Source organism: Petromyzon marinus, chromosome 48 (genome assembly GCF_048934315.1).
Source record: "Petromyzon marinus isolate PM22_M1 ecotype Great Lakes invasive population chromosome 48, UKy_Petmar_22M1.pri1.0, whole genome shotgun sequence".
NCBI lineage: Eukaryota > Metazoa > Chordata > Hyperoartia > Petromyzontiformes > Petromyzontidae > Petromyzon > Petromyzon marinus.
The window spans coordinates 4335228-4545794 of NC_133714.1; the positions used below are offsets into that span (position 1 = coordinate 4335228).

At 46.4% G+C, this 210567-nt stretch overlaps 2 protein-coding genes across 5 annotated transcripts; both read left to right on the forward strand.

Moving 5' to 3' along the window:
* Window positions 1–42557: 42557 nt before the first annotated feature.
* LOC116952684 (membrane-associated guanylate kinase, WW and PDZ domain-containing protein 2-like) lies at window positions 42558–179902 on the forward strand. Of its 4 annotated transcripts, XM_032972268.2 has the most exons (26): window positions 42583–43365; window positions 45729–45830; window positions 48653–48981; window positions 95806–95922; window positions 110706–110825; window positions 111947–112126; window positions 112556–112805; window positions 130214–130293; window positions 138047–138104; window positions 138916–138986; window positions 140581–140709; window positions 141279–141461; window positions 145298–145693; window positions 148423–148638; window positions 153442–153479; window positions 154569–154779; window positions 156832–156923; window positions 158752–158941; window positions 159844–160122; window positions 160437–160604; window positions 161603–161684; window positions 164058–164112; window positions 164657–164800; window positions 164987–165125; window positions 167580–167614; window positions 171672–171807. In XM_032972268.2, the coding sequence occupies exons 3-25, from the start codon at window positions 48678–48680 to the stop codon at window positions 167597–167599; spliced, it is 3522 nt and encodes a 1173-aa protein (XP_032828159.2). In that variant the 5' UTR covers window positions 42583–43365; window positions 45729–45830; window positions 48653–48677; the 3' UTR covers window positions 167600–167614; window positions 171672–171807. The 4 variants fall into 4 exon arrangements, with proteins under 4 accessions (XP_032828157.2, XP_032828159.2, XP_032828156.2 ...); XM_032972266.2 differs by lacking the exon at window positions 167580–167614 and having other exon boundaries at window positions 42558–42696; window positions 171672–179902; XM_032972265.2 differs by lacking the exon at window positions 167580–167614 and having other exon boundaries at window positions 171672–179902.
* Window positions 179903–182783: 2881 nt separating this feature from the next.
* Window positions 182784–204051, forward strand: LOC116952680 (protein SET-like). Its single transcript, XM_032972260.2, has 11 exons — window positions 182784–183183; window positions 187743–187895; window positions 188385–188564; window positions 189873–189950; window positions 192381–192492; window positions 193591–193751; window positions 195381–195466; window positions 195876–195979; window positions 196311–196364; window positions 197783–197964; window positions 202042–204051. The coding sequence occupies exons 1-10, from the start codon at window positions 183088–183090 to the stop codon at window positions 197941–197943; spliced, it is 1185 nt and encodes a 394-aa protein (XP_032828151.2). The 5' UTR covers window positions 182784–183087; the 3' UTR covers window positions 197944–197964; window positions 202042–204051.
* The last annotated feature ends 6516 nt before the right edge of the window (window positions 204052–210567 follow it).

Genomic DNA, 210567 nt, shown 5'->3' on the forward strand with positions numbered 1-210567 from the left:
ACTATCAGCATCTCCCATCAGGGCATCGATTATAATGCAGAGAGTTCTTGGTTGGGCACATCAAAAATAGATATTTTCTATTTTTTTTAAAACCTAAGAGATGTAGTGGTATAGCGCCACCTGCTGGCGGAAAAGGGGAACTGCGGTGTACGGCAGTACTCGCGGCGGCAGGCCACGATACATACGATAGGGGGACATTAGGGGAAAGGTCACAGAAGGGTCCCATCGGGGAGCGCCGGGAACCCGCTCGTAGCTTCCAGAAGGGGGGCATAGCCGAAGCAGAACAAGGCCACGCTGGCAGGATAAGAGGGGGCCCTGAGTGGGAGCGCCGGGAACCCGCTCGTAGGCTCCAGAAGGGGGGCGTGGCCGGGGCGGAGCAAAGCCACGCTGGGAGTATAAAAGGGGGCCCTGAGCGGGAGCTCGGGGCTGTTGCTGGAAGTGGAATCCCCATCGTGCTGTTCCAAGATCATCGTCGTCGGGTACGCCTTCACAATCCCGGGGCGCTGCTAGTCAGACAGCCTACCAACCGTTCTAACCAAGTAGTGCCGTCGACAATAAGACGGTCTTAATAATAATAACAATAGTGTGCACCCACGTGGGGTGTTGTGTGCGTTATCCCGATGGTGCTTGTTTAATAAAATAAGTGCCTCCAAGTATTACCATCTCCGATCTGCGTCACTACACCCGTGTGTGTGTATATATCTGTGTGTATGCACATAGTGATTTGAAGCTTTCGTGACTGCAGGAATCCATACTCTTTGGTTCTTTCGGTAAAGTCACGTAGGTAAAAATAAAATAAAACACGACGTTTCGGGCGCAACACATTCGTCCGTCATCAGGTGGGATAACCACAGCGAGAAACAATTGCTGAAGTGGGGAAAAAGGCTGCTGTAACAAGAGGCTATATAGGTAAGAGAGGGGGGGGAGGAGCCAGGGACGACACGTCGTTATTTATTTTATTTCTACCTACGTGACTTTACAGAAATAACCAAAGTGTATGCACATAGTGTTATGTCACTCTCCGAAATGCCAACAACTTTGTACAGCATTTCATTTTGACGTGTAACCATGGCAACACCTGTCCATGCACCTCAAAGCTTAACCACTGCACAATGTATGGCTGACTGCTTTGACCCCCCCACCACCCCAAGTAATCTCATAAGCCAGGAACTATTGACATCTTTAGACCATCATCCTTTAAAAACATTCAATCTTACGACATTCTTGAGATGAGAGTAAAAAAAAATTTTCATTTAAAAATCAATATCCCGTGCTGGAGTCACACAGGTTCAAGGGAGTTGACACGTGACTCGTATTTGTGGCGGCACCTTGTGCGTTAAAAGACAAGTATCCCCCCCAATATACCTGTAAACAGACTGTTGGGGCAAGTGTTAGCGAGCACCCATTAAGGCCGGCACGGCACACGAGGGGTGGATGGCCAGCGCCACGGCCAGCACCACGGCCAGCCGCCTTTGTCTCACCATTGCTGATGTTTGCACCACACCAGGTAATAATTTTACTCTTTTTGAGTTGAGGTTGGGGAGGCCCCGGGACCGGTTGGCTCTGAGCAAGAATCGAACTTGGGTCACCGGATTCGTAGTGAAGTAAAAGTCACCACTATGCCGGTGCTCCCAACAGGGCCCTTTGAGAACCTGCATCTTGCGTTCAGGAGAAACGTATCAACCCACACGTTCGCAGGCTGAGATTTATTCTTTCTAGAAGTTTCAGCTGAAAATGTACACGTGTGTGTGTGTGTGTACAGCTCTTTTGTCAATCCACTGCTAGATGATGACCTCCCCAACGCCACGTCGGTCGTGAGGATTACTGACCATACTTCACCACGCTGGTCTGTGTTGGTCATTGTATGTGGGTGACACGGAAGTACAATGCAATAAATGCATCTGCACACTGTCTCTACTGCCCACCATGTAGCTCTGCAAACCCTATGCTGTACTGGCTCTTTCAGGTACAACATTGCAAGGCAAGTGGGTGTCTGCAATGCATTGGTACCTCAATTTTATTTGTCAATCACTGAGTTGCCAACTTGACTTCACAAAGTCACTCCACCCGTCTTTTGCTCCAATTCTATCCCAACTGCTATGGGCGTTTTTTGACGATTTTGCCATCCAGATGCCTCGCAGTGCAGTGTCGCCTTTTGCGTTGCAAAATAACCCACGGGAGTCGATTAAGCAGAGCTATCTCAGAAATCCTTTCAAGCAGCCTCTACGAGTCGACAGTGTGGAGCGGCGGGGCTTTCCCACTTGCTCTGCCACAGAAAGGGATGATTGTGGGGTGATGTTTTTTTGTCCGTTGCAAATCCAGTTTTTTTACAAGCAACTGCGGTTTATTAGAGGCAACAGGCGACCGCGCCTGGATATGAACCTAGGACTAAACCATTTTTTTTGCTATTTTTTTGCTAATTTTTTTTACCACAAATTATAGCTCAGCAAAGTGGCTTATCACGTGGAATTTTATAGCAGCCAAATACTCTAAACGCATGTTTCTAAACGTAGATAGAAAAACAGGAGGACCCGGAAAAAATCCACACGACCACGGGGAGAGAGACACGCAAACTCCAAATATACAGCAGGCGTCAGGGTCGGGATCGGACCCCACGACCTCCTGCATACCAGGCGAAGGAGTTAACATCTCGCCAATGTGGCGCCCCAGGACCTCAGCAGTGACAGCTCAGCGCTTTGACCTGAGCCACCCTGCACCCTCAGCATCTCACCACCACCCCTGCCCTGACTTTAATGAAACACATTATTCCCACTTTTTTTTATGTCAGCCACAATAGGTGACAATAATGTATAACTACGAACGTCCATCCTTAGCTAGAAAAAAAATATTACGAGAGCAATCGCCCACATTTTACTTTTCAATAACGATGGTCACTTTCGTGCAGGTTTTTTTTTCCATATTAAAAATTCTACTTGTGGGCCAAATTGTGCCACATTAATGGGCACTGGCTGGAGTGTTTGAGCAGATTGAATGAGTTTTTAATTAATTTTATTGGACCATAAAATTCCATTATGGTAGAAGAGGCATTGCTGTAAGAACCCTGAATTAAGCGATTATTGCAAATGTGCATGGCCATGACAAGATTACATTAAGCGGCAAATTTTGCCAAAAGCATTTGCGCAAAAATACACAATTTCAATATATTTTGGTCTAATTACAAAGAAAATCGAACTTTCATAGTTTTTATTTCAATGTAATATGTTGGCAGGCTTATATAACCTGGCAATTTTATGTGATATCAGACCACAGTGACATGATTATGCCAGCTCCAGTATTTTTTTACTTGATTCCTACAGAACATCGTGCCGAAATTATTCAGCAATTAGCTAATAAAAATGGCATTTTCAACAGAAATCCTTACAACATTTTATTGATATTCTTAGCTCTTTCGGTAAAGTCACGTTGAAGGGAAACAATAAAATAATAAAATGTATATAAAACAATAAAAAAAATTATCACGTCGTTTCGACCATAACACAAACGGTCGTCATCAGGTGTGTCGGTTTGCATAAATGTATTTATTTTTAGACGGTGTATTTATTTATTTATAAAAACCGTCAGCGCCACGCGCAGCGATTTGTCAGTTTATTTAGAAGGACTAGTCCATCTATGTTCTGAAAAGAGGAGGGGGGAGGCGAAAAATTAATGTATGCTGTCTGAAAGCCACTGTAAGCGTGAACAATCAATTAAGACCTGAAATGGTTTATCAAATCTTTCCAATGATTGCTAAGCCAGAATCCATCTTCTCGGTTGAAATTGTCTCTGTGCTTGTATATGTGGATAGCCTCATAAACGAATCTCTCATGGTAGCCAGATGGCTTACAAAGAACCTCTGTCTTGGAAAAGTCAATGTCATGTGAGCCTACTGAATTATAACAATGATCTGCCACGGCCGAGGTGTTGGTCCTACCGTGTTTAAGGTCTGCTTTGTGTTCACAAATGCGGTCCGAGACATGGCGTTTGGTTTCTCCAATGTAACTACTACCAGAGAGGCAACTTAGTTTGTAGACACCAGGGTACTGTATGTCCGGAATCACATCTTTTACAGACGGAACCAGATCACGGATTTTATGTAATGTGTTGAAACGGACCTGAATCTTGTGTTTATTCAAGATTTTGGAGATCTTTTTTGTGATTCCCGCAACGTAGGGTAAAGTTATGGTTTTGAAAGGCTCCTCAAGAGGGTCCTTCTTCATGGTTTGAGTGATAGCTTTGCGGATTGTATAGTCGGAGTAACCATTAGCCTTAAGAGCTTGGTGTATGTGCTTGAGTTCACTGCCTATGTGTTCCTGGTCGGATATGCATTGGGCTCTATGATACAGAGTCTTGATGAGAGAATTCTTCTGTGATGGATGGTGGTGGGAATCCGGTTTCAGATAAGCATCCGTATGGGTAACTTTCCTGTAGACAGAGTGGCTCATTGAACCATCAGGTCTCTTTTTAATTAGGACATCCAAAAAAGGTAGCTTGCCATCTTTTTCGACTTCCATGGTAAATCTGATGGCTGGGTGTATGGAATTGATGTGGTCGAAGAATTGGTCTAGAGCAGGCCGGCCATGTGGCCAGATGACAAAGGTGTCATCCACGTACCTCTTCCATAAGGTTGGGCGCAGAGTGGCAGTCTGGATGGCGTCTGTCTCAAATTTCTCCATGAAAATGTTAGCTATAACCGGAGATAGGGGGGAGCCCATTGGGGTGCCCTCAGTTTGTTTGTAGAAAGTTCCATTCCAAGTGAAGTATGTATTGGTTAAACAGTGTCTCACCAGGGGGGTACCTCAGTGTTTAGTCCTTGATGAACCAAGTCTTCAATGACTGCGATGGTGTCAGGTACAGGAACCTTGGTGAATAAGGAAACTACATCAAAACTGACAAGCAGGTCGTCTGGGGACAGGGAACTACCCTTGATTGTCGATACCAGGTGAGTAGAATTTTTTACCGCAGAGGTGGTTTTTCCAGTGAAAGGACGCAGGATTTCAGACAAAAAACGAGCCAGTTTGTAGGTGGGGGAGTTGATAGTAGAGACGATGGGACGAAGGGGTGTATCTACTTTATGTATTTTTGGTAAGCCGTATAATCTTGGTGGCCTGGCAGCAGAAGGTTTCAACGAAAACTGTTTAGATTGATCAATTAATGCGGTTGAATCAGAAATTATTTTGTTGGTTTGTGTGACGAGGCTGTTGGTGGGATCTCTTTTTATTTTTGTATAACTACCATCGTCGAGTAATTCTTTAATTTTGTTGTTGTATTCTATTTTATCCATGATGACAGTAGCATTGCCCTTGTCAGCTGAGAGGACTACAATATCATCCCTCTTTTTTAATTTATATAAAAAAGCTGCTACTATGTCGACCAAATGTAAGGACAACCTGATTTCCAAATTTAACCTCCTCTTCAACAAAAGACCGGACCCACACACCAAAAAGTTAGACGTTAACAAAGTCGTAAGTAATCGCAGTAACAGTTCTATTTCCGATGGTCTGAAATCCGTTTTAGCTAAAGGTCTAAACTTTGCAGTCACACCTAAACACATACCAGTTAATGATATAATTGCCCAAGTAGACGTTGCTCTCACGAGCCTGGGTCACATCGCGCAGACGTAGCAAGATCTGAAATTGCCGCAACCCTCAAAAACGCTAAGATGCCAGCTAGCAACCTCAGCAAAGATTAGTGTTTTGAATTATATAAATTAAAAGAGGGATGATATTGTAGTCCACTCAGCTGACAAGGGCAATGCTACTGTCATCATGGATAAAATAGAATACAACAACAAAATTAAAGAATTACTCGACGATGGTAGTTATACAAAAATAAAAAGAGATCCCACCAACAGCCTCGTCACACAAACCAACAAAATAATTTCTGATTCAACCGCATTAATTGATCAATCTAAACAGTTTTCATTGAAATCTTCTGCTGCCAGGCCACCAAGATTATACGGCTTACCAAAAATACATAAAGTAGATACACCCCTTCGTCCCATCGTCTCTACTATCAACTCCCCCACCTACAAACTGGCTCGTTTTTTGTCTGAAATCCTGCGTCCTTTCACTGGAAAAACCACCTCTGCGGTAAAAAATTCTACTCACCTGGTATCGACAATCAAGGGTATTTCCCTGTCCCCAGACGACCTGCTTGTCAGTTTTGATGTAGTTTCCTTATTCACCAAGGTTCCTGTACCTGACACCATCGCAATCATTGAAGACTTGGTTCATCAAGGACTAAACACTGAGGTACCCCCCCTGGTGAGACACTGTTTAACCAATACATACTTCACTTGGAATGGAACTTTCTACAAACAAACTGAGGGCACCCCAATGGGCTCCCCCCCCCTATCTCCGGTTATAGCTAACATTTTCATGGAGAAATTTGAGACAGACGCCATCCAGACTGCCACTCTGCGCCCAAACTTATGGAAGAGGTATGTGGATGACACCTTTGTCATCTGGCCACATGGCCGGCCTGCTCTAGACCAATTCTTCGACCACATCAATTCCATACACCCAGCCATCAGATTTACCATGGAAGTCGAAAAAGATGGCAAGCTACCTTTTTTGGATGTCCTAATTAAAAAGAGACCTGATGGTTCAATGAGCCACTCTGTCTACAGGAAAGCTACCCATACGGATGCTTATCTGAAACCGGATTCCCACCACCATCCATCACAGAAGAATTATCTCATCAAAACTCTGTATCATAGAGCCCAATGAATATCCGACCAGGAACACATAGGCAGTGAACTCAAGCACGTACACCAAGCTCTTAAGGCTAATGGTTACTCCGACTATACAATCCGCAAAGCTATCACTCAAACCATGAAGAAGGACCCTCTTGAGGAGCCTTTCAAAACCATCACTTTACCCTACGTTGCGGGAATCACAAAAAAGATCTCCAAAATCTTTAATAAACACAAGATCCAGGTCCGTTTCAACACATTACATAAAATCCGTCATCTGGTTCCGTCTGTAAAAGATGTGATTCCGGACATACAGTACCCTGGTGTCTACAAACTAAGTTGCCTCTGTGGTAGTAGTTACATTGGAGAAACCAAACGCCATGTCTCGGACCGCATTCGTGAACACAAAGCAGACCTTAAACACGGTAGGACCAGCACCTCGGCCGTGGCAGATCATTGTTATAATTCAGTAGGCTCCCATGACATTGACTTTTCCAAGACAGAGGTTCTTTGTAAGCCATCTGGCTACCATGAGAGATTCGTTCATGAGGCTATCCACATATACAAGCACAGAGACAATTTCAACCGAGAAGATGGATTCTGGCTTAGCAATCATTGGAAAGATTTGATAAACCATTTCAGGTCTTAATTGATTGTGCACGCTTACAGTGGCTTTCAGACAGCATACATTAATTTTTCGTCTCCCCCCTCCTCTTTTCAGAACATAGATGGACTAGTCCTTCTAAATAAACTGACAAATCGCTGCGCGTGGCGCTGACGGTTTTTATAAATAAATAAATAAATGCACCGTTTAAAAATACATACATTTATGCAAACCGGCACACCTGATGACGACCGTTTGTGTTATGGTCGAAACGTCGTGAGAATTTGTTTTTATTGTTTTATATACATTTTATTATTTTATTGTTTCCCTTCAACGTGACTTTACCGAAAGAGCTAAGAATATGAATTACTGCAGTCACGAAAGCTTTAAATCAAAATTTAACATTTTATTGGTTCCCCAAAGGGTAAGAGCTAGTGGGTACCTGTTCAGCCACAGATCAAATGAAACCAGAGCTTTTCTATGTTCTCTCTCGTGATTAAAGAAGGGTTGTTTTATCACTGTGTAGGCTTTTTGCAATTTCAGCAGCAGTTATCAGTGTGTGTGGCGAAACGTCGGACTTTGTGCCCGACCAAAACACACAAATGGAACCCGGAAACACATCGGAGAAAAGGCTACGATTAATTTCGAGTATTTGTTTGCTCAAATATTTATTTTGCAGAACTCTGTTGACTCCTTGGACAAAAGCCATGTGATAGTCTGAGCACAGTCGGTGTGGGAATACTGTCTCGTGTATGGGGCTCGTAATCTGGGTTTTCTAGTCCTTATTGTTGATCCATAAATCATGTTTGTTTGTTGGTTAAGCCACGTGATAATTCACGTCAACATCTTCGTTGTCAATCACCCTCCACCACCTGACCAAGAATGTCACATTGGCACAGATATTATACTGGTAGGAACCTCCTGGTTACACCAGCCCACGGGGGATTATTGTGTCCGTCCATCCGTCGTGCATCAAAAAATGGGAGGGGTGGAGCTGAGTGGAGAGGGGAGGGTGGGGAGGGGCTGGGTGGGGAGGGAGGGGAGGGTAGGGAGGGTGGGGAGGGGAGGGTGGGGAGGGAGGGGAGGGAGGGGAGGGTGGGGAGGGAGAGGAAGGTGGGGAGGGGAGGGTGGGGAGGGGCTGGGTGAGGAGAGAGGGGAGGGTGGGGAGGGAGGGGAAAGTGGGGAGGGGAAGGTGGGGAGGGTGGGGAGGGGAGGGTGGGGAGGGGCTGGGTGGGGAGGGGCTGGGTGGGGAGGGTGGGGCTGGGTGGGGTGGGGCTGGGTGGGGAGGGGCTGGTCACCCCGTGGTGCCCTTATAAAACTCAACGTTTAACCTACTCACGCTGGCTTGTGCCCGCCCTCACAGTCGGGCATATTTGCGGAATACACCACGTGGTGCCGTTGACCCTGGCCATTGACCGAGCAACCCAACGTTCCTACCAGCTCCCTCCACAGGAATGTGTTTTAAACGTGCTGTGGTGATCAGATTCTGACCGATAAAGCTCCTACCCCCAGCGGTGGCTAGAGACTTTTCATGGCTGAATTTATCATCAACGTAGGATGTGGCTTTACTCAAACTGCTTTGAGCTTAAGCAGCTAGTAAGCTCAGAAACCAGGTACGATTGTGTACTTATGTTCTGAGAGCATGCATTCGGGGTGAGTTTTTTTTTATTTAAACGGGTCATATTTCACGGACTTTTAAGGACAGCCTGAGATATTTTTGGGAATCACTTACCTGATGTAATAACTTTAAATGTCTTTGTGCTAACAGTAGTGACCTCAGACCCGATGCCACGCGACATAACTTTTGGCGGGAAAAGCGTGCAACTCACATCATCGCAGTGACGTCACTTCCTGTAACGTCCCGTTTTCGGATTAATCCGAAATGAACGACCATTTCGCATCGTCTGAAATTTCGTACATGGGCTCGAATTTTCGAATTCTGTTCAATGGCCTGAAAACCTTGAACGCGAGCGTAGAAACACGTTCCAAGAGAGAGCCGCGTCGCTAAACTGTCCCCACGAACGGCCCGTGCACCAAAATTATCCACGACCAACCAGCGCGCCCGGAATGCACGCGATTGCATTGGATCCACCTTGCAGGAAGAAGCAGAGGTTTCCTTGACGGTGTTCAGCCATCGCATTTTCCAGGTACAACCGCGTTACGGGCAGGCGTTCGAGAGCAGCGGGGTGGGGGGGTGGGAGGATTCCCAACCTATGGTCCACGGACCCCTGGCGGTCCCGGCGAGGCTACTAAGGGGAGTCCCGCGGAAAAGCCAAATAATAAACATCCTCAACCAAGGAACTGTACAATTTCACACACCTGAAGACGACCGTTTGTGTTATGGTCGAAACGTCGTGAGAATTTTTATTGTTTTATATATATTTCCCTTCAACGTGACTTTACCGAAAGAACTAAGAATATGAATTACTGCAGTCACGAAAGCTTTAAATCAAAATTTCATATAACTCGCGCGGTCGGCTACGTACGGTGCGCACACAAGTTCGACATACATGTATGCATGTCGAAAAGGCGTCCGCACACTCGAAAAAGTTGGGAACCGCTGATCTGGAGCAAGCCGACTTTTTGTTGTTGTTCAAATATGGATCAACACTGCCTTCTGGTGTCTCAATATCGCCACTGCCGAAATTGACTAAATGAAGTGTTAGAATTGGTAATAACTGTTTACACCACTGTAGTCAAGTGCCTAAATGTTTTTGATGAAAATACTGCATTAACAGGAAAAACAGATGTTGTGTTTTATTACTGTGTAGGTTTTAAAAAAAAAATCTCCCAGCATTGTGCAGCAAAACGCTGGATTTTGTGCAATGTTGATGTTGATTTCAGTCAAGAAAAGTCTAAAGACTCCCATAAGGAGCTTTATCAGTCAATAGGTTCAGGTGAAAACAGCCGTTGCCATCAAAGGCACCGCTTGTCACAATATCTTCCCGCATCCTCCTGGCCGATCCCTCCTAAGGAGTCACAAAGTCGATACCGACCTTCACGTCTCGCCCTTCCAGAAGGCATCCCACCGTCTAGCTCAAGGGTGGGCAAATTTTTTTGACTCGCGGGCCACAATGGGTTCTAAAATTTGACAGAGGGGCCGGGCCAGGAACAGATGGATGGAGTGCTTGTGTGAACTAATATAAATGACATGTAAAAATAATTACATGAAAGGATTTGGCCTTTAACAGGTAGCAAAGCATTTATTTGCAAGGCAATTTAACAAATTGCACGAACATGAATACAAAAACATGTCGCAACTCCCGGTCAAAGTGCGCCATCTAATGGGGAAATGGGGGCATTACAGGAGAAAGGTAAAATTTAATTTAATAATAAGAATAATATTTGGACAAGTTCGGCAGGCCAGATTAAAAAGCCCAACGGGCCGTACTTTACCCGTGTCTGGTCTAGCTGGAGGTCTTCCCTTTGGGTGACCGACCTCAGGGTGCCACTATCCATGCATGTGTGAGTAACCCACTCTCTTCCACCCTGCACCCGAGCCACAGCCATCGCAACCGCCTCTTCATGGTTGCGTCTGAAACATTCGATGGCCGTTCTCTCAGGTGAAATTCCAAGTCGTTTGCGTGCTCCTACTATAAAGTATTATTACTCTAAACGCGAGTTTAGAAACACGCGTTCAGAAACGTGCGTTGAGAGCATTTGGCTGCTATAAATTTACACGCGATAAGCCGCTTCGTTGAGCTGTCATTTGTGGCCAGGTCGCGTCTGAAAAAAGAGCTACATGGCTCAGTGAGCCTTGCCTGGTAAAATAAAAAAAAATGTTGTTTAAATAGTTAGGATAAAATTGCTATTATCCTCTACATGCAATGTACCTGCATGGTTCGGATGCTTTATTCAGGTCCAATTCTCTCTGAACTGTACATTAAGAGAGACATTACTCCTGACCTCCCCACTTTCTTCCAGTGGTTTGGCAGTCCATTAAAATCCTCCATTGCTAACAATGCAATGTTATTCTGGCCCTCCTTCTCACAACCCTCGTATTAATGGGCGGCAGGGTGGCGGAATGGTATCATTCATTCCTCACAGCGAGATGGACCTGGGTTCAATTCTCGACTCGGGTGCCATTCTGTGTTCTCTCCCCTTTTCCGCATGGGTTTCCTCCGGGTATTGCAGTTTCCTCCCATAGCTAAAAAAGACTCATGCAATGCCACTGGTATTGGCCAAACATCCGGACGAACAGAACATTCAAAGTGATTTCCTGCTCAAATTGGGCATTGAGAGCATGCAGCCCAACTGGGAAAACCGCAATAAAAAGTTCACACTAAGGCGTCAAGAGTTTAGTTTCACCACCGGAAACTTCCAAACTCCACTATAACGATCGTGATAATGATTTATTTTTGACATTGCTCTATAGGGCAGGGCACCTCATCACATCTCTGCGCTTTACATCACACATCTCATCAGCTGTCACTGTGTGGCGCAAGGCGACTCCTAGCGTGGAAACGGGCATTAGCCTGCCAATGAGAGGGCGATCACTGCGATGTGTTATCCCAAATGAGTAGTTTGTGGTTCACATATTTCTGTATTTTGCAAATTTGGACCCGAGCTCCGGTATTATTATGCTTAATACCACAGTGATAATCAGGGCGACTGCTGTATTCCAACTATGAACCTCTGCAACAAGCAACAAACATCTCGCCACGGTGGCAAAATGTTAACTACCTCTCCTGGTATACAGGAGGTCGAGGGTTTGATCCCAAACCTGGCGCCTATATATTTGGAGTTTGCATGTTCTCCCCGTGGTCGCATGGATATTTCTCCGGGTCCTCCGGTTTTTTCCCTCCACATTTAGAAACAACATGCGTTTTAGAGTATTTGGCTGCTATAAATTGTCACATGATGATAAGCCGCTTCCTTGAGCTATCAGTTGTGGCCAGGTCGCTTCCGAAAAAGAGCTATATAGTTCAGTGGGCCACCTACCTGGGAAACTAAAAATAGTTTAAATATTTTGGCCATGGAATTCGTCACTCATGTTTGCAGGAATGATGAGAATAACATGGGTTGATGTAATTCGTCTCTGAGACTCCACCATCCTCCTCAGAAAAAAAACGGATCTTAAAATTGAAGTGCAGTATGCCCTATTACGTTCTTTGGCGGTTCTGTCCACAGGGTTAACGTCATCGTCCCCTATAACATTCATTGTGCTCTCATATTTTAAACTCATCGAACCAGCACAGACTTCGTGACTTCCAATATCTTAAGACGTCACATTAAGCACCGTCACCGTTTTAATTTGGACAGTAATTAAGTCTGGCCAAGCCTTAAAGCTAATAATGGCTCTAACCTTGACCCCGACTCTAATCCCATTAGAAAGCCTGTTTGTGCGTTGCCTAAGCTTAGTTAATGCTCAATTAGTGGCCGTTTAATACGGCAGAACCCTCGACGCTGATAAAGGACAATTTGCGATGAAATTGGGCTCAACAAGGAGTGATTTTTCCCTGCCAATTTACCCAGCTGGTGGCCAACTGCAGGGCGGTTGGGGAAGTGCTGCCCCCTACTGCGTCAACATGAGGTCACATGGAAGTGGTATCAAGAGGCAGCTCTATGATATTGCTGTTTGTTGCTGGCCTGCTTGACATTTCAGGCCTTTGGGAACTATGCAGGGCAACCTGTATATATATAAAAAATATATATTGATGGATGTATATTCATACGCTCACAATAGTGGAGTTGAAAAATTCGCAAACAAAACTTTCAGAGTTAATGCATCGCTGTGAATCGCCCTGCAGCAAGGTTTCGCTACTCAGCCGAGGCAGGCGCACTTTTTTCCCCGTTCATTCTGTCACAGTTTGTTTTCAACGTTTTTATGTCATCATCATGAAGGGAACCGTGTGCAGCCCAGGGCTGTCGTACCTTGCCATCATGCATCAGCATCGCAATTACAAGCGGTGATAACAGTCTTGCAGCTAGACACAGGAGGAGCGGGTCTTGCAACAAGGTGGCAGTGGCTCCAGTTAATGGCACAAGTTAGAGGATAATACTTCACAACCATTTTCTTCTTTCCACTGCTGGATTAATACTCATTCTAAAATGTCATCTCGTAACGTGCCACACTGGATTCACTCGCTCTTGAAGAGAGAACGGCGCAAGAGGTGATAGAAGGAACCACGTACAGTAAAACCTTGGATTGCGAGTAACTTGGTCTGCGAGTGTTTTGCAAGACGAGCAAATGTTTTGTTAAATAAATATTAACTTGAGAAAGGAGCGAGGGCTCTTGCAATAACGAGTAGTACGTGTACGCTTTGTCTGCCGAGCGTCACGTGATCACAACTGATATACGAGTGCTTTGATATACGAGTGCTTTGGATTGCAATCCAAGGTTTTACTGTCCAAGCGGGAAAGGCAGCCAGGCGGTAAGCCGGCACCAACAATTGCCAAAGCTCTGCAGTGCTCGATATCTTAAGTTGCTGTCGGTCAATTAATGCGTGTTTATACATGTGGGAGGAAACAGGAACACCCAGAGAGAAAACCCACACATGTGAGGGAGCAACACTCTAACGCCGTACCGATGGAACAGGTGGAGTCCACATTTTGCTGTATCACATTCTTCTGGCGAGCCAGGATATGGTGGCCTCGTTGCCCATGGGAAGGGAGTTTTGCTACATTTGCTCGATCCACGAACACTCGCTGCCTCCAGTGCTGGATCGCAGGCGGCACGCATAGAAGTGTTACGGGAGGGTGACACGCGGTTGTAGGGCGGTGGCCACACACACGTCCGCTACGGCCACCACCCTCAGTGAGGGACAGTATAAAAGGGGGAACCCGGAGAGCTGAGGGTTCAGTTCGACTCAAGCAAGATGAAGAGCCAGTGAAGAAAGAAGACCGACTAGCCAGACCCTGGAACTCCTTTGGCCCGCTGTCCTTTTGAGGGCCGGGCAAAGCAAGCCAGGGTGTGCGACACCAGAGCCACGAGGCCCCATGTCCTTCTGAGGGCCGGACTCGTGTGGCTGGTGCTCGGGACCTGCGCCGAAGCTGGGCCAGGTCAGATAGCCTCCTGAGAGAGGACCAGGATAGAGGGAACCAGGGAGCTTGCGTGGGCTGAGGCTCGGGGAACGTTCCCTCTATAGAGTACGGGTGAAGAGACCGTAACCTCTTCAAGTATCAGATTAGCCACTGTAGAGTGAAGTGTCTGTAATAAATACGTGTTGCCTCCAAAGAATAAGTCTCAGTCGTCAATAAGGCCACTACAACTGGTGACAGAAGTGTTTATTTTTTACCTGCACGAGCCACCACTGGCCGGCTAGGCCTTACCACGGATGTTGTTTGACCGTACATCAACCCGCTGGTCAGTGCAGGTCGGTGTAGAAGTGTGGAGCAGTGCCAGTTCAGATCTTAACTTTTTGGCGACTTGCTTACCTTTCCTATACTTTGCACTGCTATCGTTTTTTGTATTGATGTTGTAATTTTCTGAACCGCCCCGACTGGACATCTGTAGCTCATCAGATTCTTCTAATCTGGGTAAAGATTATGATTCCGAGATATTCTTTGCCACCCATGTTGTTTGTGGCCGGGAGTCAAACTCTGGTCGCTGGGATTCGTAGCGTGTGCCATGAACGACCGTCCCACATTAGCCTTTCGCTAAACATTCACTTTTGCGCATAGAGTTAATATATTAGAGGCAAGAGACTCTCTAACTTATTTGAAAAGGGGGACACGTATACACCTATTATTCCACTAGCACATCCGAGGCGAGCCAGCATTGGCACCTTCCCGGCACGGGTGGTTTTCCACTGATTCCATTCCGTGCCGAGCCGTGGCAAAACCATTAAACTCCGGCTTCACAAGACACCACAATCAGGCTCGGGGCAAAGCAGGGCCTGGGGAAGAGGGAGCTGTAAAATGACAAGTTCATTGCACGTGACGACATCACACCTAAAGAGGATTAACCTCGCGGTGCTAGATGGCAACACTGCGATGTGCAGTGTTGCCATCGATGTGCAGTGTTGCCATCTGGGTGGGTGGGTGGGGGGGACAGCTCACGTGAGTTAGTCGCTTACCCTCGTGACGGCGTGCTCATAGACACCACAGTAGCTGAAGGGGGCCGGCGCTAGGGGCTAGTAACCTCTTCGACCTTAAAAGGTGTTAACAACAACAAAAACATTGATAAAGCGTCCAATTAAGCTTGTGCCGGAGGGACTGGGGAGCCATTTTTTGCATGAATATTTAATCTCTAACTACGATCTTCTTTTTCACAGGAAAAGCCAAAGTGAGTCTGAAAATATTTTTTTCAGGATTGTCTTGCATTGCAATGTTTGGCTATGCGAGGAAGACTGGAGAACGTGGAACACACTCATGCAGAACCGGGGGAGAACATGCAAACTCCACATATAGGAGGCACCTACGTCAAGAATAAAACATGTGCACCTGCTTGCTGTGAGACAGACATTGTTTCTACTGCATCACCCCTGCTGTCCACTTTTACATCCAGTGCGTGTTTTAGACGGTTATGGGTAATGGTATTAAAATTCATTTGCAATGTCGCAACGTCAAAAGACTACGAATAAACATTGTCCGGAATTGTTTATTGTGTTCATGCTTACGGTGACTCTCAGACCGCATTCCATTCTCTTTCTATCTCCCCCCTCCTCAGTTCCCAGCATAGATGGACTCGTCCGTCTGAACAACCGCCAGTTGCTGTCCGTGGTGCTATAACGTTAAGAAAGAACCGCCACTTTTTAAAAAATATATTTTGCTTTAGTTTTCACACCTGATGATGATTGCTTGTGTTGCAATCGAAACGTCGTGAGAATTGTTTTTGTTGTATTTGTATTCTTTTATTATTTCCCTTCTACGTGACTTTACCGAAAGAACCAAGAATATATCGTCCGTAATGTAATGTGCAGCCAATGAAATGAGATAGCGTTAAAATAAGAGCCGCCGAGATGAAACCAATTACAATAAACAGGGCAGGCAAACTCTCAACTGCATTGCTACCTGGGAAAACATTCTTCTGAGTGGGCCCCGTCGTCAGCAGCCGACACCAACACGCGTGGATTATCACTCGCGTTAAACGAGTCCAGGAATCCCACAATTATGCCTCCTGCACTGTCGTTTAAAAAAAACAACACACATTTGCAGAGGAGGGCAATGTTCTAAAATGCTGCTGCACATCATGTACCTAAGGTTTGTTGAGTTCTCGTCTCTCATCTTCTTGTTGTATTTGCCTCCGTGCAGTTTACCGTTCGCTCTGTGCTCTGTGCGTGATGTCCCCCCCCCCCCCTATGTGTTCCCTCGCTATGCGTTTTACCCCATTTCCACCTGATGACGATCGCTTGTGTTGCGTTCGAAACGTCGCGATTTATTTTATTTTATTTCTACATACGCGACTTTACCAAAATAAACAAATGAGCAGAGTAATTTCTGCAGTCACGAAAGCTTCAATTCTGTATTAATGCTGCTGCAGTTGGTGAGGATCCCGCCAGGCGAGAACAATTTTAATTCTGTGTGGGTCATTTATTTAGTTGGTTTTTGCCGACTCACCGATTTATAAAAAATTATATATATAGTATAGCTATATAGTCCAGTCGAAATGCTGTTCTCTTCACAACATCATCCTCTCGCTCTCGGTCACACAACTTTCTGGGATAACGAACCACGGCGTTACTTTTTTTTCCATCAAATACCCCCCCCCCCCCCTTAATGCTCCACTTCCACCGTTTCTCCCTTCGCTCATAATAAAAAAAAAATTCTGCTATTCAAGAAGCCAACTCATTTATCAAAACCATCGTCAGGAAAATCTTGGGGTCAAATCCTTGTTCCATGAATAAAGAGTTAAATTGGCTTCTCGGCAGAGCCCTTCAAAACGAAGGACGTGGGGCATCAAGAGGGCTTTGGGCCTTGACGGACAAACTCTCTCAGCCAGCTACGAGCTAAGAGCATGACGATAAAGCAGAACAGCCCTGGGGGTAGGGGGGGGGGGGAGAAAAAAAGGGTCTGCTACCACTGAGCGTTCGTCGCTCGGAATACAAAAAAAGATACTCCCGTGTAGGGAGCGAAACCGAGAAAGGGTAGCATTTTTACAAGTTGTCAATCAAAATCAATTGTATGTACTGCATGTTGAACTTCTTTCGCACAGTACGTAGCGAACCGTGCTAATCGGAGGTGCTATTTCCCTGTGTATTTTTAAACAAAACTTGGATAAGCGTCTAATAATGGGGCAACTGCGTATGTGTGTCTGAGACCAAATTTGTATAACTTCAATGACACCTGGCAGAAATGTAAAATGTGTCTTACTTTTCGGAGTGTTTTATAATCTAAAAGAATACAGTATTGAGTTGTAAATAATTATATTCCATTCAGATATATAGTTGAACTCCTCTTACATGAATGTTCTGTAACCGCTGGCACCAAGCCGGAAGGCAAAACCTCGTAAGAGAGAAGTTGTCCAGAATTGGTCGCGATGCCTCACTAAATTAGTCCGAGTACTGCGAATACGTTGCAAGAAAAGAGTTTCAGAAACTTCTGTTTGCTTTCCTCCAACTTGCAATGCACTGTGTTAAGTGCACGACCTCCCAATGAACGTTAGTTAATTCACCATGTAAATTTGGTGGCATTCATTCAATCCACATTCCCATCCATGGCAACATCATTAACACTAATTTCAGTATGAATAGCGGGCCAACCGCAATCACATTCTCAAGACTACTTATTAGCACGAGAGTAAATAACTACGCGAGGTATGAAAGAGCGAGTTGGGGATGGGGTGGGGAGGGGTCTGGGCTGTGGGGCCCAGCACCTACAGGGAGCCTCAGGGACAGCTGGGGCAGCCAGGACAGTCAGGGCAGCCTCAAGGGCATCCATGGGGGATGGGGCAGTGCAAGGTGGGCAGTGACATGGCTTTGTCACAGCATGGTTCGCCACTTGTTGAACAGGCTCACGGTTTGAATCCTGCGGCCGCCCTGAATATTAACGCAGATGTGTTAACCACAATAACACAACGTGCCGTATCTTCTTCCACAGTGGCCGTTAAGGGTAACCCTGGAGTCACGTGTCGGTGTCAGCGTCCAGATTTGCCACACACACACAATAAAATCACACCGCAAATTACTCACTTGGGATTCCACACAGCAATCATCGCCCCCTACCGGCAGGCTGATTGCCCGGGCCACTGTTGAAAATGAGACTCATCCTGGTCTGGACTCTTGAGTTCGCACCCGATTAAACCAAATCAGCTTAAAAGCCCGTGTTACCAACCCTGCGGGAATGATGGACGGAGTTAACCCCCAAACCGGGAGTTGAACTCAAAAACATTTTGATTTGCTGGGTTTGAGCTCTCTAACCACAGTGCCCACTCGACCGGATGAATAGCAATTACTGTAACAAATTAAAGATGGTCATGTACGTGGGATTGCATTTTAAATGCAACGATATTTTAAGATATTCACCTGCAATGCATTTAACCTATGCTGGCTGGAGCTCAGTGGATGTGAAAATACAAGTACGGCCCCCTTTTCGTTAATCCACAGCTGGATGAAGGCCTCCAGATGTTGGAATGGTCAAGTGGGGTTGTTTTAAGAGGGGACGTTAGCCCATGACGTGGCCTTGACCTCAGGTCCGCGGGGTTCATAATCATACCGGTGCGACAACTACTGCACCACCGCTCCACGCACTCTCGGCGAAATTGTTTTTAATTTAAAAGAGAGAGTAAAATCCATTTTAATTTAGAGCCCAGTGACGCTTGTGTGTGCTACAGAGCGGCGATGCCTGAACAGCCACTCACAAATACACGTCGCCATTCATCTTCGTGAGCTGATAATGTGTTATGTACTAGGCCTGTCCGGAAAAAAGGAGTCGTCCCGAAGCGGTTGTGTTCGCAGCGTCCGGTAAACTACATGACAAATAGTCGCTGCTTACGAGCCAGAGAGCAAGCTCGTAAACCGGTGTAAGTTCACACGGGGACTAATTACGGGTAATTTTAACAAATGAAGGGGCTGTTGTGCATGATGCTGTCTGTGCCATATTGCTTTCAATTTTCTCAAACGTTTTTATTGAAAAACAAATAAAATCATTTCAAACACCTGCACCTTCCGATGCGTATGGTTGGCTACGTACGGTGTGAGTGAAGTTCAACATACATAAATAACGTATGTATGTATGTATTCGCATGCAATTTTACGTCGAAAAATAATAATGATCAATTCACCTTGTAACGCAAAAATCAACGCGAACACGGGGAGAGGACATGCAAACTCCAAATACACAGACATAAGAGTTGAGATCAAACCCACGACCTCCTACATACCAGGCGAGGGAGTTAACACCTCGATGCCCACGGGAAGTTCACAATTGTGTGCTCCACCGACCGAGGGAGAATGTGAGAGCCGCTCATTTCAGGTCCTCCAGAAGCTCCCAGCCAGTGGAGTGAAACGTGGGGACATCATAATGCCAAACAGCACGTGGCACAGTGGGAAGAGCTATAACCTCACTGCCTCCACTCAAACCGACTTTGATGAGGGCGGAGAGATGAATGCATTTTTCTGATGCCTGCAGATATAGGCAACAGCCAATGGCAGAACAGCTTGGAATATATAATGTGTTCTCTTGCCAAACCCCAGTGCCATGTTCATTTTTCACTGCACCTGTTGCCTTTGGCAAATGCGCGATCAGAGGAACAATCTGTTACCATTACCGGTGGCTGGCTAATTAAAATGAATAGTCATTTCCCGCAGTTAATGTTGAAGATGTTTAAATAAGTCGTAATTTATGCATGAGAAATTAAGAATGCATTTAACGTGAATAACCTTGAACTTTTGCCAATGTATTTGATTGAAGCGTAACTTTATACACTGCCAAAAATAAGAATGCCCTGTTTACTGGCAGTGCTATAATGGGTAAAAGAAAAAGGTGCAGCCCTGCAATTACATCTATCAATAACCCTTTGTTTAGACAAGAAAGCCAAGCCTGGCCACTTTAAATTACAATGCATTTAGTTAAGACTCAAGGGGCAGTCTCGTAATGTTTTTCTCATATCAATGCTGGCGGAAAAGCCTCCACTGGATGGAGTTCTTAGAGGGGCACTCTGAAAGTTACTTTGGCCTCCTCTTCCACAATGGCCTTGGAAGAGGTGGGAGTACACACACTTTATACCCCACCAGAGGCGACCTGCTCATCGACTGTGGTGAACCCATTTACACTGCTGGGTGGGGGAATTAAAAACGTTTGCGCCACTGTTCCAAATGCCATGCCGGGAGATCGATCTCGTGTCCTCCTCTGGCTCTGAAATCCAGCATGCTAACCAGCTGAACATTGCACCAGTGATCTAATGGGTATATCTACGTGAAAAGACGGGCAAGATTATTTCCTTTCTGCATGAAAATCAAATACAATAACATTCGTATTTTCTGCAGATTTTTTATTTCCCGCACCTCCGATTAGCACGGTTAGCTATGTACGGTGCAAAATAAGTTCAACGCACGTACAGCTTTTAGACCGTGAAAGATGACGACAGCTGAGAGAGGCCATCATCCAGCAGTGGAATGATCATGGAAATTATGAACATTTCCATGATCATAGCAAATCCACTCTCCAAATGATTTTGCATTAACACTTAAAGTGGACTCAAATTAGGTTGGTGAGAACTTTTTTGTGGTGCAATTCTGCCATCTGCTGACAAATACTTTGTCTCATACATGTGGCAAGGCAAGTGTGGTTAGTGCAGGGTACTACAATCTCAAACAGTCGTTTAACCAAATGACTTTGAACAGAAGCACGTTCATGTGAAACGTCCGAGGTGTTCTTGTAATCAGACGAATGATCAGTTATAATAACACTGTCAACTTGTAACGTGGTGCTGCACGGTACTCGCTCACTCTCGAAGAGGACGACTTAGAGAGGCGCAAGGACAAACCACAGACAAGCGGCGATGCAGCAGCCACGGCGTAGGCCGGCGCCAAATCACCCCCCCCACCTCCATTGCTTTAGGACTGCTGTTCGTGTTTCGTTTGTTGTCCTTCCCCCGCACCTACGATTAGCACTGTTGGTTACGTACGGTGCGAAAAAAGTTCAACATACATAATAATTCTACTCTGTCAAATGTAACACTGACCTGAACTCCTATTTTTACGTGAGATATTCCTGGCAAAATGATCGACGTGAAACCTCTTATCCATTTAAAACTACAAATATATAAGGGAGTTTCATAAATGGGCTCGGTAGGTCAGGGATCGGAGTACTGAGCCCGCAACAACTGAGGTTCTGGGTTCAAATCTGGTTTTCAGCTGCCTGCGACGAAGTTGGGCTCTCGAGTTGACGGGCTCACCAGTGACTAAAGAAACAACATCACTCATGCTAAATTGTATTTTTCGATCAACTTAACGTTCCAGCTCTGAGTTAAAAATATTGTTTTGACTGCCATGTGACAAGCATTTCCATTGCAGGGTATGTGGGAATTTGTGCTGGTTTGAGGTCACTTGAAGGAATCTCGGAAGTAGTTCCATGATATCTCCTTCTGCAGGCTATTTCTCTAACGCGCATTGTGATGCACTGCTTTTTTAAGCGCTCCGGATGGACGAGTCGCCCATAGTGCACCTGAAGTGCGGCAATCTTGGACACAGAAACAACATAGGAAAAATTAAGTACCAAACAGATTCGGATATTTTTCCCATTTTTCACTTTGTCGACAAATGTGCAATGAACCCCAATGAACCAGGGCCATTCTGCACGTCCATTTGCATTGAATTGTAATGGTCTGTGAAAAGTGCAGTGTGTACAATTGTGATATTGCACACGCTGCAAATGTTGTCCGCCGACGTACGCACACGTGTGCACACTCCGCGTCAAGTTTGTTTTTCATTGCACGCAGGAGAGGGCATCGCAGTCAAATCTGTTGCTGTACTTCACTTATATGCTCCCACATCTATGGCTCCCCACCGTCACCAACCCACACTGGATAGTAAAGTATGGTCAAATACCCCCCACAACCAGCACTGTGTGGGCAAGCCCCTCCCCTCCAGCAGTGGACTGGCAATGAACATGTATACAAATGATCAGCCGTTGAATATATCATCGCTAACAAATATGCATTTTTCACGAAACTCCTTTTTATCTGTTAAAAAAAAACAGGACAATGGGTCGAACTTCCAGGTATCTAGCCAAACCATACAATTTCCATTCACATCCACTGATTATTATGGAACAATGTAGAGAGAAAATGATACTGCACAACACCTTTATGCGATGATGCGTTCATCACCGTTCAAGCATTGTTCTATCGAGACGCAGCTATTTTAGCTCTTCTCAACATACATTATCTATTATTTTTTTACCAGGTAAGTCCCACTGGGCTATGCAGCTCTTTTACAGAAGTGACCTGGCCACAAATGATAGCTCAACGAAGTGGCTTATCGTGTGGACATTTATAGCAGCCAAATACTCTAAACAAGTGATGTTGATTATAAATGTGGAGGGAAAAAAACGGAGGACCTGGAAAAAAAATCCACGCGACCACGGGGAGGACGTGCAAACTCCAAATATGCAGGCGTAAGGGTCGGGATCAAAACCCACGACCTCCTGAATACCAGGCGAGGTAGTTAACATCTCACCACCGTCGAGCCCATTTATTTGAAACAGGAATAAAACCTGCGCAAGCGGGAGTGGCCTAGGGCACTCGCTCTTAGCAGATATGAGTACTCGTGTGGTACTCCGGCAGATTTTTTTTTTATTAAAAACTCCACAGCCATCCAACATGACCAGCCGACATTACCCACCCGGGCATCTTGTGGCTCTGGGCGATAAGAATATTTTGGGTTTGTGGCTTTTAGGGTCAGGAAGATTGGTCACCCCTGCTATATGTTGTCAAGGGCCAACATATCTCACACAGTGACCATTGATATTGCAACCTATTCATCTGACTAAAGGGCATTGCTTTGCAGTGCAAGCATGTCGCTGTATACAGTATTAAACTAATTATTTTGTGATGCTACTGATGCGCTGGCAGTGTTGCACAAGCACAATTAACATTTATTTATTTATTGTGCTACAAAGAAGGGCAATTGACTTAAACGTCACCAATTATATACAAAATTTTATTTTTAAGGCCACACGGTGTTCAATGAGTTTTCTTGGAGGATGTATATCATTATGAGACCTCCTTTGCCAGTAACAAGATATAGTAATAGGTTTTACCCTTTTAACTGGCACAAAAACTGACACCTTTATTCAAAGCATCATGTTTGCAATAACCACAACACAAGCAGTCAAAATGCAAACAAAAAAGACAACTCTGATAATAATATGCACTGTCCTTGAATTTGATTGGTCCACACCCGAGACGACTTTTCTTAGATCCTAGTCTCCACTGGTGTGGAGACTAGGCCAGTTAAAAGGGTAAAACCTATTACTAGATGTATATCATTATTTTATTCTACACCTGCGCTTTAGCTCGTGTGGAGCCTCACTCTAAGTTTCCCTCTAGGGGGCACCGGAGGCACGCGCATTAAATTGAGGCTTGTGGCACTACATTATGGAAGTCAAATAAAAAAAACAATTGTTCAATACAGCAGCGCGGTCCAAAAACATACTTAGAAAAAGTTTTAGTGGACCTAAAACTATGGCGCCTTCTTGGAATTGGTTACCGCACTTTGATGGCTATGTTGTTATACCTGATTTTCATTCAGTTGTTTACCAAAAAAACACGTGTTTTCTCAGAATCAGTTCATGGAAAGAGGCTTCAAAAGGAAGGTCTAAATGTCCCGAAATAGGTATGTTGAGAAGATCAAGATGTCATCATGACCCAAAGCCATATATATCACCACCACACCTTGCCAATGCTTTCCATCATCTGCCAGATCCTCTGGAGGCACACAGTGACGTCCAAGATCTGCCCGAAGAGTTTCCCGTAGGGCTATCCCTTGGTTACCAGATTAGTGGAAACCACTTCAATGCCCGTCTTGGCAGCTTGGCCCTCTTTCACACTGCAAACATTCCACCCAGTACAACTCTTTTTTTGCGTAAACATATCTACAACTCCGACCTACCCATGTTCTCCTTTGTACTTCTGCATTGAATATTCTGTCTTGTCACCTAAATTTCACAGCATCCGTTATTGGACACCAGAGCTCAAAGGCCAGCATCTTATTTTACAGCCGCTTTAGTTAGTCCAGCTGTTTGATCCACAGTCGAATACGGCACAATTTCCGCCTCAAATATGCTGCTCTTGGATGAATACTTTAGAAAAGTAAGAAATCATAAATAATCTCAAGTGCTGGCAGACATTCCACACACCCACATGCCTCAGGTGCAGCTGATTACAAAGGCAGAGCATTTGTGGGTGTGCTCTTAAAAAGTTCTAAGTTTAAGATACACGCAGGAAAATGGGAAGACAGCCAGAAACCGTGCCAACAAATGGCCCTAAATTTAATCGATGTTTGGCCAATTCAATTAACCAGTGATTAAGCATGTAGGATGAAATAGGAGTATTCTGAGAAAATCCACATGCCAGGAGGCCAATAACTCTGTCCCTGTACAGATAGAAATGGATGGAGATTAATCTACCCGATATACAGCCATCTCCTGGTAAGCCAGGGTATGGCAATCTCGAGGCGCACTGGGAAGAGGGTTTTGTGACATTTGTGTGATCCACCAAAGCTCAGTACCTCGACAGTGCTGGGTTACAGACGTGCAATCACCACCGCCCGTATTCATCTGCCTAGTGTCGATCAAGGTCTTTGACAGGAGGAAAAGTTGGTCTGTAACTCGTCGCGAGTTTTGTCTACTTTGTAATAGAATGATTGATGCACGATTCCACGATTTAAATATTTCGATTCTGTGTAAAGTATTAAAGAAACACGTCTCCTAATTGTCTTTTCAACTGGTGCCACTTCTTTGACGATGTCCACAGTTTATGCCATCTGGTTAAGGAGCATTCTCCAATACATCCTGCGAATTCTCCGAGTGTCACATCTGGAACTTCCTCCTGTTCATCTGAGAAACGTTCCGATTCCTAGAATTCCTCCACTGTCTCTATCGCGTGCTTTGGTACCATATTTCTGTCTAAAGGCTACCTATTTGTGAATTACAGTTTCAATAATGAGCCGTATACTTACTGCTGACATGCTCCAATTGCTTTGCACAAATTATAAAATACATGTAAAAGACTTGCAGCGTATCGTAGATAACAGCGGTAACCGCAGGTGGACAAGCGAATCGATAACCACGTACAATGGACACATTCACATCTCCATGTATAAAAGGCAATGCATGAATAGATGAATGTTTGTAGGTTTACCCAGGCGTACACGCACACATTCAGATGCAACAGATATGAGAATAAAAGACTGACCTTGGCATAACCTAACCTGCTCGTGCAAATGCTGTCCCTGAATGTGACTACACGGCAATGTGTGCAACAATACGCTTCTGGGAAGGAATTCAGTGTGCTTTATCATTACACAATTGCTATACCTTATGGCTTTGCCTGCGTTAAGGGACACAAGAAAAATGCGTAACTTCTGAGCGTTTTAGTTAGTTAGTCTAACCCAGGAATCGTTAACCTGCAGCTCCGAAGCAGCATGCGGCTCTTCAAGGACTGCTTTGCGGCTCTGAAAATAGAGTTTTGTTTTTTGTTTAAAGAGAATTCGAAAAAAATGGCTCCGCTTGTTATTTTCGGTTGCCAACCCCTGACCATAGGAGTCCAGTTCACCATGGGAGACCAGTTTACCGTGGGCAGGAGTCGGCAACCGGCACCTCTTTAAGGACCGCTTCGTGACGTTGTTTATCAAGGCCCACAGTTTCGTATTCACCTGCATTGCGCCTCGTGAAATGTTGAGTGTTATGCCGATTTTTTTTTAAAAAAGGGCTCTTCTTGTTGTTTTGGTTGCCGACCACTGGTTTAACCTGTACCAGTGAAATGGAAATATTACAGTAATCTAACCAGAATAGTGATAGTATAAAGGTGCAACCCAGCAATTACTTGCTCACACCACTGCGGGTAGATGGGCCTCTACTAGAGGGAGCTATTAAGAGACCTCCCTTTGGAGGATAATTTGGCCAACTCTTTCACACTCGTCAAGACGTCGATCGACTAACTGTGTCACCGTACACCATTAATACTGCTGGGTGATGGACGGTGTACTATTACACACCATGGTAGAATACACCATTATGGTAGTCACGAAGCAACAAAGTGAGAAATAATTATTAAATAATGTTTCATTCACGATTCACCAAATGAAACCAGAATTTCGTGAGCTGCACCACGCGCGCCTCGCCATCGGTTTTATCACGGGTAATCTGATTTGTGCAATACGCACAACGGTAGCGGTGATGTAGACGATGCAGACCTCGTGCAAGAAAGCACGTTGCGTGGGTAGGCGAGGCAAACGTTGGCGCAAGAAGCCAAAGAGATCGTGAAAAACCTGCCATTGGCCTGATAAGAGGTCCTGACAAATGGGTGGCAAGACACGTGTGGAATGTACACAGCTGGGGGCTTGTGCCATCAAGAGTGGCATGCGGAGGGACCATCGATTCCCGACACCAGTGAACCCTTGTGCCGCGTTAAGTACCGTGGGGCGTCGTGACCACGACGAGCACGTTGTGTTTTCTCTCGGCTCGTGTCGCCTAACAGGAATATACAACGCGTGCGTGCGTGCGTGCAAAATGTGTACAGGCTGGTACACCGTGGACGCATCTTGTACATCGTGAACACGTACGTACTACGTTCAACTTCTTTCGCACCTTACGTGGCCAATCGTGCTAATCAAAAAAGGTGCGCGGGGGAAAGATGCCAAGCTAAACACAAAAAGCAGTTATGAACAAATGCTCTTGAGTGATGTGGTTATAGTCGTGACAGGGACAATGCAAATATTATCAAGGGAAACAGAATGACTGACAGACTTAGGGAGAGTCAGCCACAAAAAAAACATTTAGGCAATTACAAAGGCAGAGAAAGAAAGTGACGCTGCTCATACCTCCCATAACAATTCATTCACCCCTCCACAATTTAATCAAGTGACACAAGTCCGGTATACAATTCCATTCATACATTGATTTTTTTTTTAACCTCATGGTACAATTAGAATATAATAAAGTCAGGTCACGTTAAAGCGATTACGTAATTAAATTAGCATTTTAGGCAGCGCTCATTTTCTGTTAAATAGCCTCGAGCTAACGGTGGAAATTCCATGTTCCATTGGCAGAAGCGAGTCTCTACTCGGGCCAACCACTATTGACTTCTTATTGTATCGGTCCCAGAGGGACGATGGGCTGGTTTTAACTTGCAGCTTTACGATTGCTCAACTCCTCAGCCACCCGGCAGGTTCTGAAGGTGATCTAAATTATCTGATATTGAGAAGTTTAGGACCAAATTAATGTTCGTATTTTCAGAATGAAATGTATTAATTAAAATAGCTTTCGTTGCTTTTTAATGTAATCATTGTAATAATTGAAACATTGATTCAATTAAAATACTCTACATACATTTTAATCGGTAAAAAATATATTTTTATTCCATGGAAGGTACGACATTTCCAGTGACATCACATTTTCAGATAATGTCAAAGCAAAAATGCTTGGAGCAGAAATTTCATATCAAGGCCCAATGTTTGGATGTTTTGGTTAAGTCGATTAGCTATGAACACATCCCTAGAATTAATTTGTAAAATGTATCTGGAGTGTAAAACTATGACCGTACATTAATTATATTCTTGGTTCTTTCGGTAAAGTCACGTAGAAGGGAAACAATAAAATAATAAAAATATAAAAAATAAAATTCTCATGACGTTTCAACTGCAACACAAGCAATCATCATCAGGTGTGAAACCCACAGAAAAAAATTCAAAAAATATTTATATCCTTATTCTTTTATTGTTTCCCTTCTACGTGACTTTACCGAAAGAACCAAGCATATGAATCCCTGCAGTCACGAAAGCTTTAAATTGTACATTAATTGGCAATAATGCATTCTTACACCCACAAATGAAATCCCATTTCGAGCACAAAAGTAGATTTTAATTGATGAATGAATGGTTACATCCTTATAAACAATCAAGCCTAGATGAAATAATTTACCCAACCACAGGAAAGAAGATGGATGTAAGGCCTGTTTAATAATATAGCTAAATGTCTCAAGCAAGAACCTCTTGAAAAATCTCACAACTCTTTAAATGGCAGCTGCTATTAACTAATATTGCATAGGCCTATGGAAATTATGCAATGGTATAACGGTGAGCACACAAAACTAAACTTTACAGCTAGAGTTCACTGGTTCGATCTCCCGGTACGGCAGTTTGACGCAATGGGTAAGTTTATTAAATACCCCTCACTCCCCGCCTCTGTCCATCCAGCAATGTATAGTAAATGGGTACACTGCAGTTAGTCTATCGGATCGCATGCTGTAGTGATGTAAATTGTGGGTAATGCCATCTCTGCTAATTAGTCTGACCAGCTTGTAAGAAGAATAGGCCACAAGATCCTCTCCAGTAAGCTCTCTCGAGTGCAGGCCTCTTCCTCCAGTAGCGTTGTGAGCAAAATAAATTGTGGGACTGCATCTTTACCTGAATGCCTTATAATGCAAAGTGGCCAGGCTTGGCTTTCTTGTGTAAACAAAGAGTTACAAAAATATAACATGCGTTTGCATCACTGTAGAAAGTGTGGGACATCTCCGAGTGCATGCAGTTCAGATGGAACTATCGATAAGTGGATGATTAACGATAAGCGAGCACATAATTGGCCTTTGACCAGCATTGCGGGGGGTGACGTAGATCTTTATGATTAAAACTTCTAGCCCAGGAGATCCGTTTGTGGAGGCAATTATATTTGCCATGCGTTTCATCACGCTGAATGATTGCATTCGGTGTGTTCAGCAGCCACACTCGGCAACGCATGAAGATAACATAACAACACGGGCGTCAATGTCTCCTCAAACCGAACTTGTGTTGCTCCATTCAATCACCGTCATCACCATCATCGTGTAAGCACCCATTTCACTATGAAGTACAACGATATGCCCCAAGGGAGACCTGAGTTTTAACAAAATACACGTACAGGCAGTCCCCGACTTAAGATGGAGATGCGTTAAGACGACCCCGATCGTAAGTCGAAAACGGCCTAGCCCTACCCAGGAGTGTTAATTAAAGAATGATGATAATTTAGCAAAACAGAGCAATTTACAGTACCGTACTGTATAAACTATATACTGTATGTATGTATTAATTACAATACTGTATTGCACAGTAAAATTAAAAGTAAAAAAACAAGGTAAACTCTTAGCCTACCTATATGAACTGCAATTTCATAGAAAGTTTTTTTTCAGGAAACAATCCTATCTGTTATAAAAAAAAAACTTTTAACATGCATTGAACGTATGTATCGTATCGTGGTAACCCTAAAATGAAATCGCTAAAGCTATGTATCATACATGCATTTAACGTATCGTAACGTATCATATTCTACTATTACTCATCAAGATTCTGTCCGTCGCCTGCATACTTGAACGATGTTAGGTTGCTGATGGCTACATTAACTTAGTTGTCGAAAGAGGAGGATGGCGATGATGAAGTTACAATATCGTACCTCGTACACTGCTGCGTTTACCTGCCGCGCGAAATAAAAAAATATTTTACAATTTTGTCGTATCGCCATCGTAAGATCGAAATATCGTAAGATCGAAATATCGTAAGTCGGACCATCGTAAGTCGGGGACCATCGTAAGTCGGGGGACTACCTGTACAGGTACATCAGAAACATCACGAAACAGAGCAAAATATTAAAAAAGTCATCCATAAATTAAGGAATTTGAAAAAAAATTGAAAATATTTAGTAAAGAATGTATTGCAAAAGGTTATTGGAGTCTAAGACAGAATAGTTTCTAAATTTAACAGCAGCATAATTTTGGTCCGTGTATCAAGGGCATGCCTCCAACCAAATCAGCAGGAATGCGCCCCATCATGTAGCGCTTGCACGGGTGACCACAGTGCACAAAACTCAACCCACTCGTCAATAACACCGTGTGGCCTTAAATTGGAAAATATATAAAAAGGTGACGTTTCAGACAATAGCCCTTATTTATGGCGCGTAAATAGCGAGGCCAGAGAGACAGGGTGGATGATTAAAGTTGGAGCCTGCACTTTACATCGTGGGGCCTGATGAGAATCAAAATGCATCAGACAGGCTGTGGTACGCTACTGTGGGCCGATGTCGTTGGCCGTAGAGAGCAAAGTAGCAAAATCCATGGTTGTACAGTGCTGTGCTTCTATTCTTCAGAGTCTATGTTCCCCGCAAACATAAAGTATGATCATATTATCCCGATGATCTGCACTGCAGCAGGGAGGTCCTCATCCAGCCGTGGATTTACAAAGGGCTGTAATGTGTGTATTAGGGGCATGCAAGTCTGCAAGGGAATAAGAATTTAGACGCACATCTTAAGTTGTGGCATTTGCAAATGAACCAACTGTAGCTGTGAAGCATCAGGGAATACCTTAAAGAAGAGTACTTGGACCGAAGCAGATTTATTCTTGTCAATGGTGTGACTTCAAACTTAGCGCGATCACCGTCTGGTGAATAGGGATATCTTCCCAACAGGTTTTCTACCACAATACAGCATAGATTTGCATTTAATTAAATTCTGCAAAGCAATGACATAAAAAAATCATGAACACATAAACAATCATAAACATCTAATCTTATTTTCATATAGCCCCTTATATCCAAGGCAGAATATTTCTTGAATTTATCTAAAATGTGTAAAATAGTTGGTATGATTATAGGTTTTGATAATGCAAGAGTGCATTTCATGACCAATAACATTCTCTATTCATATTATAATCATCAATTATAAATCTACTGCTGGATGAAGGCCACCCTAAGCCATCACTATCTCTTACGGTCCTGCGATGCAGCAATCGATCCAGCACCAGCACAGGGTCTGATTTCATCGATCCATCTCTGTGACAGACGTGTCCCTGCACCTCCAATTAGAACGGTTGGCTACGTACGGTGCGAAAGAAGTTCAAAACACATATGCCACTGAGGAAATAGGAAAAAGCAACATACAACATGTTTCTCAACAATTAAAGATACCTGTTAGAGGTATACCTATAATCACATAGCGTACGTGCAGTATACCTAGACCAGTTATGGTAGGACCTGGATCAAAATAAATAAATAGATATGTTGAACTCCTTTCGCACCGCACATAGCCAACCGTGCTTACCAGAGGTGCGGCGGAAGGAAAACGAACTAAACACGTAAAGCAGTTACGAAGAAATTAGTTTGTCAATCTAGATTTTAAAGTACATAAGCTCCAGTGGCTTCCTAATAATGGAAGATCGTTCCAGACGGCCACAGAAGCGGTGGCCGTCTTTGTTCGATGTTTTGCCAAAAGCTTTCGCGAGGATGACCAGAGTCCGCGTGATTGGTGTGTGCTCGTTGACGAGATCAGTGAGGTATTGTGGTTCAATAATATGTGGATGAGAGCAAGTTGGGAGTGTTTTTGGTGAAACTGAAGTTAATAAAAAACATTCCAACGTACCTAAAGAAACATCCCAACTTGCCAAAAGCAACATACCAGTGAAATTTTAAAATACTGTGTATATGTAAAAAAGTACCACATATATTCGAACGAATAAAGCAATAAAACACATGGGAATGTTGAAGTTCCTTAATTGTCAGTGGTTTCATATTTATATTTTAATTAAAAGGAAATATGCTGCCTGCTTTACGCAAGTTTGACTGTCCAATAAGACTGGAATGTGTGCGGCAATGACACCTCCACAACGTTTTTTTTCTGTGACGCAATTCTCCGTGCGTCATTCCCCAATATTACTTTATGCCCTCCTTTGCTCACCCAATGACACTTGCAAAAGATGCAAGTATTTCTTGAAATTCGGGTAAGAAAATGCTTGCCTGAAAGTGTGGAATGTCAACAATTCCACTGGCCACCCACACACTGCCTCGGCTTAAAAAAAACAGTTTAAATATAACGTCATATCGAACGATCGAACGTTAAAATAGTACCTCGTGATATTGAGGAACTATGAACTGCAACACACAAGAGTTAACAGATGCAGAGACACTACCATCCAGATGGGTATAATTAAATTATTCGTTATTGTAGTAATACAAAATCACATAGCTGGGACGATGTGTTCATTAATTTAATTGACAGGCAACTTTTTGTTGTGATTCATTACTTGGGCAGACTTTTTCAACCCCGAAAGGTCGGTAAACCACCATCCAAGCCATGCCCAGCGTGATGCTGCGATGGTGAGATGTTAATTTCCTCGCCTGGTATACAGTAGGTCGTGGGTTCGATCCCGACCCTGACGCCTGCTGCAAATTTGGAGTTGGCATGTTCTTACCGTGGTGGCGTGGATTTTTCTCCAGGTCCTCCGGTTTTTCCCCACCACATTTAGAAACATGGCTTTAGGAGTATGACTACTATAAATTTCCACATGATAAGCCACTTCGGTGAGCTATCATTTGTGGCCAGGTCACGTCTGAAAGACAGCTAAATACAGCTTAGAGGGCCTTACCTTGTAAAACATGTTTTTTATTGTTTGATGCGGCTGATGATTCTGATGGTGCCTCATCCTGCCCATCACCTCCCATCAAGCGCCACATGTGAGGTGAATTGTTTTTTTCCCAACGATCTGTTTTATCCAATTATTCAAGTAATTAAAACCGATAATTGTAAATCAGTTACTTTAAAAGTATGGCAAAACCAGCTCTACAAAATAATTCCCACTCAAATTTAACTTGGTCATGATTTATTGGATGTAAGAAACAGTAACATATTATCAAGCAAAAATAAATGCAAGGCTTTAACTTGATAGGGTATCCTCAACATTTATTTTCATTGTAGTTGGCCAGAGACTCTTTGGCAGTTTATACATCTTGGTCATGGACACGTGACCAATTTTGATGGTAATGGCCAGGGGCGAGGCCACAGGGGGGTGGGGGGAAAGTCGGTAATCGGGATAACCGGATATCCGGCTGCTGCAAAATGCTGCAGACTGCCACCTTGTGTGCTGCCCTGCAGGCTGCCACCTTGTGTGCTGCCCTGCAGGCTGCCACCTTTTGTGCTGCCCTGCAGGCTGCTTGAGCGGCAGCCTTTCGAACTTATTAGCCACATCAGCGGCTCCGACCTATTAATAAACTCTGCGTTCAAATCCAATAAAATTTGTTTTATACATTTGTGGCGCCCATTGGAAACCATTACACTGGACATCTCAGAATATTGAAGTCAGACCCGCCCCAAAGTCAAAATCCTGGCTCCGTCCCTGGTAATGGCTGATGTTTCATTGGCCGTGACTTCTTCTGTCACCTCATAGTCTGTAGTTTAGTTTTTTTCATAGTTTCATTTATTTGGTATAGCCCTGTGAGCCATTCGGCTCTTGAATCGGGTGCAACCGCAACAAACAAAAAATCTAAAACATGAACAAGAACACATCTTAAAGTAACTTTGTGCATGTGCAAACAGAAAATCCAGGAAAAAACATCTAAATATTCCTGAAATAGCACCGTACACCAACGCTGTGTGCAAAAATCCCAGTGGGATGCAAGTCAAACAACAACAAGAAGAAAACTTAGATTAAGGCCATCAGTCTAACTCCGTACTACAATAAACAAAAACATGGCCAAACCAAAAAACTTTTAGAAATCACCAAAATAAAGCCATAAATGCAACGTAACGGTGATCATAGGCTTTGCTTGATCGAAGTTGTGAGGCCGTATTTCGGATGGTTAATGGCAGAAATGATGTCATATCCGTTGATTCTATATTTCACGAGTCGGTTATCTTCGGCGTGGGTTTCCTGGAGTGCTACAACGTCGAATGCGTTCTTGATGTAAACACTTGGCAAGCACCACACACCAGGCTCATGAAAGGATTTTCACGTTTAATTGCTACACTCGTGATGCAGGTCCCACTCTTCTCTGGCTGATCATTTGGCCCTTAAAAGGACCGTTTTTTCAGACCCCCGATTTACACATTTCAAATCGAAAATACACGATTTACAAAGAGGCCGAAGTGATGGCATTAGTCGATTGCTATGCAACGGCGTTGACCTGCCAAGAAAACTACGGTGCTCCATCAACCGGTTCAGAACAGCAACAGGTCGCCGCGGACACCTCCACCTCCTCCTCAAGTGGAGAATTAAAGACAACCCCGCAGTGTGTGACTGCGGCCACACGAACCACACGATGGACCACATTGCGAACAACCGCATCCTACGCCCGCTCTCCGGCGGACTGAGCAGTTTTAGTCGCGCTACTCCCGAAGCTATCGCATGGCTCACAGGCTTAAACATTGGACGTGTGATTTGCGCATACTTGCCATACGCTCGAGATAGAGAGAACGTTTATTTTTTAAAATAATAATCAGACTTTAATTTTCCAATTCATATATATTTAAGGTCACTGGTAATGTAGTCTGGAGTAGGCACGTGACTAGAGTATCAAGAGGTATACTGGATGGGTGTGCCGGGCACAAAAAATATTTTCCGAATCGTCGGCCAGGACAGACGCAGCTGAAATTAATCCCTGCTTATAACATGAAAACATTGTACTTTATATTTATAAATAATGAAGTGGGATAATGTTAAGATCAATAACCACCTCTGCTCTAAAGAATGTTGATCACCTATATACTTTCTCTGTAACACAGCATATGCAACTTGATATGTCATTAGTACACTGATTAGTAATCCAGTAGAAACCCCTCTTAACGACGGTTAATTGGTTCCACGTAACCGCTCGTTAAGTGATTTGGTCCTTAAGCGAGTCTAGGAAATGCATGTTAAAGGTTTTATTCGTTCCGATAGCATCGAAAGTTACAAATTTTCACTAAAAAACCGTACTTTATATTTTAATAAAGGATATTAATACATAAATATACGAATAACATAAACACATAATAGTAGTAAAATAAACATGGTTAATTAATGCATTAATTACTACTTACTGTACCTACAAACAGCCTGTCGTTAACAGGGGAATGGTCGGTACGCAAACACATTGAGCTCTATGGAGGCACTATACTACACTACATTATACACTACTATACACTATACACTACATTATACACTACACTATACACTACACACTACACTACATTATACACTCTACACTACACTACTATACAATACACTACACTACATTATACACTACACTACTATACACTACACTATACACTATACTACATTATACACTACACTACTATACACTACATTATACACTACACTATGCACTACTACATACTACACTACTATACACTACACATTGGGCTCTATGGAGGCACTACACTACTATACACTACACTACATTATACACTACACTACTATACACTACATTATACACTACACTACTATACACAACACTATACACTACTATACACTATACACTACTATACACTACACTATGGGCTCTATGGAGGCCCGTTATTAAGCGAAGAGTCGTTAACAGGGGTGGTCGTTAAGAGGGGTTATACTGTACACTACTATACACTACACTAATATACAATGCACTACACACTACACCATACACTACACTGCACCATACACTACTATACACTACACAACATTATACACTACAGTACTATACACTACACTACTATACACGACACTATTATACCATACACTACTAAATACCACTACTATACACTACACTATTATACACACTACTATACACGACACTATTATACCCTATACTACTAAATACCACTACTATACACTACACTATTATACACAACACTATACACTACACTATACACTACTATACACTCCACTACATTATACACTACACACTACTATACCGTACACTATACACTACTATACACGACACTATTATACCCTACACTATACACTACACTACTATACCGTACACTATTACACTACTATACAGTACACTACTATACACTACACTACTATACCTTACACTATACACTACACTACTATACACTACATATTGGGCTCTATGGAGGCCCGTCGTTAAGCAATTAGTCGACAACAAGGGTGGTCATTAAGAGGTGTTCTACTGTAAAGGTAAATTCTGCATAGGCATGGTTATAACAAAAAGCGATGATGGCCAATGGTTGGGACTAATGATGGAATTGCAAGCCAAGGGAGGGAACGCACACGAGATGAAGCAATTAACCCTGCTTGCATGCAGGAGCGAAAGGTATATGGATTGTTGTTGCATGTCAGAACCAAGAGAGATGGTGGAGACCTCGGGGAGGACTTCATGATAGATCGCGGCTGACAAGAATAAGGCACCATTATATATGGGTTGTATTTTACGAACGTTTTTTCCGTGTTACTCCTTCAGAATTGTTTGGTTTTTAGAATGTAGCACAGCAGCATTACATAACAAATAGCTACCATACCTACGTATTGTGTTATTCAGTGTGGGGAAAAGTACTAATTTAAAGGCCTCTAAAATGACAGGTGGTTTGAGATAATCATAAGCATTAGTCCATTTGAAGAGGTGATACTATAATTTGTCTTGGTAACCAGCAGACTTATCGGTTGATTCTCACTCGCCTCCAGCAGTTAAAAGGTAAAGCCGTGGATTAACTTTCTTAACCCCACTACTGGCGGAAGGGCATCTACCAAAGGGAGCTCTAGACACAGCCCCTGTATCGGTCAATGTGGCCTACCCTTTTTGGAAGATGTGTGAGAAACCACAATTTACTCACACCGCATGCGACCTGCCAATTCAACTGCAAATGATGGTTGTGAAAGAGGTGGGGGAGGGATTTAAGAAACAAGCCTATTATTATTTACACACTGCCACGCCGGGAGATGGAATTGAACCGACGATCATCTGAATCACAAGTTCTGTGTGGTTACCATTACACCACAACACCAAGTACACCACTTGGTCGCGGGTACATAGATTTATAGTGTCAAAAAAAACCGTAGGAGTGGTTCATTTAAAAAATAAACCCCAGCAGCATTGTGAAGACCATGTTAGCTAGAAAAAAAATTCAACAATAAGCATAAAGGGAACCGGTTTTGTGTGGAACAAGGAAAGATTATAAGGGGAGTCACATAATAACGCTGAAAAACCGGTTTGTGAGGTCCGTGAATGACTAAGTGTGTCACGACCACACAAGATATTTAAACACTGCAAATGGGGCGAAGCTGTTGCCAAAATGAGGTAGGTTACAGCCACAGCCCATCTTTATAAAAAGGTCATTGTCTTCATACTCAAATGAGTGTTGGGCACTGTTTGTTACCCTTTACCGGCAGTCCTAAGCTCCTTTAGGGAATCCCAAACAGTATATGCCTTTGGCATTGGCCAGTTATTCCACAGGGAAACCATTTCACTTCCAACGAAGTGGAACATTTTCTTGTAAACATGGACGTTACTTTGACCTTGAAAGTGCAGGCCATGCTGTTCTGGAAAACAATAGGAGACAGAACCGTTGATCTACCTTAGATTTGTACCAATAATTATTCACAACAATGCATAGTTTGCCAATTTGTACATTGGTGTGATTGTCATCAACCATCTTTATGTAAAAAATGACCCAATTAGTATCGGAGGGGTAATGGGAATGTTTCACCAGTTGGCAGTCTAGAGCCAGTGGTGTCAACTCCATATTTCCATGACAGGGGCGAACAATCGCTGTTGATTTTTCTCAAGGTGGTACCAATTTTAATAACCTTGCAGGGATGCTTAACTTAGTTGAGTCAGTGCCACATAACCATATGTAAACAGATATACAGTATAAGCAGAATTCCATTGTCTCCACAATTAAATAATGTCGATCAGCCAGTTGGCTTTCGAGACTAATGTTATCCAGTTGCATTTAAGTGAGCAAACCTTGCACGAGTTTCAACCTCTTGGTTGTCATCAAGCAGTCAAGCTCAATGCTATATACCGTAGTGACATGTTTTGGGATTATGTCATTTTGCGTCACACTAGGACCCATATCCCTGAAGAGATGTTTTTTTTGTTGTTTGCATATTAACCTCAGGCAATTGACCAGCATTGATTGACTCAAAGAAGCCTGGCACTGCTGATGAGAGTGTGTTAAACAGGTACAGTGTATTTAAACCGGTCTGTACACTTGTACTGAAGTAATGCTGCTGAAAAATATGCATTACCCAGTCTATTGGGAAAATAGGCAAATAAATACGTGTTTTTCTCATGTGGACAGGAAATTTATTGTCTGCTTTTCTCCAATATTTTGTTGCTATATTCTGTACAATTCTTACCTGGTAAAAAAATATTGTAATTAACAAAACTCTATATACAGTAGCCAAAGCATTATATTAGTTAGGCTTAAACATTTTCGGCTTCATAAAGATGCCTTCATCCAGCAGCGGTTTGACAAAGAGTTCCATACTTTATAACAAATGCCATTTAACTGCATTGACCTGTGGCATCATGTACATGAGCCACGTATCAACTTGGCCTGTTCGGCCCTGACGTCATCACGCACGGAGATCCGCGCGTTGGGATTGGGGAACGCTCAAACGACGTCGCCACGCGTTTGCTACGCGCGGCCGCTCAGGTACGTGCCTCCACGTCATCACGCACGGGGTTCTGCGACGTCATCACGCAAGCACTGCACCCGATGATGTAACCGTAGTGCACGATTCCCCCTCCACCCACCCCAACGTTGAACTTTAGAAATGTCATACAGTGTATACAATTTGTGCATAAAATGGTTATTTTGTACGAATAACAATTCATGGATGCGTGTTTACATGAGGTTAAATTAAACAAATGTTTAGCTGAGAGTATAGTTAGGGAGTAAAATATACAACTTTTACTGCCAAAAAGACCAAACATTCCATGCACTCCTTCAGCCTAATTGAGTTTACCGTATTAGACGTAATAGCCTGCGAAGGCAGTTAGAAAAATTAAATAAAAAACAACTCTTCTTGGTTCTTTCGGTAAAGTCACGTAGAAGGGAAGTAATAAAATAATACAAATAAAACATAATAAAATTATCACGACGTTTCGACCACAACGCAAGCAGCCGTCCTCAGGTGAGGACGGTGAGGACGGCTGCTTGCGTTGTGGCCGAAACGTCGTGAGAATTTTATTTTATTATGTTTTATTTTTATTATTTTATTATTTCCCTTCTACGCGACTTTACCGAAAGAACCAAGAACATGAATCCCTGCAGTCACCAAAGCTTTAAATCGAAAAATAAAAACTGTTAGTAAATTAACACTGTGCCCCCAAATGGGAATCCATAAATATTGATATCTATATAGTACTGTAATGGATGATGTCTCACCCCCCATGGTCCTCCATAGCACAAAGATTGTCTATTGCCATGAGCGCCACTGCCAACACACAGTGTCAAAGAGAATTTCAATGGCATTTCACAAAGGTGGAAATTAAATGTGCTGGATGAAAAAAAACCAGGACATCCAAGCCAGCTAAAAACTCTGCAGTCATGCTGCACGTGTTACCAACGGTGGTTATGCTACGGACACACTTGAACCCCACAACAGGAATATGGAATTGCCACCGATGTCACAACACCAATGTAGGCGAATACCCCACGTAACTTGGGTGTTAGGACGCTGGGTTTCGTTTAACAGCGACATGAGCGGATTGAGAAGGCTTCTCGAAGCTTCCCGAAGGAACGATGGCAGGGCCTGTAGAACAAGCTTCCACGAGTGTAATGTTGCGGGGTTGTAACAACACACATGTTCCCTTACCTTTCACGCACATCGTTGGACGTGGAGGCTTCTTTCTACAGGTAGGTTGCGTTTGATTCTCAACCCTCCCAACTTGAAACCTGTGGACAAGGGGAGTTGGTCACACGAGGTCTTCATGTCCACACGGTTCCTTCACGACTCCACGCCGAGTGAACAATGGTTCCTCTAGGCGCTACCGGTGGTCGTAGTTCATTCATTCAATATCCATTCTTACCGCTAAAATACAACTTAACCCTTTGTTTTACACAGTCCCATATTTACCCACTCTACAGGCACAACGATACGATGTTGTTGACGTCAACAACGTTTAAGCGCATTCGACATTATCTAGCTAGCTCTCGTGGCAATAACTCGTAACAAAGAATACCGCCCTTGCGAATTCGATTAACTTTTTAACAATAACTGTTAATTAGTCCATCAACTAACGATCAAATAGAGTAGCATGAATCCTTATACTGTACCGTACATTCTCAAGCAATATGTATTGTGCTGTTCTTGGCGTTAATCATTCAAACGAATCCAAGTCACCTTGAACCGAGTAAATGTTTCCAAAATCCTTGCGTGTCTGGTTCCATGTCTTCGACATAATGGTGCTTTATATTTGTCAATGTATAATTGTGAAACCACAATCATTTCCCGCCTTAACAGGGCATTATTGAGAAATACAACCGCATTATTTTTTATATAACCAAAAGTACATGGAATTATTTGGCTTCTATAAATGTCCACGTAAGCTAGTTGTGGCCCAGGTTCGCTTTTGAAAACGAACTATACAGCTCAAGTGGGCCTTACCTGGGTAAAATAAAGTTTATTTTTAAATACGGCATTAGTAAAATTATATGCAACGCATTTTAAATTTCAAAATATGTCTGTGGGTCTGGGCCTAATCTCATAAGGGTATTGTATAATATCACTATAATTATGAAACCAATGTAATTCACGGCAACAGTTTATACAACATTAACGGCGCGTTATTTCAATCACAGTAACGTTGTGATTTTGATCATAACCGTACTTACAAATGAGTCTTGACAATAATCCAAGCTCTGCAGTTGCGTTATTCTGAACACGGAAAACATGTACACGCATGAAATAGGTTCATTTACTAAAGCACAGCCAACATGTGTGGGCTACATGGTCAGCTTCCGTTCAATTCAGCTTCCGTTCGTCCCATTTCGTTCAACCCAGCTTCTGTTCCTCCAAGTTCGTTCCTCCAATTTCGTTTCCCCCTGAAGAGCCCCGCGTCCTCTCCCGAGCCCATCCCTCCTCTCCTGCTCCTCCCAGCTACGGCCAGCCCGACCCCAACATGAACCACCCCCACCTGTTCTCCTGCCACCATCACGAACTTACACCACCACCACTTCTAATAATAACCCCCCCCACACACACACTCGTTATCTCAACCACTATCATCCCAAGTACAATTATTGCTGTAAACGGCGCGAGACAAATCTGTAGAAGATAAGACGTTAACTTGTTAACCACCTCACTCCGTATCGGACTCTTAAACATTATGCCACTGTTCCATACATCACGGTGTCTTTGGCCCCGTGGCGTTTGTCCGGTTGTGGTTGAGACGATTGATAGAGTGGCGGCCAAAGGAAACAATCCGGCACTTGTAGCAGAGATGTGGCGATTATATCATCCAGATCGTGTGCATGTCGCTTACATGGATTGCTATACACGTACTTATCGCAGTATCGTGAGAGGTGGTGGCAGCTTTCATCCAGCAGTGGAATGATCATAACTGATGATGATGAATATATCAGTGGAAGACAACATTCAAAATATTCAGTTTTCAAATACTCCACTATCTGTAATGTGCCCAATTTCAGCTTTTCTCACCCTTTCTTGAACATCGTTTAACATCAATACGACAGATACACAGCGGAAGGAACGTCTCGTCGTCAATTAAAATGTCATCGTTATAACCCTTCGTGAGCATAAGTTAACATTTACACCGATGACAATAATAAGAGACACTGCAGTAGGCCATGTAAAGTTGCAGTGTGAAATCTTGTATTGCAATGCAAGCTTGTTATCGCTATACTATTGTATCGTCGAGTCAAACTGTGGCTTTCTAATCCTTACAGAACATCATTTAGAATTTACACCAGTGGCACCTAATACTGTACATAATTGTTTTTAATAATTTATTCCTCAATTGTGCATTGAGGCGGTGATGGTTTCGTGTTCACAGCCCCTGGGGGCCCAGTGGCGTAAATTCCACATTCCTATGGCGGGGGAGCGAGACTTTAAATGGGGGCCAAACCAATCACTGTTTGACTTCCACACAAAGTGGCGACTTATCTTACCTCGGAGAGACAATGGCCTGAGTCAAGGTCCCAAAAAAGAATGAATTTAAACTCGCAAACTTCACAGTTTTCGTTGACGTGGCACGATGCAGAAGAACCACTGTCCGCAACGTCGCTTCTTACACGCACACACACACGTACGTACGTTCCCCCTTAGAACCACGAAATATGTAAAGTACGTACAGTTTTTTTCTGTTATTTGGTGGGCTTTTAAAGTTTAAAACGTGGTGGCTCGATTTGATTTTACGGTGCCGCGTTTACGCGGAGCATTACGGTAAATGGGGGTGGGGTGGGGGGTTGCGCGTTTAAAGGGCCCAGTACCACGTGTGCGTCCGGGCGAATGCAGTGGCGTCCAGACAGCAGCAGCAGCATCATCATCATCATCCCCATTGTATGGGCTACACAGTGCGTGCAGTAGTAACAGTGTTGTGATACAGCACAGAGGTATTCCTTACACCGGCTTACTTACGTGCGAGTGTGTGTGTTATCTTTGTGTGCGCGTGCGTGCGTGTGTGTGTTACACACGTTACACAGCGAGGCTGTCTTTTACCATTTTATAAAACAGCTCGCACAATACTGTTGACACCTAGCAGCAGCAGCAGCAGCAACCAGCCTGCTGTGCTGTATTGTATGGTGCATTTGATGGCGTTGTGTTGGATATTTATATATAAGAAGACGCTTGCCGTGCTGATATGGCAACAGTAGTCCCCGGATAGGGCTTATTTATCCGTGGCTTGTTGATGCCACCATCATCGCTTCACTGAATGACGATGATGACGGTGGTGGTGGTGGTGAGAAGCCACCGTCCACTGTCATTCATTGCGTTAGCTTGGTGAGTCTTAAGAGAGGGTTGGGTGCTGGGTGGCGGTGTTTTTTTTGTGGTGTTGTGGGGAAGGGGGTGCTGGGGAGGTGGGAGGAGAGGTTGTGGAGGTGGGGGAAGGGTTATAGAGGCAGCTGGACTCCAACAGAATGGCACTATAAACTAGTTTTCACCTCGACTGCGGCGGTACTTGCTGAAGAACACATGGCGATTGGTGGAATGGCATTCCATCCTTGATCTCAAACTGCACAAAGTTTGAAGGAAGGATCCCTTATCCACTTTGGCTGCCCCAGGTAAGGCACGCTTCTCATTTTGCCCACTATACTCGTTTAATGACACGCACGCGCACAAGTACTGTATCGTGATGAACATTGGGTTTATTGGGTAATAAGTGTGGTGATTTGTTTGTCATCATAATCAAGTGTACGTGGGATTTTTATTTATTTAAGCAACGTGTTTTAAGATGGCCTAGAAATGTTAAGATTGCAGTCATATGCTGTTATGTCAACTTGATTGTGTGGTTGTGTGTGGATAGGTTGTGTTACAAGTTGTGCTACTGTGGACGATGCTTATTAGAAATGTATTGATTGAAGGAAGTGCCGTGCGTGTGTGCGCTTCAAAAACGGTCAGTTCTTGTAATACTTCGTCTACCTCTTAGATTTCAAACGGGCTAGTCCATTAAAACACAAATGGCTGTCATTTAAATAATGCAAAATCCAAATAATTAATTGGTGCTTTCAAAAAAATCCCTCGAAAGGACCAGCCCAAATAACAAACAAAAAACTCAATTCATCAATAACACTGTGGTGACGTTTCGGGCAACGACCCTGCTTTTAAGCACATCATGGTATTATATGTACATCAGCTGTATTGGCCTTCATAGCACATTATATTACATGCACATCAGCTAGCTGTATTAGCACCCCTATTGTGGGTTATCGGTGCAACATCGTACTGTACCGCAGTTGTGGCTTCAGTACCAATCCTACTGTTGAAGTGTTCTGCAATCGACACATTTATCTGCCTCCCTAAGAAAGGAATGGTTAGTAACATGGCAAATTGTGTGTGCATTTGTGAACGCGCGTGAGAATTGCAGCCTAGTACACAGCACCATAGTTGTATATTATGCAAGGTAAATCAATTATTTCAGTTATACAGCAATTGGAGTGTTGAGTCTTGGAAGGGAAATGAGTGGAATAATGTGGCCATTGTAATGTATTGTGTGCTTTGTCAGGCAATTTTATGAGTTTTGTGTGTCTATGGTGAGGGTCATATGACCACAATACGTGTTCTTATAAATTTCTGTACAATTAAATGATGGGCCTGTCCGGTATATACTTGGAATTTGTATGTCATTACACGTGTTTATTACATAAGGCACCGGGGAGTTCCGTATAGTGATGTCGTAAAACGATGTACAACTTAAGAACTACTGTATGGCTGCGTTTTTAATAACTTTCTATATCATCTCGGCATGGTTTATAAAAAAAAAAACAATTGTAACCACTGTGGAAAGGATAAGTGTGGCGATCAGTTGTATGGATAAACTCTGTCGCTGTCCATGGGGTTGTGGAATTTACACAGTTGGCCTCTGGGCCACCAACAGAGAATGATGAGCAGCAACACTTCAGATTTGTTGTTTGAGCTTACCGATTATTTGAACTGGACTCGTATAAATGTTGTTGGGGGTTTTTTATCGGTGAAGTTGTGGGTTATCAAGTTCTGGCAGAGTGTATCAGACCGTGACATGAAAAGCAATGGAAGCAACAGCCACGTGTCTTTTTTTTGGTATCTGCCACTTGGCAGATATGAAATGGTCAGTATTGAGAGTGGCGGCATTGTGTCCATACTAAAGGTTGTAAATACAAACTGAACTTTTAATCATCAAAAGCAATGCGGTATTCGTTGTTGTTCCTGTATTCGGTGCAGATTACATTTTTTTTCAACGACTTGCACATCCGAAACATTGTTTTAATGATTTTTTTTAAATATGTTGTCCAGGCTATTAAATCCCTTGAGATGGAACTTCTCGTTTGCCAGGGTGTCCAGGGTTTTCGAGTGATGCGTACATAGCAAACCACGTGATTTTATACGGCGTCAATAACGGGAACAAGAAACGGCGGACAGTGACTCAGAAACTGGAACAAAAGCTGCAAAGTATGCAAACGAGCATAAGCAGAGAGACGTATGAATGAAATTGCACCGAGGGACATGACGGGGAACGCGTGGGTTCGTGAACGTGTACACAAGTTAGGAAAAAGAATTGGACTTGGGCAGGACACGCCTCTCTATGGGATGATGGCCCCAATGGGCGAGACTTAACGATGGAGTGACAGCCAAAGAAAAGAACGTTCCCAAAGAGGAGGACGTTCACCGTGGGGACGGAGTCACCAAGTCGGCTCACGGGAGGTGCTAGGCTTGGATGGATTGTAAACATCGCGTGAGCGCGAGAGATTGACAACGGCTGGAGGCAAGCCTTCCTCCAGCAGTGAATCGATCGTGGACGAGTGGTTGGTGGTGGTGATAATGAAGAAGTTATAAATGAAATGGTCAGCATGTCGGGAACTCCAGATTCTTGTCTGTCCATGGCAAGATATGGTGACAAAATGCCCAACGTTGGGACTGTTTACCAATGCTGTGCTTCTCTCTAATGCAGGCGATGAATTTGGGGTTGGTGGCAAGAGATATGTGGACAAGATTTTGCGCCAACGTCTGCCACCCTCAGCTCAGCACCAGGATGAAATGAAATCATGTAAAGGTGAGCTAATGCTTCTCCGCGGTTATGCTGGGGGAAAAAAACTCTCCCAGTTTTACAGTCCCCTGTGCAAGTCGTTATTGAGTAACCACGGACAACGGCAATAGCAATACGGTTCCGTACCTTGGACCCAGGAGATAATTTTTAATTTTCTTTTAATGGGAATGATCTCTACCTTGTGTGGTGTCATTGTGCAATGGATTTCTGTATCGGCACCACACTCTTTACACAACTGTAGCCATCCAAAAGATAAAACTGGCTCTTGCCATGGTAATGTGGAATTGTCACCTGCCTCTGGGCCGTCGTTTCAGCTGAGTGTCCCTCACTAATGCTTGTGTTAGTGGAGGAAGCCTTTTTATTTAAATACTTTTTTTTATTATTGTAGTACAATTATATAAATGCTATATTTGCAAAGGTTGTTACTAACACAATTATCTTGTGGAGCAAATGGCAGTCCATGTGCCTGAGCTCGTCACATCTCCGAAGCTAAGCGGGTTTTGAGCCTGCGGATGGTGCTTGTACGGATGCCAAGCTTGCATAACAAGCGTTGTAGGCAGCCCGCGGTGGCCTGTGGTAGGCAGCAAAGGATGGTTCGGAAGCATCCACAGTTGCACTGCACTTCTATGCTCCCACATCTATGCGCCATTCCTTTTGCCAGCCTGCACTGACCGGCGTGGTGAAGTATGGTAAAAAAAAATGACTTGGCGATACCGGCATTCAGCATTGGATTTCCAAAGGGGCTGTAGCTGTGTACAGTAAAACCTTGGATTGCGAGTAACTTGGTCTGCGAGTGTTTTGCAAGACGAGCAAAAAAATATAAAATATTAATTTGATAAACGAGCGAGGTCTTGCAATACGAGTAGTACGTGTACGCTTTGTCTGCCGAGCATCACGTGATCACAACTGACATACGAGTGCTTTGATATACGAGTGCTTTGGATTACAAACACGTTTCCGGAACGAATTATGCTCGCAATCCAAGCTTTTCCTGTACGTTTAAAAATACACCGCGATTTTATGCCTCTGCAAAGCCTTCGGCGAGGAGGACGGAAGCGCTGGAGAAGCCTGAAGCTTTCCTGGCAGGACTTGCCGGCGGTCAAAACTGCTGATGGTTTAGAATTGGAACCGAGTGGTGGGAACATCGAGCAGCCTTCAGAGCATGCCCCCCCCCCCCCCCCCCCCCCCGTAATCTTCCTCATCACCAATCAATCATCACGGACATCGTAATCATCACTGCGGGTCTCCACACATCCACCGCTAATATCTGAACTGGAATGAATTATTTGTTTGTGCACGGCCCTCTTGTTTGGCCCACTGCTGGACGAGAGCCTCTCGGCAAGCACGGAGGTCGTGGTCCACGGTCATACTTCACCTGGTTGGGTCGGTGAGAGTCTGAAGGTGGTGAGAGTGGGAGCGTAGTAAAGTACAACAACCATATTTAGCAGCGCCGTTCTCTGCTGCGCGCAGCATAGCGCCTGCGACACCTGGTTTATGCAAATTGGTGGCCCTCAAAAGCAGCACGATTTGGGCTCAACCCACCTCGGCTTCCAAGATCTGACGAGATCGGGCACATTCCGGGCGATTTTGTCATAGGTAAAAAAAATGTCATAGACACAATCGTCAACATCCTCTTCATCATCATCGTCGTCATCGTAATCGCCGTAGTTGTTATTGGTTTCGTCATTGTCTCCGAGTCACGCTCTCTCTGTGCTGGTTACTGGAATGGCAGGGTAGGTGGGTGAGGCAGTGGGTGGGTGGGGCCCTCATCTGAGGCTCTCCGTGTTTTTCTTAGCTGTCCCAGACGTGTCACAGCAGATGGCCTGCAATCACAACTTCCACGGAGAGGTTTTGGGAGAGACGCATCCCACCCCCACCGTCAAATCCCCGCTCGCACCAAACGAGGAGGAGACTGAGCAAAACAAAAATCTTGCCTCTCACGGATGCCTCTAGACGCTGCCACCAAGCAAGCGTTGCTCAAGTGCAAGTTTTGTTTAATTTTATTTGCTTTAGTGACGAGACGAGTTCCATTGCAATCTTTGTCCGTACTCCGGTCCGTTCGCGTATGTCATTGTTCGTCGCTCTCGTGATCTTCCCCACGATCTCTGCCCAGGTGTATTAGGAAGCCAATGGAGCCATGAACTTTAAAATCTAGATTGAAAACTAATTTCTTCAGAACTCCTTTTTGGTGTTTGAGTTTGTCCTTCCCCCCCCACCGCACCGGCATCTCCGAGTAGCATGGTTCGCTACGTACGTTGCAAAATAAGTTCAACATACACACAGGTGTACATAAGTTCAACATACACACAGGTGTACATAAGTTCAACATACACACAGGTGTACATAAGTTCAACATACACACAGGCGTACATAAGTTCAACATACACACAGGCGTACATCCTTCCTGTCATTACCTTTTCCAAGCACCCTCTAGATTTTTTTTGCGAATGAGGTGTCCACAAAATAATAATTCCCCGCCATCGTACGCATTCGTGCGGGTGCAGGGCAGGGGGGGGGGGGGTCACTTTCTCACAAACACCCGGCCGTTTATATTCTTAGTTTTTTCGGTATATATTATTATTATTTTGTTATTTTTGTTGTTATTTTGTTGTTATTTTGTTGTTTTTATTTTGTTGTTTCTCTTCAACGTGACTTTACCGAAAAAACTAAATATGAATTACTGCAGTCACGAAAGCTTTAAATCAAAATTTACCCGGCCGTTTGTTCGGCGATCCGCCCATGTGGTGCGAGCCTCCCCGCGAGCCCGCGCCTCCCCGCCCCCCCCCCCGCCCTCCCCGTGCCCTCACCTTTCTCCGTCGGCGTTGCAGGGGCCGACGAGCAGCTGCCTTAGCAATGTCCAAGGTGCTCAAGAAGCGCGCGCACTGGAGCGCCAAGGTGCGCGAGGTGGTGGCGTCGCGCGGCAGCGACGGCTCGCTGGGCTTCGCGGTGTGCGGTGGCGCGGACGCCGGCCAGTTCCCCCACCTGGGCGACGCGGTGGACCACGAGCGTGTCGTCTACCACCACGCGGCGCGCCTCCAGGGAGGCCACGTGCTGCTCGAGGTGAACGGCACGCCCGTGGCGGGCCTCACACGGCGCGACACGCTCGCCGTCATCGCCAACTGCAAGGACCCGCTGCGGCTCAAGACCGTCAAGCCAGGTGCGGTTGCAAGCAGGTTGCCTCGTGCAGTTTGTACCTTATTTAGATTTCGTTGACTTGCTTTAGCTTTGCTATACCATGCACTTCTTGTCGTGTGTGTGTTTTTTTTGTTGTTGTTGTTGTTGTTGTTGTCGTCGTCGTGTCGTTTTGTTGTAACTTTCTGACCCGCGCTGCTCCCGGACATCCTGTGAAAAAGAGCTTTAGTAGCTGATCGGATTCTTCCAGTATGAATAAAGATTCTGATTCTGTGGCCGGGCTGGCAGTTGTGCGTACGTACGTTGGTCTGGGTTTGCACCGTACGTAGCCAGCAGTGGCAATCGGAGGTGTGTGTGTGTGTGTGACGCTCATGCCACAGTAGAATGTATTTTTAAGATTGTTCAGCATTCCACAGCACCCGGGATAGCTGAGTGGAGTGCGCTTGCTCCTCCAGAGTACGCGCGTGTTGTTTTGGGCAGTCCATCGGTTGTGTGTGCGCATGATGGTTTGCGCCTAAAGTCATTCACACTCTGGCGAGCCCCTTGACCTTCCGTTCATGTTCGGGACAGAGGGAGAAACCAGGCTGTTCCTTTGTCGAGCCTTCAATAAGGATATTATATTTCTTCAGAACTGTACTTATCGGACAGAAAAATCAGAATGTATAAAGCGGTACAAACAGGACGGATATTAATTGGATGGTAGCGATTAGACGGAACAAGGGAGAGATTCTGCACATACAAGACGAGAGAATGAGCACGAAAGATGGTACAAACAAGACAGCCGCCCTCGTGTGTGTGTGTGTGGCTGGATGAATCGCAACCTCGAAGTCTATATCTAGGATAATGCGCCTGGATATGGCTTCATTTGATGTGTGGTGAAATGCTACATGCCTCCTGAAGTTTACATTGGTGCACTACTGTGCGGTCTCTCTCAGTCACTCGTAGACTCGTATAGGGACCCACATCCTCGAACGCAAGTTCAGTAGTTCGCTTTGTGGTCGATCGTGGTTTGGTCTGTTTCCACAATTACATGCTGGGCTTGTTCTGAATTTCCGCTCGTGACGGACGAGGGCGGATAGGCCGTGATACGTGTTACCGGTGCAGTTTATCGCTGACGATGGTCTTCGCGGGCGAGATTAAGCGCCGGAGGTTCTTTTCGTGGGTTCGGCAATCCAGTGCTTGTTCTGGGATATTGATGTTCTGCCAACACCTGTCGCTAAATTCTCCGAGGCGTTGAATTTTGAATTTTCGACCGCAATCGGACGGTGCAAACTAGACGGATCAAACGAGTCGCTAAAAACCGAGTCGGAACGCAGAAGGCCAAATAACCTCGTCATAAGCTCCTCCAGTTGTGACGATCCATTGCATTGTAAAATTATAGGGGGGAGGGAATCGTTAAATCGTTGCACGTTTAAAAGCAATGGTGGCGTTAATTTCTTGAGGCGCGCCACGTGCGTGATTTACGGTATTTTTCATTAGTTTCTCCTTTGGCCTTGATTTGGAGAACGATGCCTTTATATCTGGCCAAGTGTGTCCATGGGATGCTGAGAGTTGCAGTTCAGCCAGCCTCTCCGGCACGCAGAGTGCGTCGAACTCGGTGCAATAAAACAAATTTTTTTGTCAGTATTGAGCACTCTTGAGGGAAGAGGGAAGCGAGTTACACCTGTAATGCTATCATGTTCTGCACATTTAAAATGGTCATGCCGTAGGGATGAGTTCCCAAATGTTGTATTCGTTCTAAAAGGTAAAAACAAAATCTCTTTCGGAGTGGTCCGAAATATAACGTATCTGGAAATTCCGTCACTAGCATTGCATCACTTCTGTGCTTTTCCCGCCAAAAGTGGTGTCACTTGGCATCGAGTTCAGTTGCTACGTCATGTAAATGATCTGAAAAAGTTATAAACTTGTCCTTTAAAATGCAAATGGCTGAAATCTGAAAAAAACACATTTGCTCAATATATTCGCTGTATTGTAAATAAGTTATGTGATTTGAGTAACTTTGGCAATGAAAATGAAATGCCATGCCACTTATTCAAACTGAGAGCCACATTCGTTATTGGCATCTCATGGCTCCATTTCTGATAGTTGCAGCGTTTGATGTTCGGTCTCCTTGACCATATTCACATGTGGGAGAAAGTCAGGATGCCTATAAAACCTGGCAGGACCCTCCCGAAAAAGAGTTCAGACTCGGTGAAGCGTTGCTGGGTAATAAGCATAATAATAGTAATGATATAAGCTCCTGCCCACCTCACCCTTGTGGGTGGGGTATATCAAGGACGTTGTTGTTTGTACAATCTACTTTGCAAACACGTGCCGCTAAACCCAAATATTAGTCTTCTTTTAATCATGTATCTCCTTGTTCAAACAAGCGATAAGGAAGCTACGCAGCTGCTTGCCGCAGTTCTCTGCCAGTTGTGGAAATTCCACATTCATATGACTGGAGCCTAGTCACTGCAATGGACGACTGCTGTTGGCTTCCCACAAAGGGGTCTGCTACTTATTTTATTGACCACAGGAAATGTCAGGCTGCGTTCACCCCAAACCAGGAATTGAACTCGTAACTCTGGAATATGCAACGGCACAGTGTCTCGACAAGGCATGCGTACCTTTAACTTGCACGGGCGGTAACATGGCCCAGCGGTTCGCGCGTTCGCCGCTTGTTGCGGATGCTCGCGGTTTGCATCCAGCTGGACGCCCTGGTTAATACTGCGCGGTGTGTATTCGACCACAAAGTGGACGTTAAAGATCCCCGTGACGTCGTTCGAGAAGAGCAAGCCATTTGTTTGCCGGCGTCGTAGTCCGAATTAGCCCAGTGTGAAAAATGTCCCTGCATATAACTCTGTTGGTATTACACGTAGCAACATCGTGTCACCCCCCCCATACTATACAACTTCTACAGACTGTGAAATATAGCACCTTTGTGACAGCCTTGCATTATAAGAATGGCACGAATACCAAACGTACTACATTATTAATTGCATATTGCATTTCAATTAACCGTTTGTTTCCATCTTGATTTGAAGCCCTGGCCATTGCATGCACCTTCGAACTGACGATGCCATTAATTTTCCGCGAAATCTACCTCTCATCCAGATGCACACCTCCGTTTAATTGGATGAAAGGGGTGTCAAATGGCGGTGTCGTTATAGGCGCCACAAAAACCTTGTCCTGTGGTGAGCCGCCTTTTTGTGTGCACATTGGTAGGAGCGTACGCTTACATCGCACAATCTTCTACTGTATTTACACGCGCTCTTTACACAAGGTTATTACAGCACTGTAAATATTTATTTATTTAGCAGAAGCCACCTTGCCCATGTTGGCTCTACAGTGATCTGAGAATGGCACTTTTTCAAGGTGGCCTTATTTACTCGATTCAACCTCTGCATGTTGAACTTCTTTTCGCAGCATGCGTAGCCAACCGTGCTAACCGGCGGTGCAGGGAGCGGGGGGGGGGGGGATGACGAACTCGACGCAAAAAAATCCGTTCCAAAGAAACGAGTTTTCAATACAGGTTCAAAAAGCGCGCACAGCTCCATCCCGTTCGGCAGCGCTTTCGCGTCGGGCCGCCCATGTGCGCATCCGGAGGCCTGCGTTTCCCAAAGCTGCAAGTTCGCCTCCCGGTCGGGGGTTTGACGCAACCCATCGTCCCTCCCCGGGGTCGATTTAAAAAACGAGCGTCGGTTTGGGGTGGAATTTGCGAGACGCCGGCCTCCGCGATGGGAATGTGGAATTTCCACTGGGGGGGCTGCTTACTGACAGGAAGCTGTGTCCGTTCCATTGCCAGTTTCATGAGCTGCAGGGAATTTTTGACCTTTGGGTTTCCATTTGAGCGCTGCCTCTGCGACGGTTCGTGCCACGTTCATTTTTTTTTAATTTAATGCAGCCTGCCCACGGTCTGGGTCGTTTCATCTCGCCTGCATATACGGCTCACTTTTTTTAAGGAGATGCGAGATGAATTGTTACGGGTTTAAGACGGGGGAGGGAGGCGGGGGGAGAGGCAGCGTCTGAACAGTGAATGGTTCATGGTTGTTATTGGGTAGATTACAGATAGGATCCCTGAAGTTTTCCGCCCCCTTCCCCCACCAACTGCCTTCACGCCTGAAGGGGGAGTTTTTACTAAACTATATAATTAGATTACATCTTCACGACTCGTGGCTGCTACTGACTCTGTACTGGGCCATTGTGCTCCTGTGTAGTTATTTAAAGGTTCCGTTATCGGCACAAATCAGCATTTCTGTCGCCTTGCTGAAGAGAGAAAGGCGGCCTCAAAAATACAGTACTGCGATATGTTGTATTTGACAGTGTTGCGCGTGTGTGTGTGTGCGTCTCTTAGCTGCATCTAAACATTGGGGGTGTCCCGGATACGATGCCCACGGTATCCACAGTGGCTGCCCCCCTGAATTGCAATCGCCATTCAATTCGACAAATCGTTCAGAGTATTAATCTCCTAGCATCTCGACGCTGTGGTTGTGTCGTGCGCCGTCTTGTTCATTCCACAGCAAAGTAATACGTAATAGACAACTCTTGGTCAATCCACAGCTGGATGAAGGCCTACCCATGCCGTAGCAGTCATGGGAGTTGTTTTTGACCATACTTCACCTTCATGGTCTGTACTGGTTGGTGATTTGCGTAAGGCCCCGGATCGGTTTGAATATCGCTCTCCACCGATGGCGGCCGGGAAACGAACTCTGTTCGCCAGGTTCATTTGTGCAGTCCGCTAACCGCTGTGCCCACAGGGTATGCTGCGCTTCGAAAAATAACAATACCCCTGCATTGCCAAAAAGCCAAGGATGCTACCCTATGATGGGTCATCCCAGTGGACTGCCATTCCAGAAGTGGCTGGTTTAGACGGTGAGCAATTATTTTCAATCCACCTGCCTCTATCCACCCAGTGGAAGTTAAATAGGTACAGCACAGTCGATCTGCAGGTAGCATGTGGTGGGGTAGAGTGTGGGCACTACCTCTTCCAGGTCGTCCTTTAAATAAGCTACGTTTATACGTAAGTATGCATGTTGAACTTATTTCGCACCGTACATAACCAACCTTGCTAATTAGAGTGTGGGGGAGGGACAACAAACTAAACACTAAAAGCAGTTCAAAAGAAATGAATTTTCAATCTCGATTTAAAAGCGCATAGCTCCAGTGGCTTCCTAATATCGGAAGGAAGAGCATTCCAGACGGCCGCAGAAGCGCATCTGAAAGCGCGCGATGCGGTGACCGTCTTTGTTCGATGGCTTAGACCAAAAGCCGCTGCGAGGATGACTGGAGTTCGTGTGATGGTTTATGTTCCTTGACGAGATCCGCAAGGTATTGTGGTTCATTCGTGGCAAGCACTTTGCGTGCAATGAGTGCGACCTTCTAAAGGGGTTTATTAAATCTCCAGGTTAAGGGTTTCGGAGACCGACCGACTCTTTCCGAGTCATCTGGCCAGCAATGGAAGAGTAGGCCAAATGCCCTCGAGGGGCTCTCCAGTGCTAACGCTAATGGAGTCAACACGGTGGCACGCGCGCAAGCAAATAGGAGGGCTTTTTTTTAACCGACAACCTTTTCGCCAATAACTGTTGCAACGTAGTGCAGCTTCTGCTCGTGGAGGTTTTTTGCTGGGCGTGCCGACGATTCGTCACTTATTGATGGAGGCACAACATCGGTGGCAACATGAGCTCGACGAGAGTGGCTGGCGTGAGCTCTGACGGTGTTGGTCGGGGGGGGGGGGATGCGTTGAATGCAAAGAAAACAAAAGTGGTGCCGGCTGCCAAAGAAGAGAAGGGCAATGAGGGTGAGACAGGAGACCATGGAACAAGTGTGGGCAAAGGTGCAGCACCTGCAGTTAATTGCTAATTCCGCTGCTGGCAGAAGGGCCTGCGCTAAAGGAAGCTCTAGAAGTAGGGGTACCAATACTTTACGAATAGCCCAGTATCAATACTGGACATCCTGTGAAAAAGGGCTTCATAGCTCATCGGATTTTTCCAGTCTAAATGAATGTAAAGATAAACGATTCGGACTGCCCTACCATGAGCCCTGCCAATTGACCAACTGGGGTGATATCCATTTATTCTGCTGGGTGGACAGCAGTATAAATGGGTATACAAGTACATTTTTATTTAAAGCTTTCGTGACTGCAGTAATTCATATTCTTAGCTCTTTCGGTGAAGTCACGTTGCAGGGAAACAATAAAATAATAAAATATCTTTTATTATTTTAACGTGACTTTACCGAAAGAGTTAAGAATATAAGTATACAAGTAATCATTATAATTGTTATTTTGTGTTTTGTATTATGTTATTTAGTAGCGAACTTGGACGCGTAGCTAAAGGAAACAATCCTTGCCTATATATATTAAAAAAACACCTGGTAATTCACCAGCATTAGTTCAACCTGGCCCTGACTCTGCTGACGGGACACTTTTGTCAAAAAACCGGTCCGGGAGTTTTCTTGCATCAAAACGCAAACGCGCAACATCTGCTTATTGTCGCTACCTAATCGGAGACGCGTACCCAGGACACGACGCTGGCGGCTGTTCGTACCGCGAGCTCGCTTGAAAGCTCGAGGTGCCGGTGGGGGCCTCCTTTAGTTAGCGTGGGGAAAAGGAGGCGCTGTGCGCGCACGTGAAGCGTTACATGCAAATGGCACGACAAAGCAAATTGCCCGCAGTGGGTTATCGCTTGAATTTCATTACACGTGTCGGACGTCCAAGGTCGTTCCGTCACTAACACGAGCACTTGCAGGCACGTGCGATGTATTTGAAGATAAATCCTTACGCCGCTGTTTTGTTTTTTGGGGGGGGCGGGGGGGGGGTGGTGCCAGATCTTAACGGAAAGGTTGTTGTCGGAAGTGCCTGTGGCGGACTCGCTCGTTGAATACCTGGGCGACTCGTCTGCAAATGAATGATTTCTCTCGGCCGTGTTTTCTGTGGATAATGTAGGGGAATGTTCCACCGCTTCCGATGGACTTCTGTTACAGTATCCATGAGAGAATCGACAACAAAAACTCTGCTAATAAGTTCCTCTTTGCTCAAATAAGCAGTGGTGGAAATTCCAAAGTATTACTTGTGGTGTAGGGTTGGTCTTTCCACGGGTCAAATACTGTTGATTTCCCATGAAGCAATTGGCACCGAATTTTGATCTGCCCCCCCCAAGCGATGATGGACCGGGATTCCAACCCTCGAACTTTTAACTGTCACTCATGCACTCTGTACCACATGCCCCCCCCCCCCACCAAACCGACTGCGTTCAATAGACCATGATAACATAGTAGAGGGGATATAATACATTACTGGAAAACCATAAAATCTCAATTGATCATTTTTAGCTATATTACAGCTGGTCAGTCTGCAGGAAGCATGTGGTGGGGGGAAATGTGGCTACCACCTCTTCCAGGCCGGCCTTTAAAAATAACAACTTTTATGCGTCCTACGTAGCCCACCATCGTAATCAGAGGTACGTGGGAAGGACGGAAAACTCCACACAACAAGCAGTTCTAAATGAATCAATTTTCAATCTACAATTAAAAGTGCAAGGCTCCAGCCCCTTACTAATATCGGAAGGAAGAGCATTCCAGACGGCCCTGTGTTTATAATTATTACAGTCATTGTATTATTGTGTCCGCTGCAGTTGAACTCCTCTCATGCGTGACTGCTGTCATCCACAGGAGCTGTAGAGTCCGAAAAACTCCTCTTATCCGCGCCCCTATTATTCCCAATTTACAAGATTATTTGCCGATTTTCTCGTTCTTCCCCCGCACCTCCAGTTATCACGGTTGGCTGCGTACGGTGCAAAAGAAGTGTAACATGCGTACGTACATTGCAGAACTGCTCTCTATTAGCTGCAAACCTTTTGAGGTTAAGTGAGGTAAGTTTGCGCATAATAGGATGCGTGGTGTCCATCTCCCCCACATCACCACGGATCAGTGGAGTTCCACTGTATTATGAATATATGAGACCTTGTAGCTTTCTGAACTCGCTGTGGCCTCGTTGCCATCCAGCCCTGTGAAGCCTGTAGGAAATGGCATAGAGGATTGGAGGTGGCATCGTTCTTTGGTATTTGTTGTAATTCTGCTGACCCGACCCTCCTGGACATCTGTGAAAAAGATAATGATTCTGATTCTAGGGGGCTAGTAGACCCGCTGAGAAGCCTGGATTTGAATCTGGGTTTCGGCCAGCTGATTTAAACCTTATTTCCAATTAGATGTGGACGAACGGCTGCACACAATCATCGCCACTATCAGCCGTGGTCAATCCACTGCTGGATGTAATCCTGCGATCAAAGAATCCACCTCCCCCTCTGCACATGAGCTGATTTCATCGCCGCTCCATCTCCGTGGTGGAAAGAGTCCCTCTTTGTGAATGTGTTCCATCGCTCGGCTGCCTCTCCAAAACAAGTACAGTATTTACTGTGTGTAAGTTTCTAAAAGTTATTTATCCGTTTGCGGTACCTTTTTTTCAAAGCGATGAATCCACAGTAAATCCCCCTGGGGGTTCATCAAGGTCAAGGAACTCGATTTTTGCGTTCCGAATTCCTACGTCAATCGGTGCGGAAATGTTTTTGCTTATCAGCATTTCCATCGATCAAATGAGGGCCCATGATTGTTTGTTTTCTCTCAAAACAAACCACTGCCAGCTCTTAAAACACACTTTGTTTATATGCAATTTACTGCTGGCCCACATTTTTGTTAATTTGGCCTTCACTTTGCTTCGGCCAAGACGACGATGTTGAAAGCGGCAAACTTTTAATAATCTTCAAAAGGGGGCGTTGAATGAAAATAATACCCCCCCCACTCCATGTATTTATTTTATGAGAATGACCGAGTGTGTGCAAATACTGTGGTGGAATTAGCCTGCTTTGCACATCAAACTGAAGCTAGTATATTTTATGATTTAAAAAAAACACAGACACGTGTACGTTGAACTTCTTTTGCACTGTACGTAGCTAACCGTGCTAATCAGAGGTGATATTATCATTGGTAGAACTATGTATGTGTACGGTCGATAGCAGAAAAAACATTCCTAAATGGTATTTAAAAAAATACATCCCTTAAACTGACTTGCTCATTCTCAGTTCTTCGCTTCCCAGTGATCTTTGTGAACAGTTAATAAACATCAGATATGAGCCTAATGGGTCTATAATTTTTCAAGCCAGTTATGACCTCTTTTAAAAATAATATGAAAATTGAGGCATTTCTTCATTGAGTTATTTCATCTCTTGAGTAAACGTTTGGTGGACAATTCCGCTAAATTTGTTCCAGTAGCTGGTCCCACTGCTTTGATGTCCACAGTTATTCCACTTGGTTAACAACCTTTCTCCTTTTTCGTCCTGCGAAAGGCAGCGTATATACATATTTAAATGTCACTTCTTGAACTTCCTCCTGTTCATCCGAGAGAAAGATGGCCCGATTCCTGGACTGTGTGCATGTAATGTGTTATCATGATCCGTTTAAAATTCCTCCACTAACTCGAAGATGATATCTCTATCATGTGTTATGGTTCCCTCTTTCCCCGAGGGCTACAATTTGTGAATTACAGTCGCAATAATCAGCCTCCTATTTCTATTTCCCTGCTCTCATTGCTTTCCGCGAGATCTTCAATGATTTTTTTTTGCTCTGCTATCGGATTTATTTCACAGTTGTGTACCTCGTCGTTTTTCAGAGTTCTGCGTGCGTTCAATCGAATGCAATCATACGTTAGGCCATCTAGCCTTTGTCGTTAAAAAAAAAACAACGGCAAAAAAAATAACCGAGGCGATTTCCTGCTTAAATGACCAACTGCCATTTGCTCATCTGTAAAATACAGCCACGAGCCGATGGTGAAATATCCACGTTCCGATGGTGGCTGGGGGATGCGCCAAGGACATCTATCGGCCACTGTTGACCTCCCCCTCCCTCCAACCTCAATAGCAGTAATCTGACTGTTATGGATGCGAGACTATAAATGGTGGCAAAAAGGATTAGGATGGCTTTCATCCACCAGTGGATAGATCATGGCTGATGATGATGATAATTTCTACTTCACCGTATCTTTGTTTTTGCTCGTAGTTAATCTCCTGTTAATTGCCTTCCTCTTGAATTTTTTGACGTTTTCCTTTTAATTCTGCGCCATTGCGTGCTTTCCCGTGTTTTGTGTTCGTTATTAAAGAAAGCAAACGAGCATGTGGGGGCAAGTGGCAACTTGATTAAGTCCAGCAAAACCCCCCTTGGGAGTCTCTATACTAATATTGCCATAAAGTGTACTGCCTTTAATGAGCTTTTATCAATCCCTGTTGCTTGCTTTGGCTGCCCTTTGCCGACTGTTGCTGGGATTTAGTCACGCTGTTCGATTTTATTGATGTATTTTAGAAACTCGTTTACGCGTTTTGATGTTTGTGGGACTGTCTATAGGGCCGCCGCGGTGGTGAGATTTTTATTGCCTGGTACGAAAAGAGGGCATCGGTTCGATCCTGGACCCTGACAATGCCTTGTTCTATATTTGGAGTCTGCGTGTTCCCTTTCACCCGTGGTGGTCACGTGGTTTTTTTTTTCTCCGTATTCCTCCGGTTTTTCCCTCCACATTTTAGAAGAATGCGTTTTTAGGTTATTTGGTTGGTATTATAAATGACTACATGTGGTGATATAAGCCACTTTGATGAGCTGTCATGTCTGGCCAGGTTGCCTCTGAAAAAGAGCTAATAGCTCATTCGCTTTTCCTGACAAATACAATTGTTTCGTTTAGGTTAATATAGAATGAAATTCAAATCGTCCTGAATGTGCCCAATCTTGTCAGATTCAAGCAAGGCAAGTGGATCTGAGCCTGGGCCGTATTGTAATTGTATAGAAAGACGGACTCGGAATAGCACGTATCGTAGGCTTAAGTTGCAAGGTGGATGCCAGGAGATTGGGAGTACGGCGGTCGATTCTTTATTTCGTCCTGTATGGAGCTTGGCAGCGTTCATCGTCATTATCATCATCATCATCCGTGAACAATCTTCTGCTGAATAAAAGCCTTCGCAAACCACTGCATCTGCTAAAAATCTTGGGTTGCAACCAGCAATCCAGTACCTGCACGCGAAGCTATTTCATCCCTCCACCTCCTCGGTGTACATGGACTCAAATACAACCGTTCCTTGGTTGTCGCGTTTATTATTCTTGTTTTAGCACCCAGACGACGCCAAGGCACCAAGTACTGTAATGAAATTGTGCCAAACATCCCAATGTAGCAGGACCCTTTTCAATAAAGAGCATGGAAACTCGGTGAGGCCTGCCTGGGTAAATATACAAGGGTGCATTACAGGCTTATTAGTGGTGGTATTGTTCACATACTCCAGGTACATGCTTTGCATATGCGCTTTTAGAGAACCGTGCTGCACAGTTGTTATAATGCACCGTGGTACGATCAGTTTGTATGTACATCAAACTTCTTTTGCACCACCGTACGTAGCCAACTGTGCTTATTGGAGGTGTGGGACAGGACAATGAACTAAACACGCATAAAGGTGCCTCACTTCTCCCAACCAGCTTAAAAGTCGCTACGAATCTTAACACCGTTCATTGAAGCTCTGTCGTCCTGATAGTTCTGTACCTTTCACCTGAAGACGGCCGCTTGCGTTGTGGCCGAAACGTCGTGAGAATTTTATTGTGTTGTTTTATTATTTTATTCTCATTCTACGTGACTTTACCGAAAGAACCAAAGAAGACACATAAAGCAGTTCCAAAGATATGAATTTTCAATCCTAGAATGTCTGGCCCTGATGCGGAGCTACCTCCCGAGTCAATTCCCATCTGAATCTCTTCTGGCCCACCTCGGGGTCAACTTGACCTAAAGTGAGGTGCGGTCGAGGTTCTTCTTGTGGATTGTGCGTCAGCGCAAGCGCGGTGGCAACACGGAGGGACGTAAACGAGGCCGGGGTGTGCCTGGTGCTGACCCACGCCACCAGCCTCTCTCTCGTGTGTCATTCCAGCTTTGATGGGCACCGGATTTACAGCGGCGGAGCTTTCCTCTCCAGTAGCCCCCGTGCCCTCTTTCAGCGCCGCATTCAAGCGAGGCGGCCGAGGAAACCGCCAGCGCTACAAAAAAAAGGCTTGGGACGTAATCGTGGAAAGAAGAGCATCTCGCAAATCGCGGCAGACGGAACCAGCTGTGCGGCCGTGATTTGTTTTAGTAATAAAGGACTTTAGCATTTTTTTTTCCCTTGTGCCAACGGTGATTGCAACAATATTATTTAGCTTAGCATCGACCACATGGCAGATTTGTGCCATTTTTGGTCTGGAAGCGGGGGGGGGGCGTGGGGTGGTAAAGATCGTAACCCCCTCGTAATCTGCTAATTTATCGCGATTTAAGTTGGCCGCGAGTAAGTTGCGCGCACTTTCTCTGCCACGCGCACGCTTTCTCCGGATTAGGTGGGAATCGCGTGGCTCCCATAATCTGCGGCGCACCACGTGGGCGCGACATTTCCACGGATTTACAAGCAAGTCGGCCCTCCACGGTGGGGCGCGGTGGATTACAGGGTCCGTGATCCGGTCCCCTGCCATATCAACACGGGCGATCGGGTTTCTGCTGTACATTGGTTTCATTTGGGCTTTGTAACATCGTTCAAAAGTAAATTTGGTTCGTTCAGTTGTTTCACGTCGAGCTTATAAATTCGCTCCTGGTTTGATTTGTTTTTGCATACTTCATTGAAGTTTTCTTCACCCCTATTTATACCCACTGTGCACATCGGTGACATGTCACAAGACAAAGAATCCATTCGGAAAGCTCACAGAGCAGAGTCTGCCCCGTGTGTCAGAGAGAACGGCCGCTGAGCAGACTCTTTTTTTGTACAGTTTTTTTTCTCTCACTCTCGGCCACATCTGTTTTGGGCCGTAATGCTCGGTCCAATGAAGCACGAAGTGGAGTGTATGTAGCGTCTGTGTGCATTCGCATCCCAGGGTGCTTTCCGAAGGGGCGGTGGTGCAGGGAGTTGGGGCAACATGGGAAGCAGCCAGCACCAACAACAACGATGATAACAACACAACCACAGAGACAACCGGCGCAGCACCAATGCACCCCAGGGCATCCATGGGCCCAAAGCCTGGGCCCAACCACACTGAACAACAACTTGTGTGACGTCGCTTACCCTTTATGGGGTGCTCGCTATTGCAGCACTTGCGCCAACAATCCGTGTAGCTTCTTTGGGGGAATCGTTTATGGGGGAATCGTTTAACTGGGTTAATCCCGATTAATATTTAGTTTTGTGCTCTTACCTGCCACCAGGAAAACTTTGGCGCTTCACAGGCTTGACTTAAAGCTTTCGTGGCTGCAGGAATTCATATTTTTTGTTGTCGTTTTGGTAAAGTCACGTAGATGGGTTAAAAGAAAATAACGAAATCTACGACGTTTCGATCGCAACACAAGCAATCCTGATGACGACCGCTTGTGTTGCGATCGAAACGTCGTGGATTTTTTTTTGTTCTTTTCTTCGAACCTATCTGCGTGACTTTACCAAAAGACCCAGGGAATGCTTCACAGGCTCTCAAAGTGCACCTGGGCACGATCACTGTCGTTATGTCGCCGCCACTTCGTGGCAATTTGGCAGCTGATGTTGATGTGCAAGGTGTGCGAATTCACTTCTGGCAAATCGCCTAAATTTGAAGCTGGTTATAAATCACCGACGAAACGTCGTACTCCGTTGTAAATGTTGTGGGTTTACTCGCCATCACAGCGACGTGCTCAAGTAATAGCTAATTGGCACGTTTTGTTCACAAGTGACAAACCTTGTTAATCGGCTGTATCGGGTGTTGGTGGTGGTGGTGGTGGTGAGTTAACGACACATATTTACGCTTTCTTACCCAAAAACCCTTCTTTTGAATGATATTAGTTGCGGTTGTTCGCCCCCCGCCGCGTTCAGAGTCCCGGCAATGCCGTGTGCGTTCTTTACAGCCATGGACGTCGGTTACGGGGAAGGCCTGGAACATGTCTATGGGTCGTCCCCTAGGTCATCTCGGCCTTCATGGAGTGCCTCTGTAAACATCAGCGCCGGGGGAGACAAAGGCAGCCAGCCACGGCCCACTGGCTTAAGCCACACCGTGCCAGCCTAAGTGGGTGTTTGCTAACAGCACTTGCCCCTTTCGGGCTGTAAGAATTAACCGGTGGGGAGAGAGGGGGGGGGGGTATCTTCATCTTGTTTTGTTGTAAGAGCCAGCATTGCATGTGCCCGACGAATCAACTCGCTTTGTCTTCTACCCACGGGGGTGTCTTATCACTCGAAGAGGACAGTTTGAGTACGCGTTTTTTCACAATCGCACTGCCACGCTTTTTTCTGTCACGATGCCGATTTATCCGGGATGTTTCTGTTGCGCGTCGTCGCTTTAAGATGTTTCTCCGTTTCATATTTTGTTTGTTTTGGTTGCACCCGACTCGAGAGCCACATGGCTCGCAGGGCTATGCCTAATAAATTAAACTTGCAGTACAGTACAATAGTATTCGTTGTATTCATTGTAGGCAGTGGAATACAACAATAACAAATCCAGCCAACACAATTTGGCCGCAGGAAGACTTTTTTTTATTCCGTTAAAATCATCGCCGTGCGTTCTGTTATTTTTAAGGCGAGGGAGTTGCGTCCTCCCCCAAAGTCTGACGATTTCAAAATTACTCGAACGTGCACAGTAAGTTTTCCCAACCACGGTGTGACGGGCGGGCGGGGGGGAGGCCTGGGGATTTATTGTTCGACAGAGTTGCCAAGCAGTTTTTTTTTTCAGTTTTCAATTTAATTTATTAGGTATAGCCCTGTGAGCCATTCGGCTCTTGAATTGGGTGCAACCGCAACAAACAAAAAAACAAAAACATGAACAAGAAAAACATCTTAAAGTGACTTTGTGTGACTGTGCAAACAGAAAATCCAGGAAAAAAACATCCAAATATTCCTGAGCATAACACAGCCACCCCCCCCCCAACCAGAGACCCGAAAACGCCAAGCGGCCAGCAACAAGACGCCACTGGCAAAGTCGGCGGCCGATAAAGCGCGCAGCAACGCGTTTCTGTAACAACAAAATAATATTTTTTTATTTTTTTTTAAAACACGTAAGGGACCGGTGTGGCCAATTCCAGCCAACGTCAGTTGAGCGTGGACAATTAGACCCAAGCCGAAACATTACATATAAAAAATAATGTTTAAAAAAAATTATATATATTTTATGATAGAATATAGTATTGTCATCAGCATGACATAAGTATACCAAGTGTGCAGTCGATACCACATTGGAAAGTGGGTTAAAATTGAGTTACAAGATTTGAGGATACAACAACAACAGACAGAGTGAATTAAATGAGAAAGCGTGTTAAAAAAACGAGCAAGTTTTTTAAAAGGGAGGTGTTAGTTGCGAGTCATTTCACTTTTTGCTTGCTCTGCCCGCAAGGGAGTTTGTGAAGTTGCTGCGGCTACTCCTCCCCCGTCAATTTAACATCCAGAAGCGATGTTGTCCGTGATTTGAGGAGTTTTCCTCGCCGCTGATTGTTGCGATTTGTTTGATAGGTGTGGTTTCCTCCAAATTTTGCAAGGACTTCTTATTTGCCCGCATGATTGCGGCTTGCCAGCTCGGATACTCGTTAATGCACCCCGGACGCCCCCTTTCTCTCTCTCTCTCTGTGTGTGTGTCTCTCTCTCTCATCATGGCTTTAACAACAAACCCCGTAGCTACAGCAATAGTTGCCAGGCAACAGGCTGAGCAGACATTACATCATCAGCTTTAGAGGAGAAAAGGGTGTGCATGCTGTGTGTGTGTGGAGCGTGTGCTTGGAGGGATGCTTTCCCTTTTTAATGGATCGCGCTTATCTGCTGTGCGCACGTGCGTGTGAAAAAAAAAACATCAGTGCTGGGGAGACGAAGGCGGCCGGGCATGGTGCTGGGCAACCACCCACTCTCACGTGCTGTGTCGAGGTGCTCGCTCACAGAGCACTTGCCCCCAAGAGCCTGTGAAGGCTGTTGTAGGGAGGGATGTTTGTCTTTGGAGCGGTGGCACCATTGACGATTATCTGAATTGGATGGTCCCCCTAGGTTGAGTCTGATTCAAATGAGTACCTGGTGAGATGGGGAAACAAAGGCGGCCGGGCGTGGCGCTGACCACCCACCCCCTCGTGCACCGTGCCAGCCTTCGTAGGTGCTCGCTAACTGGACTCAACAGCGGTCGGTTAAGGCTACTTGGGGGATCATTTACTTTGAGCGGTGCCATGGTGATTATTACAGCTCTGTAGTTAGCACTTTGTGCACACTACACTCCAATCAATACCAGTGACCTTGTGGTTCGATTCCCGGCCTTCCACACCATTTGCAGGTGGTGTCTGATCCCGTCGTCGGCTTCATTTGTAAATGAGCACAGTGTTTCACGCAGTGTGTAAACATCAGTGCCAAGGAGACAGACGTGCGGGCATTGTGATGGGTCATCATCGTCATAGTTTATTTACCGTGTTCCCTCGTTATCCGCGAGCGATTTATTATGGAGATGCTCGTGAATATCAAATCTCGCGGATGATATTGGCCCACGAAATCTCTTTAATGAATTAAAATTACTTTACATAGATACGTAAATAAGCTGTTAAATACATGAACATTATCCCATCACTTCATCTCTGATCACTTTATCTCTCGAGTTCCAGATAAGATTTGCAGAGCCAAAATCGCAGATGGCAAGTCCGTGAAGAACGAGGGAAAGTGTACACTGTGCGTCAAATGCGGTATGTCTTGAGGTGGCAGATCCAAGGGACATTTGGGATACTAAATTTACCTGGTAATGAAGCGATTGCAGACCAAATCGTCGTTCAAAAACAATTCGGTATCGACAATATGCACAACAATTTAGAATTCACCAAATTGAACGTTGACTCGCGATTGATTTTTTTTTTTGGGTCGAGTCACAGGAAACATCTCGCAAATTTACGTCCGCTAAGACCCGCCACCATTGATTATTATTTGGGCCTCACCAGAAAGTTGAAGAGCAGTTCTTACAATGAAATTTAGCGATTTGATACATTTTCACTTGAAAACTACGTCAATAATCACCGGGACAAGCTCCAAGTAGTCAGAATAAAGCGCCGGACGTGTTGTTTGAAACGCTTGTGCGCCGCGTGACGAGTTCATTTGTTTGTCCGAGGGTCGGGTGGCAAAGGATCTTAACAACGTCAACCTGGCCAGATCGTTACACTTCGCCTAACCCAAAAAGAGAATTGCGCATAGTAAACATGTCAAGTTTTTTTTTATTTTATTGAGATACTGTAGCAGCGGCTCACGTTACCCTCGGTTATATCCTGTGAGACGAGCTGATCCTAGAAGAAGGATGGGTGGACGTGGGCCTCAAGTTGCCGGTCCCTTCTTATTTTGTTCACTAACTCTGTCATTCCCCCCCCCATCCCTCGCCTTTGTTAGAAAATGAACCTCGTGCAGCAATCCCTCGGTTAGCGGCGACGTCGGTTTTTCGGTTGATGTTTCCTCCTCCCGAAGGGACCCGCCATGATTTCGACTAACGTTAAAATGTTGACTAACGGTACGTTCACGTGATGCACACGGGCCCCAATTTGCCAATTTCGGCCGATCCTAGCGCCCGTAAGGTGTGAGGCTGAGCCATGCTCTCCGCCAACTAGTGACGTCCCGTCCCGGGAGCGTTTTTTACACTTCGCCCGGCTTTGTTTACATTGCGTCTTTCTTTTTTGGCAGCGGAAACTGCTGTCTTGCAGACTAAGTGATAATTTTTTTTGTTTACCTGTTTGTGCAACTTTATAAGTGAATTCGATTCGCAGTTATTTCGGTTGACAGTAGTTTTCGTGGAACGGATTAAAAACGTTAACCGAGGAACGACTGTATACGCCTTAACAAGCTCTTGTTTAGGTAAAAAAAAGGCCTAGCCAGAGGGTGCAATCCCGAGACAATTTGACCTTAATTGCATGTGTACGTGTCCTCTGTTGTCACTGATGATATGGGTTCAATAAAATATAAAAATTAATTCACCACCGTGCAGTTGATCTGTGCTTGACTTGTATATACCTGTCAACCCAAACGGTTTACCCGTATTCTTGTACACAGAAATTGAGTTTTCACTTCCATACGGCGTACAGCCGTTTCAATACGGGCAAACATTTTTTTGTCTATTTGTTTGTGTTTCTCCCTTGTGATGAGACTTTGTAGGATGAACGTTGAGGTTTATAAGGGGCACGGGGGTTACCAATAAGATGTGAATCGGTCTAATAAGGTAGGGCACTGATAAATGGTTGACAGGTATGAGACTACGGTGCGAGTACTGTCTGCTTTGTCCGCTCGTGTGTAATGTTAGCTGTAATAGGTGCTCTCTGTACAGAACTTGCCTCTGGACTATAAAGCCAAACAGGGGATCGTTGACGCATGTGTGCGCGCGCTTCTATAATATGTAGAGTTCTTGAGCGGTAGTTGGAGTGGTCATCGCGCCGCACTACAAACCCCGTTGACCCGAGAGCTCGGTACCCACTGTGACGGCCACCGTCATCGGTGACGAACATCTCTACCGGTCCCGGGTCCTACCCCTTGCTCGACTCCACCTTCAACAAGTATTACCCCGGTGTGGCGTGCTAACATCACGACGAGGGAAACGAAGGCGGACGGCCAACACCAGCGACGATCATCTCACCCGGTCCTGGGACGCCACTCGATCGACTCTGCCTCAAATGAGTAGCTGGTGCGGTGTGTAAACATTTTGCCGCCGGGGAGGCAAAGGCGGGCCCCGGGCGTGGTGCTGGCCACCCACCCAGTCTAGCTCCGTGCCGCCCTTAATTGGTGCTGGCTAACAGCACTTGCCCCAAACAATCTGTGAAGGCCTACACGGGGGCGGTGGTCGGGGGTCTTTCTCTTTGTACTGTAATGACGGAATGGGACGTGCGGTTGAGGGCAGTAGCTGCTGAAAAATAAATGAGCGGATGGATTCGTTGTGCTCCTTTTGCGTGACATGCGCTCCCGGGTGTGTGCTTATGGAGCTGCGATTTGACTTGAGTCTTTCATGGTTTACTTATGAGCGCCTGAGCAGTCGCGGAACCTTAACGCTGTTGAAAACGTCTGAGAATGTATTGCGGGACTCTTGCTTATATTTATTCACTCGGTGGTGCACAGGAGGCCCGGTGTAGTTGTCGCCACCTGCTTGCTGATAGCTATGCCGCTGGAAACCCTGGCCTAACACAGATTATCCCATTTTCGGTTGCGCTTGCGCTGACGATGTCGTGTCTTGAGACGGTCGTGCGCAGCAACCCTGTGTAATAGAGGAACAGGTCCCTGCAGGGTGGGCTGGTAGGAACATTGGAATTTTGCGCAATTTTATGACATTGTTATGCTTCCAAATGTTGGGTGCAATAAGGCATATCAAGTCTCTGCGCCGTCTATTGCTGATTTTACACCCAACAGCACGAGATTTCACTTCGTTAAAGTATTGAAAGGGGACGGACGGACGGACACATTAATCTATTGCAGGCTGGTACACTCGGTTTACAACTTCGTTTCTACCAGTATAACCCATGAAATGAGATGAGGTATCAAAAAAACTACTTTGAGATAACGTCAAGTGACCCTTTAAACTACAACAACCGCCGACCGTTCAATTTCCGGTCGGGGCCACAAGCTAAGGACTGGCCAGCGCGCGGCACCACCACCTGTGTGTTAGCTTGCTGTAACTTTTTACTCCTTGCACGCAGTGACGCGCGTCGGTGCATACACGCTCTGCCGCTGGGAGAAACGTTGGAGGTAAATTTAGTTTAGCAAAGTTAGGTGAAACTTGTTGTGATTTAAAAAAAAAAGAAATTCCGCGTTCAGTCATTGGGGAGCCCGGCTCGGAACAATGAACTCCGCTAGACTCGAGGACCTGTTTTAATTGTGGATGGGTGGCAGAGATATGGACCTAGGCTCTGATCTGACCCCCCTGAGCCACTTGGCCACCTCCGTTCCATCCCCTTATCAAGTAGCCAAGAGAGCCCATTAAACCCACGGTATTACGGTTGGGGATCACTATTGGCTTTGCCATCCCAATTTAAAGTTATTTGAGGAGGATGCCAGGCATTTGCCCTCCCACCGCTGTGCCCATGCTGTGTATGACTTTCTACAGATTGCAATATAATTTTCAGCCTCTGCATTATTGAATGCCACACGGGGCCACTTGCCATTCGATAATCTCTGTGTTTTGAGTTAATAATTCCGGGCACGTGCCCGGATTCATAACTGTCAACCCTTATCAGTTCCTACCTTTATTTACAGACCAATTCAGACCTTATTGGTCGCCCCCGTGCCCGTATAAATCTCAACGTTCGTCCTACAAAGTCTCATCACAAAGGAGAAACACAAATGGACACGTTATTTTTTTTTTGCCTGTATTGAAACTGCTTTACGCCGTATGGACCTGAAAACTCAATTTCCCTGTACATGAATACGGGTTAAACCGTGTGGGTTTACAGCGATGGGGATTCCGTGCTCGTCCAGCCGGGCGTCTCCGTCACGCGCCCGGCGCGCAGTGGCGACCCTCGTCTTCTTACTTGGCACAAGCGTCCCGTCACTTATGGCGAATCGAGTATCCCGAAAACGTTGGTCTCCCGTGCGTGCGCAAAACTCCTTGTGCGATCGCAGACCGCAGGCGGGCGCCGTGCACCTTGTTGAGCAAAACGCGGCCGTCGCTCGGGGCTGCCTTTGCCATGCGCAGGCCGGGAGCGGCAGGTGTTGAGTCGAAGCTCGGCGGCTCCCCGACTGGTTCAAACCACCATCAGGACTTGTTGCCGGAGTTATTCGTCGAACGCGAATGTCTTTTTGTCGTAGCTTAACGCTGTTGTCCTCTTGTCAAGGGGCCGCCGTGGTGGCGAAATGTTAACTACCTCGTCTGGTATGGACGAGGTCGTGGGTTTGATCCAGACTTTTTGATGCCTGCTGTAAATTTTGAATTTGTGTGCGTCTCCCTCCCTCTCTCTCTCGCTGTGGTGGCGTGGATTTTTCCCTGAGTCCTCTGCTTTTTTCCCTCTGCATTTTAGAATCAACATGCGTTTTAGAGTAATTCGCTGCTAAAATTTCCACAGGATGATAAACAGCTTTGTTGAGCTATCATATTTAGCCAGGTGGCTTCTGAAAAAGAGCTACATAACTTAGTGGGCCTTACCTGGTAAAAAAAAATAAACTGTATAGTTTAGTATTCAAGTATATAGCGATCACCTATTATGGCTAGCATGACCTTCCTGTACACCAGGAAGGTCTGGTGTGCAGTGTTTGTGTGATTTATTGAGTTTGTTTTTTTATAATCGTGGTTGCTGGGCATAAAATTCTGAGCGGCTGGTAACACACAGTATTATTGGAGGTGTAACGGATGAGCGTTTACACGTTTCTTGAATTGTGCAAGGTTACAAGGATATCTCTACATTATGGGACCTCCTTTGCCAGCACCAAAATATGAGAATAGGTTTTCCCCCTTTTTTTCTGGCAACAAAACAGGTGTTAAGATGTTAAAACACCAAACTGAAACCTTTTACAAGGAATCATCATCGGTGTTTTTTTGTTGTTTGTGTTGCGGTGTTAAAGACGACACGAAGGCAGAACGTTGTCGGGGCTGACGCCAAATGGTTTATTAAGGGTTTTCGCCTAGCTTTTGGGGAAGGGCTAACACAAGTCACAGGATAAGCTAAATCTCCCCAGGGGAAAGGGTACTGGTGATCCCTACGCCTTCCAGGCTAACGGGCTCTTCCCACAGCGCTGACCGACGGTTCATCCAACTCGGCCGGCCGGGTAAAGTGGCCCCCCCTAGCCTGGTGCTACTTCTCCCCTACCCTGGGTCCCCACTTCCCTACCGCTCGCGTTCCCGGTTCCCGGCGAAGACCCCGTCCACGTCACGGGTCCCCCCTCAAATACCCCGAGGGGACATGACGTCACTCCTCCCGAGGCGAGTGTGACATCCCGTCATCACTCTACTCCTCAACATTTGCATTCGGACCACAAGTATTGTGGTTAATGCAGACACGATTCCTCGTAAAAGGTTTCAGTTTGGTGTTTAATCATCTTAACACCTGTTTTGTTGCCACAAAAAAAATTCTCACGTTCCAAGGAGAACTTGGGATGAGAAGACCAGCGTTGAGGGCTGCAGTGTAGTGGTTGAACGTGGTGCGGCGAAGGTGAAACCGGTCAGTCGGGTAGTCGACAATGGTTGACTTGATCAAAAAATTAAAAGTGCACAAAGAAGTCGAATCAATTATTATGACTGCAGGAAGAATCCAATGAGCTAAGAAGCTTCTTTTTTTTTCACAGATGTCCAGTCGGGGCACGGGGTCAGAACCGTTACAACAACACACGTGGGGATAGAGATGCATGCTTGGAATTAATTGAGAGAGAGAGAGAGAAAAAAAAGAGTGTACGCGGATGAGAGAACGTATCCAGGGTTGGCAACATTATTCTAAACCGTGAAGAAAGTAAGCGGGTTTTGTTGCGGTACGTGTCAAGTCAAGGAGGTGATGGATAATAAAGGTTTTTGGGTTAGATCGCGTTATTTATAAATGTGTCGTAACCCTCCACCACCCGACACGGCCAATCAGCAAAAAAAAGTGTCACGTTGACAAAAGACAAATAATTCACTACTTTAGCCCACCGGTGTGTTGAAGAGTGAATCCACAACATTTACAGTTTGAGTAACGCGATCTAACCCAAAAACCTTTATTATGAATAATATTGGTCGCGAAAGCCTACGTGTTAGAGGTTATGGACTCTGGTCTCGAAATAATAACCGAGCGATTGCCGAGGGACTAAACTCGTCGGAGAGGACGTTAACACAGAGGAGATGGAGTAATGAAATCGGCTTGCGTTGAGTTTGCCGGGGTGGATTGTTGCATCGCAGCTTCATGAGAGATGGTTAACACCTTGGGGAGGGGGGGGGGAAAGACTTTAATCCAGCAGTGTATTATGGCTGATGACTCGAAGGCCTAATGCCACACACACTAACATGAATACAAGTTCGAATGGATTTGGCGTTCACGTCTGCACCGTCGCTTGAGCTGGAAATTCAGCCGAGCTCTGTGTTTTGCTGAAATAATAACACAAAGTAAAATAATGGCAAACGAGTAATTATTTGAAACGCAATTTTTTTTAAGCATTTCATTAAATATCGGTAAGGGAAGAGAAATTTACGGGAATCGATGTTAGCCAGGGCAGTACAGTGTGCCCCCTTTGGTAATGGGTGTCCAGGAGGGCGATTAAATGCAGATGGAGGGCTCCCGGCTGATTTCTCAGCGAGCGTCCGTTTGTTTGTTTTTTGCGCGACACCGCGAACGGCCACGTCTTTAACACTGTTTCTGCGGACGTGTCTCCCGAATTTATCTCCCCCGATGACTCGCTAATGAAATGGAAGCGCTGAACGGTATTTACAAGGTACCATGAGAGCAGACTCCGTAGCGCAGGATTTTCCCCAAAGACAATCCCTCCCGACTCGCCCACGCCTCTGTCTTTGCGCGTGTTTTACCAAATTTGCTCCACTCATTCAAATGTAAATTAACTCGTTCCACGCTGCACGCGCCCTCTGATTGTTAAACACGTCCCACGTGAAGCGCTGAGCAGTTAACGTCGCCTGCCTCGATAGAGCCGATTACAATTAAGATTGAGATCTGTGCAATGTGGTCTGGCGTGGTGTCGACCTTGTGAGGTGGGATTGGTGAATCACGCAACGAAAGAAGACCTTGTTGTGCTCTCTGTCCACCCGAATGGAAATATGGAAACTGCAGTATAGGAGGCAGTTCAGCAAGTAGGTATGGGAAATATCCTTGGAAGGGATTCAGTTTTGTGGGGATGCAATGATTCGGCGGTTCCTTTTATTAAAATTAATTCTTACACCCATGGCGAAAAACCATCCGTTTATTTTTTTACAATTGATGCAAATTACACGCAAAATGTTTCTATTTGTTGTTTGAATAATCTTAACACCTGTTTTATTGCCATAAAGGGTAAAGCCTATTCTTGTGTTTTTCATTCGTGCAGATGGTTAGCTCGTTTTGAAGCTCCACCCAATCCAGCGGACAGAGAAGGGGGGGGGGCAAGTGATAGCGACTAACGAGAGAGAAACAACAGCACGAGGCAGAACAAAGCAGACGATATAACCCAGCCTCAACTCGGGAAGGTTCATCAAACGTCGAACGGGTGCCGTTCGGCCTTAAAATTGGCAGAACATTTGCAGACGACAACAAAAACAACCCCTCCAAAATCGATGCCTCACTCGGCGCGCCGCTTGTCCCCCCCTCCCCCAGCCGAGTACATCCCGTTCCCTGTTCCCTGGTTAATTAACGAGGGCATGGTGAGTAGGGCTGAACGATTAATCGATTTAAAATCTAAATGTGTAACAATGCGATTAGCAAATCGCAGCAAAGCCTGCGCTTTTTCGCGATTTGAAAAGTCCTATTACTTTCTTATTGGAATGTTTTATTTATTATTATAACTGTATTGATTTAACTTAACAATTGTTTTATGTTAGTTCTATTTCAATTACAAATTTTTAATAGATGCATGTTGGAAGCAATTAATATATTTTAAGTTATCATCCTTGCATTAGAATATATAGGGCAGTTCATATTGTGATGGTATGACGTGGTAATGCTCCATCACGTGTTGTAAATCTATTACGCAGTGAATATTGAATTGAAGCTTGACTTTAAAAAAAAAAATTGTAATCGCAAATAAAATCTCAATATCTGTCGGATATTTTTCCCCAAATTGTTCAGCCCTAATGGTGACCCGTGAAGCGTAACAACGAGGCATGGTGGGTGGGGGGGGGTGATCTCGTCTGACTCGTTTTACTCCTCCTTTATTTATTTATTTTGCCGGAGGGGGTTTGGGGGTGGGCGGGGGCCCCCTGGGAGCCCTTGAAAGGTGGGGGGGGGGGGGGTCAAACAATGGCACGGTTTTTGTTGCAGGCGGTGGCCATAGTGGGTTGGTGGCGTGGTGGCGGGGGCGGGGGGGGAGTAATCGGAACCGGTTGTCAAAATGACATTGACACCGGATAGGAGTGGGGGTAGGGCGGTGCGTGGGATAGCCACAATGACGGTGCTTCATGGGGGCGAGTGGTTAACTACCTCGCTTGGTATGCAGGAGGTCGTGGGTTCGATCCCGACACGTGACGACCGCTGCTGCTGTATATTTGGAGTATGCGTGTGTCTCTCTCATCATCATCATCGGCACGGTGGCTAGGAGATGTTAACTAACTCGCCTGGTATACAGGAGGTCGTGGGTTCGATCCAGACCCTGACGACGACTGCTGCTGTATATTTGGAGTATGTGTGTCTCTCTATCATCATCATCATCATCATCGGCACGGTGGCTAGGAGATGTTAACTACCTCGCCTGGTATACAGGAGGTCGTGGGTTCGATCCAGACCCTGACGACGACTGCTGCTGTATATTTGAAGTATGTGTGTCTCTCTCATCATCATCACGTAGCTCTGCAGATGTTAACTACCACGTCTGGTATACAGGAGGTCGTGGATTCGATACCGACCCTGTCATGCCGAGGGTAAATTCTCCCCGTGGGTAGCGTGAATTTTTCTCTGGGTCCTCCCGTTTTTCCCCTCCACATTTAGAATCAACATGACGCGTTTTATGGCGTATTTGGCTGATATAAATGTCCACGTGATGATAAGGCAGCTTCGTTGAGCTTTCATTTGTGATAGCCAGGTCGCTTTTGAAAAAAAAAAATCAATATAGCTCGGTGAGCCTTAACCTGGTAAAATAAAAAAAAAGTTGCAATAGTTTCTCCTGGAAAGCCGAGTAATACGAGTTCAGGTTGATCTTCTTTCTTATCCCTGTTAGAGTGCAAGTCGCAATGCGTGTCGTGACCCCCCACCCCACCCACGTCCTCCCCCACCACCACCTCCAGCACTGTTGGGATTCCCACAAAGGCAAAAAAAAACCGCGTTCCGTCGGAGCAACGGCGCAGTGACTGAGCCATTGAACTCGCCCGATGTTTGTTTGTTACACGCGAACCCAGGTGGTCGAACGCCTCGTTCACACCACCCCCCCCGCCCCTTCGCACGCATGACCCGAACACACAAATGCACGGTGAAGTGTGTGTGTGTGTTTATGAGGGTCCGGTCCGTATAAAACGTTTACTCTGTGGTGGCTTAGTTAAAATAACCTTTTTGGGGTTGTTGTTTTTTTCTCTAAAAGGAAAGTCAGCGCCGCCCCCAGTAAATGTAAAATGTAAATACGACTGGTTCACCCCAAATGCCCCCAGATTAGATCATGGAAGCGAAGGGGAAGGGGGGGGTCAGCCTTATTAATGCGTGGACAGATCACCACCCAGGGCTTGCCAGGAGGTGTAGTTTGCGTACTTCCGTGAGATGCCAGGAGATGGCAGCATAGCAGTGGATGCGGCCCCCTCAATAGGTTTGGTCCATATCCTTAGCTCTTTCGGTAAAGTCACGTTGAAGGGAATGAGCTCGTGTGTTGGATGTCGCCTGTGAGCAACCTTCAGGTGGTATCTCCACATACACGTTGGGGTTTTTCCTTTGCTATTCCACTTTCCTCCCACAATGCTTGCTGTTCATCGATGGAATCGGCCAAATATCCCAGTGTTCAGGATTCTCCTGAAAAATAATTTTAAAGGCTCCACTGAGGCTTTCTCGGGTAAATAAAAGAATCGTATAATTTACAGTCATGCCCGCTGCTACGTAAATATATCGTATTCTCTGGATTACAAGACACACTTTTACCGGCAGTACAGGTTTCCCCTCGTTTTACATGCGTTCCATTACTGCGATGTTGCGCTGTGTACGAAGCTAACCTCTCTCGGAGTTGTTTTATGCGGTTTGAATTCACTCCAATTGCGGCTGTGCGATCGGACTTGGGATGACGTGTGTGTGTGGTGTGTGTACTCTAGGTCCTCGTCGGCAGGCAGCTTTTGCGTGCGGTGTCACTTTGTGCGCTCTTTTTTTTTTGGAACGCATCTTCGACCGTGAGCGATGCCTGCGTTTTCGAAGCAAAAAAATTGGGCAGTCCGTCTTGTAATCCGGTAAGTTAACTAAACTATAACTAAACCATCTTCTTTGGTTCTTTCGGTAAAGTCATGTAGAATGAGAATAAAATAATAAAATTAAATAACACAATAATATTCTCTCTGTGAGAATATTATTGTGTTATTTTATTTTTCATTGCAGTCACGAAAGCTTTAAATCGAAATATAACTAAACCATTTTTAATTTACCAGGTAAGGCCCCCACTGAGCTATTATAGCTCTCTTTCAGAAGCGACGTGGCCACAAATGATTGCCCAATGAAGTGGCTTATCACCATGTAGAAATTTACAGCAGCCAGACACTCTAGCCGCATGTTTCTAAATGCGGAGGGGAAAAACCGGAGGACCCGGAGGAAAAAAAACTACGCGACCACGGGGGTAGAGGGACATGCAAACTCCAAATATACAGGTATCAAGGTTGGGGTCGAACCCTCAACCTCCTGTATACCAGGCAAGGGAGTTTATCTCTCGCCACTCCCAGCACCCTTGTGTGTGTATGTGCGAGTCCTGATTTGTGTGCGTTTATTTACTCCGGGCACATGTTTAGGGTGAGTCTTACTCTCTGCAGCAGCGGCTTGTAATCCATTTATTATCATTAAAGGGACACGGGCTGGCTTGACGAACGTTTCATTTTAGTCACAATGTTTACGAAAACCTGCCCATGTTTCCGTTACGCACCGTGCAGCAAGGCTTTGTGCTGAGGCCGATTTTTTTTTTGTTGCCAAGATGCGGATGTGGGCCTGTAGTTTGTCGTCATGTGTTTGCAGGATTATTACAGTGTTATAACTATGACTGCATTGTTGCCTTTAGTCATTTCCAAACAGGAGGATCTCGAACCTTCCCAAGGGAGGAAGGAGGGCCCAAAATGTCTTACTCTTTAAATAGGGCCATAGATTAATAAACAACGAACGCTGTGGTACAAGAGAACTGCTGTTCACCGTCTTTACGTGGGGGACAGTTATCAGGTGAATCCTATTACCCACGGGGTTATTCTGGACTTCACGGATAATGAGGGTCGCGGATAATAGGGCCGATGATAAAAGGAGTTTTGTCTTTTTCTCTGGCAAATATCAATTACAAATATTTTTTTTGCGAGGTGGGATGGGCGGGGGGTCTGTAGGGCTATCCACGTGGAGCCCCGGAGGCACAAAGCAGCAGTGGCCGGCAGTGATGGCTTGTTGCGTTTGCTGACGCTTCCTAACAGGGACGAAACTTCCATTCGTTGCCCTGCCGCTGCCGCAAATGAGCATGGCCGGAATTGCGACTCTCTCTCGAGGAGTCGGTCGCCTCAAACAAGGCCCCGTGAGCGTTTTATGCACGCGGTTCGGCTATGTCGTTACCGAAGTGTTCTTAGTGTCTAGATAATGCTCGCCACTGACTGCTCGGTTAACATAGCCTCGGTAAAACCCTGCGCACCCGGCTACTGCTGTATGCGCTTACAGTACTTCTGTATATGTGTAGGCTGGAGTCCGCGCGCGTGTGTGTGTGTGTGCGCGCAAGATCGTCATTTATTCATGAGCTGCGCTAATTGTATGCAAATGCTGAGATTCTAGACGAGGTGACATATCGGTAGGCGATGTCGAACCAGAGGGTGAAAATGTTCACGGACAATAATCGCTGTATAATCCCACTGCGGTGGTGCTGTGTGGTCATGCCACCGCCTGACTCCCGAACCACAGGGTCACGCGTTCAACCGCCAGTTGCAGGTCAGCGCCTGCCAATCAACATTTCCGTGATTTGTAAATGAAGTGCGCGCAAACTGGCCCCCGCCATGGGAACGTGGAAATTCGGCAGGGGAGACTCCGCGACTTGAGATGCACGCGTGCTTAAATACCATGGGGCTCATGGACGGCTGTCACGACGCGCACGGTGACTTGAATGCGGGGTGGTGGCGGCGAAACGCGCACAGATGGCGCCGCTCTTAAGCGCGAGACTTTTACTACCCGATGAACAGAGAGGCACCGGTAGGAGGTGGTGCAGGATACGGATGTCGACCCATGTGCGAGTTTTTTGTTTTTTTTACGTGGCGCTTGCCGCATCATCCGATTTTTAGCACGGTTGGCTACGTACGGTGCGAAAGAAGTTCTACGTGCGGGAAAAACCTTGGATTGCGAGTAACTTGGTCTGTGAGTGTTTTGCAAGACGAGAAAAAATGTTAAATATATATTAATTTGATAAACGGGCGAGGTCTTGCAATACGAGTAGTGTACGTGTACGCCTTGTCTGCCGAGCATCACGTGATCACAACTGATATACGAGTGCTTTGATATACGAGTGCTTTGGATTACAAACACGTTTCCGGAACGAATTATGCTCGCAATCCAAGTTTTTACTGTACGTACATTCATACTCGGCTCTTTGGTTTTATGCCCAGCAGGAAGAGGTGTTCTAAAAGGAATTGGCCAATTATAACACGTGGGATTTTCCTAAAAAAAACCGCATGATTAAGACTCGGCGCGGCCTCCCGGTGTATTGGAAGATGCATCTCCGTCTGTATCCCGATACAAGTTTTCATCGTATCGGGTTGGAGGTCACGTGGGTTTTGTGTGGTGCAATACAATTTAGATTGCGGCATAATTTATGGGTTTGATTTAGGTTGCGTAATGTGTGCATGTTGAACTTCTTTCGCACTGTACAGAGCCAATCGTGCTGATCGGAGGTGTGGTGGAGGGGACAACAAGCTAAATACTAAAAGCAGTTCTAAAGTAATAATAATAATGACCAAATTTGCGTCGTCACCCTTAACGAAACTTTATTTGAACAATTTTTATTTTCCAGGTAAGGCCCACTGAGCTATTTAGGTCTTTTTCAGAAGCAACCTGGCCACAAACGATCGCTCAACGAAATTTATAGCAGCCAAATGCTCTAAACGCACGTTGATTCTAAATGTGGAGGGAAAAACCGGAGGACCCGAATAAATATACACGTGACCACGGGGAAGAGAGACATGCAAGCTCCACGTATACAACAGGCGTCCAGGTCGATCATCTCGCTGCCACAGCACCCGACGCAGCATGTTACACGTGTGTGTTTTTTAGCACGCCGGTTATTTTCATTTCGGTTTTGCCATCGCCCGAAATGACCTTGAGCCATCATTGATCCACTGCTGGATGAAGCTTTCCCAGAGCCGCCGCCGCCACCTCTCGCGATCCTGCGATGCGAGGATTGTTTATTTCTGCGCTGCAGTGTAGGGGCGTCCGGATGAGACTCCACTTCCAGATGCTATTGCTGTGCTGTACAGCACGTTAGGATATTTCTGAACGTAATCCGCTGATATTTTCACAGCCGCCCACTGACATTTACGATCCAGTTCTCCGATACGCTTGGCACGGTCTCGCCCGCTCTATCCCCCCCCCCCCCCCACCAAGACTGACTTCCCACACGGCAAGGTAAAAGCATCCAAACACCTTGCCCAAGTGTTCGACTCCTCAGCGGACGCATTGGCAGCATTGATTTCGCCTGCACGTTTACGACCTTTTGTGCTGGATGAGGCCCCCCCCCCCCCCCCATGCCATGCGGGTCATGGATGTCAATTGACCGGCCGCACTTGGGGTTTGATGACGGCAGGGTTTTCATAGACGTGGCAACGTAGAAGTACGGTACGACCGTCTAATTTTGCTTCCTAACGTGAACTCGCGAAAGCCTCAGCTCTTTGCCTGGTGGTCAACCAAATCGGAGCACGATCAAGGCTCCAAAATCCTGCTTGGCTTCTGTGATCCGAGGAGACTGGGTGCATTCCATACGATTTTAGGTCGGTACGCTCTTACATTGATTGTACTTGCACGCTGTTACATTCTGCATGTTTGGCAGCTATTCGCTCCAAACACTCGATCGTCGTGCCCGAGGTTGACGTTGGCCGTGCGGCTGGCATGACCGATGTCGTTGCTTGGGGTCCTCTGCTCTCCCAAACACTCCTCTCTCTCTCTCTCCCTCTCTCTCTTTCTCATGGCAATTTGCGTCGCCAGTAAAGGCGGGGAGCGTGCCACCATGCATAACGAGTGGCAACCCTGCGTGGAATGATTAAACAACAAGGACGTGCGTGCCACCATCGGCGGAAGACGACAGTGGCGCGTTAGAAGCCGTGCCAAGCCACTCGCAGCGCCGGCGGAGGGCTGCTGAATAATGATGATGATGATGATGTTGTTATGTCAGGCCTCGGACTCTTGGACCATTTGCTCGTGTGTCTCCGTACGAAGACTTTCATCGTCTCCCAGAAACCACCCCACTGAGCTCCGTTGCTCCACGGCGCTCTTTCACCTTGGCTCTATTCTCCGGTCGTCACCTTCCACTCGACCAAAATCTTCTCCCCCCGCTTTTTGCACGAAACTTTCGCACCTGACGCTCGAGCATATTGACCCACAACAACCCCCACCCCCACTCCCCACCCAGAACCCCCCACCCACACCCCCCACCCACACCCTACTGCCACCACACACCCCCAACCACACCCCATCCACACCCCCACTTCCACACCCCCACTTCCACACCCCACACCCACACCCCACACCCTACTCCCACCCCATCCACACCTCCCCACCCACACACCCCACCCACCCACACACCCCACCACACCCCCTCAACCACACCCCACCCACCCCCATCCACACCCCACCCACACACTCCACCACACCCCCTCGACCACACCCCACCCACCACCATCCACACCTCCCCACCCACACACCCCCACACACCCCACCCACCCACACACCCCACCACACCCCCTCAACCACACCCCACCCACCCCCATCCACACCTCCCCACCCCCACTCGCTGGGAATGCCACTGCTGTTCAACGGGGATTCCTGCGAAGCGTAACAAGGGAGAGAATACCCTGTCACGTGTTCGTGATTTTTGCAGCAAACTAATAACTTCACTTTTTTGGTGTGTCGGTGCTCTCCGCTATCTCCCCCCCCCCCCCCCCCATCGTAAAACACGAGTGTAAAAGAACACTCGCACAAGGTTGTAAAAAGCCTGATGGTACCTCGTGTCCAAAGCCTGATGGGTACCCCGCTGTGATAAGTCAATGGACTTGCAATCCCGAGTTTGGCAGTTCGATTCCGCTTCTTTGCCGCGGCAGTTGAAACAACGGTGCAAGTTTCTTAAGCGACACTCGCCCCAGTCCATCCAGCAGGAGAAATGGTTTCCCTCATAGTCGACTGGCAGGGTCACGTGTGGTGGGGGAGGGGTAAAGTGTGGGTACCTGTACATCTCTTCCAAGACGTCTGGCCAACTTGGGCTCCCTAGGGAATCCCCTCTTTCCCACCAGCAGCGGTGTGGGCGAGCGATTTGCAGGGCTGCACCCGTCCCTTCCTTCACGCTGCTGGTTGCAGTGTGTGTGCAGTTGCTTGTGGTGTCATGCGCCACCAATCTAACAGAGCCGAGGGAAAACCCTGCGGATTTGATGTTTGGCCATGCCAGCAGTTGCAGCGCTGACCACAGCGGGGATGGCACTGCGAGAGAACATGACCAAGCGTGCCACTGAATCATCGATCACAGCCCTGACGCCTGTGTATTTGGAGTTTGCGTGTTCTTCTCCCCGCGGTCGCGTGGATTCCCCCGGTGTTAGAATCGACGTGCGTTTCGAGAATTTGGCTTGTAGACATGTCCACGTGATGAGCCACTTCGTTGAGCTCTCATTTATGGCCAGGTCGCTTCTGAAAAAGAGCTACATAGCTCAGTGGGTCTTACCCGGTAAAATAAATGTCGATACAAAATATCGTTTTATTCTGAAAACGCCGTTTGTTTTGAGGAGCCAACAGAGTCGAGAGACTTTGGACGGCATGGTGGCACAGTGTTAACAATTCTGCCTCGTAGCAGGAAGGGCCTGGGTTCTACTCCTGTTCTTCATAGGTTTTCTCCATACTTCTCAAGTTTCCTCGCCTAAAAAAAGAAACGGTGTACAATGTAACTGGTGTGGGCCAAACATTCCGATGCTGGCTTGTTAGAGGGTTTGCTGCCTTGAGGAGGCAGTATGTGGGGGCGGCCGTGATTATTAAAGTGGCCCGAGAATTACACCACAAAAAAGTAGTTGATTATGATTTTAGTCTGTGTGTATACATGTTGAACTTCTTTCTCACTGTACATAGCCAACCATTCTAATCGGAAGCGTGGGATGGACAACAAACTAAACACAAAAATAAATGACTTTGAAATCTATATTTAAAAGTGCATAGATCCCAGTGGCTTCCTAATATCGGAAGGAAGAGCATTCCAGACGGCCACAGAAGCGCATCCATACCTGTCAACCCATACGGTTCACCCGTGTTCTTGTACAGGGAAATTGAGTTGTCAGGCACACGTGGCGTACAGCCGTTTCAATACGAGAAAAAAAATTGTCTTTGTTTCTCCCTTGTTATGGGACTTTGTAGGATGAACATTGAGATTTATAAGGGCACGGGGTGACCAATAAGGTGTGAATTGGTCTGTAATAAGGTAGGGCACTGATAGGGGGTTGACAGGTAATCGCATCTTTGCTCGATGGCCAGCCAAAAGCCTCCGCGAGGATACCCTGGAGTTTGCGTGATGGGTTATGCCCCTTGACGAGGCCGGCAAGGTTTTGTGGTTCATTTGTGGCAAGTACTTGTTGTGTGTGTGTGATGAGTGCGACCTAAAAATGTACTTGTTCGGCAAACAGAAGCCAATGCACCTCGGCGAGCACCAGACGGACAAGGTCGGAGTGGCCGACATGCGTCGCATTGCGAGCCACGTCCGCAAAGGGCTTCATGTTGTGAGGAGAGTGCCCTTTTGTAGCAGAGAGAGAGATGTGGGGAATAGTAATGCATGTGTCCCTATCCAGGGCTCACGTGTAGACAAAGGATGACTTCTGGCTTTCCTGGCTGTGTTAATTTGCAATAGGGCCTCGTGGCCGTTTCGGAGAGATTTATAATTGGGCCCTAATCAATGGAATGTTCTCAGGATGCGATAGTGGAACCGTTACACCGTCATAGGCGGGCAGACAAATTGGCTGTATTAGTCGTTCTATCGTAATTGTGATCTTAGCTCATCAGACATTGGCCGTATTTCCAGCCATATCTTTAGCGTTTCACATTAGGTTAAGCCCTCGGATCGTGTTCTCAAGGGTTGCACGCTTTGTAATGGACAGAAAAAAAAGTGTATCACAGAGTGGATTGAAATAATATGCAACTCGTGAATAGATAACCGTTATCTAAGCTCAGCTGTGTTAATACATTAACGTTGCGAGCTATCTACAACAAATTAATTGCTTCATTAGTCAAGAATAAGACTTTAAATCAGGATCAAGTGATAATTTATGGATTTCTGGCCCATGAGCCAAGGGCGTTGATCTGTATCACCTGGGATGGCAAATGCCACCAGTGTCTACCATGAGGAATGGGCAATGCCCACCGTGGGCAGAAAGTGTGTTGTATAAGCCGTATGTTTTGTGACGTAGAATATGCCTGTGCTGCACATGGTATACATATATACCGATTCCATTCAAGGATCGCATCTCCGTGGTCCGGTTTGTTGCTGTTGTTCATCTCGTACGTTCACGCCTGCTTGGTTTTGTTTTGTTCTTTTAGCCTCGGGGCACATTAATCAGAAGTTCTGCATACACACGTACAGGTCATACACACGTATGGGTCACACACACGTATGGGTCACGCACACGTATGGGTCACGCACACGTATGGGTCACGCACACGTATGGGTCACGCACACGTATGGGTCACACACACACGTATGGGTCACACACACACACACGTATGGGTCACGCACACGTATGGGTCACACACACACACGTATGGGTCACACACACGTATGGGTCACACACACACGTATGGGTCACACACACGTATGGGTCACACACACGTGTGGGTCACACACACGTGTGGGTCACACACACACGTATGGGTCACGCACACGTATGGGTCACGCACACGTATGGGTCACGCACACGTATGGGTCACGCACACGTATGGGTCACACACACGTATGGGTCATCCATCGGCGATTCTTAAACACGAGACCCGATGGGAAGCCTGAGCGATCAGATCTCAGGAGCTAAGCAGGCTATGAGCTAAGCTATGAGCCTGGATAGTGCTTGGATGTGGGACGGTGACCATCCCTCACAGGGCACGTGTAGTAGACGCAGTGGGCAGTAGAGGACAGTGCAGCAAAATCCATTGTTCCGTACTCTTCCCCACCTTCGCCAAACCCGCACTGACCAGCAAGGTGAAGTATGGTCAAGTAACCCCCCCCCCCCCGCGACACGCAGGCTCTTGTCCAGCAGTGGATTTTGACAAACGGGCTGCTGGTGTGCGTGTGCACCCTGAGCGTAAAAGGATCACTGGGCCCATGGTAGCACTCTGCAATAACTAAACTACAATTTTTTTTAAACTGAACCTTTTTATTTTGCAAAGTAAAGGCCCTACTGAGCTATGCTGCTCTTTTTCGGAAACGACCCGGCCACAAATGACAGCTCAACAAAGTGGCCTATCGTCACGTGGAAATTTGTAGCTGTAGCCAAACGCTCCGAACGGTTGCCGATTCTAAATGCGGAGGGAAAAACTGCAGGACCCAGAGAAAAATACACGTAACCATGGAGAGAGAGAACACGCAAACTCCAAATATACAGGCATCGTCAGGGTCGGGATTGAACCCACGACCTCCTGTATACCAGGCAAAATAATTTAACATCTCGCCGCCGTGGCGCCCAGGGTGCAACCAATCTCCCTTTATGATTGGATATAAAAAAAAAAACTTCCCCTGTATAACACAAATTGATGACTCAGAGATGCGAGAACATGCGTGGGTTAAGGGCATCGTTCTGTTTTGTTAAGGGTCGCGGCTGGGCTTGGGCAGGACACGTCATTCGGGGGGATTATCGCCCATGGTCACGAATCGCGATGGAGTGACAGCCCAGGGATGGAAACTGCGTCCACTGCAGAGGATGGAACAACGATATCGGCTCGTGTGCAGGATGCGTGGCGTATTACTACATCGCAGGATCATGAGAAGGATGGGGGGGGGGCGGCGGCGGATTGTGAAGGCCTCGATCCAACAGTGGATTGACCATGGCTGTTGGTTATGAGTGACTCGCAGGCTTGCATAAAGCCAAGACGTCATGTTACGATCCATCCTTGTCGTGTTTATTTCCCCCCCAAGGGCATTGTTCCTCGTATACTTCTTCAAAACAAGTCGAATTTATTTTTGTTAGGAAACACGCTGCAAGGTAGCATCCAGCCGTTTTCAATGAAAAAGAAAAACATCCCAAAAGGTTCAATTCACCGTCGCTTACATTCACCGTCACATTCACCGTCGCAATTACCAACGTTGGATTGAAACATTGCCCTCGAGGGCCTGTAACAACTCGTCGTTGGACAATCGCAATGTTCTTTCGGCCACAAATTTATAGCACCTTTTTTTCATGATTATCTGGAGACTCCGTTGTGGGTTTGTACGGCTTTCCTCTGGGTTTTGTTTAATTTGTTTGCGTTTTTATAGGCGGCAAGGTGGCGCAGTGGTAAGACTTGTGCCTCATGGCAAAAAAAAGGCTGTGGGGCACTGATTGATATATTGCTTACCACTAAAGTTTTGCCACGGCCGTGAATCAAATTCGGGCCGCTGGGTTCATAATGCAGCACGCCAACTACTGGCTCCACCGCTCTCTGTCCCTGTTCTTCTACGCTATGGGAATGTGGAATTTCCACTACCAACTCCAGATCGCCAACGCTTACTGCTACCCCATTCCTCATTGGAGCGGTAAGACACTTTGACTTGAATTGTGTAACTACTCATTAATTTTGATTTAAAGCTTTCGTGACTGCAGGGATTCATATTCTTGGTTCTTTCGGTAAAGTCGCGTAGAAGGGAAACAATAAAATAATAAAAATATAAAACAATAAAATTCTCACGACGTTTCGACTGCAACACAAGCAATCATCATCAGGTGTGAAAACCACAGCAAGAAATTTTTCTAGCTGTGGTTTTCACACGGCAAGAAAATTTTCTTGCTGTGGTTTTCACACCTGCTGATGATTGCTTGTGTTGCAGTCGAAACGTCGTGAGAATTTTATTGTTTTATATTTTTATTATTTTATTGTTTCCCTTCTACGTGACTTTACCGAAAGAACCAAGAATACTCATTAATTGCGTTGGCAACACATTTTAATGTTGGACCACAGATCTTGATCAACTATTGGCGTCGGTTGTGGCTGCTTTCCAGCTTGTCTGGGGTTTCTTGCGCCTCCTGAATAATTCCATCACTCTGTGAGAGTGATCGAAAGCTGTGCACTTTTCGAATTCTGAATTCTTCCTCATTATTATTGTAGTAAGGGTACAAATTGTTCAGACTCTCTTTAAAAAACTTCCCTTGCTAAATAATGAGCAACTGTGGTTCAAGTGTTCATGACCAATTTAAGTCAGCCGGGTCAAGTGACACGGTAATTGTGGTTCCCACGTTTTTAAAATCGTCACTTCCCGGATCTTGTCCCGATGATGTTTGACGTAGTTTCACATTTGGGGAATTGTACTTGACCTTCCCAGTGAGCCGAGAACAATAATTATAATCGCCACTTTCAACGCGTTGCAATATAACTTGTTGTGCAATGTCACGTGGTGGAGTGTCTTGCGACACCGTAACACTTTTATTTTCTAGGTAAGGCCCACGGAGCTTTACAGCTCTCTTTTTTTTTCGAATGACAGCTCAACGACGTGGCTTATCATGTGGACATTGATAGCGGCCACATACTTTAAACACACATGTTGTTTCTAAGTGTGGAGCAGAAAAAGTGGAGGACACGGCCCAAAATCCACACGACCCACGGGGAGAACATGCAAACTCTAAATATACAGGCATCGTCAGGGTCGGGATTGAACCCACACAACCTCCTGTATACCAGGCGAAGAAGTTAACATCTCGCCACTTACACGATTTTTTTGTCTGCTCAAATTAATTTCTTTAGAACTGCTTTTTGTATTTAGTTTGTTGTCCTTCCGCCCCCCCCCCCCCGCGCCTCCGATTTTAGTACGGTGAGAGAAAAGTTGAACATACGCACGTGGCCTTGCACCTAAAATCTCTGAATTCTGGAGTTGTTGCGCAAGGCGTCTTGGACTCGGAGGAATCGTGGGCGGAGGAAACCCCGCAATAACATCTTGCCGGCCGGCGAGGGGTTAACTCGGTGGCCCCGTGCCGTCTCTGTATTGCGATTCCTATGCTCGCCTGCACCGCTGTTGCCATAGCCACAGTGACGACAGCGGGTGCTTTAGGCATCGGTACGCCGCGAAGACATCGTGGCCTCTCGCTGTCAGACAAAACATGAGCACGCCTCCTTAGCCCACGAGCCAAACGGTGGGGGGGGTGGGGGGGGGTGAGAGAGGTGGGGGGGGGCCTGCTGTGCCACCGTGGGTGACAAATACTGTTAGCGTCAACTGTGGACAGAAAGCTTGCCCGAACACACGGTCCGTTTTATTCGGGAAACTCTTTGCTGTTTATTTACGTGTTTTTTTTTTTATTGAAACGTAGATGGTTACTGCCGCTTGAAACAATATATCCGTGTTCTCTCGAGCGAACGCACGCGATGGAAACCTCGTTGAACGAAACCTTTTTTTTCGTAAACTCCTACCACGGTGTCCCTGCTGTCATCATACAGACTATCACCGGTAGCATTTCCCACCCTCGGTGGTGTCGGTAAGCCATTTTTTGTGTCTGTTCGGCTTCGGGGGAAAAGCTATCGTCGCGTGGCACGCAGTGATGCGATGAAAAGGTTGACACCGCACGCCAATATGTTTCTGACTGTTCTACGGGCAGAGATTGGGTCCATTCGCCACGCGTCGTGGCACTTGAATCGGAATCTATATTTGTACTCGTGGAATCCTGAGGAGCCAAAAAAAGCTCTCTTTTTTTTTTTGTCACAGATGTCACCCAGTAGGGGCGGGTCCAGAAAGTTAAAACGACAACCGATACAAAAAGACGAGTGCAAAGTTATAGGAAAGGCAACAAGTCGCCAAAGAAATTTAAAAAAACTAACTTTTTATAAAAGTAAACTATTTTTTGATTTAAAGCTTTCGTGACTGCAGTAATTCATATTCTTAGTTTTTTCGGTAAAGTCACGTTGAAGAGAAACAACAAAAATAATAAAATATATATAACAATTTTTTATTGTTAAAACTAATAAAATATATATCAAACAATTTTTTATTGTTTTATATATATTTTATTATTTTTGTTGTTTCTCTTCAACGTGACTTTACCGAAAAAACTAAGAATATAAACTATTTTTGTTTAATCGCACCAGGGTAAAACCCGCCGAGCTATTTGCTTCTTTTTCACAAGCGACCTGTCCGCAAAATGATCGCTCAACAAAGTGGCTCATCGCGTGGACATTGACCGCAGCAGCCAAATCCTCCGCAAAAACCACGCGTTCTTAAAACGTGGAGGGGAAAAACCGGAGGACCCCGAGATAAATACACACGACCACGGTGAGAAAGACGCGCAAACTCCAAATAAACAGTAGGCGTCAGGGACGGGATCGAACCCCGCGACCTCCTGTATGCCCACGACCCATATCTTTGAAAGCACGTGTTTTGGTTGTGACTTTTTTTTTCAAAGTTAAAGGTGCAGCCCTGAAATTGCTTTAGCTCGCACCGGCGATGGAGATTAGCGCTGCTGCTGCAGGCAAGACAAAGGCATCTCCAAGCCGCCGCCATCTCTCACGGCCCGACGATACAGCAATCCACCTGGCTCCTGTATGTGCGCTGAATTCACCACTCCATCTCCGCAGCGTGCGACCTTCACGGGGGAGAGGGGGGGGGGGCGTGGTGCGGTCGCCCCATTGGCTGCCGCTCCGAACGTCGGCGTTGGCCGACGTGCTATCTGGGTAGCGCAAACGCCACGCATCCCACCGCCACACGCGTCCGCCCTGACCGATTAGCCACTCGCACCCAGCGCAGTAATTGTTGGTGGTGTAACCGTCAATTTCCGTTCACGTTTTACAAACCTGACCTTTTCGTGCGCGCCCACGCTCACGCGGTAATGCGCTAGATTAGCAATCTCGAGCGCGCTCACCTTAATTCAAAAGCACAGTCACGCATTTCCCCCCACGTTTAAAGCAGTTGTCGCTTCGCGTTTGGCCAAAAACCCCAATTCCGCACGGCCGTGTCAACTGCCGCCTTTCTTTTAAATGTTCACGTATACCGACCTCGCCACACATCCGACCTTTACCAACTACCCGACATGGCCACGTATCATCTTCCAGCGAGCTCGGATATGCGACGATGCGCCGCACTTGTCTTAACAGTCCATCCCCCCCCGCCCAACCCCGCCATGTCCACCCAGTGGGCAGGGGTTTCAAAATCAGGCGGCCTCCTGTCGTTAAAATTCGTGGAGAAAATTCATTATCGCGTCTGGAGCGTTCGTGTCAAGTCCCGTCAATCTGCCGCTAAATCCAATTTCTACTTTGGCTCAATTGCCCGCGGATTGTACAGCTGTGTGTGTGCGGATTTGTACAGCTGTGTGTGTACGTGCGGTAGGTAGCACGCCGTTTTTGACTATCGCTATATAAGGCCGGTTTGGGTGAAACGCATGTGCGCAAAATATACCCCCGTTGTCACAAGGCTGCTGCTGCCACAGCGGCGGTGTAACGATCCGCGCGCTCGACTTTCCATGCAGAGGTCTTCGGTACGATTTGATATCCCGGCGCGGCAGTTTTAAACAACGGTGCAAGTGTTTTTTTATTTTATTTTGGTCAACAGGAAAGAGAGGAGAGAGAGAGAATGGGAATTAACGGGAGCAGAGAGGGTCAGGAAGTGTATGTATGTTGAACTTCTATTGCACCGTACATAGCCAACCGTGCTGGTCAGAGGTGCGGGGAAGGACAATAAACTAAGCACACGGATGAGGATAGGGTAGAAGAGGCTGCATAAGGGCCTAGACGCTTCTGCTGCTGCTTCACGGAGCAGTGTCTGTTTTCACGGTGGGCGTGGCGGGGGAGAGGGGTGGGATTGAAAAGTGGGGGAGTGGCCACGCTGGAGTCGCGTGAGCGAGGCTTCAGCTGATTTAGATACATCGATAGATGAATGCAGCTCTTATGTTCACGTTCCGTCTCGGTGAGTTGCCAGGTCATTCTCAGCAGCGGCCTTGAAGGCGAGACAAATGGCGGATGAGTTGGACCGTTAAGGAATTGGCCCGGTTACGTAACGCCGTACACATCGGTTAACTTTAATTGCCTCTCCGACCTAAATAGGCGGATCGCGTTCATAGGTTTCTGTAATGCCTAACTTGGCCTGTTCTTAAAACCACTGGGAATTATTTGGCACGAACGTGACTTGCGATAGACAAATATGCCATGTTCCGGGGCGAATTGCAAATTAATCCTTTTTAATTTTGCCAGGTATGGCTCACTGAGCTATGTCGCTCTTTTTCAAAAGTGACTTGGCCACATGATAGCTCAACGGAGTGGCTCATCACGTGGACATTTATAGCAGCAAAAGACTCCAAACGCGTCACGCCGATTCTAAATGTGGAGGGGAGAAACCTGGAGGATCCGGAGAGAAATCCTCACCACCACGGGAAGAGTGAGAACACGCAAACTCCAAATATCCAGGTGTCAGGGTAGGAATCAAGCCCACGACCTCCTGCATACCGGGCGAGGTGTAGTTAACATTTCGCCACCGCGGTGCAAGTGAACTATTTCTTGAATTGGCCATGAGGGCACCCGAGGGTTGGCGTGTATCCGAGAGCGTACGTCGTTCACCCAGACTTAATGAGCAAAGGCCGAATTGGGAACAAAAATTCCGCTTGATTATTTTTCTCGCAGCGGCCTAAGCGCCATACAACGGATATGCTTAATTTGCGTAATCGTCTTCTCCTGGAATTCGGTATAATAATAATAATAAGGCGCCGGCGTATGTGTGTGTGTGTATATATATATAACAAAAACCTCCATTCAGTCGCATTATGTCGCATTTCAAACTGTTAGCAGGGACCGAGAGCACGGGCTTTTATTTGATTCCACAGATTTGTGAACACTTAAGTGTGAGCATGGAGAGGAGCATGTCTCCCCATTATGGCCCTCATCTTCTTGTGAAATCGCCACATTCCTCTAGAGCAGGAGCAGGTCTGTCTGCTGGACATTACTCAGGTGTTGTTCGTCGTATTTAAGGGTTGAGTTTACCCACTGCCTGGGATTGGTTGAGTTTACCCGCTGCCTGGGATTGGTTGAGTTTACCCACTGCCTGGGATTGGTTGAGTTTACCCACTGCCTGGGATTGGTTGAGTTTACCCGCTGCCTGGGATTGGTTGAGTTTACCCGCTGCCTGGGATTGGTTGAGTTTACCCACTGCCTGGGATTGGTTGAGTTTACCCACTGCCTGGGATTGGTTGAGTTTACCCGCTGCCTGGGATTGGTTGAGTTTACCCGCTGCCTGGGATTGGTTGAGTTTACCCACTGCCTGGGATTGGTTGAGTTTACGCGCTGCCTGCGATTGGTTGAGTTTACCCACTGCCTGGGATTGGTTGAGTTTACCCACTGCCTGGGATTGGTTGAGTTTACCCGCTGCCTGGGATTGGTTAAGTTTACCCACTGCCTGGGATTGGTTAAGTTTACCCACTGCCTGGGATTGGTTGAGTTTACCCACTGCCTGGGATTGGTTGAGTTTACCCGCTGCCTGGGATTGGTTGAGTTTACCCGCTGCCTGGGATTGGTTGAGTTTACCCACTGCCTGGGATTGGTTGAGTTTACCCACTGCCTGGGATTGGTTGAGTTTACCCACTGCCTGGGATTGGTTGAGTTTACCCGCTGCCTGGGATTGGTTGAGTTTACCCACTGCCTGGGATTGGTTGAGTTTACCCGCTGCCTGGGATTGGTTGAGTTTACCTGCTGCCTGGGATTGGTTGAGTTTACCCGCTGCCTGTGATGGGTTGAGTTTACCCGCTGCCTGTGATGGGTTGAGTTTACCCGCTGCCTGGGATTGGAACCCGCCAAGCAGTGGATTGGCACAACGGGCTGTACATGTATGTACGTGCATGTACATACATGTACGTGCATGTATGTACATGCATACTTGGTGGCAGGAAATTAAAGGTGCAGCTATGTCACTGTTGGCTGAAGGACGTTCACTAGAGAGAGCTCAAAAGAGTCTGTCTGTCGGTTCTTTGGCCTACTCTTCCTCGCGAACGTAGTTGACGCATTAGCTGGCGATGCTGCGTTCGTAGTGGTGCATTAGCCGTGGGGAGCGGTGTGGTGCGGTGGTTAGCGCTACACTGCGCTACGAACCCCGGGACCCAAGGTTCGATTCCCACTCGCGGCCCACACCAGTGACGATCACCTGAATCGGTCGTGGGCCTCCCCTAGGTCGACGCGGCCTCATGTGAGAAACCTGGTTGCGGTGTGTAAACAACATCGCCACTGTGGAGACACAGGCAGTCCAGCGTGGTGCAGGCCACCCACCCCCTCGTGTGCCGTGCCAAACTTCATCGGTGCTGCTCACTAACAGCACTTGCCCTGACAGGCTATTAAGGCTATGGGGGGGGGGGGGGATCCATGTGTTTTTCAGCGGTTCACGAGCACAAATACTGCACGCAAAAACATCTCAACAATTTGACGACAACACTGTGTTCTTAGAAAGGAAAAAACCCCATCATAGGCCATGTTTGAGGCAATCGCCATTGCCCAAAACGTCGCCTCTTGCAGCGTCCACCTTTTTGTCATGGCGCAGAAAGTAAACGGTGCTGTGAAAAAGGGCCGTTGCCCAAAAAATGATGGTCAGTTTTATACTTCACCGTTCCCACGGCGTTGTTGACGGACGCGGGTTTGTTGTTTTGGCATAGCTGACGTGTACCGACAGACGTCGCTTGTTTCTAGAAGATAGGGGTGTAAAGAGGGGGGGGGGCCTTACTTTCATCACTGCCTTTTCCAAAGGTGACTCGAAGCCATCTTTTCCCGGTCACTGCGGCGTCAAGGAGGAAATAGAAAAAAACGAACCTTATCTCAACGAGCATTTGGTAAAGGTTGTGCTCTTCCCATTGTGCGTATCTGCTCTTTCGTCCACCCGACAGACCGTTAAAAACTCCGATTAATCCCAACACGTTGCTTTGTCATTAGGAGGAAAAGGGGGGGGCTGGAGGGGTGACCGATAAGATTACTCGCATTCCTTTCTGTAACGTGCCACATGCGCCGTCGTGAGCATGGTGTGCTGTTGGTCTCCTCCTGGTGAAGGGCAAAGCAGAGGCGGTGTGCAGTGACCTGATGGTTGCCGGGCACGGTTAAACGTGCCGTTGTACGTGGTGGACGGAACAGTTTTTTTTGCTTCCGTGGTTTTGTTTACATATTTGTTTGCATACTTATTTTTCATCCCACGGCGTTCCACGATGTATGTATGTCTATCATGGGACCTTTATTTTGCCATTATCAAAGTATGAAAAATAAGAATAGGTTTTTACCCTCTCTGGCAATAAAACGGCAGGTGTTAAGATTTTCGAACGCCAAATAGATCATTTTTGTATTGAATCAAGACTGCATTAATCGTGTACTTGTGGTGAACATGCGAACAAACATGCTTTGATAATTCACTGTGTAACAAAAGATATATATTTTTTTGTCCATGGGCAGTAAGTGTTGTTTCCTAATTGCTTATGCCTCAAAAGTACAGAAAATGGCTATTATTCCCCACGAACTTTGCTTTTGTGACCACGACAGTAATATTTTGAAATGTACCTATTTTCAATGAGAAAACGTGGTGTGCATTTGTGCCATTCCTTCACGTAAACACCTGGTCACAAAAGCAAAATTTGTGGGGAATTATTGCCATTTTCAATACTTTTTAGGCATAAGCAATTAAAAAATAACACTTACTACCCAGGGACAAAAAAATCGTTGTTACGTATTGTATAATATATGGCATTGTCTTTGAAACTGATTGGCCTACACCAGAGACGGCCTTCTCTATGGCCGAGTCTCACCAGTGTCACACCAGGGGGATGCCAAAAGACGAACAGCACAAAGACGATGCACATATGGGAGCGTTTATAAGCTGTCGGTGAGCAGCACAAAGGTTCCCATGATATAGCTGCTCGGAAAGGGTGAAAACCTATTCGTTTTTTTTTTCGCATGAATGTTGAACTTCTTTGGCGCCGTCCGTAGCCAAGCTGCGCTTATCGGAGTTGCGGGGGAAGGACGGCAAGCTATACGCAAAAAGCTGTTCTGAAGAAATTGGTTTTCAGTCTCGGATATAAAAGCGGCAGGCTCCCAGCGGCCAACTAATATCGGAAGGGGAGAGCGTTCCAGACGGCCGCAGAAGCGCACCTGAAAGCACGCGATGCAGTGTGACCGTTTTTGTTCGATGGCGAGCCCAAAGCCGCTGCGAGGATGACCGCAGTTCACGGTGATGGTTTATCCTCCATGATGACAACGCATTATGAGTTTGCGTATGGAATAGCTTATTTTTTTTTTGCATTGAACTGGGTACGCTATATTATTGCTCCTGCCGATAATATCTTGTCATCTAGAGCGCATTTTGTTTAACAAGGCCTGACTGCTGATGAGGCCCCAGAAGATTGGAACCGGTCCAAAGTTTGTTTGCTTTAACTGCTGCTACTTAGTGATATTGGGCTGAACATATAATTTATTTATTTTGTGGAGAGAGACTACATTCTTCTTATTGTACTGTACTCCCTTGTGCGCACCTTCAGTGTGTTTTATGTCTCGTGGGAGTGTATGCTGCGTACGATAAATGTGGCTGTTAAAATGCCTGGCATTGCATCAGATATTTTTCATCAATTTAATGCCTTCTCGTTGTCCTAAAACATTGGCAAATTTTTCTATATTTTTGGCTTGACATGTTAAACCCATCACGGAAATAATGTGTAAGTGCCAGGCGGTTGGGGCTTTGTAAGTAATTTGCGTTTAACTACAGGTGGCTTGAAAAAAAAAATCAAAAGACTTCTTTTTTTACATCGCATTTATTGCAACTGAATCTATTTAAGTCCTGAAAAAAAATTATTCACCGCACATGATTTCCAAGTCGTTATACTGTACCGTGCGCGTGTGTGTGGTTTCTGTAGTTTGAGAGGGCTACTGTTGCTTAGAAAATGAAATTTGTGTTTTTTTTTAAGTTGCAATATCCTTGTGCAAGCTACATGTAACGCCTCTGCTGAAATTTAATTTCCTGGGTGCGGTGACGTACTGGAGTCCAGGCCCAGCGTGTCTGCTGCTTGTTGCTGGGCTTCGTGATTTAAAACCAGCAGGCCGCCCTGGTTAATATTCAGGTGCGTCAACAATAAAATCTGAATTGTCACGATTCGGGGTCCTTAAGGGGGTTGCATGAATTGGATTCTTGCATCGCAGGATCATGAGAGTTTGCATCCATGGCTTGGGGAGGCCTTCATCTAGCAGTGGATTAACCATGGCTGATGATGAACCTAGACTCTTTAGAATGTATTTTAAAGCAACTCACTGAATTACGGTGTCAAAATCAGAGACTTCCTCTCTCGCCGCGCCCCTGCTTTAACATTCATTCGAACACCGCTTGTTTGGCTCAGCTGCCGTCCCCTCTCCGCGCTCTTATTTTTTGTAGCCGAATCCGGGCTGACCTTTCGAACGCGCGCCTCTCTCTCGGCAGCCCGTCCCTTACCCCGCGAGTGAACCGAGAGAAAGGTTGCGTTGGCGATAAAAACACGGCACGGATTCCCGGTCGCTCGACCCGGAATGCAGAACCCGCCCCCTTCATTCATCACTCACTCCACACTGTGGCGGAGTGGGGGGGGGGGGTGGCGCTACCGCGTGCCGACTTTGGGGCTGCGTCTGGCTGCCAAGTGTTTACGGGACTGGGCGCCGCCTGGCCTAGGGGAGCGGTGGTGGTGGTGGTGGTGGTGGATTCGACCGCTCGCCCCTGACTCCGAGTGTCGCTGTTCGTGTGCTCTCCACTTCCAGGCAGCCTGATTAACAAGGACCTGCGGCACTACCTGAACCAGCGGTTCGCCAAGGGCTCGCTGGACCATGAGTTCCAGCAGACGATACGGGACAACCTCTATCTGAGGACGACGCCATGTGAGTGCGATGCCGCTGTGTCTGTGTGTGTGTGTGTGGGAAGCGGCGGTGTAGCAGTTGGCTCCGCCGCGCTACGAACCTGGCGATCCGAGTCTGATCCGATTCCCACTCGCAGCCGACGCCGGTGGCGGTTCTCTAAACCGGTGACGGGCCTCCCCTAGGTCGACTCGGCATCAAATGAGTACCCCGGTGCCGTGCGTAAACATCGCCACTCGGGAGACGAAGGCGGTCGGGCGTGGTGTTGGCCACCCCCGCCCCCTGGTGAGCCGTGCCGGCCTTCGTGGGTGCTGCTCGCGAACAGCGCTTGCCCCTATAGTCTGAGGCTTTTCAGGGGCTCTTTGTTGTCAGTGTGGTCCTGCTGTGTCTGTGCGTGATGGTCAGCTGTGTGTGTATGCATACGTGTGCTGTGTCAGACTGGTTCTACTGTGTGTGTGTGTAAGTGGTTCTACAGTGTGTATGTTTAGGTCAACTGTCTGTGTGTGTGTGTAAGTGGTTTTACTGTGTGTATGTGTAGGTCAACTGTCTGTGTGTGTGTGTGTGTAAGTGGTTCTACAGTGTGTATGTGTAGGTCAACTGTCTGTGTGTGTGTGTGTAAGTGGTTTTACTGTGTGTATGTGTAGGTCAACTGTCTGTGTGTGTGTGTAAGTGGTTTTACTGTGTGTGTGTGTAGGTCAACTGTCTGTGTGTGTGTGTAAGTGGTTTTACTGTGTGTGTGTGTAGGTCAACTGTCTGTGTGTGTGTGTAAGTGGTTTTACTGTGTGTATGTGTAGGTCAACTGTCTGTGTGTGTGTGTGTGTGTTCTACAGTGTGTATGTGCAGGTCAACTGTCTGTGTGTGTAAGTGTGTAAGTAGTTTTACTGTGTCGGCTCTAATAGGTGGTGTGCTCACTAACAGCATTTAGGCTACAGAGGAGATCTGTGCATTTCTTGTGCTCATTATTTGTATTCCTACAGCCAATGTAGGCTTAATGGGGGGGGTCTTTATCGTTATTGTTTGCACATGAATGCAAACCTGGAATTGGACCACCTTTAGGTTGACTCAGCCTAAAATAAGTAATGCACTTGGAGGTTGAGCTGAGCACCAGCACTGTTAAAATGGAGGTAGTTAATACGTATGTACAGTGAGGAAAAAAAGTATTTGATCCCCTGCTTATTTTGTATGTTTGCCCACTGACAAAGAAATGATTAGTCGATAATTTTAATGGTAGGTTTATTTGAACAGTGAGAGACAGAATAACAACAACAAAATCCAGAAAAACGCATGTCAAAAATGTTATAAATTGATTTGCATTTTAATGAGGGAAATAAGTATTTGACCCTCTCTCAATAAGATGTCTGGCTCCCAGGTGTCTTTTATAAAGGTAATGAGCTGAGATTATGAGCACACTCTTAAGGGGAGTGCTCCTAATCTCAGCTTGTTACCTGTATAAAAGACACCTGTCCACAGAAGTAATCAATCAATCAAATTCCAAACTCTCCACCATGGCCAAGACCCAAAGAGCTCTCCAAGGATGTCAGGGACAAGATTGTAGACCTACACAAGGCTGGAATGGGCTACAAGACCATTGCCAAGCAGCTTGGTGAGAAGGTGACAACAGTTGGTGCGATTATTCGCAAACGGAAGAAACACAAAAGAACTGTCAATTTCCCTCGGCCTGGGGCTCCATGCAAGATCTCACCTAGTGGAGTTGCGATGATCATGAGAACGGTGAGGAATCAGCCCAGAACTACACGGGAGGATCTTGGCAATGATCTCAAGGCAGCTGGGATCATAGTCGCCAAGAAAACAATTGGTAACACACTACGCCGTGAAGGACTGAAATCCTGCAGCGCCCGCAAGGTCCCCCTGCTCAAGAAAGTACATATACATGCCCGTTTGAAGTTTGCCATTGCACATCTGGATGATTCAGAGGACAACTGGGTGAAAGTGTTGTGGTCAGATGAGACCAAAATGGAGCTCTTTGGCATCAACTCAACTCGCTGTGTTTGGAGGAGGAGGAATGCTGCCTATGACCGCAAGAACGCCATCCCCACCGTCAGACATGGAGGTGGAAACATTATGCTTTGGGGGTGTTTTTCTGCTAAGGAGACAGGACAACTTCACCGCATCAAAGGGACGATAGACGGGGCCATGTACCATCAAATCTTGGGTGAGAACCTCTTTCCCTCAGCCAGGGCATTGAAAATGGGTTTTGGATGGGTATTCCAGCATGACAGTGACCCAAAACACACGGCCAAGGCAACAAAGGAGTGGCTCAAGAAGAAGCACATTAAGGTCCTGGAGTGGCCTAGCCAGTCTCCAGACCTTAATCCCATAGAAAATCTGTGGAGGGAGCTGAAGGTTCGAGTTGCCAAACGTCAGCCTCAACCTTAATGACTTGGAGAAGATCTGCAAAGAGGAGTGGAACAAAATCCCTCCTGAAATGTGTGCAAACCTGGTGGCCAACTACAAGAAACGTCTGACCTCTGTGATTGCCAACAATGGCTTTGCCACCAAGTACTAAGTCATGTTTTGCAGAGGGGTCAAATACTTATTTCCCTCATTAAAATGCAAATCAATTTATAACATTTTGACATGCGTTTTCCTGGATTTTTTTGTGTTATTCTGTCTCTCACTGTTAAAATAAACCTACCATTAAAATTATAGACTGAACATGTTTTTTGTCAGTGGGCAAACGTACAAAATCAGCAGGGGATCAAATATTTTTTTCTCTCACTGTATGTGTGTATTGTGTTTTTGTGGACGAATGTGTGATGCAATGGCAAGTGCGCTGCCCTACGATTACAGCCACTTGGGTTCAATTCCCAGCCATAACTATCATCAGCGGGGAGTGACATCTGAACTGGTCCTATGCCCTCCTGTGGGTCAACCCACACTTAAATTGGCATCTGTGTGGTGTGTAAATATTATCACCGTGGAGACAAAGGCGGTCGATAGTGTTGTTGGCCAAGCACCCCCCCCCCCCTCGTGTGCCATGCTGGCCTTAACAGGTGCTCAGTAACAGCACTTGCCCCAACAGTCTTACGTAGGCTGTATGGGGGATTTTTGTGAATATTTGCGGGTAGTAAATGTGCCACACACAACTGAAAGTGACTGGGCATGTTTCTGACTTCACCACTCTCTTGTGCGTTGCTGTACGAGATTTAAAACCTGACCAACTTGCCCATAAAATTGCACAAGACATGCTAACGGACTCACTAGCCAACCAATTCAGCCAGCCCAGCAGCCAGATCATTTACCAATCATCACCTCGCCCGTTCACACGGTACAGTGGGATGACCACACTTGATTACGAGACGGGGGAGCTCAAGACTCAAGATGTGAATGTGATAGAGGGGGTGGGCTGGGTGGCTCTGGGAGTTGATGTGTCAGTGAGAAATGAGTTGGCACTTTTGATAGACCCTGGGTTTGAATCCGTGTCAGCCATCTGCGATTTACAACTGGAGTATCACGTCTGATATGAGTTCATGGTCTGGAGCCTGGCAACCAATCAATACACACACGAAAAACCCATCGCGCTAAATTTGTTTTTGCACTTAAGTTGGCTAAAATCCATCTCCTGAGAAACAAAGCATCAGTTTTTGACTCCTTTGATGAACCTCACTTTCATCATCAGCAGAGCAAGTGGGAATGTACTGCCCTCTCCAGCGTATGTGGACCAGAGGTCACATGGCGTGTTCTCAGAGGTAACTCTTTGGTAACCATGTCAACGAGCTGTTGCGTGGCTCTGTGAGAAATATGAAAGGATCAAAGTGTGGATGAATGACAGTAAAATTATGACAGTCCAGAGGGGATATATACCCACCCATACATGTTCATGGTTTGGCAGTTAAAACATTAATTAGGGATCGCACATTAACTCTCAAGGCCTCATAGAGGCCTCAGAAAAATGTACTTAATTTGGCTCATTCCACCTCTTGACGCTTTGCATGGCATATCACAGAGAGGGCCGTCCGTCTATAGTAAGTCTGCCACTTATTACAGATTTGAAGAAATTTGAAGTTACAGCAGTCGCATTTCTCGAGCACAGTGTCACACGTGTCACTGCTCGCTGTGCAATTCCTCCGTCGCGTGGCGTTGCGCCAGTGTCAAAATATGAATGTGATTTGAGCACAGTTGACGGAGAAAAAAACCCCGTTATGACCATTTCAGTGAAGGCACACTTATATTTGGCTTTTTTTTATGAACTCAAACTGATTTTTTTCTTTACATATAAACGACGAGTTTTAAATCGTCTCATTCAGCAGACGCCACAGGCCTCTTGACCTCGCGTATCCAAGTTCTGATCCCCACGTATTTTGACATTGCCCAGAGCCGGGCTCGTTCCTATCAGACCTTGGAAGCTAAGCAGAGTTTTTTTTTTTTACCCTGGATAGTGCTTTGATGGGTGCCCACCGTGCCCCCCCCCCCTTCAAAAAGCCTCCGGTCCAGCAGGCATTGTGGGCAATAGAGGGCAGTGCGGCAAAACTCGTTGTTCTGCAGTCCGCCCCCACCTTTACCAACCTGTACTGACCAGAGGCAGTGATGTACGGTCAAATAGCCCTCACAACCCACACAGATGGCGGGGCGGGGTGGGGGTAACGGGGCCTTCGTCCAGCAGTTGATTTGATGACTGGACTTTAGCTCCCCACGATCCCACACATTCACATATGCGCCTGAGATAAAGGAGCACGGGGCCATGTCGTTTGTGGTATGTTGCCGGGCATGGTATGTATGTTGGACTTCTTACACACTGTCCGTAGCCAGCCGTGCTAATCTGAGCGTGGCACATCGTGTGGCATATGCCCGGTTTATCCAGCAACCCGTGGCAAGGGTTGGCAGATCACACCGAGATGAAGCCATCACGCATGAGGGCACCCGCCTGGATTACGATGTTGCCCACTGGATGGCAGAGTACGTCAAGTCGGCTTGCCGATCATGGTGGCATTTTTTTGCGTTTCATCCCTTGCTAGAGTGGCATTTATCTGCGCTGTTGTGTTTCCCCGCGCATGCTACAGTGAGGGAAAAAAGTATTTGATCCCATGCTGATTTTGTACGTTTGCCCACTGACAAAGAAATGATCAGTCTATAATTTTAATGGTAGGTTTATGTGAACAGGGAGAGACAGAATAACAACAACAAATTCCAGAAAAACGCATGTCAAAAATGTTGTAAATTGATTTGCATTTTAATGAGGGAAATAAGTATTTGACCCCTCTGCAAAACATGACTTCGTACTTGTTGGCAAAACCCTTGTTGGCAATCACACAGAGGTCAGACGTTTTTTTTAGTTGGCCACCAGGTTTGCACACATTTCAGGAGGGATTTTGTCCCACTCCTCTTTGCAGATCTTCTCCAAGTCATTAAGGTTTCGAGGCTGACGTTTGGCAACTCGAACCTTCAGCTCCCTCCACAGATTTTCTATGGGATTAAGGTCTGGAGACTGGCTAGGCCACTCCAGGACCTTAATGTGCTTCTTCTTGAGCCACTACTTTGTTGACTTGGCCGTGTGTTTTCGGTCATTGTCATGCTGGAATACCCATCCACGACCCATTTTCAATGCCCTGGCTGAGGGAAGGAGGTTCTCACCCAAGATTTGACGGTACATGGCCCCGTCCATCGTCCCTTTGATGCGGTGAAATTGTTTTGTCCCCTTAGCAGAAAAACACCCCCAAAGCATAATGTTTCCACCTCCATGTTTGATGGTGGGGATGGTGTTCTTGGGGTCATAGGCAGCATTCCTCCTCCTCCAAACACGGCGAGTTGAGTTGATGCCAAAGAGCTCCATTTTGGTCTCATCTGACCACAACACTTTCACCCAGTTGTCCTCTGAATCATTCAGATGTTCATTGGTAAACTTCAGACGGGCATGTATATGTGGTTTCTTGAGCAGGGGGACCTTGCGGGCGCTGCAGGATTTCAGCCCTTCATGGCGTAATGTGTTACCAATTGTTTTCTTGGTGACTATGGTCCCAGCTGCTTTGAGATCATTGACAAGATCCTCCCGTGTAGTTCTGGGCTGATTCCTCACTGTTCTCATGATCATTGCAACTCCACGAGGTGAGATCTTGCATGAAGCCCCAGGCCGAGGGAGATTGACAGTTCTTTTGTGTTTCTTCCATTTGCGAATAATCGCAGAAACTGTTGTCACCTTCTCACCAAGCTGCTTGGCAATGGTCATGTAGCCCATTCCAGCCTTGTGTAGGTCTACAATCTTGTCCCTGACATCCTTGGAGAGCTCTTTGGTCTTGGCCATGGTGGAGAGTTTGGAATCTTGATTGATTGCTTCTGTGGACAGGTGTCTTTTATACAGGTAACAAGCTGAGATTAGGAGCACTCCTTTAAGAGTGTTCCTAATCTCAGCTCGTTACCGGTATAAAAGACACCTGGGATCCAGAAATCTTTCTGATTGAGAGGAGGTCAAATACTTATTTCCCTCATTAAAATGCAAATCAATTTATAAAATTTTTGACATGTGTTTTTCTGTATTTTGTTGTTATTCTGTCTCTCACTGTTCAAATAAACCTTCCATTAAAATTATAGACTGATCATTTCTTTGTCAGTGGGCAAACGTACAAAATCAACGGGGGATCAAATACTTTTTTTCCCTCACTGTAAGTACATACTCGACTAATTGACCAGTATTTTATTACAGTTCTTAAGAGCTCAATTTTCATGAAACACATTCACGTGTGCGGTTGCACGTGTCCTGATATTTGATAAACGATGAAAGATTCCGCATGAAAATCAGACGAGCGTGAAGTCACTGCAGCATTACCATAATTTGACGTAACCAAAACAATCTGTTCTGCTTCTTTACGCATTGCTTTATGCAGCACCATCGGGTCACACCGACAGAGAGGCATTCCGTATATCCGTAGTGGCGTAGTGTGGTTGGCATGGGGCCCTTGTCCAAGGAATTAAATGGGACCCCATATCCAATTTCCCCTTACCCCCCCTCCCCACCTTCTTTATAGCCTGGTCCCTGGGACCCTCTGGCCCCTGCGACCCTCTGGCCCCTGCGACCCTCTGGCCCCTGCGACCCTCTGGCCCCTGAGACCCTCTGGCCCCTGAGCCCCTCTGGCCCCTGAGACCCTCTGAGACCCTCCGGCCCCTTCGACCCTCTGGCCCCCGAGACCCTCTGGCCCCTGAGATCCCCGGGCCCCTCTGGCCCCTGAGACCCTCTGGCCCCTGAGATCCCCGGGCCCCTCTGGCCCCTGAGACCCTCTGGCCCCTGAGATCCCCGGGCCCCTCTGGCCCCTGAGACCCTCTGGTCCCTGAGCCCCTCTGGCCCCTGGGACCCTCTGGCCCCTGAGCCCCTCTGGCCCCTGGGACCTTCTGGCCCCTGAGCCCCTCTGCCCCCTGGGACCTCCTGGCCCCTGAGCCCCTCTGGCCCCTGAGCCCCTCTGGCCCCTGGGACCCTCTGGCCCCTGAGCCCCTCTGGCCCCTGGGACCCTCTGGCCCCTGAGACCCTCTGAGACCCTCTGGCCCCTTCGACCCTCTGGCCCCTGCGACCCTCTGGCCCCTGCGACCCTCTGCGACCCTCTGGCCCCTGCGACCCTCTGGCCCCTGCGACCCTCTGGCCCCTGCGACCCTCTGGCTCCTGCGACCCTCTGAGACCCTCTGGCCCCTGCGACCCTCTGGCCCCTGGGACCCTCTGGCCCCTGAGCCCCTCTGGCCCCTGGGACCCTCTGGCCCCTTCGACCCTCTGGCCCCTGCGACCGTCTGCGACCCTCTGACCCCTGCGACCCTCTGACCCCTGCGACCCTCTGGCCCCTGCGACCCTCTGGCCCCTGCGACCCTCTGGCCCTTGCGACCCTCTGGCCCCTGCGACCCTCCCACCCCTCTGGCCCCTGCGACCCTCTGGCCCCTGCGACCCTCTGGTTCCTGCGACCCTCTGAGACCCTCTGGCCCCTGCGACCCTCTGGCCCCTGAGACCCTCTGGCCCCTGAGACCCTCTGGCTCCTGATACCCTCTGGCCCCTGAGACCCTCTAACCCATAGGACCCTCCGGCACCTGAGACCCTCTGGCCCCTGAGACCCTCTGGCCCCTGAGACCCTCTAACCCATAGGACCCTCCGGCACCTGAGACCATCCGGCCTCTAGGACCCTCCAGCTCCTCCAGCTCCTCTGGCCCTTTTGGCCCCTTTGGCCCCTCCGGCCCTTGAAATCCTCTAATCCCTAGGACGCTCTGGCCCTTGGGACCCTACAGCCCCCCTAGCACCTTGGTGCAGTCGCACCGCCTGCACACTAGGCCAGCCACGTTAGGTTTTGTGTCCTAATTTAAACATCGGCGCCCATTACTTTCCTACCAAACGCAGCAAAGTACACAATGGACACGCCGCTGTACTTGTAAGAAACATAGGAGGCGATTGTGTTGCCCGGGCCTGCCGTGCGCGCCTGAGCGCCCACATTGTCACGTGCCTGAATAATTTAATGTCGTGCCTTTGTTCGCTCGTTGGCCCATTAGCCCCTTTGCTATCGCTGCGACTAGCAATGCTAATGCATGGCCTGAGACAGCTTCCGTTTTTTGTGGCCATCAGCCGTTTGGGAAAGCGTTGGAGGTGGCAGTTGGGGGGGGGGGGGGTGTGAGAGAGAGGAGGAGCCTGCAAACAGAGAGAGAGAGTTTGCCAACGTTGATGCCATTGTTGGATTGGTGTCCGTTCAACATTGGCACGACGGGGCGTGGTCGTTAGGCAAGACGTGGGAGCGTAATTCGACCATTTCTGTCAATGTTATGATGGGGGCAGGCGGGGCGGGGGGTGGTGGGGGGGTGGCGTGGGGTGGAGGTATACAAAAATAGTTCAGCTAGTTTTTATTTTACACTGTGTTGGGTGAGGCCTTCATCCAGAAGTGGATTAACAGTGCTGTTAATGAATTACATTTATTTTGCATTAATTGTGGCAAGCCTGGCCCTGCTGGTCCCCCGAGACAGATGCACTTGTCGTGATGTGAGACTGGCGTAGCACAGTTTAGATCCAGTTTGACAAGGCCAAATAACCAGAGGAAAGCCTCCCTTACCGTGAGGGTCACGCGCTGGCTGGCCCTGCTGCCCCCGGAAGTGCCAGTAGAAAGAGTGCCATAGTAATTGGTATAGTTTATCAAGCGAGAGTTCATTGGCGCACAGTGAGATCCTTGAGAGAAGCCTCTCTGGCGATTGCGACAGTGATAGGTTGCCGCCATTTCATAATCAAGGTTTTTTTTATGGGTTAGATCGTTTAAATATAAATGTGTCGTTAGCCAACCCGCCACCCAACACAGCCATTTAGTAAGATTTGTAAAGTGAACAAAACGTGCCAGTTAGCTACTACTTCACCACACCGGTGTTACGGAGAGTAAACCCACAACATTTACAATTTGAGTACAACGTTTCATTGGCGATTACAACCAGCTTCATCAAGCGATTTTTCCAGAATTGGAGGGTTTGTGGATCACGCAAAGATTGCTGTGGGATGTGAAACTCACAAACCTGCTGGGCTGTGCACAGGCCAGGAGGATTGTGTTGCAGTAAGCAGCTTCACGAACCCATCTGTGCAGACCTATGAATCTCTTCTTGAGAGCCTGGGTTTTCTCCAGGTGCTCCTAATTTTCTCCCGCATTCAAAGGACCTCCTTTAGAAAAAGGAATTGGCCAAACATTGCGATGCAGAACCCTCTGGAAATGTTTTGAAAGCCAGCGAGGTCCTTCCCTGTATAAACAAAGGCTATTTATGCGTGTCTGCATTATTTATATTATAGGAATATAAATATCCACACCAAATATTAAAGCAAGGAAACCCAAACAGATATATATTCACTTTCTAAATGTGCTTTTCTGTCTCTTGTCACCATGAAAAGGGGCCTTTGTGTGCGGTGCCTTGGTTGGAGCAGGCCCTCACCATGGGTAGCTGAAGTCTGTTTGGACGATCTCACTCGGGTTATTGAATTCTCCCCAGCCATTCCAACCCCCACCCCCCTCATGTCTCCCTTCACTTCCATCGGCCAGGGAATAATGGCTAGCAAGTCGTGGGAGACACAATTTTTTTTCTTTGGTGCCTTTTCTCCCCACCACCACCTCCCACCACCCACCGCCCCCCCCCCCAACCGTGCACTAAGGCGCGCGTTGCACGCGGCCCGAGCGGCAAGCTTCCACCCCGCTTCTTGCCGAGGTTCGCGGTGTGAGCCCTGCGGCCGCCCCGGTTAATAGTGCTGGCGCGTTGACCCACGACATTGCCCGCTGCTGCATCGTTGGTGGCGGGGCCGCGCGTGTCGTCGCCGTCGTCGTGCTCAGAATTTGCCAAAATTAGAAAATTGCTTGCGGAATTACCTGACGGTGGAGTTGCGACATTGCCCCCTGCTGTGAAACTACTGCAGAATTTTACCAGTCTGTGAAATGTAGCACCGGCGCGAATTGGCCTTGTTATCACGAAGGCGCGATTGTCCGTGGGTGGATTTGGCATGCTTTCGAGAAGGGGGGGATAAAAAAAAATATCTCCATGAGCAATGCTGGGTTTGTGTTATCAGCGGTTCCTTACCGCTCATCGAAGGTCCGCTACTCATGTGACTGCGAACTTGTTGCAGCAGGAACACCGGATACGATTATCACCAACAACCACACACCGTGTATTCGCTCCCATTATGCAGGTGAACGATGCATGCATTTTTGTAGCCTAAACAGTGTACGTTTTACGTTGTCAGTGTGCTTATCTTTTATGCAAGGCCCTCTGTCCCCCATTACCCCATTATATAATTGAGAGTTGACTGTGCTTGTACTTGGAACACCAAACGCAATCGGATGGTCATGAATTTCAATCCCAGTCGTCGGTCAAAAAGGCCCATCAACTAGTCCAGGTTCTATAAAATGAATACTGCATTGTGGGAAGTCGGCAGTGGTCATCATATGGATGGACCGTACCGTGCCTTGTAAATGTGAAATGTCCACCCTTTGGGCTCTGGGCCGCCAGTGTGTAGGAGCGCTGCCGAATGGCCAGTTTGAGCAGGGAGACACTTTGACTTTGTCTAAAATTGTGACCATATTGTTCTTACCAGACGGCCACTACGCTACAAACCCTGGCCACTTCAGTTCAATCCCTGGCCATGGCTAACATCAACGGTGAATTTTTATGAGCGGACTCTGCTTTAAAAAAAATGAAAGTACCTGGTGTAGTGGTGTGAACCACAGTACTCAAAGGGAGAGACAAAAGTGACCGAACGTGGTTCCGGCCACACCGCACCGCCCCCATGTACCCCCAACCACCCTTCATTGATTCTCGCCCTAACGGCACTTGCCCCAACAGCCCGGTATGCCTTTGCTCGCCCAAAAATGTGTCAGCTGCGCATGAACTCCATTGTGGGAGTTCACAATGACGATGGTGATGTAATAACTCCACAGGATTTACAATTTCGCCGACCGTTTGAAGTTTATTTATCTGTGAAATTGCCACCGGCTGCGCTGTTGTTGTTGGGCTCGGAGTCTCACCGGCGGCCGCCCGTTGATCCTCGAACAACTGCCAGCAGGCTCTTCCAACCCCCGCGGCACCCCCCCCCCCCCATCCCAACTCTTCTCTGCCACCAATTTAGATTTCATCAACGAATGTGAAATGTAACTTTTTGGCTGCAGTTAGCTCGCGCTCGTCTCTTGCCACGTGATGGTAAATGAACATTGAAATGATTGCTTCTGTGCGGATTTGTATTTGCGTTGCTGCCAACTGCTGCTTGCGTGGCGTGTTTGGTTTTCCCTCCCTCTCCTCCCTCCTCTCTTTCCTCCCTCCCTCGCTCCCCCGTGTTGTTTGCGATCACGAACGATGCCGCAGAGCCCCCAATTGCGAGCGCGTAAATTGTCGACCGAAAGTCTCCCGCCATTTCCATTGTGGGTATCCCCCCGCCCTTGCCGCAATTATTGTAATAATAACAATAGTAATGAGAATTCTGATCTTTGCAATTGTTTAGAGGAAAAATATGCAAATGTTTTAAATTGGGGCAGGAAAGTGGGGGGGGGGGGGGCGTTTTGGAATTCTATTTGGTCTCCTTTTGTGTTGGTGTCTGAGGATGGCCAAGGCAGGCGTTTGCTGTCCTCATCGTGATTTTGTCGTGCGTGTGTACACCAAAGACAAAGGCCCCCCCCCCCCATATATAGCCTTGAACAGACGGTTGGGGAAAGTGCTGTTAAGGGATGCCTCGTGAAGGCCGGCACGGCACACGAGGGGGTGTTGACCAGCACCACTCCCGGCGCCCGATGTCTCCCCAGTGCTGATGTTTATATACCGTACCACAGGCACTCGATTTTAGGTTGCGTTAACCTAGGGGAGGCTCAAAACAAGTTTCAAATATTTGCCGCTGTTATTGGTTGTGAGCGGGAATTCAACTCGGGTCACTGGATACGTGCGTGTTCCTGCGTGTTGCGCTGCTTTAGTGTTTCACACGCCTACCAATTCAATCCTGGTGATCGTAATAATATTTTCAGTTATCAAAATGTTTGGCTTCACCTTGACGAGTACCCAGGACACACACCCGTCATTACGCGCATCTTGTTCTCTCCCACGTCACTGACGTGGTCACTGACGTGGTCACTGACGTGGTCACTGACGTGGTCACGTGGGGTGGTTACACGCCGGTTCGCTAGTGCTGGTTGACGGTGGAGATTTGAATTTAGAAATCTGTGGGAGGACCCAGGAGTGCTGATCGCCCGCCAGGGGCAAACACCCCGAGTCGCTTCCACTCCCGCAGATTTTTTTCTCCCGTTTTACAAATAAAGCCCTCTTGAAAAGTTAGAAAAAGGTTGTCTCGTCTCTATCAAGCCACTCTTGAACTGCCCAGGAACTGCGTTCAACTTGTGAGCCGCAGTTTGGCCACCCCCAGCGTGCATCGCTGGTTCAAGAAATAGAATTGCATCATTTGATTGTGTGGTTTGGAAATAACTTGTCACATTTTGTTTCTTTGGGAAATGTGATAAAATGTATGCCTTTGTTTTATTGCTGAAAGTTGCCGAAAGAAAACTTTAACCAAGTGTCAGACGCGATTGGCAGTTGGGGAAGAATTTTTTTCAACAGTGCCATAATTATATTGTTGCTTAGCAAAAAATGTTGGCTTCACCTTGGCAAGCACTGGGAAAAAAAAAACACGGACCCCTCATTACGTGCATCTCGTTCTCTCCCAGTGCGAGTGCATTAATCCGTCACCTTTTGAGTTTTATTTATTTACTGTAAACATAAACACAAACGTGCTCCATAGGTCAGGTCACCTGCGCATATTTCACGACCTTTTGGAATGTCAAAGCTTGCATGCCAGTCCCGTGCACACACAAATGTGGCAATGACATTTTTTTTATAGGCCTCCATAAATTATTCACAAGAATATGCTACTATGTGCCTATTGCAGATACAGTTTTAGGATATTTTTTATTTAATAATTATTTTAACTTTGGGGCAGTGACATGGCCAAGTGGGCATCGCTTTCGCCGCTTGCGAAGGTTCGCGGTTCGATTCCGGCAGGCCGCCCTGGTTAATTTCTACCAAAGGGTTAAAATACGCAACGTCCGCTTCATTGTGGACAATAAATAATCCCCCCCTGACATCGTTATAAACGAGTTGGCCATCGTGTGCCGACGTCGTGGTCCAAATTTGCTAAATATTACCCGAAAACTACTCGCTTTGAGTTACACATTGCAACGTATTCACCTTCGTGCTGTCATAGCCTTGCGCTATAAAAATGGCAAGTACCAAATTTACTGAATTATTGTTATCGTTAATGCTGAAAGCCTTTCTGCCAGAATAGGCATGTCATATCGCTATCTTCTCATTCGTTGTAAGGACATCCATTACATGATATTGCTTCTGCCTTGCTTGACATATCTAAGGTGCCCATCGCATTGCAATTCACTCTGGGCAATTGTTCACCACCCGTGAAAGTAGATACACCATTTACTCTCAGCCTTGAATGAGTAAATAGTTCAACGATAATTTAAACTATCGCAGCTAAATTTCGATTTAAAGCTTTCGTGACTGCAAGGATTCATCTTCTTTGGTTCTTTCGGTAAAGTCACATAGAATGAGAATAAAATAATAAATTAATATAATAAAATAGCACAATAAAATTCTCACGACGTTTCGGCCACAACACAAGTGGCCTTCATCAGATGAAGGGACGAGACTGTCTCAAGGACAGCGCTGGAGTCTCGTCCCTTCACCTGATGAAGGCCACTTGTGTTGTGGCCGAAACGTTGTGAGAATTTTATTGTGTTATTTTATTAATTTATTATTTTATTCTCATTCTACGTGACTTTACCGAAAGAACCAAAGAAGATTATCGCAGCTAATTTAACTACACTAACTTGAGAAGCTGAATACAAGCACCTCACTGGGAGAAAATCCCAGGTGCACATAAGGCCCACTGAGCTGTATAGCTATTTTACAGAAGCAACCTGGACACAAATGATAGCTCAGAGAAGTGGGCTCATCGTGTGGAAATTTATCGCAGCCAAATGCTCTATACGCACGTTTCTAAATGTGGAGGGAAAAACTGCAGGACCCGGCGAAAAATCCACGCGACCACGGGGGGAACATGCAAATTCCAAATACACAGACGTCTTGGTCGGGATCGAACCCACGACCTCCTGCATACCAAGCGGGGTAGTTAACATCTCGCCACTGCAGCCACCAGAAGTGCGTTTGTGTCAAAGGTTGCCTATGGCAGTCGCCCAAGTGAAGTCAATCCGATTTTATTTTTGCTTGAACACGTGGTGCCTTTCTGGGACAAATCCTGCCACCCAATGCACTAAATTAAGGATGTGTTGCTTATATCGGAACTGTGCTGGTGTCCATGCATGCAGGCACGACACGGGCACCTCGAGAAGGCGAAGTGCCCGGAGTGGACTACAACTTCATTTTGCTGGCCGAATTTCTGGCGCTGGAGAAGAGCGGCACGCTCCTGGAGACGGGCACCTACGAAGGTGCTCTGCGGCCACCCAAATTCTGCCACACGCCTCTAACCCTTGACCTGGCGAGGACCCCCGGGTAGTGGGACTGGCTCAAGTGACGTAAATTGATTTAATTTTTCGTGCGTTAATCGCGCGTCCACTCGTGTTACGGACTTGGTTCATCTTAATGTGGATAGTTTCTCATTGTCGCGCCAAAAAATTCACTTTGAATACATTTTAAGAAGGGGGGGGTGGGGGAAACCTAAAAAATGTGGAGTCATGACGTTGACCCACGCGTGCGATTCTTTATATGTGCAGCTGCTGCAACAGATTGGGTTTATATCAATTTTCACGACGGCATTCTCATAATAATAAAATTAGCTTTCTCCACGTTTTGGGAATTACAACGCACCGGTTTGAACAACGAATTTTTCGGCGTTGAACGAAATAATGAAATATAAACATCAAAACGCTTGGCAAACTCACCGAGGCGGTAGTGTGCAGCGCACGTATCGGTGCAATTAATATTTAGTTTTGCTTCATCCCATGGCTCCAATTTTTTACCTTTTTGATGTTTGCACTGATTTATCTGTACCTTTTTACAATTCAATTAATGCGGTGAGCCTTGACCAAGTCTTGTGTTCCACACTGCAACCTGCCAACTGCCTAGTTTATGACAGTAACACAATTAATCGTACTTATTAGGCACGTAACCATTCGCCCATTATAAACCTATTTCTTCGCTCATTATCCTGGCTGGGGTGTCGCTGTAATGGCGACAGCCGGCCCGTTCGATCTCCCGGCACGGCACTTAACACTAAGCCAGCTTCTTAATTCACTGCCTCCCACCCGCACCTCCAATTTAGCGCGCTGGCTACATACGGTGCATAAATAATTTTTACATGCATGCATACATCCACCCACCTCCATCCACGTAGATTTAGATAACCCGCCGCAGTCGGTCGATCAGAGGAACTTATACGAGTGTTACCGCGTCACCACCTCCACCCCAATTTCCAACGGATAGATAAGCACGCGAGACGGACGGACAGAGCTTGCGTGTAAATCATTGTGACCTTCGTCGGAAAGTTGCCGATCGGGCATTTAAGATTTTTTTTTTTTTTTTTAATGGCCCTTCCGGTCCTCCGCCGCAGGAAATTTCTACGGGACCCCGAAGCCCCCGTCGGAGCCTCCGGCCGGCTCGCTCCCTCTGCCCGAGCCTCGGCCCGGCCTTGGCTCGCGTCGCAAACGAACCAAGTCCGTGAGCAACATGGAGCACAGGGAGGGGAGCCACGCGGGCCGGGTGGCAGCGCTCAACGGCGGGCGCGACTCGGGTGAGCGGTGCCGCGGTGGCGAGATGTCAACTCCGTCGCCCGGTCTACAGGAGGTTCGCGGATTCGATCCCGACTCCTGATGCCTGCTGCTGTTTTTTTTTAGAGTTTGCGTGTCTCTCGCCCCGTGGTTGCGTGGCTTTTTCTCCGGATCCCCCCTGGTTTTTCCTTCCACATTTAGAATCGACATCATGCATTTCGAGCATTTGGCTGACTTAATAAGCCACTTGCCTGGTAAAATACAAATATTTATTGTTGTGATTTGCTTACCTTTCCTATCCTTCGCACTCCTATCGCGTGTTTGCATCGTAATTTTCTGACGCCATGCCCCTAGTGGGACGTCTCTTTACAAAGCGCTTTAAAGCTCATCGGATTCCTCCAGTATAACTAAAGATTCTGATTCCCCTTCGCCTCGTTGCCCTCGTGCCACAGGCGACTCGAGCGATGGCGACGGGGCGCCCGCAACGCGCACGCAGACCACGCAGGCTTCCCAGCGGCGGGGGGCGAGCGGCGAGCGTCCCCCCAAGCTCCACAAGCACCCCCTGGGCTCTGCGTCGCTGGGTGGGCCCAGCTCGGAGGGCTCCAACGGCCTGGAGGTCGGGGGCCACGGGGAGGAGCTGGGCCCGCTGCCCGGGAACTGGGAGATGGCGTGCACTGAGAGCGGGGAGATCTACTTCATCGAGTGAGTCTGTGTGTGTGTGTGTGTGTCGCGAGGACATCCACTGTGGTCCGTGTGTCTGCGTGTTCGATGCTCCCGACTCAGCCCGTTTGGTTACGTATGGCGCGAAAGATGTTGCACGTGCGTGTACGGCAAACAGCTGGCGGTCATGTTCAGCCGGAACAAACGCTGTCGGCGATAATATCGCACAAGGTTGGCGATTCCACATTTCCATCTGATCAGATTCAACGGTGATATGTTCACCCAAAGTGAAGCCGTTAATCTGCCTGGCACAACCATCTCGTCTGACCTTTTCGAGGAATGGCTGTGTTACTCGCCTGTCAAAGGAGGCATCGAAGAAGGTTGGTTTTCTCTTCCATGCCAAAGCCTTTACATTGAACTTTTATCATTATTATTGTCATTATGGCTACTATACGAGGCTAAAATTTCGCAAAAGTTGGAAAACTATTGTCACATCTGGGGATGGAGCCATTCCACCAAGTGTCCTTTCGTGTTGGAGATCGGCCCACGGAAGCGGCATCGCAGAGCTACCTTTGAGCACCCTTCAGGTGACACTGTGGTCCACGCACAGTAGGGGCATCGCTTTCCCACCCACTCTGCCACGTGAGTGCGAGGGTGTTCGCACGAACGTCAGACCGTTAACTCTCAGGGCTGGAAATCGGCTAAATTAAGCGCAGAACCAAATTGAATGTTATAGTTTATTTGTTGTTTGTGCAATCAATGGAGATTTAATGCAACACAGAATAAACGCTTTCCCTAACATTATTAACAATAACAGTCACGGTCTATCCACTGCTGGATTAAGGCTTCTCCCCGAGCAGTCGCCACCTCTCGCGGTCTCACGATTGCAACAGGCCGTCTAGCTCCTGCGTTCAAGCCAAGCGCATCGCTCCGAGTCGGAGGGCGGTGTTCACCCTTCTTGGACGCGCTCTGTCGCTTGGCAAGTCGTGGATCAAACGAAACGGAAGGGGAAACCGGGAACAAAAAAAAACGGGCTGCAGCAATTTGCAAAATTGCGTTATGTCGTGAAGGGTGGCGTGCGAGTTCACCTGAAGAAAACCATTTTCAGTCATCGCACACAAAGACAAAGATCCCCCCCATATAGCCTCAACAGACTGTTGGGGCAAATGCTGGCATGGCACACGAGGGGGTGGGTGGCCAGTACCACGCCCGGCCACCTTTGTCTCCCGAGTTGCGATGTTTGCACGGCGTACCAGGTACTCATTTGAGGCTTGGTCTACCTAGGGGATTCGGGGAAACAAACTCTGGTCGCCGGGTTGGTATTGCAGCGTGCTAACCGCTCCACCACCGCTCCTCATTGCGCAGCACCCGCTGTAACACTGGCAGAGAATGACTTTGAACGAAGTGTCAAAAAGTGCATCAAAGAGGGCATGGGGAGTTGTGCACACTGGGATGTACGCTGATGGCGAGAAAGGGAAATGCATCGGCTTAGGTTACAGACATCGTGTCGACTCTTACGGAAGAGTGCTGTGCGCTCAGGCAGCACGCAGCACTACTAGGGATGGATGATAGCCGATTTGACGACGCTAAACTAAAAACGGCGAACAAAATTTGTTTTATTTTACCAGGTAAGGCCCACTGAGCTATATAGCGCTTTTCTTTTTTCAGAAGCGACCTGGCCACAAATGATAGCTCAACGAAGTGGCTTGTGTGGACATTTATGGCAGCCAAATGCTCTCTAAACTCATGTTTCTAAACTGGGAGGAAAAAACCGGAGGAGCAGGAGAAAAATCCATGCGACCACGGGGAGAACATGCAAACTCCAACGATACAACAGGCCTCAGGTTCGGGGTTCGAATCCACGACTTCCTGCATACTAGGCGAGGGAGTTAACATCTTGCCACAACGACACGTTTATATATTTACGTGATCTAACCCCCCCCCCAAAAAAAACCTGCATCATGGAAGTGTGATTAATGTTAGCACTAATAAGGGTTAAGGGGATGTAGTTTTAAGCGTGGTGGATAAGAGGTTAATGTTACAGTTAGAGCTAAGGGTTAAGAATTTGGCGAGTGAGTTAATGTAATTTAACCAACAATTGATTGATAAGGTAATGCCCTTGTTAAACATTATTCATGGAGATGAGGCTTACAAGAACACTTAATTACTCTCTTCATTTTAGAGAGAGAAGAAGAAGAAGAACCCCCCCCCTCCTAACTACTAGTCCTGCGGCCAATTATCCTGCCGAGCATCCACTACACAGGAGCAGAGGGTGTGTGTGTGTGTGTGTGGGGGCCTGTGCTCAATGGAGAGCATCCATAAGCAGGCACATTGCTATAAATATTGTTGATTTTGGAAAGCGATGAATCACGGGCCCTGAGTGCTGCCAACTCATATGCGTGCAGAATGCAATTTGTCCGGCACCGCGGTAATGGGGAGCCCGCTACTGTGGCGTTGTACGCACGCGAGCACCTTGCTGGTGAAGCAGCGTTGACCTCGACTCCCCCCACCACCACCACGACCACCACCACCACCCCTACTCCCCTCTTGAGAATGTCCCCAGAAGATGACACCGTAGAACTACTTGGGAAGTTATCTCTGCACGGGCTTCTAATCCACCAGCAGAGGTGACCCGCCTTTCTATCAAGATGTGTACAGCCTGGTTTTACTTCTTCGCCATCGACGGAAAAATAAGTTGTTCGTCGTTATTTCACTCGTAGCCAGCCTGAGATCGCCTAACTAAACGCTTGAGAAACCCGATTTGAATCGCCAGTGACTGACATCCGGATTCGAACCCGGGGATTTCAGTGTGTCTTTTGCTTCGGTGCTAACCCCGTCGGGGAGCCACGTGGTAACATCTCATCCAGTTATTAAAAATCCGCTTTTAATTCATCCCGGGTTCATTCTCCTTCGACATGGTTCTCCGGTGTGATTATTGCATTCATCATCACGTTACGCCGGAGAAAAGGGAATGCCGTTCAAGTAAAGCGGCGAGAGCAAATCTGTCTGAAAATCCAGCACCGCTGACTGCTTTTTTGTGTGTGGTGAGAGTGACAGTGGTGATGGTGCTGGCTTGCTCGTACACCAGGGAAATGAAATGATGAAGAAATGAGTCATGGTGTGGCGTGTATTATTATTATTATTACGGGTCAATGTGGTATAAGTGACTCTAAAAAGTCGACTTGCAGAAATGTTTTTCTCATTTTCATTCAAATTATTTCGTGGCTGGCTGTCGAACAACGGAAGTGCAGAGTGCGGAGCCGAGGCAGGCAGTTGCGTGGATTGGAAGCATGATGACGGGGGGGGGGGGGGGGGGGTGAAGGGGAGGGGGGATTTGAGGGGGGGGGCAGGGGGCGTCTGGTAGGATGCTGGACGTGTGAATAATGTACGGTTTGTGTGACCGGCCGATGATGACGAATGCCTGACGCGATGGATGTTTAACGAATGGGCATTCGGGTCGCATGACCATGAAATTGTACGTCTGTTTATTTAGCAATAATTTATTCAAATTCCTTTGTTTGCTTTGCCATTGTTTTTTTTACATCTATATATATAATTTGATGCTGTAAATGCTGCTCACCATGATTTCTAAAGCGTATTTTTGTGCACTTAAATGTATTAAATTCTCGCCGAATACAGATAGCTCATCCATCTGCACACATCGCGTTGATAGGTATACACGATATGTCATTGAAGTGGGCAGCCAAGACATTGAATTTATCTTGAGGGGTACGTCCGTCGGGAATTTTTTTACCACTTGATGGGGGGGGGGGGGTGGGGAAGAGCCTTCATCCAGCAGCGGATTGATCATGGCCGATTAAAATAATATATCACGTCCTTTTTTTTTACACCCATTATATTTGTGACGTTATTTCCTCAAACGTCTTTAAAAAATTGCAGACACGGATCAATTTGCATGCGCGCGCGTGCACGCGCGCACACACAGGCCACAATGGTGCAGGGGTTGGCTTGTTGTTAAATAGGAACTAAACAGCCAGCCGCAGACATTTGTTATCCTTCCAAGGCAGCGGAAAAAAAAACCACATCTCGCTTGACCTTGACCTTGAAAATGAGCCGCATACAAATGGCATGCGTTTGGAACTTTCCTTTTGCCCGAATTTGTTTCCCCCCCTCTCCCCCCTCCCTGTCTTCTCCTACGCGGCCAATGATTCGTATAAATGTGGAGGAAGGGTTTAAGCCAGCAGCAGCAGTTGTGTTGCTTTAGTGCTTTGATTACGCAGCTTGACTTGAAGCGGGCTGAAGCGTAGGCATGCCTGCAAATCGCATACGGCAGGTTGAAAACATTGCCGGTTTATCGATTCCAATTAAATGATTCATCTATGTCCGATCGACAAGCCTTGGTCCCTTCCCGCTTTAGCCCCCCCCCCCCCCCCCCCAGGGGTCTTGAGTAGGGTTCTTCACAGCTGATCGTTAATACCACCCACACAGAGGGTCTGAGGTCAGAACTTTGAGCTGGCATCCCTGAGGGGGGCCTGGGTTGGAATCCAAGCAGCCCGCCTCTGATTAAACCCGGGGTGCTCGAGCGTGCCGAGTCGATGGACTCGGCCTGGTCACGATTGACGACACAAGAAGCGTCCAACGTTGCTCTGCACTGAAGTCGCCTACATTCCATCCCCTGAGAATTCAAATGTCGGTTTCGTTGTCGTGTGGCAGACGGCGCTCTCGCACGCCGAGCGGGGCAGGAGGTGCTGTCTTCTGTGATTTCCACTTTGGTGGGCCCCGTTGCAAGGCTCTGTGAGAAATTCTAAAGGACGCTTTGTCTCGTGTTATGGCCGCCGCCGATGGGACGATCAAATTTGGACAAAATTCGTTTTTATTTTTAAAATTTAACATCCGTCACATTTTTAAACGGTTGTGCAAAAAACACAATCCAGGGCCGCACATTACCTGCGAGGGCCTCCTTCAGAGGCCACGTGCCAGGTAACCCACCGCCTCTTCATGTAGGCCAAGAATGAAACTTTTTATGATCTCCATAATACAGGTTTTTTTTGGGTTTGGCCGCGTAAATATATAAATGTGTTGATAAACCCACCACCACCCGACAGCCAATTAGTAAGGTTTGTCACGTAAACAGAACATGCAAATTCGTCACTAGTACAGCACGCCGGTGTGTTGGAGAGCCCAATCCACAACATTTACAATCTGGCTTTGCTCTCGAACACAACGGTGTGCTGTACTAGTAACGAATCGGCCACATTCTGATTACGTGACGAACATTCATTATTGGCAGTGTCGGACGGTGGCGGTTTTATCGATACATTTATATATTTACGCGATCTAGCCCCAAAAAAATCAACCTGTATTATGGATGACATTGGTCACGAAAGCCGACGTGTTTTATGATGTTGTTTTTTTTTTCCCCCATCCCCCCCCCCCACTGTGGGAAACCCAGAAGGCTGGGGGGCGGGGGGCTTGAAGTCAATAATAAGAGCTTGAGCGGAAACTGGGTCACCGATCGACACGCGTCGTTATTGATGAGTAGATTTGGCACGGCGCGGCGGTTTTTCTTTTTTGGGGCAATCGCTCCGCCCTGGTCTTGGGTGAGGGAGAGGAGGCACCCCCCGAGTCTATTCGGGAAACCTGGGAGAAGGACCCAGACTGCAGAAGGTCAGCCGTCTAGCCCGAGAGGAGCCGCTGATTGGTATGTCTATTTAAATTACGCCTCGGAAAGACGTGCCTCTTTTGTGTAATCATCTGGTGCCAAGTGGAGAGAGTGTCTGTGTGCTGCGCGTGTTTTGGGGCGGGGGGCAGGGGGGAGTGGCGGTGCAGCAGTGTGCGCTACGAAACCTGGTGACCAGAGTTCAGTTTCCCCGCTCACGGCCAATACCAGGTGAAGATTATCTGAAGCGGTCCTGGGACTCTGCTGGGTCAACTCGACCTCCAATTAGTACCTGGTGCGGTGTGTAAACATCACCGTGGGGGAGGCAAAGGCGGCCGTGCGTGGTGCTTGGCACCCACCCCCTCGTGTGCCACGCTGGGCCTGCATAGGTGTTAGATCTTTTAGGGGGAACGGTGTTTCCGCCGTTAGCATACTGCGTTCCCGACTTTGTTGTAGCCTGGTGTCAATATCTGACCATGGATACAATTTGTGGCGAGTGACACTTAATGGGTCCTGGGTCTCCTGTATGTCGATTCGGCCCTCACTAAGCATCTGGTGCGGGTTGTGGACATCATCGCTGGAACGACCACAAGGTAGTGTGACGTGGTGCCGCCGACACCACCTCATTGTGCGACATGCCGGCCTCAATGGGTGTTGGCTAGCAGTCCGAACACGGAACGTTCATCCATTGCACGGATGAATGGCACTTGTCTCACTGGGTCTATAAGGCTATATGGAAGATCTTTGTCTCTGTGCCTGTATGGTAACGTTTGTCATTATTCTTGGGCAGTACAAACCGCCATACTCTTACTGGGTGTCAGGGCTTTGAGTTGACGTGCTGCTGTGGTGTGTGATGGTTCCCGCACCGGACTTGAGAGGGCACTGGTTCTATCTCGTTGCGTGACCGCGCCGCAAGTTATCACGGTCGGCTACGTGCGGTGCGAAATAAGTTCTACATACGTACGAGTTTCTTGAATTGCCAAGCCTCTGTCCACCCAGCAGGTTTAAATGTGTGCACCACAGTGGACCAGCGAGTTATGTGTGGCGAGGTAACGTGTGGGCTCCCACTTCTTCTAAGACAGGAGCACTATGGTGGTGAGATGTTAACTACCTTGCCTGATATGCAGGAGGTTGTGGGATCGATTCCGACCCCGACGCCTGTATATTTGGAGTTTGCATGTTCTCCCTGTGATCGCGTAGATTTTTCTCCAGGTCTTCCGGTTTTTCCCTCCGCATTTAGAATCGGCGTACGTTTAGAGTATTTGGCTGCTCTGAATTTCCACGCGATGAGCTTCTTCGTTGAGCTATAATTTGTGGCCAGGTGGCTTCTGAAAAAGAGCCATACAGCTCCAGTGGGCCTTACTTGAAAAAAAATAGTTTAGTTTTAATAGTTTAAGACGTGTGACCGGCATGAAAGAGTAAGCCAAAAGCAGCACCGTGTCAGAGGAGCTCGAGGAGCTATCGGCGGCATGAGAAAGCAGTTGCAGGGCTGCGCCTTTTTTGTTGTTGTTGCACCTTGTACAAGAACTCGCTCGCGCATTGCTGCAGCAATGAGCGAGCGATCGGCGTTGCGGTGTTGGCGCTGGGCCAGACGCAGGCGTGTTCCTTTTTCGGAGCATGCGGGGGAAGCCAGCTGGCGCGAGGATGCACGCGCGGCGACGGGGAGCGTAGCCATCTCAATTTAAACGCTTGCTTAATCATCGCGTCGTGAAAACTCATCAGCGTGTTCTGCCGCTCGCGGAAATGTGTTTTCGGATACTTTTATTTTTCTCCCGTCGGGCCCGCTCGCCCGACAACCGAGGTGTTGTGCTGCCCTGCGAGAGATTCCCAACGGGTTCTCCATCTCGTTGCAGATGCGGCGCAATCAGGGGGGAGGGGTCGGTGGGGGGGGGGGGGGGAATGGCACAACATAAAAATTTGAATGATCTCCAACTCGCAGCACGGCCCAATCGAGCGATGCTGTCCTTGGTTTTAGTTTTTTTTTTTAAACGCAGTTGCTGAGCCCATGCCCCCCTCCCCGCCACCGCCGCAGTGGTGCAAAACGTCAAGCGGCCAACAACGTGCCCGCTATCGAGGTTTCAACGGACAAAGGGTGGAACCCGTTTCTTGAATTGAGAGAGGTTTCTTTTTTTCCCCATCGTAAGAGGTTGGTGGAGGGCGGGGGAGGGGGGGAGGGGAAGGAGACGACGATGGGAAGAGAGAAATTCCAAAGTGCGAAGCAGTACGGAGGGAAGAGGCAGAGAGGGACGCGTTGTGATCTTGCGGAGTGGCGGGTGAAACACCGTGCTGTGTGTTTACCAACGTTTTGAACGTGCACACGAGTTAAGTGTCTGCGAGTTGTACAGCACATGCGATTCCTCCTACGAACGCTGGTCATTAAAAACAAATGAGAACAAGAAGCACGGAATTACACCGAGGGACCGAAAGAGGAACACGAGGATCGGGGGAATGTTAGCGCCCAGCTTAATGACGTCATTCAAATTGTAAAGGAAGGCAAAGTGGTCTAGGGGGCGTGGGCGTGTCGCTTAGAAGGGGCGATAGCCTGACGGTCAAGACTAGCGACGGAGCAACGGTCAAGAATTGGAATGTGTCTGGGAGGGCGTCTGCAGAAAAAAAAAGAGGTGGAGCGATAGAATCGGCTCGTGGGCAGGTGCCGGGTGGAATCGCGGGAGGTGGCGGCGGATTGGGGAGCCCTTCATCCAGCAGTGGATTGACAGTGGTTGATGACGGTGATAATGACTACGGTAACCCGCGTTCTATAAATGGAAACGGGACTAAACAAAGCCCAATAACAGTCTTCCAGGTGATACATAAAATGAATGTTGACTACTTAAGCAACAGCAATTGACGTATGGATAGACTGGCTCCTCCTACCACAGAAATTTGGAATTTCCTCCACTTGCTCTAATACCCATTAAATAAATACATGTGTGCCGTCTGCTTTACCGTGGACGTCAAAGAGATCACAATGCAATTCGCACGAGTGGGCCATTGTGTGCTCCAGAAATTGCCAATTTTACAGATTTGCCCCAGCAAATGACGTCACATTCATCACTGCCTTCTGCGAAAACTTGGCAGGAACCTCCTGAAAAAGAATCGTGAGACCCGGTGTGGCTTTTCTGGATAAACAGGCGTAACAATAATAATAACAACAACAATTAAGTCAAATCCAATATATGGCGTGCACAGAATTTGTGCAGCGAGTCGTGAAACCCAAGCCGGGCTCGAGGCCAATCAGTTGGAGAGGGATGCTGCCTCTACGCTCATCATCATAGCAGGGGGAGAGGCTTTCACTGGGGACGTGAAGAACCCAGACTCGGCCCAGGAGGACACAAAGAGCCTGTTGTAGATGCATCTCCCAGTGCCGTGTTTGTCGTGGGCTGCCTGGCACTCGCTTGAAACTTTCGTTTGTGGTAGAAAAAAATAATTTGCTTTCGGATCGCATTCCGGACTGCTCTTCAAGATTCTTTGTGCAATGACATTAATGCATTGCAATCAAACTTGCTGGGACAAAGGGAGTTGGTTTGAGGTCAGCGTTTTGCACGCTTTTGGAAACCAGAGCGTAATGAAGAAGAGCACCGTGATTTTAAACAAGCCTGACTCCGCTAATGAGACACTGTACATCAAAACTATTGCCGGTGTTGAATTGACGCTTCTGAAATTGCGCGCTCTCTCCCAGCATTCCGTGCGGCCGATGGTGTCTCCTAAGAAACATTTCCATTTGTTTTAATGTGGAGGGACGGACATGTTAAGGAAGTCGTGTTGTCTGCTTATTTATTTTGCCTGAAGAAGGGTGTTTTTAATCGATGCTTATGACCTGCAATGCCGCAAGGATCAGAAACTTGACGATGAATGCTGAACAACAAAATGGAACAAAACCTCGAAAAGATTATACAGAAGAAGCTGCGAGAGATGCATGCTGCAAGCGACACTGTGAGAAGGGGAAAGAGGAAAAACAATGATGAGAGACCAAAATGAAAATTAGAGAGAGCTTGTTGACAGCTTCGAGAAGTGGGCTAGAGGTAGAACACACCCGCCATCATTTGATGATGATCGGTGGTCAAAATTTGTGGCAGTGCCAGCCGGATCGGAGAACACACCCGGGAGGGAGGTCCACCATGGAGATGGAGCAATGAAGATTGGCTTCTGCGCAGGCGCGCGACGGAGCTCTGCATCCTGACACTGTGAGAAGCGACAGCGTGGGGCAGGTGGGGGCGGGGGGGGGGGGTTTGGTTCATCCAGCAGCGGATAGATCACGAGTGGTGAAAATTGGACGGTGCTCTGTGTCGGTGGCATTTCATGACAAGGTGATGATGACCATTATCCTCCATCGCCGGTTCACGGTGCGTGCACGAAATGGGCTCGTATGGGGCACCATCGATCCCCGCTTATGTTTTATCTTTTTTTTTTAAAAGCACCCATCGTAAAAAATATATATATGGGAACCGACGTCCTTGTTGGTGGCAGCCTGGTCGATAGAGTCAAGATGGTTGAGATTATTTTTCTTCGTTAATATGAAACATTTAAGCAAGAGGCACGTACCGCTTGTGAAAACCCCCCCTTACCGCGCGTGGGCTTGGCCTGCAGTGTTATCAGACTCGTTCGTCTTGTTCGCGGTGCGAGTTCGTTTAAATTAACGGTGGCGAGATGTGAATTACCTCGCCTGGTGTACAGGAGGTCAATCCCGACCCTGCATGCTCTCCCGGCTGTCGTGTGGATTTTTCTCCAGGTCCTCCGATTTTTTTCCTCCCACATTTTTAATCGACGTGCGTTCAGAGTATTTGCCTGCTGTACAAATATCCACGTAAGAAGCCACTTCGTTGGGCTATCATTTGAGGCCAAGTTGCATCTCGAAAAGAGTGATGTAGCTCCCAGGGGGCCTTACCTGACCAAAAAAATCGCAGTGGCAATCTAAAATATGCACAGTGCAATAAAATGAAAACAATGCATATACATTTTCATTGCTAGCGCAGCGGTATGCACAGGGGAGCGGTGAACGCAGTGGGGGATGGTATGCTGTGCCAGGAACTCTGGCCCGAGTTCAATTCCCAGCAGCTGCTGATGTCGATGACGAGCGGTTTCGACCGGTCCTGCAAACCTCTCCACCCCTCCCGCCATCCCCTCGCCAAACCTCTTACTAACGAGCGTGGTGAGGTATGGTTAAACAACACTCGTGCCTGAAACTACATGATATGGCCTTCAACCAGCAGTGGATTGACAATGCGTTTGTACATGGCACAACCCAATGGTTTTGAGCGAAAAGTAGTCTGATTTAAAATTCGTGCTTTCAAATATATGCCGTTTAAAGTTTTTTTTTCCTTCAATTATTATTGCAGTGTCTGGGGTGCGTTGGAGGCAAGGATTGATGGATCAGACACGGCGGTCAATTATAATTGCAAATGCAGAAACATTGTGTGCTGAAATTGTAATTGCATTGTGGGCACAATTCATTAAGAACGACACAATTACAATCCTCGTCTCGTAGATATGTGCCACTCTCAAAAAGCCCCCTGGGCTTGCCTGAAGTGGCTAGGAGATGGGCAGTGAAGCAAGTGGGTTCGTGGACCTATCTGTGTGGACCTTTTTTTAGTGTTATCTCCTTGTATGTTTTTTTTTTTTCTGGATCCCTCCAATTTTCTTCCCTGTACACGGACACAAAAAAACACAATTTGAAATGGTCAAACATCCCAATGCCCCCTTACGCCCTTGTGAGAAACTCGTGAGAGCTCAGCGAGGGCTTTCCCCAGGCTAAATGGGCATTTGTTTATTTAAAATTGTTTATTTAAATATTCACGGCATTCGGAGGCTTCTCTTTTGACTTGTGAAGGGAACAAAAACCCAGAGAGAACGATTTCCTTTCACTTTTTTCACACCTCTGGTTTTGTCGTTCAAATGTGAAACCAAATAGGTTAAAGGTAGGCGAGCCAAGGTGCAGCCCTGCAATGTCCTTGCTCGTGCCGCAGCTGGTAGAAGGGCATCCACTTGAGCGTGGGTCCCTAGAGGGCCTCTCTCGGGGGGCATTTGGCCTGCTCTTCTCTCCCACAAATGCCCAGGCGTCTCGGAAGAGTGTCGGGAGTAACCACACTTCTTTACCCAACCGCACCGTTACCTGCCAATTGAATAACTGAAGCGTGTACTCGTTTATGCTGCTGAGGCCGACGGAGGTGTGAGGGGGTGGTGGACGGGGTTTGGGGGGGAGGTTTAAGAAACCTTACACCATTGCTTCAAAGTCTCGTCTATTTATTCCAACAGCACTGCCCATCCTGCGGGCTGCTTCTCGGTTTTTGGGCCCATTTGGACCTGCGTTCGGCGAATCGTGATATAAAAAGATAAAAAAAATCCGGCGAGCTCCGGGTTGCCAAGTCCAGTTTGCGAACCATTGCACCACGGCGGCATCCACGCGGAGGCTAATGCGGTGGGGGGGGGGGGGAAGGTAATGGCTCCACGTGGCCCGCTCGCTCGTCTGGCCGATGGGTCCTCGTGCCAGATTTACCCGCCGCACACCGCCAGCTGGGCAGATTCCACGGTCCGTCTTGTCGCTCCTCCGATAAGCGTTTCGCATTGCGGCGATGATGAATAAAATGCCAGCATCCTGAACGAAGCGGCCATCCATTTTGCTCCATTCCTCCTGCTGCTCGTGTGACCAGAGGCTACCCGCGGACTGAATTGCGTCGTGTCGAGAATCCGGCGCGTTATTATTTTTCCGTCGATAAAGAGAGAGACCCTTCGACCGTGGTAGCGAAATTGCTGCCCTAACTTCGAGTAACGTGAATTTTATTTTTTGCTTTTAAGTTACAGCCGCCTCCCCACCCCCCCCCCCCCAAAGTTTTATAAGCTTTGCGTGACTGCCTCTGCACTGTGTTTTTCTTACACGGTAGAATGCTACTTGATAATGGAGACTGTGGTGGGGGCGTGCGATGGGAGGGGGGCGGGGTGGTGACCGAAGAAACGTTGTGTTTTAGTAAATTCCAGCGCACGAAGCGACGGAGCGTAAAAAAAAAAATTAATTCGCGGACGTGAAACGATTTTCTTAATCGTGTCCATGGCCCGGGCACCATCGGTTAACCCGTCGCTATTTCCACAAGTTTTTCCAGTACTGTACTGTCATCAACTTTTAAACACGTGCGCATGAGTAGCGCGTGAATTATACATGGCACACGGTTCCTCTAAGACGTACGGTTTAGAGGCGCTGTCGTGAAAAAGAAAAAAATAATAGGAGAAAAACTGAAGCGCATGGAGAGATGCACGCTTGGAATGACACTGGGCGACAGAAAGAGGAGCGCATGCATAACAGAATATACGCATGTTAATGACGTCATTCAAACTAAGGGAGAGAAATTGGCTTGGGTGCAGGATGTGTCGCTTTGAAGGGATGGTCACCAACGGTCAAGACTAGCAATGGAGTGTCGGCCAAGGAGGTGGAACAGCTTGCCTGGGAGACCGTCCACCTAAAGAGATGGAGCGATTACATCAGGGGAATCGTGGGAGATGGCGGCTTGGGGGAGGCCTTCATCCAGCAGTGGATTGATCGTGGCTGATGATGGTCAGCAATGACCACAGTAAACCCGACGTTATGCAAATGGAAACGGGACTGAAGCAAAGCGCATGAACAGTCTGCCAGGCGTTGGAAAACTATCCATTTTTGACCACTCCAGCAACAGAAATTGCCCTATGGATAGACACGGCTAGAAGGGATGATGACCAATGGTCACAAATAATCGATGGAGCATGGGCTAGGGAATGGGGAGCGTGTGTGAGCGTACGCATGTCCACCAAGGGCATGTTTGTGACGGAAATCCGCTCGTGTACAGGTGGCCGCTGGACTGTTGCGTTTCAGGGTCGCGTGAAATGGCAACTGCTTGGGGAGGTTTGCATCTCGCATTCGATTGATTGATCGTGGCTGATGATGAGGACGACGACTGATTAAGTTGAATGTTTTATTTTTAAGGATTTCTGTCCGCCCCGGGTTCAGTTTTTCTTCTCGAGTATCCGTGCGATTTTCTTGTCAGCGACAACCACCGACCCGTCTACCAAGACCTCGGCGATGTTTCCTCGTGGGCGACTCCCAAGTCCCGATCGCATCCCTTCTGGGATGGCACTGCTGTCACCATCCTAGAATCTCGCCCAGATCTGGAATAACGCTGTTGGAAAACGGAGTGTAAAAATTGCGGGCGTCCAGAATAAACACCTCCATTTGAGACCCAAAGTTTTGCACCTCCTTGCTTAGGCATTCCTCGAAGACACTGGTGTAACCATCAACTGCATCAGAACATCAACAGGCATATGCACACAGCTCCTTTTATAGATGGAGAATTAAAGACACAAATCGCAGTCGTGCGATTTGTGGCCATGAAATCCAAACTGCGGACCGTATACCTCTTGCAATGGAGGAGGAAGGGCAACACTGCACAAACTCTCTCATGAAGCCCTCTCGTCCATGGCCAGCAGACCTCGACATTGGTATTCAGCTCCGGAACACATTGCCATCGTACGGGGGAACAGACCGGACTGCTCTTGACAAACGGGGTTCTCAGATGTGAGAACACGCTTGATAGGTTTAATCACTTTTTGTCCTTGTGTCCATTAGACTGACGTGTAATTCATAGTCGAGTCGTGACATGCCCCACGACAAGTTGGCTGGCCTTGGAAAATTGCCTTTTAATTGAACTGACCAGTGGAGGATGCAGCGTTTGCCCGTGACAGCTGTTTATCGACTCGCGTGCGTGCGTGCGTGCGCCTGTTTCCTCGCTCAAGTGAGCCCCGGGTGGCATTCATCTCCGTCGATAGCCCCTGAGTCAATGTGGGAAATTCCACATTCCTATGGCGGTGATTAAAAGTAGTGAATCGAAACCATTTCATGGTATGGCGACCCCACACTAACCCATACCCCCCCCCCCCCACCCCCAATAAAGACCACGGGTCCCCAGACTCGCTCCTCAATCCCCGTGCACGCCCGGAGGACCCCAAGGTTACGTGTCCACGTGCGGTCTTCGCAAGGCTTCACGTTGTGTAATCGGTGTGTTGTGTCGCCGCAACATGGCGCTGACGTTCCCCCCCCCCCTCCCCCCGCGCGTTCACATGTTATCCTGCACGGTGTCCATGCCGCAGCCCGCGCCGCCTCCGACCGTCCCGCGGGTTGAGAGCCGCTTCGTTGGGGAGAGAACGTGCGAGGTTAAAAAGGGCACACTTCGGACTGTGATACAGGGTAGAGTGGACTTGGGCAGGACGTGTCGCTCGAAGGGATGATGACCAATGGTCAAGGGTAATGATCGAGTGGCAGCCAAGGAATGGAACGGATCCGATGACGTCGGCTCAAGTGCAGGTGGTAAGTGCATGGCAGGATCGTGAGAGACGGCGATGGGTGGGCGAGGCCTTCGTCCAAGAGGAGATTGCCCCATGGCTGGTGCTGTCTCCTGCACATGTGTGAAAAAGAGGTTTGATAGCTCATCGGATTCCTCCAGTATAAATAGATTTTGATGATGGTAACGGAGGCCAGTTCCGGTCATTAAAATAAAAAACGATTGTCTTCCCACAGAGTAGAACTGATAGTATAATGGCCTTGGAGGGATGATGGGCCGGTTTGACACGAGCCGAGGGCTTCCTTTGCCCGCACCACGTTGCGGGTGTGTTCGTAAAAGTCTTTACTCTATTAAGTGAACACAATCACCATTGAATACTACGTCACTAATTTGAGTGCACGGATGCGCTGGTGTCCCAACAACGATGTGTTTGCTCAACTATTATTAACGTAAGCATTTGCGTAAGTCGGTGGTTAAAAAAAACCAACACGAAATATAAAAAAAAACTCGTTCCCATTCCAACGCTTACCCAATCGTGCAGTTGTATACCACGTGCCATTCACGTGTGCACGTTATGAAAATAACAGATTTGTATTAAGACCTGCTTTTTGTGATTAGTTTGTCGTTGACCCCGCGCCTGATTAGCACGGTTGGCTAAGTCAGGTGCGAATTAAGTTCAACACACACACACACGGATTATTTCGATTATTTGGCTACGATGAATTTCTACACAATAAGCCACTTCGTTGCGCGAAATATTTGTGACCAGGTCGCTTCTGAAAAAGAAAATAATAACTCGGTGGGGTCTACCTGGTGAAGCAAAAATAGTTTAGTTTAATTTATGTAATTCGTTTCGTGATTTGCATAAACTTTCTGTTGTTTTTTTGTATATTGTTGTTGTAACGTTCTCATCCACGACCGACTGGACATCTGTGGAAATTAAAGAGCTTTGTAGCTCATCGGATTCCTCTAGTATAAATAAACATTCTGATTCCGACGTATACCGGGGGTGAACTCTCGCATGGTGTGCGATCCGATCCTGTCGGCTCCACCACTGCGGGCGTCCGCTCGCGTGTGTCGGTCGTGACGGACTCCTGCCAGCCGTTGTCATCTCTGGCGCTTGTGCGATTTGTAACGATCCATCTGACGCCTGCGTGAGCCGACTCTGTGGCTCCGTCTCCATGGTGGATGCCCCCCTTTGGGAATGCTCTCCTCTTTGGCTGTCACTCTGTCGTTAAGTCTCCACCGTCGTTGAGTCTCCATCATCTAGAGATGTTTTACCCGAGCCCGCTTAGTTTCCTTCACAGTCAACAGGATTCATATTCATATTAAAAATAAAAAAAAATTATGCAAACCAACACACCTGAAGACGACCGTTTGTGTTATGGTCGAAACGTCGTGAGAATTTTTATTGTTTTATATATATTTTATTATTTTGTTGTTTCCCTTCAACGTGACTTTACCGAAAGAACTAAGAATATGAATTACTGCAGTCACGAAAGCTTTAAATCAGGATTCATATTCTTGGTTCTTTCGGTAAAGTCACGTAGAAGGGAAACAATAAAATAATAAAAATATAAAATTCTCACGACGTTTCGACTGCAACACAAGCAATCATCATCAGGTGTGAAAACCACAGCAAGAAATTTTGAAAAAAGTGGCGGTGATGATGATTGCTTGTGTTGCAGTCGAAACGTCGTGAGAATTTTACTATTTTATATTTTTATTACTTTATTGTTTCCCTTCTACGTGACTTTACCGAAAGAACCAAGAATATGAATCCCTGCGGTCACGAAAGCTTTAAATCAAAAGTCAACAGGATATTTCCTAATTTGCATTTGTTCCCGCACGTAGCGAGGCACGGTGGGAGTGGGGGGGGATGTCGCCTTTTGTGTAGTTGTGCGTGCCGAATTCACGAAGGGTAAGCGGCCGGCCGCTGTAGCTCTCTCTTCACGTGGTGCCTTGGCCTGGGAAGGAGCACGCACGGCCCCGTCGTCTGCATGCAGCCTCGGCTCGCAACGGGAACGCGGGCAGCAGCTCATTTAAAAATAAAAGACGGGAGAGAGAGGGAGAACAAAAATATATACAGCACCCATCCACCCCGGTGCCTTTTTAATTTCTGCTCTTCCCCTGCACTCGCTCTCGCGCGCTGTATTCTGAGATCGAAGATTTATTTTTCATTCACTCCGCAACCCCCTCCCACCACCCCATCTCCCCCCACCCCCTCCCCCGATGTGCAGCTGAACATAATCTCACATAACGCAGTCGCCAGTCATCACGCTGCAAAAAAAAAAATCTCTCTTATTTTATTTTTAAATTATTTACGTAGAATATTATTTATTTTTCATCCGCCGCCACCCCCCCCCCCCTCCGCGCCCCCCCCCCCCTTCCAACCGTTGCAGGGAGTGCACGGCACTTCTCTTTAAATCAGCTGCCCTACAGCTCGCAGCTGTCGACGTGCCTGCCGTCATGTGACTGCCGCCCCCCCCACCCTTTTAATAAAATGTCACCTTTTTTTTCCGTCTGTGTAGCCACAGCACCCGCACGACGTCGTGGTTGGACCCCAGACGAGTGCAGAAGCAGAAGCCACTGGAGCTGTGCAATGACGATGGTGAGATGCGTAAATTCCTCCTCCTCCTCTGCTGCCGCCGCCGCCGCCGATAGGGGCTGTGAGTCGGACACAATCGCTGAGATTGCGGCTCGCCATGCAACGTTGTTGTTTTTTCCTATTATTATTATTATTATTTATCGTCACATATATATTTATATGGCTGCGATTTAAAATTTATGTTTCTCCGCTGCCTCCGTGTGTGTGTGGCAGGTGCGCGCACGCGTATGATTGCGAACCATGGAATGCTCGTATGTACAAATTGCGGATTGTGAATTTACTCAAAGTGGTTTTGACATTGATGTGATTTTTTTTTCTCCCCCTTGATGTTTGTACCTTATGGAATACGGGCATGCCACCCGCGCGGGTGTATTCATGTGTGCGTGTGTGTGTGTGTGTGCGCGCGTGCCTGTGCGTTTCACTGCTTGTTTGCACATCGGGGTGCATTTATCATCCCTTCACTTTCCCGCTAACAAGAAGCTGCGATTGATTGCTTGCTTGCTCACGAGCGCACATAATTTTTTTTTGTTTCGTTAATGAGATTCGTTCATTGCTGTCATAATGTTTTTCCGCAGCGCTTTACTCTTAGCCGGTTTTTGTTTTCTTTACCCCCCCCTTCCTCCTCGTCCTCCTCCTCCGCGAATCGACCTCTCGCTTTCTTGACGTTTTCGTTCACAAACCGCCTTCTCGCCGGGACGCCGCAGGACCGCTTCCTTGCGCGAGCGGCGTTGGGCACCATTTAATGGACGATAAACACTTGTGGAAGGCGGGATTCGCTTTTTGCCGTCGCAAAACTGTCGCGCTCCCCCCCCCCCCTCCCCTCCCCCCCCCCTCGTCGGAGGCCTCGCGACACGAACGTGCCCGCGGTCTCCGCCGTACGTCGTGCGTTGCGGTGCGGGGGGGGGGGGGGGGGCGCATGGAACCGCAAAACCCGATTTTATAAATAACAGCGCTCAACCGGCGAATTCCACCCCGCGAGTTAAATGCCGGCGTGGATTCGCAGTGATGATGCGGCTGCTCGCCGGAGACTCCTACGCGGCTCCCTCCCCTCTCGGCGGTTCCTTGCCGCACATTTCGGCGCCGCGGTCGAAGTCTTAACCCCGTCCCTTGCCTCGCGGACGTGTTCGCGGGTCTCCGCGATCCAGAACGGATGAAATCTGTTTCTTTATTTGAGTTTCCTCCTCCTCCACCCCCCACCCGCCGCTAACGCTCCGCTGATTTCGGTGGACAGCCTTGGCTGGCTGTGGCAATGGCCGAGAGGCAGCGAAGAGGCTCTTTGTGGAAGAGACGACCACTAATATAAAGACGCTGTTGTCGGGAATTTTGATTTATTTTTTTGCTGAAATCCCCACTTCTTGAAATGCCGAGTGTGCTCAAAAAAGTGAACTTCCCAGAAAAGGCTCTATGTGAATAGCGTCGTGTTGAATGATTAAATTCTGGGTAAGAGTGTTTTTTTATATATATAAGAATAGCAATTGTCTGGCAACAAACATCTTGGCTATCGCGCCTGTTACTGTCGCCGTGCTTTGTGTACGCAAGGGCTGGATTGCGTGTGTGCTCTGTGTGTTCACATTTATGTGCGAACACGCACACCCACCCACACACACACACACGTGCGCACATGCAATAAATTAATTACAATTTCAGGGTTGAGTGAGCGGTCTAATAGATGTTAAATATCTGCGGGAGCTTGTGAGAGAGCGAGAGAGAGGAGCGCTGGCCAAACGGTAGGTGATCAAAAAGTCTGCGGGGTGACAGAAAAGGCAGTGGGGGTGACCTTGATGAAACTCTTGTTGTTTCTCGATGTGGCTGCCTTGAAGTGCGGCGCTCGCGATGATCTATCGATGTTCCCAAGGCTTTAATCCCCGCCCAGAAAAGACTCGTTGCCCGCCAGCTGATACCGTTCGCATTCACAGCAGATTCCCGTGTGCATTGTTGTTAACAAAAAAAAGAGAAATTTTGCTCTCGTGGCAATCGCCTCTTGAAAAACCGTGGAACCATTTGGAAGGCAAACTGGGAGCCCGCGTCTGGCGAGTGCGCTTTCTCTCCGGCCCTATTTCAGCCGCCACACGAACAAAGACCTGTGAACAAGAACTGTGAACAAGAACTGTGAACAAGACCTGTGAACAAGACCTCCACGGATAATCTGTAGCAGTGACATTTGTTAATCCTAACACGTTTCGTTTCCCCCTCGCCGAGCGGTCGACCCCGGTCTTGTAGCACCACCGGCACGTTGTTGTTCGCCGCTGCCACGTTATCGAATGAACTCGGATCGGCAGTATGTGCAGCTATCAATGCGCGTTCTCCCAATTCATCAAATCGGGGGGGGGGGGGGGGGTGGGGGGGGGTTGATAAAATAAAGGCATGCACATTTCAAGTGTCCACGTCCGGGATCGACGGATCTCGAACGTCTACCGCACGAACGAAACGGCCAGGGGGCGCGCTTGCGACTCTCTAACGGCTCAACGCGCCCGCAGTATTAACCAGGGCGACTGCGGGGCTCCGCGCCACGCATCCCGTGTGCCGCACTCTCGCTCCGCAAAGTCTCCGTTGATGCTGGCACGCTGGCACGCGGGCGGGCGGGCGGGCGGGCGGGCGGGCGGCTGTGCCGGCAGCGCCACCGCCCGCTCGGCAAAACGGCGGCGTGCTCGGCTCCCGGTGCGTCGACGAAGGATAACCGCTGAAGAGGAACTGCGGTTTCCAGTTCTTCTTTCTTTTCGTACGGCTGATGCAGATGCAGAGCAACCAATTACAATTTCTCACGTTCAGGCGGTCAAGCCGGATAACTGCGTGGGGAGCGGCGAATCGCTGCGTTGTCTCCTTCGTATTTGTGGATCGGGGCATTGCTTCGTTTGTACCGTTGCACGGTCTGTTCTGGATGACCACGGTCACACACACACACACACCGCTGCAGAGTTTTTAATTTTTCATTTGTGCATCCGCTATCTGCATCTGCCATTGGTTTGTGTAGCAGATGCGGTTTTTAGGGTGGACCACGCGCTTCGTGAAAGATCAAACCCCCAGGGATCGTCTGCGTTGTGTCTTTCGCATCCATTGGCTTTCCGATAAAAAAAAAATGTTTGTCTTTTTTTTAAATCGGAGGTCTACATGCGAGTGAAAAACGGTGAGGCATAAAATCCTCCCACTCAACATCGGGACGTATTATTTACGCCTCGGTGCTTTTTGGCTCTCTATAAATGCGTGCGGGATGCCGTTAATGAGAGCGAACAAACACGTAGTTTGTGCCGGCGGAGTCATCGTCTGTTGCCGGGTAACCCAACGATGGTGTAAGACGCGGCGATGATAGCGCTGCTACCCACGCTGTTTGTACTCTGCAAGTTTTAATGGCGCTCTAGTCCGTTGATTTGCAACAACAAACAAAAAAATTACACGGATCTTTGTTTTGTCCCCCGTTGATTTTTTTCTGTTGCCATCTTTTTTTTTTTTTAACCCTTGCTCAACCTCAATTCTTGTTTAAAGCGGAGACATTTGTCTCTCCAGCGTGGGGATGTCAACAGCGGTCGCCCTATGGGGTTGACTTTCTCCCGCTCTCGCCGTAGGAATGTGGAATTTGCACCACTCGCTCAGGGCTGTAGCCGGGGGGGTTTGGGGGGGGGGAGGGGTGAGCACCACATCCGTGAAACTTCGCAGCCCTTCATTCCGACATTGGCTCATTTAACCAGCGCTTAGCATCATACACTGCCAGACAAGATTGCCTCCATGACCAGGAAAGAGCCCATTGGGTTGGAGTGGTGGGACGGTGGTTAGCACACTGCACTGTGATCCCGGTGATCTGATTATTATTATTTTTTACTCCTGGACTATAGCTCCGTATCGACGAGTCGTGCGTGAACCAGCCCTAGGGGGATGCCCGTTGACCAACCGGCATTGACCAGCATGGTGAAGTATGATCATGTGAACCCCAAAACAACTTGACGTACAGAGAACTGCATTCAGCAGTAGTTTGACGAAGGGCTGCATTTTGCTATGGACCGTTGCAACCAGAAGTCTACTTTAGTGTGTATTTTTTAAAAAGGAAAACAATGTGATATAAAACTCCCCATATAGCCTTTTTTGCAGGCTGTTGAGGCAAGTGCTTTTGGCGAGCACCTATGAATGGCCATCAACGGCACGCCAGGATTTGTATGGGCAGCATTGCTGATGTTAACACACTGCAGTATGTACTCATTTAAGGCTAAGTCGACCTAGGCGAAGCCCGGCTCAGATGTTTGTCAATTCATGCCAGCCGTGAGTGGGGGGGGGGGGGGGGGGGGAGTCGAACAGAGGTTGGCTGGGTTCATAGTGCGCTGCGATAACCCATTGCTCTACCGCTCTGCACTCGCGCGACGCGTGAAGACGGGACGGTTTGCGTGGTTGCACAGACTGATGTATAGCCGGGAACAACAAAGGGACGTTGCAATGGACAGTGTTGCAGATGGCACGGAAAGCAAATAGCTTAACTATCGGGGCGCTCCGTGATGTATTTGACTGCATCGGTGTAGCCAAGGGAGAGTGAATGGCAGCTGAGAGTAATGAGCCAGGTTCCCTCAATTCGTGCACTCTATCTCCTATCATTTGAATGTGAATACTGTTCTATGTGAATTCATCAGTGGAAAACTCCGAGCGGATCGCAGCAGAGAGAAAGGCTCGATGAGCAAAAAGTTAATATTTTATCATTTTGACCGTGAATAACGATGTGCAGTTTAAATATGCATAGCGTTATGATGCATTATTTGAATTGGTCGTTGATGACCTCGGAGTATGGAGCAAGGATCCGTTATCTCTCATTGGCACCTTGATTTAATATGATCCTTATGATGACAAGCACGGAGGTTAAATTGGGAGCACCAGCGGTAATTTTTTTTACAGCCTAGGCCTGTTAAATGCTGCCTTAAACTGCTGTTAGCGTTGTGACCAATCTCGGTACAGTATACAAAGAGGTAAATTATGCATACCGAATGTGCTGCTGACTTGGGTCATGCACTGATACAAACACATCTAAACCGAGTTCAATTCCCCGCTCTGGATAACGGCAGTGGTAATTTGTCTGAACCTGCCCTGGTCCTCCCCGAGGTCGGTAAATCAAAACAAAAAAACATACGACGTATCTGGTATTGGCCAAATATCCCAATGGATGAAAAAAATTCCACTTGGGATTTGCACATTGCAACATCGTCCCCCGCCACTGCAACAACTTGGCAGGGCCTTCTTGAGAAATAGTCCTTGAGACGACTCCGTGAGGCTTTCCTGGGAAAGCAATCGTTTGTTGAGTATCATAGTACTCGGCCTAAAACGTGCTTTGCTTGTACATCAGCAACTGGGAGACAAGTGGACGGATGTGGTGCTGGGCTACACAGTCTCTTCCACGTGCTTTTCCATCCTTAATAGGCGTTCGCTAACAGCACATCATACCCTAACGGTCCCTACGGCTGTACAAGGGGACCCTTGGGCTCGTGTGTGTGTGTGTGGCCGTGGAGTAGTATCGCGGTGGTTTATGTAACAACGTTACAAATGAACCCGGTGACCTGTTCAATTCTTTGCTGCTATTCAAATCTATGGGAAAATGTTTCATGAACCTGCACCAATGCCTCCCCCAGGATATGCTCTGGCACCTGCCTGGGAACATTGGGGGGCACAATCAATTGAAGCGGCATTGAACGTGTAAAGCACTCCGTTGTGCCGTGAAGTCAGCGGCACGAGTTTGATTCCTGGCCAAGGGACGCCACGGTGGCTAGGAGATGTTAACTACCTCGCCTGGTGTACAGGCGGTTGTGGGGTTCGATCCCGACCCTGACGCCTGTTAAGTTGACGTTCGCATGTTCTCCCCGTGGTTGCGTACATTTTTCTCCGGGTCCTCCATATTTGGAATTAACATGCGTTTAGATGATTTGGCTGCTATAAATTACCGTATGATGAGCCACTTCGCTGAGCTATCATTTGTGATAGTCGGGTCGCTTCTGAAAAAGCGTTTATATAGCTCGGTGGGCCTTACTTGTGTTGCGTTGAAGAATCGACACGGAGACACCTCTTCTGGTAAGGGCTCATGCCAGGTTTATTTAGGGGCTTACGCCTAGGAACTAAGTAGGGGCTTACGCCTAACAGTTATTACGTGCGACCGTATAACTCCCCAGGGAAAGGGTACTGGGAGGTCCCTAGCCACCCACCCAGGCTATTCAGGCTCTTCTCTCAGCACCGACCGAGGGATCAGCCAACTCGGTCGACCGGGTGAAGTAGCCCGCCTAGCCTGGTGCTAATTTCCCCCTACCCTGGGTCCCCACGTCTAACCTCTCTGTTCCCGGCCCCTCACGACGACCCCCCGTTCACGTCACTCGTCTCGGCTTATATATCCCCGGGTGACAAGCCGTCATCCATTCTACACCCCAGGGTGACATGACATCATCAACTACTCCACAACACTTGGTAAAATAAAAATACTTAATAGTTCATTTAGTGAGAACAGTGGCGAATTATATCTCAACCACTGGTCCATGTCCCTCTTCCTCGCTTATCCCTCCTGCTCCTTAACCTGCATTAACCAGCACCGTGAAATGTGATCACTAAAAAAAACACTACTAACACAGCATGGGGAGGCTTTTCATCCAGCAGTAGATTAGCAAATGCCCTGTACGATCTAATAATAATAACAAAATAAAATGAGACTTGGTCATCAGTAAAACTGAGTTGCTAGCATTTGGTCTGGCTTTGCTCATGCGTCTCTATTTATAGTCGGAGAACATCTTTGTAACCTCGCTGGGAATAGCTTTGGCAAAATCCTTTCTCGCTTTGCCTGACTCTCCTGATATGCGTTTTGCTACTTAATGCAGTCTCGGTGAAGCTTTCCCATTGTTCTAAATGGCCTTCATTAATCATAAATGCTTTTTTTTAGGCCTTGATTCATGAGAACTGGGCGACTCCCAATACATTTCTATTGATTCAACTGTTGTGTGTCAGAGTCTGCGAGGCCAGGCATAATGGTATTTTATTGTTCATTCGTCTCTTACAAACTTTTATTTGTAAGTATGTGTGCCAGTGGTCGATGGTATATCACAACACTGTAGGGAACTGCTTGAGGATGCCTTCAGTAGATTAACCATAGCTAATGATGAACCTAGGCTTTTAAACTATATTTAAAAGCAACTAACTAAAGTCTGGTGTCTAGATCGTTGCTGGTTATGATGAAACATCTCAAACATCCTGGCAGGGTGGCGCAGTGGCACTTGTGCCTCGCAGGAAGAAGCGCCTGGGTTTGATTGTAGAGTCGGCTTTCTGTGTGGAGTTGCATGCCGCCCTCCCCTTGTTCTGCATTGGTTTTCAGCGTGTGGTTCTCCACTTTCCTCCAATAGCTAAAAAAATTCCCCCCCCCCCCCATACAATGTAGCCGGCATTGGCCCAAACCATCTGAATGCTGAAAAATTTGACCTACAATTTACTCAATTGGGATTTACACGAAGCAACATCGCCCCCCCCCTCCCCCCCCCCCACCCCCCACCAACTGCGCAAAGCTTGGCAGGGACCCTCCTGAAAAAAATATTCTTGAGACTCGGTGAGACTTTTTCCTCGGTATAAACGAAGTGCGAAATGAAGGTGGTAGGGGAGAGAGGGAAAAAAAAAACCGCACCTCTTTTCGATGGTGCTTCTGTGCGTGTGATGCGCACCCACCCCCACCCACGTGTGGATCCGTTCACGCTGGCGGCGTGGCCGAGCCTGCACGCCGGTAATGGGCGTCCAATGTAAGCGGTCTTGTGTCTCGTTGCAGAGCTTCCGTACGGATGGGAGAGGATCGATGACCCGCAGCACGGCGTCTATTACGTCGAGTGAGTACTCTCGTGAGCCACGTGCACGGCGGCTGGGCGGCCAGGCGGCTGGGCGGCTGGACCACCGCCAGCCCCTGCCAGCCGAAGGTCGCGTGAGGCCGGGTCGGGTCGGGTCGGGTCGGGTCGGGTCGGGTCGGGGTGGGCGAGTCGACTTGGCCCATTATCTCAGGACTGGTTCGGATAATTGCTGCTGCTGCTGCTGATGTTAGCCGTGGCCGGGAATCGAATTCAAGTTCTCTGGGTTCATCGCACACTGCGCTTACAACCCCGTCTCCCACGCGTGCTATGAACATACAGTTCTTACACGGACAGAGACAAAGATTCCCCATTTAAGCCTTGCCAGACTGTTGGGGCAAGTGCTGTTCGGAACCACCAAATGCAGGCCGTCGCGGCACCCGAGGTGGCCGGCACCACGCCCCCATCGCCTTTTTCTCCCCAGCGGCGATGTTTACACAGCGCACCAGGTACTCATTTGAGGCCGAGTCTACCCAGGGGAGGCCCGGGACCGGTTCAGATCATCGCCACTGGTGTAGGCCGTGAGTGGGAACTGAACCCTGCTGGTTGCCGGGTTCTCAGCACAGCACAGCGCAGCGCACCAAACCGCTGCACCACCGCTCCCCACACACACGAGCACACGCGCGGAGGCACACACACACACACACCGTACGCTTCAACTGCCACCGCAGGGCAATTGCTCCCGCTCGATGTGACGTCACTGGTGCACGAGCGCTCCGCAATTATTGCCTCTTCCGCGGCTGCTGTGACTGAAATTGAATCGGCGTGATGCCCTCCCCGTTTGTCCGCCGTACAGCCATCTGAACAAAAGGACTCAGTTCGAAAATCCGGTCGTGGAAGCGAAAAGGAGAAGGCAGCGTCAGCGAGGTGAGTGGGGTCTCAGGAGAGCCGAGCCGAGCCAAGCCAATTGGCCCAACGTGTCACCACCGGCGTTTGCGCAAAGCACAAAAAAAAGACAAAACCGCCCTCCGATGTTCTATATATATATATTTTTGTCCATTCAAAAAGATCTTTTAGAAGGGAAAATTGGCCCGACTGATCTGTTCGTCATGTTTGATGATGACTCGCGATAATGGGTGTGTTTTTGGTATTGATTTTGTTTTCCGCCGCTCGCATGCACGCACGCACGCGGCGCCAGATAAACGCAGCGGTCGCCGTTATTCACGAGCAACTGCGGAGCGCACAAAAGAAAAAATAAAACACAACAATGGGCCATCGTCGTCATCGGCTTTTTTCAAAATCGTTGCAATGTTTTGGCGTTCGCGTCAAATTTAAATCCGCGCGCCAAGCAGTCTGCCGCAGACCTGTGCCACCACGTGCAAGTCTCATTTTGCATAAAACATTGTTTTTATTAAAGCAAATTTTATCGTGTTAGGACCCCACGAATCGATAATCGTTGCCAAGTTTCCACTATTCCGTCAGTGTCTTGAGCCGAAACCTCCTCCAGGCAATGGGGGCAGGGGTGGGAGAGGGAGGGAGGTGGAGGGGGGAGTCTTCTTTTGTAATCTTCGTGTGAGAGGCAGGCAGGTGATTGATGTGTCTAGATTATGCCCAGGGTCGGCTGAAGCAATTTTTCGGGGTCCCGCCGAAGCAAACGAACGCTTTTGATGGAACTCGGGGGGGTCCGCACGTGGTCAGTGACGGCAATCTGTGGCAGTGGCACGTCTCCTCCGTGCGACAGCCAAATTGCCGTGTCAAATCCCTTTATGGTAAACGTGCGTTATGAATCGAAAGAAGGACCGTTTGTCGTCGGGTCCATAGAATGGGTTTTATTTTATTTTTTGCCATTTGCCAGTCACCGCGTTGGACAAAAATGATTTAAACAAAAAAAACGGTAACCGCAGATTTTGCCGCATTTATGGAAATGTCTGGACCAGTGCTTTTTAACCTTTACTGTAGCCTTGCACCCCTTTTGGCTCGCAATCATATTTTTTTTAAATAAATACATAGGTTTGATCAAACAAAGAAGTTGTACTTACGTGCCGGTACTTAATTTGTGTTTCAATGATTTACCTTAAAAAAAAAATACCCTGGTATGTCTCGCACCCCCAGAAAAGGGCATCTCACACCCCCAAGGTGTGCGTGCACCCCAGGTTAAGAACCACTGTTCTAGAGCGATAACCACCGTCGTGCGGTGGTGATCACACTGGACTTGATTCCATCACCCGGCTCTACAGTTAAAACAATGGGCAAACTTTTTTAAAATCACCCCGCCTCTGTCCGCTCAGCAAGTATAATTGGGTACCACTACAGCTGGTCGCCTGCGATGGGGATAACGTGGGTAGGTGGCGTAGAGGGAAAAATCTCGGCACTGCGCAGTCAAATGCGGCCTGGCATGGTGCTGGCCACGCCAGCCCCTCGTGTGTCATGTGGGCCTACAGAGGTGTTCACTACCAGCCTGTGTGGGCAACACGGGGAATCTTTGTCTTTTTATGCTGTTGTTGTATTGGTCCTCTCTCAGCGGACGTCTCTTCATCGACACTGCCTCGTTCGAAGCCCGGCGGCGGAAGCCCACAGCCCCAGAGGTCTCACAGTGCCAACGACCTCCTCGTCACCACCTCCTCCTACGATCCACATCCGCCCGAGCAAGGTAATGGAGCTCCAAATATATACGATGGGCAGCGGGTCACTCTCGCGAGCTGCCCTCGCACCCTACAGAGCCAGGCGTCAGTGGTGTTCGGCGGAATATAAGTGTCTCCCACGCAATGGACTAAGTGTCTGCTCCCCTATCTGTACGTCTGTATAGAGTTCTTCAGGACCCAAAGAGTTTATGGTGGGTGTGCGTGCCAACGTCTGGTTATGAGTTCCGTGTGTCTGTGTGTTTTGTCTTTATATTGTGGGGAGCGGTGGTGTAGCAGTGAGTGTGCCGTGAGCGTTTCCCGCTCATGGCCAACACCAGTCGCAATTTTCTGAACTGGTCCTGGGCCTAACCTAGGTCAGCCGAGCAGCAAATGAGTCCCTGGTGCGGTGTGTAAACATTGCTGCTAGGGAGACAAAGGCAGCTGGGCGTGGTGCTGGTCACCCCCACCCCCTGTCACATCACTTGGCGTTTTGTCTTGGCCTCTACCCACGTATCTGCCCTGCCTCCTGCCCCTTTCCCTGCTTCTGCCCTGCCTGACCTTGCCCCGTCCCTCCTCGTCCTGCCCCGACGTCGCCCAGGCGTGTGGGTGTTTACGCGCGACCCGCGGGAGCTGCACGGCTCCTCTGTGCGTGCGTCGCTGCTCAAGACGAGCCAGGGCTTTGGCTTCACCATCGTGGGCGGAGACACGCCACACGAGTTCCTGCAGGTGCGCGGACTCGTGCCCGACGGACCGGCCACGCGAGACGGGCGCATGCGAAGAGGTGAGCGCCTCCCCCCCCCCCCCCCCGCACTCCTCCGACTCGCTCGCCTCCGATGAGCGTGGTTGGCTACGTACGGTGCGAACGAAGTTCAGCATGCGTACGTAGACCTGGCATTAGCAAATTTGGCTACGTATGGTGTGAAAGAGTTGAACATACCTATGTAGACTTTTCCGATTACCAAGGTGGGCTATGTACGTGCGAATGAAGTTCACCATACACACACAGATTTCGCAGTGGAGGGGAACCATATTCGCTGCCTGTTATCCCAGTTGAGTAATTTTCGGGGTAATTTCCTTCATCGTTCATCTGGTCGAAGCCTCACCTCTTCCCTGTTGCCCATCCCCTTCCTCTTCCCTCCACTCCTTCCCATCCCTCCCCTATAGCCCTTTCGTGACCCCCATGTGCCCTTGCTCTTTGCGCCGAACGGGGGGGGGGGGGGGGGGGGTGTTCCATATTTTATATGAACTGCTCTTGCCAATAACATCCTGGCAGTCCCAGCAGCATTTGTTTAACGAGCCTGACCGCTGCTGATGAGCACCAGAAAGGTCGAAGCTAAGCTGGCCCAGAGTGTTGCTTGCCTTCAACAGTCGCCGCTGGATAATATTTCGTCTGGGAAGATGAAAGGCCGATGGACTAAAACGTGTCGTGAACTGTCAGGCCAGCTGTGATTCCGTTACTCGGCAATGCGGTGCTGGGGTGCGCGAGCCGCTCGTCAGAGCAGAAGCCCTTCCCGCCGCAGTCCCCTTTCCGCGTTTACAAACGGCGAGGAATTCACAAAAAATATCTCCGAGCGAGCAAGCAGGCGCGGACTGGCCACAGGGCAGCAGTCTGTAGGGCAAATGCCGGTTGGGCCAGTCCATTCAGAGGGCCGGTGGGGACATTAAAATATGCTATTATCTCTAATGTGTATGCTTCATTGCTTATTTACGCTCTCATTTGGCAGCCTTTCTCACCGGCCCATTTGTGTTTTTTGGATCAGCCCAAATGGACCATGAGATTGCACAGCAAAATGACGCTCGTACGTCACACCTGAAAATCTAGCTGCTAGCGTACAGTTCGTCGCACAAGCCGTTTAACAAACAAAAATGATTACCCATAGCCAGAATTTGGGCCAATGTGTTTACAAATGGTTGGGCAGATTATTTTTTTGTCCCAGTCCGTCGCTGCGAGCAAGCCCCACGACGTTTTGTCATCGTGCAACACCAGAAGTATTATAAATAAGTGGTTATCTTCCAAGAAAAGTCGAGTCAAATGCAGATGGCCCCTCTGAATCCTTAGTGGCCCTCATCACCATTGGGGGGGGGACTCTGAGACAGTGCTGCAAAATTCCCACGTTTCTATGACGGGAGCCAAAAAACTATTATCGGATAAATACTGTTCACTCGTTATTATTGTGTGTACAGCCCTGTGTCAGTCCACTGCTGGATGAAAGGCCTCCTCATACCATCTTATACCTAGGGGGGTTGTTTGACCGTACTTCACCGCACTGGTTAGTGTGGGATTGTGAAAGGTGGAGGAGGTGGAAGGGTGGTGTGCTAACCCAGTTTTGGTGAAGACCTAACTTGCCACTGACATTAGCCGTGGGCGAGGATCGAGCTGAGGTCGTCGAGTTCAGAGCTAACCCGCTGCGATTGCCACGTGAAATCTCCGTGCGTTTATTTCAAACTTCGGGGATAATTTTTCTGACCCTGGCAGAAAAAGGAGGTCAAATATTTTGTGCCTTTCGGCTTGTTTGAAGCCACCTACCGGTGCCGTCCTGAAGGTCGCTGAAGGTCACTCCCCAAAAGAGAGATCTCGTTCTTCTGTACCAAACTCGACTTTGAGAAATAATCTTTAAATCGACTGCAGCTTATTCATCCACCGGATTGTTATTTTAATAGCTTTACGACTGATGTGGCCGTGAGGGATGACAGTCGTCTGGATATTTTTAACCGAAGGGAGTGGCGGGGGGGGGTGCTGACTTACGTCTCTGGTATGTCGCGCTTGTGCGTTTTGTCCACGCGTCATTGGGCCCCCTGTGCTGTTGGGCGTATTGGTTACGCAGCTCAATTAAAGGGCCCTACGAACATCGACCTTTTGACACATGCGCGGTCCGTGCATCGGAAATATAATCTGATCGTTAAGGAGCTGGAGCGAAGTCTGCACATTAAGGTCATGTGTTTCTGGTCATTGGATTAATTTGAGAACTCTGAAAATATGGCTGAGAGGAAACATTTTTAGACGATCCGGATAAATATTTTTAAAAAATCACATCACCGGAAGTGATTTCGCGCCTTTACCGCCAACAGTGGTGTCACCTGACATCTGGTGACAGCACCTTTGTTGGCACAAAGACGTGTTAAGTGATTACATCATTATTACGAATCCAATATTTCGCAAAAGTCTGGCGCTCTTTCATCCAAAACGCATTCCCAGCACACATTTACGCAATAGCAATCGGCGTTACGCATTTGCCTGCTCGAACAAGCGTGGCGTGGTGCTCGTGTGGAAACGCCACAATCCTAAGGCCGACGGTTGGTGGGGCAAGGATGACAACGGAGTGGCAGCCAAAGGAGGGAACGCATCCAGGTGGCGGAGGTGGAGCAATGAGATTGCCTCGTGTGCAGGAGCCGGGCGGATTGTTTTATTTTACTGTTTTTATTTTTATTGTGGGTTTTTTTGCTTTTATTATTTTACTTTCGATTTTATTTGATTATTTTTGTTTTCTATCTACGTGACTTTAGCGAAAGAACCAAGAATATGATTGTTTCCCCTATTGGAGGACCGTGAGGTCTTAATCCAGCAGTGGATTGATCGAGGTCGCTGTTGATAACGATGGTGGCAGTGACGGGGGGTGAGTTTACTGATAGGATGACACGAGTTGACTGCCCACAAAGTGGTGCTCATGTTTTCAACCCTGGGGGGATGTAGGGCTGAGTCAACAACCCCTTGCCAGCATTTGAACTTGTGACCTTCCAATGGCAAGCCGCGAGCTCTTAACGGCTGTGCTGTCTCTCCGGTTAATAATGATACAGGAATAATAAACTATAATGATCTTTATTTATCAAAGAAAATGGCAGTCTCCTCTTGAATAAGAAATCTCAATTCCCAGAGTTCAATGGCATTCAGCTATATATTCACTTCAAAATCTATTCTTGTAAATAGTACATACTTAAGTAGGCCAATAATTTTATCAAACAATAATGTGAGTTATTTATATAGCCGATAAAGCCACAGCCTCAGAACCATTTTTAATGCACGTTGTGCATTAGGATGTTTAGCCCATGTCTTAATTCTTATTTTGCATCATGTTTTAAGGTGTTGTTGGCAAGTCGTAAAATAAATACTCATTTGAAGAGCTCTCAGAGGGAGCTCTGTGATATTCGCTTCTGTGGGACCGTTCTAGCGACGAGGGGCATGCAACGCTCTGCGATTGATCCGGACGGACGCTGTCTCACGACGTGATGCCAACAATATTTGTGAACGTTTGTGATCAACATTGAAGGAAAGGATGAAGAAGGAAATAGAAATACTGATCAGGAAAGTCCTGCATTGGGATGATTGGCCGGCCCCATTTAACGAGAGGTTCTGTTGCGTGCGGGAGCAAACCCGGAGTACCCGGTGGAAACCCCGTACCTACAAGAAGATAACACTTAAAAGTTGCACAGTCGGCTTCACAACCAAGTTTGATTTACAGGCGGCCGAAAACCCAGGCTCAAACCCATGGTCTCAGCAGTACCAGCGCAGGGCTCCGACGGCTGAGCCACTTTGGCCACCTCTCCTAGGCAGGAATCTCCCCCCCGGCTCTGCGGTGAGGCTTTCCTCTCTCCCCCGCCCCCGTCGCCAAACCTCCGCAGGTGACGTCATTGTGTACGTGAACAACACCTGTGTGCTCGGCTTCACCCAAAAGGAGGTGGTGAGGATGTTCCAGTCGGTGCCGGTGGGTGATTCCGTCGACCTTCAGCTGTGCCGCGGCTACCCTCTGCCCTACGACCCCGACGACCCGGACCTGGAGGTGCCGCCCTACCAGGACGGCCGGCCATCCGACCGCGGGGGGCCCGGCTCGTCCAAATCGATGCCGGACATCGCCGACAGCTCCCACGCGCAGTCGCCGCCGACCTACGACCCGCACCGCCGGCCGTTTTCGCCGCCCACGTACATCGCCAAGGCCAATGGCTACTACGACGACAGCGGCTCGCAGACGTCGTCCGTCGGCTCGCAGCCCGAGCTCGTGTCCGTCAAGATCGTCAAGGGTAAGGAGGATTCGCGTGACGGAGGTGGCAGCGGCGGCGTTGACCGGGGGGGGCGGCCCGCCGGGGTTCAAATCTGGTGGACCTCGGCGGCAAGCGGTGGGGTGAGGGGGTGGGGGGTTTACTAATCGTGCCCCCCCCCCCCCCCCACTCGGCCATGTCCCTATTGAAGTAAGGTGGGCTGTATAGGCATGCATTTAAACAATGTTATTTGATTATTCGCTTCCACGCAGCACTAAGTCGGTCGCTATCCGAACGGTTAAAATATTTTTTTATTTCTTTCAATTTCGATAGATTCGCTTAATTAGTCTGGGCTTCATATTCTTCGTGTCTTTTGGTAAAGTCACGTAGATAGGTTCAAAAAATAATAAAATAAACAAAAAAACTATGACGTTTCGACGCAACACAGGACACAAGCAATATGAATTCCTGCAGTGACGAAAGCTTCAAGTCAATATTTAGTCTGGGCTATTTCAATACACACAATGGACAGGAAGGACGAGATTAATGGGCTCACATAATGCGCATGCATAATGTACGTTGACCTCTAGATAAGGAACGAAACAGGTGGAGGACTTCTCCACAAATCTGGCTGTCGCCTGATGAAGCTAGTTGTAATTACTGGCGAAACGTCGTACCCGAAATTTGTAAATGTTGTGGCTTGGCTCTCCAACACACCGGCGTGCTGTACTAGTGACGAATCGACACGTTCTGTTTACGTGACAACCCTTACTAGTTTGCTGTGTCGGGTGGTGGCGGGTTTAAAGATACATTTATATATTCTTTGGTTCTTTCGGTAAAGTCGCGTAGATGAAAAATAATAATAATAATGAAAATAATAAAATGCAAATAACTAAATTAAATCACGACGTTTTGGGCGCAACACAAGCAGCAGCAGACCATGTTTTACAACATTCTGCATCAGCAGCAGACCATGGCTTTCCCACCTGATGACGCATTTGCCCCTGAAACGTCGTGATTTAATTTAGTTATTTTCATTTTATTATTTTCATTATTATTTTTATTTTTCATCTACGTGACTTTACCGAAAGAACCAAAGAGTATGGATCCTTGCAGTCACGAAAACTTAAAGTCTAGAATTGACACATTTATATATTTACACGATCTAACCAGAAAAAAAAACCTCTTTTGGATGATATTGGTCGCAAAAGCCCCACGTGTTTAAACAGGTTTACCGTTGCGTACGTTCTCAGTGGGCGCGGAGCGATTTTGGTGCGGTGGTTCCATCCGCGAAGTGACCCACCCCTCTCCCAAGTAAATTGACTTTCCCTTGGTCAACTTTCCGAGTCTTCATTTTTTGGTAATTGTTGCCAGTGGGTCCACAGCTTGCCTCCGTATAGTCCGTAAGTTAGCGTTGTCCTGCGATTTTTTTTTTATTCGATACGATGAGCCCTAATGTGTGTTCGTTTGTCTGATCCCGTGTGTTCTTCATTCTGTCCCTCAGTGCGATTTTTTCGTAACCACCTCCTCCGCGAATCTTTGCGCATTTTGCAGCTCCTGTGTTTAGTTTTGTACGTCAGTGTCCACCGTAATAAATCTATCATGGCAGGTAAATATGCGGCGGTGAATTAGAGGTGAGCAAGAGCAGGTGGGAGTGACTTTGAACGGCTCAAGTATGAGGTAAAAAAGGCCTGCCATGTACCGGTGTGCCTAGAGATGCAATGATAAATGTTTAAAGGGAACTACGTTTCGCACGCGTAAATGAGCGGTGGATATGCCCACGGTCACGTTGCTTTGTTCATATTTTAAACTAAATGTCTTGTATTTATATATCGACAATTCACGTACATTTTATTTCATGCAAACGCTCCGAGACACCTTCGTTGATGTGAAGGGGCGCTCTTTAAATAAAATATAAGCGGAACTCCGCTCTTGTGCCACGCCATAAATTATAAATATTTTCATTTCATCTGCCCCTATGGCTTCCTAGGCCGGTTTTATAAATCAGCATTTGTTTGAGCAAAACAAACTCGGAACTGCTTTTAACTTTCTGGCTCTCATCATCAGGGTCAGGCTTGTTGAACAAATGCTGCCGGATCACGGGAAGTTATTAGCGAAAGCGCTCGATTTAAATCACGAGGCCTCGTTCAATTCCAAAAACAATGCCGTACACACACTCATGCGTTGCTGTAGCGCAGTGTTATGTATTTTTTTTATCTATAATGCTCCACGCTATTGCATCGTGAGATTGTGTAGATAAATAACGATTGATTGATTGATCGATCGCTCTGCCCCTGTGGTGTGGAACAAATAAACGTCTGTGGTGGGCGCGCGTGTGTGTGTGTGTATTTAGTGGTTAGCGCACTGCGCTACGGACCCGGCAACGCGTGTTCGATTCTCACTCACGGCCAAGACCGGTGTCGAGTATCTGAACCAGTCCTGGGGGCCTCCCCTAGGTCAACTCGGTCCTCGAATGAGTACCTCGTGCGATGTGTAACACATCACCGCTTTGGAGACAGAGGCGACCGGGAAGTGGTGTTGGCCACCCCCCACCCCCTCATGTGCCACAGTGCCGGTCTTCATCGGTGCTCCGCCAACAGCGCCTGCCCCAACATTCTGTTACAGGCTACACGGGGGATCTTGACTAAAGACGGGGGGGGGGGGGGGTGATCTTTGCACGCGTGTACGTATGTTGAACTTTATTGGCACCGCGCGTAGCCAACCGTGCCAAATCGGAGGTGCCGGCCTCTGTTGTTTGCAACGGACTGAAGGCCGTGCGGGCTTTGGCTTCACGATCGCCGACAGCCCGAGCGGGCAGCGCATCAAGCAGATCCTGGACAGCCGCCGAGGCCTGGAGCTGCGCGAGGGAGACCTCATCCTGGAGATCAACGGGCGCTCGGTGCGCGAGTGCTCGCACATGGACGTGGTGACGCTGCTCAAGGAGTGCGCCACGGGCGCCCAGGCCTCCATGCTGCTGCAGCGCGGAGGTAAACACGCCCGCCGGGGAGGCGGCGACCGCGATGATGAAGACGGTGCCCTTGTCGTGAATTAATCGGTTACGCTCAAACCTCTTCGCTGGTTAAGCTTCGACCCCTGCCCTGCAGTTGTAATAATGGTAACGTACATATGCTGAACCTGTTTCACACCGTACGTAGCCAGGTGTGCTAATCAGACGGTGCGAGGGAAGTAAATGGCGAACACCTATTTGCAGTGGCGGCACAGAGCTAAGAACAGAAATTAAATGCATACGGGGGAGAAACGTATTATTGAAAACCTAATTAAAGCATGCAGGGCCTCGTGATAAGAACATCCTACCAAATCAAAATACACACACCAAGGGTAAACAGAAAATTATTAAGGAAGTTCAATCTTGATTTGAAGCTTTCGTGACTGCAGGAATCCATACTCTTTGGTTCTTTCGGTAAAGTCACGTATTTAGAAAAATAATAATACATCACGACGTTTCGATCGCCACACAAGCAACCGTTTTGCTTGTGTGGCGATCGAAACGTCATGATCTATTATTATTATTACGTGACTTTACCGAAAGAACCAAAGAGTATTAAGGAAATTTCGATTTAAAGCTTTCGTGACTGCAAGGATTCATCTTCTTTGGTTCTTTCGGTAAAGTCACGTAGAATGAGAATGAAATAATAAAATAACACAATAAAATTCTCACGACGTTTCGGCCACAAGGCAAGCGGCCGTCACCTGAAGACGGCCGTCACCTGAAGACGGCCGCTTGCGTTGTGGCCGAAACGTCGTGAGAATTTTATTGTGTTATTTTATTATTTTATTCTCATTCTACGTGACTTTACCGAAAGAACAAAAGAAGAGTATTAAGGAAGCTATGAAGCCTTTTAAGCACCGGATGTCTTTAAGGTGGGATCTGAAGGTTCTAGAAGACTCGGTGCAGCTGAATTTCATGGCCGCAGGTGGCGGCACGAGAGACGGACGCGGTCGCCCATCGAGCGGACGTCGTCTGCCTGACGAGGAGCGTTCTGTCAATTGTCCGTGTGCGATGCGGCCCTCTAAGTCACTTCCACAGCGCTCGCTTGCGTTGTTCCCGTCGTACAGGAGTGAGTTAGGGGGAGGGCGCATTTTGACCGGGCGGAGCCAGGGGACCCACGGTCGGATTCTTCCAGGGTGAATGAATATTGTGAGGACGAGCCCTGTGCGTGACGCGTGACCTCCAACGTAGGTCAAAGAGACCATGACGAAATGTTTACACAATGCACGTCCCCCCAACAGTGGAGTTTGCAAAGAAATGTTTGACTCTATTTATTCCTGTCATGTTTTAAGGTGAGAGTTGAAAAGAAATGTCCTTGTCAAATGAAAACTTATTGCGTGAAATGTCACGGGCATTTCCTAGTCGCATTGCAAACAAACGAGGGGGTCTGGCTTGTCACATAAAAGTTAAAATAGCACAACATTTTTGCCTGCCACCCACTGGGATTTGTGCCAGCGTTTTCATAACGGTTTATAAATTTTGTACAATATTTCTGTATTGCTCTGAACATGTCCCAAGGTTTTCGTGGAGAGCTCTTGTATATAATTTATATTGTTATTGTTTCCCCATGACATCAGGGAAACCCGAGCTACAAGTGTTGAACAAGCCCCCCACACACTGCCGACGAGACTGAAACCTTAAAACCAGTGTAATCTTTCTTTTATTACCCGATAGTCCTTCATGAGGGAGGACGGGGGGGTGGGTGGGGGGAGTCGTCATAAATTTAGACAAAATTGATGATGTGTGGTCTTGGTTGATTGTGCGTAATAAATCCTACATGAAAAATACCGAACAAAAACTAAAAAGTGTGCAAAGACGCCAGACCGGGAGGAATATGTGGGCTCCAAGAACGTACGCAGCTGAAAAACGAGCAGAAGGAGTCGGTGAACTTGTGCAAGACAAGTCGTGGCTAGAAGGGACGATGCTTAAGAACAATATTGGAGTGGCAGCCAAGATTTTGAACATGCCTGAGGTGGAACATCTGCCGAGGATATGCAGAATTAAAACTGCTCATGCGCGGTTGTCGGGTAGGCTATGACTTTGCAGGATTGTTCGGAATCTTTATTCACACTGGAGGAATCCGATAAGGTACGAAGATCTTTTTCACAGACGTCGCAGTACGGGAGGGTCAGCAAGGTCGATGTGGTGGCGGTGGCTTGGGGAGGCCTTCATCCAGCAGTGGATTGATCATAGCTGATAACGACAAAGAAGTAATATATACGAAGGAGTAATTTTCACTGCCCAAACATAGCGGGAACACTCTTGACTAGTTTCAGAGTTTGTTTTGCCAATAAAAAAAAGTGTCACTAATCCATTTCACTTAAACATATTGCAAAAAGGTTATTGCTCTATTTATATCACCCGGCTTCTGAGCCACCGGTCATTATATTTGGAACAGGTGGCATGCACTGTAGTTTCCAAATATTCACATCTCTGATTCAATCTGTGGAGAAGACGATCGACTGCGTTTGTGATGATAATGATGACAAATGTAGCTCGGATGCATTGTCTCCGCCTTTAAATCCGCGTTTCCCGAGACGGGACGATGCGGTGGTGTGAGATGCGAGGGCCGTGGATGTGACGAGAGAAAAGGCGCGGGATCGATGCTCGCGGGAAGAGAGATCAACGGCAGCCGACCGCGCACAGTAAACGGGGCTTTAGCGTCGACGGAGACGATATCGTTCCGTGCGCGCGAGGCACTTTTGTACTCTTGGAATGTCGCAAGAAAGATTGCGTGAAGTGTGTCTTGGATTGCCGAGGGGTAGGGTGAGCAAACTTGGATGTTCACAACAGTCTCTCATTTTAAAGGGATGGGGGGTAAGCGACGTGAAGCGTCTCGCCACGGTGGAGAGATGTTAACTCCCTCGCCTGGTATACGGGAGGTCGTGGGTTTGATCTCAACCCTGACGCCTGTATATTTGGAGTTTGCATATCGCTCTCTCTCTCCCCGTGGTCACGTGGATTTTTCTCAGGGTCCTCTAGTTTGTCCCTACACATTTACAAACATCTGTTTTAGGGTAATTGGCTGCTATAAATTTCAGGGCGCTTCTGAAAATGAGCCATATAGCTCGATGGGTCTTACCTGGTCAATTACAGATAGTTTATTTGTTAGTTTATAATGTGGCTGGAAATAATTTTTATTTAAAGCTTTCGTGACTGCAGGGACATATTCTTGATTCTTTCGGTAAAGTCACCTAGAAGGAAAACAATAAAATAATGCAAATATAAAAAAATATATTCTTACGTCGTTTCGACTGAAAAAGTGGCGGTTTTTTCTTAACGTTAAGAAAAAACCGCCACTTTTTTCAAAATTTCTTGCTGTGGTTTTCACACCTGATGATGATTGCTTGTGTTGCAGTCGAAACGTCGTGAGAATTTTATTGTTTTATATTTTTATTATGTTATTGTTTCCCTTCTACATGACTTTACCGAAAGAACCAAGAATATGTGGCTGGAAAGCTTTCTAAACTTAATGTTGTCAATGTGCATACTGTCCTTCTTGTGCAATGTGCCCGGTTAATGTGATGAACAGGCATCTACTCATGTGTCAGAGTCCCAGAACACAGAAGTATTATTGTTGGGCATGGAATGCACAGACACGAGGAATGTCTTGAACAATGCTTCTTTTATAACATTGAAAGTACCTTGCTTTCTTGATAAGGAAGTAGATAAAGTACGTACAGTATTTGTAATTTGAAGTGGTACTTATTCTAAGCTTAATTTCTCACTAGTCCAGAACGTTGACAGGCCAGCTTAGAGTAGGAATTATTGATGTAAGGCACCAACTAACACTTGAGTACAAGCTACACCTATCCATAATAATATTATATTATTGGTTCTTTCGGTAAAGTCACGTAGAAGGGAAACAATAAAATAATAAAAATATAAAACAATAAAATTAGCACGACGTTTCGACTGCAACACAAGCAATCATCATCAGGTGTGGTTTTCACACCTGATGATGGTTGCTTGTGATGATGATTGCTTATGTTGCAGTCGAAACGTCGTGAAAATTTTATTGTTTTATATTTTTATTATCTTATTGTTTCCCTTCTACGTGACTTTACCGAAAGAACCAAGAATAGGAATCCCTGCAGTCACGAAAGCTTAAAATCTAAATATTATATTAGTTTACTCTCTAGTCTAATAATCCCATGAACAAGTTTAGGACCATAAACAAGGCAAGACGTATGTGGCGTGGCCAAAATAATTATTGGAATAGTGTTGTGGACTTCTGGCTGAAATGAAGCATTGGACTGGACCAACATCCAGCCAGGATTTTAACCCGTAGCCTTCCGGCTGCGAGTCGGATGTTGTTATTAGGTCGCACTCATTACGCACAAATTGCTTGCCACAAATGAACCACAATACCTTGCTGATCTCGTCAAGCAGCTATAAACCATCCGTGAACTCCGGTCATCCTGGCAGCAGCGGCTTTTGACTGACCATCGGACAAAGACGGTCGCCGCATCGCGCTTTCAGATTGCGCTTCTGCAGCCGTCTGGAATGCTCTTCCTATATTAAGAAGCCACTGGAGCTGTGCCATTTTAAATCATGTCGATTGAAAACTCATGTCTTTTAGAACAACTTTTTGTGTTTTCATTTGTTGTCCTTCCCCCACACCTCCGATTATCACGGTTGGCTATGTAGGGTGCGAAAGAAGTTCTACACGGATGCATGCATACATACACAGGTGCCACTTGGATGGTTGTGCAGTCGTGTGCGCCTGCGTCGATTGTGGCGCTGTGCTCATCTGCTCTGTGCACATCTTTTCTTGCAGGGCAATCGCCGTTCTCCCCCAACAGAGTGGCGCAAATGGTACGGCTGTACAGCGCATCGTTTCCCGTGTTTACATGACACTAACAAGTTAACGTTACACGTAGGCTTTCGCGAACAATATTAGCCACGATAACGTTTTTCGGTTTGGGTCACGTGAATACAAATGTGTCATACACCCACCTCCACCATGCGAAAAAAAATATTAATTTAGTTTCTACGTACTGCTGTGTTCGAGAACTATAACCCACAGCATTTACAATTTGAGTACAACGTTTCGCTAGCGATTGCAAGCAGCATCATCGGGTGATTTCCAAAATTGTGAAGATTCTATGACATCACCTTACCCTAGTTAGGACTAAACAGGAATCATGGTCTCGCGCACACTCATAGACACCTACGAAATCATGACGTCTCGCTCCCCACCTGCTTTTGCTTTAAAAACAGGTTTGGCGGGAAAAAAGTTTCATCTCATAACCCGGAGAACGTGGTCATAGTTTTACAAACTAATGGCTGTCAATGCTGGCAAGTGGAGTGGAGTCGATGGCGGTGCAGTGTTTAGCACGCTGTGCTCCTGACCCAGTGACCCGGGAGTTTGATCCAGTATAGGTGTGCACGCGCCACAAGTGAGTCGACAGGCAGGGTCGCTCGCGTGGAGTGGGACGGAGTTGTGGTTGCTTCCACCTCAACCGAAATGGCGTGGCCACTGTGAAAGAGTAGGCCGAGCAAGTTGCCTTTCCCGTTACCGAGACGTTTGCGAGTTGCAGGGTGGGTCTCGATCGCCGATCAATCTCGGAACGCGCAAGCGGCTAGCGTTAGTTTTGTTTAGAGAGGAGTAGCGCCGCTGTTTTTAAAGACATGGTACTCACGGCAGAGAACTTAGCGAGACGACTGCACTCGTTGATAGCTGGCGCCAAACTGTGCCACACGTCCTCCCGCATGGCCTTGTGGGAGCCGCGGTACAGATACAATTATTTTACTTGAGTCTCCTTCTGATTCCGTTCCAGTGGCGTACGCGAACGTCATTGGACACGTACGTCATCAGAATGGGAAAGGGGTTAAGATGCACAAATCTGCTAACTGAAACACCCCCCCCCCTCCTCCAACGTGCACGCGTTTTTGTCTCGGCAGCAGGCTTACGAACGACACGACAGCCAGGGCAGCTTGACACGGGACTCGCCGCCCCGACGTTTCTCGCAGCCTCCGGCCCTGCCACCCGCGGGCATCGCGCCACCCCACGCGCAGCCCTCCTATAGGCGGCCTCCTGCCGAGGAGTTCCGTGGCCGGCAGGAGGCGTCCCGCGTCTACGAGGACCCGCAGAGCCTCTACGAGGACTCCCAGCGTGCGTTGGGGTTCTGTCCGTCAGGCAGTTGCCGCCGTCTTGTGATGATCCTGCTGTTGCTTGCCTCCCTGCTGCTGTGGTCCACGGCTTGTACTGGTTCCCCCAACCCCACCAATGTTTATTCCTATCTTGCCAATCAGTACCATGTCATTACTACTGTTAACTATTTTTTTTATTTCCCAGGCAAGGTCCAACTGAGCTATATAGCGCCTTCAGAAGGCCACAAATGAAAGCTCGCCAAAGTGGCTTATCACGTGGAAATTTACAGCAGCCAAATACTCTTAAACGCGTGATTCAAAATGTGGGTGGGGAAAACGGGAGGACCCAGAGAAAAATCCACGTTGACCATGGGGAGAACGTGCAAACTCCAAATATATAGGCGTCGGGGTTGGGATCGAACCCACGACCTCCTGTATACAAGGCGAGGCAGATAACATCTCGCCACCAGGACCCCTGATCCATTAGATCATTAGTTCAGGGGTCTGCAACCCGTAGCTCCGGAGCCGTATGTGGCTCTTTAAGAGGACTGCTTCGTGACCGTTGTTTATTAAAAACCACCCATCTCGTATTCACATTGCATTGCGACTCTTCAAATATTGATTATTTTTTCCACCGATTTCGAGAAAAGAAAAAAAAATGGCTCTGCTTGTTATCTTGGTTGCCCGACCGTGCATTAGATGAAGCGTCCATTATGAACTCTCGCAACAGCAGTGTATTGAAGACAAATGCCTCCTTTTTTATTTTCATTGGGCTTTTCACATGCCTGGCACTTACTGAAAAGGGTGCGCTCGGAGGGTACGGGGGCAGGGGGTGCATGGTTTATGGATTAGGACTTCTGGGTTCACGATTCTCCCATGAGGGGTTATGTCCATGTGGTGGTGGCCCATGCGAATGGGCACCACGGTGGTGAGACGTTAACTACCTCGCCTGGTATGCAGGAGGTCGTGGGTTCGATCCCGTCCCTGACGCCTGGATATTTGGAGTTTGCATGTTCTCCCCGTGGTCGCGTGGATTTTTCTCCGGGTCCCTTAGAAACATGCTTTTCGACTCATATGGCTGCTATAAATTTCCACACGATGATAAGCCACTTCGTTGAGCTATCATGTGTGATAGCCAGGTTGCTTCTGAAAGAGAGCTAAAAAGCTCAGTGGGCCTTACCTGGTCAAATATAAATTAGTTTAAGGCAGTCCTCGACTTATGAACACCCGCGCTTACGAACCAGCTTCCATGGAAAATTCGTTTTTTTTTAGCATTGACTATTTTGTTCAGCTGATCGTTCCCCCGCGAGACACATGAGTCAGCCTCGCGCTGGGAGTGGCTGTTTGTGTGTGTGGGCATTTAAATGTAGAGAACATTACTGTGGTTCCGACTTAACGAACGGGTCCCCTGGATGGTATTGTGTTCGGAAGTCGAGGACTCCGTGGATTTTTTAGTTTTCGTCTCAACGGAACTAAAACGGCTCGCAGCGCAGGCTTTTTCCGCCTGTGATGTTGGGACCAGACTCACTGGTGATGCTCTCCCACAGTGGAGCCCCCCCCCCTCCCCCCTCTCCTTTCTAGTGAAATTGCGGAAGAGATATTGCAGTCGTTAACCTCTCTGCGAAATATTGCGTGCGTTTTATAAATTTCATTCTTGTTATTATTGTTGTTGTTGTCGACGAGACGTAGGTGTATTGAGATGTGAGAAATGTAGACGGAAAGAGATGAAGTGAGATTCGAGTTGCAGACAAGATAGAGAGACGGATAGATTGATAATCTTTTGTTATGATCCAATTGGCTTGTTATGTTTATTATAACGTGACTTTGGCTGTTATTTGATCTACTCGCCTCCGATTAGCGCGGTTGGCTTCGTACAGTTCTGCGACCGAAGTTCAACCTGCTGTACATAAATGCTCCGATTATTATTTTCATGAAACCATGGCCCCTTGAGCTACATGGGGCTCTTGGTGAGCACTGACATTGGCCGCACCCCTTTCTCGACAGACGAGCGGACGGATGTGACCGCAAGGATGCGTCGTCACGTGTTTGTATGTATGTGTGTGTGCGCGAGCAGGAAACAGTTACCAGGAGATCACGATCCACCTGCGGAGACAGGAGGCCGGGTTTGGCTTCCGGATACTCGGAGGAGAGGAGCTTGGTCAGCCGGTACGTGTCGCGGGGTTTTAAGCGTTTTTGCAATATGTTCTTGGTTCTTTCGGTAAAGTCACGTAGAAGGGAAACATTAAAATAATAAAAATATAAAACATTAAAATTCTCACGACGTTTCGACTGCAAACACAAGCAATCATCATCAGGTGTGAAAACCACAGCAGGAAAATTTGAAAAAATGGTGTTTTTTTTTTACGTTAGCACCACGGAGAGCGATTTGGCATTTATTCAGATGGACGAGTCATCTATGTTCGGAAAAGAGGAGGGGGGAGACGAAAATAATGGATGCGGTCTGAAAGCCACCGTAAGCGTGAACAATCAATTAAGACCCGAAATGGTTTATCAAATCCTTCCAATGATTGCTAAGACAAGAATCCATCTTCTCGGGTGAAATTGTCTCTGTGTTTGTATACGTGGATAGCCTCATGAACGAATCTCTCATGGTAGCCAGATGGCTTGCAAAGAACCTCTGTCTTGGAGAAGTCAATGTCATGTGAGCCTACTGAATTATAACAGTGATCTGCCACGGCCGAGGTGTTGGTCCTACCGTGTTTAAGGTCTGCTTTGTTTTCACAAATGTTTTGTGCCGACCTGAACCGCCTGGTGCCGACCTCCCCCCCCCCCCCCCCCTGCCGATTTGGTCATAGGATATACACACTTTTTTAATTAAACCCATTTCATAAGCCCATGGTCTCCCTTTAAAAAATATGGAACCGTCAACCCTTGAACCCATTCGAGGGAAGTGTGGACAGTTGGGGAGCAGAGAGCGTGGGAGGCAGACGGTTATGGATTTACAAGCCTGTGCATTTTCCCGGCAACCACAAATCAATGAGAGCTTTTATTTACAGTCGTGTGAGAACCCATTAAGACAACAGGTCTCTTTCAATCAAACGGTTTTTAAGAGGCCATCATGCCCAATGCCTTTGACACGATCACTTTTCACTATCACCCCCCTGGATATCTCTGCTCTTTCATGGTTCATACCTGACCTTGAAGAGAACTGTGCTCACGGTATAACCACATTCTGGTCATCGTCTCCTTTGTCACGAACCTTATGAGCTCCACTCCAATGCCTGTAACCTGACTATTCCTTCCCCCCCCCACGGCCCCCCTAATTATTCACGCACTAACGGGTGCACAAGTGCGCCGTGCCCTGCTGTCTTGCAACAATCTTTGTCAAATGATATTCAAACCCATTTAATCGCAGGGCTGCCATTTAGCCAATGTGAGTAATAAAAACAAGCTAATGATTTTTTAATAATATTCAGTGACTATTATCCAGACTGAGACCGTGAACTCTTGAGAACCCAGTTTAACCCTTTCGCATCAATGTATGTGGAACTTCTTTCGCACTGCACATAGCCAACCCTGCTGATTGGAGGTGTGGGGGAAGGACAACAAACTAAACATTAAAAGCAGTTTGGAAAATGAGATTTGCTTTTTGCCTACGTATGGTGCGAAAAAAGTTCTACATGCATACTTAACGAATCAAATCTTTAAAAAAAATGCTTAACGAATACAACTGTTGACAAATAAAATCTTTGGTATATAAAATGGAAAAAAAAAACTGAAAAGAATTAAAATAGTTTATGAGGCACATATAAGCTACACAGATGGGTGCAAACAAATAGAGAGTCCCCAACATTCTGGGAAAGATGGGTTCCACAGATGGGGAGGCCCATTAGCCACACGGTCAGTCTCAGGCACACCGCAGGTCCCCGGGTTCTGTGGAAGAAATCCGCGTCACGGTGAACCTCCATGCCCTCTGACCCCCACCCGCCGCGGGCAATCGGCCGCACCCGCTCGGCAACCCGTCCGTCCTCAGATCCGCATCGGAGCCATCGTGCCGGGCGGCTCGGCCGACCTGGATGGCCGCATGCGCTCGGGCGACGAGCTGGTGTCCGTTGACGGGATCCCCGTGTCGGGGAAGTCCCACCGCAGCGTCATCGGTCTCATGCAGCAGGCGGCACGCAACGGGCTCGTGGCGCTCACCATCCACCGGCCAACCCTCTCCGGTGAGCCGACGCCGCCACTACCACCGCCGCCGACGTCGCAGCCAGCGCGATGTTAACCCTTTCCCGTTCCAATGACGTACATTTACGTCTTCCGTTTTTTTTTTCGGACGTTAAAGTGGCCATGTGGTACGGGTGTGTGTGGCACAGTTTGGCGCCAGCTATTGTAGAGTGAGTGCGGTTATGTCGCTGCAGTTCTCTGCGGATGGGTACAGTACCAGTGTCTTTAAAAACCAGCGGCGCTAAGCCTCTATAAATAAAATTAACGCTAACCAGCGTGCGCGCTCCAAGATTAAGTGGGAACAGGACCCATCCTGCAACTTGCAGTCATCTCGGAACGGGAAGGGGTTAATTTCATTAAGGAAATTAGTGACGGCAATATTCGTCAACCGTGTGTTGCTTTAATGTTGGTCGACGATAACCGTGAGTGCACGGAAATCCACGAAGCGTGACGATGACTATGACTACTGCCCACCAGACTTAATGGGTCTCAATGAACACGCAGACTAAGATGTTTTTTATTTATGTGATTGGGGGCTACCCGTGCACTGAAGAAGACAAAAAAATTCTAATTTTGGGGATAGGAATTGTGCATCTTTCACACCAAAATTTTACAATAAAAAAAGCAAGAATGATTCTGCTGATGAGACACTGAATGTCGATACCCATGCAGAGTTTGGTTGTATTGACCCAGTACTGTTGCGATTACGCTCTCCCAGAAGGCCATGTGGCTTGATGGGATGTTTACAAAAAATATTGTAAAGTTTGATGTGCAAGGACACACATTTGCGAATGAGGCATATTTTCCCACCCATTTATTTAATAACAACCGCTCGTCTTTTTGGACCGACTGCTTTGACCGCCGTCGCCGTCGACATCGTGACCTCAACCGTGTGACCTCTCAGCCGGCACCCAGGGCGACGGGCGGGGAGGGGACGGGGTGCAGCGCGGGCCCCCCTGGAGGGAGCAGGCCCAGTACCCCGAGGCCCCGGCAGGCCGTCCGTCCCCCGAGCACTACCCGGGCCCCGCCACGCGACGGGCCTTCACGCCGCCGCCGGGGGCCGACGACGCTTCCGGCGGGCACGCGCAGCCGTACGACGTGGTGATCCAGCGGCAGGAGAACGAGGGCTTCGGTTTCATCATCATCTCGTCCGTGAGCCGGCCTGACGGCGGCGCCAGCATCGGTGAGAGCGCGAGCGTTTTAAGAGAAAAAAAACATTTATATCTAAAAAAAAAAGTTGTCGGAGCACGAGCGCCAATAAAAATTGGCCGCCTTCGTTCGCCTCAAGCCCTCGTGCAGTTGCTCACGCTGCGTCGACGACTCGGAAACCAGCTCGGGTCCCACCAGTTCCCAAACAGAGCAATCCATCCCCTATGAATAACTGTTGAGTTTGGATTACGGTGATCCAATCTGCCTCTTGCTCCTGCACCTCCCCTTCCTCCTCCCTCCTCAACCTCTCCCCCTGTCCTCCCCCCCCCCACCCCCGGCCGAGCCCAGGTCACATCATCGAGGGGAGCCCTGCTGAGCGTGGGCGGAGGCTCAAAGTTGGGGACCGCGTGGTGGCGCTCAACGGTCGCTCCATCGTGGGGATGCCCCACGCCGACATCGTCACCTTCATCCGCGACTCAGGGCTGCGCATCACCCTCTCCGTGCTCCCCGCGCAAGGTGCCCCCGCTCCCCCCCCCCCCTCCCCCGTGCTTGTGTTCTTGTGCCGATCGACTGTGGCGTTTCCATTTACGCTGCTGGGCAAACAGGGGCAGCGGTGAGATTTAAGAAACTTTGCCCCCTATCGTTTCAACTTTCAATGCCGGAAGGTGAAATGATAGATCCTGGTGACCTCCGAATGCGTTGTAAGGCGGCGCTCATCACACACCAACTGCTTGCCACAAATGAACCGTAATGCCCTGCTGATCTCGTCATGGAGCACAAACCACTCCGGTGGTCATCTTCGCAGCAGCGGCGTTTGGCCAACCGTCGAACAAATAGGTCACCGCATTGCTCACTTTCAGACGCGCTTCTGCGGCCATCTCGAAAACTCTTCCTTCTGATATTTGGAAGCCGCCGGAGCCGTGCACTTTTAAATGTAGAATGAAAACTCATTTCTTTAGAAACTGCCTTTTGCGTTTGGTTTGTTCTTTTTTTCCCACACCTCCGATTTACGACAGTTGGCTACGTACGGTGCGAAAGAAGTTCAACATACATACTTAAATGGCATAACGGTTAGCACACTGGACTTGCAAGCCCAGAGTTTTCAGAGCGCTAGTTTTTTTTAATGAAAATCACCCTCACTTAGCACAGGCCCAATGACCCAAAATGCCAAGTGGCCAGCCACAGACAGCACTATTAAAGCTGTAATGGATAATAGTTGAAACATTTTGACACGTTCCTTAAATCCCCGCCAACCTGTGTCCCCCCCCCCCAGCATTTTAACTGCTGTTATTTGCAGCGCTGAGAGTTTAGAAGTTACAATGTTGAGATTGGTTTGAGCCAAAGAACTGGGGTTGTATTTTGTTGTTGTTTACAGTATTGCAACTAAAGTCTATTATTCATCGGCAGCTTGTTTGAATGTTTCTTTTTTTTCCAAAGAGTCCCCGGTTGTTGGCCTAATTTAGGCCTTTATTTCGCCGAGAGTGGTAATGAATGCCGATTCCGTTTTATTTCAGATGCCAATGTCTCCCCCTCTTTGAGTGGTTCCTCCAAGCCCAATCTGGCGTCAACATCGCCTGCCCTCCTGCTCGCTAACCGGTGAGACCCCTCCCAACTTCTCACGGTCAGTCTACGGGCGATTCCTCGTTGAACACGGCAGATGCCTTCCTTAGAAGTGCCGCGTAAAGCGAGGAATTTTACTTGCATGTACGTTACAGGGCATAACTTAATAAATAAAAACAATGCAAATTTGAACCACGTTTTGTGCTATAAAATTATCCTGTATTCATCCCATGGCGGGATAGAGATGATGATATGCCATTCACAAGTCAAACCTTGGATTGCGAGCATAATTCGTTCCGGAAACGTGTTTGTAATCCAAAGCGCTCGTATATCACTTGTGATCACGTGACGCTCGGCAGACAAAGCGTAAACGTACACTACTCGTATTGCAAGACATCGCTCATTTATCAAATTAATATTTATTTAAAATTTTTGCTCGTCTTGCAAAACACTTGCAGACCAAGTTACTCGCAATTCAAGGTTTTACTGTACCGTATCATACTGTTCAGCCGCGCAGCTCAAGAAATTAGTTTGTTGTCGACTGCTCAGAAACCGCATTATATGACGGTGCATGCGTTCCACATTAAAACAAGATGCGTTCCGCGTGTGAAAAGTGTTCCCAGGTAGAACAACCGCGTTATCACGAAAACGCGGCTCGGGCGACAATTGCCAGGCTGCGGTGAGGGGTCACATAGGGGCGCGGATCTTTGCCACATTTTACATGTGTTGTGTGGTGCCTCGTTAATCCAGATAGTAATAGTCATTCGGTGACAGATGAGGTGAGATTATTGTACAAAGCAGATGAATGGTTTTACTTTGGCCAAGGATATCGTTCCTAAAATCTGGCAGCAGAAACTGGACGTGGCAGCCTTGAGTGATATTATCACCGACTGGGTTTTTTTATTTAAGTTGGACGTGGACGAATTGTTTGTCAACCCAATCAACATTTCTTCTACAATGTTGGCCATGTAAACAAATGCTGCTGGGGGGTAACCAAGGTGTTGTCGGCAAGGGCTTTTGATGACGATCCATGGGGTCAATTCAGTGCACTGAAACAATATTCTACGCAATCATGGGCTGCTTTTGATAAATGTGTCGCAGGCCATACCCTGCTGATGAGACACAAAGTCAAAACTGGGCCAACTGGTTGTGAAAGCCTTAATGGCTGACGTCATTAAGTGTCATCATAATGAATAGTGATGAAATGCTGTCTATCACCTCATGGTTAATTGTCTCATTACCCATAATCCACCTAGACAGCTCATGATGATTTTTAAAAATTGATTATAAAATGGTAAGTACTTAAACTAAACATTTTTTTTAATTTTACCAGGTAAGGCCCACTGAGCTATATATCTCTCGTTCAGAAGTGACCTGGGCACAACTGATAGCTCAAAGAAGTGGCTTATTACGTGGACATTTATAGCAGCCAAATATTCTAAACGCATGTTTTTCTAATGGTGGAGTGAATAATTTGTAGGACCCGAAAAAAAATCCACGGGGATGACGGACACTGCAAACTCCAAATATACAGCAGGCATCAGGGGTGCGATCGAACCCACGACCTCCTGTATACCAGGCAAGGGAGCTAACATCTCGCCACCGTGGCGAGTAGTGTTGCTAATTGTCATGATCTATACATTTTTGAGGGCTGCAAATGCATTCTTCTGAGCCCACACATGCACTGAACACTGACGTTGAGCGTAATACCCATCAGACAGGATAGAGTATTACCTACAGCTTCGTCATGTGATGGAAAGCCTCTTCATCAGTCTCATCGATCAGTGGGGAGAGATCTGCGGGTGATTTAGAAACTTGGAAGAGTTGAGGAAGCTACATAGCAATGGAAATCCATGTTGAATTTAGTGCGACGTGTAATTACGACAACTTTGGCGTACATGTACAATCCACTGCTGGATGAGGGTCTCCTCACACTGTGCGGGTAGTGGGAATTAATTGACCATACTTCACCACACTGGTCCGTGTGTGTTGGTGCAGGTGAATAACATTGATGTGGGGCATAGAATTACAGTCTAACAATGGAGGTTCATCTACCACCTTCTGATGCTGCCCACATTGTAGTCCTGTGACAGCCGTTAACACCTCTTGCGCATGGTGGCTACGCGAGAACTGTCTAGGCCTAACCCTGCTTCACTTCTGAGGTTGGGTGCTGTCTCGGTCGTTTGGTCATAGCTAGTGTGTGTGTACATATATATTTAGATTTGAAGCTTTCGTGACTGCAGGGATTCATATTCTTGGTTATTTTATTGTTTCCCTTCTACGTGACTTTACCGAAAGAACCAAGAATACATATATATTGTTTCGTGTGTGTGTGTATATATGTAGCTGTATGTGTGTGTGTGCGCGCTTATGCATTTTGACAAATGCATCTCCGTGTGGAAATTACAGATCGGAAACCCGGCCAAGACAGGACACTAGACTTCCATCAATCACATCTACCTCGGTACTGACATTCATTCCTTCGGTCGCATCCCTTGATCCTTCAACATTATTTAATTTGATTATGGACGCATTGATACATTACTGTCATGTGTTTTTTGTTTGTTTTAAGCCAGATGTCACCCTGGCGACACTGCCCAACTCATCATCAGTGCTTGCTAACAGCACTTGCCCCGAACATTCCACAGAGGCTACACGGGGGGGGGGGGGGGGGAAACTAAAATAACCTATTTGTATTTCACCAGATAAGGCCCACTGAGATATATAGCTCTTTTTCAGACGCGACCTGGCCGCAAATCATAGCACAACAAAGTGGCTCATCACGTGGAAATGTATTGCAGCCACATACTCTAAAAAGCGTGTGGATTCTAAATGTGGAGGGAAAAATCGGAAGACCCAGAGAATAATCCACGCGACATCGCAGAAAACATGCACACTCCAAATATGCAGTCGCAGATGTCGGGGTCGGGATCGAACCCACGACCTGCTGTATACCAGGCGAGGTAGTAAACATCCCGCCACTGCGGCGCCTCAATCTTTGCTCGCAGGACGGCGAGTACTTCGTGGCAGAGCTGGAGAGAGGCAACACAGGATTTGGCTTCAGCATCCGCGGCGGGAAGGAGTACAGCATGGACCTGTTCATCCTGCGCGTGGCCGAAGAGGGCCCTGCCATCAGGCAGAGCCGCATGAGGGTAAAGCCCGCGTTTTTGCAGCCAGCGGGCAAAAGTGGTGCCGGCTCCATGCTCGGACCACGACGGGCGCAAGTGCCGGAAACTTGAACTGAATATAGCGTTGGTAAAATTGCGTTTAAGGCTATAGATTGGGATCGTTGTCTTGCGCGCGCGTGTGCGCGTGCGTGTGTGCGTGCGCGACCATAGGTGGGAGACCAGATCATGGAGATCAACGGGGAGAGCACGCGCGACATGATGCACGCTCGCGCCATCGAGCTCATCAAGAGCGGGGGCCGAAGGGCACGGCTCCTGCTGAAGCGTGGCACGGGCCAAGTGCCAGACTGCGGTGAGGGTCGCGTGGGGCGCTTGCCTTTGCCAAATTGTTTTCCCACCCTTGCCGCCGATGCCATGTAAAAAAAATGACTATCGCAATCAACGCACAGCAATCGCCACTCCCTGCTGGCAAGCACTTTTGCAGGCTGGTGTGTAAATCGTCTTGTGCCGCACAGGGACAAGGCTGCCTGCCATTAGTGGGTCCCCTAGACTAAAAAAACAAACCTCCGCTCTGAGACGTTCCGTTACTTTATGGACGGAATGATATGAACACGCGTACCATTGTGTTATGATATTAGTCTGTGCCTCCGCTCCATTCAACATAGAAATTTTCAGGACAAATAAGACATTTTCATACAAAGATGCGTTACGATGGTGGATTGTTATGGGGGGGCTACATTGTGGGCAGTGCAGCAAAACACATCGTTGCGCGTTACTTCTATGCCTCCGCCTCTATGCTGCCCAGTCTTCAACAACTCCCACCAACTCAACCAGCGTGGTGAAGTATGGTCTAATGACCCGCACGACCCGCACAGTGTGGCAAGGCCCTCGTCCAGCAGTGGATTGACAAAGCGGCCGTTTATGTAAACACGTTGTATTGCAATAATAAATGTAATAAAAAAGCAAAGTTCTGTTGTGCTATATATAAATAACCTAGCCTTTTTGTCCTTCAGCCTATTTATACATGAATGTTGAACTTTTTTTCACACCGTACATAGCCAACCGTGCTAATCGGGGGTTAGCACGGTTGACTCCGTACAGGTCGAATGCTTTTGAAAAACATTGCCCGAGAAGGCCGCTATAGGCTATTGGACCAAAGTATAGTTTTTATTTATGTGTGGCGAAACAGACGCCTGGTAAGTCTTGAATGTTTCATGTCCCCTCCCTGCAGTAACTCCTCCTCCTGTTCTCTCCTTACACTGTCCTGTTCTACTCTACTGCTGACGATGATTTGTTTACCCTCATCCCAATAACCTGTCGATTTTAAAACTGTCGGCACTGACATTGCTTGCTTGGCTATTTCCTGAAGGCTAATTGGAGCTGCCCAATGTAAAATCGCCGGGTTTCCAGTTGTAAGCAGGAGTAATCACTCCGCTTGCGTGTGATGGCATAAGTGGTTAATGTTCTGCAATATGAACCCAGTGAACCCGAGTTCGATTTCCTGGTCACGGATAACATCAATGGCGAATACTATATAAAACCAACATCACAGTTACCAACTCCCACTGACACGGTGTGGTGCAGTATGTTCAATCAACATCTATGACCGATATGGCATGGGGCAGCCTGCATCCAGCAGTGGATTCACGAAGGGGTGTGAGCTATTTATTTTTATTTGAATTTATAATTTAAAGAAGTGCGTATTTTCTGATCTTCAGTGGGGATCATTTGCTGGAATAATAAATGTTGCCATATTCGCCGAATTATAAGCGTGCTCCTTGGTCAGTGACTTTATTTCGCAGCACTTTTGCTCAAATCTCACGTTTTCACCACTCTATTCGTGACTGCTTTATCACGCAGATGCCTCTCCATGATGCTAAACGCTAACTCACCGCACACGTCTGTTTGCTGTTCATTTTAACTGTGGTGGCCTCAAGTTAAACGCGTCTGCTGAACCGTCCGCTTTAATCCGAGCTAAATTTATCATGCTATTTATTCTGGAACGCACTGGAAGGCTAGCATGGGGTATGGATTATTGCCGTAAGGCACTACCACCAGAGTATAAGGTATACCTATCCATATAATAATCCTATGTTAATGGCAAGATGGATGTGGCATGCCAACCAAAACTGTTTCTGGCTGAAGTTAAGCATTGGATTTAAAAATGAATGTTTTAATGTTTCAGCCAAGAACAGACATTAACGAAATATTTACTTTAGTTTGAGATGCAGTACGAACTGTAATTATCCCTGATGTTTTAGACGCGGAGTACTCGCACGTCAAGAATATTAATGCAGAGCAAACGTAGGGTGGTCGTGGATGATTGGGCTTGAAAATCAGGACCTGATCAGAGGGAAGTATTGTTCAGTGTCAGGTTTTTCATTTTATCTCCAAAATAAATGTAGAGGTAAAAAAAATAACTTTGTAAAACAACAATTATTATTTCTGTTTTATGAGAAAGGGGGACAACCCCAAAAACTGTTCGATGGAAATTTCCAGGACACACAAAACCTTAGGCCACAATCGTAATATTTGGTGTTTGCACCATTGACATCACGCAAGACTATGGCAAAGGCCCTACATTTCACAGACGAGTATAGTCTACCAGTAGGAGGCAATATTTATTTGTGGTATTACCAAATCAACGAACGTAACTGCAGCAATAGTTTTCTGGGGCTGCGTCTTTAATGCATGAATAAATACGTTTTTGGTTCATCGTTGAAGTCACGGTGGCCCCGCGGATTAATGACACTCGCATGGTTTCAATTTCTTCACCTAAAACTAACAATTCTCTTCTTGTTTTCAGGAAACCTTTTAGGAATGTGACATCGCTAGTGAAAGGTAAAACATCAAGCCTTTCTATTGTGTTTTGTTCTAACCTCCCTGCTTCTGTTTTGCGTGTTACTCGGAACCAATGCTGACTTTTCCCAACGTGCAATCTGGCTTCACTTTTCAATTTGACCCGAGCGATGGCGTCAAAAGGTCGGATGCTGCCACAGCAGTGCAACGGTCCGCACAACTGCACCTGAAATCCAGAGGTTGCCGGTTGGATGCCACCTCCCGGTGCCGCAGTTGAAACATCACCGGTGAAAGTTTTCTAAATCGCACCCTCCTCCGCTACCACCGCCACAAACAGCGGTATGAATGGGCTCACCAGAGTCGATCGGCGCCCGTGGTAGAGGAAAGTGTGAGGTACTCCCACCTCTACCGAGATGTCTGGCCTGCGTGGAAGAGTAGGCCAAAATAACCCTGTGACGGAGGGGGGCGCGCGCCCCCTCTGGTGCTCCCTCGAGTGGGAGCCCTTTCGGCCAGCAGCGATGTGGGTGAGCAGTTGCAGGGCTGCAGCTGTATCTGTTCACCCTTTGAATGAACTACAGGGAACGATTGAAGGGGTTTATAGTGGTGGCTGCACAAGACAAATGCGAGCAAAGCAAAAGTCGTGTAACAGCAAGTGAGCTGCGATGTTTATTTTTTTTTTCCGATGAACACAGTTGGAATTAAAAAAATATATATTCCTAGGGAAACTTTCGAAGGCGACTTGAGATCAAAATGATCAAACGGAGGCGAACAAGAGCAGGATGGAGCACTCTGGAGAGCTGATTTTGTTTTCTATCATGATACGCAACATACCCACTTGCTTAATAATGAAAGTTTGCAAATCCGATACAGACAGTGGAACGCGTGGTTTCCGGGGGAAGGGGGACACGATTTAGGCATCATACTCATGATGATGGCTGTTAAAGAAAATTAGTGGCAACTGGCCTTGCGCAGTACACTGCTGGAGCAGATGATGACCGTTGGATGAGGCTGGTAAGGGAATGGCAGCGAAAGCAGAGAACACATCCGATAGTACCTCCTATTAGCACAGTTGGCTACGTACGGTGCGAAAGAAGTTCAGAATATATACAGACGTGTCGTAGAGACAGAAATCACGAGCATGGGTGGAAATGGACTGTGGTATCACGGGATCATGCTGGATCGCGATGGCATGTGAAGGCCTTCATCCAGCAGTGGATTTATCATGGCTGAAGATGATTATTGGGCATACATTACCTTTTAGGCTTATGGAACAAATGAGACGGAACAAACGAGACTGAACAAAAGAGAGCTACTTTGCCAAAAACACGGTCGGAACCAGATGGAAAAAGGAATAACGTTTGCATTGAATCTTGACCATGGATTTTGGCAGGCGTGTGATGCACTGCGCGTGCAATGATTGGTTTGCCACCCGCACGATTAGTTCGAGACAGCGTGGTGCCGCCTTTTTGGGGACATTCAGGAGGATTTACAGCCACCTCCTTCGCTCGTGCGTGGAGGCGGCCTTTTGACACCAATTTTCAACGGGAGAGACATCCCTTGAAGGATGCTTGCGAAAATCCACAAATAGGATGACGCGAGCGCACGCACACGCGCACAATTACACAGCTGCGGCAGCACAACTTGTTTGTTCACGGTGGCTTCCGGGCCTGCCGCATTCTCCGACCCGTTGTGCTTAGGGGACGTCCCTTTGCGATGCGACCGCCTCTGCCGTCACGCTGGTTCTGGCCAAAAATCAAAATCGTTTTCCGACCGAACGTGACGTTAAGGACCACTCCGAGAAATTACATTGTTTAGTTGCAATTAGCTGGCACTGCCAGCAGTTGGGGGGGGTGGTGGGGGGGGGGGGTTAGCCTATGGCTTGGCGTGTTATGGAAAATTCGACGGTGCCGCGTTCAGCGCAGCGACATAGGAGGCGAAAGTTTTTAACCGCTTCCACTTGGCTTTCTCCCTCGCTCCCGGAGTGAAAACCCAAGCTCGCAAGGGAGGCGGGAGTTGAAAGTTAAATTCAATGGCACTCCGCTGATGTATTGCTTGCTACAAACTTGTAAACAAGCGCGGCCGGCACAGAAGCCACGCACGCTGCCGTGTTCTAAATGCATTATTCCAGCGAGTAGTTGCTGCCGTCGGTGATCGATATCGCTTACAGCGCAAGGCGGTCGTTGTTCGCGCCGAGTGCGTGAGTGACCGATGTCAATTCTAACGCTGTCACAGGAAGGGCTCGCAAGCTGAAATGGTAGCACGGCTGTTTTAAACCTGAGCATTATAAAAATCTGAAAAAAAACACAATACGTGAAAGTTCGATGCCCTGAAGAATTTACAGCCCGGAGGTCGATTGCTTTTACTCAACCTTAAATTCTTCGTTGCTTTAAGTCTCATGCAAAAAACACACAAGTCCTGCATTCTCGATAAACCAATTTTCATTGATTGTTGGTGCCTGACACTAAAGCCGATAGAAAACAAGCATCGCTCACTATCGGCCACGAGTTTTATATATCTCGCATTTTTCAAGTATTTAATGGATTTGATTTTGCAAGCTTTACAGAGTCTGCTTCAATCGACGAGCCATCGTTATCTGCCGAGTGTTGCTGTCATCATACGCTGTGTTGTCTATAGCTGGCACCAATTATCCAATAGGTCGAGCGATGGACAAACAAAAAATGTAATCGGCTACTCTGTAATTCATATTCTTAGCTCTTTCGGTAAAGTCACGTTGAAGGGAAACAACAAAATAATAAAATATATAAAACAATAAAAATTATCACGACGTTTCGACCATAACACAAACGGTCGTCATCAGGTGTGTTGGTTTGCATAAACTTATTTATTTTTAAACGGTGTATTTATTTATAAAAAACGTCAGTGCCACGCGCAGCGATTTGGCAGTTTATTTAGAAGGACGAGTCCATCTATGTTCTGAAAAGAGGAGGGGGGAGACGAAAAATTAATGCATGCTGTCTGAAAGCCACCGTAAGCGTGAACAATCAATTAAGACCTGAAATGGTTTATCAAATCTTTCCAATGATTGCCAAGCCAGAATCCATCTTCTCGGTTGAAATTGTCTCTGTGCTTGTATATGTGGATAGCCTCATGAACGAATCTTTCATGGTAGCCAGATGGCTTGCAAAGAACCTCTGTCTTGGAGAAGTCAATGTCATGTGAGCCTACTGAATTATAACAGTGATCTGCCACGGCTGAGGTGTTGGTCCTACCGTGTTTAAGGTCTGCTTTGTGTTCACGAATGCGATCCGAGACATGGCGTTTGGTTTCTCCAATGTAACTACTACCACAGAGGCAACTTAGTTTGTAGACACCAGGGTACTGTATGTCCGGAATCACATCTTTTACAGACGGAACCAGATCACTGATTTTATGTAATGTGTTGAAACGGACCTGGATCTTGTGTTTGTTCAAGATTTTGGAGATCTTTTTTGTGATCCCCGCAATGTAGGGTAAAGTGATGGTTTTGAAAGGCTCCTCAAGAGGGTCTTTCTTCACTCAAACCATGAAGAAAGACCCTCTTGAGGAGCCTTTCAAAACCATCACTTTACTTTATTATTTTGTTGTTTCCCTTCAACGTGACTTTACCGAAAGAGCTAAGAACATGGGCTACTCTGTTGTCGATTACTTGAGCCCCTTTAAAGATGGTGGCCACCCCTGACAGGGATTGGGGGGGGGGAAACACTCCCTATGAGCCCTCGGCCATCGTGCTGACCATCACGTCTCTAAAATAATCTGTCATGGCAGAATGAGTATTGCGAATTGTTAACTAGCTCGTCTGGTATGCAAGAGGTCGTGGGTTCGATCCTGATCCTAAGCCTGTATATTTGGAGTTTGCTTGTCTCCCTTCTTGTGGTTGTGTGGATTTGGTTCCCCTCCACATTTAGAATCAACACTCGTTTAGAGTATTTGGCTGCACTAAATATCCACATGTGTAAGCCACTTTTTTGAGCTATCATTTGTGGCCAGGTCACTTCTGAAAAAGAGCCATATAGCTCAGTGGGCCTTACCTGGTAAAATAAAAAAATATTTGAGTTTCTGTTTAGTTTATTCGGCCACATCTTTGCTGATTCTGCCGCAGATGCCTCCGAGGGAGCGCCGAGAACGTGGGACAGGGGCTTGTGCCTCCTCCCCTCCCCGTTCGACCGGCGCGATCGCCTGGGCCTGGGAATGACGACGGAGTCGCGCGGCGGCCGAGCCGGCTCCGTCCGAGCCCAGCCCTCGACCCCGAGCGCACCCCCCGGAGAGCTCGTGTCCCGGCGGCGACGGCGGGCGGACTCACTGCCCCGCGCCAGCACGGGACCCCCGGGACCCTGGAGGGTGCCGGCACCGAGCAGAGTTGCCGTTGTCAAGTAGCCGGCCACCGCGGCGGTGACGCCAGGATACGGACCCGGACAACTCTGGCCTCCTGAGCTAACACAGCCTCTGATACCCCCTTTTCCACTGGCACACCTGAGCTAAGCCAGCACGCGGCCCTCACAGTAACAGGTGGTTTTCCACTGGCTATTTGCTGCGCCGAGCCAGAACCAAACTGCGGTACGATGGTCTCTAGAGAGACATCCGAATCGGCCTTGGGCCCAAGCAGGACCAGGGGTGGGGCTAATTACACTTTCGTTGTGTCATGTCGGTCGCTACGCCGAGAACACGGCATCGCCATGTCCATCTGCGTACACCTCGACTCGTCCATTGTGGTTGTGACATCGGTGGCTCGGCTCGGCTCGGCTTCTGCAGTGGAAAAATAACCCGTCGCCTCCTGAGCCGCCGCCGGGCTGGCTCGGCATGGCCCCGGCACGGCTCTGTTGTGCCAGTGGAAAAGAGTTACAAGTTGTAACCGATGCTGGACGTAATGAGTAACCCCCTGTGCTGGTGTGCACGAGCTTTCCTTGCCTGCCCTCCGACAAATGAAGTGCCCCACCCCACCAGACTGTGCGAGCCCCTCAACAAACGAAGTGGTACGGGCTCGCTTTCTCTTGTAACCTGCAAGCATCACCTCCATGCATCATGCGCTGCTACCTCTTTACGTGACCGCCACGGCCACCCGCTCTCCCTCCATGTGAAGTACCGTGACGCCCATTGTTATTATTATCATCATCCCTGTAGCCGCTGCATAGCCGCTGCATAGCCGCCGCGATGATTCGGCGCGCGCCTCCTAGTTTCACGTTGTCCGCCCCTTGATGAAGCTCGCGGCAAATGAAATCCCTCGGCCGGCTGGCCGATTTTTGCTTTCGTCGGCGAGCCCCGGTCCGCTCCTGTTGCGCAATCTTCACACGCGAACTTTAACAGAGTCAGAGCCGCAACTACGCGTCGTGCTGCAGCTGGAGCACTCCGTCGCCTTGCTCGGAGGTGGGGGGACCCCGACAATGTGCCGGGTGACGCCCGTTAGCAGCCGTGCGATGAGGGCACCGCGCACGCTGGGCGCTCGGATTATTATTTTTGTTGTTTTGCGTTCGTGCAAAACGGCGACGCTCCGATTTTTTTTTACTAAATTCTCGAAACCCGCACGGTCACTCCTCGCGTCTGGTGCAGTTTTGCCGGCATGAAACAACGGCAGACCAAACGGGGGGGGGGGGGGGGCCCGTCGTCGTCGTCGTTGCGTGTGTAATCACTCTCGCGTTGCTTTCAAGCGGGAAAACTATCCCGAACGATTGCGGTTCGTGCGAGCACGTGCCAAGAAGCGTCAATGCGAATGTCGAAGCCAGTTCTCACCGAATTGGGCCACAGGGTCCGATCGGCGGTTGTGGCGGAGGGATAATAATGTTCTCGGGCATCCGAGCGGTGCACAGCACGACTTGAGAATGCTAAGGCATGCATGCAAAGCGCCCTCCCTGCGGGAAGAGGCTTGCAAAGTTTTAGGAATGGGGAGAAACTCACAAAGTCACTGTGATATATCCAAAAATAGCTCTGTAGACTATCAGGGCGAGTGGTCTATCACATGGGCAAGCCACATTCAACGTAACACTGGCATTTATCTACATTTAGCCACGGGCCTTTTAAACATATATAAATTTTACTATTATTTTTTCGATTGTCTTCTGAAATAATTATATGATAGCATTTAATTCTGCCACTTAATGGATTGTATGATTCTAATGCAGCTTACAGACTGCCTCGGTCTGATTATGTAATCTTTGGGAATGTTTCGTGTGCACCGTTCACTACTGTAATTTGCTTAAACTTTTAGTTTTTTGTATTTATTTTAAGTATACGGAAACATTCCTTGCACGCATTCACAAATATTATTTCCGTTTATAGCCACGAGTTCACCTTTGTACTGTAAACCATCGTAAAACAATGCATTTTTTTTACATTGTATTTTTGTACTGGGAATATTGTTACAATCAACATGATTGAATTTCACGTCAAAGTAAAAACCACTGGTTTGGTTCGTAGGTGAACGAAGAAACATATGGCACCAGATTTCAGATTTTTTTTTCTTTCTAAAATTGCAGAATATTAGCCATTCTTTGCCCACGAATCATCAGCAGAAACTGCCTTTCCACCAAAACGTGAATTAAGTCCCAAGTGTGTTTTTCGAGTCATAGCCGATTCCTGATTATCCATTTTTCAAGCGCGTGGCTTTCAGATCTTCAGCCTTGCGGACACCAATACCACTGAAAGTATTTTGTGTGCTTCTAAAAATGGCAACCACTGTGAGTGTGTGTGTGTCTGCTAAACTTGAAAACAAAAAGTTTTCATCCTATTAATTGAAACCCGACTGATGAGATGTCAAATTGTTTGTGGGCCACATATTCTCGGATTGATTTAAATGAGGTAATGAACCGCGCCATTTTTTTTGCGAACAAAATTGATGTCACCCGATGCTACGATACCACGTGGTGGGGAAAAAAGCACAGATGTGGCATAAGAACCGTGACATCCTTTCCTGTGATGACATACTTTCGGATCGTAGAGAAAAATACAATTCGAACCAATATCCAACAAGTGTATCTAGGCCTGATTTTCGGATATTTCGGACCAATCTGAAAATTAGAGAAACATGCTTTGTTTTTATATATATTTATATTTGCTGATCTTGCCAAGTGCATATCATTTTTCACAATCGTGAACACACAAGTGTGCTTGAGTGGCAGACTAATTGAGAAAATTTTAATGTGTATGTCATGCAACTCTGAACTGCATTGATGCCCCACTCAAGTCAGAGTGAGGTAACCAAAGCTTTTAGACCAATCTAAATGCAATAATGAAATTGTTTAAAACTCTCCCGAACGCTCTGTCAAAGGTGGCCAGTCTGAATGGTTCAAACATTAAATTACGCGTGAGCTGACGTACGTATGTATGTTAAACTACTTTTGTGCCGTACATAGAAAATCATGCTAATCGGAGGTGCGGGGAAAAGACAACAAACTAAACAGAAAATAACTTGAAAAGAAATTCGTTTTCAATTTAGAATGAGGTAGTTGATATGTCATCGCGGTTTTCCCACGCGCGCACGCACACTGTCTTTGATGTCGCTTCACGGGAACAAAATCCAGTAGGTGTTTAATGTCAAACGCGGGGCGCTACGCAATTCTTTTTCCTCGGCCAATCCAACACGCAGATGTCTCTTGTCACCGATCACGGACTGCACGAGACGACGGGTCTTCATACATTAGTGGGGTTTCTATAAACGGATCGCCTTGTACTAACACACGGGTGGAGCTGCGCTCAAGCGCCACTCTGTTCACATTAGGAAGGTTGTGAGCTCAAATGCCATGGGGGGGGGGGGGGGGGTCCTACTCGAAGCATGATCCTTCTGAAGGCAAAAGTGTACCACTTTGTGGAAAGTCAACATTGGTTTGCCCTATTCAGTTGTTAGCTCAGGACTGGCAGTGTAGATAAGTCCCAACCTTTCTTCCTAGGAACCATTGAAATACTTTGGGCTCCTGCCCGGGTTTGGGCCAAGTGGAAATCTACCCCCAAAATAACTCGCCTGTACTTTAGATAAAACCCACAGTACAAACGAATTGATAACACTCCCTAGGTCCACGGAGACCGGTTCATGAACTCACTTGCCATACTGCCATCTCCCGGCCAAACATGCAGTCCCCAGTGGCTATTGTGGAGTTTCACGGATAAACACATTGCAACAACAACAAATATTTGCTTCCAGAGCACCATATTGCATTTGTGCGGCACCGGACGAGTTTCAAATCTTGTGTCAATAGAAACTTTGAAAAAGCTGGCATTAGTGATTAATTCATTTTCACCTGCACAAAAGTTCTGCCATGTCTGCGTGGGAGAGCTGTAAGTGACACGGCAGTTCGTTCTTGTTCCTTCAACTCTGGGGCATGGGTTTTTTTTAAACTATTACTATTCATCGCAAGTGTTGCTCAGATTTTTCGAGTTGCTGCAGATTTTCTAAGGAATTAATATTTGACTGCAATTGACAGAACAAAAACATTTCCCTCCCAATTAGCGGTTTCACACAGCTCAAATGTTTACCGTTTAGAACCGTGTTAATGGCAAACTAGTTCGTGGGTAATGACCAGTGGTTGATCCTTGTCTTATGAATGGTCACTCATGACGGACATCCAGCAGTGGATTGACGAAGGGCTGTCAATTATATTTTGTATGCATTTATCATTGTAATAAATGAGGGGTATGTGCATTATATTTGTTGATCTTGGCAAGGATAATTAGTTTTTTTGGGAATAATCAGTATTACCATATTCTCCAGATTATAAGATGCTCTAAAAAGTAAGACTCACCCCAAACTTCCACCCAGTGTGAATCCAGTAGAGTGATACAAATCTGATCTCGCACACACACGCCGACCCGATTATCAAAATTATGCATCCCACAACATTTGATTGAAAATATGGGGGCAGTTAAGTATCTTATATTCCGGACAATACGGTAATAATATCGTTCAGTGTCGCTTGTGCCCGCCTGTCTGCTAATCTTTGCCTCTACATGTTCATAGGTGTGGATGTTTTGAAATGAACCCGGTTATTCATTAAGTGTGACCACTTTAAGTATTACTGATGCTATGAGCTTGAACAGAAGATGTTTAGTGCATACATTCACACGTACTCGCTCAATATGAAATCTTTATCTCTCATTGCCCCAAGTCGGCCAATTTATAATCTTACTTCTCTGTGGTACGTGGCAAAACACTGACCTGCTTCCCAATACTAACCGTGATTGCTGTGTCATTGCACATTGCAGTATAGATCTTTCAGAATCACAGTTGATGCTACGTAGACAAAGGAAAGATAGTGTCCAGAAGTGTTGAGTATTACCACGAACAATAATAAATTCAAATATTCCAAAAAAGTGGAAAGTTACATTTGAATATAAAATTGTTTTCACAAGGCATTCAAAAGTTTAATAATTTGCATACACATTGTATGCACCGACTTGTATTGGTTTATGTTAAGTAATCCCAATAGATATTTGAATGTTATCCCATTCTCAATCCATTTTTGTCTATTCCTTAGCATGTAGTCTTGTACACAGATTTAAGCCTATTAAGCTGTACGTGTTCATGATATACATACAATCTTATGCCAAAGTTTACATATGAATATACGTCATGTGCCGACTTGTAATACCGGGGCAATAAAGAACTGCTGCTCCTTAATCTATGGAAGAAGTAGGGATGTTGGACCTATACTTAACCTATACATGAATTAGGTCTAAATAATGACAATGGTAAGCACACGACAGATGGGACTGTCTTGTAAAAAAAAAGTGTGAATGCAAACGGTGCTGCCCAGAGCTTTCTGGGTGCCAGGATTGGAGGCCAGGGAAATGACGCTCCTATTCATTAGTGACAAAGAAACAGGCCTCTTGTGAGTAAACAAAAACAATTTTGTTACCAGGTAAAGCCCACTAATCCTGTAGAGCTGTTTCTCAGAAGCGACCTAGCCACAAATGCTAGCTCAACGAAGTGGCTTATTGAGTGCGAATTTATAGCAACCAAATGCTCAAAACCGCATGTTTCTAAATATGGAGGAATAAAATAAACCGGAGGACCTGGAGAAAAATCAAACCCACAACCTCCTGCGTACCCGGCGATGGAGTTGACATCTTGTCGCTGTGGCACCCCAGGGCAAATTGCCCACTCTCCTGCCCTAGGTGGCCCTGCATGTCAATGCCTGAGGTTTTTAGTTTCATTTTCCAACACTGCTTCCACAGACCACCACCTCAAAATAACTGAATGTGTGGCCATTTTGGTATTTCGACCACCAACTAAAACAGTTGAGCTGGTCGTCTGGATAAGCCTGTAAAGGGCGTTTTGGTCATGCAATGCTGCACACCTTTGTATGTTGTTAAATATGCTAGCTTATAGCCTGCATTAATTTTTCTTTCGTGATTTTTTTGTCATTTACAGATTTGGCTTATAATATAACCAATTACAATTACATGACGTGTATTTAACAACCTTTTATTTGAACCCACCAAGTAAAATAACCACATTCAATATAGCCAAATTTGTTAGTGCTTTACACGCGGGCGCATGTTAGGGTATTGGTCAGTTGTAATGAGAAAAAGTGTGCGCGTGCACACGAGCTCAAAGTAAAAGCGCCAGCCCTAAATTGTCTTGCTCACGCCACTACTGGCACAATGGCCTCCAGTAGAGGGAGCTCTAGAGAGCCCATCTAGCGGGAATTTTGGCCTACTCTTCCACACTGGCCACACGTCTTGGAAGAGGTGCGAGTAGCCACGCTTTACCCCTCTAGCTCGCAGTTGAAATATGTGCTCGCTGTGTTTTAACGCCCGCACGCAAAGTACCATGGTCCCCTAACCTCCTAAAAGGCTTGGCGTGAGTTTTCTAAGTGGGTCCTGTGAAACGTCAGTGGGAAATCCTCTGTGCGGTGTGTATTGTCTGGAGAATGTACTCAATATTGAGCATCAGAAACTACCCTGTTCCATTTACATGGGTTTTTTTCATGATCCTCGTGTGCGCACTATAAATGTGGGCCAGTGCAGGTTGCAAGTGTCCCATGAATAATCTGCGCATAATTTAAACAGTCTGTCGTCTGCTATGATGGCAGTGTCAATGTGATGGCCTTTCGGTAGATTTGGTTATGGAGAAGGACCACTAGGGGCGCTGCAAACATTAAAAATGAAAAGGGACAAAAAAAGTTTGGGTTTCTGTCCGATCTCTTTTAAAGTTGTGCCGCGTGTTGTTTTGGCACGAGGCCTGATGTTACGCTCCACGTGCCGGCAGCTTCATCGGATTCCTGAAGAAGCTTCAGCCCGCAAACACATGACAGGAGAAAATATGGCTCAACCTTGAAAACATACACGGTAGAAAGTGAAAAAGGCCACATTTGTTGGGGCAGAGCAGACTGGCCACTAGCCAACCAACTCGTAGCACTGGCCCCTCTACCCCTGACTGTGATCCCAAACCTAACCCTACACGTGGCTTGTCCCTCTGTTCACCTTTCACGTTTTACTTTACAACACCTGCTCCTTGGTGCGGTAAATGAAGCGGACTGTGTGGTCGTTGCCTCGTCGGTTGAATAATTGAACACCTTGTCATGTTTCCCTGGTCAGGTGTTCCTTTAAGGGTTGATTGTGCTTTGTTAGAGCTTCATCAGGCTCCAAGTTCAGGATTGGTCAATGAGGAGGTTAATCTCTGGGTAAATAATTCATGGTTGAGTTGACCCTGGAAGAGGCCCTCGCGGCATAGCGTGGCATAATTCAGTGTCTGGTTATACAAGAGGACAGGGCATTGCTCCTGCTGTAGGTTTACAACTGGCAATACTTACTGGGGGAGTTTTTTTGCACAATTTTGGAGTCAATCAATGTAGGCCACTCTTAAGGATTTAAATTCGGCTGAGTCGCATGAAACCAATGTTATCAGTGGACTCACCAGTGACAACTGAAATCATTTGTCCGGTGAGAAGCGTTGCACACTGTATTGTCAAGGAGGGCAAGATATTTCCCAATTTTAAATCGTGGTAGAGACTTAATGTGACAAACCCCCTAACTGACCATCTTCCTGAAGATGGTGGACAGCAGAGATGACTGTCTCCTACCAATGCCGAGTATTATATTTCTGCTGCTGGTAAGCAAAAGGGTACTGTTACAAACGTAGCACTGGTAAGTGTTTTATATGCTGTAATAATCTGACGTTTGAATCTTGCCCAGCACACTTTTAAATAAGACAGATTATTTCCGTTTTTAAAGTGTATTTTAACCAGTGTCCTGGACAAATGCATATGAATATAGTGTACATACATGACAATAATATACTGTATTGTAGTCAAGCTTTGCATGTGTACGTTAATTGTGGCGATTTCAAAGTGTATGTGTATATCTTTCTGTGTACACCAAAAATGAATTGTACAAAATGTCAAATCGTCCCAGTGTTTGCGTGTAATTTGCTGTTGCAAGATCGAGTGGAGACCCACGGTTTATTGGTACAACATTACAATGCACAATTCACAATGTATCAATGTACACGTAGTACAGAATGTTTGCAGGTGTATACGCTATGTACCTTACCTACAGAGAAGAAATTGGCTGTATTTTCGGAATTATATTTCGTATTTCGGAATTTCCGAAGTTTCGCTCGACATGTTTGCATATCCTTTAGGAACTGAAGACCGCTCCTGAACTAAATAAAGTTCCAGAAGCTCCCAAGCACGTGGGGCGAAACGTCGGACATCGCACCGACCAACGTGCAGTGGCACAGCCCCGAAAACGATTCGGACAGCGACACATTAGGAAGGGGGAAAACATACTTTCACATTAAAATAGAGCAGTAACTATTTAAGACCATAGGATAACACGAAGCACTGCATATTCATTTGGAGTCATCTTTTATACAGATGTGGTTTAGAAAATTAGTGTAAATTCATTTTGGCAATCATGTGCTGGATGACAGCCTCCCCGTGCTCTACGGGTCATTGGGGTTATTTGGGCATACTTCACCACGCTGGTCAGTGTGAGTTTTAACTGTCCATGTAACCCCCACTGCTCCATGAGAACCTATTGGGCATGGTGATTACCAATCCAAAGACTACCCAGACTTAATCCTGCTTGGAAAATGTATATTTACAAATGCTTAAAAAATTAAGTTTGCTGTCTTTCACCCCCGTGCCTCCGATTAGCATGGTTGGATACGTACGGTGCAAAAGAAGTTGTACATACGTATCCCACTCCACTACCAACATTCCCAAATTTCATGTGGAACCTTGTAAATGCAAAGGGTGCAGTAAATGAAAATGGAAAACTTTTTGTTGTTACAAGAAGCGTTAGCGGTGATAGTTTGAATTGGAAAACCAGTTACTGTAATTTCCATTTTTTTGTTAATGTTCGGAATGGTTGCAAGTAAATATAGATTTGCCTAAATATATTTTGTCCATAAAATGGTCTCATCCCACCCACGGGTTTGGCCGTTACACATGATATATCCACAGATATATACTTTGCTGATTTCTACATAATAAGACGGTCATCTCCATATATAAAAGGCAAAGTTGTGAATATGTTTATCTGTTCAAAATGTTAAGCATACTTCCCGACATGCAACAAACTGCAAATTTGCCATGTGGTTACTTTCCAGACTGTACACCATGAAAACATTATAAAAATACACCTTTTTTTTGGGGGGGGGGGTGCTCAATAATGCATTTATTTTTTGCACAAGCGAGCTGTGACGTCAAATCTGTCACGTGATCCGCGCACGTGGAAGCGTAACGCATTGTAGTGTAGTGGTTAGCGCGCTGTGTATGTGTCTGTGTGTCTGTCTGTGTGTGTATGTGTGTGTCTGTGTGTGTATGTATGTGTGTGTGTCTGTATGTGTGTATGTGTGTCTGTGTGGAAGCGTAACGCATTGTAGTGTAGTGGTTAGCGCTACGCTGCGCTACGAACCCGGCGACCCGAGTTCGATTCCCGCTCACGGCCACCACCGGTGACGATTATTTCAACAGCTTCTGGGCCTCCCCTAGGTCGACTCGGCCTCAAAACGAGTAACTGCTGTGGTGTGTGAACATCGCCACTGGTGAGACAAAGGCGGCCGGGCGTGGTGGATCCAAGTCCCGGGCGAAGCCGGGGTAGTACAGCTGGTAGATTAATATAAAGAACCAGAATAGACATGGACCAAGGGTGATGATGGAGAGAACACTTTTAAAGGTGTTAGGGGAAAGACCGTCAAGAATCCAACTTTGGACAGAATGGAAGCTATCTTGGGTGAAGAGAGCACACTGCAAGGTGGTGGATAAAATAGGTACCACTTTGTGGGTAAGCCAACAATGGTTTTGAACTTTGAAAACGCTGACCCCCCCCCACCAGGATTTCATCTCACTCTGGAAATATGGTTAAGTGTCGAGTCTAGTGAGGCTGATTTTTAACATTGTCAACAAGTAGTGGCAACGCCACTAATGTCACACAATGCTGGACTGCGTTTTGCAATGAGACATTGCGACACTTCAAGAAAACAGATGCCGGGAAGATGCCACAGCAGTTTGGGGTGCTTATTTGTGGGAAAATACAGTAATATAAGTTCACATTTATTAGTAGTACATGTACTTGTAACAAGTAAAACATTTTGTGCACTTTAAAATATTCCACTTGTTAGGTCAAACATTCGGTTTTATTATTTTCAATTTATTTTTTATTTGGCAAATTTTATTTGTATTGTGTTTTTTGCTTTATTTGCAATTTATTATTTTTATTTTAATATTTTTATTGTTTTCTATCTACGTGATTTTACCAAAAGAACTAAGAATACGTAAAACATTCAACTATTATTTACACAATAAACATTAAGCGAGACCATTACATTGAATGGATGACTTAATAACAAATATACCTTCAATAATGGTCAATTAAATACTAATTTAAAAAAAAATGCCAAATAAATATTGAGCATTTGTTACTATGGGAACCAATGGGGCCACAATGCAAGGCTACGGTTAACTTAAAAAAACTAATAAAATGAACACGCAACGCTCCCTTCCCTATACGATCTCCTCGCGTATCTTGTTGCAAAACTCCTGCGAAACGTACCACACAAACGTGAAGCCGAACACGTTTAATTATCCTCCTCATTCTTCCCGCGTTATTTGAAGAAACAACAACAACCACAACCACCACCAACCCCTTAAAACAAAAAGGCCATCGCCAAAAGCGCGCCAAGGCATCAGAGAGAGAGAGAGCGCGCACGCGCCTGCCTCCCATTGGTCCGTCGGGTGTAGGGGGTTAGTGGTTCGGCGTCGCCTCGACCAATCGGAAGCGGCGTTACGACACACGCGCGCGCGCGCCAGCAGGAAGAAAGTTTGGCCGCCCTCAGTGAGCCGATGAAGGCCTCGCTGGCTCAACTCGGCGGCTCTCGTTGTTAAACATCGTTATTATTTATAAAAAGCCCTTTCGTGACAATTCCCCTTACCCCCTTTTTAAATAAGTGTGAGAGGGGGGAAAAACAAAAAAACACATTGGGTGGGCGGGTTGTGTGTGGGGGTCCGGAGGGAGGGAGGTTAGGGTGTTTTTTTTTTAAATAACGAGAAAAAAAGTGAAGGTGATCGTTATAAGAGGGAGGGATGAGCGACGCGGCGATGCAGCAGGGCCCTCCTGCCAAGGTGCGCAGGACGGAGGCGGGAACAGCAGCAGGAGCAGCAGCAGGCGAGGGAGACAACGTGAGTCGAGGACGGCGTCGAGCTCGCTAATTTATCTCTGCCCCGTTATCTTCAACCCCGTAAATGACAAACACCTCACACCCCACCACCACTACCACCGTGGAAGTAAAAGAGTCGGGGCTATGTCGGTTCGCTCCTCGCACGTGTAGGCCCGCGACCGCCTCCTTTGTTGGTTCCGAACCGTGCGTCCGTGTGTGTTGCGTTGGGGTTGGGGGAAGTGTAAAAAAAAGTACGGTGGGTTACCCTTCTTTCCCCACCACCACCACGCGTTGGTTTTGCCTTGTTCGCTCATCGTCAGCAGCATCGGCCACGATCATTCCACTGCTGGATGACGGCCTCCATCCACCACCCTCCGCCGCTGTCCCCGTCACCTCAAAAAGCCGTCGCTAAGCGTTGCAAGTTCTGCGACGTTGATTGACAATCCACCTCAAGTACCTGCACGCCAGATTACTTAATCGCTCCATCTCCCGCGGTTGACGTTCTCAATTTTTTGTGTGTTTACCGTCGGATCCTCGAGCCGCTCTCCCCGTATAGTGTCAGCCCACACGCTCGTTGCTTATTAGTTTGAAGGATGTCATCAACATGTGCGTGTTTTTTTTTAATCCACGCGGTCCCCATTCATGTCTTTCGATGCAATTCTAAGCGTGCGTTTTGTCCGCGCTTCTGTAGCGCATATTTGAGCAAGATTTTTCGTTGTTAACTTGTGTCGATATTTTCTCTCCATTAATCCGTCAACAGTCGAGATGTTAATGACCTCGCCTTGTGTACAGGAGTGCATGGGTCTATCCCATGACGCCTGTATATTTTCAAATTGCGCGTTCTCCGCCTTTGTGCGCATTTAGAAACATGCGTTTACAGTATTTGGCTGCTTTAAATTTCCACACACAAGCTACGTCGTGAGCTTATCAGTTGTGATAGCCAGGTCGTTTCTGAAAAATAGCTCAGTGGGCCTTACCTGGTAAAATAAAAATAGTATCCATGATTGGAGAAAAAAAAGCAGCTCTCATTCCTGTCAGCGTCCCAGAGATAATTTGGAAATTCCACATTCCTATGGCGGTCGGAAATTCCATATTGCTATGGCCGGACATGCTATGTTGATAGAGGAATGGACCCAAGGCCCCCGCATAATTTCATACAATCCGCGGCCATACCAGGCCTACCACTTTTAAAACTCCCAGCAAATGATATTTATCCAGAACTGCTAGTTTCTTAGCGGCACTAATCGGCTCCTAGAGGGGAATATTTTCGACGTGACAGGACAGTTTTTTTTTCTAATCGTAACACGTGCGGTAAATATGGTCCTTTTTTATTCCCAGTAAATGCAATCCTTTTGTATTTTTGGAAAATACTAAGGTGTGTTCGTTTTGATCCGCCAAAGTTATTTGAAAGTCATAACCGCTATCTTATGACAGCTTCGGCCTTCACACGAAGTGGTATATCAACCCTACAGACCCCGGAGTCGACCAATGAACTTGATTTTAACCAAGTACTGTATTGTATTGTTTTTGGCCCCTGCTATGGGAATGTAGATTGTCCACCACTGGCTATGGTGGTATGGTTGCTATGCCCCATTACTTTTTTAAGCAATTATAGATTTGGACTCTTTTCTACTTTGTTCTTGATACAACTATGTGATCACCTATTCGATTAATCAGTTAGGCTCCATTACGCTTTAAAATAAGCTTTTCACAGGCATGTTTTTCTCTCGGCATCATATGAGATGAATCCATTTGGATATGTCACGAAGTAATGTAACCCCGTTGAAGGAGATGTCACAAGACTGCCATGGAGATCTCTTCACGGGACTTCTGATCCATCAATGTGCAGCAATTAGCCACCTGCTCTGCTTCAGAGAGTAATGTTTGTCACGTGACGGTTTGGCCGATCATTTTTCTTGAACAAATTTAAATTTAATGTGATGGGTTATTTTGTTCAGTTATTGATAACTGGCCTTAAACCATACCCTGCACAATTGAACACCCATTTTAATTACAGGCAGCTATCAACATTCAAATCCAAGGTCTCAGTGATGTCAGCTCAGCGTTCTGACCTCTAAGTCACCTGGTCAACTGGAGACACTTTTGACTTGGCACACGAATCAATTCTGCATCTTTTGGCATTGTTTGTCAAGACTGGTTGTGAGCTGCAATGTGCATCAGTTCTTCTCTCAGATACAAATGCCTCATCACTCTAATTTGGTTTGGGCTTGCTGTTGAATATAGTTGTGATTTAATCTGAACTGGTTTGTGTGTTATTAAAATATGGTTTCAACATTTAGCCACACTTTAAATCTTTGCAAAATGAACATGGTGTACGCAGCACACAAAGGTCATAAGAATAATATTGTAATATGTGGTGGAACGGTAGCACTGTGGTTTGTGTGCTATAATATTAACTTAAGTTTGTATTTATAGCCACGGTTAACATCAATCTCGAGTTTTACTAGCCCCCCCCCGCTGCTTATACAAATCGTAAATAGTAAAATGTACTATGTGGCTCAGTGGTAGGCCATAGAAGGCATTGTATTACTGTGCATATATGCTCCCCACTTTCACCAACTTGCACTAACCATGGTGGTGCAGTATGATCAAGTAACCTCCACAGCCCCATACAGCATGGGCAAGCCTTCATCACCAATGCATTATTTATTGCGATATAAGAGTGTTGTCTATGTATGTATGTTGAACCTCTTTCACATCCGTGCGTAACCAACCGTGCTAATCGGAGGTGTATTGTATGTGATGGTATTGCAGTGCCACTTGGAATAAATTGTATTACTAATGGCAATTAAATTGCAGATGCATTTCTTGCTAATATCCTTGTATTATGTATCTGTGTAAGTACCCACATTATCTGAAATATAGAGTACAGTATATAAATGTCAGTGAAAATTTGACATCTGCACTAACTGTATTTTTGTAGTTTGGGTTATTGATATACACTTTTTCACTAATGCACAAGATCTTCAATGACATAATAAAAAAATTGGAGATGCACCTTTTAATATCTTTGTAATGTTTGTCATATGAATTTGCTCTGTGCATATATGTACACCTGTATAATGGCTGTATCTTTCCTTTTTGCTGTTTATTTTAGATTTAAATCTGCAATGTATCAGTGGCAAATTCGAACGTTATCTCCTGGGCTCAATCAGTAACCTATCTTGACTTAAATGAATAATTAAATATTCGTCAATCACACACAACATCGGATGTTATTGAAATGACGTTTGTATGTGCAGTGTAAACAATAGAGATTATTTTATCTTTGTCTTGCAATTATTTTAGGGAAGCCTGCATTATTTACTCAAGGTGTTTGTAACGGTCAAAAAGTAAAAATCCAATGTAATCGACGTATCTGTTCATGGCTTTCAGTCATTAATGTGGAGGAATATATATAAATGTTGTGGATTATATTCTAGATTTGTTGGCAGACAATCTTGTTATGTTTTCCTAATCAAATAAATTCCCTTTGGATGTATATAGCCGCAAAATGTGTACACACCTCACGACACTATACCAAACAATGATATATTTTATAGAGGCAGTCAGTCATGGACAGAGGTAAAAAGGAAGGTCTTAAGCCGAGACATGAACAGAAGGTGGAAAATGATGGACACCTGCGGGAATACAGTCCCAGACCATGGGAGCAACAGGAGAATTGAGCTATCTCCCACTGAATTAAAGTTGGCTGAGTTGTCTGACTGAAAGCCGTGGTAGCCGGAGAAGAGGATGTGTAGAGGGGAGTAGAGTGGCATGAGACGGGGTCAGGTGGGTAGCGGTGAGCATGGAAGATATGTATTATGGATATGTATTATTTTACTTTTCACAATGTACGTTAAATTGTACGGCTATATTTTTTAAGTTGTCTGCTCTAGAAGATGATTAGCCATGACATATTTTCCAGGAAAATGTTTAATGTTGTGGTGTGCTACAAGTGACAATAACGCAGAGTAAATGGTCTTACCGTGTGAAGTGTGGGGGTCACTGATAACCCCAATTATTAATCATCTTGTATTTTATTATCAAATCTGAAATTGCTGTTTCATATATGCACATTGAATTAAGAAACATGTGAAATTTTTGTTTTAAGGCTAAACAAAATGCTATTCTCTCTGACTATGAATGCACAAATAGCATTCTTTAACATGCTTTAAATGTACGTATGTTAAAGATATTTTTTTATGTCTTCCAAACGTTTAGTGCACTACAAATATCTGCAATGTGCCTAGTATATTTTAGATATTTTGGCACGTTTGTGTGCACTTATAAATCACTTGTCAAAATATATCCTCTATTTAAACAGGCAATACTCATGTCTTTGTCAAAACACTTTTTATTGTGTACTCATTACAAATTTTTCATTGCTGAGTTTTGAGAAAAGAACCCAACAGTACAAGTCTATCCTTTAGATTAACATAGTTGAAAGATATGCATGTAAAGCAGTTTTTGTTTGTTTTAAAACAATAGCTGAGGCTGTTAATGTAATCTGATGAAATGCTATACACATTGATAACACCTGTTGACTGATGAACTGATTGCAATTCCTAACTGTTCCAGGGACCAACCGATAAGGTCCTGACCTCTGCCACCAGCAATGAGGGTGAAATCGCAGATGCTCAGAGTACTGCACCCAGCATCCCAACCACACTCCCTAGCACCCAGACTCCTGTCCTTGCTGTTCAAGAACCCATTATGTCTTCCAGCACACAGGTAAGGTGAAGTGTCACTTGCCAAAGCATTTGCCTCTCTCAAAATGTCAATTTACACTAGGTTCTTGGGGAGGTGCTTATCCCCATTTTGTTAGGGTCAAAACAATGCATTAATACAATGATGAAAATGTATTCTTAACCCATGCATCGATTTACATTCCCAAGAATAATACATTATCATTGGTACGCAAATGTTGTGCTAAAGCCTGGACTGATGTGACACAGTGAGACGATTAATGTTTTGGAGAGAGAACGAGACGGATAAAATGGGACAATATGTACAACGTGGTCGCTCAAAAGACACACAATAGACAGAACAGTTCAATGAGACGGTTCTAAAAGGGAAAAATAAATAGTACAGCTGAGACAAAATACAGCATTAGACGGTTAAACGATGAATTACAGACACGCCACATTTTAAGGCTATATGTGAAGAGCACCACACTACCACACTCACCACTGTGGTCGCCCCTTGTGCCCCATCCGGTAGGGTCAAACGCAAAAGGCTCTGGAGGAGATCGACGCCTGCCAGAATGAAATCGATGCTCTCAACGAGCAGGCGAGCGAGGAGATCCTGCGCGTGGAGCAGAAGTACAATCGCCTGCGTAAGCCACACCTGGAGCAGCGGAGCGAGCTCATTCGCAAGATCCCCAACTTCTGGCTCACTGCCGTATCCTTCGATGACCTTTAACGTTCGTTTTGTTTGCAGGGCGTATTGCAAGTGTGTTTATACATGCCAGCCAAGTGTTGCAAAGTATCCCTCACTCAAATCAAATGAGTGAGGGGTGATGCAAATCTCCATTTACAATCCTGAGCCAGTTTTGGAAATTTGCCATTCTTGGTGGAGGGGGATGTTATCGAAGTCATTTCACAGACCAACTGTAAGTGGGTTCCCTCAAATAAGGAACTTATCGGCCCTGGATTGGTGATGTGCTTAGCCGACTCTTCAGTTGGAATTAAACTCACGTCTGCTTTTCAGTGCCACACTTGTCAAGTTAAATTGCCTTAGCATCAGATATTTGGCCACAAGTCATTTGCACCTGGCAGTGGTATTTTTAGGAGAAACATCCAATTAAATTGTGAAAAGTGTTGGCTCTGGAGCCTAGAGAACTGATCCAGACTGATGAGTTTAACATTCTAGAACATGGCTCACAAACTCTTTGGTTCTTTCGGTAAAGTCACGTAGGTAGAAAAAAATAATAGATCACGACGTTTCGATTGCAACTCAAGCGACCCGTCATCAGGTGTGGAACAGATACAGCAGGAGGACTGCTGTCGCAGGAGGACAGCAGTCTCCCACGACAGCAGGAGGACTGCTGTCATAGGAGGACAGCAGTCTCCCACGACAGCAGGAGGACCGCTGTCGCAGGAGACTGCTTTCCTCCTACGACAGCAGTCCTGCTTCAAATCAAGAATGGCTCGCAAACATTTTATTTGTTTATTTCATTGCATGTCGAGCTGAATGTGAATCTGGATTTGAATCATTTGTGCCATAATATAATTAGAGAGTCATTCTGCAGTTACGTATTATGCCGGCTATCCTTAAAGTTTTACTGATAAAACTGAAACTTGATAACAGCACGTGAATTTGCCAAAGATGCTAACACTAATTAAGCTCAATCATTGACTGCTTAGATCAATGCGCCTGTTTGGTAAATTCTCTGAGACAAAAGCACTGCTTTTGTATGGATGCATATATTGAACATAGCTAAGACAGGGATATGTTGTAAGAAGCAAGAGGGTAATGCAGCAAAATTATTTGTTTCAATATGTGTTCGCTTCCTACCTTCAACCTACACTGACCAGCAGGGTGAAGTGTGGTCAAATAATCCCCCACAAGCCCAACAGTGAATGGACCCTCGGCGAGAAGCAGATTGACAAAAGTGCTGTCCATGTATGCCATAGGTGTCGTAATTACACGTTGCACTAAATTCCACATGGATTTACATTGCTTTTTAGCTTCCTTAACTCTTCCTAGTTTCTAAATCACCCGCAGATCTCCCCACTGATCGATGAGACTGATGAAGAGGCTTTCCATCACATGACGAAGCTTGAGGTACTCTTTTCTGTCTGATGGGTATTACTTTCAACGTCGGTGTTCAGTGCATGTGTGGGCTCAGAAAGTATGGATTTGCAGCCCTGAAAAATGTATTATAAATCATGAAAATTAGCAACACTAATTGCCAAGTATTCACCATTTTAAGCACGTGACTTTTATTAAGATTGTATTTTTAAATCCTCATGAGCTATCTTGATGTATTGTGGGTAATGAGATAACACATCATGGGGTGCCAACGTTTCATCACTTAATTAAAATTACATGAAATTACATCAGCCATTAGGCCTTCCAACCAATTGGCCCAGTTTTTACTTCGTGTCTTATTAGCAGGGTATGGCCTATGAAAAAATAACAATAGGTTTTACCCTTTCTGGCAATAAAACAACAGGTGTTTAGATGTTCAAACACCAAACATAAACCTTTTGCAAGGAATCATGTCTGCATTAACCACACGTACTTATGGTAAACTTGCAAACAATCATGCTCTGATAATATGTGCATTGTCCTTGAAACTGATTGGCGTACACCAGAGACGGCCTTCTTTAGGTCCGAGTTTCACCAGACATATCAAGTCTGGTGAAACTTGGAGGGCCATGGACTAGATTCACCTATCACTCGCCAGTTTCATGGCGCAGTGCGTTAACCACTACGCCACCACTCCACCCCATTCACCACCCCAATATCTGGCGGTGATGTCAGTCACCTTGATTCAATATGCTGTGGACATGAATCAAAGGCTATGCAAATAATGGAAAATGTGCACAATCAGCACGAAGCACTCTGTACCTTTGAGCTAGTTGTAACACCACAATTGAAATGAGCATGTTTTTGACAAATTAGCCCATGTTTTGCAAAAGCATGTTTTGCAAAAGCAAAACATTACAGTTAGATTTGGTATAGTACACAAAATTCAAAAACTAGTATCTTGCACTAAAGACGAATTACCTAAATTATCAACAGAAGGTGTATATCGGATTAATTGTTCATGTGGCAGATGCTATATTGGACAGACGGGACGTAACATCAGCATAAGACTAAAAGAACACCAAAGAAATAATTATCTCAAACACAACTGTCGGCAGTGGCAGAACATGCTTGTCAACAAGGACACTCAATTGATTTTGATAACGTTGAAGTGTTGTGTAAAACTAATTATTACTGGCAAAGACTAATTAGAGAATCCATTGCAATTGAGAGAAATAGAAATAACTTTAATCGCTCTGACAGCTACAGGCTTAGTGCGGCTTGCAAGCGTATTATTAAATTATACATATTACAATTCCTTATAGGGGAACACATACTAATTAACGGATTACTAACGTAGCATATAATCACAATAACACATTACAACTAATTACTAATCTACAACTCATTACTAATCATAACCATTGACTGATTACCAATCGATTATATAATTACAATACCCCTCCTCCACCTGAAATCACTGCACCTGAATGAGTTAAATGATGACGTTACCCTGCTGCTCTATTTAAGACCGGGAGCAAGTGAGGGCTTTACCATTCTGGCGAATTGCCCGATGATGCTGGATGTAATTACCAGCGAAACATCGTACTCAAACTGTAAATGTTGTGGATTCACTCTTAAACACACCGGTTGGCTAAAGTAGTGAACTATTTGTCTTTTGTCAACGTGACACTTTTTTGTTGATTGGCCGTGTCGGGTGGTGGAGGGTTACGACACATTTATAAATAACGCGATCTAACCCAAAAACCTTTATTATGAATAATATTGGTTGCGAAAGCCTACGTATTAAACTGATCTTAAAACCTGTTTTATTGCCAGAAAAGGGTTACATCTATTCTTTTAGATTTGAAGTTTTCGTGACTGCAGGGATCCATACTCTTTGGTTCTTTCGGCAAAGTCACGTAGGTATAAAACATAAAATTATAATTAAATCACGACGTTTCGATCGCAACACAAGCGACAGTCATCAGGTGGAACCGATACAGCAGGACAACTCCTAAATCAGCAGTTGTCCTGCTGTATCGGTTCCACCTGATGACGGTCGCTTGTGTAGCGATCGAAACGTCGTGATTTAATTATTATTTTATGTTTTATTCCTACGTGACTTTACCGAAAGAACCAAAGAGTATCTATTTTTTTTTCATATATACTTTGATCCTGGCAAAAAAAAGTCCCGGGGTATGGCCTGATACACAAATACTAAAAGCAACCCATGATTGCGTCCCTGTAACGCCTTGGTAACCCAGCAAATGTTGTTTATCTGGCCAAACTTTACTGATGAGACATAGGAAAATTTAAACAAATGCTGTTGGAAAAAACATGGTCCAGAATGGCTGTTGGCTAATGAGCTTTAATGTTAAATGATTTTTGGAGATTATACAGACCCTTGTCTTAATGCTGATTTGAAAAGGTGAGGGTAATGCAGTTCTCACCCTTTTTCAGGTGGAGGAGTTTGAGGATATCAAGTCTGGATACAGGATAAAATTACACTTTGCTGAAAACCCTTACTTTGAAAATGACATCGTCACAAAAGAGTTCCACCTTGGATCAGCAGGCAAGTTCAGGTTTACTTCCATCAAATTTTTTGACAGTTTCCTCATTTAACTGCCATATTTAGCTACATTTTCATTTAAATACTTTTTTTATTAAATGAGATGTATTTACCAAGCGTTACTATTATGCAGCTGGCAGAATTATTTGATGTATTTTACAACCCTTTGTCAAGCCACTGCTGACTATAAGGCATATCTACGACAGGTCGAACATAGGTTGGTTTGACCATACTTCACCACATTGGTCAGTGCAGGTTAGTGAATGGGAGGGCCATGGACTAGATTCACCTATCACTCGCCAGTTTCATGGCGCAGTGCGTTAACCACTTCGCCTCCACTCCACCCCATTCACCACCCCAATATCTGGCGGTGAGGTCGGTCACCTTGATTCAATATGCTGTGGACATGAATCAAAGGCTATGTAAATAATGGAAAATGTGCACAATCAGCACGACGCACTCTGTACCTTTGAGCTAGTTGTAACACCACAATTGAAATGAGCATGTTTTTTCCATGTACATTTTCGTCATTAACAAGATGGTGCTTAAAGCTATTTAAAAGTTTTTACAAGAAAGTTCCTTGCTAAGTCATAGACCATTCCAGACAAATTATCAGTCAGCATAAGAATGCAGAGTACATTTGCGAGCAGGTGAGTTAAATATATTTGATAAAGGGGTAACCCACAAATAAGTAACTTCTATTTTAGAAATAATGATGCTATATATCAACGGCTGTTTGACATGAATTTGAAGTTTTGATTTAAAGCTTTCGTGACTGCAGGGATTAATATTCTTGGTTCTTTCGTGACTTTACCGAAAGAACCAAGAATATGAATTTGAAGCTTAAAATATAAATTTTAAAAATGATACACCATCCAGAAAAGATGTAGCTCTTGTAGAGGCACCTCTATACTGGTGTCCTTAGCTGTCGACCAAGAGCTTGCAGTGACTTGTATACATTTACGTGTTTCGGCGAGTATAAAAATCGATCTGAATGAACGCATCATTCATTTTCCAAATCATATTGAGTAACCGTGAGGTTAGTGGAGGGCGACACGATCCCTTACCTTGGCTCACCGTGAATGTCGCGTGGCACTACAGGCAAGCCGGTGTCGCAGAGCACGCCTATCCGGTGGAAGGCGGGCATGGAACTGACACGCCAGCACCCTCCGGCCGACACCAAGGGCCATAAGCGCGGACACAGCAGCTTCTTCATGTGGTTCGGTGACCACAATGACCCGACCTCGGACGAGGTCGCAGAGGTAGGAATTGTGGCCTATGTACACCATGGGTGACGTGCGTCTTGGAACGTGTGTGCAGTTGCAGGGCTTTAGAGGCAAAAGTGGACAGAACGTTCTGCGAAACGCTTAAGTTCCGCGGGCAGTATGAGGTGGCCAATATGTGGCAGCACAGCAAGTGGGTCCGGGAACCCATCTATGCAGTATAATGAGTATCGTCTCTTTGTATGATATGTGTGGGGGTGTTTTCCCCTGGGACTTCCTCGCATATGGAAAACACTCCTGAACAAGTCCTCCAGACCGAGTAGTAGTGTGTTATTCTCAATACTATATAGCGTCCAAAGAGGGGAGTCTAATTGCATGCGAAACAACTGCAGGAAAACCTCTTTCCATTTACAGTCGGGGGTTTCCTTTTCTAGGAAGATAATCACAACCTGTGAATAGTTTTGAGTTTATAAAAAAAAAAACACATTTGCATATAGGCACACGTGTAAATATTAATTCATTAAAGCTCTCAACACAACACTATCAACGTGTTTAATATTGTTTTAAAATGACGAGTAATCTTTTTTTACGGGCACAGCTCACAGATTTATTTTTTATGTTTCATGTTCTTATGCTTCTACACAATTAATATTTATGTTAGAGTAACTGATGATGATTTACATTTGCAAATATAGTTTATGTAAACAAATATGAGGTATGGCGTTTCTTGAAATAATAGATCTGATCAAATCCTTTCCAGTGAAACTCCTTGGCCATAATGAAGCACTGTTTGTCCCAAAATCAAGAGAGCTTTATCACTATGTGGACCCAGTCACATTTAGAAATTACATCCATCCTTGTGAAGTACAAATTAAAGAGACCAGACTACATATCATTAGAGAACTGCTGTGTCGTAAACATTTTACAATATTGTTATATTTTGGGCAGTGGTGCTTCTCTGGAGATCGATTGCAGGTAGATTGTCTTAAAGCACCATTAACAGTGACACCTTCAATTTTGGAGAAACTTGAAAAAGAATTGTTGTGACTTTATATAAACATTTTCCATTAATAGAGTGCTTGTCTGCTATTGCAGTTTTTTTGGAGTACTTGTGTGTGTGTCCAATCCTCCATTAAAAAACAACAATAGCATAAATTTTTATTTAAAGCTTTCGTGACTGCAGGGATTCATATTCTTGGTTCTTTCGGTAAAGTCACGTAGAAGGGAAACAAAATAATAAAAATATAAAACAATAAAATTCTCACGACATTTCGACTGCAAACACAAGCAATCATCATCAGGTGTGAAAACCACAGCAAGAAAATTTGAAATTTTCCTGCTGTGGTTTTCACACAAAATTTCAAATTTTCTTTCTGTGGTTTTCACACCTGATGATGATTGCTTGTGTTGCAGTCGAAACGTCGTGATAATTTTATTGTTTTATATTTTTATTATTTTATTGTTTCCCTTCTACGTGACTTTACCGAAAGAACCAAGAATAACAATAGCATAGTGAATCACGTTTCATTTATCAATGTCCATATCATCCAATGTTATTTGTGCACCTAATCACAATGCAGCAATACCCAGGTTGTCACCTGGTAAGCTGAGTAAGATGTAATTTTAAAACGCGCATTGAGGCCTGGTGGTGTGTGTTTCTGCTGGCAGGTTCTTAAGGACGACATGTGGCCCAATCCCCTTCAATATTACCTTTTGCCCGACAATGATGGAGAGAATGGCCTTGACAGCGAAAGGTGAGCACTGTTCAATACGTAGCGAATTACATTGTAAAGCATGCCATCTGCAGGTACTCATTGAATGACTATGGCCAACAAAAGTCATACATTTTGGCTAATCAGTAGACCACAACAATAAGACAATGAAACATAACACAATGCTAATGAGCACAGTTAAAATATAATTGGGCAAAAAAATACAAAAAAGAAATTGACTAACTACCCCAATGCATGACTCTCTTATAGAGGGTTCTTGAGTGTCAGTGAGGCTTCCTTGGATAAGTAAGTCGTTATCATTACTCCGTGCATGGATACAAGTTAATGTTTGTCAGTAAATATTCCGTGAACTTGACAAAAAAGCAACATTCACCACTACACTCGCTTCCACATGGTCACGATGGTGCAAATATTTCCCCTTCCCTTTCAGTGAAGAGGGGACGGGGGATGATTCGGTGGTGATAATTGACGATGAGGATGACGACGACGATGATGACAGCGATGGTGACGTGCAGGAGATTGATGATGATGACGGTAAGCCGAAGCCCGAAAAGTCACTCTCTTGTGCCTTTAGTTACAATCGGCAAAGCAATGCTCTTGTTGAACCAACTGAAAAATCAAAGACAAAAGTGCCTGCCTCCCAAGTGAGCTTTGGGCAGTGCTCATCTCCTTTAGTAGCTCTGAGTCGTTGGTGGAAATTCCACATTCCAATGGTAAGGGCCAGTTCTGTCTCCACAGGTACAACCACTGTTGACTGCAAAGTAGTACTCCTTTAACGCACTGCAGGGGGGTGATGGGCTGAATAATTAACCTGATCAAATGTGTCATAAATGTAGCCTTACACATCTGTGTCTTGTGTGAGCAGATGATGCCCTGGAGTTTGAAGATGTTGAAGATGATGGGGAAGTGCTCATTGAAGGTGAGAGTCATATTCTCAAAGTATGTATATATCTGTAGCATTTACATACATGTGTGGAGAGGGCAGCAGCGTGGCAGAGTTGGAACACTTGTGCTTTGACAAGAAGGCCTTGGGTTCGATTCCCTGCTTGGATGCATGTGTGGAACTTGTATATTCACCCCCCTGTGTTTTGCATGGATTTCCTCTTGGTGTTTTAGTTTCTTCCCATAGCAAAAACATGTATGCACTGTAACTGGTATTGGCCAAACATCCAAGTAAAATATTACCTGCAAGTTACTCAATTGTGATTACACGCAGCAACTTTGCTACCAACTCCAAAAACTTGGCAAGACCCTCCTGAAAAAGGTGTGAAACCCAGTGAGGCTTTTTCCTGGGTAAAACAAGCATAATCAAGAGCAAAGTATTCTTGGTTCTTTCGGTAAAGTCACGTAGAAGGGAAACAAAATAATAAAAATATAAAACAATACAATTCTCACGACGTTTCGACTGCAACACAAGCAATCATCACCTGATGACAAGCAATCATCACCTGATGATGATTGCTTGCTTGTGTTGCAGTCGAAACGTGATAATTGTATTGTTTTATATTTTTATTATTTTGTTTCCCTTCTACGTGACTTTACCGAAAGAACCAAGAATATGAATCCCTGCAGTCATGAAAGCTTTAAATCAAAATTTAAGAGCAAAGTAATTACACTGAATGTTATGTATTTCACTATTTGCCTTGTGCCTGGACACATTCAGTTGCACAAGAAGTAACCAGAACGTTATTTCACCAGGAATTCAATAATGATATGTAAATTATCACGTTAATTATGATGGCATATGACAAGAGTATTAAACGATTGACTCACTTTTTGATTTAAAGCTTTTGTGACTGCAGGGATTCATATTCTTGGTTCTTTCTACGTGACTTTACCGAAAGAACCAAGAATATGATTGACTAACTCTTAAGGCTTTTATGACCCCAATATGGTTTTACTATATCACTGTTCAATACGTTTGCTTACAAGTCAAAAAATGACAAATATACAATAAGGGGGGTTAACATGGCCCCTCCAGCCACTAGAGGCTGCTACATTCATTATGTTAAAAACGTAGTTCATTAATCAAATTTAAACTACGAATCTTGACAATTCATCAAAACTATGATGGGGCAAATGGTTATATCCATTCATCCCTGATGTATATCATTTGATTGCTTCCATCTTCTCGGCATGTTTGAGAAAAAATGCATATATCCTTTTGATAAACATAAAGCAATGAAGTTCCTCTCCGAAGCGTGTTTCGGGTTGTGCGTCGGGGCATCATGCCGAACGATGCGCAGCGCAACCCAAAGAGAACTGCACAGCACAACCCTGAAAACCAACGCAATAATTGTGTCCCTCTAACAAAAATTATCACTTGTGTCTCTTTAGACGACGATGATAAAGGAGACGAGGGTCACGTGGAAGTCCTGGAGGGAGACGATGACGACGATGATGACGACGACGACGACAACGAAGACGACGATGACTTCGATGAAGATGATGGCGCGGCAGACAATGATAATCCAGGGGAAGAGGAGGAGGAAGGATAGACGTCGGCTGGACACACCCATGTACGTATCACGCAGGGCGTTAGAATTTTATTCACCGTGCATTAGACTTGTTCACAATCGTGAGTAGTTGAGTTTGGAAGGCTTTTGCTCAAGAACTGCTTGTTGGTATCTTCTTGGTTCTTTCGGTAAAGTCACGTAGAAGGGAAATAATACAAATAAAACAATCAAATAAAGTTATCACGACGTTTCGGCCACAACACAAGCAGCTGTCTTCAGGTGAAGAAACAGAACTGTCGGGAAGACAGCGTTCCAATGAACACTGCTAAGCTTGGCAGCGTCTTTTAAGCTGGGTGGGAGGAGCAGAGCGCCTTGACAAAGGAGTTTACATATCAACAGAAGAATTTAGCATTGAAGTAGCTACGTTAATGTGATAGATTAGCAGGATGTTAAAGTCAGAAATGAGCATGTAACTGGGAAATTATATTAAACATTACACTGAAAGGTACTAAGAGATTAGCAAGATGTTAAAGTGAGAAATTAGCATGTAACCAGAAGATTAGCATGATGTTAATGTGAGGATTTAGCATGTAACTGGTCACACATGCCTATGCTTCCTTTTCCAGAACATTTCAGAAAATTTTCATTGCAAATTATCCAGAATGCACCCAGTCTGATCAGATCTGGTTGTAGGTTAAACGTGGATAGTACTTGGATGGGTGACCACCTTGCACAAAGGTTGTCATAGGGCTTGCATAACTGTAGTGGGCAGTGCAATGCTTCTGTGCTCTGTGTGTATGATCACTGCCTTCCCCAAGTATGGTCCAATAACCCCCATGGTCCGCATGGAGTGGAGAGTCCCTCAACCAGCAGTGAATTGACAGGAGGACTGTATAGCTATGTCATTTAGTTGTAAATTTAGAAAGTCTCATTGAGTCTCAAGATTATTTTTCAAGATGTTCCTGCATTGAGATATGTGGCCAAGTCATAGAGAATCTTACATGTAGCATGATCTGACGTGCCTAGGGAAATCCCTGCATCTGAGGGGATATAACACTCAAATCTGTACAGGTATGTCAAACCAATTTTCTGTACTGCTATGCTCCGTAAAAGTTGAAATTCCTGGGCACATGATGAAAATCACATGAGGCGCCATCGCTGCTTTTAACTTGCCACCTATTTAAGGCCCAAGGCTGGAGGAGATTTTCACAATCTTGGCAACTGCATGATGATGCTGGTTGTAATTACCAGTGAAACATCGTAAACATTTGTTAAATGTTGTGGATTCCACTCCAACATACCGGTGTGCTGCTTTAGTAATACATTGCTACGTTCATGTGACAACTTTATTAATTGGCTGTATTGGGTGGAGAAGAGTGTGACACACATTTTATTTGCGCAATGTGACCCAAAAATCTATGATGATTCGAGATTTTTTATCACAAATGTGCCACTTGTTTAAGGAAAACAATCTACAAAAATATCGCTACGATCTTGAATATATAAATTATGAGTTAAGCATCCTTTGAGACAAAAAGTATTACTCTTTGGTTCTTTCGGTATTTAAATATACAAGAAATATATTTTAAATCGGACCTGAGTTTAGGTACAACAAATTCCAACGTAAAAACATTACTTTAAAATCACCGGTAAAGTGTATATGCCACATGTGATGCCACTGATTTCACCGATGTACATTTTAATACAACAATAACACCTGCCTTTTAATATTTCAGCCCTACGATGCAGGCCTGAAATATTATTCCCTCTTCTGATGGTCAAGTGTCAGAGACCCATACATGCAGTAATGCATGTTTGCTTATAGTCTATGAATCTAAAACATAATTTGATGAAATAAGATGTTAAATGCCTTGTATGATAAGAACACGCTTCAGTTTGCAACATATATCCTAAACTTGTCATGCCAGCTCTATGGGATTCAGAGCTCCATGTTAGGGTTCAAGTCTGTTGTCTTATTGATGCTTCAAATTCATCTTGTGCCTGCATGGTGACAGATATGTTGTTTGGGTTGCATAAAGTGAGGGAAAAAAGTATTTGATCCCCTGCTGATTTTGTACGTTTGCCCACTGACAAAGAAATGATCAGTCTATAATTTTAATGGTAGGTTTATTTGAACAGTGAGAGACAGAATAACAACAAAAAATCCAGAAAACGCATGTCAAAAATGTTATAAATTGATTTGCATTTTAATGAGGGAAATAAGTATTTGAAGCAATTGGCGGGACCCCGAGGTCCCATCGCTGCCCCGGGGTGTGAAAAGCCGCGTAGCGACACGAGTCTTGCCTTACCGACAACACAACTAGTGTCAATTGATTGGCCTCGTCGAGAGCTACTCGGGGCACTAAGTATCGTAAAAAGTTGAAAAATTACATAAACACGTTAAATTCACTGCCTGGGGGGCGGGCTCGCCTTGGCAAAGAAGCTGAGGATCGACGGCTGCCCGGAGGGCATTGTCGCCGCGCGTGACTGCGGCGGACGCTCGGGCTTGCGTTTGGCCGGTGGGGTGGCGCCCATCGTGTTGATCGCCGCCTGCTGGTGCTTGTTGGCACGAGTCTGGGCGGGCGGCGCATTGCTGTCGGGACCACGTGGGCGGACTGAAAAATAATAATTATTGACCTGATTTTTGCGGGACCCCGGGCTCCTGCCAAATTATTCATTTGACCCCTCTGCAAAACATGACTTAGTACTTGGTGGCAAAAGCCTTGTTGGCAATCACAGAGGTCAGACGTTTCTTGTAGTTGGTCACCAGGTTTGCACACATCTCAGGAGGGATTTTGTCCCACTCTTTGCAGATCTTCTCCAAGTCATTAAGGTTTTGAGGCTGACGTGTGGCAACTCGAACCTTCAGCTCCCTCCACAGATTTTCTATGGGATTAAGGTCTGGAGACTGGCTATGCCACTCCAGGACCTTAATGTGCTTCTTCTTGAGCCACTCCTTTGTTGCCTTGGCCGTGTGTTTTGGGTCATTGTCATGCTGGAATACCCATCCACGACCCATTTTCAATGCCCTGGCTGAGGAAAGGAGGTTCTCACCCAAGATTTGACGGTACATGGCCCCGTCCATCTTTCCTTTGATGCGGTGAAGTTGTCTTGTCCCCTTAGCAGAAAAAACACCCCCAATGCATAATGTTTCCACCTGCATGTTTGACGGTGAGGATGGTGTTCTTGGAGTCATAGGCAGCATTCCTCCTCCTCCAAACACGGCGAGTTGAGTTGATACCAAAGAGCTCCATTTTGGTCTCATCCGACCACAACACTTTCACCCAGTTGTCCTCTGAATCATTCAGATGTTCATTGGCAAACTTCAGACGGGCATGTATATGTGCTTTCTTGAGCAGGGGGACCTTGCGGGCGCTGCAGGATTTCAGTCCTTCACGGCGTAGTGTGTTACCAATTGTTTTCTTGGTGACTATGGTCCCAGCTGCCTTGAGATCATTGACAAGATCCTCCCGTGTAGTTCTGGGCTGATTCCTCACCGTTTTCATAATCATTGCAACTCCACGAGGTGAGATCTTGCATGGAGCCCCAGGCCGAGGGAGATTGACAGTTCTTTTGTGTTTCTTCCATTTGCTAATAATCGCACCAACCGTTGTCACCTTCTCACCAAGCTGCTTGGCAATGGTCTTGTAGCCCATTCCAGCCTTGTGTAGGTCTACAATCTTGTCCCTGACATCCTTGGAGAGCTCTTTGGTCTTGGCCATGGTGGAGAGTTTGGAATCTGATTGATTGCTTCTGTGGACAGGTGCCTTTTATACAGGTAACAAGCTGAGATTAGGAGCACTCCCTTTAAGAGTGTGCTCCTAATCTCAGCTCGTTACCTGTATAAAAGACACCTGGGAGCCAGAAATCTTTCTGATTGAGAGGGGGTCAAATACTTATTTCCTTCATTAAAATGCCAGTCAATTTATAACACTTTTTACATGCGTTTTTCTGGATTGTTTTGTTGTTATTATGTCTCTCACTGTTCAAATAAGCCTACCATTAAAATTATAGACTGACCATTTCTTTGTCAGTGGGCAAACGTACAAAATCAGCAGTGGATCAAATACTTTTTTCCCTCACTGTATCTCTTTACCTTGCATAACACTGACATACACTTGTATCCTTTTACCCCAACAGCTGTCTTCTTCGGTGCGAAAATTAAAGTCTTTTTCAGCAATGGAATCCTTCACCCGTTTCCTCCACTGCACTTCTACCTATGAACCAGCGTGATATGGCGACCTTCCTTGTTGACGTGATATCAAGGCTGACGTCAAAACATCAGACATAAAAAAATGTTAATGTAAAAACGTTAATTGTAGATTAAAATGCATATTTTGCTGTTATACATCACTTTCCAAGTAATACCATTCAAAGTTTATTTTTGTAAAATAGTATAAAAGTGAAAAAGCTCTTTTCATTTTTTTACCGTTTTAGCCAAGCTCGTGTGTGTGTGTGTATATATAAAGAGTGTTTCGATAAAAGTAGCTTTCCAATGTGTGACCCTTTTTAAGCAAGGTTCACCTTTGTATTTTGTTGTAGTGGCTCTCGATGTTTACGTTTGTGTATCATTACAGATGCCAGTCTTTTTATAAAAGTTTAAAATTTTAGAATTGTGTTCCACCGTCAAAAGTATAATTTTATCATGGAGAATATGGTGGTTAGCATCTGAGTCAGGCAGGTTTTGGCCTGGTTTGGCAGCTTATTGATATGTCGAGATCTCAAAACTAAAATTTGAATTAAGTGGAATGACACTTAAAACCCAATTGGTTGAGACTTATTTAGTTAATTATATAAAGGTCTGCCATCTGTCTACATTTGCAACTTTTATTTTTTTATTTAAAGCTTTCGTGACTGCAGTGATTCATATTCTTGGTTCTTTTGGTAAAGTCACGTTGAAGGGAAATAATAAAATATATATAACAATAAAATTCTCACGACGTTTTGACTGCAACACAAGCATGATGATGACTGCTTGTGTTGCAGTCGAAACGTCGTGAGAATTTTATTGTTATATATTTTATTATTTAACTTTTATTTTACCAAATATTCTTCCAAAGTATTTTTGATGAAATGTAAATGTACCATGCATAGTTTTTGTTGTGCACCATACCTTGCCACAGTAGCGTGAAGCATTTGCTCCTGCTGTAGTCCAGAAGTTAAGCGAACGTGCAAGTGTCTACATCAGCAGTGGCCCTCTGCCTTGTGGTGTAATTAGAAAATGATTGATTTACTGACCACCAGCCGACACGGAAACAATGTGTAGTTTGGTGCAACACATCACAGATAATGGGTCAACTGTTATTTAGACCACTGTTTGAAAATGTAAGCTAAATTGTATGTGTTTAATGTCTTTCGCACCGCATGTAGCAAACCGTGCTAATCAGAGGTGCGGGGGGAATGGCAAATTATGATACGTGGCACGTTAGACCTACTCAAGTGGTGTGGCCTTTGGCTTATTGTGTGCAGAACTATTGTCGAAAATCGCTATCTCAACAACGTTTAAAGAGACTCCGAAATTGTTGGTGTAGTTGAATTAAATAATTGAAAATAAGCAAGCATATATTTTTCCCCTCTTATTCATAATGCCAGTGGTATAAATTATGATTGTTATAAAATAGTAATTGTGTTAGATGGTTTTCCCCTCTGCTTTTCTTCATTGTGCATTGTTTGCAATCACAGCAAAGCCATTCAAGGCAGATTTGTTAGTTGTGCTAAACTACATGATTTTCGTGCTCCTTTAAGCATAGTATTATTTGAAGCATAAATATGCTATGAAAAACTATTCATTCCAGGGTACACAATGGAATTATTAGTCCAAAAAGAGGTATCTTTAGAGGGGGGATAATTGTATTATTTGTAAAATATTTTTGGACTTAATTTTTTTACAATTTAGATGTTCATTTCATATTGTATTTGAACCGAACGTTTCCATTCAGGCAATTACACGAACATTTGTTTCACATTTTGAGCATATGGAAGCTTACTGGACTTTTGCAACAGTCATTGAATTACGTGGGGTCATAGACAATTCCCATGGCCTTAGTAGTGACCTGAATAACCCCTGAAATTCCATTGGACATGGGTCATCTGTAATGCACGTTTTTAATTCCCACCCAAATAAACCGTCGTGTTCCTACTTGTTTGCAACGCAGCTTCACAAGTGGTTATTTAACCGTCGAAGCATGTGCTGGTAGCCTGGAGGCAATTGTGGTGGGAATTCATTTCAATGTTTTAGTATTTTATCTAGATTTCTCTTGTTTTTTTTAATGCTACATTTTTCAGTTTGGAATAAAAAAGTAAATCTATAATAACAGTTAATATATCGGTTTAACATTTGTTAACCATTTATAAGTCACGTACCTCGAACTGAATGTTCGTCCTTTGTTTAAGCAGTAATCTGTCACATAGTAGACTTTTTTTTATCACCCCCGTAAAACATTCTCTGTCCCCTGCTACCAATTCAGGCTAAAGTTGGTAACAAAAAGCAGTACCTGTTGTCTACCAAGTGCAGGAGATTAACGTTGATTCCAATGGCTGACTCAGCTTGGCTACAGATGCCGTGCATCGTAATTTAACTTTGTTTAATAGCTGTAGACATGATTGTACAGTGAATTCTCATTTCAATATATATGTGGGGACAGTTACATGGCCGAGTGATGACACATTTGTTGCAACTTGCAGAGGTTGTTTAAGCCCCGGTTGGCAATTGGTTGAGTGCTTGCATGTATTCACCAAAGATGCGTGCCGTCTGCTTCACAGTGGGCGTTAAAGATCACGTGATCTTATTCGAAATAGAGTTAAGCCATGCGTGCTGCAATCACTGTCAAAATTTGAATGGAGAAAATACCTGCAAATAACTTACGAAAAATCACATTAACATATACTTCCTGCTGGCAGACGATCCCAATTTGCAGGCTGGCGCTGATTTACGGCTTCTTCTATGTAGCGACAATGGCCACTAGCTGTCCCCTAGGCTTGACGGCTATAATGGAATGGTTGAGTTGAGAAGAGATGTAAGGTGCTTTGACTTACCGAGTCATTTAAGCACTCTAAAATGACAACAAGAACATTCAATCAGAAGCGTTATTTTGACTGGGGGAATCCGATTAGCTACGAAGTTCTTTTTCACATATACAGTATGGGTGGATCAATGGCATATAGCAAATGTGTTCTACCATCGTGAGTTTCCTGTAGCCTTCGCTTGACAAAAAAATTTCCACAGCTAGCTGTGACGTTGCTGAATGACTTGCTGGCTTCGCCAAAACAGTTTGAACGTTCCTGCAATGGCCGTTTTTTAAGCTACCACATTCCATTGAGCTGCATTACTAGGATTGTGGTGCTAACTAAATATGATTACTAAAACGTAGAAACACAGCGTTCATCTAAATTGCACGTTGATGTGAAGTGTAGATTTAGAAATATTTGACATTTATATAGTAAATCTTCCAAGAATTTAGCAAAAGTTAGGTAATGCAAAGCTACATTCATATGATGATGGGTGTTATAATTAGATTTACTATCATGAAAGCAAAAACACGTTCAGTTTAAGTGTATCATTTTATCTGTTTGCAATCTCAACGTTGCTGCTTGCGCAGGTCGCTAGATGGTTCAGGAGGCTAAAGCCACGTCTGCACTTGTGACATTCTGGACTTGAAACAACTTTTAGCCACCTCCTCAGCCGAGTACTGAAGTGTGACAAGTCGATGGTGGTTGTACACCTCCACACCAGCACTGTGGAGGCGATGGTGGTCGAGGTTGCAACACCTCGGCTTGCCAGGAGATTGCAGTGCAGCAAGTGGATTAATGTCCATCTGTTACCATCTACACGGGATAGTGTTGCTACCCCCCCCCCCCTCGTACGTGTGGGTATTCTCTGGGTGCTTGTTCTCCAGAAAACACCTTAATATATAGAGAACCACAGAGGTTGGTGAATAGTTGGTGCCGACTCTCCGTATCTTCCCTCTCGCTTTTCTGTAGTTCCTCACGCATCTGGTATTAAAATGAGTTCAGTTAATTTGTAGTGCCGTAGAAGTAAGGCACACCTCTTGAGAGCAAATCCAGCTGCGCTCATTCAAAGTGTAGTTATATCAGAAGTTGTCCACCTTTACCTCCCACCACTGTATTATGAGCACGTGTTGCTTATTTATGATAACTTCTAGTCTATTGCGACTCAGAATACTCGAAACATATTTTATCACACGTCTCTCAAGAGGTGTTTGGGAAGGTGCCACCACTTAATTGGCAGACTAAAGGACCTCGGCTCCGTGCTGCCACACTTCCGGAGGCAGTCCTCTCACCATGGGGCTCATGCCATTGGGTTCTGCGAGGACTTCAAACGGAAAACATCTCCTGTCATGGCATGACGCCGATAGAAAATAAAAGTTAGGTGAATAATTGTGAAAAATGCAACAAAGTAATGTATTTTTTTATGTAATTGCGTAGCTTTGGTAAGATAAGTATACAGGTCAGTTGGGTGTAGTTGACCAGCAATGACTTGTTTTATCCCCTGCCACGTGCTCTTAAATTGAAGATTTAATATAAAATGTTAGCGTTATTACATACAAACATTGTATTTAAACATTACAGCATCATACAGTTGTATTAAACTCCTTTTAATTCGGGGTTTTCATTGATAGTATTTAATACACCTCATTAAGTCGTTTTATATTTAGTATTTGATATATTTACCGATAATTCCAATTGTGTAAACTTTATTTAAAGTCCACTTTATACAGTTTATCTTTTGAGATATTTTTTTTGTTAATTAAAGCCGCTAGATGTTTCCTTTGTAAATTACATCGAATTCTTCGTTTGCTCTGTGTTCATCACAGTTTATACCTTTTTGGAGTGCTGGCTATGCTTGTGTATAGTGTGCCACAAACCTTATCCATGATGCAGGGTGGGCTTTGGGTTAGATCGCGTATACGCGATCTAACCCAAAAAAAAAACCCAAAAACCTGTTATGGATGATATTGGTCGCGAAAGCCTACGTGTTAAACAAACCCCTTAGCCTTAAAATCTCACCGCAATGTCGCCCCGAGGGTTGACTGCTGGGATTTGTTGGCATTTCGTCCACGGTTCAGAACGCTTCAAATCGTTTTGGTGAATACAGCCTTCTCCATGGGACATTGTGTATTCAGTGTGGCAACCGAGTGGTTAGAAAATGACAACGGTAGCACACATCGTTGGCTAAAGCAGCACGTTGGCATTCACAGTTGGAAGTTTGGTGTCCACTGATTGACATTAATGGGATTTTTGTTAATAAATTATTATATGAAAGTTGTGCATCCTTTGGGAGGCGGGGGGGGGTGTTCTTTGACCAAGTTCACATTAAACAATTCAAGCAAATGTTTGGTTTTGCTTTTAATCATGCTGCAGTGCTACTTACGTATTTTTTTTAGCTAACCGACGTCATTAGTGTGAAGTTGATTCTCGAACAGCCTATGAATGTTTCGGGTCCTGTTTTAGGGTTGGAGTTGATGGATCTACTTTGTTTTTTTTGCAGAGCAGTATTATGCTGTGATGTATACTTCCTGCTGGCAGACGATACCAATTTTCAGGCTGGCGCTGATTTACGGCTTGTTATATGTAGCGACAATGGCCACTAGCTGTCCCCTAGGCTTGACTGCTATAATGGAATGGTTGAGTTGAGAAGAGATGTAAGGTGCTTTAACTTATCGAGTCATTTAAGCACTCTATAATGACAATAACATTCAATCAGAAGCGTTATTTTGACTGGGGGAATCCGATTAGCTATGAAGCTCTTTTTCACATATACAGTGTGGGTGGATCAATGGCAGATCTAGATGATTATACTGAGGTTTACTACTGTGCCAGAAATATTTTAGAATTCACATTTACGAAACAGACGGTGATACAGAATCCACACGAGTGGTTTCAAAAGTTAATATTTTATATTCTGGTAATTTATCAGGCATTTAATAAAAAAACCTTGACGGCTCTGCACTTACGTCGTGGCTAGAATGTATTTTTAGAAGAACCTTTGACTCTAAAGCAAAATTTACTGCATTGGTTTTCAAATTCTTTGGTTCTTTCGGTAAAGTCACGTAGATAAAAAATATAATTTTAAAAAAATTAATAAAAATGATACAAAATTTAAAAACATGAATGTAGACTGTAGCCTGGTTTTTAACCTCGGTGAGCGTACTGGGAGTCTATAATGTAGACTGTAGCCTGGTTTTTAAGCTTGGTGAACGTGTAGGCATTCTAGAATGTAGACTAGCAATGGTTATTAAACTGAGTGAGCGTACTGGCAGTCTAATGTAGACTGTGGCCTGGTTTTTCAAACTTCAGGTTTACCCAAAACCGCATCACATTTGGCCATTCAAGTCATCTTTCACGTCACGTGTAATGTGCGTATGCATGTTGTACTTCTTTTGCACCGTACGTAGCCAAACGTGCTCATCGGAGGTGCGTGTAACTTCCACTTGTGCTGGGCTTTGGATTCACTTGCGAGACCACACGACGCGATTATAATCGAATTATTGAGCAACACGGCCGCAATCGAACATTAAATCTGTTCACAGTGCTGCCATTATTAATTTGATATTGGTAATAACGATCAACTTTAATTCATGACATTTAAAGATGCACAATAAAGCAACCTTAGGATCCTTACTGTTCAGTACATGCACGAGGCTTAAGAATTCGAGACTCATAGACATCAGGATTCTACAGGTCCATTAATAATCCCTGAGGAATTAATGGTGGCATTGTTGTGGATAGTAATAAAGTAAAATATGCAGGGTGATACATTTATATACACCCCACTAATTATATTGAACCTCTTCTCAACAGGTGATTGGATATTGTGAAAGTGATGATAACGCCGTGTTATAGAAGTGTTAATTGAATATTTTGAATCAATGTGTTGAGATTGACGGGAAACATGTAGAGGCTTTGAAATAAAATATTTTCTTTAAAATTGCTCCATATTTACTGTAGTTAGTGGGGTATCTATACATGGGTCACCCAGTATATGTGCAAGTGTACAGAATGTAACGATACAGAACCTTGTTTTTCATTTACAAAAATCTGCGTGTGTGTATATATAATGTATAGTATGGTTAATACACATGCATTTACACATTTTGAGTATATAATACATCCCCACATATCAGTCCTTCCACGTATTAAAAAAAAGTCAACTTCAGCTGGTTCAACACAAGCAACCTGGACCAGTTTTGAAATCGGAATGGACAGACATGCGAAGTAGGTGTAATTATCTGGTTACCTATTTTGTTACCTGACCTTGCAGTCTCCACAGTCAACGCGACTTATTATTTTGTGTCACGTATTTTAAAATATACGTAACGTGCTGTGTACCATTTCCCAGTTCAGTATCAGCACTGCCGTGGGTGTGAGTTTTCACGAATGCTGATCAGGTTAAGCCTCTTGGCACGCAAGCCCATAACTAGAACATTGGCTGCACTGCCTAAGGGGAGCTGGTTTTGTGAGTGAGCCGTCACTTAACACATTCCTGTGGAGGGAGCTGGTAGGAACGTTGGGTTGCTCGGTCAATGGCCAGGGTCAACGGTGGCACCGCGTGGTGTATTCCGCAAATATGCCCGACTGTGAGGGCGGGCACAAGCCGGCGTTAGTAGGTTAAACGTTGAGTTTTATACTGGTAGGAAACGTAGTGGACTGGAAGCCCAACCGGGATTAATTCACAGGAGGCAGGGGATTAATTGTGTATGTCTGTGGATGTCTGTCCACGTGGGAGGGGTGGGGCTGGGTGGAGAGGGGAGGGTAGGGAGGGGCTGGGTGGGGAGGGTGGGGCTGGGTGGGGGGTGGGAGGGGTGGGGCTGGGTGGGGAGGGGCTGGTCACCCCGTGGTGCCCTTATAAAACTCAACGTTTAACCTACTCACGCCGGCTTGTGCCCGCCCTCACAGTCGGGCATATTTGCGGAATACACCACGTGGTGCCGCCGTTGACCCTGGCCATTGACCGAGCAACCCAACGTTCCTACCAGCTCCCTCCGCAGGAATGTGTTAAGGGCACCACGGGGTGACCAGCCCCTCCCCACCCAGCCCCACCCCTCCCACCCCCCACCTAGCCCCTCCTCTCCCACCCCCCACCCAGCCCCTCCCCACCCAGCCCCTCCCCACCCAGCCCCACCCCTCCCATTTTGGGATGCACGACGGACGGACGGACACACAATAATCCCCTGTGGGCTGGTGTAACCAGGAGGTTCCTACCAGGAAAATGTCGCTCTTTCCTCTACAAGTTATACGCTGTATTTACCGTGCGCATGATGCGAACTTTTAATGTTACCCTTGCGTAGGGGTTTTTTTAAGTTGTGCCGCATAGCCAACCGATGTTGTTTTCAGGTTGTGCGATGATGTTGTCTTTCGGCATGGTGTCTTGTCAGACGTTTCACTCCACATCAGCGCTGGCCAGCCCCACATCAAGGGGGCTGAATCAGTCGGCGTCAATAACCAGAAATGCCAGCAATAGCTGGAAATGCTGTATTATCGCGAGGGAGAAAGTTAACTGCTCAATTTATTCTAGATTTGAAGCTTTCGTGACTGCAAGGATCCATACTCTTCGGTTCTTTCGGTAAAGTCACGTAGGTAAAGAAAATAAAAATAAAAAATCACATCGTGATTTCATTTATTCACGTCGTGATTTAATTAATTTAT

What these genes read in the sequence shown, in the direction of transcription:
- LOC116952680 (XM_032972260.2), top strand. Translation starts at nt 183,088, where the DNA reads ATGAGCGACGCGGCGATGCAGCAGGGCCCTCCTGCCAAGGTGCGCAGG. An exon ending in CCTCGGACGAGGTCGCAGAG is followed by an intron (nt 193,752 to 195,380) that starts GTAGGAATTGTG and finishes TTCTGCTGGCAG; the next exon opens with GTTCTTAAGGACGACATGTG. An exon ending in GGAGATTGATGATGATGACG is followed by an intron (nt 195,980 to 196,310) that starts GTAAGCCGAAGC and finishes TTGTGTGAGCAG; the next exon opens with ATGATGCCCTGGAGTTTGAA.
- LOC116952684 (XM_032972266.2), top strand. Translation starts at nt 48,678, where the DNA reads ATGTCCAAGGTGCTCAAGAAGCGCGCGCACTGGAGCGCCAAGGTGCGC. An exon ending in CATGCTGCTGCAGCGCGGAG is followed by an intron (nt 148,639 to 153,441) that starts GTAAACACGCCC and finishes CTTTTCTTGCAG; the next exon opens with GGCAATCGCCGTTCTCCCCC. An exon ending in CCTCTACGAGGACTCCCAGC is followed by an intron (nt 154,780 to 156,831) that starts GTGCGTTGGGGT and finishes GTGCGCGAGCAG; the next exon opens with GAAACAGTTACCAGGAGATC.